General features: G+C 40.0%; 3 protein-coding genes across 8 annotated transcripts; 1 reads left to right on the forward strand and 2 right to left on the reverse strand.

Moving 5' to 3' along the window:
* Window positions 1-4197: 4197 nt before the first annotated feature.
* On the forward strand, window positions 4198-88226 carry VGLL4 (vestigial like family member 4). 2 transcript variants are annotated; one of them, XM_051793350.1, is made up of 6 exons: window positions 4198-4484; window positions 10556-10632; window positions 62649-62838; window positions 79891-80113; window positions 83140-83257; window positions 85376-88226. In XM_051793350.1, the coding sequence occupies exons 2-6, from the start codon at window positions 10569-10571 to the stop codon at window positions 85642-85644; spliced, it is 864 nt and encodes a 287-aa protein (XP_051649310.1). In that variant the 5' UTR covers window positions 4198-4484; window positions 10556-10568; the 3' UTR covers window positions 85645-88226. The 2 variants fall into 2 exon arrangements, with proteins under 2 accessions (XP_051649310.1, XP_051649309.1); XM_051793349.1 differs by lacking the exons at window positions 4198-4484; window positions 10556-10632 and adding an exon at window positions 42058-42373.
* A 15266-nt stretch (window positions 88227-103492) lies between these two features.
* Window positions 103493-205660, reverse strand: ATG7 (autophagy related 7). 4 transcript variants are annotated; one of them, XM_051793334.1, is made up of 20 exons: window positions 205589-205660; window positions 202170-202380; window positions 201892-201946; window positions 200131-200248; window positions 199244-199321; window positions 198543-198659; window positions 197397-197546; window positions 196793-196881; window positions 195567-195688; window positions 194484-194574; window positions 192586-192730; window positions 189054-189212; window positions 181398-181592; window positions 179026-179229; window positions 178657-178772; window positions 177899-177974; window positions 174664-174744; window positions 159920-160042; window positions 135159-135219; window positions 103493-105719 (listed from the first exon to the last, which is right to left on the reverse strand). In XM_051793334.1, exons 2-19 carry the CDS (start codon window positions 202345-202347, stop codon window positions 135169-135171), a joined length of 2148 nt encoding a protein of 715 aa, XP_051649294.1. In that variant the 5' UTR covers window positions 202348-202380; window positions 205589-205660; the 3' UTR covers window positions 103493-105719; window positions 135159-135168. The 4 variants fall into 4 exon arrangements, with proteins under 4 accessions (XP_051649294.1, XP_051649295.1, XP_051649296.1 ...); XM_051793335.1 differs by lacking the exon at window positions 135159-135219; XM_051793333.1 differs by lacking the exons at window positions 103493-105719; window positions 135159-135219 and adding an exon at window positions 112050-112196.
* A 2582-nt stretch (window positions 205661-208242) lies between these two features.
* HRH1 (histamine receptor H1) lies at window positions 208243-224424 on the reverse strand. 2 transcript variants are annotated; one of them, XM_051793338.1, is made up of 3 exons: window positions 224329-224424; window positions 215629-215780; window positions 208243-212170 (listed from the first exon to the last, which is right to left on the reverse strand). In XM_051793338.1, exon 3 carries the CDS (start codon window positions 212057-212059, stop codon window positions 210623-210625), a length of 1437 nt encoding a protein of 478 aa, XP_051649298.1. In that variant the 5' UTR covers window positions 212060-212170; window positions 215629-215780; window positions 224329-224424; the 3' UTR covers window positions 208243-210622. The 2 variants fall into 2 exon arrangements, with proteins under 2 accessions (XP_051649298.1, XP_051649299.1); XM_051793339.1 differs by lacking the exon at window positions 215629-215780 and having other exon boundaries at window positions 224329-224403.
* Between the last annotated feature and the right edge of the window lie 4690 nt (window positions 224425-229114).

A 229114-nucleotide genomic window follows, 5' to 3' on the forward strand; every position in this document is an offset into this window, starting at 1 on the left:
TTGTGATAGCTTTGGGAAAAGTGTTTGCTTTTGGCACCAACTTAATCATCTTCATGCAAAGTTTAGTATGTCTTGGGCTTCTCTTCAGACTCAAGGTAACTTCATGCATTCCTCTCTGTTGTAACCGACATAACTGTATTGTTGCTGTTCGAAAAACTAAATGAGATTGCAGTAAGAAACTGGAAGAACTTCCATAAATTCCTCTCTTACATGCAGTGATACCAGTTGGCAAATTACTTCCTTAGATGGGCACCTAAAGAAAAAGAAACCATCTCTTTGTAGCTCTACACTTGTATTGTTGATTGAAGCAACACACAACACGTGCCCCCTGCTGCAACTCTTAGAAGCTGAAATCAGTCAAAAATAGTTTACCAAACCAGGCTGGAGTCTCTTTGCACATGGAGCACCCATGGCTGGTGAACACTGCAGACTTTCACAATAATGAGGCTATTGCTGTTGGGACCCACATGGAGGGAGGTACTTGCCCAAGGCATTTTTAACCAACTCTTGGTATGGTGAAAATGTTTTATTTTCTTGGTTGGTCATGGAACAGATGTCAGGCTTAATTTCAATAGTAATTACAAGATTAATGTTTGAGTAGGGTCTGTAGAACTGGGCCATCAGATCTCTCTGCAGACTGCAACTGCACTTGCTAGTATACAGGTTTCCCCCTCTGGTTTCAGATTCTTTCCTTCTTCTATACTAAAAAGAAGAAAAAGGTGTTAAAACACTTTGTGAAACAGTGGTAACTCTCAAAACATACTTAGAAATGACTTGGCGGCTTTTGGTGCTTGTGAAATACTGGTGTCTCTCTGTGCCCCTGTGCTAACATATTGTTTGAGGAGCTCAGTGGGCCTGGGGGATGTGGCAGATCTCTGTGTGACTGGCACATCCACAGCAGGAGAAGTCGGGACACATCAATCCTGCGGCACCTGAGATGCACCGTCAGGAATGACACCGGCTCCCTCACGCAGGGGTTAAATCTTCTGTTGCGGTGGCCATACCGTATGGAGAATGTGACTAATTTTGGTGATTAATACACATTTGGAACAGGAGTAGCAACTGGAGTCTGTCCCAGGATTTGCATCATATCTTAGGTGCCTTACCTAAGGCTTCAAGCACTACTTTTGTTTTAGTTCAGCTAGGAACCCTCAGCTGTCTCAATCGCTTTTTGGGTTTCAGCAAAGTATATTTTTGCTGGTATCCAAGTCAGCAAAGAACCTTTGATATCATTCAGTTAGAAAGTACGTGCAAAAATGAAAACAAATTTTAACAGCTGAGCAAAACAAAATCCCATTCATCACCCAAGGCTGGGTTTGCTTTACTGGTTTGTGAATTTGCCTTTTGAGTGGCTTCGCTGAACATTAGCCTGTGTTGAACTCAGCAGCTTCAACAAGATTTTCTTATGCTGTTTTCGAAGATTTCCAGTGTTTGACAACTTGCCCTTCATTCTTTTTGTTTTAACAATTGTTTACAGCTCACTTCAGTGGGGAAGTCTGTCTGTCTGCACCAGCAGTGTCTGTACAGGAATGCACAGGGTCACTGTTCCCAGCAAGCTGATGTTCCTCAGACTCTTTAGATGTTTAGTAAATATTCTGTTGTAAAACTTTTGCTGGGAGCTGTAATAGAATATCCAAAGGATGAAAAGCTGGTTTTGACCTCTCCTTTTTCAAGCTCCTCCTCATCCCAGGAGCTCTGTGTCATTAAACAAAGAAACCCTTCGTACCTATTCCCTCCAGCAGTAATAAACAGGAGTGGCAGACTTTTTTCTTAAAGATGCATATTAAAAAGTCTGCAGCAATTAATTCTCATGATGTGTACCAATGTCTAGTTCAGATCTTTTCCCAGTCCCTGTGGGTCTGTTTTCCATATTTCATTTTTTTTCTGATATCTTTTTTTTCTCAAGTTTTAGATGATTATGACTAGTATTTTTCCAAATATTAGATCATCAAAATTCTGTTCTTGTTAGCTGGTAATGAAAATATTTTTCAGTAGTCTATTAATACAATATTAATTTAAAAAATATAAATATTACCATATATTGGTATAAATGTCATAGACAAAGGTTTAAAAATATGTATAAAATTATGTTTATTATTATTATTATTATGAGATTATATGCCTTTCAGTTTTTTAGCAACTGAAACGTTTCTATTAGGTATACTGAGTGTGTGGAGTCTAAATCTGGATTTCATTTAATGTTTGGAATACATTTTTGGCTAGCTTTTGGTGGCCCGGAGATCTCATGACCTGTCCATGCAAGGATATGAAAATACTTCAGTGTCAGCTATTCTTGCATGATTTTGATAGACTTTTAAATGGGAACCGGACAGCACAGGCCCTTCATGGGATCTGAATCTTTCAAAGAATCCAAGTGCAGGGTGTGTGGGTTCATCCCCGGCCGTTCCCTTCCGTGCAGCCTCCCACACCACTTGGCCAGGCTGCTGCTTTGGCTGCACCTCTGGCGACATGTGGGAGCTGTGCTCCCTCCACCATTTCATGCACCAATCCCAGTTTCAGGATCTAAAATAAACCTTGCTGTGCCTTGGTACTTTTTTTTTCCTTGAGAAAACACAGACAGTTGTGCTGCCATTTATATACTTATGCATTTATTAAAATAGTGTGTGTGTCTGTCACACTGAGGGGAGGAGGAGCTGGGTAGGAGAAATACCATGAGCAGAATTCCACTGAGACACGGCATTTCTATTGCTCTTTTTGGGTTCCACCCCAAATCTGCAGCCCTAAGGCTCTTTGTGGGGTTCACATTGATTTGAAGTTGTGTCAGGGCAGGGTCAGGTTGGATCTCGGGAAAAGGTTCTTCCCCCAGAGGCTGGTTGGGCACTGACCAGGCTCCCCAGGGCAGTGGGCACAGCCCCAAGGCTGCCAGAGCTCCAGGAGGGTTTGGCTGATCCTCTGGGGCACAGGGGGTGACTTTGGGGGATGGGTCTGGGCAGGGCCAGGGGTTGGACTGGAGGATCCCTGTGGGTCCCTTCCAACTCAGCACATTCTGTGATTCTTTCCCTTTGCAGTGCACTCCAAGAGGTGCCCAAAGCACCCTCAGATCCTTGTGAAGGTAAAATGCAGGATTATTGGACGTGTTTCTCTACATGACAACTGATGTTCATGTGGACACCAGAAGATCAGTACAGCACTTTCCCATTACTGTTCTGTAACTAATTTCTGCAAATTAAATGCCTGTTGCACAAACAGCATTCCTGGGTTCTTCAGAGTGCATTGGAATAGTCTTAGTTTGGCTTCTGAGAAGTGGCTCTTTCAAATACACAAGCTGTTCCAAACCAGTTTGTTTTTGATAACATTACTCAAAACAGGCAAAATGTGCTCCTAAATTGCTTGAATCTTGGGAATGGCAAACTTGGAAAGAGTACTGCTGCAAGGCAAGGGGAATGAGGATGTGCTGGTGTTCGGGGAGTGCTGGGATGGTGAGAACAGGTGTGTTTCTTGCTTTTCCCAGTAGTCCAGTGCTGAGGGACTGGATCGTTCTGGCTTCTGGCAGACATTCAGACTTTTTGCAGTTGCACGTGGGAGCTCCTGCTCTGGAGATGGAAGAGTACGAGAGCGATTCGTTGACCATGGCGATGGCTCAGCTTTAGTTTCACACACGTCTGACTGGTGGCAGTTCCTCCGGCGGCTGAATGAGTCATGTCGAGTGCAAGAAGGGATTCTGTAAAAATCTGCTGCGGTATGAGCAGTAAACAGGAAACGAAGTGACGGATCTGTTCAGACCAATTATCGTCAAATTGTGTGGAATACGTGGACGTTAGCCCCCAGTCCTTCAGCCCGGCTGTAGTACGTTACCTCAGGCTCTGAAACGCTTGTTCCTCGTCATTTGTGCGTGTGGCTGCTCAGCCTGTTTGTGAGATGCTGAATGACGGCGCGTTGGCGCACTTCGGCTTTTAAAAAAGTGCGTTGTGAAGAAAAATTTTTTGTTGTTTGCCTGTAGTTTCAGAAAAGCTTTTAAACCAGAGTCGGAGTCAAGCAGGCACAGACCGGCGGCGTTGTCCCCGCTCCCTGTCCTCCTGTTTCTCGCTGTGGCGTTCCCGGCTTTCTCGGGGTTCGAACCGGTGGCCCTTCTACCTCGGCCCCCGCGAGCCCCTCCCCGGGGCGGGGCCTGGCGCGCGCGCTCCCTACCTGCGAGGATGTGACGTCAGCTCATCATTACCCTAATTACGGTGACGTCATAGCGGGCTCGGCCAATGGGACCGCCCCGCGCTCCCCACCTGCTCGGCGCAGAATTCCCTCATTCCTGGGATTCCTCCCCGGGCCCGCGAGCGAGCGGGGCCAGCGGGGCCAGGCTCGCCGCGCCTGCTCCGCTCCGCTCCGCTCCGCTGCCGGGCCGCCAGTGCCGCCCCTTCCCGCCACTCCCGGCCCGGCCCGGCCCGGCCCGGCCCGGCCCGGGGGCGCCGCGGCCGCGCTGCCGCCGCTCCTCCTGCCGCCGCCCGGCCCCGCCGCCGCCCGGAGCGCCGGTGAGTGAGGGGGGAGCGGCCGGGCGGGGGCGGGCGCAGGTGCTGCCCTGGCGCGTTCTCCGCGCTGCGGGACTTTCCCCGGGGCGGGCGGAGTGGAGCCTCCCGGGGGGGCCGCGGAGCCACCTCGGAGCGGCCGCGGGGGCTCCGAGCACTGCCGGCGGGGCCGGGCCCGCCCGAGCAGCGAGGCTGTCCCGACAGGGACTGGCTTCGCCGGCTGGAGGTGCCCGAGGTGCCGCAGGTCCCGGCGAACGGGAACGGGGACGAAATACCCCCCAGGAGCCCCTACCCCGGGTGTCACGAGCAGCGGGACCGAGCGGGCGCTGCGTCCCTGCCGTCCCCGACTCACACGTGGGCTCCCGCACGGCGTGCTTTTCCTACAGGGAAAATCCCTGGGGTCACATCAGTAGCAGAGGTGAAACCTTCTGGAATGAGTCCCAAGGGCACTGGGAAGGTTTTTGACTCTGTATCTTGTATATTCCATTTGTAGAGAGATTTTTTTATTCAATCTGTAGCAGTGCAATGTCAGGCTGCCTTATGTGTTCCCCAGATGCGATCAGCAGTAATCAGTTCTCAGGGTTTGCATTTTTTAAGTAAATAACTGGGCTGGAACAGTTGTTGCTGGATTTCCAGCATCCCCAGCATACTGCGGGGAACAAGAATGGGGTGTTTTGGTGCAGGATGCTAAAACAGGGTAGAAAATCATTATACAGACTCTTGGGGGCATATTAATTAAGAGCATTCACACAATAAAGTGTCAGGTTCTTATTTACATGTATGTAGCTCTGATAACCTTCTCAGCATCTCCATATTGCATTAGTTAATCTGTTTGTTCTCAGAAACATTTGAAAGTTTTCTATTATAAAAGAGACCTTTAGTTCTATCTGCTGTACTTAAATGTTTCATAATAGGTTTGCAGCAGAGTGTGTAACATGTAGGATGTAACATGTGGTCTTGCAGATAGATACAAGATATGGTCAGGTTGGACTTCTCTACCTTTAATTTCTTAGGTTAGCTTTTAATTCAAACACCATTGCTAATAGATTTCTTTGTAGAATGTTACTTTGTTAAGGAGTTTTTATGCAACAAGGCAACAAAAGGCACAAGGTAAAATGCCGAAGCTCTGCTTTAAGCTTATAATTTTCTGTGTGATGAGTTAAATTGTTGTTTCTGCCTGAAGATTTGCCTGTTCAAACACTTTTTCCACATGCAAAACAACCGTGGTTAAAAAAACTCAAAGCAGTGAATAAATAATTTATTTTTTTTTAAAGAAAGTGGTATTTTGAAGATTCCTTGGCCATACTTGGCCTGAACTCACTCTGAGGGCGATGGGTTGTAAATGCAGGAGATGAGCAGTACTAACCATAGTCATGACCTACACTGAGTACTTGCAGTTAACATTTCACATGGGTATCTCAACACAGGATTCATGTATCAACAAGTAGAAGCTTTGATCTAAGTGCAGTTGAAGGAATTTATTGTGTCTGTTTGAGACACATACTGTGCTCATCATTATTCTCATTCATGTTGCAAATCTGATTTACTCTCTCCTATAGTAAAAAATAAAAGGTATTCACCTATTTTGCATCAAACTGCTGCTTTATCTTCCTTTCCTCTGTGGACTTACTGGTTGTGCTGATAAGCTGTGCCTGGATTTCCTCTTCAGTTTTGCTCTCTCTCATGGAAATCAACTGAGTCTCTCTCTATAGGTACTCCTGGTTATGAATTTGGGCAGGACTGTGCCTATATTTCCCCAAGTAGGAGCTGTTTTTGACCTGTTTGACCATATTTTTCAATTAATCTTGTTTTCCCTGTACTTGTGTTTATGTACACTCAGTTCACTTTAGTCTTGATTGTTTCTCGAGTGTCTTGTCAATTTGAATCACTTTGTCATTGTTACAATGGGCTTTGTTTATGAACCCTCCTTTTCTCCCTCTAAAGTTATCTCTATAATTTCACCAGATGGCAGTTCAGGTACCAGACTTTTCTCTCAATCATTAGAAGGTTCAGCCTTTCTCTCCTTGTCTGTCTCTAGTTCACACTGGACACATTTGAGAGAACTCTTTCAGGTGTTCCTTAGGAAGGTGTTTGCAGTGGCTGTTCTGTCAGTCACACCTAGAATCCAGTCATCCTCATGGCTGTGATTTCACTTTGGCTTTTCATATCCAAACTGGGTCAAAATTCTTCTGATTTTTTTTTTTCCTTACCTGCTCAGCATGTCTGTTGTCCTCATCACTCTTTGTCCTTGTTTCTATCATCTAACTTGTTACTTCAGCTCCAGGGTAAAGTCCATCCTAGACAAAAGCCATCATATCTCCCTAATGAGTACTGCCCAAACATCATCTTTCATGTTTCTCTTTTCTTTCTGTCTCTTTGCTATTCCCCCTTTTAAAAAATCAAATATAAAGTTCTTCTCTTTATTTCAAATCATTCCTGACGTACCCTGAATATAACTTTGGTGAGATTAAATAATTGTCTTTCTGTTCAGGCTGAGTGAGTTGGTGCTGTTTACTTAATTTCAAACAAGCAACTTTAGGATTTTTCCATGAATGCTTTTCCGGGTGCTTGGAAGGTGCTGTATAAATCCATGAAATCACTTCAATCTTCATTTTCAAAAGCTTTAATTTCTCCATAGTCTTAAAAAAAAAAAAGGTTAGCAGACATTTGCTGAGAGTATTCCATGTGTACCTGGAATTTTCAAAAATGTGAAAAGGAGAGGGGGAAAAAAATGGACTGTTTTGTTACACTAATGCGTGTTGCGTGTTTCAAGTGCTGCATAAAAAAATTACAGGTAGATCAGTGTTTAGTAACTTATTTGTCTTCCAGACACTGTACCTCTGATTTTACATTCTATGTCTTCACTACTTTCCAGAATATTTCTGTACTGCAGTGTAGGTGAGAGGACAGAGTAGGGGCATGTTGAATGGGAGCAGTAGCTGATAAATAAAAGGACTGAGTAAGATATTAAACTAATATTTCAATTTACAGTAGATAAAAATATCTTGAATGTTTGTAAAAGTGCTTTTGGCTCATGTCTCTTTAAATCTAACAGTTAAGGGACTGTAACAAGTAAGATATTTGGGAAACTGTTTCCATAGTTTAAATCAGATTTAGCCAGAGGAAGTTCAATTGTGTTCTTGTATTTCACTGGTCAGTTGTTTTCCCTTACCAGATCGGGGTGCAGAGCAGTACTTACACATAAGATAGAGTTGGTTTTTGATGGGGATACTCATGAAAGTACAACATTCATGCTGGCTGGTTTCTGCATACACAGGTTTCTGTGTCATACAGAGAATTAGCTGGATTTTGTCAGGAGTCTGCTTTTTAACTCGCTTTTTTATTTTTTTAATTTTTTTTTTGGAACCCTGGAAAGTGTCCTGGTCTTTATTTCTGAAATGTGACTCCTCCTGAGGATGGCTGGGCTGTTCTCTCAAGGCAGCCTTAGCAAAGCTGTATCAGTTGCTGACCTTGCCCAGATCAAATTAGGTTTTTAAGCTTTGAACAGTCTAAGAGAAGATCCCTCCTCTCTCATTCTCATAGGCAACCTTTATTACTTTCTAAAGTGTTATCACTGGCTTGTTAGTCTAATTTAGAGATAGAGGGATATTTAATATTGTTTGGAAAATAATCTGGAAGTTTATATCTCCTTGAAGGTAACTTTCATAACTGTGAACGTGTTCAGTGTGTTTAAAAAAATCCCAGAATACTTGGTATTGCACTGTGGGATTTGCAGCTCTCCCTTCAAAGCAGCTCTTGGATGAGCTCAGTATTCTGCACAAGGCCTTAATTTTAGAGGAGCATCTCAGCAGCTCTCTCATGATATGGACTTGAATAATATACAAAGGTGCAAAATTATATAGAGCCCACTTTTAGTGAAGTTGTTTTTGAAGTGTCTAATTTCCTGAATAGAATTAAGACCTGGTTCCTGTTTCCTTCTCTCAATGTGGATTTCTGTCACCAGCTAATTCTTTTACTAGGAACATGTTCCGGAAAGGGTTTGGGCATCTGCTACTCCCATTACTTGAAATTTACTGAAAAACTTAAAGAAAAAAGGCAATTTGTTGTCAATAAAAAACATTTTACTATCCTTTGTGTTGTTCTTTATCAAGAGGTGCTTGGTTTTTTTTTTCTTTTCCTAAAGAGTTGACTAAAAGGGTTTGCATTGCTGTCTTTGAAATTTCAGACAAAGTTAGCACTAAATCACGAGTTAGCCTTCAGTTTGGTGTAGCTGCATCACCTGATCAGACATATTTTAGTAATTTTTCTGACTGAATTTTCACTCTGTTAGAGGAATTTGTGTAAGAGGGTCAGTAATCAACAATCTGGGGAGAAATAAAGTGTTATTTTGAAGTCCAAGAAAACAAAAAGCAGGAAAGAAACTAAGCATCAGGGTCTAAGGGATCAAAGTAGAATGATGCTGAAGGCTTCTCCAGCAAACACGCTCTGCCAAATATTTGCTTTGGTTTGGAGGAGAATGTGGCCAGACAAGATATGAAGAAATATTTAATAGTAAAATAAGAAGCTCAGATCTTATTTTCTAAAACCTCTTGCCCACAGGTACTATCTTTAAATGAAAGAGTTAATTGACTTACAGCTTAGTTAAAATACTATTCTTGAGCAAAAGCTGATGATGACAGGGAGGGAAAGTGCACGTTTTAATCCTCAAGTGCTATGCTTTGTTATTTCAAGTTTTTCTCTTGTATAGTTCTGTGGAAACATTTCTGGATTTAATTATTTAAACTTAAAAATTTTTTAAACTTACAAATACTTCAAAATCCTTTCTCTTATGCTTTAAAACCTTTGATTAAAATCTTTGACGTTATTTAGGAAGAGGGAGGGAGGACAGTGAAGTTTATTGTTTTAGTGCAAAGTCAAGGAAATTGCTTCCCAAACATATGCTTGTTGTTAAGTCTGTGTACATGTTATACATGTGTTTGAGATTTCTGTAGTTGCCACTACCTTCTTTTTTTTTTTTAAGATTATACTGTAAAGTAAGTTACAGTAAACAGTTTTTATGATAGAAGATCATGCTAAGTTTTTGGTGGAAGAAATCCAACAAAACTGTTAGCTGTTACAAGATTTTCTTTCTCTATTTTTTTTTCTTAACAGTTCTGCCTATGCTGTTGCCTTCTTGTTTAAAAACACATATAAGTTGCTGGCCTTTTAATAAAAGCAACTTGACAGCACGTTATTCTCTTCCTTGATTTCCCTTTCATATTTTTGGAATTTCCTATTGGAACTTCTTTTTTTAGTTTTGAAGCCATCTATGTGAAGCTTTGAGAAGCTTATGTGAGCTGCAGTGCAATCATTGGTTTTAATGGGAGAGTCTGTTGCTTGATACAGTGCTGAAATGTCCATTTTTAATGTGGTAGGATGAATTTTTTGTGTATGGGAATTATGTGTTGCAAGAGGCTAAAACTGGGGAGAAGCAGCTATTGAGGTGTGTAATTATACAGATTGCAGTTCTCTGTGTTGTTGTATATACACATAGCCAGAGTTCAGCTATATGTTCATTAGTAAATGGCTTATAAACTTTGAATGATTCTCCCTTGGACACAGGAGTGTGGAGATGGAGTTTATTGAATCCTGTGGCTCTAAAGCAGTCTCGTGCTCAGGTAGTCAGGCCAGCTGTCACCTTCACTGCAGATGAGTTGCATCTTTGGATAGTGTCTCAAGTAGCTCTTTATTGGGATGGAAGGCCAGCATGTGGGACAAAAAAGCACTTACAACATGTAGTAGATAACCCTGCTGCAACATTTGTGAGCAGCAGTCATCAGCTTCAGTACTTGAGAATTTGGTCTTCTGGTTTGTTTGGGCAAGTAGTTGGTGGGAAAGCTAATTCCAGTGTTTCCTTGTTTTCAAAACTAAGCAATTACTTAGTTTTAACAAGTCCTGTGCTGGTATAACATGAAAAGAACAACAGAAACTTAGATTTTTGATTCTTTTTGCTGTCATGCTCTTTTTCATTCCTTCTGTAAAACCTGATATATGCATGCTCTGAACAGGTGATGCAGCACTTGGTATGTTAAGGATTCTGAGTTTCCTATCTGTAACTTTGGGTCTGAATTTTGCAGGATCCAGGGAGGAATGGAGACTCCATTGGATGTGCTGTCGAGAGCAGCATCTCTAGTACACGCTGATGATGAGAAACGTAAGTCTGCGATTTAGCTCTCTGCTTTGCTGGATCCAGATCATTACATTTGCACTGTGTGTCAGCCTAGATGTTGGCTCTATCAATCTTGGTATTTTGCTGAATCAAAGATGTGTAGAAAAATGTCAAGAACCCTTCAGAGGTTGTCTTCCTCAGGTGCAAACCCAATATGTTGCATTTAAATGGGTTCGTGTGCAAGACAGAATCATTCCTATTATTTAAAATTACTTACCAATTCACGTGAAGGTGCCCCTCTTTTCCCAATTGCATATGCACTGTGAGTAGACAAAAAGTTGTGATGGAACTATGTCAAACTAAGGCCAGTTTGAAAACTTGCCCTCCCTAGTGGTATTGGTTAGACTTGGTCTCATTTAAGAACACAGAACTGTGGGCATGAGTGGGTTGCAAAGATTTCAGTTCATACAAACTACCAGGTAGACTGTTATCATTAGTAGTGAGCACTTCATTTTCCTTTCACTGCCAGTAAAAGGTGATAACAGGGTTTTAACATAGTGATGTCAGTGGCAACCCATCATTTGGGTAATATTTTTGCTTTTAATATTCATGATAAGAGTTTCAGGTGGGTTAACTAATGTTGGAATAATGTTTTCAGTTCTGCCAAACTGCAGTGCTGCTTTGTAGATCAAATTGTTACCTGCATGTTCACTGGTAAATGTCTTTGCCAGGTTTTTCCGAGTAGTGTAAGCACTCAGGGAGCGTGTGCATCTTGGCTATCAGCCTCAAGAGGTGCCGACTAGCAAAATGGTATTTTGGATTTCAAACTGCTTTTGTGTGTAGCTTCTGTGCCTAAAATCACCTTTCAAGATGAATTCAGCTTTTCTTCTTTTGATCTTTGTTCCTTTATTCTGCATGTGTTTTTGAAAAGCAGTTGTATTGAATGTTAAATAAAATAATCGATGCACTGTTGTTCATCAACTCACTCAAGTAATCACAAAGTAAAAAAATACAGCATATTTGGATAACAAGTCCCAGATTTTTTGTGTGTATTCAAATAGTCAAGAAAGCAGTAGCTCACCCTTTCAGAAGTCTATAAAATGAAGGTTTCATACCCTGATGAGCTCTTCTGTGTTACTGGCTTTTAGCCTTATAATGAATATTGGTTTTGCTGTTCTTTCATGTTCACTTTGCTGCTGGATAACTACCAAGTTTTTGTTGGTCTCACTGTAGATGGATGACTTAGTTGATTGCCACAGTTATTGACTATTGCTGGTAAAATGAACAGCAATGGAACTCCTTGAGGAAATAGTTTCAACTGTGAATTTGGCCTGGGGGATTTCTCTTGTAAACTAACATATATTTGCAGAAAAGTCAAAAGCTTAACCTATTTTACTTTGCCTACATTTTATAATATATTATGAATATGTATTCTCAATGTTCTTATGAATATGTATTCTCAATGTTCTTAAGCTTAAATGCATTCTTTTTGGTTAACTATTCCCTGAGACTCTAGTTTGAATTTGAGTTCCATGGGGTAGGAATATTATGCTGGATCTGGAGAATCCAGAGGAAGTCTGATTCAGTGCAACTTGCATGTGAGGAAGCTGATGTGTATCTGGTTCTAATTTACATTCCTTTAGTCTTACCACTTAGGCTTAATTAGATTTATGCCACTCTGCAGCTTCTAACTTGTGCTATCTCTGAGCTTGTCCTCTTGTGTGAATCACACACCGAATAGCTGTAGTAAGAAGAGCTGCTGAGAGGAAGAGAAGAGCAGTCCCTGAAGTTGCACTTTTTTGTGTCAGCTTTAGTGGAAATGGCACCAGCCAGACTTCACCCTTTGTTAAAGTGGATAGTAACAGCTTGAAGTTAGTCTTAGTCTTGAAATTAGAAATTATCCTTGAGCTTTCCAGTGAAGTGCCTAGCATGCTGCTCATGGAGTTCTAGCAGTGGTCCTGTCTGTATTTCTGTATCCTTGTTCACTTTGTCTGACACACAGAGTTCTACAGAGAGTTTCCAATATTCCAGTCGTGTCCAGGAGTTCAGGAATAATTTTTTTATAAAGTGAAAGATCCTCTTATCTCTGTGGGCACTCACTGCAGTGTCAAGTAATATTAAAATGTCTTTGTCTTATATGTTGTGTGAACACATATATCTTTGTTTATAGACAAATCACATACTGTTTAAAACAAATGCTTTTAAACTTCCCAGGAGATGTATGTTATTGTGGCTTAACCTCAGCCAGCACCCACGTACCACCCAGCGGCTCGCTTACATGTCCCCTGCCCCACTGGAATGGGGAGAAGAATCAGAATAAAATCAGAATAAAAATATCTCAACCTGTGTGTTGAGATAAGAACAGTTTAATGATTGAAATAAAATATTATAATTACAGTAATGAAAAGGGAGACAACAAAAAGAGAGAGAGAAATAAAACCCAAGAAAGACAAGCGCTGCACAATACAGGTGCTCACCACCTCCTGTCGATGCAGAGCCTGTCCCCAGGCAGGGATCAGTGGCCAATTCTCCCCAGTTTCTACACTGAGCACAGCATTCTGTGCTGTGGAATATCCCTTTGGCCAGTTCAGGTCAGCTGTCCTGGCCATGCTCCCTCCTGGCTTCTTGTGCACCTCCTCACTGGCAGAGCCTGGGGCACTGGGAAGTCCTTGGCTTCAGGTGAGCACTGCTCGGCAACAACCAACCAGGAGTGTGGTGTCAGCATTGTATTTATCCCTTCGGACCTGAAGGGAGCCCACAGCCTAAAGGAAGGATGGAGAGAGACTATTTACAAGAGCCTGGAGTGACAGATCAAAAGGGGATAGCTTCACACGGACAGTGAGTAGGTTCAGATGGGATATTAGGAAGAAATTTCTCCCTGTGTGGGTGGTGAGGCCCTGGCACAGGTTGCCCAGAGAAGCTGTGGCTGCCCCAGCCCTGGAAGTGTCCAAGGCCAGGTTGGACAGAGCTTGGAGCAACCTGGGATAATGGAAGGAGTCCCTGCCCATGGCAGGGACTCATCTGGGGTGGGCCCAGATGAGCTTTAACTCCCTTCCAACCCAAACAATTCTGGGATTCTGTGATTCTATAACATTATTCCCGTACTAAATCCAAAACACAGCACTATGCCAGCTACTAGGAAGGCAATTAACTCTATCCCAGCTGCAATGGAGATTTCCCAGAATGGTCATTGGTCTCTTAAGCAAATATGACCTTGATGTTTTTTGGTTTGGTTTTTTTCCCAGCTGCACCTGGGTCAGTGAGATTGAACCTCAGTGATACATTAGTACTTGGTGTTGCTTTCATCTCTGGTTTAGTTCATGAACTATATTATAGACTGTATTTCAACAGCTCCCAGTTTAAATCATTCTGCACTTGTTAGCAACAAAAATTTATGAACCCCATTTGGTTAACTGCTGTGTCATGGAAAAGATAAATTAGGGAGAAGAAATGACTACTGCAATTCTGTGTTTGTAACTCTTACCACTGTGATGGAAACAGCTATTTAATGTTATGGTACAGTGGATCTGTACCTAAAAAAAAAAAAAAAAGGCTGAGCAATAGAAAGTAGACAATGATGTCATTATAAGCCAGACATCTTAAAGGCTTGTCACTAGTTTCTGACTTGTCAATTGTGGAGGAAAGGCCACAGGAAGCCTGTGCTGTTTATGAGCAGATGTTCAGTGCTGGAGTAGGTAATGTGCAACTATTTTATCTGTAAGTGGCACCTGTAAGGTTTTTCTGGGTTCTTTTCAGGACTTTGGGAGTGGGATTTAGATGAAGCAACCATCTGTATGATATGCATGTTTGCTGGTTTTTGAATGTTATCATTACCATAAACATTATTGAATGTGGGTTATTGTAAACTGCAGAAATCCAGTTTACAATGAGATGCTTGATACTCATTACTCTTATTCCTCTTCTTTCCCTATACTTCTCACTGGGGTTATACTGATTTCTCATATGTTCAGGGTTCAAGTTGGCTGGTTTTAGAAGACCACAGTGAAAGCTGGTAAGATTTAAGCAAGCATTCATACTGTAAGGAGGATTATAATTTTGTATTTATCTCATGTAAAAATAAGAGATTTGGGAACTGGTCTTTCAGTTATAAACAGTGTTTTAAAAGCATAATCTTGTTATTGAGAAAATAGTGAAGGAAAACACTAAGAAGGAGTTGTGCTTGCAGAATGTGTTGTAAGCAGTGAGTACTCACCTGTACTGATTTTATAGCAACATTTATACTTTCCTCCAATATTTAAGTCCAGTTTAAGAATATGGGAAAGAATGAGGAAAAAATATGTCATTTCTCACTCTCTCAGGGTAATATAGTGAAAAATCTGTTGTTGGCAAACAGGAGAAAATATATGTCCATAAGGAGATGAAAGGTTTGGAAACAGCTAATAAATGGCACATTGAAGTCCTGGCTAAGAACTTAGCAACCTAATGCCTTGTACCAAATCCATACCTGTTGAGTCTTGATTTATGTTTTGAAAAACTGATAAAGAACTACACGAATTAAAAAAAAAAATATCTTTGATCAAGCCATGCTTCTTGCACATGTGGGATCAGCCACATGTGTCATCCCTGGGTGTATGGAAGCCTGGAATTGCTATTCCACACTTCTTGCCTGCGAACACTGTTATTGTTTGGCAGCAGTTTCTCTTATGTGGTTTTGTTTAATGCACTTCAAATAATTAGACCATACAGTTGATATTTCTAGTACAGAAGAATTATTGTGCTTTAAAATCTCTGCCCTAATCTGCTTTGTCATAAAATTCTTGTGTAGACAAGACCTACAAGTCAGTTTTCACTGTTCTTCATTGGTATCAATAGTTAGAAGTGGGAATTTTTTGCTGGCTGTCACCTCATCATTAATAAATATGCACTGATTAATTGTTTTGGATAGCTGATCCTAAAATACGTATCACTTCAAGGCAGAGGTGAAAACAATGTATTAGTTTTTAGGACTCTTGAAGAGGACACTAATTCTGTAAACTTATTGTCTTTAAATACAAAACAAGCAGTATTTATAGTAGAATTAGACTTGAATGTTATGTGTGTTAGAGTTATAATGATGAAATATTTCCAGCATCACCAGGACTTTACACCTACACTACTAATGTTTGTTGTGTAAATTTATAGCAAATTATGGGCAGTAAGCCTGAGAAAGGTTTTAATATCAATGTGTGCAGAAGTTTTAAAATCCTACTGTGGGAACACTCACATCAGCACTGAAAATACTTCAGGGCCTCAGGGGTTTTTGACTGACTGAAAGTGAGGAATTGGATGAAACTTACTGTATGATGCAGTTAGTACAAGTCTCAAGGATCTGTTTCATTTGAGATTTGCTTTTTAGGGGGGTTGAGGTTTTCCTGGCATCCGCTTCAGAAAAATGGGTTACAGTGGCAGCATTTTTGCACAGAAATGAAGAAGCAGTATCATGTCACAGTCCTTGAGTATTTTCTATTCACCAGTTCACACCATTCTGAGTAAAAGTGGGAGGAATTGCAGTGCTTGTAGCAAGAATGATAAATATTATATGCAAATATTACTTGGAACAAGATGAAATATTTCCAGGAGAACATAATCTTGTCATGTGACTTACCCTTTGTATTTTTATTTGCACATATATATCCAAAATAGGAAATCTGGTACCAAAGAAATAAATGGAAAAGGTCTTAGCGGCACGCGGTATGAAGAGATATTCCAGTCTTGCTTCTCGTTTATGGAATGTTTGCTTTAGGGGTGGAAAGGAATCAAATCGGTTTAATAAGGGCATCCTAGAGCATGTTTAGAGTTCTTTTGACATCTAAAATATGTTTATGTACTGAACCATAGTTCTCATATAGACTGTTTTGGTGGTAAACTGTTTTTTGTTCATGCTAGTATTCATTATTTGGCATCCCCAGTCCTGTGTGTAATACATGGAGCAGTTTAGTACACCACAGTTAATCTGGTTTGTGTTTATTGTTCTGCCATTATTCCTGGAGTTTGTCATTATTTTTTCACTGCCACAGTGTGGAGAATATGAATGTTTTCTGTAGTTCTTGGTGCTGTACAAATACCTGGGAAAAGGTTCTCGGCAGTGTCGAGGGCAGGAAGCAGAGCTCTGCTCTCCTGATATGGGGCTGCTTCCCATTACCCAGAGAGTCAGGAGCAGGGATGGAAGCTCCAGACTCCCATTCCCGACTTCTCTCTGTAGCACCACGACACTGATGCCACAAGGCTTCTTTTGAACCCTTGAGCTCTGCTGGTGTGCAAAAAACGTGGCCAGGAGTCCTGGCAGAGTCTGCTGCTGTGGACACTGTTGCTACTTTGGAAGTGTCACTTTTGGAATATTCAGGAAATGAACTGGTGATTGTCTGTTACAGAAGCTCACAGCTGCACTATGAAATTGCTCACAGGGAAAGTATTCTTAAGGAATTCCTTGCTTTGAAGTGTGTCATGCTGGGTTATGATCCTTTACCAGGGCAAACTGGGAGTCATTATGGATAACCTTAAGATACCATTGCCAGCAGGGCTGACTAAATCTTGTTTTTTCCCCAATTTAGAGCAGATAAAAATTTACCTTATAATGAAAAAGTTGTATGTGATGCTTCTACTAAAAATATTCCTTCCTATGACTTTCAGGACTCCTCCAGTGAAACATTTTTTGGTTTGTGGGACAATACTTGCTGCAATCCTGCTTGGCTATGTTGAGGGAAACACAACCATGTTAACCCAGATTTTTCTTTTGCATTCTGTAAATAAATTTAACGGTATTTTATATGCATGTTGTTTTTCAGTGCTTTTGAAGTTTGGGGATTTTTTAATCAGGGTTTGGCAACCCTTGGATGTCTCTTTTAACCAATCCAGTGCAAACTTTCATTTAGAACTTGACTTCTTCAGAAGGACTTTTCCCTTATTGGGTTGAGAGGAGGGTAAGAAGTACTTTGTGATAATTTCTTACATGAGTGTGGGTGGACTCTCCACATGGATGTTTGTTTCTTCTTTTATGGCAAATTAAAATATTGATTTGGTTGTCTTTCTGCCAGCTTGGTGATTGGATGAATATGTCTGTGGGTTCAGAGAAGAGGCAGATATTTGATAGACACAAAGAGTTGGTCTTAAAAATCAGAGGTAGGTATTCTGCAACTCAGTTTAATACACTGAATTCTTTAGTTGCAGAAATTAATGTGTAGTTAAGTAACTGAACAGCTTGTATGATTTTGCAACTGTGTTTGTGGTCAGAGTTTGTCTGTGGTGTCCAGCAAGAGAGGAACTGAAGGTTTCTGAAGGAAAAGCTCTAATTTCGACGGAGCAGCATCAGCAAAAATCTACATTTGTAGTCCCTTAACAGCTATGAGAGGTGTTAAAAGTGGATTTGTCAGCTATTTGTCTTTTTGTAATGTTTAATCAATGGCAGCGGAAGAGGGGAGTCCTGTTAGTTTTGGAGCAGAACCTGTGATATAAACAATCCTTTTTTTTACTGGACAGGAGAAAAGTATGGAAATGGGATGTTTCAGCTTAGTAATAACGTGATGGAGAAATGTGAGTGGTTCGATCCTTGAGATGTGGCCTCAATCATCTGATGTTGTGTCTGAACACCAAAAGCTCGAAATAATTAAAATTCGGAGTAGTAACATGCATAGTGCTCTGCTTTTAAATTCATGAACCATACAGAAAATACTAATATCATCTGTTTTAAATATCAGTTAGTCTGGTTTTTTGTAAAAATATCAGAATGGGTGAATTCCTAGTCTTCTGGTTTTTGTTTTTCCAAAACCTTTAGCTCTTTGTATTACTTGGTATTTCACAGGATAACTTCCTGTAAATAGTGTCAGGGTCATTTCATTATTTTTAGGATTTTCCTGAAAGTAGGAGTGTTAAGTAGGATAACTACTCATTTGGGTTGTTTTGTTTAAAAAAAAAAAAATTATTCTTACCCGCAGAAAGTTTCACCCTCTTTTCCTCCAAGTTTATTGTAGCAAGGAAATAAAGAATGAGTACAGTTATGTTTTCAGCTTGTTAAATAGGCTGGAAAATGGGGCAATTGTCTGCCTGGCGCCTGGATGTATTTTAATAGCAGGGGAATGCCATTAGCATAGGCAATGGAGTGGTGGTAATGCCTGCAGGGACAAAAGAGTCTACATGTTTTTTTCAAATTAATTTTAAAAAACATTTGCAAGAGGTTCAGCTGCCTACAGTTTGTAGCATCCTTCAACATAGCAGATACTTCTGCCCAGGCTGCTCAGAGCTCCTGAGCAGTGGCAGCCACAACGTGACTTTTCTTTCTGAATCCTTTTCAGCTAATTGGTGATAAAATATTTGCAGTGACTGGTGGCATTACCTCCAAGTAAATGGTGTTTACAGGAATGCTGTCTTTAAATGTTGTTTGGCAAATGGAGAGGAAGGAATCTTTTTACCAGGGTGGAATTTGCCATCAGATAGCAACCACTGCTCTGAAAATCACAGCTGGCTGAACACCGTGTTGTTAAGTGTGCGAGCACATCCAGACCCATCCGGATCTTGTTGGTGCATGTGCTCCTAAATGACTGGCATTTCTGAAATGCTGGGCTTGGAACTGGGTGCTCTGCTTGTCTATTTTACCATAATCTGTATTTATTATATACTGAATTTTCAAATGATGCGGGGAAATTATTCACTCATTAGGTTTTGTCCATTGAGTTTTTTGGTGATGGGTGGAATTACAGAAATGGACGGGGGGTTCCAACTTAGCAGAATATTCTGGCATGTGAAAATCTGGCCATTCTTCATGTGATACGTATTATTTGGTTGATTTAATTTTAATTTTTTTTTAAAGTTCTTAGTTAATTGGAAATACTGCAGGCTGACTTGGGAAATGCAGGGTGCTTTCCCAGGATGTCCTTTCCATGTCTTTAAGAGTACAGAGAGTTGGGTCAATCTTGGAAATGACAGTGCCACACATGAAAAGCTGGCAAGGCAGAACTGATGAGGAAAAGAGTTAAAATATTTCTGAAATACTTTGGGTTTGGAATATTTACTGTTGTTGACTGCTTTTTCCATATTTAATTGTTTTTTAGATGCTTATTTCAGCACTTTGTCTGTGTCTGAAAGGGTTAGAATAGAGCGCTTGCAGCTTCCTTATTGCCTCTCTAACACCATGTCTTAAACCAGGCTTAATGTTATAAAGCCAGTTAGAATTTTGTTAAAATTGAGGTTGTCCTGTACAATCTTTACTACTTGTTCAGTCATAGTCTTTGGTGAAATGAGCATAGAATATTTACAGATCTGTTGTAAAAAGCAATATGCAAGTTCTTAGTTAATGAGCATCTGTTTGGTATTTTCTTTTCCCTTGTTGAGATCCCAGACTTAATTTATGCTGTGCCATTCAAATTCTGACCTGAAGGAGGAGGGATTTGAACATGGGTTTCCCAATCCAAGACGAGTGTCCTAATTATATGGTTTATGAAATAAAAAGGGGATACTGTCAATTAACACACTGTTTTACTGGCTCTTGCCTTTTGTTCTGTTGTTTAAGAAAAAATAAAATAAAAAAATAATTAAAAAAAGCAACAGTACTTTGCTTCAGGCTGAAGAGAACATATTTCTCCCCCAAGAAGCAAACACCAAAATTACTTGCTTTCGATTTCCCCCCCCTTTTGCTGCTGAACCAAAAATCAATTACTTGTGTAAGCAGAATTCTGGCTACAAATCTGCAGCACAGCTATAAACAATGTGACTACAGAAACTTCTGTCATCCTTAAGCTTAAAAGGAGAAATGCTTCTTATTTAGCAAACTGAAGAGTGAAGAATGATTTATTACCCTCCTCTGATTTTTTTTTTCCTCTTCTGTTATGACTTTAAGCTTAATGACACTCATTGAAAGGTGTAATACCCTGTATTACAAGAGTATTTTTGTGCTTCCACTACAACAGTATTGTACTAGGTGATAATGACTTCATAACACTGGAATAAATTTGCTTTAGATACACATTTATTGCTTTGTAAGGCAGAGAAATTCTGAGCAGTAGTTGGACAGAAATAGCCTTTTGTGTGTTCTTATTTTAAATGGAACAATTTTAGCACACACACTAGGCTGAATTTTCCTGAAACTGTGGCAGTAACTGCTTTTATTTTCTGGGCCATGTCCATGTCGTCTGTTTGGTTTGTGTGAAAACATCTGTGTATTACAGCTGTAACTTTATTGCTGTGAATCTCCAGCCTTTACTTGCCTTCTTTAGAGCTGGATATCTCTGGGTTGTACAGCACTGACTGTTCATCCACAGCTCCATCTGTCTCTTTTTGTATCTTAATGCACTTCTTGCTTAGCCTGACTTGGAAAACATTTGATTATATAAACAGGCAAAAATGTTACTTTCCCCTCTGAACTCACCTCCAAATTATGAGGACCTCTTTCAATTGGTTTTATCCTGAGTTATCTCATCACTAGACAATATAGTGATTTTCCAGTAGTGGTCTAGATTTCCAGTATGTTCAAGGTGAGCAGTGTTGGCTCTGGTTGAAATCCGTGACCTCACTGTGCAGGTATCTCAGAAAATTTATTGATTGATTGATTGATTGATTGCAGAATGCTGGCACTCTACCATAATGACATCATTTTATGTTACATTCACCTACCCAAACTATTCTTTTATTTCAGAAGATGAGCTCTGTTTTTAGAAGAATAGCTAATTATCTTTACATATATTAAACATTATGCATTTAAATACATTAAAGGATTTATAGTAGTCCCTAATAAATTTGTTATAAATCAGTAATTTCTTGATCTCTTTAATAAAACACGTGAATAACATAGGCTTAAGAATGTCATTTGTCAGTGTTTGAATGTGAAGGAAAGTAATGGGCTTTCCACTGTCTTCTGTGGAGGAAAATTTCAGTCTTTTTGCAGAAATCTAGCTGGTGTTTGTTGCTTTTTTCTTTTTTTAGTGCAATAATAATTAACTAATCTCAGTGGAAACCTCTGAGCTGTCTGACTCTTCTTGTCTACAGTACTGGAGAGATTTTATCTGAGTTACAGCAGGAGTTGGTTACATGACTACCCTGTGGTTCCATGGGGCCAGGGCTCAGCTGCCTTAATCCTTTGGACTGAACTTCTCATGACTCCCAACAGATGTTTTGCCTTTAAAGGTCACTTTAACTTTCTGACCAGGCTGGTTCTGTGCTTCCCAGAGCGTGCCAGCATAGTTCACAACTGGAATGTAGTTGGACATCAGGAATGAAATTTCATTAATTTCTTTTTCACTTCCTTAGTTATTCAACCAAATCTCAGAATACCCACTTTCATAACAACTGACAGAGCATGTTTTTAAAGGATAAGACAGTGCCAAAATAAAAAGACTATACGAGTAATTAGAATGTGTTGGTTTTCTGAATGGTGTAAGGCACAATCATTGGAGTTCTAAGTACTGTATTTTTGTAAGGCTTCAAGACTAAATATCTCCGTGTCTATAGGTAGAGCAGAGGCAAACTGGTATACCCACATAACTTGAGCATTGTTATGTACCTGTATTGTTAGTGCTTCCAGTATAGATCTCCCTAGCTAGACTCGTTTTTTGTGGTCATCTGTTTGTGTTTGCATGCATATGCCTGTCTGATCTTCTGATAATCTGGCAGGTCTATTCTAAAATCAGTTTTCTTTTTACTTCTCAGAAATAGGGCATAGTGGTATTATGAGCTGCTCCATTGACCTTAATACCATCACATTAGTGCCACTGTCTTTCTACTTTCAGTCATACCCAAATATTACTTAGTAATGAGAGGAAGACTGACAATAGAAAAATGTAGGTCTTTACTACTGCTTCTGGCTATTAACTCCTAACCACCACTAATCTGTTCAAACATGTGCCCTTCTACTCTCCTTACCTATTTCAGTTATTAATAACAGCAGGTTGTGCTTTCTGGTAGCACTCAAGTAACTTCAAGTCACTTGTAAAACAGGATGGATATACACTTACTGCTTCGCAGTGTTGTACTAGTTGTAAAATTATGAGCATATGGGTCCAGCATGGGATAAATGTGATAAACCTGAGGAATCTTGAATGGAGTGGCAGAGAATTTCTGGAAGAACAGAGCAGTGGTCGCTCAGGTGATCTCAGGCTGGTGTAGGTAGGACCTGCCCAGGGAAGACTGTGTGTGCTGCTCACAGTGGAGGTTCAGGGCAGGTGTCCTGGCTGGAATGTGAGGAGAGATGACCTGCAGAATCGTGGAATCATAGAATATCCTGAGGGGGAAGGACCCACAAGGACCATCAACTCCTGACCCTGCCCAGGACACCCCAACAATCCTCCTCTGTCCCTGAGAGCGTTGTCCAAACCCTCCTGGAGCTCTGGCAGCCTCGGGGCTGTGCCCACTGCCCTGGGGAGCCTGGTCAGTGCCCAACCAGCCTCTGGGGGAAGAACCTTTCCCTGAGATCCAACCTGACCCTGCCCTGGCACAGCTCCAACCATTCCCTCAGGTCCTGTCACTGGTCACAGAGGGCAGAGATCGGAGCTTCCTCTCCAGAGGGACTTAATGATGGTTACAAAGAACTGAAAGGTGATGTGCCAGCAAGGTAGGAAATAGTGGACAGTGGGCTGCAGTGAAAGGTCTACTCAGCTCACCCCTTTAGCAGACTTGTGTGTAGGATGGAATTCCATGCATATTTTATGAATATAATGAACATGTGTCAAGTACAAAAGAAAGAGTTTTGTGGAAGACCTTTTATGTATTTCTCAATTTGGATTCTGTCCTGGTTTCATCTGGGACAGAGCTTTTCCATCTGACAAAACTGATTCCAGATATATTTTTAGTTACTAAAGTCTTATTTACTTTTCCTCTTTGGATTCCCGTTCTTCATTAAATTGGAAAGAGGTTATCATTTTCATTTTATGGCTGAAATTGCATGGTCACTGAAGTAGGTGGAAAATACTTATGCAAATGATGCTACTTGGTGACTTCTTTTCTTTTGACTGTTATCACACAAAAAAGATAAATAATTTCTCCAGGAACTATAGAATAACTGATGTTTCCTACGAGAAATAGAAGCTATGGTATAAATGAAGATTGTTTTTTTTTTTTTAAAGCCTCAGTTCAGTTAGTCCTCTGCATTCTCTGAGGTCTTGTTTTTTATTTTCTTTCTACCTTCCATTATGGAAGTGGTGTGTGATTATTCTTTTGTTCTTTGCACGTGTGGGTAATAGATTGGAGGCTAAAAATGAGTGTACAACTTAGTGTTGGAATTACATTCTATGTTCAATGTGAATTGGTGTCCTTTCTTTTGTATGACTGCAAGGAAATCCACATGGTGCCATTTGTGTAGTAACCGAGATTAATTTCTAGAAATGGCACTGAAATTGAATGTATTAATGTAGTGACACATTTAAAATATTTAATGCCTTTAACCAGTATTTTTTTTTAAATGTGAGCTTCTTTTACATTTTGCTGGAATAGGAAGAAATAATTGGAATGTACTTTTGTTTCAGTTGAGAAGGTATCCCTGGAACAGTGGAACAGAGGTCATCAGCTTTAACTGAAATGTACCTCTCTACAATTTGATAGTTTCTCTTTTAAAGGTATATTGCTGACAGAAAGTGGAAGGTGAGGTGAGAAATGGTGAAAATGGGGCTGAAGAAATGACAAGTCTTTCCTGTGTTAGTACATTCTTAGCATGTTTAGCACAATTTCTTTGCCATGGTGTGAATTGTTGGTTTAGCCTATAGTTCATAAGTGTTTAGATTTAGAAATATGTTATAAGGCATTATATTCAGGTCATTCTGAAGTAAATGTACAAGAAGAAAGTTGGAAAAGCATAGGGAATTCTGTATGGAATTAAAGTGGAGGTTAGAGGGGGGGTGGAGAGAAAGGAATTGACGACTTAAGAGAACCTTTAAGAGCTGCAGCATTATTTTCTAATGTCTGCTACAGTCATATTTTAGCTGATACTGTTTTTTCCAGACTGTAGGGTTTGTTTTTTGTCACTATACTGCGAAGCAGGCATTGAATTTATGATTTAAGTCAACGACAGCAGGCTATACTAGTGCAGTGTTAGACAAATATGAGGGATAAAATTAACACAGTGCAATGTGGTGACTGTTCAGTTCCCACAGAGTTTGAGATATGGACTGTGATGCCTTTGCTTTATGGATGACCAGGTTCCAGCCAGCTTTCACCCCAGAGCTCACTAAATTTAAGAATTGTCACTATTTCTTGAACACTAGATGCTTTGTACAAAGTGCACAAATAACTGGAATGTCCAGCTTGATTCCTAACTACAGTTTACAATCCTGCAGAAAAACTTTCAGGGAGGTGCGACCGTGCTTTTAACAGGAATTGTCTGGGTGGCCAGAGGCTTTAGGCTAAACTTTAAAGTAGAGTGCTAGTCACCCCTGGAGGATGGATCAGTGTGTTTGTTCACAGGAAGAGGGTTCAGTGAAAGGCAGTGGATGGGCTGTGCCTCCCTGTGCTCCCTGTTGACTGTGGGCACAGGATCCGATTCCATACCCAGGGTTCTCTTTGGCAGTCAGAGATGCTCCCCTGCAAAAACTGTTGCCAAGTCAGCACTTCTGTTGAGGATGTTACTTGTTTCTGATTCCTTTTCTTGCCCACTGAGGAAGGTGGGGTTCTCCACAACTGCAGAGGAACCAGAGTTTGTTTATTTAAACAGATACATCCCCTCCCAGTTTGTTCTCCGTTTTAGGCTGTGTACAGATGTTTTATCAATTTTACTTGGAAACCAATACACAAACCAACTTTGTGGAATTAGTGTAGACCCTTATGACAAAGTAGTGTCAGTTTAGTGAGTTTAGTCATATGATTAACATTAACATACAACCATATTAATTGATTCAAGCCTTCATAGGGTTTACTGCAGTTGCAGACCGAGATCAAGAATAAACTTTGTAATTGGAATGTTAGAGGAGTAGACACGTGTGTGAAGACAAGAACTTGATGCTTCTATTAGATTTTCTCTGTGCTTATTGCATTTGGGAGGCCTCACTGTCATCTGCTGACATCCTGCACTCAGACCTGTGTGTCCACAATCACTGTTGTGCTGAGTTTACAGTAAACAATATTGCACAGTTTCTGGCCCTGGCGTCCAAAGAGGCAGAATGTATTTTGAACGTTTGTTATGCAACACAGTTAACTGAGTTGTATCACTTTTTTTATAGTAATTTTTTTCCTCAAAACTTTGCAAACTGTCAGATATCTGATAACCTCTGACAGTGCTCAGATAGCATTCCTGATACTGAATTCCAAGCCAGCTGCTGTGCAGACTGGTGTGGCTAATTGGTTTCTTCGAGATTGTCTTTACTGCACAGACATACATTCCTGACAGAAACTCAGTGTTCAAGGAAGCAAAGGAAACCTAAATCAAGTAGGATTTAGCCTGAGTTGGTTGACCTGTCTGGGAGTACAGAATAAAACCTAAATTAGCCCAACAGAAATGATGTTGCTCCAATATCATTCTGTAATGTGATGACTGTCTTTTGTATTTGTTTAACTGGAGAGACGCTTCAGTTTACCAATGCTTCTGAAACTTGAGAGCTCTGAGTGTTCAGTATTTGTTCAGTATGTGGAAAACCTGAGGAGAAAATGGTGTATAAAGATGAATCTACTGCTGCCTATCAGTAAATAAGAATGATCGGAGAATAGTGACCACGGTGGCAGCAGAGTCATCACCAGTTTGTGAAGATTGCATTGAACTTTGAAAATTCATGTTCCACACGTACACATTTGTGTTCAGAGAAAAACAGCAGCAAGGTTGAGAAGGTGTATAGCTCAGAGAGAGATTTTCTTGGTGGTATAAAATTCAATAAAAATAAAAAATCAGGCAGCGGTTTTGACAGGGATGATGTGTTAGTCAGTTGTTATACACTGGCAGTTCAGTTGATCTGCTATTTTGTATTATTAGTGACATTAATTTACATTTGGCCTATCTGCTGCAGCCTGACAAAGCATAAAGCACTTACTGGCTTTGGAGTTGGAAGAATTATTCATTTAGGAAAATCTACTGGCGTGGCTTCAGCACACTGTTTTTGTTCTTTTGGTGGCCCTATGAATGTACTGTTCCCTGTGGAAGTGATGTGTGCCCAGGGAGAGCTGTGTTGGTGTGTATATGTGATATAACTGGTAGTGTGTTTCCCTTTGTAGCTGAATCCTGCTGCTGCTAAGTCTGGAAGGTGAACTTTGATCTTGGCATCATCTGCACTGCAGATTTTTTCTAAGGCTGCTTGTCTTGTCAATGCTTATTCCCATGAACAGTAATTAATTCTAATTATTGTGATGTTTGTGGATATGGAGTCCTCCTTTTGACTAGCTCTCTTTTTTTTGATCTTGGTGTATCTTATACGCAAAGAAACTATGAAATGACACTTTTCTGAGACCAAAGTCAGGCTGTAGTTTTTTTAGTTGAAGTTAACGAGCAGATTGTGCTTAGCGAGATGTGCAGAGGTTCACAAGAATCCAAGAATGTCAGAAGATATGCAGTTCAACCAGCTTCCCGAGGCCTGTTGTTGCAATGCTGGGCTTGCAAATCGGGATGTACAGACAGGAATTAGCTGCTTCACTCACTTAAAGAATCTGATTGACTTCGCAGAGGGTAAATGCTGCTTCACTTATGTGTGAGTTCAAATCTTTCTCACAGTCCCTGGAAGAATCCGAGTTTATATCCCCCATCAACAAAACTAAAGAGAGTATTTTGCAGAATGAGCACAGCTCAGAGCAAGGAAAAGGAGGTAAATACTCTACAAGTGCAGCACCAGGATTCTTTTAATAAAGGTGCTCTGCTGGCTGGTGACTTTTTAAATACACTGTCAGTAAATTAACAGGTCAGACAGGTTCTGCCTGAAAAGAATATACAGACCAAGAGTTCTTTTATTTGTAATTATGAGAGTGGATGAAAGCAAGGTGTGGCCTTTGGCCCGGGAGGAGAGTCAGGATCTGACTAGCTTCTGTGCCTTCAGGTGAATCTCATCCTCCTGCCTGGGTTTCTCCAGCTGTGATAGAGGTGTGATCCTTGCCTCAGGAGGAAGCAGGATATATTCACGTTTGCAAGGTTCCTTGCAGGTAGAAATTCTATGCACATAGTATTTCTAATACGTTGTCTGTATTACATGTTAGAAAACTAACCTGTTGAAAAATAAAAATCCTGATCACATGACTTCAGTTTAGGTGCATTGTTTCTTCTCTTTGTGGAAAGTAACTGGAAAATATGTAATTCCGTCAATTTTGTTATGGATGTCCAGGTATCTGACTTCAGAGAAAGCTTAAGATGGTGAATTTTTCCTGAAATAGAAGATATCTACATGACTGAGTGCATTTGATGAATGAGACACCTAAGAAAAAAATGTATTTTGACAGTCTTTATCCATCCACACCATTTAAAAGTTGTTGCATTTTGCCAAACCCAAACATTTTAGCACTTTGCAGTTGGGCTTCAGAAATGTTCAGTTAAAAAAAGTTTTAACTACTTTCAAGTTTTGAGCTCGTGGATTCACTTCGAGGCCTGATTTACGTGACTTTTTTTTTTAATCCGTTAGAATTAAAAGCTGAAAAAAAAAATAAAATGTGTGCAATGTCTTCAGATGCCCATGGGAGAAATGAGGCTTTGAGAAAAACATCAATGTTGCAAAACCTTGCAGTATCATGCACTTGCAACATAAAGAACATGGGGAAAAAAGGGGCCAGGTCACTGCTAGATACCAGTTTTTTAGGAGCAGAGTCTCCTTATTTCACTTTACACAGTCTGTTAGAACACTCAGAATATGAAAGTAAATGCTGTTCTGGGCCACTCAGGGTTCTGTTCTGTCAGCCCTGTCATGGCTCGTCTACAGTTGATTTTTCCTTAAGGCACACGTATGGAATACTTGGAAATGATCAGCTCCAGTGCTGTAGGTTTGACTCCTTGGTTCTGGGGGTGATTTGCATCCCGTGCAGGGCAGGTGTGGACAGGAGGGTGTGAGAGCCCTGCGGAGGAGCAGGGCTGGGCGCTGGCTCCAGCTAGGCAGGCTCGCCCTGCCCTCCAGCTCCAGGGAACAGCTCCTGTCGGCTCCTTTGGCACAGCCAGGGCACGGGGAGATGGGCTGGGGCTGGAGCTGGGGCTGGAGCTGGTTCCACAGGGACACTTCAGGCTTTGTGTGGAGATCCCTCTTTGGGCTGTTTTTTTCTTTTAGATGCAGCTTTGCCACTGGGACGTTTAAACCCATTCCCCAAATGGTGGCAAAGGTGGGGCTCAGAGAAATAAAACTCTGGGAAAAGGGGAATGTCCACTGGTTTTACTTACTGGCTCCACTCTTTTAATTGTGAATTTGTACTTTGTACTTTGTAGGCTACAAATATGTGCAAAGACATTACAGGGTTTTTTAACGTGGTATGACAAATACATTCTGACTTATGGGAGGTGTGGTGAATTGTGTCACTAATCCACTTCCACTTTAGCCCCTGGCATTTATTTTGGTGGCAATATTTGCTTTGCTGTCTCTGATACAGGTTCTTAAGATTGTTTCATGGAGGATTTGATTTATGCGTCTGTAGATAGATAGAAAATAAGAATAATTTGAATTTTTCTTGATGGAAAATTGGAAAATAAGAATAATTTGAATTTGTCTTGTTTTAAGTGGTTTTACATTTCTTCTTCTTAAGCCACTAAGTACCATTGTCAAAAGTATAAGAACTTATAAGAACACAGAATAATTTAGTAGAGTATCTACTTGAATAAAGTGTGTGATAAAATTAAGCATTTCCACAAAAAAAAAAAAAGAGAAACAAGGTCATCGACTCTCTTCAAGATGTATATTGCTAGGATTTTCTGTATTTGTTTAATTATGTCAATAGCATGCATGTGGGAATGTATTTCACATTAATTTTGTTTTAATAAACTGAGGCAATGATGGTATTGAGAAAAACGAACCTGGTTTTAGAAGTCATTATAGATACACACATGTATATACAGAACCTGTAGCTTCACTCAGAGTTACCTATTGCCAAAAATAAGATAGGGAAAAATGCAGGAAATAATAGGGAAACCCCAGGAATTATTTTCTCCTTATTTATAAAAACCTCACATTAATTTTGGTGATCTGTTTTAGAGGGGGGATTCGAAGGCTGACCTTTGTGTACTTTTTACTGCCCCTGTAAGAATCAGTTGAAGTTAAGGAGAAGCTCAGAGGTGTCGGTGCCCATATTTTGGATGTTTCTGTGGATCCTGGTCCTGGCAGCGTGGGGGAAGGAGCTGCTAGGCTCTGGTGTCTCCAACACTGAACTCCTCAGAGGTGAGATCGGGCAGAGAGGGGAAAGCAGAGCAAGGTGAGCTGTCTGAGTGCAGGGTGTGCTTTGGGAGGCAGCAGTGCATGTTGGCAGAATACAGGAGCTGGGACTGGTTAGGCAAGAGTTTGGGACAAGCAGGTACTAGTCCAGGATCATTGAAAAGGGACATGGGAGTTGGAGGCTCAGGTGATAAGGCAGCCCAGGAAGGAGGGCGATGGGACAGGAGGAAAATGGGATGCGCAGGAGGGCTGGGAAGCATTTTGCCTGCTTGGTGGATATGAGGAGTTCAGCCTCACTCAACTTCTGTGGTTACTAGTTTTGTGGAACAGTGCTGGGAGGCAGTTCTGTTCTTTGCAACTTGCCCTGTTAGGGAGAGCCTGTATGTTGAAATTTTGTGTTGAAGTTTTGAAATTTTGAAGATGGTGATTAAATTCAGCTTCTTTGTTAAAAATGCAGGGTATAGAGCACTCTTGACCATAAGCTGTTTTTCACTCAGTGCCATAGTCTCACTTGCTGAGAGGGACAGTGAAAGAACTATTTGATATTTGGGTGGTTTTTTCTGCATTGCTTAGTGTGGAACTTAAACTTTATTTCTGCCCACTGTCCAAACAAAGCCCAACAGGCAGGATTGTTCAAGTCCTTGTAGGTTTTTGTGTGGCTGTCACTGTGCTGCCACAAAGCCACAGTCACACCTGTCACTGTGCTGCCAAAAAGCTTGACAAACCTTTAATTAATATTCACAACTTTTTTGATATGATTCAATTCAATCATTATTCAGGACCAGAGCCAGTAAATCTTTCTTTACACAAAATGTGGTGAGGTCCTGTGGGAATAGAGCCTGCAAGGTAAGCAAGTGTGATCATGCAGTGGCAAAGCAGGGTTACCCCAAAAATCCCTTTCCTGGTATATTTTAACTTGTCAGTATTTGATTTTTACAATCACTATGATATCCTTTAAACATAGGATATGTTTCATAAGGCATGTCATGGAAATAGTAGGATGTCTCCAGCTCAGGATTTGTTGTTGTTGTATTGTTTTTTGTTTTGTAACCTTTTTGGTGCTACTTCTTTTAAAACAAAATCACGGCTGAAAATGCTGACAAAACCAGACTTCACCTGGGGGATGTGTGTGTGTGTGCATGCATTTTGGTGCCATGGAGCAGTTAGTCAGGGCTGCTCACACACCTTGGAGTCAGTCTTGCTTCCAGACCAATTACCAAGACTGACATAAACTCAGTTATGCTCAATATTAAGGTCATAAACTGAGAGCCTTTGATTTTAAGGATACAATATCATACTTTTGTGCATGGTTTAAATGCTTGTCAGTGCAAGTTGTGTCTATTTGCCTCTTCATTTATCATTGTCTCAACAAATCAGCAGTTCAGGCCAGCGATGTGACTCCCTATTTAATTGTCGTGGCCCAGCCCAAGCAATCATTTTCATATGACAGTTCACTTTCTCTAACTTCTGGAAACAACAAGCCCAGAACTTTTGGCAATAATATGACTTCATGTAATTAGCTCAGCTCACCTCCTACCACTGTTGGTTTTTTCTTCTCCTTGCTTAGGAGCTGGGATCTGTCTATAGGGGAATTTTATCTGCAGTGGAGTCTTTATCAGAAGGAATTGCTGGGACCATTTCCTCTTTAGCCACCAGTCCTGTTACAAAATAATGCCTTTTTTGCCCTCTCCTCTTGAAGGAGGAGTATGTGAACTCCAGTATATCCAGGATGACTCTCTCTTTTTCTAGTACTTTGGGAAGAAGATGGTGTATCACTGGGTTAGTAGAAGCAAACATTGCTTATCTTGAGTCCCTGTTCCTGTAGCTGAGAGTACCTGTAGCTCAAGAGAAAGGAAATAAAAGATCAAGAGGAAAAGGACCAAGACAAAGAGAGAGAAGGTAGTGCGAGGCTAAGAGTGTGACCTGTGACTTCACGTTTGGGGTATCAGTATCCTAGGATTGTGTATCTTTTGGTGTTGTGCGTGCTTGGGCCTGTCCTGTGGTTCCAGGGCTGGCAGCAGCCAGAAGCAGAGGAGCTGAGGAGCTGAGGCTGCTTTGGAGGGGAACAGGCAGAGGGGATTTTAAAGCCTTGGTTATGAAGTATTACACTTTGGGTTGGGAGGGCTGGGAATTCATGGTGAAGGAGGATGGGAGGCTCTGGGTAAGTTGGGGTTGATGAGAAAAGTAGGTTCTTAGTGCAGGAAGAGAAGGATGGAATTTAGGGCAGTTGGAGAACAAATCTGGAGTAAGGGTGTTGAGATGGTTGGAAGGAGACAGAGAAGCTTGTAGATAAGTGAAAGAGAATGATAAAATGGGAAACGCTTTAAAAGGCTGAGGAAGTTTTGGGGATGTTATATTTGTCTTGCTTGAGAGGCACTGAATAGAGTTGAGCACAACCTGACACATGGGCAGTGTTCATCAGAGGGGAAGTTTGGAGACTTTATGGTAAATGAAAACCTAACATTTGGGTTTAAAATGGCATTTTTAGCACTGCAGTTTGCAAGCCCCATGTTGCTGTTACACTTTCCATGCTGTGCAATGGTTCCTTCTATTAAAGGTGGTGAGTGATCCTCGTGAGCACTGTGTTCCCTAAGAAAAGCAGGGAAGCTACAGAAAGACATGTAAGTATAGAATTGGTGGTTTTGTCAGAAAGCTGGAAGTTAATAACAAATAAGTGTCTTTTTAATGCAAATCGTGAAAAATTTATTTAATCCTTCTTGTTTCTGTTTCATTTTGAAGTGAAAACATCAAATGCACAACAAGAAAAGCTAGTGTCGATATTTTTGATTGAGAATTTACAGCAGTCTCTGAGTTTCAGACTAAAAATTACCCTTTTGGAAGGAAAAAATTCTTACCTTGTATGAACCTGTAGAATTGGAAATGGTAACTTTGATCCATTGGAAAAAGGAGGATTTCAGCTTCCTGTTCACTGTTAGTACTTTTCACGGGTGGAAAGCAGGAATGTTTGAAGCTGATGGTTGTTTTTTGGAACAGGAAGAGCTCGACTGCTTTTGTGAGGTTTTCCCTTATACAGGGGCTGACGGGGGTGTTATTTCTCTGTTTCTGAGACCTGTGAATTTGTGCTTATGGACAGTGAGCGCACCCTCTGCAGTAGGCAGCGGAATTAGTACAATTTTTAACATTCCACATGCATGATACATAACATGCACATATGTGTGTGTATGTGTGTGTGTAAATCCTATACAGCTACAACATATTCTTTCTTGTAATGCTGCTTTAAACAATGCAACAGCAACACTTCATGGTTCCTTTTTCTTATTTTCTTCTATTTGATCTGGAGGACATCCATCAGGATCATGAGCAAAGGTGCTGTTCTCTGGCTGGCTGGGGTTTTATGAGCACTACAGTTTGGGATAAGTGAGAGTGTGTTTAGGGTTTGGGTTTTTTTTTCTTAATGTGGTAAAAACCAACTTATTGCGGTCAAATACTTTAAAAATATTAGAGAATAAGACCTTTGGTTGGAAAAGAATAGTCTTAGAACTTCAGTGAAATTTCATTTTAAGTTAATGAAGTAGATTGCAAGTTATAAAATTGGGATCTGTAATAGGTACTTACTAATATTTTCATCTTAACATTTAGGATAAGTAATTGCTTTAACATTTAGAAGCCAAATTAAATTTGTTTCATAAGAAAAGTTGTGATTGATTTTGCTACGTGGGATAGCATTGGTATTTTATCTCATTTATAAGGCTGTTACCTGGGTTACTGTAATATTTAGTCTGTGTGCAAGTAAGGTCAGCTCCACGGATCTACATATGTCAACATCAAAGCTCAATTAGGCCCTGTGTGTGTGTATATATATATATATGTATTTATATATATATCTTATGTCTCACCAAACAAGCTGTAAGGGGAAATGTTTTCAAAGACTTTAGTAATCTTAGAGCTCTTTGCTTTATTTCTAAACCCTGTAATTAGTGGATTCTGGAAACTGGATTTGCTTCTTCCCAAAGCTGAGGGATATGCACAGTAATTTTGAAATCTAACCTCTAAACATGGGCTGGCTCCTAACTTTTCTAAGTTAAAAGTATTTGAGATGCCTCAGCATCAAGCTGGTTTAGAATTGGCTTTTTTTCTTTAATACTCATTTTTTATCTTCTCATTTCTCATATTGGAAGAACATGAAGTGTTTCCTTTGCCCTGTTAGCACAGTAGCAGGGCATGGCAAAGTTAGCACTTCACTGTTTGCGTCTGGAGGCTCCAGTAGTGTTTGAGACTCTTTGTAGATCAATTTTAATTATGTTTATGATTATCATCAGCCCTTCAGAAATTTTTATTAGCAGGGAAATAACAGGAAAGATTATCAAGTTTTTAATTAGCACATAACAATTTTTCAGCCTAGATAAACTACACTTATCTGTTACGTATTCTAGCTGCATTATTGAAGTGTTGTCAGCCCAGCTTAAGAGAATAAAAAGATAAAAACACCAGCAAATTGTGAATTGCAAGGTACCATTCAGAAATGAAAAAAAATTCTTGGTAAACCTGATCTCAAGCCTGCTGCTCACTTTGAGCATGCATTCAGGGAATGAGGTCAGGATAAATCAGGTGCTATTGAGTTTTCTCGTTTGTGTCCCACCTGGTAGCATTTGGAGTGATCCTCTGCTTCATTCCCTCGACTGCCCCACGGCCTTTGGCAGGTGCGAAATAGTTCTGGAGGTCAGAAGGAACAGTAGATCGTGTGCTTTCCAAGCCCCTGCTCACCATCAATTAAAAGCTTTTAAAAGCACTTTAAGCTTGGAAACAACCAGGAGTTACAGCTTTTGTGCCACAGCCAGAGAAAATAAGGTGATGGAAGGACACGGCTCAAGTCCTGGGTCAGTGTGATCCCACTGATGGGAGTGAAGTGGCTCCTTCCAGTTGCAGCTGTGTCTTTTTGGAGACACAAAGTACCTGCTGGAGCAGCAGCTGCTCCTGGAGGCCTCACAGAGGACCTTTGTGCCCATTTTATATAGTCACCCATGGAGCTAAATGTCACTATTGCCAAAACAACCCCCCAAACCCAAGTGGGAGCTCAGAGAAGACTTGCCTGTGCCCTGCCTTGGGCCCTGGATTTTCTGTCCCCTCACCCTGTCCTCAATTGCCATGTGAAAATGGGCTGTGGTATGAGAGCAGGTGTGTTTAGTTTGGGGTAGAAGGCAAATGGCTTTCTGAGGATGATAGGGGGAGGGGAACTAAAAGGTAGAGGGAGAGGGTTCTTGCTGATGAGGACAGGATTTAATTAACCAAAAAGCTTTGTGAGTTGTTAAGTACCTCAGAGTTTTTTGATCTGATATGAAATGGCTGGTTCTAAATCTAAATATTTACAAATTAGTGATCTGAATTTTTTATTTACATTCACAGTGATATGCTGTTTAAAATCTGTGTCTTCAAAAAACTAATACAGAATGAGATCTGCAGTACAGCAAGATATTTTTAAAAAACTAATAATAAAAATCCAGCTACCAGACAAGCCATTACCATCCATTCCTGGGCCCTAGAAGAGCTTGCAACTCCAGATATTCTTGGGTATCACTATATTTTTGGTTTCTCTGGGATTTTTTTCAGTGGGAAATGGAGCCAGGGTGCCTGCCGGCTTGGTCCTGCTGGGAATAGAGTGATTCCTAACATAAGTTACCCAGCAGTTTGTGAGTCCAGTACACATACACAGTCATAAACAGAATTCCTTACTAGATAATACTGTATTTGGGTTTTTGAAGCAATATTGAGTAAGGTAGGGTATGACAATAATGAAAGAATATGCAAATTACTTTGTTACAACTTAATATTGGGTGTAAGTCTACTATTTCATTTTTGAGAAGCTCCACTGATAATAGCAACAACATCTTTTGTGTTCTATAATGTCTGGCATGTTTTTGCTAGTGAAGGACAGATAAAACAAAAGGACAAGCACTAACTTTATTCAGAGATGGTCTAACTAGTAGTGCTTTTTTCTTTATTTTTTTAAGGCTGTGAAAGGAAGCAGGTAGTTTGTGATTAAAATCTATTTGCAATGTACTCTTATGATTAAAAAAAAAAAAAAAAAAAAAGAAGAGTCCACATCTGAAAGAATGTGATGTGTGTTTGGATACCTTCTGTTCACTGGTGCAGTTGTCAGTACTTAACGCTTCATAAGAAGTGTATAAAGTTGGTATGTTTTGTGGTATCTGACTCACTGAGCAGAGCTGAGTTGTCTTTTGCTCTCTGTGGGTGTCAGATGCACAGCTGTGAGATAGCTGCTTGCAAGGAACTTTGAATGTAATTTTTCTTATAATGCATCTCTGAACTTCCTGTGTGTTCAATCCATTTTAAATGTGTTTCCTCATCAAATCTGAATGTATTTCAAAGCAAACAACCCATCTTGCTTCAAGGAGAATTTTTTTTTGTTTTTCCCTGTGAAATGTATTCTAACTGAAATATAAGAATTGAGGTGTGAAGCGCAGCAGTTTTGCAGTGGAGTGCACGGAAGAAGAAAAGCAACCTTTTTCCTTCAGGCACATCGCCACCTAGCAGCTGGCAACTCAAAATTGCTCATTTCTTAGTTAAAGAAAAAAGGTAAAACCTGTTTTTAAGTGCTTTATTCCTCCACTACCTCCTTGGTGCATATTGAGGTATCAGTAGATGCAGTGTCCTAACCTCAGGAGCTGCAGCAGATAATTGTCCACTCAAAAATGGAATTATACTGAACAGCACTGCATGGTCACACAGACACACCAGAGTGTGTCTCACCTCTATAAAGACTATTTTTTCTCTCAGCTGCAAAATTGGTCACTGTATAAATAGCTGTTCTTTACTGATGATCAAGGCTGAAATTTCAGTTGTCTCTCTTTTGTGGTGTCCATTCTTGTCCAGTGATGCCATTTTCCCACTGAAAGGTGTTGTGTGGTGTGGAGTGGAGGCCAAGCTGATAAAACTGCACCAAAGCCATTTTCTCAGTCTCTTCAGCACTACTGCCTGAGGCAGCAGCAAGTGTGAGAATAAAGAGGGAGGAGAGGGTGGGAAGGGCAGTGGTCCATTGACTGAGGGCAGCAAAGGAAAGGCAGACAGCAGAGCTCGGTGGTAGCTTGCTTGAAAACATTTGTTCTAAAGCAGCTCAGTGTATGTTTAAGTGCTGTCAAAACCATATAAACTCTTACTGTCAAGTCCGATATTATAGACTTGATATATTAAGGATTTTTTCTCTGCAAAAATTTAAGTAGCGAATATGTACAATTGTACCTCATTGCACTCTACAGCTTCTTCATGAGGGGAAGAGGAAGGGCAGGCACTGATCTTTTCTCTGCGTGGACCAGTGACAGGACCCAAGGGAATGGCCTGAAGTTCTGTCAGAGGAGGTTTAGGCTGGACATTAGGAAAAGGTTCTTCCCCCAGAGGCTGGTTGGGCACTGCCCAGGCTCCCCAGGGCAGTGGGCACAGCCCCAAGGCTGCCAGAGCTCCAGGAGGGTTTGGCTGATCCTCTGGGGCACAGGGGGTGACTCTTGGGGATGGGCCTGTGCAGGACCAGGAGTTGGACTCGATGATCCTTGTGGGTCCCTTCCAACTCAGCATATTCTGTGGCTCTGTAAGTTTTATATGAAGTCCTATTATTGCTCAAATAAGGCAGACCTGTGTGTTTTTATCATGGAGAAGTTTTATCAGCATTAGGAACCAGTGACTCAATAACACTCATGACATGCACTGTAACTCTTTGGAAAGGTAAGTTTCTCAAGCTCTTTTTAAATCTGAAAAATGCTTTGTGGTTCTCCTCAGCTGTTGGTACCTCCATAGCAGTGCTTTCATTGGGGCAGATGTTTGCTTTCAGAGTGAACCTCCTGATTGCCTTTCTTTGATCTGCATCACAGAGGGGTCTCGGCCATGGACTAGATGTGTTCAGATGAAAAGAAGCTGGGAGAAGTGCAGTGAGGGTGCCCCTGATGTGCTCCAGCTGCTGAAGGGACATTGGTCTGTCTGTCTGAATAAAAGCCAGATCAGGGAAAACATGTGGAGCTGAGAAGGTTGAGTCCACTGTTCCAGGTGCTTCACACCACTGTATGCTCCGAGAGAGAATTTGGTATTTTCTTATTGTGAGAACTGTAGAAGGGCACAGAAATCTTTCAAACTCCACCCTAATGCATGGACTAATTCAGGTGTCTGCCTATGGAGGGGGCTTGGAACTAGATGATCTCTAAGGTCCTTTCCAACCCAAACTATTCTATGACTAACTGGCAAAAGACACTTTCAGTCACCTGGGTTTGACAATGGTGATTTTTCTACTCATTAGAACCATCTTTTTTTTTTCCTGTATTTTGCTATCCTTGCTTCAGTACACTTCTGTGATAGGACATTCTTGTGTGAAGACCGAATTTGCTTTCCTGTACTAAAGTGAACCAGAAGATCACTTTCTATCTGCTATGTGGGATAATTAGAATCAATTCCCATGTGAAGTCCCCAGTGATTCCAAGCCCTGTGGATTTCCTGTTACCTCTAGGGGATGCTGTTGTGTTAAAGTTCTAGTGTTTTAACATTTGATCTATAGATCTGGGTGTTTATCTACCTGACAGAAGGAAAAAAATGTGCAATCCTGTGGGAAGTACTCCAGCTAGCATGAAGCAGAGATACTGCAGCTTGTAACTGTGTTTGCAACGATCAATATGTAGAAGAACAGAAGGAACTTAACAAAGGTCCTGGGGGATGTTAATAGCTTGTTTTTCAGTGTAGGTTCCATCCAACCTGCTGATGCATTGATTATTGATTGCAGTTCAGTGGAAGGTCTCTCAGACGGGTGAAGTGTTTGATGAACAATCAACACCCGTTTAGAGCAATCTGGATCAAGGATTTGTTGACAGGAACCAAGTACTTTATAGTGACCTTGGCAGTATTTAAAGTTAATGTCTGCTGGACTTGAATTTGTTGAGCTGATAAGTTTTCTTTCGAAGAAGGGGTTCCTATGAATGGATTTTGGATTTAAAATATAATATAAGAGATACGTTTACATTGATAATTCCCCCCACCCATTATTTCACTAGGCATTACCTTACTTTCAGCGTAGATATTTTAATTTAGAAATTCATAAAGCTCCCAGTATTTGGTACCAGTTTATTATTATTTATTGTGAAACATCTGAGTTGTTCATTACACAACATTTGACAAGTCCAATCAGAGTGTACTGTGCTGCTGAAAGCCATTTCACATGACAGTGATCATTACTGCCTAAAAACCTGTACACCAGTGACAACTGGTCTCATAAAGAAGAATTAACTTATTTATTGGTGTCTGGACAGCACTACTGAGTATTCAGTGGTTTGTAGGCAACACCTAACCGTGCTTTTCCAAACAGCTTGAAGAAATATATATCCTTGAATACAGAGGAGAATTCATATTGGCCTTGGAACTGTTATGCCCGTGTGTAGCTAACAGTGTGCACACCCTGTCTTGTAGGCCCGTGCTCTAAAGGAGCGTAGAAAAACAGTGTTTTCTTTTCTTCCTTGTCACCTGCACCTCTCAGAAAGATTTAAGCATTTTAAATTGGAAAAATTAAATACTTTTCTTATCCTTCCTAAGTATCCAATAAAAGTGTAGCATTAGTTTAAATTCAGGGGTGCTCTCTATGTTAAAAACTGTATATATCAAAATATTGTCCCCAAAATATTTTGTATACTTACGTAAAAACCTTGCATTTCGTGGTGAAGAAATGCGCCTCTCTTTTGTTAACATTGTAGATGGGGATTTTTATTGCAGTTTATATCTTAAAGGGCTAAGATCTCTCAGTGCCTTTATTAGATGGCTGGTTTAATTTGATGCAATGGTGTAGAATATCTTTGAGTATGCACAATGTGGTCTGCTACGCAAAACTTCCAGGCCCCTACTTAAAAATCATAATGAGCTTTTCATTATTAAAAAATATTTCTCTTTCTAGAAAATACTATGGGCTACTTTGGTCTGCCTGGTTGCAACTTTTGCAGTAACAAATCCTGTGAGGTGAAAAAACAACTGCAACCTTTTTATTAGATACCATCCAAGAAAAGTGCTGTTACCTCAGCATTAAGTACCCATAAGTTTTTACACCATGTTAAAGTAGTGTAGATTAATAGCATTTCCAATTAGGAGAGTGCCCTTCTTGTATAGAAATAATCAATAAAGGGCTTCTTAAACTTCAGCTCCCCAGCCATTTGGGGGCTTTGTTTCTTGCCCTGTTGAATTCAGCACTGTTAGTGGCCATTCTCCTTCAGCTGAAGCACCTAGGTAGGTAACACACAGGACTGCCTTGTGTATCTCAAATGAGGAGAAACCTTATTTAGGTTCTAGGCAGTCTTCCTTAGAAGATTCAGTAGATACCAGTAGTAAATTTAAGTAAACTAGCTACCTTGTTTACTGAAATACCCAGAGCATTCAAGTAGTAATTTTCAAAATGCCATCACCAAATGGGACTCCACGAGTTGCCTCTGTCATGTTGTATCTTCCCCTTCTCTAACAGAGGGAAGAAGTTCTCAGGGTGGAAATGAAAATGTTTTACTGGTTCTCACTGTCTGCTCTCATGTGTATGATGAAGATTCTCCATCCCAGAGAGGCAGGGATGAGCCTCCAAGCCTAAGAGGGCAGAGGGAAGATTAGGACTCCATTAGCTTTTTTTGTTTTTACACCATGTTCTTGGACCAAACTTCCCCAGTGTTTGTCTTTCCTATCAGCCCAGACGTCAGGTGCTGATGGGCTGCAGGAAATGCAGACTGATGCCCATAGGGATAGCACATGCTTACACCCATGCAAATGTTCTACCCTTTCAGGATGAGTCACACACATCTGTATAAGCAGCCAGAGTCTTTATGATCAAGGTTGGGAGTGCAGAAGGAGAGACCACATCCTGAGATGAGAGGGCTGCAGCACCAATCTCCATCATTTCTGTCATCTAACTGGAGCTGTTAAAGATCCAGAGCCCAGAATGTTTAACCGCTAATAGCCCTTAAAAAATCCAATGTGGCTGTGCCCTGACAGAATCGTAGCAATGTGTGCAGTGCCTGTTTACATGCGTAGGCAGAAACCTTTTTAAATTATATATATAAATTATATACATGGGAAAATGGCCACTGTACCTCGCGCCTTTAATTTTACTTGTCTTTTTAGTTCCTGTGATTCCACTTATCATTCCAGTGATACCAACCATTCCGTGATTCTAGAGCTGCTGTTCTGCCCTGTTACTGTAAGGCACCACCATATTTCACTGTAAGGCATATTTAAGGCCGTGCTAGGGAATGAAATAGGCATTGAAGAGTCAGAATTAGTTTAAAATAGAAGGCTCAGCATCTGACCAAAACGTTGCTGTGTGCCGGCGTTCTTTCCGGTTACTGCAAAGCATCATCATTTCTGTCATCTAACTGGAGCTTTGGCAGCTGCTAAAGATCCAGAGCCCAGAATGTTTAACCGCTAATAGCCCTTAAAAAATCCAGTGTGGCTGTGCCCTGACAGAATCGCACCAATGTGTGCAGTGCCTGTTTATATGTATAGACAGAAACCTTTTAAAACTATATATATGAACTATATACACGGGGAAACAGTCACTGTACCACGCGCCTTTAATTTTAATTGTCTTTCTCATTTCTATGATTCCATTTATCATTCCTGTGATAGCATTCCGTGATTCCAGGGCTGATATTCTGTCCTGTTGCTGTAGAACCACATTATTTTTCATGGTAAGGCACTGGGGTGTGTGAGACGGTGCTAGGGAATGAAGCAGGAGCTGGAGAGTCAGGATTAGTTTTAAACAGAAGATCAGCATCCGGCCCAAAAGTTGCTGTGTGCTGGCTTGTGCCCGTGTCCGTGCCCGGAGGAGGCCCCTCAGCTCCGCGGCTGCGGCTTCCTCCCCTTCCACCCGCCACCTCCTCCTCCCGGGCGGTGTTTCCTGTGAGCGCCGCTCTGACGCGGCCCCGGGCCGGCCCTCCCTCCTCCTCCAGCCCCCCCGCCCCAGCTCCGACACTGGGCGCTTTTTGGGCTGATCTGGTGCACAAAGCATCCCCAACATCCCAGCGGCCGCGCGTGCGCGGGAGGCGGGCCGGGACCGGGACCGAGGCCGGGATCGGGATCGCGGTCGGGATCGGAGCGGGGCCCCGGCGGGCAGTGCCGGGCACTGCCGCTGTCAGCGCCGGCGCTTGCAGCGGGTTTATCCCCCCGGGAACTGCCCTCCCTTCTCTCCCCTGCCGCCTTTTCCCGACGGGTTTGCTTTGCTTTTCCACTTTTTTTTTTTTTTTTTTTTTTTTTTAAAACAAACAAACAAGCAAACAAACTTGAAAAAAGCATTGGGAAGCCCTCGCACAGCCCCCTCCGTCCCCGCTGCGCGTTACCCCTCGGCGGTGGAACCCACGCTCCCCGTCCCGACCCGCTCCAGGCTGGGCCTCGCGCTGCTGGAGTTTGGGAACCGGGAAAGCCTCGGCGCCGTCTGCCCGGCCGCCTCCCCCTCTCTGAGCCCGGGCCAAAGCGAGCGAGCCGGTCCTCTCCGCCAGCTCGATAAATGCTGTTTATGAGGATGGACCTGTTGAACTACCAGTACTTGGACAAGATGAACAACAATATCGGCATCCTGTGCTACGAAGGTAATGGTGCCTTTTCACGGGAGGGTAATGGATCCCTTCCACGGGAAGGCAGCGCTTCCCTTCCACGGGGGGTGGAATGGATCCCTTCGCCGAGCGCTGTTTGCTGTTGTTTGTCAGCGGGAGTGTTCCCTCTGGAGATCGGCGGTGTGGGACTCCCCGCGGGCTGTTGTCAGAGCTTTGAGGGCAGGAATTTCTTTCTCTTCATTTGGTTTTTCTATTCTTTTTTTACAAGACGAGTTTCCAGCGGCAACTTTACTTTTTCCTGCAGGCAGGATTGCTCAGACCGAAGGCTCGCGGTGCGGGTGGGGGTTTGTCCGTCGCTCCCGGAGCTGTGGGAGAAGCGGTGCGAGGACGGGCGAGTTCCCGCGTGGGTCCCTCGGCGTTGCCCGACACGGCTCGGTGGCCAGGCCGGGCCCCGCCGTGTCCCCCTCGGGGCCGTGTCCATTGTTCGGCCGCTCCGTCCCCTCCTCTCCTCCCCCAGCACCGCCCCGCGCTCCGGCCCCCGCCGGGAATTACACAACGCGGGTTGTGCTCCTGGAACCCGGCGCTGAGTTCCCCTGGTGTCGCCTCCATCCAGGGTAGGCTGGCGCTTGCTCTGCACACTGTCAGCATTCAGAGCCCTTTTGAGAAGGCGCCTGAGGTAACAGGGCAAAATCAGTTTCTTAATCTAGTGGAGTTTTTCTCTACGTGCATCTCGAAGAAGCGGTTATGGCTTGGCTTTGCCTGGAAAGAAAGGCACCACAGAGCTAATTCAGCTTGGCAGTAGAACTGTTTTTGCTGTAGCCACACACAAGCACTGCAAATTTTTTTTCTTTCTGATTCAGCAGAAACATTTTCCACGTTCGTTTGGAAAATTATCTTGCTGTAGTTGTCAGGAATGAAACAATATAGAGTATACATAGGCCCAGGAGATATCTGTTCATACTCCAGGCCAGAACACAGGGAGCTGAATCTCACTTTGGAAAATAGTCTTTTCTATCACTAAACCAGCATGACCACATTTCTTCCCTTCAGGAAGTGGGGTGGCTCCCTGTTGAACTGTTAATATCTTTGTTTCTTTTTATTTTGGTTTCTTTCTTCTTTTTCTTTCCTGCATGAATAGGTGTATATTCGTTTGAATAAAGCTCGTTTACAGAAGATTGAGCTGAAAAATATAGAGCAGGGGTTCAATGGAGTTGAATTTCCAACCTCTTTCTTATCCTTTCTTTATTAGCACAAGAAAACTAGTTTTAAAGAAAATAAATAAAGAAGAACAACTTGCAGGAAACTAACTTCTTCATTGCTCTCTACAGTAACCAGTATTTTCTTTGGAAACAATCAATAACTTCTGATGAAGACCATAGCATTGTATGCAGAACTTTATTTATGTAGTTTCTGAGTGTTTTGTTGACTAAGTTTGTTGACCTGTAATTTTGGCTCATTAGTTCAATTCATTGTAATTATGCCTAGTATTTATGGAAGATTCTTTCCAGCCCCTTTTCCCCCCACCCTTTTCTCCAGTAATTGTTATTTAACCGGATCTTAGCTTTAATAGTTCAAAAGCAAAAGAACAGCTTAAGAAATACACTCTATTGGACCAGTTTTTGTTTAGTTTAAACATCTGTTGCTTTTTTCTTATTCTTGAAGTTAACATTTTTAACACTAAAATAAACACACAAAGAATGAAGAAAAGAAAAGCAAAACTTCAGTGGTGTTTATAGTGAAGTGTTTATATCCCAGTGGCTTAAAAATTATAAATACTGGCAACATCTGCACTGAACTCAAAGGGTGTTTTAGAGATGCCTACAGATCTTCCAACCTCTGTCATACTATTAATTTTATAAGGGAGTTGTGTCAGCAGTGATAGATCTTGTCTTTTCAAAGGCACTGCCGCAGTGGTAACTATATTGACAACAAAGTATCCTTTCAAACTCAATGAATTAGCATTACTGAATGTCACACTTTAACTACTTATAAATAGGTGCCTTCCTGAAAAGTACTTTTGGAGAAGGATAAGATACAAATGCATTGTACTATGGGAAAATAGGTTTGGAATTTCAGAGGAAAGAATGAAGGGCCTATATGCCTCAGGATGGAAGTGAGGTGGGTTCCTTATTCCTTTAGATTCTCTCTTGAAACAGTTGTTTTTGCTTATTGGTGAAATGTGTCAGTATCATTTTATGAGGTTTACTAGTGATTTTAATCTTTCATCTCTGACTCAAGCCCCTGGAACTCTGTACCATTGATTTGTAGCTGCACCTTGTGGATAAGAGATGTATTGGAACACAGACACAGGAAGAGTTCTTCCATCATGTGCATTTGGTGGGCCTTTAGTTTGACATGGAATAAAAGAGTATAATTTGCAGCCCAAGATGAGTCCTGCTTTTTCTTGCCCAGCAAGAGTCACAGATAGCTCCAGTCACAGTAAGCTCCAGGCTATTGAGTTAATGCCAGCACTGGGATAGTCTTCCTTGGCTGGTAGGTGCAGGAACCTCTGGGAGGTTGCTAAGTTGTGCCATTCATGGTCACACTCCAGCAAGTATGGAAATATTGTCCAAGTGCTGTTTAGTTCATAAAACAATTTCTGATTTTGGCTAGTCTGGGGGAAAAATGTAAATGATGTTAACATAAATGAGATCTGCTTCATGGACAGAAAAGCGTCTTTTTGCTGAGGCTGGGGGAGAAACGGGAGATCAGAAGTTCTCCTATTAACATTTAAGAGGTAACGGTGTGTTGTAGATTTACCTGATGGCTTTGTAGATTAAACCTGAATTGAAGTTGACTGTTTTTTCAAACATACTTTTACCCTTTATTCCTTTTTTTTTTTTTTTAACTGTAAGATTGCTGTAGCACTGGCACAGGTTGCCCAGTAAAGTTATGGAGTTTCCGTCTTTGGAGATACTCAAAACCTGTCTGGACATGGCCCTGAGCATCCTGTCCTGGTTTTGAGCAGGAGATTTGGACTAGATGATCTCTAGAGGTGACTTTCTAGCTTCAACACTTGGGAAGTTCTGTACACTCATGTAATTAAAGCAGCTACAGCCAGGAAAAGGATTATAACCCGAGATGAGGTGAGAAGGGGGTCCATAGCTTTGAACCACAGAATAAAGCCATTTCCTTTCCTCAGGATTATTTTACACTTATAATTTGCACCCTTTTGAGTGTTTCCTTAATCTTATTACTGGCTTTGAGCACCTTGTGATGCCCCGTGATAATCTTAACTCTGATTAGTGCTTTTGGAGGAAAATCTGAATTTTAACAACATGGTGGGTTTTTTTTAACAAGTTGCACAGAACAGAACATTTGATTTTAAATCAATCAAATAAGAATGTTTAGTCTTCACCAATGAGAAAAGGGATAGCTATATTAGCAATGATCAACCATTTCAAGCAATTTTATTAAATATATATTTGGTGCAATAGGAAAGAAAAGAAGAAATAGAGAATTGTTGACTTGGTATCTGGATGCTGATTTGTAGTATTAATACATCTGATATTCTTCCACTAAACATTTGCTGCCAGTTATTAACAATGGCCAGTTTAATGAGTAGTGCTCTCATGTCATTGTTTTCTTCCTAATGAGCTCAGAGGCATCAGAAAACTCTTGGGAGGCTGCTGTCCTCGCTGAGGTGCAAAGGCCAGGGAGCAGAACCATTCTGTACCAGCCTGGCGTTCCCAGGGCTTCGGATCGAATGACAGGCACTTGATCTGGGCATGTATTCAGAGGTAGAACATCTGCATCTTGTTTTGCAATGGAAACTCACTTAAAGTCAGCTTAATATTCTTTCTCAGAGAGCCTTGTGTGTGAGGTAATGGAGTGCTCAGAGTTAAAGAAAACAAATCTCAGGTGATCCGGCTCTTTGACTCTGTCCAGCAAGTTTTGGCTCCTCGTTTCCAGTAGAATATGTATGAGGAGGTGCAGTCTCCAAGCAGATTTGTTTCATTCTGTTGTTTATCTGAGGGAGTGTACAGATGATTGTGTGTTGGAAGGCAGATTTCTGTCTTCCTCTCTCTCCCAGTTTCAAATGCTTTGGGTTATTAGTGCATTCTCAGGGCTGGAAATGCTGTGCTGGGAAAGGTATAAAGAAATGCAATAAGATGCTAAGAAATCCCCCAGGCATGTTACGAGACTTGGAGCACTTGAAATAGTTATACAGAGTTCTCTGGACAGTCCAGAAGACTAGATATTTTTTTTTAATGAAGAAAATTGGATCCAGATTTTTGGAAAAACACCCCTTTCTGGTTTCAGGACAGCTTACATTAGTTAGTGGCATATTACATAATTTTTTCACTGCCTTCCTGTAACAATGAAGCATTACTTGGCCACAACACTGAGCTTGCATAGCTGTGTGTCTTCTCAGGGCACTGCAAGGCATTCTGAATATGTGTCTGTCTTCCCCAAAAGGCCAGTTCAGATGTTTGGTATCAGATGAGGAGTCCCACATGCATTCTGCAAGCTTCATTTGCTTTTTAATGAAATGTCATGTGTTTTCTTAAGTTCTAAAGTATAGTTTCAGTTAGCTGTTTTTGCTGACCTTGCATTTTTCACTGGGTTTGTAACATCAGTTTCTTGTATTATTTGGTTTAGTTTCTAAATATATAAAATGACTTCAGCACTATTCTTCTATTAAGAATGGGATAAAAATCTCCTTCACGGTGAATTAAGTGTTCTTATTTGTAATTCAGTGTAAAATTTCTGTTCAAAGCCATGTAAATTAAGATGCACCTACAAAATGTTCCCCATTTATAGAACATTTTGTGGGTTTTGTGGGTTTTGCCTTTTCAATGTCTTTTATCTTCAGGAAAAAACAAAGAGCCCCAACTTCACAGTTGGGCTTTTCTTACTCATTTCCTCCTAACATGAAGTTGGTAATATCCTCTTCAGTACTGACATCAAAATTCAGTTTATTTTCCTCATTCATCAAAGGCAGGATAGATTTAGGTCATACTCAAGCTTTCTTTTTTTTTCCCCCCTGGAGTTCTGTTGTTCTCCTCACCCTGGATGCTAGTTCAGCATTTGTACTGAGAATTCAAACAAGGAAATTAAAAATGTAAATATAGTAGAGTGTTATCCCACAGCTTTCAGTAGATAAGATAGGCAACACATTTTTTTCTGAGATAAAAGGTAGTGAGGTTTGTAGCAGTAAGTTAAATTCTGTGTTAATGAGCACTTTGCTTAAAGGCTGTAACTTTTTACTCACAAGTCAGATTTGTTACAGTGCCAGGTCTCTTTGGATATAAATCCAGGGATTTTAGGAGACATTGAAAAAGCTTAAATTGCTCCAGAGTTTGAACAATGCACTGTATTGTATGGAGAACTGTTAGAGAAAAAATAAACCTTAAACAACAGTCTTCACTGTGTGGTATCTAAAGTTATGAATGGAAAAGTTCATCCATATGTATCGGGTTTACCTTTTTTAAATTTCTGCTTTGCATGAAAATAGCTGTCTATTAATTTCTTCTTGAGGATTAATACAGATGGGCCTTTATATTTGATTTTGGCTGAATAGGCTACAGAGTTTGAACATGCTGCATGCAGACAGTGTGCCAAGCAATTTAGCAAAGCTGTTTATGCTAACAGTAAACCAGCAGGACAGAGCCTATAATTTCTCCCTGATAATAGTATAAGGTAGTGGTGAACGCAAGTTTCTGGAGACGTGTTTACAAAAATGGTATTATGCTTTCTCAGCACTAAAGAATCAGAAGTGATTTTGGTTTTAATTCCTTCTTTAAAGCCAGCCAGTTTTCCCTTCCTCATGCAGTCTGTATCATCTCCCTGGAAATTGCTTTGCAAATGAGCACGGAGCAGTTGCCGGACACACAGAGCCATTGTTCCCTTCCCGCTGGGTGACAGCCCTGCCTTTGGGGGACAACTGACTCTGGGATCCAGCGCTGCTGGCTGCTGCTGGGTGAGCACTGAGGCTGGGATTGCAGTAACATGCACACCACCCTACTCCCTTTGGGTTTCCTGGAGGCAAATTTTCCTGGGTGCTTCATCTGACAGCTTTTCTTAAGAGAGAGAGAGAGAGAGAGGACATTCTCATACCCTGTCTCTACAAGTGGACTTAATGGTGTGTGGAGCTTGGTGAGCGCTGGTGTGTATCCTGGGAACCTTGATGGGATGGAGAGATGGATCATCCAGTGCATTGAACAGGCAGTTGAGCTCTTAATTAGGATTATCTCTGTCCACTTGTCAACCTCATGTTACAGATGGATGGAGTTGGGAGAGTCTTAATATCAAGAGTAGTCTGGCTCTGATTGTAGGGGCAGTCAAACTTGGAGGACTTTAGATCAGAGAATCACAGAATTTCCTGAGTTGGAATGGACCCATCAGGATCATCTAGTCCAAACCCTGGCCTTGCACAGGACACCCCAACAATCCCACCGTGTGCCTGAGAGTGTTGTCCAAACCCTCCTGGAGCTCTGGCAGCCTTGGGGCTGTGCCCACTGCCCTGGGGAGCCTGGTCAGTGCCCAACCACCCTCTGGGGAAAGAACATTTTCCTGAGATCCATCCTAAACCTCCCCTGACACCGCTTCAGGCCATTCCCTTAGAAAAGGCCTTTCCTTGTTAGGAAAGATCTCTGTACAGCTTCTTCCTGTGTAACCTTGGTGAAGTTGAGGTAATGGTGTTCCTGGGACCACCATGGCATTGGTTCTAGCCAAAGAAAGAAGTCACCTAGAAACCTCAGTGAGGTGATGGGTCTTCATCAAAGATCTTCAGAGCTCTAGTTTTAATAGGAATGTCGGTCCTGAAAATCTCAGGGTGGTGGGGACAAAAGTGAGAAATGGATGTTAGAATGTTTCCTTTACCTAAGTTTCACAGCGCTGTTTGGTATCAGATTTTTTTTTTTTTTAAACAAGAGTTTAGAATGTTTCCTTGCCTAAATTTCATGGCACTGCTTGGCATCAGAATTTTTTAAAGTAACTTTCCTCTTTTTCTTTGCGTTTAAACTTTGTTGCTGCTAGTGTTAAAAGCCAGAACTTGTTAAACATAGCAGCACTTGGTGCAGTCCAGCTTTTCCCTCCCTAAGTGTGACACTTTGTGCCTCATTTTGTCTTTGGAGGAAAAACTTGTCCACAGTGTGGATGGAGGTAGGTAATATTTTGGATAAAGTGGAATGTTAAAACCTTTGTGGCATACGGGGAGGAAGAGAAGGGTGTCTTCAGCAGGTAGGTGCCAGCTTATTTACTTCTTTTCATAATACACGTTGTTACAAGAGTCTCTGATTATTTAAAGACATGTACTTTTTCACTCCTCAGCAGTTTGGAGTGTTCCCTGTCAGCTGTGAGAATCAGGCACTGTAGTGTATAACTTTCTTTCTGTTCTTCCAAATGTCACTAGCAGGTTCCAGGAAATATATTTGCTCTCCCAGGAAAAGTTTGGACCCAGTTGTGTTTAAAAAGCAGTAGTTTTTCCTGGAAACCCATTTGACAGGGCAGACCACTCAGCATTGCATTTCCCTTGTTTGTGAGACTGAATATTTATTCCTCAGCATACAGAAATAGGGGTTTTTTTGCCTTTAAATGTGGTTTGTAGGTAGATGTGAGAGAGATTTAGTACATAAGCCTACCATTTTTTTGCCCAGGATAGGAATGGCACTCTGGTATGGGAATATAATCCAATATTAGAACATTTATTATGTTTTGTTTGAACTAAAAATCCCAGAACAGCTGATTAGCAATAGTTACCATCTACCAAATGGCCAGCCCAGCAATCTTTTGCATAAGAAGAGTGAAAACCAAAGCTGCTAAATGGATCTTTTGAAATAACTGTTGTCTTTTAGGAATAAGTGAGTATTTACTTGTTTTACTAATGGCATCAACACATTGTGGTTGCACTTCAGAGTTGGTATTGGGATTTTCAATTTTGTTATTTAATTGCTAATGTTTGGTAGGTCTTACTTCTGAAAGTAAATTCAGGTATTTGTGAAATTAGCAGGTTTGGACACTTTCAGAGCAGACCCTTTCAGGAAATTGCGGTCTCTTGGCTCCAGATTACTGAATTGTTTTCTTTGTGATGTTTTGCTAATTGTAATTAAATGGTCCTATGAAAAAAATTAAAGTTGTCCAGGCAAAAGGAAACTATTTCTGTGAATGTAAATTATCTAGTAAGGTCAGTAAATGCCACACAAGAGCTGGCCGAGTAAAGTAGGACTATTTAGTTGTTCTGTTTATATTCTTTGGGAAGTAATATCTTCTAGAGCAGGATCTCTACAAAAAGTGCTCTTAGCATATAGAAAAAGAAGTTGACATAACTATGGCACCTCCTTTGTGGAGGTTTTATCCCAAACACACTAAATGAAGATGAGGCAAAGGAAATGCTATATGATTCATGTAGGACAAGTTTGAACTCGGCCAGTTTCTCAGATTTAGTATAAATATTTATGACATTGAAGGGGATTTTTTTTAATATGCTTCCTTGTGCTCAGGCTCTTTCAGATGTCCTCCTCAGACATCTGGTGTGCATTGCTGCTTGTTTAACCCCCACCCTTCAGTTTTCATGCTGTGGCATCTTGGAGAGCAGTCGCAGTCACTCTGTGGTTGGTGTAAATTAAATCTCCTTGAGCCAGCTGGGAGAATGCTGACGTGCACACTTTTCCTGCTGAACACTCTAAAACCAGTTAAAGAGGGGAACGCTTTGCTCTTGTCTTGCCGTAGGCATCACACTGAGCTATTTACCAGAGGTGTCAAAAATAGGAATTCCAGCATTAACAAGGATGTTTACAGAGTCTTGGCTTGGTTTCTGTATTTTAGAAAATGCTTCTCTCATTGATTTTACATAGTCAATGTATTTACCTCAACTCGTCAACCAGAAAAAAAAACAACTTAAAAAGTTATCTTCCTTTAAAAATCCTTAAAAGACCAGCTATCTAAGACTGTAACTGCTTTGAGGTACTTTATGTTTGCCTTAATAACTAATCTGTGGATGGTCTGACTTTTTCTTTGTTGCAGGGTAAATTGAACACTACCCTATTTGATTTCAAGTGTTTCTCAGGGGGTCCATTTAGAAACAAATGTGATAACAAACATTTTAATATATGTATATATTTTCAACCCTCTGCAGAGTCCTAGTTCTCACAGAAGCGTAGTTAATTCAACTTTTAGATTCCCCCATGAAATAAAGAGTGAACTTACTTACAGAGGGGGAAAAAAGAGCTGTAATTGGTTGACTTCACGTAAGTCAAGGATAAAGCTGACCCCAACTTCAAAGTACCTCAGTTGTAATGTTTTGCCATGGCTGCTAAACCTTACTGTGACCTGCCAGTAAACAAAAAGTGCTTTTGCCTGTTTGAGATGTGCAAATAAAAATAGTCATTGATCAGCTAAGCAGATAAAAACTCTGAAACTTGGACTGATATCATATGAACTAGATCCTTGCTTTGTGCTCAGCCATCATGGAGGGAAAGCAAGAGCTTTTGGAATAAAATATTGTGACTGTGGTTCACCTGTGGTTCGCCTGTAGTGGATCCCATTTAAACTGAGGTGATGGCACTTCTTTCAGTGGAAGTAGTTGAGTGTTTTTAGCTGATGCAAGGAATGAGCCCTTACAGACAATAGTGGGATTTTATTTTGGGAAGAATTTTAAGTTCCCCTGTCTGAGCCACAGGACCTTCATAGATCTCTTCTTTTAGATTAGGTCTGTTGAGTTGTGTAAAAGGAATGTGCCCACGGGAGCCGGCAGGTAATTTTGTGTTCCCTTCAAAAGATGAGTTGGGATGAGAAACTCCAGTGAAACAGCAGTCAAACTGTGATCCTGCAATGCAGGATCAGCATTGCAGGATCAGCAAACTGTGATCAGCAACAGGCAAGCTGAGAGCCCATTTATTACCTGAAGCAGTGCTTCCAAACTTTTTTATTAATGCATGTTTTGCTGCCCCCAAAATTGCCATTTGGTTCCATTAAAAACTTCACAGTGGTATTTAATAAAGTGGCTCCTTAATTATGGGGCGGAACATCTTTAATGTGTGATAGGCGGTAGAGATCTACAGAAATGCATAAGATGTATGTCATTCGAGTGAGATGGGGAAGGATTTAAGAGCTAGTTAACTGGGGAATGATATCATAGTAATGCAGTGACAGGTTTGATTTCTGGATGTGAGTAGTGGGTCACAAACACACAACTGACATGTTTTGTTACTTTCATTTTATCTGCACTCCCTTGTCCATTTTGTGTTTTGTCAGGAATTAGTTGCTTCTGCAGCTTTAAAACAAAAAGACTGGGGACCTGGAGTTGAGTTAATCAAAAGGGAGATTCAGTTAAGGACTAGTAGGTGTAGGGGGGAGAAGACAAAGCCCTGATTAAATGTCTTTGAGAAGCAGAGTGTAACTTTAGTAGTGTTTACCCCTTCCAATCCCATGACTCTCAAGATAACTTCACAAATATGAATTTCTGCTCGTTCCTTGTTTTTCCAAGAGTTCTGGAAAACCTGCCCTCAGTGCCCAGAAAACTGTGAGAAAGGCTGGCCAGGCAGTCTATAATTTCTTGGTAGCAAACACAGTCCCTCCCTCTATCTTCCTTGCCTTCGCTTCCCTTGGAGAGAACATTGACTTTAAGTGACCCTGCAACATGGCCTTATAAACCAGCCTCCTTCTTGTGGAGTAACCAGCCGGGCTCTGAGTTAGGCAGTGCTCCCATCCATCCCCTGGCACCGTGGGACTGGCTGCCTTTTATCCCTCTGACAACCACCAGCAGTGTCAGCCCCTGCACAACCGCACTGACCCTCGGAGTGGGTGGGAGTGTTAATTCAGACCCACTACCTTCAGTCCTTTTGGGGAGGAATTAATAATATTTTCTGGTATCAGATTTTTCACAACTTAAGTGGAACAACGGTTTTCAAGCTTTTGTGCTCTGTGGTTTACCTAAATTTTTTCTGTAGATCTCGTCATAGCCATTATTTTCCCCAATAAAATTACTCATTGTAGTTGCATGTCTTGAACCCAAGATTAAGAACTACTATGTCAGAGGCACAGAATTAATTTTATCTTTTTCCTTATTGGTGGTGTGTGCCTGTTTGTCTGTTCATTTTGGAAGACAGTCCTGTCAGGAACAATGCTAATATTTTACAGTTTTTATGTATGTTTCTTTATACCAACACCCTGGAGAAATTATCTGGAATCCTTTCCTTTGAATCTCATGAGCTGCACTGTTCTCTGGGCTCTTCCAGAAGAGGAAGCCTTCACAAGTTCTCCATGTGAGCAGTGGCTGAGGGACACTGTTATGTCTCAGAATAATGCAGAGCCAGTGACTTGAAGACTCTGTGTTATCCACCCTTGTAGTGCTGGTGACGAGCTGAAATCCTGCTCTTCCACTGGCTCAGGCAGTGGCTGAGTTGTATCTCAGCCTCCTGCCATCAGCTGCAGACCAGCCCTGCACACGAGGAACTGGCAAACTGACACATCCTCCTCATTTTCCATGGAAAGAGCACAGTCAAAAGATGATCTTGTTTTCATCTGAATGGCTCCTGTGGTTTGCTGCTGGATTCAGAGTGCCTGAGCGCCCTGCACAGTCGTCACTGCTCCCTTGCTTTCCCTCTCTAGAAGGGATTTTGGAACCCACTTTGAAGTACAAAGGGATTTTGTTCTCTACAATGGATTCTTTGTGGGAGATGGGTTGGAATTGTTCTGATGCTCTGTGGATTAAATATCTTCAATATTGTGTGCACTGTGGTTGAAGGAGCTCTGTGTCCTTCACACAGTCTGTTTCACAGGCGCTGCCGTCAGGTAGCAAAACCAAAATGGAAATTGAAGTTTTTCCTGTGCTTATTAGGCCAAATGTAATTTGCTCATTTCAGCTCAGTTTAGGGAGAGAATTTGGTCACTCGTTTGCTTCTCGTGGGGATTCCCTCAGGGACCTGGGCACAAAGCTTTGCAGGACTTGAAGCAGCACAGTCCTCTGAACACTGGCCCGACTTAGTTCCAAGTCCATTCTGAAAGGAACCACCCACCTGTGCATATCTTTTATTAACATTTTGAATACATTTGCTTTTGTGTTTGTATTTTAAAGCATTTCTATGCTCTCTTGAGGGCATTTTACCCTTCCAGGTAGGGAATTTGGGGGAAAATAATATGGGAATAAATGAAACTGCTTGAAAGTGCAGTATCAGATTTCACAGCTCTTTTAGAAAGCTCATTTTCTAGATGCTCTGAATTTTTCCACATGTGACAAAGGAGAATAATGTGAGAAAAGGTGTTCAGAGCATGTTTATAGTAAACTACAATAAAAGCTTGTAGTATTTCTAAAAATAAAAATAGTTGAAATAAGTGGAATATTTTTTAACCTTTGCCTAGTGCCTTTTTCTTCAAATCCTTATGAAAGAAACAGTTCACGATTTATTGGATTTAATTTTAATATGACCCCATTGCAAGTGAGCATCTCAGAATTAATATTTTAAGCATGGCTGCTGCAGAACATACTGACTGTCCTCATATCTGTGAGGAGCACTGATTACCCAGTGCTATAAAGTTTAATTTGTGTTGCAGGATCATATCCATGAAATATCAGCCATCGGAGCAGAAGGGGGTGTTTCAGACCTGAGTATCCACTGACAGGAGGAATTATTCAAATTTGAGCTTTCATAAATCGATTTTCCTATTTGTCTTTGCCGTCTCATGAAAATATAGTTGTAAGGTATCATTTAATACATTGAAATACTGCTCAAGCCCCCAATCCAATTTCTTCTGTTGTGACCTTGCTGTGACTTTGATTTACTTTTGAAATAGATGGCAGGTCTTCTAGCTTTGATCGTTTCAGCTGAAAGATGGGCTGATCTTTGATCAGTTTAGCTTTGCCGTCTTTTCTATAACACAATAAGTCATTTAGCGGTGTGACTAAAGGAAGAACACCTAGATCTGGAAAGCAACATCTTCAACTTATGTGGGAGAATGATGTATAATTGTTCTACAAATAAATTAAATGGAGCTGCATTCTGATGCTGTGGTTATTATTTAAACTTTGCGTGGTGATAGTTTTCGTTCAGTGTTCTGGAATTATTTTCTATGTTATGGTTACTGTAACCCTCACCGTGGTGTTTGTTGCCTGCTTTCTGGTGTGTGTGTGTGTCCCAGAGTCATTCCAGCCACGTTCCAGGGTGGAAATGCAGTGCCTCATCTTTCTTCATGGGACACACACAGTCTAGAATCTTTAAAGATTTCAACCACACTGAGGACAAAACATTGCCCGGCACTGAATAAACTGCAATGACTGAGTTTCAGTACCAGTATACAGAGTGTGGTGTAGGGATGCACCAGGACTGCTTAACAATGCACTGTGTTTTGCCAGGGAATTAAATGGCTCCTGTATCTTTTGCTGCCCAGTAAATACTAATGTCATGTTTAGTAAGCAAACAGAATAATGTGAAATGTACTGTTTTCTGCAGAAAATGTAAATTATACTTCTCCCTTTGCTTTCCTTTCTCTTTTCTCCTCTCCTGTGTTTGTGGGATGCCCAAACTGCTGCCTCCTGCACTTGGCCCCACTCAGTAGCTGGGCTTAGTGCAGAGCTTGGTTCTTCTTCAGGAGCCTCTGTAATGCACTGGGCAAACAAAATTATAACTGTGTAATGATTTTTAGTCCCTCTTAACTGACTTTAAATGGTCAATACTGGCGTTTCCTGGGAGAGCTGGCAGAAAGGCTCAAAGGAGTGCTCCCTGCTTCCTGAGCCAACACCCATCCTCTGCCTTGAACACAGAGGAATCCTTTTTGTGACATTGATGTTAACTAGTGTTGTAGGCAGTGCTGTTTATCTGGAGATTAGTGTAGTTTAGCATTGATTAAATTTAAATCTTGTCTACCAGATAATTGGAATCTGATTTTAACCATAGTTTACATGAGTACAGGTACTCTAAGCAGAATAAAGGAACATTTTTTTCAGAGTTTTTTAGGAGTTACCTAAATGGGACATTATCTGAAAGGGAGATCTGCAAATTTATGAAGTAATCTCATGCTCTGCAGTTAGACCCAAGCCTGAGTTCATTGTTGGGTTGGAACTGAACACAGCCCTACATTCACAACTGTTGAGGTGTGAAAAATTGGAGTTTGACAGAGGAAATAATAAGGAGCTCTGCCAGACCAAAGCATTGAAATTTATTCCATCCTGCTTTCTTTGTGGCACCTCTGCTGCCCTTCTTCTTTCCATGCCATCCATTTCTTACCAAAGAGACTCCCTCAGTTGGTACCTGGTTGATAGAGCAGAGAGAATTTTTCAGTCTTTAAGTGGTCAGCAGGGACCTTTTACGTGTCTTATATGTTGGTGAAGTAGTTTGTAGAACTACTAAGTAGTTATCCATACAAGTCAGTTAATGCAAGAGTGTGCAATGCTATTTGGTACAGCTGTGCTTTTACAACGTGATCAGAGAGGACAGAAGATGAGGCAGGCAGTTTCTCACAGTACCTTTGAAGGAGCAAATACGGTTATACTTAGCTCTGAGAGGGCAAATTGACTGTTTTCTGTCTGTTACAATGTAGTGTTTGGTATATAATACAGCATTTTCAAGACCTGTAAAGTGGAAAACTGCTTTAACCTGTGCTGCTCAGCTCTGAACACCAGTATGTGTTTTGGAAAGGATCCTCAAGTGAGCTTGTGTGCAGACTGCACGTCTGTGCACTGTGCCTGACTTGGGGCTCCTTTGTACAAGGTTTTGCAGGAAGTGGAGGAGAAGTGGGTGGAGGTGATTGAACGCAGAGGTCACTGTTTTATGTTTTTGCTTGCAACGTCAAGCGTGACGTGTCCCTCATTGGCAGGCACGGCCAGATGGAGGAGCCAGGACAGAACAGTCGATTTAATGACTGTATTTTGGCTTTGGCCATGGGTTTTCTGGCACACAGGTCTCTGCACAGCGGTAGCCAGAGCTTTGTTCCAGGAGTAAGTGTTTTTCATATGTTTTGTAAACAGAGGAGAAGAAACTTTTGCCAATTTTTCTGTATGTGTATGTAACTTTCTGGTCTCCTAAATTAGCCTTTTTGTTATCATACCAGAAGGTCTGTAAAATACGTTTCAAATAAGGGACCCTGTAAGGGAATCGGTAAGTTGGCTGCTGAAAAAAAAATCTATTAATCATGATAAAAAATATTTCCAAGATCTGATTTCATAGCAGCAAAATGCCATTCTGTTGCCATCAATACTTAATTTTTTGTTGTTTTGTAGTTTGCTGTTTTATTATGCTCTCCTGATAGGCCTGTTTAATATATTCTAAAGGAAATACAACTACTGTGACTCTGTTTACAGTGTTTGACAGACTGCTTCCCAGAATTATGTCTTATTTAAGCTCAACTTAAATCATATATTTTGAAGAAGCAACCCAGCAACAAAGTAATGGTAAAAAGTGATGATTCCACATAAGGGATTTTGTTTGTTTGTCTGAGTGGAGGTTGTAGAGATTTTCAGCAATTATATAAATATAATTTGTAACTGCTTCTTAGGATGTCTCTTATGGTAACCAAAGATTTCTTACTGAGGAGTCTGAATGGACTAATTTGTTGTCTTTGCTCAAGCAAGTGAAGCAAATCTACCTTAAATTACACATTTTTAAGACTGTCTGTTTCACACATATCTAATTTCTGGGGAATTTCCCAATTTCAGGCGTATCAATTCTCTTGCTGTACAGTATGCTGTGAAGTAACACCTAAACTAGGCAGCTGCCAAAATCTGCACATTGATTCTCTGGGGCTGTATTGCAGTTCTTCTGTTTTGATAACTTGTTTTGATGACTTGTTGAATTGAGTAATTTGTGGTGACTTCCCTACTTGGTATTTGATATCTCAAATCATGTGATTTTTTATTTTGTACATGAATTGGAATTTTTTTGCCATTTATCCCAATTTATTTTGACACAGACTGACTTCTGTGTTTAAGATAGTGGAAAAAACATACAGTATTTTATAAATTCATTCCAATCTACCTGTGATTTAATCTCCTCATGATTGTTAGAATACAGGAATAGAAAATAATATAAATTTCATTTTATATTATCCTTTTCCCACATAGATTGCTTTTGTGATTATCTTGGCTTTTCAGCAGAAGTGCTTCATATGTCACAAAGGTAAATTCTGGTCTTGAATCAGTAGAGAAAACTGCCCTTGAAGATCTCCATGTATACTATTCATTCCTGGGAATCTGGCCCTAGGAACATGAGGCAACTCCTTCTACTGCTGAGAGTTGGTCTGCAGGTATTGGAAAAGGTAATTAGAAGTGTAACGCCCATTAATTAAAGTCTCTTAAACGCTCTTGCCCATGATTTGATTAATTCATAGAGTGGCCTGGGGTCATGGTAATTCCCAAGACCTTCAGGGTCTTGGTGACAAACACCACAACTGAGGAATTCATTAATTTTTTTCCTAAGTTAATAAAGTTGTTGGGAATTCACTCTCGTGAACAAATCCATTTATCAGATGCAGAACACAGAAGTAAAACGGGCAAGGGCAATGCTGGAATTTTCTTTCAAGGAGTTTTATTTCAATCTGTCTTAAGGTCTGTATCATGTCAGTCTTCAGCTGGAGAGACGAAGCCTTTCATTTCTGGGTGGTAATTAACGCTTAGACTTTGTGCATTAATAGCAGCCAGCAGGAGAGAGGAAGCTGGGAGGGGGGATAGGATATGGCTCCGTGCAGCCCATATGGAGCTGCTGGGGCAGAGGAAGGAAGCTTAGCTGCCAAAATAGTGTGGGGGGGGTTTTTTTCAGTCCTTGGTAACTCCTGGGGTTCTCAGACACATTTAAGACTTCTCTGGTGTCTTGCTATCATATCCACACTTGTAAAAACATGACTTTTGCTGTTGTGATGTTTGTGTTGCGTGGACGTTCAGGTGGGGATGCAGATCCTGCTGACTGAGCTGTGAGAGAAAGGCAAACAGAGCTGGAGATCCACTGTTTACAGAGAGCTGTCCTGGTGGTGTGTAGGACTGAAAAGAGCCATGCTGGTTTGACAAACATTTAGTTTGCATGTGTTAATTCGAACCACTTTCAGTTTAGGCTGGTAAGTGGTTAAAATAAAGAACATTCTTGCTGACTGCATGGACTTGAGTCAACTGAGAGTGCTGCTGCTCTATAGGCAGACACTACGTCACGGTGTTATCTTTGTTTAGCTTGTCTGTGCTTTTTATCGTGTTGCCCAACAGTTTTAATAAAAAAAAAGAGGAGGTGGGGGGAAAGGGACTGGTATGAATAGTTGTAAGTAGAACTATCTGAAAGCAGCAGATCTGGAGTGCCTTACACCAGCTGCTGACTGAGACAAAGAGAAGCATTATGAGAGGCACAATAAATGTGTTTGCTATCTCTGCTCTCAGTTGCAGGGCAGACACAAGCCATCACAGTAATGAATTTTGAAGACTAGAGTTTGGACTTGGGGAATTTTATAAAACACAGTTGTTCTATCAGAGTGTTGTCTTGCCAGCTGTGTGATGCTAGTCTGGTTTCCATGGAGTGTGGTCAGCTGGGGGAGACAAATTTAGTCCCTAAAGCAGCATTTGGGGCAGTAGTCTCCTTTGTGGTTTTTCCCTCTCTGCTTTAAATTCAAGTTTGGTAAGGAGGAAGGTAGTGGGGAAAGAAGTCACCAGTTTTAGCCCTAATCAAATGTACAGGCCTCATGAGAACTCATGGTGCAGTACAAATTCAGTATATGAATAAGCAGTTTATCTCTATAAACAATGTAAAGAGATTTTTCCTCTTGATCTTACCCTGCTGTCTGGACCCATCTTTGGCATTGTTCTGCTTGTCTGGTGTTGGCAGGATGGACTGTACAAGATGCTGAGCACTGGCCACTTGAACCCTCTCACTGGTGGCTGTCAGTCTGTCCTGTGAGAGACACACTGCTCCAACCTGCACATTGCTCCCACCAGTTCAAGGTGTTGGTAATTTAATTAATTTTGAACAAATGGCCCTATGGTGCTGGTCAGATTCTGGTATGTTTAACTGAAGGCCTTGGTGTTCCCTGCAAATGCATTACCAAATTTGACAGGCTTTAATTAGAAGCTGTTCCTTTCTTTGCAAAATTTCTTTAAAATGGGTTTTCTTCTAGCATACAATAGCATTTTTACCAGATTTTGTACTCAATCTGGATGCTAATATATAAATGCTGTTCTTACCATCCATATAAGAAATGAAAATTTTTATTATTTTTTTAAAGAAAAAAATCCCATTGTGGTAATTTAATATCAGGCTCCTACCTGCTGTTTGGGGGAAAAAAATTGACTAATTTAGTCAATCGAACAACATCTAGAGATTTTTGGTTTTTGGTTTTTTTTGTAAACACCCCAGTTAGCTTTCCATGGATATTTAAATTGCCTGTGTTCCTGTCAGGAGTTGCTCAGAAGTCAGTAGGAGTTAGGTGCCTACATGGAATTTGTAATTGCTGTAGTGGAATTTTGTATTGGAGACCTCAGAAGTGATCAGAGATAGTGCAGGGAGAAGAGTGATTGCAAGTGGGTGGGAAGACAGTATCACTGTTTCACTTTAGGTGGTGAAAGCTTTATCTTTTGACATTGGTATTAACTTAATTTTTTTCAAAGACAAAAATGAGGGAGATTCCTCACAGTGAGGAACTGGTATGATGTGGTTTACTTTTAAAGTTTAGGATATGAACACTCTGTAGGTGAAGGTTTCTACTGGCAAAATACAAAGGCTGAATTAAAAATGCAGAAGTTTAGTGGTCTGAAGACTATTTCTATGAGAGGCCTTTGTGCTAAAGGCTCCTCTGTGACACTGGAGCAGTTGTGGGGGCTTCTCAATTAACACTTTGGTTCTTTGGAACAGGAGAGGTCTGGATGTCTGTCCTAGAGCATTTGCAGCAGGGCACAGTTTTTGCTATTTAGAGCTGAGATGGAAAGTTCCTATTTAGATTTGGTGCCAGAGTCTTTAATAGAAATCATGGCTTGTGGTGTATTATAGGTCAGCATGTATTTGCTAGTTTATATTATGCTGACTAAATTGGCAGAATGCTTATTTTTACTGGTAAACATTCAGGAGGTTTTCTCCTCACTCCTTTTTCCAACAGAATGGCATTTGTCATGTGTGGAATTAGGGCAGCATTTTATAAATCATCTGCCTCGGCGCTGATGTGAAAATGTGTGGTGGTGTACAAAGATTTCCATTGTCAGGTACCTCAGTGCTGTGGATGGAGTTAACTTGATCCTAATTTTAGGTCTGGAAATTATGGCTGTGTAGAAAACAAAATGCTTCTGGCAGTGTAGGAAAAATACAAATTTTAAACTCTAGCAAAGGTGGCTATTTCAGAGATATTACCAGAATAGGTAACCCTGGTTAATTTAGCTCTCTACAGGCCCCTGATGAAGCCCCAAAAGCATTTTTTTAACATCTTTAAATCCCTATAAGGTCTAAATATGGCCTGTGGCTGTAAGGATGTGAGTTTCGGTAAAGTCTGTAAGTGCTGATGAAGTGCAGCACTGTGCTTCAGCTGGTACAAGTACTGAGACATTTAATTTAAATTAGAAAAGTGCTGTGGTCATGCTTTAATGCCTGTTTAGCAACGATATGTCAATGTGTTTATGCAAAGGCAACTCTGTTGTTGCTGAAATTATTTATACACAGCTCTCATATGCTGTGAATGGTGTTTTCTGGTAAGTGTTAGATTATATAAAAATTTATAATCTACTCAGGAGCCCACCCCCAGTCTGCCCAGATGGAAATTAGCATTATCCAATTGAAATTCTGTGATTCCTGTGCTGAAGAATTGTGCTCTTTGTTCACAGCTCCAAAAACACAGTTTTAAAGTACTTAAAACTTGCATCAGCAAGTTCATATTTTTTCTTTAATTTTTCCCTTGCATGGTTATATACCAGACAAGCTTGTTTTGGACAGCTTTTTGTAAAGGGAATCATCTGAGAATTTGAACGTTCATTTTGGTTTTATATCTTGGATATTTGGCATAAATGTGAACTGTAGCCCTGGAATTTATAACCACAACTATAAGAAAAGGAACAAAAGCTTATTTCGCTGTGAGCAGTCATGGTTTGCAGAGTGAGGTAATCAAAGCTCGGTGTTGGAATTGCAGCCTGTGCGAAGGAATGTTTCTGAGTAAAAAAAAGCTGTTGCAAAGATGAGTTAGCTCAGCCTTTCAGATCATCTGAGGTGAGCTCCCACCTCTCTTATGCTGCCTTTTCTCAACTTTTTGTCCCAGCATAAAGCATTGTTGTGGTACAACTATATTGAATGTGCCCGTGCAGTTTGGGAAATTTTTGAAAATTTTGAAATTTTGGGGAAATTTTTCTGCAAGCACGTTTTCAAAGCATGTTATTTCACCTGTCTTTTCCCTGCCGTGTTCACTCTCTGCCGTGTTCCCCCCCTAGGTGAGGCAGCACTGAGAGGTGAGCCCCGAATTCAGCCCCTTCCCGTGTCCCCTGCGCTTACCAACCACCGGACGGGCCCTCCTCCCATCAGCCCCAACAAGAGGAAGCTCAGCATGGACCAAGGGGACGAGGAGCTAGACTGTGAAAACGACCATGTCTCTAAAATGAGTCGGATGTTCAATCCACATCTGTAAGTGCCACGCTATTTAAGGTTATCCTCTGCATCTCTCTGTGTGCTCAAATCATGCCCTGGCTAAAAACTTTACCCTGGATTTTCCTTTTGTTCCAGCTTGTATGGGAGATCTGCCTAAAAGCTGTTGCGATTAGATGGGGTTTCTTGTTTTCTTTTGTTTTCGTGCAACATGAAGTAACAGGAATTAGCTCAGCTATTTATAGTAAAACACACGTATTCACCTTGCAATTCCTGAAGTATTGTTCGGTTGTTCTTTGTTATCTGCCCCTTTCACTTCCCCCCATTCTGGGCGCTCTGTGCGGATGGGGGTGGGGAGGCAGGAGGAGGAGAAACACAAATGCTTTGCATTTTTTTGAGGCCAGGAACTTGTGAGCCAGCTGCTCCCTTGTCTGCCTTGACAACTGGGCAAGCTGCAGTTGTTGCTAAACATTACTGAGGGATTGCACGGCTCTGACAGTTAGATGTGGAATGTGTCCGACAGGTAAGGTGTCAGTGAGTGAGGTGCACGTGTTGGGCAATCAGCAAATGCCATTCTTGCTGCGTTCTCATTCCTGGGAATGCAAGCGTGGTTGGCACAAAGTTCAGACTTAGAGAATTCCTTTCATTCTTGACTGGAGGAAGCCATGGAGCGGTTCAGCAGCCTGATGCCTGTCCCTGCTGCCTCAGCTCCTGCAGCCCCGGCATTCCGCGCATTCCGCGCTGCCGTGGACTCTGGTGTGCAGCCCTGAGATGTGGACAGAGGTATTTATCCTCAAATAAATCACCACAGTGTTAGTCAGAGGCTGGGCCTGCAGTCTGCACTCTTGGAATTTGTTACAAATCAGGAATCCAGCACTGAAGTAATGCAAAACAATAAAAGCTCACAAGAAAGAGACTTTACAACATACCTCCTTCTTTCGCCTAAAAATTTAACTATTTGTAGCCTTTCTTTGGAGCTGAGAGTGCTGGTATTGGAAAGAACTGTGTGCTGTGTTTTGTGGCACACATGCATTACACAACCAAAGAGATTTATGGCATTTTTGAAACATTATGCAACTTTATGGGGAAAAGTGTGATTTCTATTTTTTTTAAAAAACTAATTTTCTAGTGATGAAATAAAATACAGCTGGCACATATGTACATTATAACAGTGGAGGCCATAAAAATAATGAAGTCTGAACCAGCAGACTCTTGTGCAACCAAGGTTCAAAACTAAAAGATACAGGCAGTTATTTCAATGATCCCTTAGATATACATTAAAGGTATCCAATATTTTCCGGTATGGTATATTTTTATGGTTCTACTCAATGGATTCTTTCTGTGATTTTGTACGTGAAACATGCATCTTCTTATAATAAAAAGCACTGGTTTTCTGTCCAGAGCTCATGTGATTTAATGTGTTTAATTAAACCATCTACTGCAAATGAATTATAACCTAAAATAGCATCCACGAGGCCATCTTTTTTTCTACTTTATTTTGTAAGTTTGATCTGGCCATAAGAAAAATGTACTTTCAGTGGAATATTACAGAAACTGGAACTTTTGTAATGCATCTGAAATAGCTGAATGTCTGTGTATTTCAGATATATCAGAAAAGTTCACAGACATTCTTTAAATTTTACTATTTCCCCGCCTCCACAGCCAATGAAGTTTTTTTTCTGAATGTTTTCCCTCTTTTTTGGATTCTGATGTTCTGGTTTAACAAATGAAATGGATTACTCAAACTCTGTGGAACTGTCCTAAAAATTTTGGTTTGGAGATGGGAAGTGTGTTGTAGAAGCTTGAGTTTTTCACAATAAGGAAAAAGACAGTAGGTTTGGGGAAATAGATGTTTTATAGAATACAATAATGGCAGTGTGTGACTTGAAGGTTCTAGAAAGTGTGACAACATTTAATTTAGAAAACCAGATCTGTAAGAGACGTGGAGTGTAACGTGGGGAAAACTAGATGGCACAATATCTTTGGTGATAGCAAAGACATTTATTTCTGTGACTCAAACTGTAAAGATAAGTTTCAGTCTCCTTTTCAGGACCAAGTCCCCTGAAAGCATAGGATGAAAGAGTTGGTGATACAAAATCTGGGCACAGCTACCATGATCAATATGAGGACTGCAGACTGCACATCTCTGCCCAAAGCGGTGTGTGAATGCCTCCAGTGATTCCCAGTGTCCAGATGGGCAGACCACTTTCATTTGGAAGTCAGTGCTTAGAAGACAGAAGTCTTTATAACCTCCAGCAGCTCTTGGTCAGGCATTTGGGTCTTTGTGATGGTGCCGGTAGAAGTGGGAAGCAGCTGTGTGTTCATCCTCTTAACACCAGCGTCTTGTGGTTGGAAATGTAATTAAACAGGACAAGAATTGTGTCTTTGGTTCATTATAAATGGTAGAATCTTTCAATAGCAATTTGGTCTTAACTCTTAGGTAGCAGCACCCCACTGTGCTTCAGTGGGAATGAATCCATTTAAAGGCTTTGAATATTTTATTAGAAATCCAGTTACGTCAACCGGAGGGCTTTGAGATATTCCCTGCTCAGGTGTAACTCCCTGAAGTATCATCTGTGAGTGTTTTTACTTTTATTGTGGAAAAACTCAACTATTGGAGTACAGTGTCCAGAGCAGAGTGAATCAAATGCCCTGGCAAACCTCCTGGCATTCTGAAATATGTAATGGAATTTCTGTGCAAAGAACAATTTATCAAAAGCTGTTTTCAAAGGAGATGATTCTCAGCTTTAAGATAATAGAATATACTTGAAACCCTGTGGTTTAATTTTTAAAAATCAGTATGTGGTGCTACCTTCCTTACTTATATATACTTATAAAGCTTTTGTATTTTTGTGATGATAGAGGTTGTATACTCCCATAAGCTCCTTGAGGAGCTTCTCCTTGGGGAGAAAGAGTATTTCCACTCCTTCCACAGGTAACATGGAATTCCTTTGTTTGCATTTCACACTTTCTGGTGTGTCCCTCAGATGTTTTACTTGAAATGCACTCACTAAAGTTAATCTTGCTGAAGTAAAAAGTGCTTTTTGCACTGCACTTCATTTTCTGGTGCTGTGTGAAGTAGAAGTGCGCTTGTTTTGAGCCTCGGGTTGAAACACACCTTTGTTTTCCCATGAATTCACTAAAATCACTCTGATTTACGGGAGGGTAATTAGGAACTCGGATTAAGTGAGAATTCTCTCTGTGTGTGTGGGCAGGGTGGCCGCGTTGTTCCACCTCCGGGGTGCGTTTTGGGAAGCCTGGCGGGGTGAGCGCTGCCCAGGCATGGCCGAGCGTGTCCGCGGGTTCCCTCTCTCCCTCCTCTCGGGTTCTCTTCCTCCTTCCCTCCCTCCCTCCCTCCCTCCCTCCCACTCTCTCTCGAGTTCCCGAATCCCGGGAATACAAAGACTGCCTTGTCCCAGCCGGGCACACACAGCCCTGCCCGCGGGACGCACCGCTGCCCTAAGAGTCCCCAGCTCCCCTTCCATCAGCCAGAGGTGCCCAGGCCAAAGAGCTTTAAAGAGAAATAACCATTTGAGTTCCATTATTTTTGTTTACTCATGGAGTACATCAGGCTGGAAGTTGGAGTTTGGGACAAGAAGGCTTGTGGACAGAGTATTTTCTGCTTGTTGGGATTCCCATTTGGTTTGTTGGCATTAGGATTGCAATCAAAATTAATTTCTATACAGAAATAACCTTATGGCAAAATGTTTGCAGCTGTTAAGTTGATGTCTGAGGAATAATCGTCTCTTGGTTTCTGTGATATATAATTCGGCTTTTTCTTGTAATGAAGAAAGGTCTGCACATGAATAAAGTAGTTTAATGTGTCATGCAAAATGATGTGTAGTTTCAGACGTAAACTGTGCAGACCCAGACTCTTCTGTTTCAAAATCTGGGTTGTCTTCGCTTTTGTTACAAAGAAGAATCATGTCAGTCCCACCCATAAGACTCCTGCAGTGTGGAAGCTGCCCTACACTGTGGAAGCTGCCCTACACCACAGATTTTTTACCATGAACATCCAATGGCATCTGTGCACTTTAATGACACTGTGGTAGAAATCACCAGGGCAGCCTTTAAAAAAATCTGTCCTAAAAGTGACCTGTATTCAAAGACCACAAAATAATTTGTGTTAGAACAGGCCATTTCATCCAACCTCCTGCTCAGAGCAGGGTCAGCTGCATCTTCTTCAAGCTTGTGGCAGCTCAAAGCCAGAAACCTTAAGATCTGAAGTACTCAATAAAACAAGGCCCTCCTCATTAGAGGTGGGGGCTCTGTCACTTTCCTCCTTACCATTCCCTGAGCCTGATTGAGAACCCAGAGTGGAAATGTTCTGCAGAAAATCAGGTCCTCATTGTGGAGGAGGCTCCAGCTCCAGCAGGGTTTGAAAAGATGCAGAACCGGCTTGCAGAGGTAGTGTGGGAGTTGTCAGAGAAGTTCTTTGCTGCTAACTGCTCCTTTTTGGGTTCCAAACTTCATATGGTATTAAGAAATATGTTTACACTATCACTTTATTGTGACAAATTGGAATTGGATAAAAACCCCAACACACAATTCAGAACACCCCAAGTGTTTCTCATTTGCTGAGTGAAGCATCTTCACTCAGTCCTCCGGGCACAAATATGCTCTTGAAGTATTTTACGGTTGACCTGGGCCTCTCAAATCAGTCCTGTTGAAACTGAACTCTATTGCCAGTGGAACTGATACAATGTTGCTCTTGTTGATTAAGTGGACAAAGAATCACAAGGCAGGTTTCAAACTGCTCTTCCTAATTTTTTTTTCTTTGCTTGAATGATGGACTGAATCAATCAGATGTATTTTCTTATTTACTAATGGAGATTGCACAATACACAAAATCACTGTTCAGTTGCTTCCAAGAAATATATGTTTAATTGAACCTTCAGAGGTGGACTTGAAAAAGCCACCATACCTGAGTTAATATTTAACACTGAGTTTTACAGTTCTTAGCCAAGGGGGAATTTCAGAATGCACTCCACTCCCTTTCAGTTCAAGCACGTGTAAAAGGTTTGTTATGAACAGTTCCAGGGCTAAAAGCAATCTGATTGATAGCTTATCAGTCCTTTGCAAAAATACCTATCTGTCAAAATTTGGGTATATGTTGAAGTACTTGAAAAATCAAGTAATGTTAGCTCAGGTGTCTCCTCCACTTGCAAACAGAAGGGGTTTGTTAGTGAGCTCCAGATTTCTGCTTTGATATCATGTTTCCCCCTTTCATTTTACATCTCATGTGAAGAAGCATAACCCTTCCATAGTGTGGCAAGGCTCCAAGATGCCTTGTGAGGGGAAAAGCTGTGTTAGTGTTGCACAGGGGGTCCAAGCACCCATACGGAGGTTTGGACACCCACTTAGGGAAGGTGCCTGGGCGCCTGTGCACACAGGGATGGAACATGAATCACCTAATTTGAAGGGACCCATAAGGATCATGGAGTCTAACTATTTAGTGAATGGGAAATCCCTTGAGCCCTGGTGTTGGATTTTTACCCCAGGGTGAAAGTAAAATTTTACATTATGTGAACTATCATATATTGTCATGGGGTGAAATTCAGCACCGATCCAAAAGCCTGATATCTAAGCAAGAGGCAAGAAAAGGACCTTTGCAAGCTTATTCTAAATGTATATCTCAACCCCATGGAAACAAAGGTTTAATCTCACTTCTTTCTATTTAACCATTTTCCCAGATGTTTCCTGCAGTTTGACAGATGTGCCTTTTACTAGAAAGTTGCGCTCTTGAGAATTAAAATGTTGTGGACACTGTTGCTATAGACAATGACTCTGTGAGGTTAAGATTTGGAATCAAACGTTACATGAATTTCTAGTTGAATCAGTAGTTTTGTTCCCCGGGCTGGCAGTGCTGGTGCTGGAGGGCGGCAGGCACAGCCCAGCGGGTTTAACTCCTTGCAGCGGGTCTGGCTGAACAAACATGGCTGTGATTCCCAAACATGATCTGGGGAAGGGAGCTGATGGATCTCCCATCGGATACCGGGGCCGCTCCCGGGGGACTCTTGCGCCGACAGGACGGGCGGGCCGGGGGTCGTGTCCTGCGCCGGGGGCGATGCCCGGAGTCCGGGGGGGACCCTGCCCTGCACTGGCCAGGGCTGGGCTGCGTTTGAGGTTCATCTCAAAAGAAAGCGAGGAGGGAAATAAAAGGGCTTCCCCGCCGTTGCAGTCTGGAGGGTTTGACCTCAGTGACGGGACCGCTTCTCCCAGGGGGGAGGGAATGCTGCTGAGATCCATGCGCTGTGGTGCTGAATCGGATCCAGTGGGGACGGATCCGGTGTAGATGGGTCCTGTGTGGCTGGTCACCCGTATGGATGGACCTGTGAATGGGTGCCATGGGAGTGGATACTGTGAGCGTGGACACTTATGTGGATAGATCCCGTGTGGATGGGGTCCTGGTGTGGGTGGACCCCTGTGTGGGTGTACACCCATGTGGATGGATCCAGTGTGGGTGGATCCCTGTATGGGTGGATCCCATGTCTGTACCACTCAGCTCACGCTGAGCTGCCTCTGCATTTCTTACCTAACTGCACTGGTGCTGTACACAAACTGCAGCTCCTCATTCCCAATGTAAATGTTCCTGAAGCACGGCAGGATGTGCCCAGAACGGCAGCAGCTGTACCTGTGGGACTATGTGTGCAGGGGGGATGGGATACGCCTGGTTTACTGACCAGAGCACCGGATACCTGGTGAGGAAGGAGAGGGGTGGGTTTGGTAAGCCATGGGAACAGCTTTCAGAGCATCTGGGGGGAGCTTGGCATGCTCCAGTTACTGCTGCATGTTGTGTTTGAGGTGGTGCACATGTGCTGTGCTCCGTAAGGAACAGTCACACAGTGCAGTCACGTTGTGGTCGATTCCGATGTTCCTGTCACAGTCCTGCTTTTACAGTCCTTGTCTGTCCGAGTAATTTGTACCATATGTGTGTGAGCCATGTGGACATGACTGACATCGCTGAGGTCGTGCTGCCTGAATGATGCCTCATGAATCTCTTAGTCACATTTTTAATCAGTAACTTTCATTATTCACAAAACAATGCTTTAAAAGGGGGGAGAGGGGAGGAAAGGGAGTAAAATCCCTGATTATTTTTGCTTGTGGTTTGCTTTTTTAACTAAAGTCTCCTTTAAACCAGAAGCTGCAGTGAGAGGATACTGTTGATTGCAGAGTGTGATGGATAACTCAAGCGCCTGAGTTGCAGAAGTGCCCTCTAAACATGCAACTGCTGCTGGGGTTGCTTTGCTTATCAGCTTTTCAAAGGAATTGTTTTACTATTGTCTTGGTTTAACAAGATTACAACTTAAAAATTAAGAGACTTCAGGTGGAAGTGTGGAAAAGGAAACAGCTTTGCATTAACAAAGTCTGAATAAACAACAAATGGTGCAATCAAAAACTTTCAGAAGAAACAAAACAAAGTTCCAAATCCCCAGGTGGTGGTGGGGGGAGAAACCCGCAGCAATCCGGGGAGGGGGGGAATGCAGGACTGTCCCGACAGTTCAGAAGGTGCTCACAGCCACGTGTGCTGGCAGTCAGAAATGAAAAAAAAAAAGTCTTTTTCCCACAGGCAGTCTCGAAAGCAGAATACCTCGCTCTCAGATGGGTCAGTTTCTCTCAGTTGTCCTCCGCGAGGTGTCCTGTGGGGAAAAACTTCCTCTCAGGAAAAGAGAAGGAGGCGGCCAAAAACCGGGCTCCTGCTCAGTCCTGTCCCGGACGAAACCCCCAAAAGGCCCCGAACAAAGGATTCCCCGCCCTCCCCGCGCTGCCCCCACCCCCGGAGAAACGGATTCCAACGTTTCTTTTCAAACCTATGGCAACTATATTGGTAAGAATAGTTGTGCAATATACAATGAAGCTGTTACTGTATTTATAGTGCTTCTAGAGGTTTTGATAATTCAGATTTTATTAGCAATTACAAAGAGTTTCAATAAACTTCTAATGAAATGTTTATTCCTTTTATAAAACAACCTGTGAAAAAAATCTGATTTCTTAAAACCAGTTATTTATACACTATTCTCAGTCTAAAGGCCTGAAGAACCTGGGGGTTCTTTGAGAGTTGTTAAAATTTTTGTACGAAAGTGATTTATTGTACTTTCTCTGCTTTTCCCGCTGCACATCAGCTAATGTTATAGTGTGTATCTGATGGATAGAGACCACAATCATAAGCTTTAAGGATCCAGGCCCTTTTCCCACTTTCTCATAAGACCCACTGAAGCTGGAAATTTGGCACAGTTAATTCCAGCACTGTGACCTTATTTTCAGAGATTGGGTTGTGTTGTTAAAGCTCTTAATAAATAAACCTGCCATTTTCATGTTGTTGGTATCTTTTACTTCCCACATCATCTCTTTGAAAAAAAATTTTTATATGCTCCTCTACTGTAAGATTTTCACTTGATGCATCTTTTAGATGATGGAACTAAGTAAAATCCTGTAAACTGGTGAGAATTAGGGATTCACAGACTGACTTAACCTGGTGCTCACTTTTACAGAAACAGTTCCATGACAGGCATTGAGTGATGAACAAAAATATTTTTTCCAAATAAAAAAAAGTAGAAAATATTGTGAGGGGCAGCCCAGTGAATCCTCTAAGAAAATGTGACTGCCATTTTTTATTTCCTCTGGCAGTCCTGCACAACTTCACCACTGAGTTTTCCTAGAGCCTGCAGAACAGACTGATGCTCCCTGGCAGTGTTGAGCACACGTGGATGTGGCTGATCTTGCTGCACTGGGACATGACCCACTGCTGTATTTTCTGTTGCAGCCTTTCTCTGCCATTGGCCTGTGGGATTCTTTGTGTGACCATAAATAGTTTTTATGGTATTTTCCAGTGACTCGGTATAAAAGGTTTGTTGCATTTGCCAAGTTGAACTTCAAAAGGATGTTAATATGGCTGAATTATAAAAGCTGCACGTGACCCAGCTCATGAATTGGTAGAATGTGGGAGGAAATGTCTGCCAGAGGTGTTTGGGTGGGCAATGCAGTGGGTACAAATGAATCCCTTTACAGCTGCCTCTGAATTTTTACAGTAACCCCTCTGACCTTCGAGCTGTTTGCATGGAAGCCTCTTTGCTCTTTCCCTGTGCTATCAGATTTTTCTTCCTGCTTGTTAGAAACTTTAGGGAAAGTTTGGAGTGTCTCTTTAACCTCGTTTTTTTATCATTTGCTTTTCTGGAAGTTCTCCCCTCCAAGCATTCAAAGTGCCTTATGGACTTGAAACAGTTCAGATTTCTGCACAGACACTTCTAGTTTCCCTTGCAGCAGTGACTTGCCTTTCTAGATCCTGTTCTGTTGATCCCAGTATCTGCATTACCCTGCCTTGCTCTCCAGAAGTGAGCACTGGCAGACTCCCTCTGCTTCACCAGCTTTGTTTGACTGTCTCAAAATAAGGTTATTGTGTCACCAAGTACCCTGCTACTATGGTGACTTCTGTAGAGTTTACTTTTGAGCTAGAAATGGAATCTTAGTTGTGGGTCCTGACTGGCAGCTGTAGAATGGAGTTTCTGGCATGCTTTGATATGTCTGAGTCTTTCACTTTTACTGAAACTACCTTCCAAAAAAGTGCTCTCTGAACTGCAGTAGCAACATCTCATAAAGACAGACCACATCCTCTGCAGTGCCTTTCTCAGCTTCCCAAATGTTTGCTTCTTCTGTCTTTTGTTCTTCACAGTTGTCAGAAATAGTTCTTCTGTTATGCATTTTTCTAGTGCAGTTGTGCAGGATTTTCCAAAGGCAACTGAAGCTACTGTTGTTCTTTCAAGAGGGAGTTATGGAGGGGTGGCTGAATCAGATAAATCTCAAAGGTTAGTTACGTGTCCTGTCTCTTTCCCAAGAACTGTGCTGTTCCTGGGCAGAGTTGGGAGAGGGAAGCCAAAGATACCCCCTTGCAGGTTAGAGGACCAGAAAGTTTCTCCTCTTTGACTAAGGGATGAATACTTTTTGTCCTCAATCCTTGAAAACTAAGTCAGAACTGGTGGCAACTGTACTCAGCTGTTGGTTCCCACCTCGAAAGAGTTAAACCAAAGTTTGAAGATGTGAAATGGGATTATGTTTATACTCCAGAAATCACTGTACATTTTAGGAAATTTTTTAAGCTTACTGCAATAACCAGTTATACCCAGACACTTGTTACTGTGGTAGTACTGAAATGCTGGAACGTTCTGTTGCTCTAATTCCACCTTTTGAACAGTTAATGATTGTTAAAATTTATGTAATTTTCCTAACAGGCTAATTCATATTTACAGCTGCCTCAGCAGAATTAATGACACCCCTTACCATTTCAGAATTGTTCAGGATATTTACTGTGTGTTAAAATTTTGTTGTTTGCATCTCAGGTATGGTTTAATTTCTTCAAAAAATTATGGAACTTTAGAATGAGCCATCAGGTGTACCAAGCAAAATGAGGACCTAAATGCAGGAGTTGTAGTAGGTTTGGAGTTGAGCAAACAGGCAGTAGCACTGCAGAGCAGAGAGATTAGTGGGCAATTTTCCCCCCCTTTTTTTTGAAGGTTGAATTACAGGTAACCTGCAGCCTGTACCTATTGCAGTGAGGTAACTTTGTTAGTGTTTCTGCATTGTATATGTACATGTGTTCCAGCAGTGATGTAACTTTTCATTTAATGAATCCCAGCATTTTACTTATGGATGGAATGAGTGATTACTTTTATGAAGAAACCAGTGCTACCTTTTAAAACAATCCTTTGAGTGTTGGAGCAAAGATGGCCAAATATTAAAGAAAAAATTCCTGTGAGAAAATAAGTAGGATCTGAGGTTGTGCTAATTGATTTTACTGTACATTTGATTTAGATTTCAGTTTTGTGGGTTTGGCTTTGGACTGAGTTCTTACATCCTGTGGTTCTCTTACATTCTTTCATACTTGTGAGTATTAAGCCTTCAGGAAGAGAAGCTCATCTGTATCTGAAAATTTGTGCTTGATGCAGGCAGTAATGGGACACTCCTTTATGCATTTCACAGCTTATTATTGATTACTTTACTGTGAAATCTGTCCTCTTTGTTGATTCCATTTGTAAGTGACAATCTTGTCCGAGATTTTGTCTCTGAAAATCCTGTTTTGATGAGGATAAATATAGAAAGTCTGACCTGTGTTTGTTTATATGTAAGATTATCCTATTTGTTAGAGTATTTTCAGTGGTTTAGACTTCTCATTTCAAAGGTCTTTCCATCAGCTGTAGCACTAAGCTGAAAAAAAATATCATTAATTGAAACTTTTTAAGGGAAGGAACTGCAGAATTCCAGCTACAGAGGAGTGGGGAGAGCAGGGAAAATTGGTGTGGTTGGTGCATGTGTGATTTGGACTCTGAGAGAACTTGTATAAATATGATGTTTAATTTCCCAGACTGGGGCTGGTGCTCAAGTTAAAAATTCAAAAGAACAAAAAGCTCTTTTCTGGGAGGAGTTAACTTTAATTACTGGTGGCAGGAGAAGCTTCGAGGCAGTGCTTGAAATCCTGGGTGGCTCTCAGGACTTGTTTGTAGCCTGAAGCAGAAAGTGAAGGCTCAGCCCTTGTTTCTATCCTTGTTCAACTACACTGGGATGGGCAAAGGGCTGGAGGATGTTCCAGGCCAGGCCAGACCTGTGGCAGAGCCCTCCATGGCCAGCTGGCCCCAGCAGGACCAGAGCAGGAGACAGGGATGCTCCAGTGCTGCTTCCAGAAAGGCCTTCCCGGGAGAGCAGTTGCCAGCTTGACCTGTGCGTTGGTACAAAAACATGAGCTTTAGTTTGGCCAGGTTTCCTGCAGGGATGGAGATACTGTACAAATAATGTTAAAATATCAGCAGTGGCAAAGAAAGGGAGGACATTCATTAACTTTCTTGGGAAACCCTGTCGTGTGTCCAGGTTCTGTGGCAGGAGTGATTCCTGCAAAGACAATGATCTCTGCAAGTTGCCTCTTTGAAGGCTTTTTGGAATGGAGTACTGAGCCATAAAAGGAAAAGGCTACTTGAAGGAACTGCGAAGCATGAAGTTAATAAAGCAGGATAGGAAAGGGTTATATATTTAGATGACAGTCATTCAGAGGAGATGTGGTTTGAAGAGGGCATTGGGCTGTTTGGGGTATTTTTTCATGTTATAAATACTTCAGATGATTGGCTGACAGAGCAAAGTGATATTACTTTCAGGTTTTATTTGGGTTGTTGGGGGTTTTTTTAAGTCAATTCAGCTTGCTTAAAAAAAATCTGAGTAAAGAACACTCTGGATTTTTCCCTATGCATATGCATCATTGTATTTTGAAATACCATCTTAAATTCTAGATTTCCCACCTCACAGTAACACAAGTAATGTAGATAAAAGTAGATACTTTCACAGGAAATGATCCCCGTCATGTGGAGCAGATATTAAGTATCAGTGGATTATAGATCCTTAAGCAATCTCTAACAAAAGCAGCTGTCCTCTTTCAGACTTCAGAGTTAATGAATAAAGACAATAAAAGATGTTAGAAAATAAATATTACAAAGATGCTAAAAATATTTAAATCATATTTGACTTGTTACACAAATGGAAGTTTACTCCCAAGCAATATTATGCATTGTGTTTGTGTAAAGAAAACATTTTACATAGTTGTTCTTTGTGCAACACACTCCCCTGTGCAACCATTTCAAGTCAGAGCTCTGGTTCTGCCAAAGAGAGTGTGATTTCTTCTCTTGGAGGTACAGTAATGCTTTTGGCAACTGTTCCTTAAGGATCTGCAGGCTGAAAGTGAGTGCAAGCAAAACTGTCCCCTTCACTGGGCCTCTTTTTTCCCTTTTCCTTAAGCAGCTGGCAGAGTTCTCTTGTTCCCGTAGCAGAGTGTGAATTACCCCTACTCAGTGCCAGCGCACAGAACAGCCCTGGCTGAAGGGTCTGCAGCAAAAAATGCAAACAATGCATTTGAGTCCCTTTGAGCTGGTTCTGAGGAGGGCTGGAGCATTGCTTTCAGTAGAAATTTCTTTAGAACCAGACTGCGGCAGAATTCCAGTCAGGATGTGTGTGGTTTTGGTATGACATCCACCCGAGCACATGATGCTTGGTAAGTGCTGGAGTCTGGGTTATGATTCATTGGGAAGCAACATGGGAAACAATTGTCTGTTTTTCAAGTGTTGGAGAAATTAATTTTAGGTTGGAATTGTAATTTTGCTAAAATAAACCTACAAGTAGCTGGAATTACCTGTGTTAGCAGGGAGGAAGGGTGGTGGATATGACTGATGGTCTCACCATGGGAATTGCTATTTTTTAAGCCAGTAGAGTTGCACTGCACGTGGAGCCCAGGGTTGCATATGCTGTTTTTTAAGATGAAGTGGAGTCTGGGGATGGCAAAGCTGTTTAGACAGCTAGATTTATTTGTGATATATATTTTTAAGTTCTTTTTCAAACTTGATCAGAAATCCTTCTTTGTAATTTTCCGCCCTTATGTTTGACCTAAGAGATGCATTTCTCCTTGTTCAGTGCACGTGGAATGTTTAAACTGATGGACTTCAGTGAAATGTAATTATCTTCATACACATGCAGTTTTGCTGCCCCCTCAGATAAAGTGTCTAATAGCAAAACAAGAATGACTTCTGTCAATAATAATAATTAATCATTTTGAAATTGTAAAAAAATTTCCATTTCTAATAGAAAATTATTTCTAAAGTGTCATTTTAAACTAAAGTTACTTAATAATGGGAAATTGATGAATACCCTATAAGTAATTTTAAGTACAATTGTCTTACAAGTGGAGTCGGATATCTGTAGGATTTGCTGTTTATATTTAAATAGGAGGGACTAACAAGTGCTGGTGTATTTTCACAAGGGCAGAACTATTACATTACTGTCCTACACAGTGCTGTAACATTTCCAGCTGGGCTCAGAAAAAACAATATCTGATGTGGAAGTAGAAGCTTCAGATATTTTTCTTTTTTTTGCAAAGACTACATAGTTGAAGGTAGATGAATTGAGGAGAGGATCTTTGAAGAGTGGAGTATAAAACAGTTCCCTGGCCAGAAGAGGAGTTGTTCTAATTTAGGAAGAGGATATTATTTGCTTACAGACAGGACTGGGGTGCGGCCTGCTGAGATTGCTGAGATAACTCAATAATTTTAGGTGTCTTAAGGGAAAGTCTGCCTGCTGTGCTTGTTCCTGGCATCAGTCTGATCTCATTGCCCAGTTTCTTGGTCCCTTCCAAAAATCTTTGCAGGAAAGTGTTGTTGGGGTTTTTTTGTGTTTTGTTTTTTGTTGAGTTGGGGTTTTTGTTTGGTTTTTTGTTGGTTTGGGTGTTTTGGGGGCAGCAAAACTACCAGTTCACCCCTATTTAGGGCTGTGACTTTTTGTTTAAAGTGAGGATGAGTGAAATAGGTGCTGTTGTGTAAAATGGAAAATGTATTTTGCTTGGAAATTTCAGTAAGTTTGTTCATCAGTGGTCACTTGACAGCCCCACTCCCCAGTAAATGCAGCACTAAGTTGTTGAAAAGTGTTATAAGACTAAACCCCCAAACAACTGGTGTAGTTACATTTTTTTGACTCATTTTACAAATATTTTTGGTGGAGGAAACTAAATTTTTCCCTTGAAAATCAACTTGTCCTTATTAAAACAGAAAAATTCTGAACAGAGATTATTTTTTTCTTTGAGGGAGTGAAAAGGAGGAATGTGCTGGAGCTGTAGGTGGTTTTGCAACCTCCAAATGGTCATTTAAATTGTAGTAGACCAGATAATATTTTGTTGAAAAGTAAGAATTTGGCTTGCAGCCGCCAAAGATTCTTCATTGCAGGACGGAGAACAAGCCATCCCTACACAGCCTTCATTTGAACGGTGATTTTTTGCCGTGGCTTTCCGTGTTGCTGTTTCCCAGGATGTCTCATGGCTGCTGTGCTATTTCTGAAGTTCCCCGCTTGCTTCCTCGGGGTGGGGCAGGAGGGTTTGGTTGTGTCCAGGAGCTGTTTCCATACTGTAATTCAAGAGGAGGCTACTGTATGTTAAATATAGTCCCCGACGCTGCCATTAACTCACATTTGCATCAGTCATTAGCTCAGAGCGCTGCAATTCCAAACTTTCCTGCTGAGCGCTGCTCCTGCTGAGCAGTGCAATTGAAATAGGCCTGAGGCTGGGAGAGCCATTCCTGCTGGATTTGAGCTGCTTTATGCTGTCCAAATCCAGCCTGCAGAGAGGTTTGGGAAACACAGGGTGTTCAGGGACCATCTTGAGCACCAGCTGTGAGACCTTCGAGGCTGGATCTGCTGGTCTGGATCTGCTGGTTGGTTCTGCTGACCTGCAACTGCTAATTTGGAATTAGTTGAAAGAGATGGGGGGCAGAGCAGGGGGATCCAAAGGGTTATAAATCCTATTGTTATGCTGTTGGCTGTTCCCTCCTAAGCATGCCAGGGGAATCTGCTTGAGGGCTGTGTCCTGAGGTTCTCAAGTCACTGGTTGCCTGACATCATATTAACCCTGTCTTTACCACAATAAATGAAATTTGATTCAGGCAGCAATAGCAGATTTCTGTACAACCACGTGACCAACAATAGCACTGAAGAACTGTGAGAAGTTTCTCAACACAGCAGAGATCTGGATCCTCATCCCTAGAAAGATGATCACTTTTCTATCTTTTACCTGAGAGGGGCCACAAAGATATGGGAACAGGTTTTATCTGAATAAAGTATTATATTGGGAAAAAAAGGTTGTTGAACAGAGATGAACTTGGGAGTGGCATGAAGATGATGAGCAGGGAGCAATGGCTTTGTCTCTCTCCTAATACAAGAATCGAGGCAAAGCAGACCAAGACAGATTTTAGGTTAAAAAGAAACAAAAAGAGTCCGTGAAGAAAAGGTACTAACAAAGTATGTCGTTTAGACTGCGGAATCCCTGGCCACAGGATGCTGGTGAGGCTAAAAGATTCAGGACTGGCCAGGATCCAGGACAGGATCACCATGGGACATCCCCACACCCTGTCTGGGTGTTTTAGGGGTTCCTTATTTCCCTTGACTGGCAGGGCTTTTTTCCCCTCAGCCTTCCTTTTGGAGACATTTCCTCAGATATTGAAACAGGCATTAGCTTTTTGAACTTGTAAATTCAGTATTGAATTGATTCCTTTTCTCTCTCTGCCTAATATTCATCAGCATTTTTAAAGGTTGCTCCTGCATATTAATTTGCTGTGATATGCTTTAAAAGATGGGAGGAAAACCACTTTGAGTTTTACCCACTTATACACAGGACACATAGGACGCTTCATTAGTACTTCAAGAATCTTCTGAAGACAGGTTTTATTTTGCACAAAGCCAGCTTTCTCCTCTGGTGCCTTCCTATGGGAAGGATTGATGGAGTTTGCAGTTTGAAACTCAGTGACCAGTCCCTGCAAGTGTGTGAACTCTTACAACACTGGTACTCCCCAGACTGCCAGTGATACCCACACTTCCCTGGGTTATGAGTGAAGTGCCTTTCCCTTGAGTCACTGGTTTGCCTTTAATGACAATTATACTGCTGTATGGAAACTGAAGTCTCTCATCCCTAGATACAAACCCAGCTTTATTTCCATTGCAATGAATGATAGACTAATTATGTGAGCACATCTCCTGGGATTTACTTTTCAGGAGTAGTTTGAAATTACTCTTTTGAAAGAGCAGTTGTAATTAAGTGATTCTGAGGTAAGTGCAGTGTAGTTTACTTTTTCGTCATTTTCTGCTCTGAAGATTTTGCTTCCTGCCTTGACTCACTGCATTTTTGCTGATATCAACTGTGTCTTTTCAGTAAAATAAACTTTCCTTGGGTTTCAGCAGTGAATATTGCAGTGTTAGGAGAGGGAGTGGGATTAACACTATGTTAAATGAGGAGTTGTCTGATCTTAAAAAAGTTGTCACTTTAACTCGGTGCATCTGAATGAATATCTGAAGAAATTCTACAGTGAAGAGAAATGCTGGCTGCCAGAGGTTGCAAATCGGGATGATTGGCTTCACTTTGCAGGGAGGAGGCTGGATAGACCAAGGGTACCTGGCTGAGGGATTGATTCTACACCTCCCACAGCCCAAGCAAAGCGCATTTCCTGGTGTTTCATTACAGGGATTTGATGTTGCATATCTCAGAAGAGCTTGGAACAACAGTAAGGCCTTTTTTCTTTCCTGCCTTAGAAACAAGACTTCCAACGGGGATTACCGGAAGGAGCACCGGGAGAGGAGTCGCAGCCCCATTGAGAGGGCAGCTGCCCCGACAATGAGCCTTCATGCCAATCACATATATGCCTCAATCCCAAGCTTGAGTGTGGATCAACCTCTAGCACTGACCAAAACCAGCATGGACGCAACCAGGACAGTTGGCATCACACCAGCACTGACTTCTGTGGAACGGCAGCAGGTACGGGCTGGCAGGAGCTGTGTGGGTGGAGAGTGTTGGCTGTGGACACAGGGAGGACTCCCAGGTATAAGCAGAACGTTTTGTGAATTACAATAGAGAGGAGATACTATTCCTCAGGCAAAATGTATTTTAAAAACACGCAGTGAATGTCATCGTGTGTAATGTGAATATATCACTGCTGTGTAAATGTATCTGTCACAGATTTCTTGGCCTTTCTGCTTTCCCTGACGCAGGTGTTTTAATTGGGAATGCAAAGTGTGTGGTTCAGTGATGTCCCAGTACCTGCTAGGCAATGACTGATGCAATTTGCAGGTAGTTGCAAATTGATGCAATTGTGCCCCTCTTGGTGATCCATGTGTGCTCCCCTCCCCTCTGTTCCGGCTCTCTCCCACCAGGACTGCTGAAAAACGGGTGCAGGACAAAAAGGGCATAAGGGAAAATTTTGCACTGAATGTTCCAGGTGAAAGAAACTGGAATGATCTTAGTTGTTTTAGCCAGCCAAAAGCTGCATTGTTCAGAGCAATGTTGTGTCACTAAGTCATAACAACTTTTCCTAAAGCCAAGTAATTGTTTTTTATTATTTTATACTTTATTTCCATATGCTGGAGTGGTTGTTGGAGGGTTTTTTTTGTTGATTGGTTGTTTCTTGACTTTCTTGCACATTGCACTTGTTCTGCTTCAGAAGTGCTGAAGATGAGCCTATGCAGGTTCTACAAGAACAGTTAAGTGTCAGAATTGCTTCGATCCCTCTTACAAGTGGAGAGACAAAGCAAGAGAATTGAGTTGTGATGAGCTGCAGCACTGAGAAATGAAACTGGCCCATGTACCCAAATCCATCCTTCCTTCCTTCCCTCCTGCAATGATGCCTGCAAAGGGTGAACACATGGAGTAGATGGTTTTTCACGTGCTTTTCACTGGAGCCATCAACTTCCCATCCCCTGTGGATTTCCACGGGGGTTGGCTGTGTACACAAGTCCCTCACATTTTGCTGTGCCAAACCGCAACTTCGCACTGCTGCTCTCTCACACCCCTTGGCAGTCGCTTGCAGAGCTACTGTTCAGTGCAGGTCGGCTGTTCCTTGCTCTTGGTTATCAGTGATGACAGAAGAGAAGGGACAGGCTCCAGTGACAACACCAGTGCCCGCTGACAGCATTACTGCTGTGTCCCTGCTCAGCAGCTGCACCACTGACATTCTGTCTGACCTGGGCTGATTCCTGCTGCCCAGTACTGGATTCCTCTCTCCTGTCATCTTTGATGGTCTGAATTAGATTACAGTCATTTTTCTTGGGAAAATAGGATGTTGAGGTAAGACCTTGCTAAGATCATGGAATTAGAAATCATCCAAAATAAAAAGTCTAGTGATAAAAAGAAACCTTAGGTTGATGATTCATTGTTAGGTTTTGTGGGTTTTTTTCACCTTAACATGTTGAACGGGATTTCATCTTACTCTGTTTCTAATAAACAGGTGGGGAAAAATGTCCTTCTTATTTTCAGCAAGGCGGGGTTATTCTGTATTCCGTTGTACTCACTGCTACTAAATCCTCAATTTACCTCAGTATTTTCATACAAGTGCCTGTATTCTGCTCAGTGCTCTGTACACACACACAGCCACAGCAGAGGACTCTCTAAGATGCCTTATCCTGCCTTCATGGTATTGGCACATGGATTCCTGAGGCATTATTACCTGTCTGTCTCTACTTCCCACCTCTTACATGTCCAAAATACTCTTTTGAAAAGATTAGCATACATACCCTTCTCAAAAAAACGCTTCGAAGAGGTACAACATCTTCACCTCTTTAGAAAATAAATACTTCCCCATGTGAAATGCTTCCAAAAAATCAAATACTTCCTTTCTTTTCTTTATTTCCTGTTTTTTTACTTTGTTGTCAGTGCAGTGAGATGTAGCTAGCCTGTTGTGTAAAATTCCTGTTGTGTCCTGTCCTGCCAAATGGTGTTAAACCTCCCTGAAAAGCTCAGCTCTTTTACTTTACAGATCTTGCTCTTTACTAGTAAGAGCAAGACTTCACTGGCCTTGCTCTTACTCTACCTAAAGAACCACCTTCTTCCCCACTGACCTTGTGTCAGGGTAATGCAGTGATTTTTGTGGGTTTGCTTCACAGATTTGTAAAATGGACAAGAAGTTAAATTACATCAATTCTGTTAATTTTTTTTGAAAACTTAACAATTAACTTGCATTGAGTATAATGGACTATTTGTATCAGAAAATATACCAAAGATGCAAAGCAAATCTATTCCAATACCTGTGTTCTTTCCCTTCAGCCACCTGGAGAAACTGGGACATTTCTTTTCCCAAGGCCTTGTTTCAATGTAACATTTACATAGTAAACAACTATAAAAAAGAGTATTTTATGTTTACACTTTGTACAGAGTATAGGTGGCAGAGCTATGATGATGTAATATAGATTTTGGGAAATTTGCATGTGTTGAGAATGAAAAAAGATTATGTTAATTAAGTAGTGCTGGAGAGCAGATTAATTACAACAGGAAAGTATTTGTGGTCAAGACTGGCTCAGGAGCTCTTCACATTATACATTACTTTGTGTCTGCAGTATAGAATACAGAATTAGAGCTAGGAAAACTCAACTTCTGAATGAAAAACTTGGGTAACACCAAGATGACAAATACCTGTAAAATCTGCAAAGCCCTTCTGAGTCCTGGAATGACACGGATGTGTGGCCGTAGGATGAAACATACATTTAATGTGTTGACATTTGACATTTAGTGCTGCATATGGAATGTCTGTGAGGTTGAAACAGTCACTGTAAAATCATTTTAATGCTTGTAATGATTCGCTTTCACACTGCCCTTTTTCTGTGTGGCCACTCACCACTTTATTTCCGTAACGGTGGAATTTTGGAATTTTAAGTGCGGATTTTTTTTTTCTAAAGCTGAATAATTTGGGGGGTTTAATGTGCTTTGTTGAATCGGATAGTTCATGGGTTTAATTGGCGCTGCTGTGGCTGATTGCCTGAGTGAGTGATAGCTTTCCTGTGTGTCCCCCCCAGAACCGTCCCTCTGTCATCACCTGTGCCTCTGCCAACAACCGCAACTGCAGCCTCTCCCACTGCCCCGTCGCCCACAGCGGCTGCGGCTCCGGGCCTGCCTACAGGAGACCCTCCAGCAGTAAGTGACACCTCCAAACTCCCCACGGCCTCAGGAGAATCCCAGGAGAACAGAATGGGCTCACCAACCTTAGCTGGTGCAGGCACTGATGTATTAACAGCAATTAAAAAAGAGGTGAAACAATGGACACCTCTTTGTATATCTGCTCCCTGGACATGCACTTTCTAACCATCAATCCTGTGCCACTGAAGAAAGTACCAATTCAAAGTAAGGGGGGGGGGAGGAGAGAGGTGCTCTTTCTTCTTGTTTTGAAAAGCTGCTTTAAAAAAAACACCCCACACAGACAAATAAGTCATTATGTTTATTTTAGTCTATCTGACAAACAGCAGCCAGGGCCAGCAGATCCAACTATGGAACCATATTTTAGGAGCTGTAGTTTCTCCAGTCTTTCAATAGCCAGTAAACTCTTACTATTCAGCTGCAGTCACAAAAATCTTTCCTGCAGCTACAAATACTCTTCCAAAGCCCATACCCTCCACCCAGCTCTGCATGGATAACACAAAAAGCTTTGGAGGGCAGTTGCTACAGCAACCCAAGCAGGAAGTTTTAACTTTCTGCCTTCTATAGTACTTTTTATGAAATCTGTTCAGGCAATACTTGCTGGGAAACCTGGGCCCGTTTCTGTTCATCTCTCCCACTGCAGAGTGGAAAAGCCCAAGGGAAGCACAGCCCTTTCATGTCAAGTCCTTTACCTGCTGAGGCAGAGCTTTAACACAGCATTGCTGAAAGGTCACGGCAGTGGGGCTTCGTAAACCTGGATGCGTCCATGGAACAACACCAGTGTGTTGTAGGCAGGAACCTAGAAGTCTATAGTAGGGTATTAGTATTATTAGTAGCAGTATTTTTTTGATTTTGTAAAGCTCAGTGTATTGTTGATAACTAGATTTAGAAGCTGAAGTGCTAACTAGAATTAGAATTAGAAGCTGAAGGAGACCCTTAGACTCTTGAACAAATCAGTCAATAGGGACCTCAGCTGTTACAAGTTTTCTCATGAACTGGTGTTACTGGTCTCAGGAGAGCTGCAGGAGACCTCAGCTGCACTTACATGGGCTTGGGAAGAAGGGTAAGGGTTTCCAGAAAAGATTTGTCTCCTGTCAGGTGAAGAGGTTTATGCATGACACTCACGTTTATTTTGGGATCAGTCAGACCTTGCTGTAGCACAGATGCCAGTGCCATGGATCCCGACAGTTCCAAGTGCTTTCTGAAAGATAATTCTCATTTAGACACAGATACTGTTTCTAAAACGTAGAACTGCAGCTCTCTCATATTTAGTCTGAGGAATTACTGTACAAAACCTGTCTTTTCAGGTTCTTTCTTCCTTTTTTAATAGTATTATATCAGTTTAATGCACCCAGTGCAAAGGTAATGATTTCATTTAGTTTGCTGACTGCTCCAAGCACAAGTGTGTGAAGTAAGATGAAACCCTGAGGTCAGCTCTTGGCACGTAATTTAGAATGAGGGCGCCTCACACCTGACTGGGACGTGATTTTAAAGAACCATTTACATCTTCAATTCTGTTTAAGCCTAAAGAATTTACTATGTTATTGTTCAGGGAGAGGGTTTCCACAGAATTGCAGCTGTAGCTATTAGTAGGCTGAGGGAGAATATAATTATATATAAAATGCTCACCTGTTGCAGGTCACAGAAATGCAAAAATACTTAACTCCATTTTTACTTCTTTTCATTTTCATTTCTTCTTCCCCATTTCATTCACTAACAGTCCCCTAATGATGTAAGGAAGCCTGGCCTCGTGCTGAGACAGAGGCTTTTCATGAGGGCTTGTAGTGACAGGACAAGTGGCCTTAAGTTAAAGGAGGGTAGATTTAGATTGGATATTGGAAAGAAATTCTTCCCTGTGAGGGTGGTGAGACCCCTGGCACAGGTTGCCCAGAGAAGCTGTGGCTGCCCCATCCCTGGAAATGTCCGAGACCAGGCTGGACAGGGCTTGGATCAACTTGGGCTAGTGGAAGGTGTCCCTGCCCATGGGATTAGCTTTAAGGTCTCTCCCTACCCAAACCATCCTGTGTTTTGTGACAGAAATACAGGAGAAAATGTGGGTTGTGGATCCAGCCCTTGGTGCCAGGGTTCTAACACATCCTGTGCCTCCTTTCCCCGCAGCCACCACTGCCTGTGACCCGGTGGTGGAGGAGCACTTCCGCAGGAGCCTCGGCAAGAACTACAAGGAGCCTGAGCCAGTGGCAAACTCGGTGTCCATCACGGGCTCAGTCGATGACCACTTTGCCAAAGCACTGGGGGACACGTGGCTGCAGATCAAGGCTGCCAAGGACGGCGTCTCCAGCAGCCCCGAGTCAGCATCGCGGCGGGGCCAGTCTTCCCCTTCCTCCCACATGGTCAATCATAATCACTCACCCTCCGTGGTCTCCTGAGGAGAGGACCCTTCCCTTTCTCAATTTGCATGGTTTCACTGAGCTTTGAACAGTGCTTAGGTAGTGTTGGGGGAGGAGAGCTTAGTTTTCAACACGTTATTGTGTACTCACTTTTTTTTTTTTGTGAAAGGGTGCCCTTAAAGACAATAGCAGGAACTATTTCATAAAGATTCATATGATGTAGCATCCTTTTTTCCTGCCTCAATTACCAAAGAAACCTCTGATGCAAATCTGCTGCCCCTTAAGAAAATAATGCACGCTAATCCACAAAAGCCATTACACTTAGTTGGTTGACCCCAGTCCTTTTTGCTTTTCTTAGCTTCTTAAGACTAGAATTTGTCTGGTTTGCTTACATTGCTTTTTTTTTTTCCCTCTGTGAAGTAATTTTGTATGTATATACTTGAAAAGAACTGTTATGTATGATTTGCACTATTGGAGGAGGACTGAAGTTGCACAGCAACTTTCTGGAAGAGGCTAATATTTTGAGGGCAAACTGCTGAAAAAAGGGTTTAAGGATGACATTTTTATCAGTTTGATTTTTCTTAAAGCAAAACAGCTTAGGAAGGGGAAGTCTCATACAGGTTATAGGTCTTTCTCTCTTTAGATTTCAGGTGCTTAGTGCTTGCAACTGGACTGCATAATTTACAGAACACGGGCATTTTTTCCTAAACACTGCAGTTTGTTAGACTAGAGCTGAGGTTGGAGGGTTCCATAGTGCTTAACGATGCATGTTTTATAAAAAATAGCTGGTATCTATTAATGTATAGACAGTAAGAATCATAATACTTATTAGCTTTTCTTCAGAACTAGTTTATTTTTGTCAGTAACAATCCTAGATATACTTACTGCTGGTACAGTTGTACTCTATGGTATTTGTATTTGATATTCACTTTAGCAGCAGCCAGCATCGAGGGCAGCCTCAGGACAGGCCTCGTGCCACCCTTGGAGCTGGTGGCTGCTGGCACAGGATGCTGAGCTCTGCGCAGGTCCAGCCACCCTCCCTGGTTGCAGCACTGCTGCTTCACAGGGATCTGCTTCCTAAAACCAAGTCTGTGTAATCTACCCTTAACTAGCTGCAGGAACTGCTACTGTTATGGATCTTGGCTGGACAACAGATTGTTACAGTTTGTGACATATGATCTTTCTTTCTGTCTTTTTTTTTTCCATTTTCTTAAGCCTATTCCTAAACCGATGCCAAGTTGCAGCAAACATTCCTCCAGTAGAGACTTTATACAGGTATTACTGCATTTATTATCATTTGCTATATTGATAGCTACTAACTAGAAATTAGGTAGTAGAGGCAGGCATGAAACCACAGCTGTGCTAGTGCTAAGAGCTTCTCTTTTTCTTGTTAAGTGTAACTACTCTCCCCCGTACATTCCATCTTCCCAATACAGTTGCAGCTAGGGCTTTTTTTTATACTGGGTTACCTGAAACGATTGGTTCAGTGTAGAAAATGAGAACTAGTTGGAAGATGAACTACACGTGATGTATTATGGACTGTGTTACAGTATTGGGTCCACTGTGGCTTTTATTTTATGCCTCTTTTTTTTTTTAAAGTTAAGCTATTTAATTTGGAAAGGGTGCAGGGTAGAAAGAGATGGGGAGATTGGCTCTTACTCTTGGTGAGAAGGTGGCTGCTCAGTTTTCTTTAAAAAAAAAAAAAATATAAAAAAACCCCAACATCTAAGCCCCCAGTTTTACACATTTCACTACCATCTTACTGGGTAGTCAACGCTTCCTTGCTTTGGCATTCAGTACCCTACTCTCTGTAGGAAGATTGTTAAAAGAACACTTTTTTATATAGGTAACTTTAAGACCATCGTTACGCTGTGCGTAAAGAATGTACAGAGAAATTTGTAGGTATTTTTTGAGGAACAATTAATTTGTTAATGATATGTAGCTATTTAATTTTTCCCTTTCCTTTATTGTAATCATTCATTTATTATTTTTTTTTTTGGTTGGAGAAAAAAGTTGATCTTTTTTTTTTGTTGTAGATTTGTCTGTAATACAGTAAAAGTGCAGGAACACAGTTATTCTATGAGGACACTGCATTAGCATTAATAGCCACTCATTTGTTATTGCTAGAGGCTACTGAGCAGTATAACAGTCAATACTAATACTGTAGATGGACTCTGTGGAAAATGTGACTCCTATATTTCTTTGTAAACACAAGTAAGATAATGGTTTTAAAGCTAATATTTTCAATAATAGCTGTTTTACAAGGTTACATTTACTTATCTGAGATAGGTAAATGGATTTGAGGGCAATAAAGATTTAATGTGCTATGATGTCCAGTAAAACATATATTATTGGACACCACAATGTCATGAAAGCCAAAGGGTTGGGGGGTGGTGGAAGGACGCTAAACTGAACTCACCATCACGAGACGTGGTGAAGTTTCTTCACAGAGCCAGGTTATCTACAGTTCAGTTTAAACAATTCTCTCTGTGTTTGTAAATCTGTAATATACCATTCTTTTGTGGCCTTGTTTCACCTGGAAAAAAAAAAGGTTTGGCAGGCCATCTTTTTTTTTTGTACTTAAAAGTAGCCTTAAAGAACAATAAAGTGCTCTTAAATCACAGGTGTGTTCCTATGCCTCTGTATTGCTTGGCAAGAGAGGAAATTGGTGTCTGTGCCTCTGGAGCTGGAAGCAGAAACAAGCCTCTGGTCATGTCCTGGTCTCCTTCCAATGAACCCACCTTGTTCAGGATGGTGACCCCACCAAAGGGGCTGCCACAGCCTCACCTGAGCCTTGGCAGGGGGGTCCCTACAAGACTTTGTCAAGAAAAAAATATTTTCAGCAACAAAAAGAATCTGTTGCTGCCCCAGCAGCTGTGCTGGGCCTAGAGGAGCTCACCAGCAGCTGCTCCTGAACAGGGACTGGTTTGGAAAACACCAGCTGGTCCTGCATTTCTGCCTCATTCATAAAATAACCAATGTCTCGATTTTCTTCCATTTCATTTGTCCCACAACTTCTTCAAGTGTTACCTAGAGAACAGGAAGAAGACAACTGTATTTCAAATGTCAACATCCACCATCTTGTGTTCCAGGTAAGGTGCATTCTAATGGCAGATCATTCATTCATCAACTGAAGATGGTTAATCCTTAAAAACAAGTGTTCTAATTACCTGAGTTTAAGAAAGATTGGTGAACCAGGCAAGAGCCTGCAGAGGGCTTTTCAACACTGAATGCATGAGAGGGGGTTCCAAAATTAAAAAAGGAGCCCCTATAAAAGTAACAAGACGCAAAGTTCCTGTTTGAGCAGTGGGGCCTAAATGGTTTGGAAACACAACAGGTCTGGCTTGGCTGTCCAATGGCTGGGCTTGGGGTGGGAGAGATTCCGTGAGACCCCTTCTAGAATGATTTGTTTAACACACCTGAAACACATCCCTCTGGTGGAAAGAGGCCTAAATCCATGTTGTGAGGGTGTGTGGGAGGGAGTCCAAGGACAACACGCCCCGCAAGCCTCACAGTCTGCTTTCCAAGGGGAGCTGGTTTCCTTTCAGGAAAAAGTCATCCTTGCACCAAAGATTTTGGGGAGGGGGGTGTCCATGAGACACACCAAAGAGCATCACTATTTTTCAGGTCAGTAACTTACATGTTCCATTTTCTACATGGTAAAAGGAAGAAAACAGTAATTTTTTTCCTACCACATGATATTTCTAATTACTAAGCAGGAATTCTGCACAGGAGGGTGGCACCATGGCCAGGAGAAACAAGGCCATACACACACAACCAGACCATATACACACATTTCATTAAGTCCCACAGTATTTGTAATGGCTTTTTTATAGGAGCTAAATGAGAGGCAACTTCCAGCTGTGCCTTTGTAATCTCACATACACGTATTTTTGCTAATTTAATTTTAGCCAAAACTTTAATGTTAGAAAACGGACCTGACCACAAATACCCTTGGGACTGAGTTGGGATCTTTGTGCAGAGTTCAGTGAGTGCCGTCTCTATGCATTTCAAGATGGACTGGTTGTGAAAATTACCTTTGCATACAAATATATCCAGAGGCCAGAGAGATAGCCAGTGTGGTGCTGGTGTGACCCAACAGAACATAATCATGTGTGTACCACATACCTGGGCACGATGTCTCTGTGTCCTCAGTGGGTGGTGTCACTGATAAGTAAGTGACCACTGACCTATCCATGGACTGGGCTTGCCCAGCAGGGTGGAAGGGACCATGCACAATGTTTATGTCCTCTAAAACTAAAACCACACACAGCAGCAAAGGGAGTTTATAGATGGTACCAGGCTCAGAGTTGCTCCCGCTGGGGTCTGCACTGGATGAGGGCACTCTAGAGTCAGATGGCTGCAGAGAGCTCAGCAGGGAATTGCTACAGCTGCTCCTAAATCAGCTTCACTTATCCCAGGATAACCAACTGTCAGACTTCACATGGCACATGCACAGAACTCGCAGCTGTAACCAGCTCACCATCACGGACTGGGGCTGTAACTGCACCAGTGAGGAGCTGCTTCCCAAATCACAGCTGAGCTGTCACTGCAGTGGGGGAACACTCCCAGGGCTGAGACACTGCTGGGGGTGAGAACAGCTGTTCCAGCAAGGCCAAACTGGTCAGTGGAGAAGAGATGCAGAAATGTCCTTCAGCCTCTGTGTAGTGGCAGGATGGGGAGCACTCATTGCTCAGGCTGCTCCAACTCCTGACGTTGTGTGGGAGAGACAATCCATGGAGCTGTCAATGAAGGACTTCTCCAGCATCCACACACTGTGCCAACGTGTCAAGTTGCTTAACGTGGTACCCTGGCAAAACACATCCCAAGTATTTTCAATGTTACTTGAGCAAGAGCTGCACTCACCAAAACTGGCTCACTTGGGCTTGGCTGAGGGGAATGTTCACACTCTCTTTAGATCCTTCTTGAGGAACAGTGAAATAGGAAACCACTCTGCATCTTCCTGACGTGCTCCCTGTCTCATCTGGCACAGGTACAGACCCAAGAACATTTACACACCATGGCTCCAGCTCTCTTCCCTTAGCAGACAGTTTTTTCACAGCTGGATTATGTGGCTCATGATAGAAACTATACTAATTTAATAATTTTTAACCTCTTCTTCCATGGGAACATTCTACCCCTCTCTGTGTAGCAGCTCTCTCAAGTGTATTTCTTGGGTATAAGGCAGACAAGAGAGACAATTTTTTTTAAACTGCAGTTATATACAGCCCCACAGCAGCTGCCTTGTTCTTCAGACAAGGCTCTCCTGTGTTCCCTTGGTGCTCTCCTGTCGCACACATAAGGCAACAGCACTACGTGTCTCCAGAGGTAGGTGAGAGGTGAAGAGCTCCTCAGGAGCTTCCACACCAGTAAACACTGACTGAGGAGACACAGATCCCACTAGACCAGCTCTGAGGCACTGATGAGGGGAACCAAGTGCTCCATTGAGACCATCATAAAGTCTCCATACAGGGTTTACATTTAACATGGACAGGACCCAGCTCAAAGAGAAATGAGAGCTCTCCAGGTCCACCTCTGCAGTGTACCCACCCTGCAGAGACAGTGGGACCAGGGCCAAACACACCAAACACCAGACCATTCCCAGTGCAGGCTCCTCTTGGGCTGCTCCTTCCTCTGATGCTCAGAGTGGACAGGGTCCTGCTGAAGGCAGGTTCTGTCCCCATCCTACAGCCATCAATAAGAAAATCTCATATTCTCCTTTGTGACACAATCAGGAGCCCAATTCATCAGACAACAATGCACAGACTGAGGGGTTTACAGCTGCTAACTGCTGTATCACTTCAGCATCAATACCCACTGACATTCCTGCCTGCTGAGAATGGTTGGCATAGGATTAGTCTTACATGGATATTCACTGGCATGAGTTTATATTGTAACAGAGCTGGAAAAAACAGAATTTCTTTTCCCATAGGCTAATTGTACATAATGACAAAGCAGTTACTGACTTCCAGCAAGAGCTACTTCAGTCACATGAAACTCTTTCAATCTCTTCTTGCTTGTAGTCCTGCCAGTTTCACTGCTCACTGTTGCACTGTTCAGTCTAATTTTACATTTTATTTTGCTAAGCAACAGCTTTCTTAAATGCCAAGGAGAACATCTGTCTTCTCTCCATCACAAAGAGACACAAAGGCATCTGTCAACACAAAGCTGTGTCAGCCAAATGCCTGCCATGTTTAATAGAAAGCTGCTTATCTTAAAACTGTTTACTCCATTTGGGGAAATACTCTGCACACAGAAATCCTTCTGAGAGTGTCTGCTATCGTGGGGAATCAAGGCTACTTTTCTAATCTAGGAAAACACAAAGCTCCAACTCCTGCTTCCCAAAGTAGTAAAATAACATGGGTCGAGTTGCATTAATGACATGTGGCTTGTGTGTTAAAATATACACAATATACCGCTCTGATTATATTAGTTCCAGGTAGTTAAATGAAAGTATAAAGAACACAGGAATTTTTTTTTTTTTTTGCTTTCAGAGAAAAAAATTATTCAACTAGTTAAAAAAAAAAATTCTCAGCCTAAACCCAAACCTTTTCACTGGCACACTGTAGAATTCTTTTTTCCTTCTTTTTTTTTTTTTTTGGAGGGGAAGAGGGAGAAGAAAATAATGGAAAGAAGTAACAATACTTACAGATCAAAATGAGGGCCTTTCCTTTTCCTTTCAAGTGACAAGTTCTCGAGCTTCTGCTGAAGCTACAGAAAATTTCAGCTTATTAACTTCCGCAGGAGAAAGTGTGTGTGTTCAAGGAGCACCAGAGGTGGCACAGCACTGTTATGGGGCTTAGGGCAGCAGCAAAGTCTTTTCTCTTACTTTCCCTGACGTGCCCTGAGTTAACTTGGTTTTACTTTTATCCATCACACATTTTCTCAGGGTGTGAGTAGTTACTGACATTGTTCCAGCTGCTCCAACTTGTTATGCTTTATAGACTGATAAATAATTTCCTCTCAAGCAGGCAAGAAAGGTGAAAACCTCCTGCCACCAATCTGCCCCTTCCTACCAATGAAAATGCTGAAAGAAACTAATGGGAACAGATATCTAATTGAATAAGATAATAATTTTTTCTCATTATTCAGAGCTGCTAAAAATAAAGTCATCCTCTGCTGTGAAGGTCTTTTTTACCTCAATGGCAACCTTTTGCCACTTGTTTGTAAGTCTCTCCTTCCCAGTGGCTCTCACACCTCCCCCCATGAACCAGAAAATCAAGATTAAAAGAAGTAATTTCTTAGCTTGCAGGGCCAATTAATAAAGTAACAACAGCAACCAGTAAACCTAGATCTTAAACAGTAGGCAATATTCTCATTTTGACCCCCTAAACACAGGTTAATTATATACCTATGTATATAATTAACCTTTTGCTTTAAGAAAGCCCTGATGACACATCAGGAAAGTGGAATTAGCTAGGCCAGAGGAAAGTAATATCTAAAAGCAAGGAAGACATTTTCTTTATTATAATAGAGATGTGGCTGGATAAATACGGGCTAAGAACCAGCTTCAGAATGATCAACCACATAAATGTAAAATGCACTTCAGCTTTTAAAGATGTTGCCTAAATCGTGCTATTTCAAAGCTTTGTTTTGCACCCTTGTCTCTCAGTTCGTGCCTTGCTAATTCAGCCTCTCTCTTTGCTGGTCTGTTCAGTGTAATGGGAGAGCTCTAAGGCAGAGCTTTCAGGTGGAGAAATGAAGAAAAACCCTCCAAAGCCACCACCCACAGAGCACGGTGGGATTCCAGGGCTCTTGGTTTAAAGATTTTCAACAGATTTCCTCACAACAAAAAATAATGCTTTTGTTGCTGCCAGGCTTACAAATAAAGCCTGTAAAATGGGACAGGCTCTGACCTTTCAGGATGATGCAAAATCAGCAGCAGTAAATCAAATGGTGACTTCGCTGACATGTCTGTAACTTTTAGTGACTCATCCAACATATAAACAATTTCTACTTGGAAATACAGGAAAGAAGAATGTGGGATTCTCCTCCTGCTCTGCCCTGGTACAGACGAACTCTGGATGCAGTTATGGTTCTACCAATTCCCACAGGAAATGTGAAAAATGCCTGGGCAAGGGCTGAGGATTAAAGTCAGTAGCGATCCACCCATAACAGATCATTAAAGAAAGAGAAGCTAATGAAGGCAAGAAGAAATATTCTCCTATTTATATGAAAAGTTTGTTCCTTTTAACAGTTGCCCCATGACAGATCCCATCTTCTCTCCATTCTGTCCTTCTGTGACACACTCCCAAAGGAAGTTAGATGCATTTTCCCCTAAGACAAAAGTCACTGTTAGCAGCAAAGCTAAATTAGCTTACACATCACTCCTCTCTCTGTAGCTCCTGCAGGATCCTTCCCTTTCTGCCATGGCACAACCAGTCCAGCTCTCAGATAGAGCAATACAGCCTCTCACACGTCCCTCCCGCCTGTGCAAAGTTGCAGTAACTGGGCAGACAGTGCTTAAAACTAATCACTTGCCAGCGACTAGAAAAAATAAAATTTGCCCAAGGCTCCAAAATCTGCAACTGAACACATGGTTCTTTTAGCTGGCTGTTCTAAATTATAAAATAAGCTCTTCCCTTGATGGCACAGAAGTCTATATTCAGGGTGTTGATTTCCAGAGCTCAACAAAAAGAAAACTGAGGGTATCCAACCTCATGAGCTGCCCAGAATGTAACATGTGATGCTGGGGCACAGAGGCAAGGAAGTGTCACAGCTGCCACGATGGGATCCTGCTGCTGGAGCATCAACAGCATCTGTACTTTGGGACTTCTTTACACTGCTCCCCAGACATTCAAAAATTGGTTTTCTGCCTTTATAACACCAAGGAACAGATACAGACCATTGCTTTTATATTGCTTACACAAATCTTTACTGCTCTGTGGCTGTTTGCCTTGAACAGACACCCAGGCACAACAACATTAGAGTGCTGCAGTGCCTGGAGAGTTTTCTTGCCATCAGTTATTTTGACTTCTATGAACTGTAAGGTGGTAGCACTGCTATCTCACCACAACTGTGTTACGCATTCACAGACCTCAGAAAATGTTTCACTCGAATTTTTCAGAAGCAAAATTAAAATCAAGTTATTATAAATAATGACATTTGGAATTAATTCTGTCCTTGAGCCATTTAGCTTCACATTTTCATGTCTTTTTTACACAGCCACAAAACAGATGTGTTCATTTTTAAATTCAAGAAAAAAGAAAACAGATTCTTGGGAATTGACGGAACATAAAACAACAAAACCCCAGTGCTGGGAGACCAGCAACATTCTGAGAGTTGTGAAAGCTCTAATCTGCCCAACTAGGTAGACTGATGAAAAGCAAAGATTCTCTCCTCAGGAAACCTCCACTGCTTAACTCTGCAGCCATGATGTGGGAATTAGCTACACTATAACCTCAAAGCAAAACACTGCTTGAACTTCACATGGGATGGTGTTTAGGGAGCAAAGGGATTGTTCACTAAGATACAAGATCACATCACGAAGCTTCCAGATATATATTTATTTATTTTGCTTGTGGCTAAGAAATCTGCTTAAGCAAGTCTATTGGTCTAATTGCTCCGTAGGTACAAATTCAGAACAACATTCCTCTCCTTCCTGAGAGCACTAGAGAAGCTGGGTGACAAAAGAGGAGTAGTATTTAATCTCCATGAAAGCTGGTTGTGATCCACTGCCTGTGATCCTTTGAAACCTCACAGATACAGCAACCCACAATACTGTGGAAGCTCCACAATAGAAGAAAACTGATGCTAAGCCTCAGGAGAACTCCCCATAGATAGACAGGCCCTGGTCAGAAAAAAGGATGTGCCAAGACCTGTCAGCAGCCAAGGAGAAGAACTGAAGCTCTTAGAAGGAATGTCCAATGACAATACCTCTGATGGGAAAGCTCCCAAACTGGGGCAGTCTTGGTCCATTGTTCCTAAAGCCTTAGACAGGAAGCCAGTCTCTATACAGTGTTTTTCCTGCCTCTCCTCCAGGTTCCTCTTCTGCCCCTTCATATCTCCCATCTAGAACTGGAACAAAGGAGGAAATAAAAACATTAGTATGGTAGGACAAAAGAATTGCTGGAGCTTCACTACAACAAAGATTTGGGGCAATGGGCGACGATTTCAAATCATTTCAGTTCATTTTGTTCTTCTCTCATAATGGAAGTTTTGTACTTTTTTTAGTGAAAAGTTTAACTGGAGAAAACAGCCAATGAAAACACCGTGAAAGGTTTGTAAAACACAAAGATGTCACTAACACCACAAATTACAGGTCATGGCAACTTACACTTTGTACTTAGTTCATGAACACTTCTCTGGAGTTCACTCAGGAAATGAATAAAGAAGGGTTTTTTTCTCCTCTGGAGTACATTTATAATATATAGCCAGAACTAATCAAGAAATGTTTGTTAAATAAGAAAATTTCAAAAACCCAAGTCCAATTCTTACCTGCTTAATTCTGTTCCACTAAAGTCAGTGCACACCTTCCTTTTGTAAATGAATCCAAACCTCTAGTTCCTGGGGACAGAAACTTTCAATGTCAGTTCAGGCCTGGGAGAACACAGCCAGTGTTATTTCCAGCCGCTCTCAGACTGGGTCGCTGAGCTCTATTACTCCATTTCCAACCATGTTAACCCAAGCTGACTGTGGATGTGAATCCCTCTGGGAGCAGCGTGCACTTGCTGTGAGACAAAGCCAAGCTTCTGGCAGGGAGACTGGTAACAAACATCACAAGACTGGTAACAAACACCACAAGCCTCAAAATCAGAAACTCCTTTTTAAAAAGTGCACTCAACTAATTTTTTCCTTTTCTGTTATTTTTTTTCCCCAGGAACAGCAAAGCTCTTTGGTGACTCTTCTCTATTTTAGCTGATTTATTACACGAATCCCAGTGCCCATGCTGGGGAGCACCTCGGCCAGTACAGCCTGTTAAGGAAGTGCAAAACTGAAACAGCAAGCAGTTAAAATTTAAGAACAGATTTATTTCATCCTCTTACACATAAGTTTTAGAAATACATGCTTAATGTAAGATTGTCTTTACATTCCAAAACAGACTCCTTTTAGAATTCTGAAACCCAGTTTAAGACACCATCAAAGTCTGGCTCAGAGCATCCAAATTTTGGCATCCAAAAATTGACACAAATGAATTCCACTAACCTGAACAACTTATCGAAATTCAATTAAAAGGCATTAATAGACAATGTCAGAGGTGAGACAAAGCTTTATCACCTCTAGCACCTGTACTATTCTCTTGCCCAGCTGACTCCATGGAGATTGGTCTCACTGCACCAGGCCCTTACTCAGCAAGAGTCTCTACTGAACTAACTCAAACTGAGATTTTCTTTGGCCTCACTGGAGGCCTGGAGTACAGCCCCTCAGGCCCCTGCCTCAATCCATCTTCCCATGGATGTGGCTATTATGGAGAGGACAAAGTTCCTTTAAATAATCAATGTTTTTAAAAATTTCAAACCATGAAAGCTGGAAAATAACAATAACACTTTGGCTTACAAAATTTCTGAAGCCACAACCACCTACAACTACATCAACAAAATAATTTAAACCCAGGATTTTGGTCATATTCTGAAACGTTCTGCTGCACGTCCCCGTCCCTGTGGCATCTGTACACACGGATATCATGAAGTTATCTATCTGAATCTCTTAATGACATTGCCAAATACTATCAACAGGAAACTAAGTGAAGTAACAGACATCATCATTTTTGAAAATGAAACTAGAGTATGTCCAGCCACAGGGCAACACTGGACACACACCAGCTGACTTGTTGTCTTCCTCCCTTGAAAACCAGTGGTTAAAAGAAGTCTGTCTGGAGTTTGTAGTGTTTGACTGCTAAACTCGACTGAATTCCTGTTCAACACAACAGAGTTAGCAAGTAATTGAATGCCCCAGCCCAGGATTTTGGGGAGCACTGGCCATGTGATGGTACCAGGGGTTTGGAGAGTGTGATCAGACATCAGCTGCTCCATCATGGCTCGTGGGGCAGGAGCTTTTACAGCTCCCTCATCCCAACTACTGCCCCAAGGAAAACCACAAATAGTGTTCAACTGCATGCAAGAGGCACAAAACAGCAAACGTTCTAATTAGGGGAAAACTGTCTTCATACTTGTGTGATCAAATAATTGCAATGTTATCACTTAAAGCACTCCCAGCTTAGTGTCCATAATGATAAACAACTAGTGCTCCAATAGCCACTGGCCACTGGGTAAAACTTGAGTGAGAGTTTTTAGTTAAAAGCATGCACAAAGTAACTTAGAAAATGAAGGGCCCAGAGGAAACTCAACAGCAACTTCAAGGAAGGTACGATTAAAAAAAAAAATAGAAAGAAAGAAAATAAATTATCAGAAAGAAAGTAGAAAGAAATAATAGAACTTTCTTTTAGGACTTTGGTTTAATGTGTCATCTGAAAAATAACTTTAATTACATGGTTCTCAATAGTGCCAAATTTTGACACGGACTGATATCATTAGAAGAAAGACCATTATCTATGGTAGCCACTGATGCCACCTCCCCGGATACATGGATGTTCTCTGAGTTTTCCTTTAAGTACAACCACAACAGCACTGCCTGCTCAGTGAGAACCCACACGATCCAAGCACAATCAAAGGCCACACCTAAAGCCTCTGCTGCACAAATTATTGTGGAGTTCCAAAATGCTACTATTTAAACAAAGGGACGGGGATCCTTTGCTCCCAACAATAAAAAATAAACCAATACTTTTACAGCCTGTACAAGAACACCATGAACACATGACCTAGACAGACATCCAACTTGTCACATTCCTCTGATGACCAGAATTCCTGACATTATTTCTCTCAGCAGTTCTCCAGCCAGGTCCTGCCTGCAGTGACGTTGCTGGGGCTCGTGGCCAAGGACACACAGTTGCAGGAGTTGCCTGTGGCCCCTGCCTTCCTGCTGCCACCCCGAGTCCTGCCGGCTTCAGGGACACTCCCCACAGAACCAGAACTTACTGCAGCTCCTCCTGTTCCAGCCATGGACTTACACAGCACTGCCACTGGAAAGGAAACACCAAAATCTGCCTTGAATCTGCTGTGCTGCAGATACACACTTGCTGAGAGTCATTTCACACTCTGTAGTATTGTTTCATTGCTTCCAAAAAAACAATGGAAAAGTACGCTCAGACCTTTTCCTCCCCTTGTCTCCACCTCTCCCTAAACCAGGAGTGAATTAAGACTGATTTATAACAACAGAACCTCTACGAAGGCCTAATTACAATTATTTCATTCATAAATAACTGGTATATGAATGTGGATCTCCCGTTTCAAGTAAACTTCTACACTGGCAATTTCCACAATTCAAAAGGCTAAAACACTTGCAGGGTGGCTCCCTGGAATGGCAAGGCTGCCTTAAGTAATTAAAACCCCTAATCCCTCCCCCCTGACAAAAAAAACCCTCAAAGCAAAGCTGCAAGTCCCCGAAAGCAAAGCCAACAGCCCCATTTAGGAAACTGGCAATTCCACAGGAGCTGCCGGTGATGTCACGGCATTTATAGGGCGCCTGAGTCACAGGTTCCGGAGGAAGTGGCAACACCTACGGAATTACCGTATAAAAGTCAGACTTGGAAGCATGAAATGAGGACACTCACAGACAAAGGAAAAACCTCAAGTCAGATCCTCCCTATGCTAGAGGTTTCCTCACCACTAATTGAAGTCTGTCACTAGAAATTCATTTGGGTGCTCGCTGACAGCCCTCCCTCAGCAGTGAGGACATGAGCACTGGGGGTGGGGGGAAGATACTCACAGGGACAGAAAAAAGCAGATGGAAAGGACACCAAAAACTGCCAAAACCCAGAGTCCAAATGCATTCAGTGCAGCAGATGTGGAAGCTCTGCAGGCCTTGCTGTCCTTCCCAGTCTATTGACATGACGAGGAAACAATTCCAGCAGCATTTTTCCAGGCAGCTTTAGCCCACATTCATTTGATTTAGAAAGCAAAACCGTTCCAGCAACAAGATGCCAGCTTGCATTTCACATGCCCCAGATCCTGCAGCACAGCCTTGCCAGGATGCATCAACTGCAGCTTCTTAAGAGATGAGCATCATTAGAAGACCATTAGGACCATTAGACCAAAGGAGAAATTAAGGAAAAAACTACTGACCTTCTCTGTAAGAAGCAAACCAGAATAACGTCTCTCTTATTTCCATAGTGCATAACATTAGTAATTAATATTAGTAGTGAATTTCATTAACAAATCAAACAATGAATCATTCTGCTGAGATCTAGCAAAAATCAAATGTCCTGGTGCCAAAAAGAAAACTGAAGTTACACACAAGCCTGGATTTTTGGATGCTTGAGGGCAACTGAAGCAGCAATTCACAGCCAAGGAATGTAAGAACAAAGAGTAACTGGATGGGAGAGAAGTTACAAGGACTGATTTTTTAAAAATTGTGCTTTTCATTTGCAGCAGTACAGTGCTGTGCATATGCTTCTGTCCTTCCCTGTTAGCTTACCAAGATATTTTGTTGAGAACTAATTTGAAATTTTTAGCATTTAAAATGAAATGAGTGTGTGCATGTGCCTTTCAGTTCCAGAGACAGAGCCCATTGTACTTTATATTCAATGTCCTGTATAAACATCCACTCAAAGAACGTGAGGAAACAGGCATTTAGACTGCTACAGGACATGGAAGGAGAGTGTGTGCTCTATGCCAGCCAGGAAACAAAACATGTTTGTTTTTAGAACTCCTGATTGCCCCTTTTAGCTGTAAGCCCAAGGAAGTGCCTGCAAGAAGCTTCAATGGCAAGAGAACATTGAACAGAAAGAACCTCTGCTACTTCATTTGCAAAGTTCTGACAAATGACTGGTGGGTTTTGAAACTCTTTTCAGAAAATGTCCTAAATAATCCCACTGGATCTGAAAAAATGGATCTGTGGTGAAATCACAACAGGCAGATAATATTAATACTGTTATGAGGGCTGCAATGAGAACTCAAACTTATACATGGCTGGAGTAGTCATCTGCATACTTACCCTGGGGTGAGATCATCTGGGCTGGGGAATTAGGTGAAAAAATTGCTACCCTAAGACATGGAATACCTTAAGGTACTTAACATCACTGCTGTTGGAGAATATTGCTATTAATTCTTTGGGGAGGAGCTTCAGTTCTTCTTCCCTGTGCCAACCTCCTTGGCCAGGTTAAAATCCTCAAGTGACTCACGCCAGAGACTTCACTACGACCTGGATAGAATTGCTGGCTGGTGGAAGAATGCAGATTTCTGACTGTCAGCTCCTGTACTGAGGGGAAATGAGCACAAGCCACAGCCCACTTGGGTTATCGTGACATGATTTGAATACTGCAAAAAAAACCCAGGTTGGAACAACAGTTTGACCCAGGATAATTGAGAATAAACCCCATAGATATTCTTTGCCAAGTACTGTCAGTAGTAGGGGACAAAAGGGTATCAATAAAAGTGAAATGAGGAAAAAAAACCAATGTCAACAAACTGTTATAGTTTTTAATTCCAAACATGTCAAGTGCTGCACAGATAAGTAAGTGAACTTTTCAGAAATCATTACACTGGAAAGCTGAAGAGGCAATAGAGAGGGCCAGTCTAGATTATTTTCAAACCTAATGCATTACCTGTGTGGTGCCACAGTATTTTTACACACTGTTAAGGTCTAGCAGAGGTCCAGGCAGCTGCAGGGGAAGGAGAGCTGGAACTGAAATGAGACAGGTAGGCAGGTTTTTCATAGGTTAGGAATTTACACACTGCCAGGGTGGGACAGTCCAAAGTCCTTGTAGTGTAGTATTTCTGTCTTTTAAAACAATTAATCCAGGTGCTCTAAGAGAGAAAAGGTGCGTAACACCCTCTTGAGGGAAAGTTTCATTCTTCTGAAACTTAAAATATGCACAAGCACATCATCTGCACTGAAAATTAAATTAAAAAAGAAAGAGAAAAGGAATTAATGAAGTCACATCAAAAGATTCAGAAGAAAAATAGTAACAGGTTCAAGATATCTTCCAGACTGTTTCTTAGGAAGTCAGCTAAAGTTTACCATGTTGCATAAGGAACTATATAAAATAACCTTGTGGATTCTGTCACACCTCTCCAGGACTCTGTAAGAAACATGCACAGTTGTTCTTGATCACCATCAGAAAAGTTGGTATCAGCAACTCAGTGACCTCACACATTACTGTCCTAAACGAGAATTCTGGATGGCAAAGTAAAACCTCAGAATTCCACTGGTTTTACGATGTGACTTGAAAAAGTGAAGGAAAACTCAACAGGGAGTCAGGAACTGGGTGAACTCTTCATGGCCCAACATGGTCCCAGAGCAGTGCTGGGGCAACAGCTGGATTTGATGATCTTAAAGGTCTTTTCCAACCAAATGATTCTATGATTCCATCAGCAATAATAATTACATTAGTTAACATACATTTAGGAAGAATTAATTCAGTAAGAGGGAGAAACAAGTACTATGATTCTACAGTGCAAAGTTCAGAAATACATAATACCCATTTCAGTAAAAGTTATCTATGAGAGCACAAGTGAGAAAGTAAAATAGAGTGCTCATATATGGGAGAATTACTACATTTTGCTAATAATTCTGATGCATATATTTAAGGTGAACAGCCAAATTTTATACAAAGAAACAGAATTAGAATCATAGTTCTAAGGGGTTGGAAGGGATCTTAAATATCATCTAGACCCAACCCTCCCTGTCATGGGCAGGGACATACAGGAAGAGAGATAAGAATATCAAAGATGAGAACACAGAAATTTTAGTTTATATCACTTCTCTGAAGACACAATTTTCTCTGAAGACACAATACTGAAGCCATACAGAACACAAGGAAGGAAAAAGCATTTTTCCAAGCTCAATGATATTAAGGCCTGAGCAGTCCCTACATTTTTCTTTGACATGACAAAATACCTGTTGTGCTGTTGACTTCTACTGAAGCAGAATCTCTGTTTAGCTCTTGGGCATCATCAGCTTCCCAGGAATAGAACTCCTGTGGTCCCACTCCCTGATGACTTTCTCAACCAACCTGTCTCTGCTATCATGAATCTTTTTTCATGGATCTAAGTGAAATTTTCAAATTTGTGCCTTTTCTCCCTTACAGAGCCCAGCGTTGAAGGTTTAAGACCCAAACTAGTCACGCTCCATGAGCAGATTCTTGTGTGGGCTGAAGCAGGTACTGGCCATGATTCTCCTGGATCTAATGGTGTGGGACCATTTACATGGGACATAAAGGGCAAAGGCCTAAGGGAAATTTATTCCTGATTGACAGACTATGACACAGCAGACTGTGAAAGCAAGGATGAGAGTAAGTGAGGGCTTTAAGGAAGAAAAGTCTCACACAGAATCTCAAGTTCCTCACTTCAGTGAATGTGGCACATTCATGTGACAAAATCCAAACTCCAGCCAGCAAACACGACGAAGGGGTAACACTGAAGAAAAATTCCAGTCAGTACAAGTGTGACATCAAAACAGAGGATATAATTCCATGAGTTTCTTTAATACTCAAGTACAAAACAACAGCTTTCCACTGAGATCCGTGCTCTTCTACTAACAGTATTAAATGGTCCCAGATGAGATATGGAGGTGTCACAGTTCCCACCTCCACAGTCCTATAATGCCATTACATTTCTGTTAGATAGTTTAGGAAGATGAGTAGGTTCCTTTGAGGTTACTCATTCCCTCTTACCAACAGATTTGTTTTACACCTGAAAAGCCACAGTAGCCGTTGGGTTCTGCAGCAAAAGTATGAGTTTGGGTTCTTCACTGACATCATGGCAGCACAAATAACATTAAAATCCTACCTCCTTCATGAAGAAAGGGAAAATTTAGCTTCTTCCATTAACCAGCAATAACTGGAGCTGAGGACTGTGCTGAAATCCTGTCATTAAGTGCATACAAGCCAGTAAGTAAATGTGTTTATCTGCTAACAGTATGTGAATGTGCATTCATTCATTTGAATGGATTCTCACAATTTCTCACTCAGTAAATGCCCAGAAACTGAGTAAAAGCAAAATAAGAGGAATTGCGGTCCACAAGGAGAAAGAAAACAACATTATAGTTAGAAAACGGAAGTTATTCCAAGTCCAACTGAAGTGTTTTTGAACATCAGAGACAGCTGGGGAGCATATGTGCAGGAAACAGCTCAGTCTCAGAGAGCTGTATGTTACTGAAAATACAGAGGTAAGGAAACATTACATTAACCCTGAGTTTTGAACCTTCCTGCCTTGTGCTCTTTTGCACTTAAACAGATACTTCCAATGCAAAGCTACAAGGTAACTTTAACAGGATAAGCAGAGTTTCAGACATTTAAAATAATTATTGATGTTTATCAGATTCAGCTTTCAGGTTTTAGATAACCAGATTCTGCAAAGGCATTCACGCTCCAAGGGTCAGCAACTCCAAAAGATAAAAAAGCAGATTATTCGCTTTAAACTACCCTGCTACCAATCCATGGCTCCAGTTGGACAATGGCATGGATAACAACATGGGAGTCATTTGAGCTCCAAACTAATTATACAATTTAACAAACTGCTTTAAAAATTTACATGGCATGTTATCAATCTCAGTGTTCAGTGCCTGACCTCCTAAAGATCAGATTGCTATCATTACTAGCCTTTCAAAAATATATTGCATTAATATACATTTTTATATTACAATGAAGTTAATTAAACTAGACACTACACTACATGAAAAATCATGTAAATATATGAATATAATAGTTAAAATAAGTACAAATAATTGCTAATTTAGACACTTGGTGCAAACCCCAGCACGTTTCAATAAATCTTCTTTTATGGTCAGAATATGGGAGTTGCAGATATCCTTGACCTGAATGAACTTCTGATGTGGCACAGAGAGAAGCTGTGAAATTCTCTACAAAAAATATTCAGAGCTTATTTTAAGGACCTAAATAATTGGACTGAGCAACTACTTTTCATAACATATGGGAAAGAGCGACTGCTTGGTAGATAAGGCAATTTGCACTTTTTCTTAGTGTTAGCCCATAAACCCCACAATATAAAGCTATAAAAGAGATTTCAAATATCCTTCTAAAACCTATTCCATGTTTAAAGCAATAGATTCAATTTTGTAGTAATTTACTTTGATATTCTAAAAGTCCTTTTCCTCGAGTTATCTGTTAAACTTGAGGATTCTCAAACTACTGTTTGTGCTCAGCCATAATCTCTGGAACCATTCTTGATGCTGTAAAAATGGAAAGACTTAAATGAATAAAAAAAAAATCTCACAATTGCTCCTTTTTAACACCTATAAAGTACTGGAGGTCCACATCCAAGAACAGCAAAGTCAGAGAACCAATTTCTTATTTCATTTAAGTATTTTTCTAGAAGTTTTGACTGAATCAGTGATCCACCCCCTAAAACACTTTTTTTTTTTTTAACTACATTAACAGAGCCTTCTCTGAACTTCAGGAAAGCTTCATCATCATAAAAATTGCATTCTGATCTTTTCTGTGCAAAGTAAGTCAAACTACATTGTTGCCATAGCACGAAATGATGAGATCTTTACAGAGAATAACACCTGCACTGACACATCAAGAACAGCTGTACTCTAAATATGTGCTTGGAGACAAAAGCAATGTGGTGGAAGCAGGAGGTGTGGGTTCTTCCCCACTCCCACCCTCCTTTAAAGATGAACTTTAATTCCCAGTAGCAGAACATGCTCAGTCTTAACAACAGATTCCAACTAAAGGGGCACAAATCTGGGAAAGATGAAAAAAGACATGCTGCTTTCACGTGTCCACTGACAAGCAAAATAAAACCTGGGACAAATAAACCTCCAAAGCTTATTTAAGCAGTGTATTTTATATGTAAGCCATATTTAGAAACTAACAAAAAAAAAAAAAGAAGACCGAGTTTAAACATAACCACACTGCTTTAGTTATTTACGAAATAAAAATGAAAACATGGAGAGTTCTGTCCATAACAGACTGCTTTTAAGGTGAAGTTATTAATGTCAAAATGTGGATTATATTTGTATTTGCAGCAGTCAGAATGGGTAAGCAATCATTAACTTGTCAGGTAACAGATAAAGGCAGGGCTGCAGTCCAGGTCATCCTCCTCCTTATCCAGCTGATTTCAGATTGTTTCATCATCACTCATGTCCCAGATCTGCAACAAAAAGGAAGTGTAATTTTAGTCTGTGGACTTGAAATATGCTTTTAATATACTTTTATAAATTCAAATTACTATTTAAATTACTTTAAAAGGAAGAATAAATAGCATTTTATGAACTGTTAACTAGCACCAATGGAGTTTTCCATAAAATTCAGTGTTCTTCTGTTCTGTTAACAACCTACACACCATTAATTATTTGTCATCTTGGGATATTTTTAAACATATAATTTTCAGCATTTGTCACTTTGGGTATTTGCTATTTAGAATCATTTACAGTAAGACTTAGACCAAAAACCAGACATTTTGTTTTGGTTTGCTGACTCATTGGCACATACTTAATGTGAGTAATAACTTTTAATAACCAGCATAATCTACTAAACATCGGAGAAAAATTTCAAGACATCCCATACTTCACTTTACACTCAAATATTAATCTCATAAACAGCAGCTTAAAGACAAGAAGTTATATGGAAATTTGTACTTTTCTATTGTTTAAAAAAACTAAAAACTACAGATTTTTTTCTGCAGTACAACAGGATTGTACTTTTACTTTCCAACTTGCCCTTGTTCAGTAAGAGGTTATAGATGGGGGAAAGAAATGAGTATTTGCATAGACCATCAAGGAATCTGGTACCCTTGTGAACACACTAAGGTAAATGTTGGAAATTCAGAGCAGTTCCCAGGTAGCAGATTTGAGGGAAAATACAGGGACTTGCTAGCAGAACTATTCTGGGGGGAGTAACGTATTCTGAATATATAGCACAAGCTTCTTCTTCCAGAGAAATAGGGGGGCACTTAAGAGACTATGATTTTTCGGAGGTTTAGCTCCTGGCAAATACCCTCCTTCCGCTTGGCAGGCTTAGGCTCACAACTAAGATGGGTACTCAGCTTTGAGTTGGACTTAAAAATATCATAATACTAAGTTTATAATACATAAAACTTCATCTGTGACTTGGGGCATTTCAAAATTGCCCAAATTATCTGCAATACTGCTGGAGTACCATGACAAGTCTTTCTGAGTACAAAGAATGCAATTTCTAGAGCACAGAGTTTTCAGAAGAGGAGGAAGTCCCTCACCTGACAAAAGGAGCAGCAGCCCTGTGTCCCCGGGAAAATGAAATTTAGTTAATTTGTTCGAAAACATAACTTGTGTGTTGGCATAAAATTGCCAGCTGAGTTATTCTCTCATTTTACATCCTGACCACTAAAATATATCCAACCCCCCCCCCCCCCCATAACAGAATGTGAAGTTATTTAGGTTGTAAATTCTTCAGGGCACAAAGCAGTATTTTACATGTATACAGTGCCTGGGACAATGGGGCACTGTTCTCATTGCACTGGATAGACCAATAAAAAATACAAATAACCCTGTTTCTAGACAGGCAACAATGCCTATTGACCTTTAGCTTTAAGAAATCTCTTTGAGAAAAAAAACGTAGTATTTCTGGAATTAAAAAACATTCTGAAAAAAGCTCTTCAAATTCAAACTTGGAAAACATAAAATCAAGCATTTCGCTGCTTTGCTCCAAGCTGTGTAAAATGAGAACTCCGAATGGCGAGAGTTTCTTGATTCCTAGAAGCGTTGCAAAATGGTGGTGTAAATCCTTATGGAAAATACTGAAGGAACAGTCTGTTTACAAAAGGAAAAAAAAAGTTTTCATCCTGCCCTAGATGAGCAGCTTGGAGCTTGCCAAGGCAAACACAAATGTCCAGCTCACCAGTCAGGGTCAAGGATGTGGAAAATAAATACAAACCCCAAAATCTTTAAATAGAGTTTATGGTATGATTCAAGCCAGAGAAAAGCAGAAATCCCAAGTTTAGACAGATAGTCCCTCTTTGTCTGGCCTACTCCAATCTCCTGGAAACAAAGCCCATAGACTGCAACCTTGACAAACACATCTCAGGCACAACAGTACAACAAATACTTTTAAAAATACACCATGAGGTGATTCAAAGGCAAAGTGAAAGGAGCCGACTGACAGTCCTAAAAAGTCTCCTTTATCTCCACAAGAGATCCCCAGGGAGTGGATCCAGCTCCTCCACTCCAAGCCCTCCCATCATCGCCCTGATCCAAGCAGTGGGGGTGAGCAAGAGAGCACACTCCCTGTTGGGTTATTTGTTTTGTAGAGAGAAAGGTTGTTCAGGTACCAGCTACATCAGTAATTTTGTGATAGGCAAATCCTTCCATGCAGGAACTGGTAGCTCCATGATTCCTGCAAAGCCTGAAGAGCTGTTTTACTCTCCCTGTCTCCTGTGCAGTGCTGCTCTGTCACCCTACCCAACCCAGCCAGCAGCTCCAATGGCACTGCCAGGGCTTTTCTGGGAACTAGAGGGCACAAAGTGCTTCCCTGAGTTTGCTGGTGTATGACAGGCAACCCAAACACATCCATGGCCTATTAGGAATATTTGCAAAATGACTGCAACAGATGTTCACAGGTATTTAACCACTACTCAAACATCTTGGACTGAGGAGGATTTTTTTTTAAATGTTTGAAAACTATGCTATTATTTCACCTCCAGGACAACAGACAGTTTTATAAGACAGTTTACACTTCATCCAACTATCCGAGCAGTCAGAACCATCAAACCATAGAATGGTTTGGGTTGGAAGCGACCTTAAAGGTCATCTTGTTCCATACCCCAGCCATGGGCAGGGACACCTTCCACTGGCCTAGGTTGCTCCAAGCCCTGTCCAACCTGGCCTTGGACACTTCCAGGACTGGGACACAGCATTGTGTGTCAAATCTTACTGCGGTTCATAAAGAACAAAGTAGAGGTACCTTAACAAATGACATGCAGAGGGAAGAGAAAATACGAAACAAAAGGGAAAAATTCAATACAGAAGTTAACAACTGCAAATTAACTTCAAGAAAAGCTACAGGGTATTGTGCAAAGGAAGTTGTGTGAGATGTCAATAGTGACAGCTGAATTATCACAGGCTCTTAACTAAAAGCAACTATATGTTTCATGAAAGACATTTAAGCTATAATAGACTATGACTATGCAAAGTGAACCTTTTAAGAGGGGAAATAATGAAATACAGAAAGCCATGAAAGCTAACACCTAAAATGACTGTCATGGCAAGAATCTGATATCCAAACCAAGCTGTTAATCTGGATTTTGTTCTCATTTCTCTGTCCTGAGCACACCTGGTGAGTCAAACCCAAACGCAGCTACAGGCAACGACAGGAGAAGTCACAAAATGGGAAGATAATAAATCAGCTGTCAACCCCACCCCAGCCTGCACAAATCTGGGCAGATTATCTGAATGCACCTGTTTCTTCAAATATGTGCTTTTATATTCAAAATTCTTTGTAGAAGTTCTTAAATTTCACATACAAATTATGCCTATTCAGGATAAGAGTAGAATTCCCACACTTGTTTTCTTGAAGTTACAAGCATTATTTTCCTAAGTAATAGGAAGAGTAGGGGGGAAAAAAACCTTGTGTATTAACTGTTCACAAATTCCCACTGACTGATTTTACACAGTTCCAGACTGTAGCGCTCAATAAATCCCACTGAATAGAGAGTTTTGCATTTCTTCCATACAACAATAACACCTGGTACCTGCAACTGAACTTCCACAACGGTTCCAAAATTGGTGTTCACCTACTGAGGCAGGTAGTGGCTTTGCATCTTGGAATTAACATATGTGATTCAAACAGATAACAACTGTTGATCTTATAAACAAACTTGCAAGAAATATAAATGCACCTTTAGGGGATTCTTAAAAGTTTCTTGCCTCCAAACTGCCAAACAAACAAACAACCCCCACACATACTATTTTCTACACACAACTGAGATAAATTTACATGCCCATGTACCAAAACACTCTGCTTAGTAGAATCTGGAATAGTTTTATTATGTAAACCACAGTGTTTACTATGTTAATAAATGCTTCAGATATGGTGAGGAGTAAAGAGTAAAATTCGTGGGCAGAGGTAAAGGCTGAAAATTAAATGTTACATCAATCAAACAGCACAGCTGAGTATCACGAGAACACACGGCTTCCCAGATCAATTAAGGCTTATCAAATCTTAGTTTGTGATTTAGAAACAAACAGGAAATTTAATGAAAAAAAAACCAATATATTCGAGCATCTGTTTAAATTTAAAGCAACTAAATTATTTTATAGCTATAAAATGCGAGTTTTTTGATAGATATGAGGTTAAACATGTTCTTGTTCTATGCTCTACCACAAAGACAATACATCAGAACTTTGGGCAGCCTAAATTACTTTACATCTTATGCATGGGTGGTTAAATGTACTTGTACTAGAAACGAACTGCACAGAGCAGGCTGCACGAACACACCTCACGTGACCTGTTCCATGTTCTTCTTGGTCTACTGGTTGCATCTTTCAGGAATGCCCAAAAAATGAAATTGCACCTTGAAATTCATTAAATACCTGCAGGTTCTAACCTGCAACTTTTTCAGACTTTACAGTATAGACCGAGGGGGATAATTATGAAGTTCAGCACGCTCCTTTCATCTTGGGTTGCACAGTGAGCATTACCCTTCATCTTGCCGAAACCCAAAACACTTCAAGCATTTTGCATATTCAACAATCCCTTCCCCATCTCCCTTTCCCACAGGAAAAAAAAAAGGTCATAAATGAACAAACAACATGAAGAGTGCTCTAGACCAACAGGAACATTTTCCTTTGTTCAGAATTTAGACCTGGCTGCATGTCAGAGCCTGCTCAGGTTGTCAGAATGTACTGACTCCACAGTCAGGTACATTCGCTGTCTAAGAACCAAAGGGATGCACTTAAAACAAGGATCCACCTGTGCTCCCAGTGCAAGACCTTATCCTACAACTATCACAGTAGTTCCCCCATGTTTGTTTTTTTCAGAACTGGCTTCTAACTTTGTATAATTAAACTACAGCTAGAGTCAGCTTTGGCTATAATCTGAAGAACTATCCATGAGATACTTTTTACTTCTGTTGACACACAGATTGCAAACTTAAATGCACAGAAACAAATTAAACTTAAAAAAAAAAGTCAAAGTCAAGGACTAGAAAAACTGCATTTCTTTCTTCAAGCTGCTTTATTCAAATATCAGGTAGAGAAAAGAGTGGATAATTTCTCCAGATCCCTTTACACAATGGTCCTATCCTAGCCAGTTGACCTGGCTGCCAAATTCCTGGCGTTCCTAGTACCTCCACAAGTTCTGTTTTTCTGTCTCTGCCCTCAAAGGCTTTCCTGTCTGAATGGTTTACTACCTTGCAATAAAATCAAATCCATCAATTTCATATCTTTTTTTTTCAATGATGGTGTCCCTGACTGATGTTTGATTTACCCTTACAGTCTTTCCAAAATTCTAAACTTTCAGTCCATAACCACAGCTTATCAAGGTGTTGGGGCATTCTCATTTTGATCTCAACCAACAGCAACAATTCTTCAAGTTCCTCTTGCATGCAATTTTTTTTAATAGATGTACAATACTTAGAATCACAGAATGGTTTGGGTTGGAAGGGACCTTAAAAACTTCGTTCCAGCCCTCTGCCGTGGGCAGAGACACCCTCCAATAGATCAGGTTACTCAGAGCTCCATCCATGAGTGGTCTCATACAAAACTCAAGTGTTACCCTCTCAAAACAACCCTCCTGATTTCTATCCTGGCAGCTGCAGTTTGCTTAAGAATCCTGACATTGCCCTCCAAGACACTTCCTTGCTTTCTTGCTTCCTCTGATGTTCTCCATTCTATCAATGCCTTGAGGTTTATTTGCTGTCCCTTTACTCTTTATCCATTTTTGTATCCTTTTTATCCAGCACCAATTTTCCAGGAGCCTGGGAAAGAGGGATCAAAGTCTTTCTCTGAAAATATCCTTTTCCAAGATGGGCTTTGTGTGACCCACCTACATTTGAGCAATAGGTGGGCAAAAGGCAGATGCAGGAAGCTCCTGAGCACCTAAATTTAGCTCACACACCCAAACCCAGACCATTGCCTAAATATCTTCTAGAACCAGCATCTCAAGGTACCAAACACTTTGAAAGCTATTTTTAAGAACAAACTGAAAAAAGGTAAGTAAACAGTAAAGAAAGTATTCATTTACAAATAAACTTTTAGCTAGAAAGCCTTTTTCATATCTCCAGTAATATGTTCCAAACAGATACACAAATAACAGCACTAGATAGTATTTAGTCCCTTCTAGTTTTATTGCAGCTTTCCCAGATATTCATCTGAATATTATATGAAAACATTCATAAAAAAAATTTTGTTTGAACATGACTAACAGTTAACAAAACAATACAACAAAAAAACATACAAAAAATGCACACTATGGTTTTTCTGGTATAAGAATGGCTCAGACACACTTCCTTCCATTGTTCCTTGTTTTACAAGGAAAAAAAGAAAAAAAACCCAGAAGCAGCAAACACAAAACCAATTTCTCTCACCTTAAAATGCTTTAGAGATGAAAAGGCCATTTTCAGGGCACAGCACTTGAGTTGTTGGAATGACTGTACCTAAGAGGATAGTTTCTACTATTCAATCTTTTCTTCAGGCTCTTAAAAACTGAAAACAAACTAGTGTGAAAACAAACACACCCCCACAAGCACTTTTGATGATTGCCATTATTTTATTTTGTGTAGGATTTTAAACTTCATTTTACTACCACCAAAAGGCAACTATCCAAAAAGAACAGTTGTTTGAAGGAAGCCACAATTAATGTAAATATTGTCATAGTAATGATTAGATCTCACATAAACCCTTTGACTGAAATGAAAATTAAACATTATAGTATATAAAAGTATACATTCAAATTCTTCTATCATCTTCCTCCTTTGATGTGTCCAGGTTTTCCATTAAAAATAAAGCTGTGTGTAAGTCTATTTTCATCACATTTATAAACCCTGCAAAAAACCTGACAATGTACATGTAAAGGCACATATACTTTTAAGGGTTGTGCACCCTTGTACAGGAAATCTGGACTGTAAACTGCAGGGTCCTCAGGGATATCCTCTCATGCTGTGATTCCCACAGGCTGCACGAGCCTTGCCATGTCTCAGCATCCAGCAGAGACACACCCCAGAGCACCCTGCCCCAGCACAACTGCCATTCCATCGGGCTGTGCTCTCCCTTTGGTGCCAAGAGGAGCAGGATGAAGGAGCACTTGGACAACATGCCACAAGTGACACCTTTGTGGACAATATTCAAAGCTGAGGTCATATTCATTTATAAACATTTTAAATCATATTACACTCCTGGAATCACAGAATCACAGAATTGTTTGGGCTGGAAGGGACCTTAAAGATCCAGTTCCACCCCGTGCCATGGGCAGGGACACCTTTCACTAGACCAGGTTGCTCCAAGCCCCGTCCAACCAGGCCTTGGACGGGTAGCCACAACCTTTTTGGGCAACTTGTTCCAGTGTTTCCCCACTCTCTGAGTAAGGAATTTCTTCCTAAAGTCTAAACCAAACTTACTCTCAGTTTAAAACCATTGCCCCTCATTCTGTCACTACCTGCCCATATAAAAAGTCCCTCTCCCTCCTTTTTTTATAAGCCCTTTTAGGCACTGGATGGGGCTCTAAGATCTCCCTAGAGCCTTTTCTTCCCCAGGCTGAACAGCCCCAGCTCTCTCAGCCTATCTCCATAGGAGAGGTGTTCCATGATTAGTGAATAAAATGATTCATTTTACTCAGTTTCTAAATCAATTCTTTAAAGAACTGATAATAAAAAGAAATTAAAAGGGACAGGTGGGCCGGAAGCCGCTGCACATGGTGTGCGGGGCCCCAGGCTGCCACGTGGGCTGCGCGGGGTCCCGGGCTGGTCGGAGGCCCCCGTGCCATGTGCGCTCTGCGCCCGCGGTTCAGCCCCCGGGCATGGCCACGGCAGGAGAAAGGAGAAAGAGGGAAAGCCTTGCCGGTGGGTACTGCACCCCTGGAGAAGAGGAGAGAGGAGCTTTGGAGCACGCAGAGGTTTGCCATTCCAGGTTTCGGGGGGCGGGGGACGGGGGAGGCAGAGGAGGAGAGGGGAAGGGTGACGAGCGGGCCGCGGGGCTCCTCCGACTGGCGGGTTGGAGAGTGGGGCAATCCTGTATGAAATGGCGCAGGTGAGCAGTGATAACACAGTGGGGAAGGATAAGGTTCTTTTAGAATGATGGGGGTCCCGGCCAGGCTGGGGCCTTGAAAGGCACCCCAGCCTTGGATGGGTACAGGGACCAGAACGGCTGGTTTGTTTGTTTGTCTGTTTGTTTCTGGTTTACCTGCGGCTCCTGCCCAGGTTCAGCATGTTCTGGATATATCTGCTTTGCGCTGTTACATCCTGAAAGGGTGGACAGGACAAAGGGTTGTTCCTGAGTATCTCCTTGAGACTGTATATAGATAGGTGATAGTAAAGTAAGACATGAAAGACTTGCCCGAATCATTCTAATAGGAACATAGCCTATGTACCCCAATGTGGTTGTGAGCTACACTGGCAATGGTACATACCTTCAGTAGGGTCACCCATGCCAGACAGGTCAAAACCGTAGGGTCAGATTTAATACATTACTGGGCAGGATGAGCTCGTTAGCCTTCTGGCAGTCATCCTAGGAGAAGGACAACTCTAATCCCAAACCCGGGCAGATGATGAGCCCTGTAAGGTCATCCATCTAAGAGAAGGTCACTCTAATCAAACCTACGTCCTGAGGACCTCGCTGCCACCGTCCAAGCTTGCTCAGCCCTGGCAGACGAACCTTGGGATTAAAGGGTGGGTTCAGTTCTGCACATACTGCATCTCACCTAAAAAATCCATTGCGCAGGCTTGAAGGCTTTACCCACATGCAAAAAGCCCTGTAGCGACGGGCGAGGGTCGAAACGGCAGGTGAAAGGTGCACTGGCAGCCGCAGACCCAACCCTGCATGCAGGCGGTTCAGGATATTGGTCATTTGAGACTGACCGGAGATGACAGTCTCTTGGGGCAGCACCCTGAACGACCAAGCAGCCTTTTCAAGAACAGCACTGCTTCCTCCACTCAGAGAGGGGCCTAGAAAAGGTGGCCTAAACAAAGCTCATCTCCACCTTCACCCAGTTGGTTAACCGCAGGCCAACGGGCATCTTCTTCCAATGCGGTCGCACAAAGATCAAAAGACAAAGGCATATACACCTGCCTCCAAAGGTGTACCTAAATTAACTCTAGCATGTTGGAACATCAGAACCATGCTCGATTCTGCGCATAGTGGACGCCCTGAGCGTTGCTTTGCCCTAATTGCCCATGAGCTGGCTCGTCTCAACATCGACATTGCCACTCTCAGTGAAGTTCGCCTTCACGAAGAAGGCAGCCTCAGAGAACATGGTGCCAGTTACACCCTCTTTTGGTCAGGTAAGCCCAGAACCGAAAAACATCTCTCAGGAGTTTTTTCATGATCAAAAACTCTATTGTTCCCAAACTCGAAAATCTGCCACAGGTCACTCTGACCGCATTATCTCCCTACGCCTTCCACTACACAACAAGCAACACATCGTCCTCTTTAGTATATATGCCCCAACTCTCCAAGCTGACCCTGCTGAAAAAGATAAATTTTACACTGACCTGCACTGCCTTACCCAAAAGGTGCCTGCAGATGATAAGATCATTATCCTTGGTGATTTCAATGCCAGAGTAGGCAAGAATTTTGAAGCCTGGAAAGGAATATTAGGCAAGTATGGTGTTGGAAACTGCAATGATAATGGTCAACTTCTGCTAGAATTCTGTGCAGAGCAACAGTTCACCATCACTAATACTATCTTTCAGCAGAAAAATAGTCTGAAGACAACCTGGATGCACCCCAGATCTAAGCATTGGCACCTCATCGATTATGTCTTGGTGAGACGGAGAGATGTCCGCGATGTCCACCATACCCGTGTGATGCCCAGTGCAGAATGCCAAACAGACCATCGGCTTGTGCGCTGCAAACTCAACTTCAGTCTCAAAATCAAACCTAAAAAGAGCAGTCTCCCAAGGAGAAGACTCCAAGTTAACAATCTCCAATCAGCCACAGTAAGAGACAGATTCCAGGCAAACCTTCAAATTAAGCTTGATAACCATTCCACAGATTCTACAGATTCCTCTCCTGAAACAATTTGGCACCATATTAAAAACAGTATCCTGCAGTCCTCTGAAGAATCCTTAGGATTCTCCCTCAAGAAGAACAAGGACTGGTTTGATGAAAACAAGCAAGAAATCCAGGAATTGTTGAGGAAGAAGAAAACCGCTCACCAAGCACACCTTGCACTGCCATCGTGGCATGTAAGAAAAACAGCCTTTCGTTTTGCATGCAGCAAGCTCCAACAGAAACTCCGTGACATCCAGAACAAGTGGTGGATCAGTCTAGCTGAAAAAACTCAGTTATGTGCAGACATGGGTGATCACAAAGGATTCTATGAGGCCCTGAAAACAGCATACGGGCCTACATACCAGGTCCAAAGCCCTCTACACAGCGCTGATGGTCAAATGCTTCTAACAGATAAAACCTCCATTCTGAATCGATGGTCTGAACACTTTCAGAGTCTTTTCAGTACCAACCGTGTAGTCCAAGACTCAGCTATTCAGTTCATCACACAACAACCGGTGAAATATGAATTGGATACTGCCCCCACTTTTTTTAAGGCCATACAGCAGGTGAAAATCAGCAAGGCAGTTGGGGTTGACGGAATTCCACCTGAAGTCTGGAAACATGGGGGCCTTGCATTCCACGCAAGTTTGAGTTTGTGGTGCGCTGTTGGGAACTAGGCGAACTACCATCAGACCTTTGAGATGCAGTCATCATCACTTTGTATAAGAAGAAAGGTATTAAATCAGACTGCTTAAATTACCGGTGTTATTACTCTGCTTCTCCATTGCTGGCAAAATCCTGGCAAGAATACTCTTGAACAGACTAATACCTGCTATAGCTGAAGGAATTCTACCTGAAAGTCAGTGTGGTTTCAGAGCCAACAGGAGTACCACAGACATGGTATTTGTTCTCAGACAACTGCAAGAGAAGTGTAGGGAACAGAACAAAGGTCTCTATGTAACCTTTATCGACCTCACCAAGGCTTTTTTCTGTGAGCAGAAAAGGTCTGTGGCAGATTTTGGAACATTTAAGTTGTCCCCCCAAGTTCCTTAAAATGATCATCTCACTCCATGAGGATCAGCACGGCCAAGTCAGATATGGCAATACACTTTCTGAGCCCTTTCTAATAACTAATGGTGTGAAACAAGGCTGCGTTCTTGCACCAACCCTATTCACAGTCTTTTTCAGCATGTTGCTGCAAAGGGTCTGGAGGGATGGCAGACTTCCATGATCAGGATGGTATCTACATTCAATACCGTACTGATGGAAGCCTGTTCAACCTAAGGCGACTGAAGGCCCACACCAAGACCTTAAACCATCTTGTCCAGGAGCTGCTTTATGCTGATGACGCCGCCCTTGTCGCCCACACAGAAGCAGCTCTGCAGCGTTTAACATTCTGCTTTGCTGAGGCTGCTGAGCTCTTTGGGCTGGAAGTCAGCTTAAAAAAGACAGAAGTTCTCTATCAGTTGGCACCTCAGGAAGTCTTCCTTCATCCCCATATCACCATTGGCCAATCAGAGCTCAAATCAGTCCAGCAGTTTAATTACCTAGGTAGCCTCATCTCCTCATCTCCTCCTAGGCAGACTGACGAAGAGATAGACAACAGGTTAGCAAAGGCATATAGTGCCTTTGGAAGACTCCATAAAAGAGTTTGGCAAAATAAACACCTGAAGAAAAGTACAAAGATCAGTGTTTACAGAGCCATTGTGCTGTCTACTCTCTTATACGGATTTGAATCCTGGGTCATCTACCGCCACCACCTGCGTCTCCTGGAACGCTTCCATCAACGCTGCCTCCGTACAATCCTAAACATCCACTGGTCAGATGATGTGACCAATACATCTGTTCTAGAACAAGCAGCAATCACAAGTACTGAGGCCATGTTGCTGAGAACACAACTGCGCTGGGCAGGGCACGTCTCCAGGATGAAGGACCAACCACCGCCTCCCTAAGATCTTGCTTTATAGTGAACTTGCCACTGGTTGCTGCAAGAGAGGAGCCCCAAAGAGAAGATACAAGGACTCCCCAAAACAACATCTCAGCCTTGGCCATATTGATCATCATAACTGGTCTACTCTGGCCTCCAATCGGGAGGTCTGGAGACACACCATCTATAACGCTGCTGACGCTTTTGAGAAAGCACGCAGAATCACCCTTGAGGAGAAAAGACAGCGCAGAAAGAATCGTGCCTTGCAGAGTGTACCACCTGGGGAGTCTTTCTGCTGTGCCTTTTGCAACCGGACATGTCTATCTCATATTGGCCTTTTTAGCCACCAGCGCGCTTGCAACAAGCGTGGGTAGTGCCTTCCCCAATCTTCGTTCGCGAAGCCTAGCCATGAAAAGGAACAGGTGATTAGAGACATTGCATAGGGGAAAACTGAAGATGTGGGAGAAATCAAACAAAAAAGGTACTCTATTAATAATTGAAACATTAAGTTATTGTTTGCAACTCCTGTTTTTAAACTGAAAAAAAAAATCTGAGGAGCACTCTTATAATGATGATCTGTAAGGTCACTTTCAACTCAAACCATTCCAATGTTATGAAACATTTGGGTCTAAATTTGAGAAACATATGAGTGTGTTGAATAGCTACACTGTGGGACTTCAAATTGAAATGATTTTATCCAAAATAAACACCTTAGAAGAATTATTTTGATAATCTCTTTACTTTGATCCTGTTCCCAAAATATGGATCATGCCCCGTGCAAACTGGGACCCTTCTGCTGCACAGTGCTCAGTGATGAGCTGCATTCCCACTTGCAGCTCCACATGGAATCATCTCATCCTTAGCCTGTCTTACTCCACACCAAATCTTTATAATGTTTTTTTGGCTCACTGGAATATTCTTACAAAATGCCACCACTGCATTCACCTCTTGTGTAATGCAGAGACTTCAAAAAACGCAAATCCAAACCACCACACAAAACACATCTAACACAAAATACAGTTTCCCAGGAGCAATATTCCACCAAAGTATCCTCACTGGGAGCTCAGAAAAGTGAATTCTGTATTCTCTGCAAAGCTGACCATGTCTCTTGGATTAACCTTTCAAGTGCTACTATTTTAGCACAAAATTTGTTTAAGAGTTCTTATGTAGCTCTGATATTTCTCTTCTATTGATAGAGTCCTTTGTCCTCATAACAGTCTAGAAAATTTATATTGTGATTCAGAACTGAGATTTTGATTTCCTATAGAACAGAGATGGATGTTTTCCCTATTTGTTTTTTTGTTTGTTTGTTTGTTTGTTTTGTTTGTTTTTTGTGGTTTTTTGTTTTTTTTTTTTTTATTATAGGTAACAGAAAATATTTTCTAATGAGCTAAATCTGAATTAGAGACATACCATACCCAGGCTGTGGTTGAAGAGACTTCAAAAATGAAAACATTCAAGAAAACGAGTTTCAAAAGACATAAATGAGGCTTGATTTCTCCATGGCTCCATAGCAGGGAAATGATAGCTCAGAACCACTCATTTCTGCCTTTGAAATCTTTCCCATCTGCAGTAACAGACCTCATGTCATTCTGGCATTAAGCAAAATTTCTGTTGTCCACTCATCTGTTTTATCAGCTACTGTGGGGCTTTCTCCCACACCGATCTATCCATAGGGGATCAATTCTCAACTAAAATTATATTTTAACAGTTGATAACTTATTCTTTGCTATTGCCGAAAGGTGAATTAATCACATTCAGAAATCAAAGAAACAAGTGATGGGACATTGTGGAAGTAGAATTGAAACAGGATATTGAAAGCAGGAACTATTTTCTTCTCTGCCCCTCTGCACAACATTCAATATAATGATCCATGGTCTGGTTAATAAACTAAAGATTAAGCAAAGTTTTCCTTCATCTTCAAAGTCATGAGCTGTTCATTCCACTGGTAAGATTATGTAGTCAACAAGAGCTGGCATAGGCAACCTTTATACACTATTCTAGATAATGGAGATAATTCCAGACACAGTTATAATGAAGAGAATATGCTTGTTAAATATTGTGATTTTTAAAAATTAGTGTTCTATCAGTGCACTCTTTAGATAAGACAAACTTTGGGAAAATAGGAAGAATCTTCTAGTCACATATATTGCACTTAAATGAACAACTGTCTTTTAAAAAGCAATTCCTTCTTTCTCTAAGACAAAACATCATCCAGTAAGTCTCTTCAGTTACTGTATCTAACACCAAAGTACAGAATTACCTCTATGAAGACAGATTTTCAAAATTTGTTTTGCTGAACTTTGATTTAAACTAGCTTTTAGCATTGAACAGAAAGCTTTACTAAGAAATTCAGTGAGTAAACAGTCTATAAAGCTCATGTTTTAGATACTTCTGTAAATTCTAGTAAAATATTTCCTCCTTCTCTTCCAGCAATCAGGTGTGGAATCATAGAAAGGTTTGAGTTGGAAGAGGCCTTACAGATCATCTCATTCCAACCCTCCTGCCATCAGAGTGGCATGTACAGAAAGAGGAAAAGGCAATGAGCATAAGCTGCAGCAAGAGAAATTCTGTCTGGAAATCAGGAGACACTGTCAAGTGACAGTGGCGGGGCACTGGGACAAACTGTCCAAGGGCTGAGCCCTGCACTGAGGAGGAACCTGGATGTGATGACCATGAACTCCCTTCCAGCCTCCATGTCCTAGGATTCTTACTATACTGAATAACTGGCAGTTAAGTGTTATAAATTAAGTTGTATCAACATCATTACATTACTCAGATGACTTAGTTATATATGAAAAATTAAATCCTCTAATGAGTTTAGCAACTTAACTGAATATTATTTATTTTAAAGGCTTATTTGTTCATGACAGAGGGGAGATTGCTGTGGAGAGAGGGGTTGGCGTTTCTTTTTCATGTTCTGCTCAGTTGGTGAAGCTCAATTTCCAGTTAAAAAACCTAGGCAGCAAAGTTTTAACCAAATACTGTCTAATTATTTTAATACAGAACAACTAATCTATACTTAATACAAAAACATCCTTTATAATTATTGTTTTGAAAGCCATGGAACTGTTTTCTAGTTCAAAAGGTTTCTGAAGGACTAAATGATTAGCTGTCCTAGCCTGATGTACTCATTTCCCACTAATCTGATTCCTAAATATTATTGCTTTAAGTGCTATTGCTGAGGTAAGGAAGTAGCCGCTCATGGAAACTTTTATATTCCTTTGTCTTTGTACTATACAGCTCAATTAAAATGTCAACAGTAAAAAAAGTTCCATAACACTAACCAGCAATATTGAGGGGCCAAAAACCATCCAACCCCATTAGCAATTGTATCTCAGGTTTGGATCTGTACGCTTCATTTTCTGTGATGGTTTCTTTGAACAGCATTCAATCCTTCAAACTCACTCGCTTCAGATGATTTCTCCAATTACCAAATAGACATGAGAGACATGAGAACATGAAGCCCTTGTCAAAAAATTACATATATCCAACTTTTCAGCCTAACTCAGCAGACAAATGACTCTCCAACTGGTCTCAGAAGAGCACAGATTTGTCCCACTGGAAACCACACCTTCAGCGGCAGTGGAGTCCCATCACCCACCTATCATAACTTATCCCTGGGCCAAGAGCCAGAGTTGATCACACTATTCAGTATGATAAACCTAATCTTATTTATCTCCCAGCTTTTATTAGTGACTTCCCAGTTCCTTCCCTTATTTAATTTAATGGCAAAAAGCTGCCCTGACATCAGTTGCACAGCATCAGTCCTCATTTCCATCTGCATCCCGGGGATATCACTCAAGAGCTCTAAACTCACACTCAAGAGTCTCCACATTAAAGCGAAAATCTGAGCAGAGATTCTCAGTCTTTCAGTGAGTCATGATGACAGGAAAACTGTTATGGTCATGAATAAACATTGCTGGGTATTCTTACTTCATTTTCATATAAAGCAAGATCTGCTTTTTGGGCTATGTGAAGCACTGCTTCCAGGGAATTAAAAAAACTACAGAAATCCGAAGACTGGAAGTGTCAAAGACTAAAGCGTTCCTTGAAAAGTTAGAAGTCTCGAGCAAACGCAAAAATGAAGAGAACACGAACAGCTAAAGTATTTTTGCACAAATTGAAAAAGTCCTCTACCAGTTGGGAGCAAGCTGGAACTTGTATGGGGCCCTGCACACCCTGGCAAACATCTTAATTGTTCGGAGCAGACAAAGTCTGTTTAGTCATGTCTGCTGAGGGGAGAAGGATATTACAACACATCTGCACAGGCTGTTTCCACATAGGTCAACTGGTTCTCGAAGGCTGTTTTTACACGCCTTTCCTCCAGCCAGAACCCCGCACACATGGACACCATTCCCCTGGTTGGCCGTACACCTGGTGGGCACACAAGGAATCTTTGAATAGAAGCTCAAAATGAGCAATCGAAGAAACAATCTCAGCATCCTCATAGACGTGCAGTGTCAACACACAGTGATGTCTGGAGGGATTTTGTAAGAGTCTAAGTATGCCTCAGTGAAATTTCAAAACAAGCATAATTCAGAGCTGCAGTCCCCACTGAGGATAGAAATGACAGATCTAAAACACCTCAGGAATGGCAAAGGGTATAGGCAGCAGCTCAAACTGGGAGATGAATTCAAATGGTTCCTTCACTTATGCAAGGATGGGGTGGGTTCTTTCTAAGATATTCTAGCAAGGTTTTTAATCTGTGCTCCAAAACAGCCAGAAGCTATTCCCCTACAAAACATGCTGCATGAAGCAAAACGATATTGAAAACCAGCAAGGAGGTGGATCTCATGCAAATAACTATGCAAGGAGTAAGTGTGGTTTTGTGCTCTACAAACAGCCAAACAGTGTTTCCCTGCTTTGGCAGTGGTACCTCCATTTCCAACATATACACTCCCTTTTACCTCTATCACTTTATTGGAGGAAGCAGTTTAAGATGCATCTGTACTCTGATTATGAAATCATCAGTGAAGTGCCAGCTCTATAAAGGGCAGCTTCATGACCTATGCAATGTGAGTCAATCTTGCCCCACAAGACCAGGTTAATGTCCAGACAATCAGCAAAACATTAAACAAAACTATATACAAATTAGCACAAATCTTACATTTGGACCTCTCTGACTCAGTGAGGGTACAGTACAGCCCAAAGCTGTATTCATTCTGTTGGATTTGTTATATTTGTATGGAAATACACACTTTTCCCTTCAGCTTAAGTTTGCACTCTGGAGAATCTTAAGCCTAGCAGGTGACACAGACACACATTATTTATATGTATTTTACCAAATTCTTAACTAATATATAACAATATTATTAGTAAATAGTTTAAACTTAAACTTCAACTCTTCGAGTCAAAAAACTGTCTCGGCTTCACATCTCATTAAATAACAGAGTAGGATTTGCCTTTCACAAGAAAAAAACCCTAACAGATCAGGTTCAATAAAAGAAATTATACATCTCTATCGATGTCTCCACGTTCTAATCTGGGGCAGTGATAACATCAGTGACATTAGTTTAGAGACAATTGCTGTTTCATAGAATCATAGAATCAGCTGGGTTGGAAGGGATCTCATCAAGTCCAACCCCACCGTGGTTCCCAGACCATGGCACTGATGCCACATCCAGTCTCATCTTAAACACCTCCAGGGACGGAGAATCCATCACTTCCCCGGGCAGCCCATTCCAATGCCTGATTACTCTCTCTGTAAAGAAATTCTTCCTAATATCCAACCTAAACCTCCCTTGGCACAGTTTAAGACCATGCCCTCTTGTCTTACTGAGAAGTGCCTGGGAGAAGAGACCAACTCCCACCTGGCTACACCCTCCTGTCAGGGAGTTGCAGAGAGTGAGGAGGTCTCCCCTGAGCCTCCTCTTCTCCAGGCTGAACAGCCCCAGCTCCCTCAGCCTCTCCTCATAGGACTTGTGCTCCAGTCCCTTCCCCAGCCTTGTTGCTCTTCTCTGGCCCTGCTCCAGGACCTCCATGTCCTTCCTGAACTGAGGGCCCAGAACTGGACACAGCACTCCAGGGGTGGCCTCACCAGCGCTGAGTCCCGGGCAAGAATCACTTCCCTGGACCTGCTGGCCACACTGTTCCTGATCCAGGCCAGGATCCATTTGCCTTCTTGGCCACCTGGGCACACTCTGGCTCATGTTCAGCTTCCTGTCAATCCAAACTCTCAGGTCCCTTTCTGCCTGGCTGCTCTCCAGCCACTCTGTCCCTTTATTTAAAGCAGCCAATCAGAAAGGGATTTATCTCTAGACTAGAACTTTTCCCACACCAAGGAAAAATGAAATTCATATGGAGATTAAGTACAAAGCTGGGCAGGCACAACGCAGTATTTCATTTGGGGAATTTTTTTTAAAGTTATGGCATTGCTGCTAATAGAAGAAAGAAGTCAAACCCAAACAAATCATTCAAAAGGTAGAATAAGTTCCAAGTAATTATAATTATAAAAGTTCACACAAAGACTAGAAGTACCATAAAAACTTATGAAAAATTATGCAGTGAGTCAAGGGTTATTAAAATACAATGGAAATGGGATAACCATTGCATTTCTTCATGCTTGTAACTGGACTAAAAGAACATTAGACAAGCAGGACAATGTCACAGGGGTGATAGAGTTATGTTCCTCGACTTATACAGTATGGCATGATTACATTAATAGAGGGAGTATTTCTTACTTGGAGAAAATGGCAGTGTCAACCTGATCTATCATCCATTAAAAAAGGAAATTAGAAGCATCTTAAATCATGTAGCAATGAGACTGAAGGATAAACATGTATGGGTTGTCTGATTATTGGTGACAGCTCTACGTTTGATTGCTGGTGACAGTTCTATGAAAAATGAGTTAAAGGAGATTGATTAGAAGTGTTTCATAGAAACAGATGAAAAAGGTATTAACTGGGATTCTAGTATCACTCCAGACTGAAAACATCCTGCAGTAAAAGAAAGGTGTCAGAAAGCTGACAGCAGTGGTGAGAAGAGTTCAAAAGAAGATTGATACAAAGCAAAATCATTTTTAAGACAAGCTAGAGTTTGGTCACAAGATGCATGGATCAAAACATCAAAAAGTTTATGGTGACTTACAATATAAAGGACAAAGGTGCTAGAAGAAAAAAAGTTCTTAATGCAAAACATAGGTAAAACATGTAGACAAAAACAGGAGGAACAGTGCCACGTGAAAGTAAATAAAAGAGAAAACTGATGTGAAAAGGTATCAGTGCCAGATACTACTGATAGAAAGTAACGTAGACATCAGTATTAATGGTACATTTGCTGAAGAATTTGGTTCTCCTCTGAAGTGTCAAAACATTGATCTAGACCAATATTTTTAAGAAATAGGGAATATTACCATTTTTGAAGTTTAAGAACCAGATTAAACAATATAGGTGTATCCTGACAGCTCTAATAAACCAGAGCATAACAAACCATTTCTGCTGTTTGGGGATCGATGGCCATAAGCTCATCACAATCCACCAGTGTGGAGCTCAGCTGACCAAGCACAGGCAGAGCACCAGTTGTGATAAGTAACTGCTTCAGAGTTGGTTACTGAAGTCATATTCCCAAGGGCTGTACAGTGGGAATTCCAGCCTCCTCCTGAACCTAGTCCTTTAAAATTGCTTTGTCTGTTTTGGCCCTAGGCTGCATATTAGAAATGATAAAAGTAGTTCTTTCATACTCAAAGCAAGACAGTTCAATTGCTAGTGTCAACATGACAAAGTGCTTGTGGCTACAGGAGTGGGGGGAGGAAGAAAAATGGGGGGGCAGGAGAGAACTCTGCACTTAATACTGGGCAAGTAAGAACAGAGTTTTTCTTTCCAGCTGAAGCCCAGACTTATCCCATCATATTTCTTACCCTTCTGTATGTTGACTAGACTAGAACTGTTGCTCTGGCGGCAATTACAAATTGAATTCATTATAATTATTCTTGCAACATAAAAATGAAGATATGTCCCTGGAAACAATTCTACATCTTTGATATACATTTAAATGCTTTTAATCAGCATTTGCCTTTTTCAGAAACAGTGAAAAGAAACAAACAATGAGGAAATATAGTAAGATGATTTCCTGAGAGAAAGTCAAAATGCAACGCTTTATGCTGACCTGCACATACAAGGTAAGGAGACTTTTTTTTTCCCCCTCAAAGAGTGAACAAAAGTTCTAATTCTGGAGGAGAATACCTTTTTTAACAGCATATAAATTAGAATTAGGGACAGACAGACATACAACCTCAACAGAATGTAGTGCCTTATCATAGTTCCCAAGAATCACAGAACCACAGAAGGAACATACAACAATGTCCAAGTTACACCCAAATAAGACTTTTCAAATATAATAATTAGAACCATGACCAAGATCAGAGAATCATAGAATGGCCTGGGTTGAATGCACATAAGTTCACCAAGAGCCAGAATAGAAAGTCTAAAGAGTAACTTATTTCATTTTGAGGAATTACACCCCTACCTAAGAAGAAATATTTATAATTGGAGACATAAGGCTTATAGAGAACATGTTTCAGGAATTTGCAAAATTCAAAGGGAGTTCACAGCACTGCAATGCCAATTTGAATTTTTAAGTTTTGCCTCATGCTGTCATTAATTTTTATGAACAAAAAATGCTCTAACAAATATACTGAAAATACCCTGAAGAAAAATCCAAATGCAATTTGAAATTATATATGTTATATGTACATGATGTGCATACCCTTATGGAACACGACAACAATTTTCCAACATAGTAACAAGCCCAAAACAAGACTGTGAATGCAAACCCAGTAAGTTACCTGGATTAGCCCTTTAAGACACAACATAGCATGCAATACTCTTAAATTGGATTTTTGCTTATGTACAGTAAGCTTTCACAGATTTTATTTATAAGCTCTTGTTTGGCAATTTTAATTATTTTATTCCCTAGTGCTTCTCCTTTTATGGCCATCTCTTTCTTCCCACATTTTGCCCCAAGGCACATCAGCTGTCTTCACAGCTGAATGAAATTCCCATCTTTGGCTCAAAGGAGAACTTGTTGTTGTTGTTTATTTGTTTAACTAGAAAGATGCCAGCCATCAAAAAGGAGAAGCCCTAAAAGTTGGGTCTTCTGATGCTACAGACATCTTCTCCACAAATACCTGTACACTCTGACTTCAAAATGCTAGAGAAGATGTTTGTCTCCTACAGGTTGAGTGTGGGAGACTTAACTATCATTACTAAAGTTAGGTCTTCTCCTAAATAATCATAAAATAGAAAGAGGTAATTCGTAGAGCTACGGTCTGTTAAACAAAATTGTTTTCAATTAACCACACTGAGGTTCCTGAAAAAAAAAATCCAATTAAAAAAACCCCCAAAGACCAAATCCAAGATAAAACCAAAGAACATAACAAACCAAGCAACCTCCCAATTCTCTTATATCCCGACTATATTATTATATTCTCACTGTCACTCACCAGAGCAAGGTGTCACAAGCTGAGCCCCAGTAGCCAACTTTGAGTCCAGTCCTCATTAGTACCTGGTAAGGTTCAAGTCAGGCTCAGCCTTGTGTTACATGTTCCTGCAAATACTGGACTGGCTTCAAAGGACATTGTCCTGCTCCCCTCTCCTGCTCTACATTGAGTAATCAAACAGCTACACAGGCACTGTCAGCAGAAAGGAAAAGCATTAAAATTGCCATTACTTATAACTATTTTCCTGCAGTGCTCACTGGTATTAAATAACTATGTTAGGTAGCACTGCAGGCCTCCTGCCACGATGCCATCATTTGCTAAGGCAGCTCAAGCCAATCACAGATCTGGTCTGGAGTTCAGGCTGTACATCAAAGGCCCATTTGCTGCCCACAGATGCCATCAAGTCACCTTAAAACACCTCCCTGCTGCTGGCACCTCTCCTTCTGGCTGTCCATCTTCCTGCAAACAGGATGTTCTGGTTAACTATTGACACATCTCTACATTCAGAGTATTTTGAGCAGAATATCAACCAATAAAGTGTTAAATATCTATGATTTTCTCTTCAACTCAGGATTCTTACATGGATAATTTCTTAGAGATGCCACATATTAACTAAGTTGTGAACAGTAACATGCAGAAGCAAAATAATGATCTTGTGAATCAGTGTAACTAAAAAACCTGGTACCTGGCTTGGTATAATGCGAGAAAATTATGTTTAATTAGAAAATTATAAACGGGTATAGCTGCCATCATTGATTCAGAAGAGAAAGTGAGATACAGGAAGGGATAGGAGATGCAGAGAATTTGGAAAGAAGAAGTTAACAAGGAGCTATATTTAAGCAGGTTTTTTTTTAATCTAAAAATTCCACAATGTGTATTGCAGCCAATAGTCTCAAGACAAATCAAAAGCAGCCAAAGCTGCCTGGAATATGATAAGCATCCAGTTATCAACAACAAGACAGTTTCCATCAAATCATCCATTTCTTTCCATCAAATCAAACCATCTCTGAGCTCACATTCCTCATTTAAGCCTGACCACTTAATTCTCTGTCAGTCATCTGATAAATTCAAGCATGGCTTTGGCAGAGCCACCAGCCCAACACGCTCCCTGCCTGCTCCCACCTGTCCACACTGCAGCTCATCCTGCTTGGAGAGATGGTCAACACAGCTGGGGAGGAATTTGCACTCTGAAATGGCTTAGGAAAGTCATCTACCTTTGAGGAACAAACTCTAAACAGGATCTAACACCAGTTCCTAATGGGGAAAAAAAGGAAAATGGAAATGACTGGATGATGATGAAGCCAAGGAGGAACTTTGCTATTCAATCTTAGCTCCAGCCAACTGAAACTTTTCAGCTTTTTCTTGACATGTAAATATTCTACATCGAGAGGTTATTTTGCTTTTCCAACTATGTCAGTACATCTAATACAAGAATTTCCTTCTCTACAAACCTTGCTGTGTTTATTCCTTAGACTGCCAGAGCTATATGATCACTAGTTGACTGTTCTACATCACCAACTCAGGGTGGAGAATCACAGATTTAAAAAGCTAGAAGCAACCAATAATTTGGACAATTGGATTGATGAAGGAGTTTGCTTGGTAAGTGTGAGCTGCTAGTACCTGACTGCTTAACTGCATGTCTAATGAGACACAACATCTTTAATATTAGGCTGCCTCCCTGGCACAAACTAACACAGGCCTTCAGTGGTGATTTTAATGCAGAAGACTCACTTACCAAACTGCCACTTCCCTTCAGGCACTTGTTTCTGTTCTGTCAAACTATCACAGGATACCCTCCCATTTATGAGATAAAATCAGAATGTGTCTTTTGGGGACTAAGATCTTAATTCTGTTCTCTTTGAAGTCAACTGGAATTTTGGCATTTATCTAAATGATGAAGGATCAGATCCCAAAGTGTTTGTTCAGCAGTTCTGGAAGAATGACAGTCTTAATAAAATTAATTGAAACACATTTTAAAGATATGGCCAATCAAAATATTTATTTTTAGACTCAGACATCCCAGTATTTGGCATATTTTTTCAGCTGAAATGCACACTGATGCTCCTCGGCAGTGGCACCACAGCACTGTAACACATTCTACAGATTTCATTATACAATATTCTTATTACTGCAAGCATTTGAATCAGAAGCTTGTGAAGACTTGGCAGTACTGAAATACTATTCAGAGTTTCTTTCTCATCTTCACCAATGTAATAATGTCTTTGATAATCTGGTACATAGAAGTTCATGAATTTACCAAGGTTTTCCCCTTGAGAAAGAATCCCTTTCAAGATAAGCTATAATATTTATTTTCAAAAATTAGTTCTATTGCTTCAATGAAAAACAAGGAGTCAAAAGAAATGCTAAGGGTATTAGTACCACTACTTTCTAAAAGTATTAGCTAATAATTAGAGTGGGAAATAAGACTTTTTTTCCACTGTGGCTTGTTATCACTGTGTTCTTATCTTTTCAGTACACAACATACTATCCTAATTTGCTATTTTCATAGGGGTTTTTTTAGAACCACATATAGAATTAGAAGCTGAAGTGTAAGGATAGCTGGGGGCTTCCAGGGAAAAGATAAAAGGCAGCAACCATTTGTCATATCTACACAATTTGACACATTTGCAGAGTGCACAAGTGAAGACATCAACTGAAAGCAGATCTTAGAAGTCTTGCATGAACATGTTTTTAAAAGATTAATAGATGTCCAACATTCCTTGTAATCTTACTTATTTCTTGCTGCAGTATTTACATGCACAAATTCTCCAGAATTTCAAATTCTACAGTTTTTTGAAAGCTCTAAGTATTCTATAAATATCTGTTTAGACATTTTACTGCCTCTACTATAAATACAAAGACCAGCATATATTCTTCATTCTTCATATTTCACCCATCTTAAAATTTCCTTTCCATTACAAAAATGGTTTTTATTTGAGAACTAACCAAAACCAATTTTTTTCCTTAAAATGCAAAGTTTAAAACAAGCTGTCAGAGGTGTACACTGATTTGGAAAAAAAACAACCCCAAAAGTTACCATCTGTAAATTGACGGTTAGTAAGAAATCAGTAAATAATATTCAAGTGCTGCAAGGATGGATTTGTTCATCCCAGCTAAGAATACTGTGATCATTACTTTGACAGGATTGTCACCATCATCTGGACCAACAGGTTTCCTTTCCTTTTACTTTGCACCCAGGGGGGCCAGTGGGTGCTTAGCACAGGGGACAACAAACACTGTTCTGTTCTTGTCCCAGGGTGCTGGGTTATACATCTGTCTTTGGGGGTAAAAGTAGTTTTCCCTGTATCATTGCATTTATTGTAATTTTTTTTTAATAGATTGTAACTGTGACTTGTAACCTCTCTGGAGTTGTGTTCATTTCTTCCGCCAGTTTACTTTTAAACCAGCACGTCTTTGGTTTTTAAATTTGCATATATATTATAAAAAAACATCATACAGGGGTTTTTTTTGTGGGGAGCAAAAGAACTTCTGGTTTTAATTACTGTATCACAATTAAATTACCTAATGTACGTAAGACCTGCAAAGTCTTGGAAACAACAGTGGGTGGTGTTTCCTGGAACAGGGCGATATGTTTTACGACTGGGAAGGAACCCACACCACTTCATTTTAATGTTAAGTCACACAGCTCAATCCACACAGTCGAGCAAGAACTGAGAGCAGGAAACAAGAGGGACTTCTTGTCAGGGTAACTATTCAGAGAATGGAAAAGTTAATTTAGTAGCCTCAGGCAAATAGTTAAAAGCAGCTGAAGTCAATTATATTTGTTTCTACGAAACAGCATATCTATTCCCAGCTTAAGCAAGCCTACAGTATACATTAATAACTCATTTTAACACTGTTTCTAAGATTTAGAGAGTTCATCAGTACAAAACACAATACTGCAACACATGCTGAAAATCAGTTCAGAAAATGATGATTTTTTCACTATTTTACTTGATTATAAAAGAGTCACAGTACTTAAAATGAATATATGCATATGCAGTGGACTTAGATACACAGACTGAGTATTGAATGCAAGTCTTCCGAGTAATCTGAAAGCCCTTTCCTACCGAGACACAAAAATATTACAGCCTCAGACACATAATCTTTATTTTTTTTAATGTTTTGTGTATGACTTAAACTACAGTTTAAAGAAGTCATCCATCAGTTACACCCAGTTGTATTTTTAAAAGCTCCATTGCCAGTTGATCTAGACAAAGTAATCTAGTTTATAACCTACTTCCAGCAGCTGTAGCTAGAACCAATTTTCAATTATTTGTGTTGTGAGACTTTGAAAGGGAAACCCAAAAAAGTTCCTAAATCCAGTTTTTGGAACTTGGACATCTCACAACTTTACGATACGCCTATATGAAAAAACCATATTTTTATTTCTCATAACACTGATGAAGAAAAGCTTGAACCTTATTACACTGTATGAGAGTCAACAGCAAAACTTCCTTTGGCCTCCTTATAAAATTTTCAACTTGTTCAAAACTGGTTTTGTGTGTTTATTACTAAACATGGTTTCAACATAGTTTGGACTTGTTCAACACAGTTTTAAGCTATTTGTGTCTATGGACAGAAAGCATTAAAACAGGAACGAGCTGTCTCAACCCAATAATAGCGTGGTCTAGCACAATCATCCTTAAGGTAAAGTTTTGCAAAATCCAGGTTTATGGTACATAGTTATTAACCTTGCATCAAAATTGATGACAAGCATGAACAAAAGCTCTACATCCAGAGATCTGGGAGCTGGGCAGTCCTGCCAAGTTCCAACAAAGCCTCAGTCTGATACATGGTATATTCAATTAATGAGTAGAATGCAAGAATTATAAAAATTCCCTGTCTCTTCCTGGCAGCAGAAACCACTAGAACTGTGAGCAGAAATTACTTCTCCAAAAAGGAAGCCAGATATGGGAACAACATTGTCCAGTAGAACTTTTTTTATATTTAATTTAGAACAGCAATTATTTTCGAAAACTGCTTGTTCTGACGAAATAGAAACAGCAGTTTTGCTATGGGGCAAGACAGGAGGTCTGGTAGACCAGAGATAGATCTAATAATTATAAAGCTGAAGTTTAGCAAAAAGGTAGCACTTCTTTGTTTTGTTTTTTTTCTTGCATGTGTCAACAGAGTCCCAAGTTCAGAAGCAGGATTCATGAATAGTTGATGTGGACAATAAAAGCTGTCTTCTTAGTATCATGTCCTATATCCAAAACCAGCCAAGTTAGAATGTTTCTGAATGTTCAGTCATATGCAGAATTAGCTTGTTTCTACTGTAGAAAAACCATTTCCCCTTCTATGCCATCAATTCCATTCAAATCAAAGAATTAAAAAGGTTTCAAATTATTTTCAGGAAAATTATACTGCAAATTAATTAAGCAATACAATCAGGGGCAACTCTTATTTCTGCTAAGTAAAAAGCATGGCTCAACACAAGCTCAATAAGAGACTTCAGTGCAGTTCAAATGTGATTAAAGCTTTCAGAAATGCAGGCTTAGTGAAACACAAGACCAGCACACAGTGACAGACATATGCATCATGTGTGTTCTTCTTAAGAATTATTATAATTTTGCTTAGAATTAGAGAAAAAATAAGTTTGGGACACCTGGTGGTCATTTACTGTAACCCCCACACCAAGCGAAGTCAAGGAAATGAGACTCAAGCCTTGTCCAGTTAAATTTTGGGTATCTCCAAGAAAGAAGACCCCATAAGTTTCTTCTGTCCCTGGTTAACCAACCTCATTAAAAAAAAAAAAAAGCACACAACCTTTTTCCTCATACCAAATCAGAATTTCTCATGACTGTCCTGTCACCAGACACCTCCAGGAATGATATGGCTCCATTTTCTCTGTAAACACCCTTGAAGTATCAGAACAGACAAAACTGGCTCTCCCCTGTCAATCCCAAATAGCTCCAGGTCTCCAGAGCATTGTGTTGGAGTCTGCTGGAATACAAGATTCTCTCCTGAGGTCTCATTTACTTGTGTCACAAATATAATTTGCACATAACTGTACAGGAAATTCATCCCATTTCAAACCTTCTCCTCAGCCTGGGATAATGTCATCATCTTCACCCTTTTGCTTTCCCACCTTTGACAGCACTGCCTGCTTAGAAAGACAGAAATGTTCCAAGTGCAGTGCCCTTCCTGGGTTTGGGAGATTATTTTTTTTAAAAAATTACATCAGATACAAGTGTGAAAGGGTGGAATGAAATCACTTTTAAAACCAAACCTGTTCCTCAGGATTCTATGAAAAGTCCCCTCAGAATAAAGATCCCTCTGTTCGCATCGGTAATTTAAAGTCAAAATCTCGACACTCACCGAATTCTTGTGAACTGAAGACAAGAGTTTAATTTTTTAAATTACAAATGCTTATGGCCCAAGGTGTTTTCTTCACAACAGCAGAATGAGTTTTGTTCAGTCTCACACAAATGAAGCCTGTATCGCTTATAAGCAGAGTTGTTTTGCAAAGTGCCTATTTTCTTTAAGTTTAACCTTGACCTTAATCAGAAACCTGGTTTCAATACCTATTGAAAGATGTGACTTCCCTCTAAACAGTACCATAATAAACACTACAGTAAATGAAACAATGGACAGGTGTAATCTTACTTTTTTGACTATGAGGAAAAATTCAGTCAAAACAAACAGTTAAGAGGTTGTTTCATTTAGTTAAGATTACCAAGTCCAAACAAGCAAAGACAGGTTGACAGTTTAAGATTATTTTCCTTCTGGCAGGAAAAAGAAGATTTTTACACTTGAATGATATTTGAATTTTTTTTGCTTTAAATATTAAAATATCCAACACAATTATGAAAGTGCCCCAAATGACAACTTGCACACATTAAAGAACAACTCCCTGACTGCTATATATTTTTTTATTTAAGATAACTAAAACAAACACAGCATGACAGCATAAATACTTCCAAAATCCAGCACTTACTGAGCTTTTTCGAAGAAGGTTTTACCTCCTAATTTTCAAACCACCACATACAGTAGAAGCTTAACTTTTCATCTGCAAATATATTCTAATATCCTAGATTTAGTCAGCATCTTATATAATACAGAGGTAGAGACACAAAACAAAAACAAGCCCTCCAACAATTCCATCTTTATACCACATTCCCAAGTGCCACAGCTACAGTTCCCATTCACAGGTACTTGGCCAACAATTTAAAAAGACAAACCAAAGCAGAATAAGCCTCCATCACACCCTGGCAGTCTGAAACTGCTGTGGAAAAGCAAGGGGGGGACAAGGAGGGAGGGAAGCATTTGCTGCACATTGGCTTGGCTAATCCCACACCGTGGCTCTTAGGGAACACTATAGCCAGATGCTTCTGCAAAAATTTTTCATGATTTAATTGCAAGTCTTGCACGAAGTTTATTTTCCAGTTGTATGTCCTTACTTGGTTGATTTTTTAAATTGCTTCCTTATGACTCATGCACCCATGGAAACAAGGACAAGCAAGGGCTACTGTTTTGTTGGAAGAGCTGGAAGACATCTGGGAAGCCAAGCCAAACCCCTCCTCTTCTGCTCTTATTCAAATATTCGATGAATTATAACATCAGCACTCAGAAAATGCTGAGTCCCTTGTATCAAGCAATCACTCAGAGGCTGAGCTAACCTGCTTCTTCCAGGTTTAGTTTATTTGCCTAATGTTTCTAAATACTCAAACCACGCTGTTTAAATCACAATACACGGTTTAACAGACACGAAGCCCTATCGGTTTTGCTGAAATATTAACAACAAAATCCCCCTTCAAATAACAGCAGCAAAAATGTCAGTGGCAGCACTGTGCAGCAGCAAAGTTCAGGAGATAAGTGCATACGAAAGCCACTGTCCAAATTTGCACTTAGTGCTATTTTTATCCCACGGTTCATAATATCTGAAATGAGTATTTTAATACGTGGGAATGACATTTGACTGGTGAATGGAGAAAAACGGATTTCAACTACTTCCAGTACAGCTTTGATACTTTGATTTTTCAAATCTCTTCCTTAACAACAAAACACAACATAGAATGAATACAAAGGTAATTTCTTACCTACCTTTTCACTGCTAAAGTTTCTTTTTTTTCTCTCCTAGTTGGCAAAATGTTGACAGAGTCCCCTAAGAAACAGCATTAGTCAGTGCCCTAAAGCACAAGTGACAATACTGGGGTTCCATTTGCTGAAGATACCATTTTTTTCATTTATTTCTTCCTCTGTCTGTGAAGAGGAAGAACACTGTGAAACCAACTACACTTGAGACATGATAAATGAGACGAAGTGCCAAGTGTAAGACAACATAATTAGGAATCAAATTTTGTAATACTTGCGTATTAGTTGTTTACGAGGTTTGAATTTCTCTTATTTTCCCAAGAGAATTTATGGAGGATACTTGGGAAAAGTCTGCATCACAAGCAAGAGCTCTCAAGAAGTCAATACATTAATTTCTGTCAAAATTCAATTATGTTAATTAAAAACTAATTCATAACCCAAAGATATTGACTGGCATTGAGTAACTTCAAGGAGCTCGAGATCTCGGAGAAGATCAGTGTGTGTGAAAATTCTGATAGTTATTGTGAAATACCCCAGAGGCTTCACTGCTCAAATTAATCCTTCAAAAAGATACAATTGTACTGTAAGCATCATATAAGTACTTCAGATGTAATCTACTCTAATTCCCTTCCCACTTCTTCATCAGAGCAAATCAAAGGGAGTTGTATTTTGTAAAGGTATCTGCAAATATGGGCACTGTTTTAAATCGTTCAAAACACAGCTCCTGAAATGACACAGTGGCTGCACAGTAACTGCATGTTATAACTGTACCTTATGACGTTAAAGGGGAATGACACTAAATACCTTTAAATTCTAATCTAAGTATTCGAATGTTACTACAAATATATTACAAAAAATTCAATACAAATAACAGGAACAAGCAAATCCTGCCTGCCCTATGGAAAGAACTGAAGGAATAAATTAGCTTTAGAGTTACAATCACGCAAAGACCATGCCTTAAAACCTGACTTTATTATCAATGCACCACAACAGGAAAGGTTGAATGAGCATTCTTCAGAGAGCGACAGCCCTCAGTAAATATTTGATTCTAACTTCTGAAAGAAAATTCTTTCGGCAAAGGGCTTTGTGGTAAAAGGTTTTGTGCAAAGACCATCCAAACCCTTACAATATTTGCATAGGAGTGACCTTAACATATTTGATTAGCAACAAGATCCTGCATGTTCATATAAAAACATTCTTGTTGTTTGCTAAAATTATAGATTGACAGATAAATTTCAGAACTAAAATAAACCAAAAAAACATTTAATTCAACATGAATTTTTGTTATGTTATTGTCAGACTGTAACTTCCCACGTCAAATCAAGTACATATGCACTTCTAATCAGGTACAGATAACACAGCAATGTTGAAATAGATGGTAAATAAGATTATTGGAAAAATGCATTTCTTTTTTTCTGGACAATAGAAATAAATGGTAAAAGAATGCATTCCCAGCTCAGAATATGCAGTTTCAACATAATTAGTTTAGTGTTTTGGAACTGGAACTATCACAGAGGAAGCAGAGATTGGGTTTTGCTTTGCCTTCTTTATTTTTTTATTTTATTTTTTTAAACGAGCCTTGCTAACTTTTCCCTTTTGCCCCTGAAATTTATGATGTTACTGGTAACATTAGGTATCTAAATCAGTTTAAGGGTCTTAGTCATTCTGTGAAAGCGGTCAGGCAGATATGTGAATAAAATATCTATAATTGCATCTTCTACTTACAATAAGAAAAAAAATTAGTTGTTTTAAGCTTTGCAAGAGTATAGTGGCACCATAGGAAACCAGAGTACAGAACCAAAGCACATGTTGCATCCAACAAAGAATGAGCTAAGCAATATTTAAACAGGTGAAAGCACTACAAGCTGCAGTTTACTTTTCCACTTGAAACTGCCCTTCAATTATGTCACAATAGATCTATTAATTAGTAAGAACAGAGAGGGGGTTTGTATTAAAATTACACACACAGACACACACTGAGAATATTGATATAATTCTGATGAAAACGAGCAGAGCAGAGCAATGCAGCTGCATTTAAACCAGAGACCAGTTAGCTGCTGCTCAACAGTACATTATGCCATAAATACTGTAACATATAACATCTGAGAATGTCCCTGGGTGTCAGATAAACACTCTGGGGACACAGGAATTGATTCAGTTTGTATTCAATATAATAGGACAATAATAATGAATTTTCAGATGTGGGTGAAATTCTTAAGAGGTTCAAAACTATCAAAACCCAGCACACTGTGCATTTTAACTACTGCCTTAATGAGAGGAATTTCCTCGTGTCTCTCTAGCCTTGATAACTCTCAAAAACACTGCTAAGTGAAGAGGGCTGGGAAGAGGAAGGCTTCTCTAAATATCAAAGGTGCACTAATTCTCTAAGGAAGGGTTGAAGAAGCCCATAGTGAACCAGCCATGCCAGCACTTCCTGAACTAGGAATAGCTCCAGCTGGTTTTTCCTCACAGTTCTAACAGGTTATTGACCATGGAGTCATATAAACAATTTTCTTTCTCCAAACACAAATCCCTTCTAGGCCATACACCAGTCACCCTGTATGAATGCCCACCATGGAGTTACAGTGCAGAACCAGACAACAAACTTTAAATAAGAACTATTTTGCTCTAGTCCATAGGACACAGTTGATAAACATCTGGCCTTTGTAAAGCACTTTGTGATGTTTGGATTTTGTACCAGCAAACTACTCTCACACATTGTGGCACATCATCACATGACGCTGTACTTTTCCAAGAAAAACCTAGTAAAGTGAAAATACTTCATTACAATGAACCCTTCCTTCTTAAAAGTTATATAATTACTGTGCAATCTCTTATAAGATCTTATTTATTTTAGCTTTAATTATTCACTTCAATGAAAGGATTATTTCATAAAAAATATATTTTTACTCTAAAAAAAAATACAAGCCTTTTTTCTTCACAGTATATAATTTGTTTACCACTTGCCAAACTGTTATTTCACATACGTGAAAAGAAAACTGGACTGAATATGAAATCAACTATTGGCAAAGGCAGTGCAAGGACTTGCCACTGAGAAGATTAGACTCACAAGAAACGCCTTCTACTTTTTCTGAAATCAACAAAGCTTAAAAAAAACCCTCGTAAAAATAAAAGATTTGTTTGAAAGGAGAAGGGATTTTTCAGGTAACTCTGAATTTCCAAATTATTTAAATTACCCTCAAAAAACTTGCATATCTCAACTGTATGTTCACTAGAACATCAGGGTTCACTATGCTGAGTAAAGACAGAATTATGAGGTACTGGATTTATTAATTTCTATTCCTCACCTGTTTAGTGAGATTGAAAACTCCTGATGACATCACCAACAATTGTGATGAGATTTTGGGAAAGAGTACTTAAATTCTGCAAGTTTCCTTCATTTTTTTTGTTTAGTCCACAGCCTACAATAAAATCTCTTTCAGTGCAACAGGCAAATTGTATTTCCTTTGAGAGACCCAATTTGAGAGATATTAAAAAGCACATTTCTGACCTACTTATACGAACAATTCCCTGCAGACTAATAGGTAATTGCAAGACAGGAATTTGTTGCACACACAGCTTTTGCATCTCTAGTTTTCAGCTGTGGCTGAAATTGTTTTCAGCCAAACAGATGCCTGCAAAATTTGAAGTGAAATTATTTAATTAATCAGCTTCATGTCACCAAATATCCACAGACTCAGTTCTCAGAGACCTTTTTTAGGTGAAGATTTTCTAAAAGGTATCTCAAAGATGGAATGTTAGGAAATAGGACAGACACAGGTTAGGGGAAAAAAAGTATTGCAAAGCTGTGCTACTTAACTTCAAAGTTATAAAGAAATATTTTCTAAGTTTATCATGTATATACTTTGGGTTATCAGTAACATACTGCTAAGAATCAGATTCAATTACACCATCAGCTATGTCATGCTATTGTTTGTCCATAACAGTTCAACTACACAGCCAAGACAAACTTAGGTATCTTGCAACTCCACAACAACAAAAATACAAAAGTAAATGACACAAGCAGCTATGAAAAAAACTCATAAAATAATTTTAAAGCTGGTAATTTTCTCATAATTTTTCAAAACTTTACAGGTGTGAAAAATAATAAAAGAGAGATTAAGCTCCCCAACAAAAAACACACAAGAGCAGAAACAGAACCTGGAGAGGATTCAAGGATCCCCAATTGCTCCTTTTCTAACAGAAATGTACATCCCTTTTCTAAACCCAAAACAAAAATAAAAGCTGTGAGAAGATTTACAACAAATGAAACTGCTCTTTTATCCCTGTCACAACCAGGAATTTTGGTTCAAATATAGTTATTATGCAGAAAGTCACACTTCCACAACACAGTACAAAATACTGTCAGATTAAAGTGCTTAAATGTCTTATTAGCAAAAATCGTTGCCTTTCAACTGGGTTTTCTCCTCACTCTCAAGATCCTAGCAGGTATAAACATGTTCTCTTTTAATTACAGAACTGGGTTACTGCTGTAACTGATTCCCAGCTTCAGCAAATTATAATCAAGTAACCATTGTGCATAACAATCATGTAATGGATGACAAACCATAATAAAGAAAGCTTTAATGAAGAAAGCTGGAAACCTGACAGAATTTTATGGCAGTGCACTCCAAATGAGAGACTTATGATCTGTATTTAAGAGAGCCTTTTAATCCAGATGGCCAGAATTAAACAAGGCAGTGGAGGAAAATTTTGATCAAAAGCAAGTACAACATGAAAGTACCAAAATTCCCCCAGTAAACCATGACTAATTATTTCAAACAGAGGCTGCACGTTCATTTTGTCCTGTGAAGAACTTGGGAGGAAAATACAATGTGAATATGCTGCTTTCTCTGTGACGATTCACTTATCTACTCGCTTTTTTTGACTTAAGTGTGGAACGGTTTAGCAGCAAGAAATCTATTTGCCGGCATTTTTGGGGTGGAAATATTTGGAGAGTTGCATAATAAAATTTTAAAGGAGTTTTCAAAACTATATAAACATTATTTCAGAGTAGTATACTCATAGTTTTAAGATGCAGTTGAGGAAAATATAGTTATTGCAACTAAAAATTGAAAAGGTTCTTAGTTTCAGAGTTGTGTTATTAATACAGGTGACTACCAAGTTTCATCCAGGTTTTCTTCTCACTCCAATAATTCCCTTGGAACTGCTGACACACCACTTAGTAACATTACTTTTCCTCAATTCATCTCCCAGTCAGCAGAGAGGATGCGAAATTTCCCATTTTGAGTAAGCTCCACTTCTTTGGTTTTGGACTTGTCCTTGGATGTGTGGGAACACATCCTGCTGCCTGTTTGGCAGCATCACACTCCAGGAGTCGGGATAACATCACCTGACACTCAGGGCAGTTATACCCGTAAACTGTAGAGTATTTCTAAATCCCCCAAACTAAAATTATTCTTTAGCAACTAAAAAATACAAATACCATTTTTAATAGAGCATGAAAGCAGTAAGAGACTGCTTTTCAATGACCCTCTTTCTGCATCTGTGAATTTTGTAGAAACCCCAGAGTGGAGAAATACACAGAGAAGATAATTTCTCAGTTGCTCTACAATAAAAATATTTATCTTTTGCAAAGGTTTTTTATGTAATGAAATAAAACGTCTGTAAAATTCATCAATTAATTAGAAATCACAGAGTCCAGTCAAGACTGAACTTATACTAAACCAGCTTCATTTCACCTTCTGAACACACCCACTTACTATTGCTCTGATGCTTACATCCATTTCTTTCTTTGATCTTTCTGCTGAGGCCAAGCCAGTGCTGAACCATGACATAAATCACTCTGTCACAGTTAGAAATACTGATTCAGAGAAAAAAATAAGGAATCCTTGCAAGTAGGTTTGTAACATGCTTTGTAAGACAGCAAATCCCAGAAGAGTAGTGTTGCTCCACAGCATCCACGTCCCTTCCTGAGCCTCCTGAATATCAGAGCAGGATCAGTAAGCTCTGCTTTCTGAAGCTGTCCCTGTTTTGTTCTGGAGAACCGAGAAGTGATCTGGTTTCTCACAGAATGTCTTTATGCTCTTGCAAAGTTGGAAGATGATCACTGTATCTTTGATCTGTATTTTTCTGGTTTATAATTTTCTAACAGCAGTAACCTTGAAAGTCTGCCAGGCTCCCTTAAAGGAGAAAGGACCTTCAAAATCCGATCAGTCTCTGTACTTATGTCAACATGGTCCACTATTTATATTTGTGCTACTCATGTGCAGATCTAGAAGGTGTTTCAATTGTCCTTGTTAAGCCCCCTCCTGCTCCTGCAGCCGTGCAAGGTCTGCTGCATCCCCAGGGCAGCACAGCACTGCAAAGTTTCTATCTAATGGATTAAAGGACTAGAGGAAAAACTTGCTGAGAACATTAAGTGACACACACAGAGGTTTGACAGAGTGGAAATTAAGGCTGAGAAGTCTGTCTGAAATCCCAGGCAACTGGGTTCATACTGGTTGCACAACATTTTTCAGGTTCTAAATGTTATCATCTTCCACGTGAGCTCACTCAAGGTGAACAAAATGTTATTGCCAGGAATTAAAATCAGAAAAAGTCCTGCAGCTACTGAACATGAACTGAAAAAAAAAAAAAGCTGTACTTCTGGTGATAACAGGATCTCCTGGATTATTTAGAGATTCAGCAGTAAAAAGTAAATCTTGTCCAAAAGCAACAAGGAGAGCTTTCATGGGCGTGCAACTGCTGTTCCCTTGGGACATCAAGCAATCCAATGACGTGAAGTCCCTCTTACCCCCAATAAATAAAGCTCTTCTGCAATATCAGCATCAGGGTTTCTGCTGTACCAAGAGCTGCTCTGTGAATATTTAATGAATGACTGACTTATTGTGCCAATAAAATAAGAATTGTCACTTGCAATAATTTACACCCCAGGCAGGAAAAACCAAATCCAATGTAACTGTATGGTCAACTACTCATCAAAAACAGCCCTGAAAGAAGAAAAATAAAACAAAAGAAAATCACACGTGAAATTTATTAATGAAAGACACAGAAGGAAAAACTAATTTAGGAAATGAGATCAAAATTGCCAATGCAAAAAACCCTAATTGCGAAATGCAAAAAGAAGTAGAAAGTAGCTGGCCTATGTAACTGAACTATTCCAGCTCTTCTTCCAGAACTCATGGAAATCAGTGAAATATCCTACTCAGTCCCGTATCAGTACATGGGAATTGAAACAGCATTGGCTCCTGCTCCAAAGCTCTACTCTCTCTGCTGCTACAAGAGAATTCTCAGTAAAATCAAGTTAAAAATTAAAACATACCATACTGAAATAAACATGGGAGAACAAATAATTATAAAATACTCATTAAAATATCCCCCCAAATCAACGTATTGTTTATTTTTGGAATGCTTGCAATTGTTTTTTAAGGGAGTCATAAAAGTGCCTCACTCACCAGGAGTCCATTCAGGAGGGCAATGAATCTCCAGAAGACCTAATGTTTTATACTACTCAAGAGAAATTTTTTTGGATACAAACTTTAAAAAATTTTTTTAAACTAATAGCTTTACTCCTTAAAATGAGCAAAGAGTGTTCCCTACAATGTAAACAATGAAAATAAAATTAAAAAAAACCCCACAAGTCTGGTAACCTAAATACAATACCCATTGTCTGGACTTCCCTATTTCCATGAAGAACATCTGATTTCATTTTGGATTAGAACATTCTGCTAAAATTACTAATATACTGGGATAAAATTTAATTTAATTGTAAAATTTCAAGATGAACAACTTCAGCTATGAACTCATTGGTGTTCCATAATGAGAATTCACATTCTAACTCTGGAACAATGATTAAAATCTAATATTGGATCCTAGCTGCAATAAGTTTTAATGATCTCAGAGTGAACAGTAGTTCTCAACAGAAAGAAACACCACATAAAATTCAGATCAACTGGCAGCTTTTGTCACTCCTTAGCCAGGGAAAACTTGGCTCATGACTCGATATGTTTGTAATTCCAAGAACTTCCAGTATTTTTCTGTGAACAGATACTCAGTTGCCAGAGATAAAAACTAGACTTTAAATGTGCTGCAGTCAATGGTGAGAACAATGATGACAAACTTCTCCCTTGTATTTCACTTGGCTTTTCTGCTCAGCACATAAAGTTGTGGAGAGATTGGAGTTGGACATGGAATGGTACCTGAAGGGGCTCCTTCTCTTTTTCGTGTGTGTGGGGTGAAAACATACTTGGAAATTGTTAGTAATGTCAACATGCTCTGGCTTGTAGCTGAAGAACATGAAACCTAAGAGATCAACAACAGTTTTAATACAAAAGACTCCATAAACTGCAATACAAGGGATTTAGTCCAGCTTTTTCATTTGCTCTGCACTCTTTTCGTGGAATTTGGGTGAAATAACAGCATTATTTAGGAGACACATGCAAATAAAAAGTATAGAAAGCCCTCTACAAAACCTTGCCAGAAACAGATGGACTTGCTCATGTCTAAACTCAACACTAATGAGGGCAGATATCTATTTTTGAAAAAATATATATTTTTTTTCAGAAAAGGTAGAGGATGCTCTGTATCTTAGGCCATAAGCATTGTTATGTGGATAGCCTTAAATTTTCAGGAAATTGCATTACCTCAAATACTGGTCTCAGGCATGAAGGAGCTAGGGGCAAAAAAAAAAAAGATTAAACAAGGTATTTTTTTAATATGAATATTAGTGTTTGAAGTGTAACTTTTGATGCTTAACTGTCAAAATCTAGGAGGTAACAGGCCTTGGCAAGAGTTGTGTATTAGAATAATACCCAGGCACACCCGGCTGAGGAAGGTTGCTGACAAGGGGCAATGGGCTGAAAGAATACTTCCCAAAAATGACTGCTAAATTACACCTGATACTTAGCAGTCAAGAAAAACAGGTACTGACAATTTCTTATTGCTCAGTGTGAATGCAAGTATTGGAAGATGCATGTTTGTACAAGAAGAATGGAAAATCAACCAGACTACTAAATTGAGTTTATAGGGAGAACAGAGCAAACGCTGAGGCAAGGCAATGGTGTTGAGTCCAGCAAGCACAATATCTGTCATCTGACAAACTGAGCAGCTAAAGAAACAAATAAAATACCAATGCAGTCCTTTAAATGTAAGAATACATTTAAATATTAAAATAAAAAATAAATTTAAATACCAACCAGTTAACAGCACCACAGTATTATTGATGGAATTCAATAGAATTGTCCAGTAGTTTTTCAAAATGAAAGTGTTTGCAAGCATAAATAGAATAAATGCCACATTACAGACCAAGATTACTGTGAAAGAAAAAAATGACAGAAGAAAAATTCTGGTTTTTTTTTTTAACATGACAACGTGCTCAGAAGTGCAAGAAAGAACCATTAATGAATAGCACTTTTTACAACATTCTGGTGGAAAACCAAGTCGATTATTGAAAAGCAAATTGTTTAGAAGCATTTCTATGTCCACTTACAGCTACTATTACAGTGAAATAAAAAAATAATAGGAATCTATAACTGTTCATTCCAAGAGTTTACTACTAAATAATATGAAATAATTTTGTAAATCTGGAAGATGAAAAGACTAACATTTTTATTTCAAGTCATGCAGATGCCCAATTAAAATAAAACATACAGAGGATACAAAGTAGATCTGCAAGCGGGTGTGAATCAAATAGAGAAATTATGGAAGACAGAGATGAGAGAAAGTGCTGTGATAAAGTGAAATACAAAGAAAGCAACAGATCACATTGAAGTAAGTGATTGAGACAGCAGAATTTCATTGCTAAAATGACAGTGATGATACGTCTTGAAAAACTAAAGCAACACACATACAGTTTTAAAAATAACAGGAATGGAAGGTTTAAACAAAAATATATTGAATAGGGTTGGAGCATTTTATAGTAAACTGGAAAAGCACAATAGAAGGATGGGACATTTCAAATACTTAAAAGAAAACATTTGTGGCCCATGAATGAAATAGTTCCATCTCCCAACAACAATGAAAAAAATTGTCACAGTGAAAGGGAAACTGGGAAAGTACTTAAGAGAAAAAAATAATAATAGTGCTTTGCATAGTAACAACATCTGTGACTGTGTCAATATAAGTACAATGGAGAAAATAAGAGCTGTCCTCATCCAGTTTTAAAAATACCTTTGGGTAGGATACAGTGAGAAAAATTAGCTGAAGGCTCGCATGACAAGATAAATTCCAGCTGTTGTTTTTGTGGACTAACAGATTTTGCCTAATTTCCACTAACATAATAATATGGGTAGGAGATTATTTCCATTCTTCCCTTCTGTCCCCCATCTCTCTGATACACAGAACAAACAGACTGTTTGCATTTTAAGACTTCGACTCTGTGATGTCCTGTATAACATTAAGAGAAATTAAAAGTTAATCTATTCCAATGCCATTTGGAACACAGGCTTGGTGAGGTAGCACGAACATTTCAGACCTGAACACTCCTTCCACGTGCTTGGCTCTGCAGACTCTGCTTTACCCTTTAAACAGTATGAATGCAGATTCCAATGCCAAGTTGGGTTGGTTTGCTTTTTAACACTGCTCATACAGGATCAGGAATGATGCTCCTCTGTGCTTCCCTACCTCCTTACACTTCCTGGCAGTGTAACTGCACTGGTGTGACAGATGTATCACACCACAGTACATATTAAGCTTCTGAAAAAACCCTCATTTGGCCTGTAACAGGAACCACACTGACTCTTCATTACATAAACTCCATAACCCAACCAGCCACTGCTCCCAGGAGTTCATACAGCACCTGCAAATACTCTGCCATATGTTCAGCATGTCACCCTAACAAATATACAATATGCACTGGGATTCCTTTCTACTCTCTCCCTCTTTGCTGTATCTACCCAGGGATTCACTCCACAGCCCTAAGAGTTATATTTCAAAGGCATAAAAGACAACATATATGAAAAATTACAGATTTTACTCTGCAGGGGAATGATTTATTGATGCTGAGAGCTTAATTTAGTAATCAGACACTATCTGAAGACAAAAAAACCCACCCGGTCATGGAAAAATTAGATGAGGAACCTATTCCAGCTTTTGATGTAGTTTTGTTCCAAATACAAAGTTAAAAAGACTAGGAAAGAACTTTTCCAATTTACTGATATCCAATCTCATACTGGATCTCATCCACATCTATATCTCGAAGGCAAAAAAGACTTAGTCATATTTTTACATAACTAAATTCCTGAGTCCCATTAAAGAGGGAGAGTCAAAGGGAACTCAAGAACGATTTCTGCCATTACATATTTTCTTTTTATAGTATTGCTTGTAAGAAACAAATGTTGTAAGACTACTTCAAAACTTAAAAGCCTTTCATCATTGATTATAGCTCATTTCTCATTCAGATTTACTGACACTCACATTAATACCCATACCACTAATTCTGTGTCATGGTAACAAGAGCAAATGATGTCTGCTGAGCTAACTCTAAGAACCCAATAAATAATTTGCAATTAATTGGCTGTTTAAGTAATAATCATTTTGAAACATCTCTGCAGTACTACAGACTTCACAGTATGGAATGCAGCTGTCTAGAAAAAGTTACTGGATGTCACACTAGTCTCTGAGCTGGGTTAGTGAAGCAATGCTACAATACTGCCAATTTTATACAGCTGAGATTAATGAAATGATCAAATGGATGTGATATGCACTGAACTCCTAATTCACCTAAAAAGAGACCTTGCAGGAGCCCAGCACATCCCAGTGCTGTTACACATTTGTATTTCATTGTCCCTTCTCATTATAGTAACTGTGACTAAATTTTGGAGATGCTGCAGAAAAAAAAAAGCCAATTTCAATCCTTTGTTTCTAAAGTCACATTTCCCCACTTCCTCTTTGCCTGGGGCTTGCAATCCCTGTCCTTCTAAAGTCCTTGATGCCCCTCTTAAACTCAGAATATTTAAAACTAACTCAGCCCACCTGGCATTAACAGCAAGCTCCAGAGCCCTTTGGAACTATAGCCCCTGTGGACCCCTGGGGGCCCCAGGACAGCACAGTTTCTCATGGGACTCAATTCTTGCCTTGCTCAGACCCACATGATCAGTGCTCTCACTCATCCCTGTGCTTCCTCCTCACATCTTTGCAGATGCTCTCATCATTTTTTGCCCCATGCCCACAACATGACAGATCATTTCCTCCTCCCCTTGTGTAAGAATAATAAGTCATTTAAGAAAAACGACCTTGACCATGTCAACTCTAATGCACCTCACTTCAGTCATAAGGGATATTACCTTCATTTCTCTGTGCAGAAGCTGGATTTATAATTTCCTGTAAATTATCTAGCCATTTGGAGAGCTGAGGAATGCTCCAATGAAATTCCTCATTTGCTCGGTGTCATTAAAAGCTGTCAAACTTGCTAATTCATTTCATCAACATTAATTCTAGAGCATTAATTCTAGATCTAAATTTAAAAAAAAATAATGAAGTTATATATAACTCAAAGCAGCAGCACCTATAAATCCTTCAAGCCTTTGGCAACTTCTCTAATCCAAAGAAATCATGTTTCCTTGTATAACAAGTCTTGTGATGTCTGTAATAGCACCTCACTATAGTAACAACAGTCTTAATGTTATAGCTCCCTTGCATGCCTCAAGTATTAATCAGATCCCATATTTATATATGAAATTAGAGTATTCCTGATACTCTTCCTGAAACAGATATGCCATTTTTAAAAAAAGTAAAATAAAGATCAGGACTGTGAAGTTGTCGTTGATACCGGAGTCAAACAGTGCAGCTTGCTGGTCATTGCTTTACTCTATTACCTCATCCCTTCACATTAAAATAACATTTCTAAATGGGCAGTCTATTCTATAGGCAATTTTCTCTGCCATTAAGTTCTTTCCTTTCACTTTTAAACTGAAGAGAGTAAAGAAAAATCCCACTTTATAACCAGAATGAAGGATTGCATACTTCATGCTAGAACTGGGAATACCATTCTCCTTGGAATGCAAAAGACTCAATGGTCAAAATACTCATTCTTCAATTTAGAAATTTCTTCACGAAAACAACATTTTTCTCTTTCATAAGTAAGCTTAAATCCTAGTAGTTTACCAAATACACTAACTTTTTTCTAGTATTGTCCTGAAAAGTCCTGTAGCATCCTCCACCAGCTATGACATAAGTGTTACTAATGCTACACTACAAAAAATGGTATTTTTTTTTTAAATGACCAACCTTGATTGAATTCAACCTCACTCAGCAAAAAATTTGTGACCTTTATACCTCAACGTAACTAAAATTATATTTAACAGTATTACTTTCTTTTCCCAAATCTCCCATAACCATCTCTAATTTCTACTGTATAAAAAGAAAATTCACAGTCAGCTGTTTGAACTTTTATCAACATGTTTCAGCTACAACCAGGATTTTACTCTGTTGAGTAATCCAAATATAATCTGCAGGCATAAATCTACATATTAAATACACATTAGACCATATTAAATTGCATATTAAATGCATTAAACAATTTGATCCAAATACTAAACTCTAGATTAAATTCAGAAAGCAGAAGTATCAAATAAGTAGCCCCAGCCAACAAAGAACTTGTAATTCCAAGGCAGGCAGAGTTTAAAGTATTTAATTACCCATCTAAACATGGGAGCTTGTGTTTTACACTTTGGACTCAATCCAAAGGCTGACCCAGTTCACCCATCCCTCCCTTTGGGGAAGCAAAGACAGCTGGAGAGGACGCTGCCCATATCCATCTCCACACGTGCTGCTGTGATGGATGTGTGCTGGCACAGTTGGACAAACTCACAGAGGATACAGAATTCAGGAGAGAATTCTCTCACAGGATCTTGCCTGTTCCATTGGGGCAGAAGAGAAAATGTGAAGCCCTGTGAAAGCAGTAAGAGAAAATACGGCCAGGGCTGTTCTTTAGAATAATGCCAGGGCTGCCTACAGAGGTACAGTCAAAAAAGACTGCCCAGCACTCACATACAAAAGCTACAACAGATACTCTTTAATTCTTCAGCTGAATGAACTTCAGTCATTTAGCTTCCATATTTCTTATAGTGAACCAAACTCATGCAAGGATATTTCTTTTGGAGGCCGGAAATAACATCTTATTTTGCATTTATGTCTTCTTTGTTCTTTATCCTTTCAAATCTATTAAGATTTAAAATCGAGCCTCAATTTCATGACTGCATGTCCCTGAAAACGTGCACAAGGTATCAGAATTTGTTACATATGAGACTATTGCCTGTGGAGCAAGAGATTAAACCAGTTTGGGTGCTTGATACACTGTCCCAGCCAACTGCACTCTTTCAGAACTGCCAGCACAGCAAGCACAGGTACAGCACAGGGTCACCACTGTTCTCACATGCACTATGTGTGGCAGAGGCAGATCCAGAGATTAGTACATATAAATCACTCACCCAGGAAGAAAAAAGCCTACACAGTTGCCAACTAAGGCAACTAATACAAAATGCATGTTTTTACAAGGGCTTTTCAAAGAAAGAGTATTGTGGGAAGAACGAGTCATAGGCAGGCAAAATTCATATACTGCAGTTACTCAAAGTGAGAAGACAAAGGGGATTAAAACTTAGATGATTTTTTTTTAAATAACCAAGAAACATTAGCAAAACCAGCTGTTGCACTGTAGTAATTCTAAAAAGCTTTGTTATGCCTTCATATTCTCTTCCGGTAGTAGTTTTGTCTTTTTAACTTGCATTTTGGATTTGCTGTTGTTGGCACACTGACTCAGTAGACACCAGACAAATAACTTTTCAACAACATAAAGACTTTTAAAACTGTATCTCTTAGCCCCTATCCCCCTGAGAGGTTGGAAAGTGATTACTTAACTCTTTCCAGGTTTACGTGTTCATCCCTTTTCTGTTTCTGTGACTTACTTTCTTTAGTTACAAAAAAATAAAGCATCTTAGCAGTTACCTCCATCTAAATCACAGTTCATACCTTTTCTTAACCATGTACTTTTCGTATTTACTGATTAACGTATTTGATTTCACACTTGACTTGCAGGGGATCCAATTCACTGCCTGGTAGGCTTAGGTCAGTACTTTACAATTACAGAAGTTTATTTTATGTATAGTAAGTACTTAAACAGAACCCCTATTTTAAGATGACGAAGTACTGATGTGCTTGCACATACAGAGTATTTCTCCAAATTTACTTCCATAATCTCTCTGCTTTAAGTTCATTCCAACTAGACTAGTTTTATATTTAATTTTTTGTTTTAACTGGAATAGAGTCAATTCACTTATTGTCTTAGACAGTCACATGCCATTAAATAGCCATTTTGTGAGATTTTACACTTCAGTAATCAGACATCTGCATGTAAACCTTCACACACAGAGATGTCAGTAGAACTGCTGCACACAGACTTTAAAATCAGATCTGTGATTTGATCCCTATCACATCTTAACCATGAATTAATTTCACTTCCTACCAGAGTTTGCAGCTCAACCTAATTTAAAGAGTATGTTGTCAGATTTCAAGGTCTAGCATGTTCCCATTCATACTTATCCAGTAAAACTGCACTATTTTAAGGCTGCTGCATAACAATTAAATGGCTAAAAATCATCATCAGACCTGTAGAATAACAAAAAGTATACAAAAATAACAACAAACTTGGTAACTGACAAGCAGCTCTTGTTTCATGAAATATTAAATATAAATATAGTTTCAGTGTCCCAGCCTCAATACCTAGAGAATGCAACAACTCATCAGTAATTTGAAGCATGTTAATTAGTTAATACCTAGAGTAGGGGTTTTAGACGTTGAGAGAGCAGGAAAACAGAAGCTTATCCTAAAACTTTTTTTTAAATGTTATGCTCTCTGAACTTAAACTCTTTTCTCTGGGCAAATTTTTTATTGTATGCATAACACTGTAGACTTTTTTGATGTCTCTTCATGAGGTCAGACACAACTTTCATTTACAAGAACATGATTTTCCACCCAGTTTGACCTTAAATCAACTGGAAGTCACTGCTAAGTGATAAGAGATAACCAATCCTTATCTTCTCAAGCACAAATAGGCTAATCTTGGAATCAAATCTGGGGTTTAACTGTGGAATTGGTCATTAATTTTTATCACTCCTAAAGTATCAGGTGGTCTTTCCAGGACTTCAGCCAACTTCATACAAAAAAAACTATGTTGCATGGCAGACTTCAGCTGGAAGCCAAGTTATAATGCATTCAAGAAAAAGATGTTGTAATAAGAAAACTTCAAGAGAACCTGAAATACAGTAAGGGAAAGGAAATACCAGCACTTTGCAGAGATGTTCATTAAAGTGCAAACACCAGGAAAATATTCAGAATCAAACAGAAATAAAACTCAGGCCAGTAAAAGCTAAGTTAGTACTAATTTTCAAGGCTACTCAAATTTGCTTGTTTTATAAATCTCTGCAAAATTAGTGTCAACCAAAATTCAGCCAACAATATTTGCATTACTGTAGCAACACAGATGCAAATCTTTAAACAATCGTGCTAGTAAAATTATGCCGTAGTTCATATAGGAAGAAACCCTAAGACATTGCAAAAATTTAAGCTGACAAGTAGTTTACAAATGGTTTTCCATATGAGATTTCCACATAGACGTACGCCTGAAATTCATGTTCTGTTATTAAAATTTGTGATGCTTAATTTCCTCTGATGGCCACATGAATTAGCAACTGCTGGCATTAGAGAAAAGCTGTGCTAAATCTATATGATTTTTCAACAGCTCTTCACATTGCAATCAACTTCACTTATTACCATTCACTAGGTATATAAATATTTACAGGAAAGTCAGAAGCTTACAGAGTTAGAAAAGAAGCCATAACTGTTTGTGCAGAAAGGTAGCCTAAATTAGATGCTGGCAATAACAAAACACCAATGCCCTTCGTATGTGTGACAACTGACTGCACGAATTCTCTTGCACAACTCTGAATGCCTTAAGAGAAGTTTGAAAGACATTGCCAGAGGAAATATAGACTGTCAGAAGAGTGCAAACACTTTTAACAATTAAATACTCTTGGACAACATTTAACAGCCTATAAGATGAATTGAGCACAATAAAAGCTCACTCAGACATAATACAAGTAACTCAATTAACACTCCAACATTCAACAGTTCAGGGAATGCTGAGGAAGATTTGCCTCAAGACATTCACAGCACCTTCGGGTAAGGCTACAACAATATGTGCTTCTTGAAACCTGCATCTGGGAGTAATTTGTCCAACAGCAAACTTTTTCCTTTTTTTTGACTTGACAAGGGCTCATATACTCTGCAACTGTTCTCTTGAACTAAGATGCACATTGCATAATTTATGTTCTTAATTATAAAACAAAGTTTATCAGCATGTTGGTCTGTGTTGTGTAATTTCTTATTCTTCACAGAAGAATAATAGAATGCATCTTGAAAAATGTATTCATTCTTCATTGTGACAAAGTGTATTGGAATGGAAGAAATTTAATCTCTAAGTTCTTTTTCTTCTCCCTTCTTTACTGGTGATTTTTCCTTCCAATTAAGTCTGAAAATCTTTCTAGAAGAGAATTGGTAGCCCACACACATAAAAAAAAAAAACAAACCCCAACAACAAAACCAAACCAAACAAAAAACCCACCAGGTTATAATCCTAATTTAACAAATATTTTTAGTAATGGATGAGCCATTTCAGGTACAGAACTCATTGATAACTTCGTCACCTTGCACCGTCAGAGACTGGCAAAGAAATTATACCAGAATATTGAAGTTGTTCTGTCATACTGATGCCAACTCGGTGTGATGGATCATTACATGTGAAAACTGGGGCTATGTCTTCTGACTTATGGAAATGTAATGAGGTGTACCAAGTTCCTTAGAGGCACAATTCATTTCTAGAGACATCAGCAAGTTTCTGTTTCAGATTTTACAGCTTAAGTATAGGAGTTCACTTCAAATTTTGGGGTGCTGTGTTCATCATTAACTAAAATTACTCTAAAATCGTAAATAAAGTACAATTTAATATTATTTACTACAATTCATAAAGAAAATGAGTGTACCTTTGCAAATGTACCTGAGGAGCTGTTATCATTAAAACAGGAAACGTCAAAAAGCACAGACACTGAGCCCTATTGGTAGAGAACGTCTGATATTGAACAGTACAAAGCTCTGTTGATCAATACTGTTTAGACAGAGGACGAAAAATCCAGTGCTCCCCAGCTGCATAAGCAGCATGAAGAACATGAAGTACACATTTATGCTTCAGCAGTTCCCTAGCACCTGGAAAGGTGCTGGAGTACTGAGGCTGATGGCTTTGTACAGCTATTTGTTCACAGTTCTTCCCTCTCACATAAAAACTGATGTAATTATAAATTTATTCACAGTAGCATTTTCCATTTTATTGTTATGTGAGATTTACTGTGACATTGTATATAGAGATTTTAAACCCTATCAATGCTTTGGCACTATGACAGCAATTGACAGGAAAATAAATACAGGAAAAAAACATTAAAAACCCTTCCATCTGTTGCTAATCCAAATGCCATTATTTTATTTCTTTTAGTAGTTTTGTCAAATTTTTTTCCATGTGTTTGAAATTTCAAACAAAAAAGACAACTTGATAGCAACATCAGCTTAAATTAAAAAAAAATTCTTTATACTGAATAAATCAGCATTTTCTCTATCTTTGCCATCAATAATTGATTCTTATATTTGAATTTGCAGTTTCATTTAATCTGACTAATAACTGTACCAGTCTAGCAAATCTATCAATCTGTGGAGCTAAGCAGTAGTGCCTTTAACTGAAAGATGTCACCATTTACAAGTCAAAATTTTCAAGTAAAAACATTTTATAAGGTCATTTCATATTTTTGAGATGTCATAATGGATGTTTATGACAATGCAGATTTATTAATTTGTAGTAGTATGGGTAGTGTTTTTATAGCTGCCTTCACTTAAAATCCCTTCAGAATTCGAACAATACTGAGGGTTGTCTGATGAAAAGATGTTTGTAACTCTGACTCAGCTCAGAGAGTTGGCTGGTTCTCATCCCTGACATCTTCCCTTCCATACAACCATACAAGCAACCGTCCTTCCTCCTTTTTCCTCCTGGCTCCCCCAAAATAAAATGACTGCAAATGCCACTCCCCATCCTAAAGGCACAAACATATTTATTATTTATTCAAACATATCATGAAACATATGAGTATTTGTGCACACCAGTTGCTGATGATAATAAGGGATAATAATTGAAGTTATCAGTAAAGATATCAGGGGAAAGACAAGGAGATCATGTTTTGGTACCAAACAGAGGCAAACACTTCACAGGTATTTCTAAAATCTTCAAACAGCAACATAAGGTATCAGCTTAAAAGACCATTCTGGGGCTCGTTCAGAGGCTATAAAACTCAATTTGAACTGTTCTGTGTTGATGTAACAATTACCTCGCCTGGCAAAATGTCAGGAGCAGAAATACCATCAGTTCAGCAGAACAGTGTGTGAAGGACAGACTAACTAAATCTATTTTAGGTACTGCACATTTACACACATTTTAAAATCTGCTCTAACCAAGACTCATTTCTCACTTGGACTGTGTTCAACAGGAATTCTTTTTCAGAAAAAAATTTACCATTATTTGAAGATCTGGGAAATACTGCTTGATGAATGAAGAAATATGATGACACTAATTGACATCATGAGAAAACTTAAGACAGAAAAAAACAACCTACCTCCTGAAAAAAACAAAATTAATCTCTTAATCTCTTCAGAAAGAAATTCCAGGGCAGGCCTGAATCTGTCAAAGTGAATTTCTCCTGAAATGCACCAGATTAAAAACATGAAAACAAAAAAGCTCACGGACACAGAAAAGTCTCAAATATTAATTTTGGTCTACCCATCAGTAGTGATTTCTTCAGGAAGTTTTCGTAACATCAAGTAAAATTAACTTCTGAAGACTGTTTGGCTAACAGAAAAAACCTCTTAAGCTAAAGAACTTACTGTTACAATATTGTTGCAGTTGGGTTTTTCTGTTTTGCTTGGGATTTTTTTTGGCTATTCATATGTTATTGTTTCGACATCAAATACATTGCATAATATAATGCAGAATCAGAAACAAACAGGATATTTTTAATAGCAAAGCACACTGGAAATTCTGAATTTTCTTCCAAACTAGGATAAGTTCCCTTTTAATACCAGTTGCCTATTATACAGCTCAGCCTTGTTCCTCAAGAAATGACCGAAAAAATTGTCAGGCACAAATGTCAAGTAAGTGCAGAAACAGAATAAAAAAGGGTTTTCTGTGTTTTCTCTTAGTCAAATAGCTCTGAGTATTTTACTAGCATGAATCCTTTTTTTTTTTAAAATTGATCCTACCCTTGCATAGGATAAGAAACATAGCTTGGGATACAGTAAACCAGCACAGAAAAGTGATTTTGCAAATAACAAACAGGGTTCATTCACTGACAAGAACTTGTCATAGAAATTACAGATGCTATGGATCCCACTTTTTGTAAGAGACAAAAAACTTGAATTACAACATTACTAAAGCAAAATAACACAGACATGTTATTTTGCTGGCACCAATATCTGACCTTTATAATCACATTCAGAAATACGAACTCTGGTCTGGATTTGATTTTTTTTCCAAAACTCTTTATGACCCCCTTAAGATGACAAGACTTCTACGCCTTCTCATGTTTTAATCGATCATAAAACAAAGTGAAAATTTTATTTCTTGTATATATTCTATAATCATCTTTCATCCTCATGAAAGCAGTAAGTACAGTAAAGCACTCAAGTAATTTAGGAATTGAAATCCAAAGGAAGAGAAAGTATAGTTACATTTGGGTCTTACTAGGAACAGAGAGAAATGAGGCTTCTGTACTTCTGAAAATGAACAGAGTTGGAAAATGGTTGTACAGAAATTCAACTGCTCATACTACAGTGAATTCATGTGAAAATTTCCCTTTCCCACTATTATCACTCCTTCTGGTATTGACAATCCCTTTCAAATAAGATGCTTCACTCCTGGTGATTTCAAGAGCACTTACATAAGTCTTAGCAAAGATAAGCTTGGTTACTTTGTTTAATTGGGTCTTGAAGAACAGTGGCAGTTATTTCTGGAGGAAAAGGGCAACAATGAAACGAGCAGCCTTCAAGAACTAAGTTTCTTAGAAAATCTTACAAATGGGAATGGTTTTTCCACAACTATGGAATAATCTTGGCTGTGGCCTTTATAACTGTGTTAGTTTTTACTTCCAGCAGTGTCACATCAGTAAAAATTAACCTTTAACACAGAGTAGGAGAGTGAATATCAGGAAAGTTGTAATTTTAGACTGAATCTGAAGAGCTTTCGACCCTGGCAAACAGCATTACCCTTTGCAGGGTTAAATCTGGTGTCTATGGGGAGCAAACCAGCTGGGTTAGGGATGCACTGACATGCAACAATCCAGCCCAGCCAAGTTCTGAACTGGAAATCATCCACTTGGTTGTTCTGTCTCCAAATCAACACCTCCAGTTTCTCACTAATAATTCAAGGATCCATAGGCTGTCTCTATTTTAAGCCCAGCTATTAAACTTGACTACACACTGAACAAGTGTCAAGTTTAAAAGTTTAGGTTAGGAGCAAGGAGACAAAGTGATCTGGAAAACATAAGTGCAGTTTTTACATGAGCTTGGGCAGCTCCCTAAATGAACTGTATCCAGTGGAAACAAGACCTAAGTGCTGGCATGGGAGTTTCCCACAGATTCTATTGGCCTTCCAAGCCATGTGTGTCATCAGAGTCTCTTGCTGAAGCTGTACATAAATATCTAACCGGTATAAAAAAAAAAAAAAAAATCAAAAAAGTTCCATAGAACCTAAATTAAAGCCAGATGTGGAAAAAGCAGATGCCTGAAATTTACTGTCATTTCAAGATAGAATAGAAACACTTGCTAATATTACTATTTACTGAGTAAATTGTCATGAAGGAAGTGACGTGGAATACTTATAATTTCCTGATGCATCTCACATCAAAGAAGTAAGTGCTTTATTAACTAAAATTCCTGCAATACGTGTCAAAGTTAAACCACAAACTAAATCTGTATTATGATTGCTACTCTGCACATTGAACTAGGATTATATTCTTATCAGTCATTTTAAAAAGACGAGGTAAAGCATGTCAAGATGGCATTAATACTTGGGTCAACAGTCCAGTTCTGGAACAGGAAACTGAACAATGCAAGTAAAAAAGATATTCAGTAAGTGAAAAGTCTCCCATATCTTACTGCAAGTTGTATTGCTTTAATCTGGGAAAATGCAGTCTGTGCTAATAATGTAGGGAGGGAGAGTTTTTATGGAAACTTCAGGCCATCCAAAACTGTTCTGTCACTCCTACGGAACTCGCATAACTTACCCAGAATCTCTTTTAAGCAACTCAAATTTAGAAGCAATTTCTCATCAAAGCAATTACATACACACATCATGAAAGTAGCTAAGCATTTAGGTGAATTTAAAATAAAAAACCAAGAAAAAGTTTCAGTGTGTGATTTCACTTAAGATGCTGAAGCATAAGACCAGCATGACAGTTTTGCTGACTGCAACAAAACACTCTAAGCAAAACATTCAATTAAATCCTCTTAATGGATCAACATTTTAAGAGCAATCCTTTTTAAAAAAGCACAAGATTGAGTTGTTTCCCTATCAGATGCAAATTTATCAGTCAAATATCAGTGATTTTGCATGCAGAATTACAACCTGATTATGATGCTGCTGCAGTAAATATGAGGTTGGATGACATTTAACTTTACAAGTCTATTTTCTTTACAGTGCAGAAATAGCACTGGTGAAATTTTACTAAACAAGAGGAAAGGAAAATCTTCAGTTACTAGAAACCATTTTTATGGTCTCCAAACCCACCAATAACCTATAAAATCTCTCCGAAGAGTTTGCATGCTGAAAGGCACATAACTCCTTAACAGAACAATCAAATATTCTATTCACCAAAAGAGCCCATAAATGTCTTATGAAACCTCTCAGTACTTTTGCTGCAGTCTTTAGAACATAACAAGAATATCTCAGACCAATCTAAGGAGCACCAACCTTAACAAATCTAATGCTTCCATTTAGAGAACACATTCTGCCAACAGCAGCTCCAAAGTAGCCAGAAACCTGAAAAACCATTTTGCAGACCTCACACTCACCAACTGCAGTGTGAGAAAAATGAGCTCAAAATACAAGAATAATTCAGCAGAAAATATATTAAAAGCACTCTCTTGTGCATCTAAAAAAATTAAAATTTGCCCCCAATTATGTACTGAGGGGGTAGTGGGAGACCCCAAAACAACCTCTTTGATTTTAAGAGCCAACAGTGGTAAAATGCAACAAAAGAATAGGTCTTTTAATCCGAAGCAAGCAAGCATGCTCCAGAATCTGCAGATAATCTGCCTATCAGACCTTAACCTTCATAAACACAGACTTTATCAAGACTATTATACTAGTTAATCCTGATAAAACAGATGAATTTTTACAAAAATATACCAATACTACAGGGAAGCAATCAAGAAAAGTCACTGGTTTTATGGCAGTTAGGCTAATTTGAAAGCATTAGCTCTGCAAATATTTTGTATGTCAGTTTTTCCACGTATGAGTAATGATTTCATCACATAAACCTCAGCATTGAACCAAAAGATTTTTTGAAAGCACACTAATTCCATTTTTACTATAAACTTTGAACTTCAGTAAGTTGCAATAAACTCACACCTGACTCCACATTTTGTAGAAAGTATCTAAAACTTCATAAACAAACACCTGTGGACACACTGAAACCGCAAAAGAAATTTATTGACTGATGTCTGCAAAATAATACATTACTAACTAGGGCAATTGTAATTGTTTTTACATTTTACATTAGCAGTCTAAAAGTCAGGCATGGCAATCAGACCACAATTATTCTAACTGTTAATAAGTGGTACGTGTTAAATGGTGTTTCTTCTCCTTTCTTGGATCCCTCTCATATATATATTTAAATATTTTCTAGGTATTACCAGGCTGATTTAAGAATGCATCAGGTATTTTACAGTTTAATGTTTCCAGCATCTGCTCCAATTATTTTAAAAGGTTAAAACACGAAATAGAGAGCCAAGTTATCATTATCCCCCCCAACCTTATTAAGCAACACTGTTGAGCCATTTCCAGCTGAAAAAACAGCTCCACCATTTGCACAGGCTGCAGTAACTCAATAATCACTTCAGAAACATCCATGTGATATGACTATGCCAAAATTAAATTATGATGTAGAGTGGTATAGACACTGGTAGATGGAGTAGGGAACACTAATCATTACTAAAATACAATATTAAAACAGATACCTGAGCAACCTGATCTAGTGAGAGGTCCATGGCAGGGGGATTGGAACTAGATGATCTTTAAGGTCCCTCCCTACCCAGGCCATTCTATGATTCTGATACCTGTTTCATTTTTTATGGAACACACTCAGCTATCACAACTCTTTAGATAGTGTTATTGCTCATGAGATCAAAACATACCCCAATTTCTTCCCACATTCCAACTTTTGTCACTAGACAAACAGTATTGTTTTCCCCATACTACAGTCCCTCAAGCAGTATAATAATTACATTTTAATTGACCTAAAATGGTAATTGATTTCCTTATACCACATAACACAAGTCACTTATTTCCTTTAAAAGCAGTATCTGAAAGCCCAGGATACAAAAAGTTACAAGTAATTTAAGAGAATGTCCAAATCACTGAGTAAATCAAATACCACTGCTTGATTCTATCAGTGATTCATTTAATCACATGGCTAATTCTTAAAATCCAAATTGTATTTTCTTACCTCTGCAGCTTGTGTCTCCTGGTGTAATAAAGTTAGACCTGTCAAATCTTCCAAGAAGGAATGTGAAGAATTAAAAACTTTAGCTAGGAAATTAAACCCTTCTTGCTCATACTGTTCAAGGACCTGTCAAATAAACAAACAGAAAAATATTTAAAATATAATACCCATAACATGATCCGTCATCATATTTTGCTCACAAAATAAAAGCACAAACTTTCTTATGCTCAGAAAATGACTGTATATTGTAAGCAGCTAAAAATTTCCCCAACTTTATTCCTAAAGTGAGGAAAGGTGAGGGCAAGAGGGAACAGAAGAGGGTTTAAGATTTCCTGGTTTAAACACGCCTTTAAGCTTGTAACAAGACAGATGATATGGCAAGAAGAAACACTTCGCTGCAAAGTCATGAAAGCAGCATTTGAGTTACACAAAACACAATAAAAGACTGTTCCAATGTATCAGTTGAAGGGAAAGAACCATGCTGGGACAGACTGAAAAATTCCCCGATTCAGTGTCCAAGTCCAACATCCTCCCAGTCTCCAGTGATTCATGGTTCTGAGATTATTGTATCTTAAAGCACTCTCTATTTTTCTGCTCTAATCTTCACAGTTTATCTTTTATTTGGAGAATTTTACAGACTCCTACAAGAACTGTGAGGAAGATTTTAGCTTATGCTCGTCTCAATCCCCCGACCATGAAGAATTTTACTTCGCACAGCTTTAGCTTAGATAAACTATTTGCCAGGCTGATTTCAATCCAGTGTGATGGAGATTAAGGGAACAGAAGAAAAATGTCAAAGATAAAGATGATTCCACAAGTTTTGTGAAAGCAGGTAGCCAGAAAATGGAAGGAACTTATGACTGAGCAACACAGTATCTGCTGTTTCCCCATTTTTGTTCCAGGTTCTACCATTGATTATTTAATACCCTGGTTTGCTGTCACCAGGCTTACAGATGAAGCAGCTGAGCTTGACAGACTCCAAAGTAACTTTTCCTACAGAGGTTTGTGTAGCAGAGCAGGATGCATGTAGGGATCTCAAAACCACACAATATTTAAATACAAAGGAGAAATATAAATGACATCAGAGCTAGAGAGGCAGGAGAAGGATCAGCAGGATCACCCTGGATCAGAAGAGGCAAGCTTTTCAGAAGAGTGGAAATGAGAGTTCCATTATGAATTCATCTAACTCATCCAAATCACAGAACCCTAGAATGACTTGTGTTGGAAGGGGTCTTAAAGCTCATCTTGTTCAAACCCCTGGCATGGGCAGGGACACCTTCCACTAGCCCAGGTTGCTCCAAGCCCTGTCCAACCTGGCCTTGGACACTTCCAGGGACGGAGCAGCCACAGGTTCCCTGGACAACCTGTGCCAGGGTGTCAACACCCACACAGAGAAGTATTTCTTCCTAATATATAATTTAAACCTACTCTCTTTCAGTTTGAAGCCATTCCCCCTTGTCTGTCACTACAGTTCCTGATGGACAGTCCCTCTCTGGCCTCCTTGTAGCCCCTTCAGACACTGGAAGGTGCTCTGAGGTCTTCACACAACCTTCTCTTCTCCAGGCTGAACAGCCCCAACTTCCTCAACTGGTCTTCACAACTTACTCTCAGCAATCTTATTCTTCTCCAGTTTAACAATTCCTAATTGTCTCAAATAACCTTTGCATTGATAAATCTTAAAACTGTGGAAACTTGCACCATCCGATAGCACTTTTCAGCAAAACACGTCCAGTGAGCTTTTACACCGAGTCCTACAGGAATTCAAACTCATTTAAAAACATATTCATATTTAGCTGACAGAATTGTAAGTTTACTGATAAAACCAGACTAGGATCTTCACTCAGATTTTCATGCAAAATGTCCATTTAGCAGCAAAATTATCTAATGCATTCTTAGGTTTCAAAAAAACACAAAGAGAAACAACAGAAACACAACTATGAAAAAGACAGATGTAGGTGACTATAGCAAACACGTGGCACCTTCTTGACCACACTTTATGCTCCTAAAGTAGATAAAACCAGCACTTAGTGTTCTCTTACTAAACCAGCAGAAATCGTTCTTCACGCTTTATTTATTTATTTATTTTGTCATAAGTGGGGTTTTGTGTATTTGTTCATTGACCCATAACATAACAAGAAATCAAAAAAGAAAAAAGGAAAGGAAAAAAGATATTAAAATATTATTAGAGGCATTTCTTTGTGTTTTGTTTGTGGTTTTTTATTCCAGAGAAACAAAGTAATCTGAACGTTCACAATGCAATGCAGAGAACTGTACAACGTCAGCATTTCATTTGAGATGTGTCCTCTTAACATTATCCCAGTCAAATTGCACTGTGGATAGACACATACATTTAATGACTCTTCTGTGTTTCAAAATTAAAATATACCAACTGAAGTGCAGAAATCTCTTGCATCTGGCTCTTTGTGAAATACTGTATGCAGATGCCAACTTCTAAGCTTAGAATGTATTCACAGCCCTGCCTGTGCATATCCCCCAAAAGCTATCAGTGTTCTCCAGTGTGCTGCTGGTGCCATTTGTTGGAACCACAATCCAGAGCTCAGGAGGCAGATTTTTGGTGATGCAGGCCAGGTTATAGGTCATGGCACACTGAAACCATTTCCAGCCTATACACAATAAACTCTAGCCTTATTTTAAAATTTTACAGCATATCCATGAAATGCAGGGACAACAACATTAATATATTTTGGTCTCTTCCCAGAGGTAAAACTTGCTAAAGATGTAAACTATCTTGGGATATGCAAATTTTATGAGCAGAGGCAGGAATTGAGTGCAACCTTACTACATACAAGTCATTTATCAAACAGCCTTTAAATCTGGCTGACGTTGTTACTCAGCTGTGCTTTAATCCTCATTTCCAAAAAACCTGTGACTCAGGCCTGAAGTGAGAACTTCCAGGTATTGCTTCCTCACTAAGTACATGAATTCAGTGTGCCAGGGTGCTCTGCATGAACTGCCCTGGTTTATTTTCTCCCTGTAGCAACTCCATCATGCCATCCTGCTCTGTGGTAGTGACTTTCCACAGTGCTACAATGGCAAACTTAGGTTTGGATAACAAATTTGAGTATAGCTGCAGTATCTGAAATACTTAAAGTACGAAAAAAAAGGAATATTTTTTCTTCTACTAGCAACCAGAGAAACCTGAAGAGCTTTACTGAAAAATGTACTTGCTGATTATAATTGCTTGCTTTTTATAATGAGAGCAGCCTGCTGAATAGAAGTATCTGTTAACTACTTTTAAATCTGAAATCCCAGTCACATGGCCCAACAAACTTCATAGCAAGGAGCCAAAGGACCTGGCAGCAGCACTCTGCTGCCTGAGCAGTGGTGGTACCATTAAAGAAGACATACATTACAATGAAATCCTTTTAATATATACGCAGCGACTCAAAGAGCATTTTGTCACCGTCAGGGATTTTATTTCCCAGTTCAGACAATTAAAACTTTACAATGCCACAAAAAGGATAAACACCTTTAACCTTTACTACACAAATTCAGTAGCAGCTGTTCTCTGATAAATGTAACATGGCATATATTTGTTCAGTAGCCACTGAACAGACCTCAGAAAGAAAAAAGAATGAGGAAAAATAAAACTCATCTCAGATTCCTATGCCAGGAGACCACATAGGGACACTCTGTGGATCATCAGGAATAATGCCAGTCAAGATAACAAATGGACACAAAATAATTCTAAAAAAATTTTCCAGATTTAATAAGTTGGCATGAGCTTGCTTTTGCACTTCTGAACAATACTCTTTGCTGCTGACACTACACTTGGAACCAATGTGATCATTCTGAATAACAGCTTTATGGAAGGAAAATACTTGAGAGATGTTCTAATTTTTATTACTATTGATCTCAAAGTATTTAGTCGCAGATGTGAAAAATCCTGCATAAACTTTTCCTGGGAATAAAAGTGTCTCTACCCAGTCATATGTCACTATGCAGCAATTAATTTTCTCAAGCAGAAAAAAACTGCAAAACAGCAACAACAAAAAGAACCAGAAGGGTATAATTCTAGCACCAGGTCTGGAAAGGTGGAGCAATAAAGATTTATTAGGGCATTCTTATCTTTTTTCTCACTTGTAGGTCATTTGTTAGATCTTAGGAGGAGAACTGGAAAGTACCATGTCCTCTATTTCAGAGCAGCTACAGGAGAATCCACATTTTAGTGGAACAAACGAAGCTGTGGATGCACATTATCACAACAGGGCCAAATTAATGTATTGCCAAAGTCTCCCATGTAAACAATTCCCAGTAACCTATTTCATGAGCAATCTTTTTATACTCGTCTGTTTACTGAAGGAAAAAAAAACAAATATCATGGCAGGAGGAAAGAAATGCAGACCCAGAGTAAAAGAACTTGTTTTGAAACGGGAAACAGATGTGCAGCCTTTGTGTTATATTCTTTTTAACAATATTCTGCACAAAGAAGTCTCAGTTTGCTGGGTAGAAAGACATCCAGAAAGAGAATCGGGCTCCAGCACTGCTTTATATCATAAAAGTTAATATCTGGTTAAGTAAGCACACAAAAAACAAGCTCCTAACCCAAAGAACCTGGCTACTGATGCAAAACTGGCTTATGGTTTATGCCTTATTTCTGTCACAGAAATTTAAAACTTTTCACCAGTATTTACATTTGGTTTGGCTTTTTTCTTTCCTAGGCATTTTGCATCTGCAGAGCTTGAAACAGTGTTGTTTACCTTCCAGGAAAAATAAAAAAATTATTATTAAAACTAGATGGATTGTTTACACTAAGAAAGATCTATGAGTAGCCCACCTCCAAAATGAGGGGTGCTGTGTTTTACACTCTTCCTGGCTTTAAACACTTTCTTCAAAGATGACAGAACACTTCCCTCCCTGTCCTGCCTCTTTCAAAGGGGGCAGATACTTCACTAAACATTTCAGAGTCAGGAAAATCACAATATTCAATGTTCCATTTAGAAATTTGACATGTCTACATATATTTTTGCACACTGTTAACTATCTGGTTATCACAGGCGAAGCACAGAATAGAAAACTACCATGTAGCTTGAAAAAAGAGATATTTCAGTTTCAACAGCTACTTGGAAAATAAGACAGACACGTAAAAGTCTTGCCAGGTCCCCTCTTCAAAGTTCAATGTATCTGCTATTAAAACAGTAAGTTTAGTGAAGGATGACAATGCTGTGAAGAATCCTCTTAAATGAGAAGATAATAAGCTGAACCATCAGGACCTTGGGCCCAGGCAGTTGCACAGCACTGCTAATGTTCAAAATTTTATCATGAGACCCATAACTTTGGTTTCCTTAAAAAACCCTCATCTCCTAGACTCTTGCCTTTTCATGAAGTTCTCAATTTTTATTGCCATTTGATATTGAGAAGTTGTAAAAAAAAAGTCTAATAAGGTGATGCTGTAATACATCTCTGAAAAAGAATGCAACAGAACTGCACTTTTGTGAAAATCAGGTAGTGATTTTTCAGGGACTCAGTTCATGATATTGGAAAAAAAAAAGTCTGATAATGTTACATGAGCATAAAATTGATTCTTAAAACACTTCACCTTTAGATAATATTCCAAGTGCATTCACACATGACTAAGTTTTAAGAACAAGACCACAGAAAAAAGTTTTGAAAAACGCTGCACTCCAGGCCCACACTGAACAAGGCTACTCTGGAAACACGGGATAGTTATAAGTTACAAGGCAAAAATTGCATAATTTTTGGCTCACGTCCAAATAATTAAAACACCCTCTGCATACACAATTCTCTCCTTACCTTCCCATAATCAGTATTAAAAATGAGAGCAAATCAGTCTCAAACCTTACCTAATCTGAGTACAATGTGCTGAAAAATCATTTAAGGAACAGATCGCTGCTTTAATTTAAGAGTAGGAATGTATTCAGACAAATGTGTTTTGTCTGTTGCTATTTCCTACAGTAATTTTGAATGACAGTGGACAGAAAATGGAATACTAACTAACTGAAAGGTCTCAACAAGATGTTTTTCTGCTTAGAACTTTTCAGTTTCTCCTGAAAAAAGAAACAAAGGAAAAAAGAGGAAAAGTAGAGTTCCTAGAATTTTAAGATATGTCGATCTTGCCAACATTTAGTTCTTGGGAGCTGCATGCATTCTGAGCTTTTCTGAAATTACCTTGATGGGCTTTATACAAAAGTAATCATTTGTCCTGATACGAATTGATAGAGTAATAATACAGACAAAACTACAAGATTTTTATTTTAGCTACTCTTTCCTTTCTAAAATATTTCTCACCAATTAAACATAACAGCATTTGCAGATTCCAGTCAATACAAGGACTCTACTGCACAGCATACAAGTTTAAGGCACTCCCTGCCAGAAAGCATTAGTAAATAGAAAGGTAAGAGGAGAAAGGAACAGAGAGCATAAGAAAATAAACATCTCCATTCTAGAGATGAAGAAAGAGGAACAAAAGAGTTTTCTAGTAGCCAATACCATTAGATCATCTGTCCTGACCTCTTTTAACACACTGGTATATCTTTAAGTCACCTAATTGCCATTTCCTGCTTGCTCCATGTTTTACAGCGGATGGATATTAACAACTTTATTTATCCCCATTCTACTTCCTGTCCAGAATTTATGCTGATTAGCTCATCAGCAGTTACAACATGCTTGGCTCCAGTTCATTCTGGCATTAGTCACCATCTATTGTACAACAACTCAAAAAGCCCTTCTCTTTCCCCAGTCCCATCCAAGGGCATTGAAAATTTAGGGCTGGATAACACGTCCCATATATGGGGACAGACATCCAGAGCACAGTCCTGGGGTTTGCCTCGAAGGGACAGTCCAGAAGCAGCAGAGATTCCCTAATGCTGGGAGTGAAGCAAGGGCACTTCCCCAACATCTAAGAAAATGATTCTTCTCACAGAAAAGCAACTGCCTGATGCTGAAGGCTGCTTTGGCTGCATGTATAATTTGATTATACAAAGACAGGAGCAGTCCATCTCTGAAGGGTTGATTTAAGCAAGTCAAAAGCCCGCACTGGGTACTGCACATAAAGTCATTTATTCCATCCAGCTTTCCCCGGCCGTCAGCACTTCAACAATAAGGCATGGTCTGTCAGACATTGAGCACCCAAACCCATCACTGCCTCAAACAGAAACTGCAGCTGCTCAGTAGTTTCAGATCTAGGCTTAAACCCCCAGATTTTGTAGGCTATTTCAGAGCAGAGGATTTCACTGTCTGGATGTGTACAATATCTATGCAAAATCACACTGGAGGAACAGCAGTATTTTCTTCAAAACTGTATTTAGTGGATTTCATAAATTTGAACTGTTTTATCATCTTTTTAAATTAAATTTCCTTCACTCTTTTCCAATTTCAAAGAAAACAGAAGCAATTCTGCAGAGACACAGATATGGGCAACCCTGTAGAAATGTGGAAAAATTGAATAAAAGTCAAACTTAACTTTAACTGTTCAACAATGCCTACATGGGCTTTTCTAAACAAAACAACTGCTTTCCAGTAAAGCAAGGCTGATGATTTAAGTTTAACTAAAGAAAAAAGGCATTGATGTAGACCACTCCTGTCAAAGACTGCAATGAGGAGAATGCAGAAAAACATAAAAGAAACAATTATAATAATTAAAAATATAAAAGTGTACTGTGTCTATGAATATGCATTGAACCCTTGGAATAACAGAGCAATAAATAAGGGAATAGGAGGCATTAGATATTTTAAGTCAAAGTGGTTTAGTTCGGTTTTGTTTTTACTGACAGAAAATGAATTCTGTAACAGCTTTACAGAGATCTGACAAGGCAGTACCTAATTGCCATTAGAATAAATTATTACAAATGGTATTCTAGGCACAGTTAGGTATTGAACATGTCAATACTAGAAAACTGCAATGATGCTGTCTTTTTCCAGATTGATAGTCCTTTACTTTGTACTAATTGTAGTTAAAATGTAATTGAATCGAAGGAACAATAAATATTGGGAAAAAAACCCAACAACAAAAACCCAATCTTCTAAGACCCACAGAATTTAATTTAAATGCAACAGAAATACAACCTGTCAGAAATATTAATCCATTGTTTTTAAGAGTGACAGGTTTCTTCTTCCCCTTAAAAAGCAGCATTTTAAAGTAAGTTAAACTTAACTTACTTTGGAAAATTAATTTTATTCATGGTTCAGAAACTATATAAGTATTTTCACTTCAAGACTTCAATCAATTCCATTTTTTTCTTTTAGTTCAGATAATACAGACTTCTGTTTAATGGACTTCATAAACCATTCTCTCTCCCACTCAGGACTGTTTAGAATAATATCTTACATCCATTTAAGGTCACTGAACAATTACTGGAACATATTTTTACTACTTTTAATGCTATTTAACTTGGAAAGAAGTAAATGAGTCAATGTCTCGGACCAATCAGTCACACCAGCTGCTTCTTGGACTGAACTCTGGGACGCTCTGCAACATAACTTTGATTCTACCATCTAACATGGTACATTGCCACAGCAGCATGAATGGACATGCTATTTCACTGAAACATCAGGAAACAACAAATTGACCAAATAAAATAAATACAGAACAACAAAATAATTTGTTTACTTCTCTGAAGGGCAAAAAGGTGTTACCTATTTACTAGCAAGGGATTCTTCATCTAGCAACTTTACTACTCCAAAATCAGAAGTAATAACAACAGAACTGCTTATTTTCTAGAGCAAAAGGAAGAGAGAATAACATGAATTTCAGAGTTTTATGTTCTCTGTTCTTTTTTTTCTCCCTTCCTCTTTGTCTTTCCCTTTCAAGAAACCTCCTTAATTATTTAATCAGCAGAGTTCAGAACTTCCAGTGCAAAGAACACAATACTGAAGAATGGTTCCTAAAACACTTTGCAGTAAACCTGCACTCTATCCGCTCCCTTGTGTTGTGAAGGTAAGACCCCAAACCAGAATGATCTGGGAAGGAATGTGGTTTACTCTGTTATTTTCAATGCCAAGTTGTACCTACACTCCCTAAGATTGTAATAGTTGCATTTGCCATGCAGAGAAGTCTTACCTGATGAAGACAAGTGGACTGGAGACAATAAATACAATTATCTTTGGACTGGGGGCTGAGTAATAAAAACCGGTTTTGTTCAGCAAAGTATGAAAGACACAAACCTTCAGTTTTCAAATTTAAAGACAGTTGCAAACACCCACACTCAAAACAAGTGCTTGGACACTGCATATCCAGCTGCTACCTTGGGAAAGATCTACCTCTCCTGAAGTCAGAAGTTATGAAACGCATCCTCATCTCAGAGCCCTGAACACAAAACAGATCCTCACCCATGTGAAAGTATTTGGATGGGTGGTTTAGTATGACAAGACACACACTGATCTTTCACTTTGTATAAACAATGTCAATTAATACAGATCAATACACTAACAAAAGAATCTGAAATGGAATAATGTCTCCTCGATTTCCCATGGAGAAGCACAATTTCTTCTCCTTAAAAGAAACAGTAAGTAATAATAGCAAGAAATTAGTCCCCACTGTAACTCCAACTAAATTACAACAGAGAATAAGAATGTAGTCAAAAAGAGAAAAAAAAAAGTCTCCTGAATTCTTTTTTACTTGATAGATTTATCTTAATTGAAGAAAATGTAACAGTAAATTGATTAAGAAGCCATTTCACAGATATGTTAGAAGTTGAAACACAGAAACAATGGAACGGTTAGGAGCAATTGTTTGTTAAAGACATCCAACATCATCATGTCTGGTGGGGCAGAAGAGCACAAGTAAATGCTGCCAGCAGCAGCACTGGTTAAAGTTCTAAACTATCCTTGTGAGCTGCCTGAGTTTTTAAATAACCTTATTTCTTTTCAGTACCTTAATATAAAGTGTAATATAAAGTTTTGCTTTGTTTTTAAAAATCCTCTCTTCTGTTGACACTGGGGGGCTGTTTGATGTCAACGACTTATGTTATCTATTAAACATGGATCAACCTGCATCCACCACCTCTGAACAGCTGGTGCAAAAGATCCACCATTTCCCACTCACAATTCAGCCAGAGTAGTGCCAACACATGGCAGTCTCCTGCTTGCTGAATTTTGGTAAAGGGCACGATTTAAGAGTTGACATGAATATGTTCTATCTTTCCCCATGTCCCTTCCTTTCACAAGGAGCTGTTCTGTGCAAGTTCAGCACTACCGTCTTCATGTAGGATTAGCCATGATGTTCCCAGTCATCACGAAGGACTAAGCAAGAAGTAACTTCCCCACTCACCTACACATACTTCATTAAAACCATGTATTTTTTCTCAGATATAGGACAGAGATAATGAGCTCTCTCTTACCCTATTAGATTCAGTGTTGTTATTGTTCCATTATATATATATACACACATACATGTTCCATTTTTCAATGATCACCTCTCCTGTCTGTACAGCCTCCACACCCTCTTCTCTGTAACTTTTAAGATTTCTGAGGTTCTTTATCACATTTGCTGCCCTCTAAGGGAACAAAATTCCACCATAATGGTCACATTCCCGTGGTCATAATTTCTTAGCGTGTGATGTGGCATTCTCAGTCCACATCAGAGCTTCATTCTGTAAGTATCCTTTTATTTGGGATACTCTACATTATATTTTGTTGACTTTATTGTAAAAGTTCAGTATTTATAAAATAGTAAGACCAGGCAGTATTTTGAAGAATGCACACCTTTCAGGTAATGAGCAGTAAAACATCCTCACCGTGACTCATTTTGAAAAGATAAATCATTTCAATTCTCTCACTTAATTTAAAATTCATTTCCAGAGAGTAAAGGCTGCCTGATATTTCAAAAGTTATGGGCAAGATAATCCTGCCTCCTGCTTCCCCCAGTTAAAATGATATTTTTCAAAGAGCAAAAGTAAAAGTGATAAATTTCTATGCCAGCTTAAAAGTAAGAAAAGTACTAGATTTAACTCAGTATGTTGAAAATACGCCTAGGTGTACCTATGAGACATTCTTCAAGTCTGAATGAAATCTGCCCAATATTACAGAGGCTGCACTGTAAATGGACGAGCCAAATGTTAACATATGTAAATTCAGGAAATAAGGAAAGTTATAAATGGACTTGGTTATGCAGACTCAGTGTTACAGTACAGCTCCAGAATTAGCTCTTTTAAAACATTCTTTTAAATTTTTGAAACATTAATTCCTGAAGGACAAACTTTTCTCTTCATTTCCTTCATCATTTCTGCAAGCTCTGTAAGAGTTGGCTTTTTTTAGTACAGGAAAAGACCAAGGCTTTTTTCCCCCCCATGATTTTTACATCTCTAACATCAGCACAATACTTGAATTGAGAAATGTAGAATATAAAATGCTTCAAGAGTTTCACTGACAGGGTGTACAATATGCTACTACTGGGAGAAAGCAAACAGGAATGTTTTTCTCAGTGCAGCTGGGGTAAATATGAAGGGACTTGCTGGAATCAAAATTAAAATTATGTCAACTGAAAAACACCAGTAAGTTGAATATTGCAAGTTCCTGTCATAACTGATCAGAACAGTTTAAAGTAAAAATGCATGCACAGCAGTCAGCAGATGAGAACAATGAAAGCATTGTTAAGTCCACATGATGATAGATTTAAAAACTGAAACACTCACAAGCAACTTACACAACCCAGGCACTCAGTAAATGTCACAGCAAAAGTGTTTAATGTATTCCTGGGATGTTAAAAGGGGAAAACATTTGCAAGTGTAGGGGACTATCTTGACTGAAAGCAGAAATTGTAACATAATGCCTAGAATACCATCCCTGATCCCAGTGTCTGTCTCTTCCTGACATGCGATGAAACTGAAAAACATTTAATGCTAAGTCAGTGAGATTACTCAGTGGTTAAAAAAACTACATCAGCAGCTCAAGTTTTCAGCACACTGAATGGAGAGTTGAGAAAGAACTTGAAAATTAGTAGACATACTTACAGTGATTTTTTAAAATTTCGTAGTGGAAATAATTACATGAGAATGATTGTAGTAGGGGAAGGAGAAAATATCTTTAAGGAAAACAAGCCAGCTTTCCAGCACATGGATGATAAATCCTATCTCAGGAGGAAATGTGAGATCTATGTAAAAACAGAGGGGGCATCTGTGTATCCAAGTTGGTTGGTAGCAATTTTCCTTAATGACGTTAAACTCTGACTCTACGAGGCCTCCTTGTTTGTTCCGCGATGCACAACAAGGGGAGTAATAACATGAAAATGTTTACTACCCTCATTAAAATATAAACACTGGCAGTTTTGCATTAAAATACATATTTTAACATTCATGTGTCAAGGTTTTAGCCAGTTCTCTGCAAGGGTCTACTAGCATAGGATTAGGACCGCTCTGCTTTTTTAAGGAATTCCAATGCTTCTCACCATAATATTATGAGCAAATACCCTGATTTTGCTCCCATAAGGGTAAACAGACAGCTTAATTAGCACAGTAATAAGCTTAATATTCACATTCTGTAAGTAAAGCAGCTGTTACAAATAAATACCGATACTAAAGAACTTGGGGCTCTCCCTTTCAGTTACAGAACCAGTTTGGCACCAGAAGAGCTTTCCCTGCTCCTCAGAGCTCCACTGGCAGTGCCCTTAGCTCCGAGGAGGGACATTTGACATTCCAGCACACACTTCTGCAGAATCAGAATAAGACAGCAGGGGAAATCACATAAGGAAAATTTGGCCCAGAATAAAAGTAGAATGGTTTCCTGCTGCGACCACCCCAAAATTCCTGAACAACTGCCTGTGGGAAGCTTTTCTGGCATGCAGCCTGTTTGGGACAATTCTGGATATGGAAGAGTTGGCTATTGGACGTCTGGTCTCCTCAGCTTCAAAACCAGCGAGATGAAGTAATGACTGTGAGTCAAACCAAAAAGGACTTGCAGATCATTAGCGGCTTCTCCTAAGTCATCCAGCTACACTAGATGGCTTAAGAATGTATTGGAATTTTTTAAAAATTCCTAATTTATTAGTTTTATGTTTTAAGTGTAACAGAGTGGCAAGAGCTCAAGAGAGAGAATGCTGACGTAAGAAAGAACAAAAATGAATATGGTGCCAGCAAATTCAATTATATCAGCGAAGCCACTTCTGTGCTAAAACTCTGAATCTACAGTAAATCTGACATAGAGCAGGATGAAATTATGCTAAATTACTATATTAAAAAAAAAACAAACAAACCAAGAAAACACCATCATACAACAAACCAACATACAGACTAAAATTAAACTGTAATTGGATTTGTCATTTCAAAGTATTAGCATCAGATTTCCACATAATGCAGGGTGACATATTCTTGTGCTAATAAATAGAAAGTTAGAAAACTAAACAAAGCCTGTGTTTCTACTGTAAGGAAATACGTGCGCCAATGAAGCAACCTTTTCAGCACAGAAGTAATTTAATACCCAAACCACATGAAAAGTGATCTCTCTGGGAATAGAACAGCTGCTAAAATCCAAGTCAGTTTTTATTAAATCGTCAAGTCTGTTTATGTAAAACTGGGCTCTCTTTAAATGACCTCCGAGAGGAAATTATTTGCTAACAAAAAATTGATACCTGCATTTATCTATATAGGTGTACATTTTTATTCTTTTTATATATTGGTACGTTTTGGATTGGAGATAAAAAAAAAAGAAAAAAAAAGAAATAAGCTTATTCTAACAGTTTAACTCCTCAGGCTCCACCATCAAATTTTAGCTACTGCTGAGCTGTCAGCTATTCAAAAGGGTAGACCAAACTGCTGTTATTTTTAGAAATGTGCAAGTTTAATGCTTCAACTTTTGAGGAGAAATGCACATTAAGCATCCTTCAAAACTTGTCAAATGAACCCAGGTAGCCCAGAGGAATAAAAGGAATACTGTAGAATAAGATATTGTGCAAGTTCTCAAAAAAAGACAGTGGCCCAGGAGTTTTTGATGGCTGTTTGAAAGAAGGGCAAGTGCAGTGAAAAGAACAGAAAGAACTTCTTGCAGTCGGTCTCAAGGTGCAAAAAAGGGAACCAAATCCATGGCACTCCCAAGCAGTCCAAACCACAAGTCAAAACCTCTGAAACTTCCTATCAAGATAACCCACTCAAAACTTCTTGAACTTGCACTACATGGCCATAGAAAACTTGCGAGAGAAAACTTTTCCAGGCCACAGTACAGGAAGACAATTCAAGAGCTGCCCCACTGTTCTGGCAGGACACAGCACGGAGCCAAGGAACAGCTGCAAACTGTGAGCTGACTCAGGACTGTCAACACCAGCACCAAAATGAACAGTCTCTTCAATTAAGAAGTAATTTTTTTTTCTCAATTGTTCTTTATATGTCTGTTTCGTATCACAAAACAGAAATTTAATATCTTTACAAATACACAAAGTTGCTTAAGTTCCAGAAAGCTAAAAAGTTGTATTTATCAGACATCAGAAAGAATTTCTTAAACAATATCAATCTTATTCCTTCCCACAAAACTAAAAGATATTGACAGTATTTATGTGAAAAACCTTTCAGAAATGTTTCAGAATCCACTCTCTTCTTGGATTCTTCAGATGACTAGAACATTTACATGGAGATAGCATGCTAATAGGTGATGTCAAAGAAACTTGGAAAACAGCAAAAAAAGAAGGGTAGGAGGGCACAAGAACTTCAGCTGAAGCAAGCTGAAGCGATTCCAATTCCTAAGGAAGACAGACAAAAAGTCAAACATAAAGCAGTCCACAGTACTCCAAGACTGACCCAGAGCAAGACATATAAATAAAGCACAGACAAACTTAGACTTACCTTGGCTGAGCAGGCTGTGCACTTATCAAATGCCAGGCTGACTGGAAGAACATTATCAAATCTTGATAAAAATCCTCGGATCTAGAAGAGGAAAGAAAATTACAATACTGTTTTAAAACACTTCCAGAAATCAACATGAACTGAAGATATACAATCTCTAACTAGGGTAGATAACATTCTAACAGTCACCCTCAGTAACACCTGTAGTAAATTCATACTAACACATATTACTGTTTTTCTATATGCAAATAAAGGCACAACTATCTAAATGCAACACTATTTAGCCAGAAATAGAGGCATAGCACCACCTGCAGTTTGCCTTTTCTGAGTGCAAAAATTTGATCAAAAATAAAAAGTCATGGTATAACCAGTTAAACACACTTTTATCGCCCATTTCTAACATATAGTCTAAAAATCCAGCTGCTGTGCATTACTAAACTGTAATGTTAATATGATAGTACTGATAGGTGAATTTAAAATTCCAGACCAAACACTTTGCAGCATGTTGGAATATTCAGACTATGAACTCTTTGGAGTATTGATCGTCCTTTTTATTCTGTGCTTTTTATAGGCCTATTACAACGAAGAGATGTCATGAAGAACAGAACTTTAGTAACTCTGTAATACAAATAATAATGCCTTAATTTTGAAGTCTGTTATGGAAATCCATCCAACATACACTCCACACATTTAATGGAGCTGGAATGGCAGAGACCTGGGAAGCCAACAGCAATTTATACTATTAAATACTATAACTAGTATTAATACAGAGGTATTTTTGCAGAAACGCCAAGCCATACATGGTATCAGAACACAAAAATACAGCCATTTTTTACACAAAGAGAGATGAAAAGAAAACAACAGAATCGAGCCTTTCTGGTATCACTGTTCTGTACTTCCAATATCCAAGGAACTCCAAGTCACTTCCTGGAAATAAATCCAGTTCATTTATGACAGTCCAAGAGTCTATGAGTGTGCAATGCTTTTTATCCGTCAAGCAATACTATCTCAAAAAGAAGACTGCTGCATTAATTACTACCCCACTTTTTCCACAGTATTTGGCTCACCAAGTGAACAAAGACCAACATAAAACACCTCTCCAAAAACTAACAGTTAATTATAGACTCTTGGAGAAAATATTGCACTTCCCCAGTTGGTTAGATGGTTGACTGCTAAGAGAAACCAGCAGTTTGTAAAAGGATTAGATTTCACATTCTTTGAAAAAAATATTATCTGTTTTCACTTGATACCAACTGAAGCTGTATTTGTGTTAGCATGTCTAAAAGAGAAGACATTCATAACAGTCACTAAATGTAAATGTGAAAACAGGTATAGGATTGACAGAAGTCACAATTCTATGAATAGTTTTCCAGTTAAAATCTATATTTGACATGAATCATATCTGAAAGCATACCCCAAAACAGAGATAGAACGCAAGTAAAAGGGATATAAACCAAATCAGAAAGCACTGACTGGACAGTTGATATTCTGATCAGTCAGAAACACATGAACTGAGAAACCATTATTTTTCCACTAGAAACAGTATAATTTCTAAAGTTTACTAGGAAATATTCTAAAAAATATTAACTACATTATGTAACATTCCTTGTTTTTTGTTGGGGGAAAGTAAATTACTTCTTCACTATCCCTTTTTAGGTGCTAAGAGAAAGTTCAAATTGCAGATGTGTTTTTCGGAGGTCTGGAGCATATCCACTATTTGAGAACAAAATCACTGTATGAGACTCAAAGATTCAACTGTCAAAATTACTGAAATTATTTTCCCAAACAAACTGATCTACCAAGAGTAAAATGTCTTTCATACTACCATTCCATATGATCACAGGAGGCATTCTGATAATAATAGATAATTAATCCAGATAATTACAGACATTAGTTTGTCATCTAAGAAAGCAAAAACTTCTCCAGTGATAAATCAGTACCTGGATCAGCAAATGAACAAGACGTAGACTTGGATTCTGCTTCCTACTGAGATGTAAGAGGTCAAAATATCTCCCTCAGCAGCTTGTGTGGGCTGGACTTGACTGACAACAGCATTAGCATTGGAACTACAGATAACACCATAGGATATGGGAATAACTAAGTTATAATTAAGTAACACTGGGAAAGCAACAAACTTATCAATTAATGCCAAAGCTGGAAATTGTTGAGACCCTTCCAGATGAGATCAAAAGTGTCAGTAGGGACAAAAGCCTCATACTGAGGGGATCTGAACCAGTCAATCGAGAACTGGATATTCCTGACCAGTCCCAAGCTGAGTGTCCACAGTAAAAAGGGGAAAAACTTCAGGGGACTCCTGAGAAAGAACTGAAGAGACTCCAGACTTCCTGGAGAGAGAGAACCCAGGGAGAACCTAGGGCACCCCACTGCATAAAATGACCCAAGTGTGCACACTGGTCATTACATAAAATTATAAACAAAATCAGATGGATTTTATACAGCCCAGACCCTGAGATACTTGGATGCTGCAAAGACAACATCCACAAAAAACAACAGAACCTAAAAATACTGCTCAGAAACAAATAAATGGTTTGTTTATACAATGGAAGCATACAGTCATTCGGATAGCAACATAAGGAAAGAGGCACAGAATAATTCTAGTTCCCAATGACAATATCAAAGAGGATATGACTGTGGGAAAAATCAGGAGACAGTTTTTTGACTGTATAATATAAGAAATAAGAACAAGTCTATCCAGCAATTTGAAAAACTTTATCCTTAGCACATTTGTAACTAGCGTTTGGGTTGAGTAAAAGAAAAAAGTGCTGTATTGTACCAAAAATACATGAATATTTTGGAGAACTATAATAATTGTGAGTTGGTTGGATTTGAATTTTTTTCATATTCTGAAGAGATTTAAAAAGGGAACAAAAGTCACTTTGAAATGATTATATTGTCAGCTCTGATGGGGAACAGGACAGTCAGAGGTTGCCTTATTCACATATTGCCTGCTCCAAAGAAATTCTGGCTATGTAGATAGCAGGATCTGTGCATCCACAAGGAGGACAGACACAATGCCAGGAACACAACTACCTTGGCCTATATGATGGATTAATATTATTCATATATGTTTTTTTTAAACAAACATGGAGAGTCGGTCCTTTGAGGAATGGAATCAGCATATTGCATGTTTTTGTTAAGGAGACAAAATCTGTGACATTTGTCTTTTATCAGTTCCCAGGTCTTAAACAAAAGCATTTACTCACAAATTATTTACCTGATGAGGAACAAGTCCAAGAGAAGTAGGGGGCTCATTCATTCTATCATCACTACTGCTGGCCACAGCATAACCGCTGCCAAAAATTCAAGAAGGAAAATTAGGACAAGACAGCACACTCAGAGTCAAAATTTCCAGTCAGCTTCGAGGCATTTTGTTACAGCTCATGGTTTAGAATCTGGAAAGGAACCTATCTGGGAAGTCTGTTTCAGAGTAACTAAGATACACCATGGGGATATAAATCAGTCTGAGACTTGTAATGTGCTCATGGCCAACTCCTAAGTCACTTTTTCATTCGCAGATTTTAAAGACAGAAAAAAAGCCTCGATTTCAAGTTGCAGGATTTCAGAATAATTACTGTATTAAACCCACTTAATTTTAATTAAGGTTTGCAATATGTGGCTTATCTTGAAGCCCTTCATGTGACACAGATAGTTACAACAGCTGTTCATTACACTCAAACACTGTCCAACAAGGGAATGCCAAGATCCACTAACAGCAATATTTTCTTCTCAATACTTTTCTACTGTTAAAGTCAGAGAGAAAATAAAAAGAAAAACTCAAGATCTGATGAATCAGTTCTCTCAGACACTGTTAAATTACACTAATACAGTAGATGTGATCTATAGATTACATTAATCTACAGACAACACTACACCTTACAGAATTGTCCTACTTGGCGTGTACTTCCTTCTTCTCAAAAGATTTTATTGAATTTGTCTTATTTCTCAGATAATACCAGTGCAGAAATGACTCACCCTTCTGGATGCTGTAAAACAGAAACCATTAATTCCACTGCAAGGGCTCCAGCTACCATGGCTAATCCAGGGCGACTGACTGTGCACTGCTGGTCCAGTGTCCGATCCCTGGTGGACTACAAAGATAGACAATTCTAAAGGAAAGAAAAAAATTAACTCAAAAGTAACTATCTGTCCTGCTACACAAAACAACCTTAGTTCTGTGCAATTAATTTCTTTGATCTTCCAAGTAAAAGATGAGCCATTTCTTAATCCCATGTACATCAACATAAAACAAATCCCTTCATGAAACTTCATTTAAAGGAAATAAAAAATTCAAGTCACAACAGAAGAAATATATAATCACCAGTTGCATAAAGTTCTACTCACATCCCCTGGTGCCACAACATCATTGCAGAAGTAGCAGCCCAGTTTATAGCCAGGGATATTTGAAAAGAGTGATGATCCCAAAAGATCAGAAGGACCAGCAGCATTGCTGAAACACGAATCACCAGTCTCTTGCTGTTTTGGTTTCTTTAGGCCGTGTCTCATAACAACAAAAGTGTCAAATCCCAAGGCAGCATTGATGACCAACTGTGAACAATAAAGGGAGAACAAGAGATTTTAAGTGAGCCAAAAAGGGAGGGGAAAAAAAGGCCTCAAGGCTTTATTAACTGTAAATGTCAAAACCCCCTACATGCTGTAGATAGATGAACTACCCATTAACTGCGTATCTACCATCCTTGTAATAAACAATAAAGTTTCTGAAAGGTGCAGAATTCCAGTTATCAAGTGCTTCTAAGAAACAAAACCTAAATAAAAGTCTGTTTCAGAAAGGCATAAACCTTCGCCTTTTTCTGTGTCTTTCAGGGAAATCTGATACAAATTAATGACTCCAACTACCTGCTACGCAAACCTATGCACACTTGCTGACAAAGAAGTAACAGGAACTTCAAGCAGTGAAACACCATCTGTTATCCAAAAAAAAACCCCCAAAACTTCTGCTCAGTAAGGAAAGTAATTAATTATGCTTAGTCACGTGGGGAGCACAAGCAGCTATGGCACAGTTACACTGTCATCATTTTCCCTTTTCTCACTGGTTTTTGGCAAGTGTTGGGGTAATCTGGAGCTCTGTATGTTATAAGCATAACATCAATAAAATAATGACTGTAGCCAGTAAAATCTAAAGGAAAATTCTACACTGCTTCACATGCAGATACTTTTGATAGAAATTCTAGTGCAGCAGTTCGTAATTTTTCATTCTTATAGGCAGGAATTATTTAAAAGAGGGACTCTGAGGGAAGCTATGAAGAATTAGCCATCCTAACAGTAAGCTTGTTAGGATTATCAAATAATTTCTGGATAGTCTCTTTCGTAGTAGTTTATTCTCCCCTCACTTCTAAAGTAGAACCATGTTGTTGAATCTGTGGCAGCACAGCCAGGTCTACAGCAATTAAAAGACTGCTTCTTCTCATTACATCTACCTGTAAAGCCTGAATATGGTATTCCACCTTTGAAATATCAGCAACATGGCACGGCTGGTATTACCAGAAATTAATAACATTGCCAAACACTTCCCACTGCAATAAGCTGTTTCTCTCTTTTCAGTTTACTGGCTCGCAATTATTTCAATCTAACTGATTGACCCTTAACAAAAAAACCCAGAATCATCTGGTTTGGATAAAGAGACAATGGAAAAGTGTCTCTTGGCATGCATTAAAAAAAAAAAAAAGGCGCAAAATTTTACAAGTTCCAGTGCTCAAGAGGAACAAAGGTTTAACATCTGACATGAGGATTTAACACTTGAGGGGTCTAAGATACTTGTTTTGGGGAGAGGACTGCAGGAATATCAAAGAATTACTATATGGGAAAACCAGCTCTTTCTTCTACCTATGTACCTGTTTTTATGCAGTTTACACACATTCTCACTCACTAGGTTCTTCATATTCCATGTGCCTTTTTTGAGACCTTGAGGACCAAACTGCAGTACTTCAGATCTGCAGTCATCATACAAAATTGCATTTGAAACAGAGCTCTGATTAGAAGCGTGTCAGCACGAAGTACTGAGCATTTCAGTTTAGACACCTTGAGATTTCACTGCTGTGCTTATTCAGTGACAGGGAATTCTATCTCCTCATATCAAAGTGATCTTATCAAATCAACTAACTGTGATGCAAACACACTATGCCACTGAATAACAGAGAAGTGTCACAAAGAAATTTTAAAATTTGTCATCAGAATATGATTTGAATGCTGCAAGGCAAACGTAGTGGGGCACTGTTAGCTAAGCAAATGTGGGGGGAGATTTTAGAGATCATTAAAACAACCCTGTTCTGACTGAACCAGACAGGCTGCATATAAAATATGCATATGCATATAAAATTGCATATATTTCTTACAATTACCAACCACCATACATATGGAAGAGTAGGCTGGCACTTTCCAGTTCAATACCCAGCTTTGCAAACTCACTCTTTATGCCATTTCTGAGCTTTTTTAAACAGCTAAAAGACTGCTGAAAGACCACAGGTGCAAACTGCAGAGAAGACAGGAGGATTAAGGAGGAATTGATTAAGTTATCAAGTTACACCCACTCACACCTGAAGTTATAGTTCAGTGAAGTCTGCACTAAAAAGACACACTGATCTTTCTACTGGCAAAGGGAAGTTCATTTGAGCTACAAAGACATACAAGACTATTGTTCAGGATCAGAAATCTATTTAAATTAAAGAAAGAATGAAAGAAAAGAAATGATACAATACCTTCCTCTTACTGGCTGCAATGACAGCAGGAAGCCATCGACTCTCTCTAGTGTCCATCAGTAGGAAAACAACATCATGAGTATCAATAAGCTCTTCAAGTTTAGCCACGTCCTTCTGAGCCTGTGCCATTGTTACCTCAGAAAAATTCACTGGGTGGCCTGGCATAGGGATGCTCATGTTATAGCCTTCTGAGCTCTAGATGGAGGCAGACAGTAAACAACAGGTTAAAAAGATAACCTTGTGACTGAATAGAATTAGTATAAAATTCAGTACAAAACTGTAGAGTACAAATTCAATTACTCTTTGGCAGAATGGCAACTTTCTTCTTGACATCTCTCTGTGTGACAGCACAGTGCTAAAGTTTCTGAGTCTCAGCTGCTGTATTTATCCAGAACAGAGCAGCTCAGTGCAAACAGACTAGTTTGGGTCACGAGTGCAGACCAACCCTGTTTATGTGTCTCAGAAGGTCTTTTTAGGCCTAGCAAATCACTACAAGAAGGTATTTGAATTGCTCTTAATCCCAAAAATTACAAACATCCTCACTACAAAGGCAAGCAATCCCATTTACATGTGACTAGATCCAGTTGTTAAACATCTACAAAATCTTTGGTTTGGATTCTCTTTGCAGTCACTTCATACATGATGTTCACAGGATGCAGTTCACATTTCTGATATGGAATACTGACTTAGTTACAGTAAGGCACGTGAAGTATCACACATTCTGCTCTTTGTTTTAAATTCCTTAGTCTCAAATGATTTTACTGTAATTCAACCAGCCATATGTGAAGCTGATATACAAGAAAAGCACTTCTGAGACTTGTTACTCTAGAGTTTGGCTGTCTGGAGACTCGTACTGTGCAGATGCTGAAAAGAGCATATTCCTCTTGCAGAAACATGTTCCTCTTCCAACCCCCTACTTGGGCAAGGTATACTAAGCAGAAAATACTGAGCCAAATAAGCACATACACAATGCATATACAATGCAAACAATTAACTCATTAATTTGGAAATACATTAACACAATCTGTCAGCCATCTGCTGTAAGAGAAGAATGGATCTTCATATACGTTAAAGCATAAGCTTTGCCAAAGCCTCCCTGCCTGTCACTGTGCCCTAAGCAACCAACAGTTTAAAAGACAAAATTTAAAAGCTGGATGAACCAAAGATAAAATTGCATGGGAAGAGAGAAGAGGAAGGTTGGTGGAATGTGCTTTTTGTATAGACCGACTACAAGCACAACTCATAAATCCAGGTGAGGCAAATAACCAGAAGGGTGAATGTACATTCTAAACGTCACAAATATCCCTGAGGATGATAAAAAGAACAAGGCACATATAGCAGCTTGGGGAAATTAATTCAGTAATATCTGTATTAACCACACCAAAGGATATACCTTTTTTTTTCCCCCTTTTTCCCCTCACTGCCACCTCCAAGGGCAGGAAAGCAGAGCCCACAGTGACCCAGCATGCTACCAACAGGGAGCTGTTTCCCAGTGAGAACAGCTCTATATCACCAGCACAACACTGGGTAATTACTGAAGGAGGTTCTACCTTCAGGGTCATTATACCCTCAAAAAGCTGTGGCAGGAACAGAAAACTTAATCCATGTTGTACATGAATAATGTATTTATAGATAACTCATTAAGTCGTGCTGCACACAAGTGCTGATTTATTACATAAGCATAACTGACACTGCTGGTGACTTAGGAGGTTGATTTTTGTTCAATAAATTAACACAAACAAGTAAAAAAATGAGTTAAACACCACTTGCATAGAAATATGGTAACCAGGTTTGTAAAATACAAAAATCTTAGCAGAATTCAGAAAAAAAACATCCTGTGACTGTAGTTGTAGGAATACAGACAAGTCTAGTAGCTTCAATAGTTTCAACTGTTCCTTGAAAATGTCATGGTTTGAGAGCTCCAAAATCCAATTCCCTAGTCCAAGCCCCCTCCCACATCTCAACCCAGTGTGATATGGGTTTTCCAGACACCACACGAGACTCAAAATGGGGGGAAGGGAATATATATTACAATGACTGTACAAAATAAATACTACAATACATTATATACAATCTTAACTATCTCTAACCATGACAAAACAGTATTTACAATGGATCAAATCTCTTCTCCCCTCCAAATAAAAGTCCAACAGGGAAGAAGGAAAAGATCCTTTCCACTCTCAGAGCAGCAGTGTCTCTAAGGCAGCAGGCATCTCTGTCTCTCTCTTCCATGCAGCAGCTGTAGCTGGATCTCTGCCAGTACACATGAGGGGGTATCCAAGCCCCTTGGCCCATCGTCTCCAAGTGAGGGTCTTCTCTTCCATAGGCTGTGTTCACTGGGACAAGGCTCACTTCACTACGTCATATCACAAAGCTCAGGGGTCTTCGTGACGGTCCTTATCTTCAGGGGATTCAAATTCCCTTTGCAGAGCTCTGTGCTCTGTCTCAAGCAGCGGGGGGGCTAAGGTCACCCCTTCCACATTCCTTCTCGGAGCTTTTCAGCTCCTTTCTGCAGTGCTGCTGCAGTTTTAGGACTTCCATTCTGTAGGAGTCCCTCCTCTCCACTTAGGAAAGGTCACAAAAGGAGTTTGGGGGTTTTTGATTCAGTTCTTACCCCAGAACTCTGTCTCTGCCTGTAGAGCTTAGTCTTGTTCTCTCTCTCTGCTGCTGGCTATCTTTCTCTTTTTCTCTCTCCTTCCAGGAGTTCTCTCTGTTGTTGCTGCTTGGTCTTATCTCTTCTGGCTCTCTGTCACTTTCTCCGTCCACTGCTGTTCCGCTGCCGCTTTTCAGTATCTCTTGCTGCAGCTCACAGTGGAGAAACATCTCCCGGCTCAGCTACAGACACTTAGCCCAGTCTTACACTGTTCCAAGTCCCTGCAGTCCCCAGCTGGGGGCTAGGGGGGCCAGAGCCCCCCCAGGGGGCTCTTGCCCTTTCTCCTCATGGCTCTACAACATGGCTACTTCTTCAACTACAACAATCACTACACCTTCTCTTCCAGTCTGCTTGTGATATGTTTATATTTTGCAGAAGCGCTCATTGGGTAAAACCTCAAGGGTCACCACCCCCTGGGGTTTTACCATTTTATAACTTCAGGGGGAAAACTGTTTCCCCCCACCACAACCAGTCACTAGCAAAAGTGGCTGAGGTTCACTTCTGCAGTCAAATGCTGGCAAAAAGAGCTCAAAGAGTAGCTTGGGATGCCACATGAATATTATTTTAAGGAAGAACAAATACACATATATCCCCAAAGACAGATCTTGCTCATTCCAAAATCTCAGGAGTCTCTATGTGATGAAAAGAATTCTGCTTCACTGCTCACAAAAAAGCTTAGATTTTAAGACCTTCACGCTAAAAAAAGTTTTTAAAGTTACCATCCCATAAAGTCATAGAATCACACAGAACTCCTTTTTTTTTAGAAGTATGTTGACACGTGCAAAACCATAAAAGATAATGTACTTTTCAACACTTTCACTGACAGCTGACCAAAGCTGTGCTAAAGGCTCTAGTGCTTTGGGGTTTTTTGCATTTCTTTTTAAAGTCAGCAGCCAAAATATTGCAATTTGTGATGCTACCATAACATTCTCTCTCATTTTTATTCTCATTTCTATTAACTTTCTGCATTTTTGGTTAAACCATGGCTCAGATCACTTAGAATATAACTGTGTTCAATACATTAAACCTGAACAGAAGTGTGTAGGTACATACAACATTAAAAAATGGGGTGCTGGCATCATTAAATTGTTCTATGAGAAGCATCTACATAAAGTGGTCCCCTCAGGCAGTACAGAATAAAGGATGATAAGATAAATACACTGGAGTTCCATGCCTGAATAGTTCAGGAAATGACTATATAAGAGAGGTAAGAAAGTTAAATTCCACAGAACAGCTACATGAATGACTCTGTGCATTACCTACTTGTTAAGAAAAGTTGTGAATCCATAAACGCTGCTATTTCCAAGGCCTCTCTTCTTTTCTATAGTAAAACTCTAAGCTACAGCTAATGATAATCTTAGAAGTGGAATGAAACAAATCAAAGCTCCTTGCCAAAGCATTCCTTCTTGTTTCATCTGCAATGATGAGGTGCTTACTCTTCCAACTAGAAAGGATGTAAAATTAAAACATAAAGTAGAATTCACAGAGAGCAGTCAAGCATTTCAAAGTCAACCAGGAGAAACTGCATTTTACGTGCAAAATATTACTCAAAATTGAATCAAAGAAAGTAAATTAGACTGCAAACGTAAACCCAAGTTTTCAGAAATGCCTTCAGAACCAGCATTGCTGATTGGATTCCCTCGGAAAGGACCATGTGGGTTTCCAAACAGCAAGAGACAGCTTTGGCTACTCCTTCAGTATTAGAGAAATGAGAAGGCTCAAAATCCAGGACAACTAATCTTTGTCTTCAAAGACATTTATACTGATAAATCTGGACTTTGGTAAGAAGCAAAGCACAGTGTGCAGGAACAGCTGTAGCTCCATGTGGAGAAGCCCAGTGCAGTCACTGGACTACGAACATCTCCAGCTACAGCAGCTTCACTGTCCAAACCATTCCAAGGCACCAAGATTTTACCCTGACTAATTAAAGACTTATTGTTAGTCCCTGCGCTTGGCCTGCCACTTGAACCTCACGACTCACATGCTGCCAGCATGATATGAACTGTTTGAACCAGAAGTTTTACTGGGAAGCCCTGTTAATTCTTGTTGGTGCTGGCATGTAGTTTCTCTGTTTATTTACAGATCCTCAAACAGGATCCCTCCTCCATGAATTCTACTGCAGGAATGAGATTGATGAAAAAATATATTAGAAACATTCTATCCTGTGGGTACACAGGAACTGTGCAATTGCTTTCTCCTCACTTGTGCCAAAAAGCTATGAAACCAGGTGTGAGTCCCACTGAAGGCTGATCAGATGTGACACATCCGTGGCATGAGGAAAACACAGGAAATGCATAACACTAATGGGGATACTGTGCTACAAAAACAGTGGGAGATGCAGAATATTTGAGGCGTATAGTAGAGGAAAAATTCCTTACACACAGTACAGGTTGCACATTGTATATGCTATTACCAAACAGGAAAATTGTTTTTTTCCCTGTGTATAGCAAATATACATGTATATACATCATCAATACAGGCTCACTAAAGCATTGTTATTGGCTCCCCTTTATTACTAGAAGCTCTTCTCCAGGCTACTTTTAACTTTTTTTTCCTTTTTATTTTTCCCAAGCCTCATCACAACCTCACGATTCCATGGTATAGTTTGGTCTTTTGCTTTCTTGGTTATTTCTAACAAGAAAACTCATAACTGTACAAGTCAGGATTCCACAAACAGCTTTTATTTCCTCTAATTAAAGTACTCATGCTTTCTTAATATTCCTGTTTTTGAGTTCTCAAGTAAAAAAAGTGAGAAATCATATGACTCATGCCCTAGAGGGCATCCTGTTAGTGCTCTGTGTGACACTGCACAGATGCTTTTTCTTCTGTACTTGATATTTAATATTTCTATAACTAAAGGAGTATCACCAAGTAACAGCAACACTATAGTGCAGCAAGCTTAAATAAAGCTCTTGGAACTTTCAGAGAGTTTCTTCTGGTTTACTTACCAAAAGTTCTGAAAGTGAAATGCTCAGAATTTTTTCATACTGGCAATCATTGTTTGATACTCAAATATTCACTGAATTACTACTTAGTAGCAATGCTGACTTCATAAATGATAATAGTAGGATAATAACAGGGTCAACACAGAGAGAAGAATAAAAGCACAGGGCACTCCTTGGTTGAAACTAAATGAACCTAAAGATGTTTAGAAATGATCTGTAAAGTTGTTCACAACGCTGAATACCAATGACATAATCTGTATTTCTCTTTTCATAACTCCTAACATTATTATGACTAGTGTAGTGGTTTGGGCTAGGCCTTCCTTGGTGACCAGTTTGTAACCAAGGAAGGGTCCAGATTTACCCAGTATTCCCTACGATTTTTACGTAAACCAGATTATAAGAAGAAAGGAGGAGAGGCCTTCGCTCTTTTTCCTTCCGGCGGCTTGGAGGTGCAGGTTCCCTGCTGTTGAGTCTGCGTGTTGGGGAGCGAGGCCTGGTTAGGCCTTGTCGACCTTGGGAGACAGAGGTTGCCGGCGATCGTTCCGGAGCGACCCTCGGTTGTCCCAGGAGAGTAGTGAGCTATTTCTTTGCTAACTCTTTTAGTGGATAGATATTGGGCTGCTAATTGGGATATTTATATATATATATAATATTTTGGTTTTGTTCTTTTTCCCTTCCCCCTTCCCTTTCCCTTATTTTTAATTGTATATAAGTGTAAATATATTTATATATCTCACTTTGGTTCTCTCTCTCTCGTTTCGGGTTTTCTTTCGTTTTTTTTTCTCCCTCTTCTCCCTGAGGTTTGAGGGGGGGGGGGGAACTCTGGTGGTAAGGTTTGGAGACTTGGCAGGGAGCCAGCTTCAAACCATATCAACTAGTAACATAGTAGCACTTTAAACAGAGAATTGCATAGTGAGCGTTCTTACTACACTGTTTGCCAGTTGAGCTCTGGTAACTATAGCTACCCATTCTAAGACAGTCTCAATTCCAAAACAAACACTGTTTTATCAACAGCTGAGTGACTTTCATCACATGCCAAACTAGTCTAAAAATTTTTTGTTCATGATAAGAGGATGCTGAGAGTGTGTCTATTCTGAAATTATAGGCCAACTACTTTTCTGGAAGTTAACCATTAACTTATTTTCTTCTAATGTAGAAAATCAATTAAATAAGTGTGAAGGACCAGGAATCAGAATGGGGAAAATCTCAGAAGCGGAAAAAGATGTACAGTGATTGAAAGGACTTTATGATACAGACTTTACAGTTATTATGTATATACACACTGTATGCTTCTCCAGAATTTATATTTCCCGGGCATGTCCCAGCCTGTTCATCTCCCTGCTCACCTCCCTGCTCCTCTGTTTCTCTGCCGATTGGCTGGAGAAGCTGCAGAGAGGGGACAGCGGCCATTCGCCCCTTCTCTCCCCAGTTCCTCCCTCTTCTGCCCGTGTCCCTATCCTGGTTTGTCCCCCTGATTGTCTGTCTCATGCTCCGCCCTATGTTCTGGTCCTTTCCCCTCCCGAGCTGATAAAAAGACCGGGTGCACGCGTGAATAAAGCATTCTACCTGCATCCCACCTTTGTGTCCCGGACTCGTGCAATGCCACGGTCCCCCACCCCTTTCGGACGGCAGCAAATAAGACTGCAAATTTTTAGTGTAAAACATAATAGAGAATCTCAATGATACATTTATTACAGTTTCAAGACCTGCTCCCATAAATGGACAATTAATATGTCTGATCTCACATTTAGGAGCAGAAAGTTCCTTAGGACATACTAGACAGAAATACATTTTACTTCACCATCAACGAGCTACAAGATAATTCAGATGGTGCTTACTTATATTTCATGATTAAAAATATTTGTCTCAATAAAGTTTAACAGCTATGGAGTATCTGAAGTAAAATGCTTGCAGGTTTGTCAGTAACCAACATATGACCTGTGTAGCATTTTTCCTCACTCATAATAATGTTTAATTACTAGCACGTGGAATAGCAATTTAAAGTCCCTGGTTTTCTTCCAAGCAATGTATCAATATGTTATAAAATACTGATCTTACCACTCCTGGGAAGATTTTCAGTAGCCTGTCTGCTGCTGCAAGTGCCTTGGGCTTCCCCCCACTCAGACAATCCTCAAACTCGTACAGCGGCTGCCGCACGGGGTTGGAATAGGAGATCTTTGCATTGTCCACAAATGTGATCTTCCTGACTCCCCAGCCCTAAATGAGAAAGGAGTTCAAATAATGACAAGTACAATAGCCTTAGATAAATACTTTTGAGTGCCAGACACATTGTCCCTTTTGTTTCTAGAAAGATCAAGCTACGAAAGGTTTTGAACCTTGTACTCGCACAGAAATCGAAGAACAGAAAATATAGTCTGTCCAAATATATCATTTAACAGTAATCCCTCAAACCCTGAAACATCCCTGAAAGCAATTATCAGCATAGTTAGTTACTTTAAGTGCTTCACTGTGAATGTGATCATAGAATCACAGAATCAACCAGGTTGGAAAAGACCTCCAAGATCAAGTCCAACCCTTGATCCAACCCTGCCGTGGTTCCCAGACCATGGCACTGATGCCATATCCAGTCTCATCTTAAAAACCACCAGGGACGGTGACTCCACCACCTCCCTGGGCAACCCATTCCAATGTCTGATTACTCTCTCTGTAAAAAATTTATTCCCAACATCTAACCTAAACCTCCCCTGGCACAGCTTTACACTGTGCCATCTTGTCCTACTGCTGGTTGCCTGGGAGAAGAGACCAACTCCCACCTGGCTACACCCTCCTGTCAGGGAGTTGTAGAGAGTGAGGAGGTTTCCCCCAAGCCTCCTCTTCTCCAGGCTGAACAGCCCCAGCTCCCTCAGCCTCTCCTCACACCACTTGTGCTCCACTCCCTTCACCAGCCTTGCTGCTCTTCTCTGGACCTGCTCCAGCACCTCCATGTCCTTCCTGAACTGAGGGGCCCAGAGCTGGACACAGCACTTGAGGTGTGGCCTCACCAATGCCAAGTACAGGGGAAGAATCACTTCCCTGCTCCTGCTGCCACACTGTTTGTGATCCAGGCCAGGATCCATAGGCCTTCTTGGCCACCTGGGCACACTCTGCCTCATATTCAGCTTCCTGTCAATCCAAACTCCCAGGTCCCTCTCTGCCTGGCTGCTCTCCAGCCACTCTGTCCCCAGCCCGTGGGGCTGCCAGGGGTTGTTGTGGCCGAAGTGCAGGACTCGGCACTTGGCCTGCTTGAACCTCATCCCACTGGAATCAGCCCAACTCTCCAATCTGTCCAGGTCCTTCTGCAGAGCCCTCCTGCCTTCCAGCTGATTGACACTCCCCCCAGTTTGGTGTCATCTGCAAATTTGCTAATGGTACACTCAATCCAATCATCCAGATCATCAATAAAAGATTAAACAGAACTTGGCCCCACACTGATGCCTTGGGGACACCACTAGTGACCAGATCCCAACTGGATGCAGCACTGTTCCCTACCACTCTCTGGGCCTGGCCCTCCAGCCAGTTCCTAACCCAGCACAGAGTGCCCCTGTCCAAGCCATGGGCTGCGGCTTTTCCAGGAGTGTGCCATGGGAGACGGTGTCCAAGGCCTTGCTGAAGTCCAGACAGATACATCCACAGCCTTCCCCTCATCCACCAGGCGGGTCACCTGATCATAAAAGGAAATCAGGTTGGCCAGGCAGGACCTGCCCTTCCTAAACCCCTGCTGGCTGGGTCTGATCCCTTGTCCATCCTGTAGGTGCTGTGTGATTGCACTGAGGATGATCTGCTCCGTAACCTTGCCAGGCACTGAGGTCAGGCTGACAGGCCTGGAGTTTTCTGGGTCCTCCTTGCAGCCCTTTTTGTGGATGGGCGTGACATTCGCCAACTTCCAATCATCTGGGACCTCCCCAGTGAGCCAGGGCTGTTGGGAAATGATGGAGAGAGGCTTGGCGAGCTCTTCTGCCAGCTCCCTCATCACCCTTGGGTGGATCCCATCTGGTCCCATAGACTTGTGAGGATCCAAGTGGCTCAGCAGGTGGCTAACTGTTCCATCCTGGATTACAGGGGGGCTGTTCTGCTTCCTGTCTCTGTCTACCAGCTCCAGAGGTCAGATGTCCCGAGGACAACCTGTCTTACTGTTGAAAAGTGAGGCAAAGAAGGTGTTAAGTACCTCAAGCCTTTTCCTCATATTTCATGACTATGCTCCCCCCATGTCCAATAAAGAATGGAGGTTTTCCTTGCCCCTCCTTTTGCTATTGATGAATTTGTAGAAGCACTTCTTGTTATCCCTAACAGCCATGGCTAGACTGAGTACAAATTGTGCCTTTGTCTCTCTAATTTTCTTTCTACGCGACCTAACTGTATTCCTAAACTCTTCATGAGTAGCCAGTCCTTTTTTCCACAGTCGGTAAGTTCTCTTTTTTCCCCCAATTTCCTTTAAAATCTCCCTGTTCAGCCAGGCTGGCCATCATCCCTGCCGGTTCGCCTTTTGGCACACTGGGACAGCTGCTCCTGTGCCTTCAAGACTTGGATGTCCATCCCTCCTGGACCCCCCTTTGTTTTCCAGGACTGTTTCCCAAGGTACCCTGTGAACTAGTCTTCTGAATAGACCAAAATCTTCCCTCTGAAAGTCCAGGGCAGAAGTTTTATTGATGGCTCTCCTTGCATCTCTGAGTATTGAAAACTCTCTTATTTCATGGTCACTGTGCCTGCCCCAGACAGGCCACATCTGACCACCACATCTCCTACCGTCCCCTCTCTGTGAACAGCAGGTCTAGTGGGGCCCCACCCTGGCAGGCTCATTTACCAGGTGGAGCAGGAAATTATTCTCTATACAGTGTAGGAATCTCCTAGACTGCCTCTTCTCCACTGTGTGGAGTTCCCAGCAGACATCCAGCAGGGTAAAGTTGCCTACAAGGACAAGGGCTGGCAATTTTGAGACATCCACTAGCTGCTTGTAGAATAATTCATCACCCTCATCATCCTGGTTGGGTAGTCTGTAACAGACTCCCATCAGGATATCAACCTTGTTGGCCTTACCCGATTCTGATCCACAGGCACTCAACCTTATTGTTACCGACTTCAAATTCTACAGAGTCAAGAGACTCTCTAACATATAGAGCCACCCCTCCACCTCTCCTACCTTGCCTGTCCCTTCTGAAGAGCTTGTAGCCACCCATGGCAGCACTCCAGTCACAGGAGTCATCCCACCATGTTTCTTTGATGGTGACCACATCCCAGTTTTCCTGCTGCACAATGGCTTCCAGCTCCTCCTGTTTGTTACCCATACTGCGTATTATAGCTCATTAAAATTAACGAGAATTTCTTGTTCAATCTTTTTTAATGTAAATTCAAAACAAGTACTATTCTGCCATGGGTTCTCTGACTTTCTGCTATTCTACTATTAGCAGAACTTTTTGATTACGGATCCTACCTCTTCCCTGCAATTTATAGTATCAACTAATTATGCATTATGTGTATTTTAATGCACAGGAATACAACTTTTCTCTTATGTGTCATGGCAGCTGGACAAAAAAAAGAAACACAGAATTTATAAGAAACAGCAGATTAGTTTTAAGATTAACTCAGGACTTACCATCAAGGTCCTTGCAACACTACAACCCAGTGTACCAGCTCCTAGCAGCAGACACTTGGCAGACACAATCTTTTCCAAATCCAGAGTAGGCACCAAACGCCAGCACATCAATTTCAAATTAAGATCCACAGATGATTCTGCTAACCTAGACCACAAAATAAATAGCAACACACTTCTGAATGCCCTTGTGTTTCTCTGACAAAGCAATTACTTGTTTTTCAACTGGAGAAGTTCAAGACTTATTTTTTTAAAGGAGAGAAAGAATTTGGCGATTTAACACATCAGTAATACGACAAACAAAGTCTCTCAAGCGTATTTCTACCTAATAATAAGGTGCATGGCAAGGACAGTGGAAAAACTTTTTTTTATGCTCCTTGTTCACTCATGACACATGCAAAACATGTAAAAAGAAGATGCCAAAAATCATTCTAAATAAATACACACACAGTTCCTGATACTCAGTTTCCTTGGAACCTCTTATTGTAACCAATGTGTTGGCCCAATAACATTCTTAGAAAAGCTGTGACTGCACTGCTTAAAAACAGAAGAGTAAATCACTACTGAAGAAACAGTAGAAAGATAGTGGAAGTTTAAAAGAAATAACTTGTAGATATTTGAAAAGATGGTTATTAAGCAGGAAATTTTGCTAGGAAAATGTTCTCTTTCATAAGCCTGGATATACTAAAAAGGTGTCAGCTGGCCACTCTGGACTTGCTACTAAAGCCACATACTTCCTTTGGAATTGGAACAGGTCTCTAAGAGCTTCTGAAGAGGTAGCAATCCAAAATTAAAATTTTAGTAACAAAACTGATGCAAGCATGAAAATAAAAACAGTGTCTCAGACAAGATTCCTGTTAAGATCATTTACCCATCAACTATTTTTTCTTCTTTAAATTGGTTTCCCGTATGCAATTACACCTGCCCTTAACATGAAATATTACATTTATCCCCTAAAGAATCTGGTCAGTTCTTTGTGAAAGTTTTAGAAGGAAAATGAGGTAGGAAATCCATGTTCAAGCTAGTTTTGGGTTTTTATATTCATCAGAACACAGGGTGTTAAAACTCTCATCAACCAAGCCATCACAGCTCTCAGATTCCTAAAAGTTTCATTCCCTTATACATCGTATAAAAAATTTTGCAGTATCCACTAAATTATTTGTTCAACAAGGATTTAAGATGGCAACTGTCAAGGCTGGCATATTACCAACACCCCCTGTAGGAAATAACAGAAGTGAACATGCATAAAATAAAGAAGTTACATTTACCTACAATTAAGAGTCCTTAGATGAACTTCTCGAAGGAAGTATGAACATACTGAGAATTGCCACAATTGCAAGACAAAAATGGCTTTGCTTGATGTGTAAAAGGTTAACCTGAATCATTAGATCAGCACACTCTTACAGTGTTTCCAAGCCAAGAACACAGATGCAGTCAGTGAAAGCAGACAAGCCTACAGGCCCTGTAACTCTTTTCAATCCATTATTGAATGATAAAAATCACTAAAGTCATGTTTCCTGAGCTCTTTCCTGTCACGCTCTAACAATTCCCAAAGGCTGAACTTTTCTCCATGCTTATTATCATTAACAACCTGCAGGTTATAGAATTCAGTGAAAACCACAGGCTGGTAACATCATGGCCTACATCTCACTCAGTTCTAAATACAATGCATTTGAAATTTTAAGCTGAAGTTAAAAATGGCAAAGATTTCTGCTGCAGGCAGCGCACTGTTCCATTAAGGTTCTTCTCTCCAAAAGGACTGCCAAAACAATACCCAGTGTATATGTTACTGGATATTCTGACCTAAGAGACAGATACTCCTTGCATTTCACACTTCCAACTTGTTATGGATTGAGCCCAAGTAAAGAAAACTACTGGAATTTAAAAGATAAAAAACAAACCTTTTTGGATCCATGCACTCACTGAGATTCACCATCCTCGGACCCATGCCTCCCTTTTGGTTTTTCTCCCATCCAACAGCTTTTGGACAATCTGTTTGACATATGGAGAGAAAAAAAAAATGAAGAAAAAAACAAAAGAAAGAATGAAAGCCTTAATATCACAGGATAGAAAAAAGAAATTTTGTTGGATTTAACATTGTTGGAAAAACACTAATGCTAAACTTTTAAGTAAATAATCTGTATCTTAACCACCCAGTGCATGTTGCTACACAAATATTGCTGATTTCATCACCTGAAAGCATTGATTCTCAGAGAAGTGCTTTGCCCTCAGGTGTCCCATGTGCTGCTCTTGCCTGTTCAGCTTGCTTTAAACCTAAAAGAGACAGCACCATTCCCCGTCAAGCTTCCAGATCTTTAATGTCAAGCTCAGTAAATTCATAAATCAGAACTCAGTAAATTTTGCCAAGTTCAATCATTTCTTCACGTTCCCTAGACACTACCTGTGAATTCAGTGGAGAATTATATATATATATAATTAAGCAATTCATAAAAATGATATATATAAAGCATTCAAAACTTTTTGGATGAGGTAATGTTGTGATAATGTCCTTTAACTCTGAAATTATGCATGAGCATTATCTGGATATGTCACTACGGGATTGAAGACAGTTTCACTCTGCTCCAAGCTTTTACTATTTTAGCAATATACAGAAAGTTTACACCATATAAATTCACTATTATATGCATTTTTTTCTACCTGAGGAACTGCGTACAAATTTAACAAGAACATACTGATTGCCTGGGTTTTTTGTATTTCATATGATACCAGGAGGACTTTTCTTGTTTTTAAATTAGAAACACAATTAATGTAGGAAAAAATTAAAAGAGAATATGCTCTCTTCTTTCTTTGTTGAAGACAGAACCATTTCCTTTGTAGACATTTGACAGAAATTCAAACAATTTAAAATCCCTTTGAAATAACTTAGTATAAGCAATGACTTGGTATGATTATTTTATTTTTCTGTCTCTGCAGTGATTGAGGAGGGAGAAAAAAAAATAGGAATTTTTTTTAAACTGGATTACCTGGGCCAAGGGGTTTCTCTGGAAGTTTTATTTCAAAGATAATGCTGTGTGTTATGTCCCTCACCCCTTGCATGGTCCTGTCTCTGAAGCAGAGCACTTCAACTGTCTGGAGAATGTTGCTCCTGCCATTAAAAAAAAAAAGATAATAGAGACAGACATGCAACTTCTTTAATAGAAGAGGGACTTCTTTTAAACACCATTTCATAAAGGTTTAGTCCCTCGTAGGTTCTGAGTAAGGCTTTTTCTCAGGCACAGAAATAGAACAGAAATAGAAACAAGTCCTTAGGACATGAAAATATGAAAATAACTAGTTTGCTGTGAACAGTTCTATGTAATGACACTGTCAGCCTGTCCTCTCTCATATATAAAATGCTGCTGGACAAACTGTATATTTAGAGGAATAAAAAGCAGGGAATCACTAGAGCACATCTCAGGTGACGATGGACTGTGCTATGTCACAAGCAAGATCCTCTTAGTTCTCAATATGGTATAATTTTTCCTCCTTATGATTCAATATCTCAAATCAACCAATAGAACTTGAGTGCCTAAAACCCCCTGAATCCCAAGAACATGCAAACCCCTTGGCTCTTACAACATCTTTGCACACTGGCAGCCCAGAAAACACACCCAACCCTGCACATCTTCTCCTGAGTGCTTTGGAATAAAACATGACAGTCAAAACTATGGCAGTGCAGCTTAATTACAATTTTGTTACAGCAACACAAATTTATTTCATCCTTTAAATTATACTTGTTTTCCAAAAACCAGTTTAAATTATACTTTTTTCTCCCAAAAACCAGAGCGTAAAACTGTCCTGTCTCCCATCTTCTGTCTAACAAAAAAAATTCAAGATGGTACACTACAAGAAAACCTAAGAATATATGATTTTCAAAATTGAGGTCCACTATTACTTGACACTAATAAATTATATAAATTCATAGAATACTTTTAACAGTATTTGAAGCACCTAGCGGGTATTATCGGGGTCTGAAGCAGGTATTTCCAGGCACATGCATTCATGTGAGGATTAGGATTAATAGGAACTTGTGGCTCACAGAAGTAAAAACCAGAATAATATATAAAATCAGAATCACTCAAGGTGAGGCATGTCGAGGGTAAAAGCAAAATCTCAGATGGGTGATACAAGTAAAGTGCCATGGGGAGAAAAATGCCTAATTTGGTATCAACCAATAAATTAGCTTTGTGTGAAAGAATAAACTAGATACCAATTGTGGGCTGCCAGGATCAGGAAATTTCTCAGTGGCCATCCTGGATATTGGGATAAATTACATGGATCATAAACTCCAACCGTCACCTGCAAATAAAATTGATCTGCATGAGAAGTCATCTATTCATACATATATTAATTCAGTTCACAGTAAAAGTTATCTGGTATTTTTAATGTAAAAATTCTAGACAGGGAAGGCCCACACACACATTTTGCATATTTACAAATATTTATTATATAGTTACACTAGATTTCAGTCAAGCATTTGACACAGCTTTGACATTTATTTAGTTTGGCCTCTTTATGGACATTCAGTGTTCACTCCAGTAAATGCACCTTCCTTACATTGCTTGAAAACACCATTATGAGAGAAGCCCATCAACTGAAGCCTTGCTTTCAAAACAAAATCCTGTACTCACTTTGGAATGATCAAAAAGTGAAGGGACACATGTCAGCAAGACAATAAATTAAAGGAAAACCAGCATAAAAATCACTTGTAAAGCCAACCTTCAAGATGGTACCATTGTGCCCAGCTCAGTATCACAGACAATTTTCAAACCATTTGAAAATTAAACATTTATAAGATTTAAAATTCTCATTACCTTTCCCCCTTGGTCTTGAAAGAAACCATCCCACTTTTTCAATAGAGATATCATGACAGAATTGTCGTGATACTTGATTAAAAAATAAGGCAGGGCTGTAACCCCCTCTTTTTGGCAAAGGTCATCATATGCTTTCTGAAGTGCTTGAATCTAAAAGCAAAAAGACAACTGTAACCAACAGTTTTAACCACAGTAACAGAGATAAAAAAATTAAGTTGCTAAAACAGCATTTGTCAATGTAAATTTAAACAGGAGCATTATTATCATTGTCACAAACTGATGTAGCAATAAGAATTAAACCAAGATAAAAATCTCATCCTGATAGTCAGAGAAGTTTTTTAGAAACTAAATCTGTCCCTTTCTTATTAGGAAAAAACCAGTCCTACTTAATTTATTTCACTAGGTGCATTTTCAGTGTTCAGTTAAAACTCTGTCTTTGGATCATGACTGTTACGTATTTTTACATATTTACCACTACAGAAAGGTCTTCCAAGAAGGGATATAAGCATTTTTCACTGAAAAAAACCAAAATTGTTTCTCATTGATTACTATTCCATTAAAAAGTCATTCAAGGTTCTGCATTAACTTCTGTCAAAGAAAAAAGGCACATGTGGGCAAGTGGATTTTTTTGGTTCTTTTACACTGTAGTATGAAAGAAACTCAAAATAGTTATCTTTTCTCCTTAAAAAAAAAATCTTCCCCATTAACTCCTTTTCTTTATCCAATCATTTATTTTAACAATTTTGTAATTTTAATGACTTGGTTCTGCCAGGGGATGCCCTTTTAAAAAATTTTCTTTTATAATGGATTTCAAACACATAGTTATATATTCATTAAGCTGTATATAAAAAAAATTAACATAACTGCCACTTTAAGAAGTGTTTGCCACATCATTTGCTTCATTGCCTGAATCATTATTGCCTCATCTAAATGAATAAAGGTGAAGTAATGTTAAGCTGAGAAATTGTATACAATAACAAAAAAAGAGGTAAACAAAACACCCACTTGGAAATAAGAAAAGTGAAGAATTTAAAAGAAATTAGGTTCTCAAATTAATTCAGTACGTGCTAATAAAAAATACTAAGTTTTGCAGCTCACAAAATTTCTTAGTACTACAGACTTCAGAACATTCAGCATTTTGAATACCTGATTTAATGAGAACCTCTCACCAAGACACACCGGTTTCTGAATTATATGTATTCCATTGGGGAAGCAGAGAGCAGGGTAACAAAACCAGTAATAGAAGTGATACTTTTTTAAATCCTAGAAAAAGAAATGTAAAATTAGATAATAAAAATATACATCAAACTAAATGATGGTTTGGAATATTAATTATAATTGATGGTCAATGATACTAATCATAGGAACCACGGTTCTCTTTATCTCATAAGGCACTGTGTCATGACTTTAGAAAACCATAAAAAATACTAGAAAACTTCCCTTCTCTGTATACATTTTTATTTAAGATTTAAACAGATAATGTGTATACAATCCTTCAGTTTTTATTAACTGGAGCATTTATTAAAACTTCCAATTTGTGAAACATGAAACAGTTGCTCTACTTTTACTAATATGTATAAAGCCATCAGGTAATCTAACAGATTTGTAGAAACTATATGAGATGGCACCAGCATTTTTTAAAGAACACATCCTAAAATATTTGATAGCTCTACATCAGAGTGGTTTATTAGGGTTTTTTTTAAATATTTTCAGACATTATAAGGTGTCTGAGAGTGATCCTGGTGACATTGATACGGAAACAGTAATACAGCATTTCTCCTTAAAAGAAACCACTTCATCATTTCCACTACAATGCTCTAAATATGAGATATATTATTTCTACTCACTGCAAATGTCAGCAGTAGAAACCTGTTCAAAAGCATGGGGTTTTCAAGAGCAGCTCCAGATTTTATGGATTCCCATATCTGTCATTGATGGACAAGAAGGAAGAGAAAGGGCAGAAAAACAAAACACCAAGAGAGCATGAGAACAGCTGCAAAAGCTTTAATTCTTCAAGTTATACCTTTAAAGTCTGGAAATTACCACTCCCAGTAATACACTGTGATCCTTTCCTAACTGATCTCATCCGCACTGTTATCTGTGCAAAAAGGATCTTAAAGGTAAGACGCAGGAACACAAAAAATTCAGTCTTGAGTGAAGAGATGCATGAAAATTTTGCTACTCAATGCCAACATGCAGACAATCATTTGAATTAAAGGAATCAAGGGTTGGTCAAAGTGAAGTGTTTAAAACAGTAAAAGGTTGCCTTAAGTTTGACTTTCGCTTCTTACCAAGTGATGACATTAAATTTAGCTAGTTATAGTGCAAGCAGACTGGCCTCTTTGACAGCCACCTTTTTCTTGCTTTATTTCAGTCTTCTTGCTGCTCTGGAGCTTCTCCATCTCTTTGTCACAGAGATATATTGCAGTAATCCAGTGTTTAAACCAGGCACTTGCTGGTTTCTGGATGTCAAGACAAATTGGCAGCTCCTGCTAAGCTTAAAATGCAGCCTAGCAGAACGCTGAATCAAGTTCTCAAAGTATAATTAGCTACTTTCCATTCTCTTGTAAAGAACCGTAAAAATCAAACATCAAACTATTCCTACCAGAATAAGGTAGATCCTGAGGCTACTTATATGGATGAGTATCCCCAATACTTGGAGCAGAGACTATAAGGCACTTCAACTGGTAGAAAGAATTTGGAAATAACCGGTGATTTGATTTTTCAGTCTTACCTCATTGGCTTCTTTTTCCAGAAGTGATTTCTTATCACAGGATTTGAACGTCTCAAAAGTGTTGGTATTATACAGCGTTCCAAAAGCAGGACAGCAATGGGCTGGTATCGAAGCGTTCCTGAAAAAAAGAAGGAAACCCCTGGGAATTGGATATACCTTTAACATGATCAGAAATAGCAGCAGTAGCTTCCTATGGTATAAGCTTGCCCTGAAATTACCAAGTGATGAGGCACAGTAACACAAGTCAACAACACCTCAAATAAAAACAATTTTATGATCATAATGCTTTATAGAATATGGACTGGTTACAAATACACCTCTCCATTATGACTTTGAAAACAGATGAGGCATCTGTATTGTCTCTAAGCAAGGTGACACTAAAATATGGATTTAAAAATTCTGTTCAAATATAAGCTATCCATGACAAACGTGATTTTCACTCAGAAAAAAAAAAATTTAGGCTAAACTTAGACATCAGTATTGTATTCACATAAAGAGTTACTCAGTTAAAATTTTATGTTTAAAATATGTCCCAAAGGAAGTCTAAAGCAGACAAAAGATTAAGAGGAAAAACTGTTGTTTGCAAATACAGAGGAGTTTTTTGAGATAAATTAGGTAAAACCCTACAATATTCCCTTATTTATAGATCTGACCATTGACTCCTTTTTAACATTCTTCTCCCAAACTGATACGTTTCTGGCCATTGCTAAAACTTAAATACAGCAAATGTTTAAGTTACATCATAAATACATATGATGTAGTTTCCAAAAATTTTTAAAGCTAAAAGGCACTTCTTCATGATCACCTACATTGATTATATAAGGTACAGAAAATTACTATAGTAGAAGGAACAATTAAACGTTACCTAAGTGGACATTTCATAATTTTATTTTTGTCCTAATGGTTGTGAGCTCAAACACCATGGTACCATCCCTTTATTCCTAACCTGCAATTCCTGTTCCCAATGTCACAGCTGTCTTCCAATTGCACTTTGCTGCATAAGCCTTCAGTATTTTACCTAAATATTCTTACGTAAGAATTAATGGGATAATATCTCCTAGGAAATTATCTCAAAATGCACAAAGCCTCAGCACGCTCCTAACACCCTCACCAAGCAAGGCACACTGTGATTTACAACTCTATAATCCACCACTTTAAAACAAACGAGACACTAACTATGAAGACATCTGTTCCTATGTTAGTTATACTAACTTAGGCATTGCTGGAAATTAAAACCACGTCAAAAAATATTTTCCCTCTCATCTCGTTTTTGCTCTGTACACTGAGGCAACTTTGATTTACCTTTCACTTTGGGATGAAGGCAAAACTACAAAATTCCAGTCAAAAATGTTAAAATATTTTGGAAAAGACTGCAACGTAACAACCAGGGATAGTAAAAACTATTTTGAAATTCTGATCTTCAGTAAATAAAGATCTAAGGAAAAATTTGAAATTGGATGACTGATATAGCCTTCTTTACACAGAAAAACCAAAGAAATGGGAAAAGTGGTATTTTATAAACATATATACAAACATTGAGTGAATTTGAGACTTACCACCATATTTTAAACTCAGCCCTTCAGACACAAGGAGCTAGTGTTTGCAACTGAAAGCAGTCTCTCCACTGTTATAAAGTTCATGAAAAGGTATATTTATTCTCATGTAGAGTTTGTCTAAGTAATATTACATACTTATGTGTAGCTATTATGAGAGGAAAGTGTCTTCATGCAGGAATTAAGGTAAACCACAGTATGTACTTACATATCAAAGGCACTAAATTCCAATGTCAAGCGAGCTGGCAAACCCAAAGGATCACCTGGACAAAAAGCAGCAAGATGTTTCTTTTAAACTGAAATACATAGATGAATTACCCTTTTTTTGTTAACCTAAGTTATAAATTACCCACGAAGAATTCTCAGTTCATTCAGCCATATTTTCTAATGTTTCAGCCAAACACCTAAATTATGTTACACAAATACTTAGAAGACTATGACAGGAGAAACCTGAACTGCTAAGGAAGATGTGCAGTTTCCACCTACCATTGTAATAGTATCCCTTGATAACTTTGGGGGTCTCATCCAGTCGGTATTCATTGAGTTTCTTCTGGGTTAGTTCGTGCCAGAATCCTGCATCCAAGGCACTACTGAAGGGAGCAAACTGCAGCTTTGAGATTCCAGGATCTACAGGATGGTGCACCTCACCACTGCCAGTGGCCATAATTTTAGCTGATGATCACTGTTAAACAGAATTCTGTAAGAGCAGATATGCCTGATAAGTATATACTCAATAGATCGTTTCACCTATGACTACTCACAGTTACTTTTTAACATATTTTGCTGGATTAAAGTGAAGAAAGCCTGTGATTATCTAAGATAAGCATAAATCCTGCAAAACAAGGATTTGTTACACATTAAAACTAAGATTTTAAAATATCAGTTTTAAAACTCCTCACAAAGATATGAACATAAGCTCGTATCTCTCTCACAGCACATCCATCTGCCAAGCCAACAACTGCTGTTTTCCAGGTCCAGAAGGGAGGTCAACAGCTATTGATTCCAGTTCTGTTCCAGTGCTTATCAAATCAACCACCTGAACTCAAATGACCTTGAAATGATTCCTTCAACTAAATATTTTTTAAAGACTATTTTTTAGCTGGCATAATGTAATCCTGTGCAATTGGCTTTTGTTACTGATCCTTCACAATACCCCTGTTACCTTTACACGTGAATCGACGCTAGGATTTTAAAGCAGGAAAGTCAAAAATAAGGTTCCCAACACAGCTATGTTCTCTGATGCTAATCTGAACAGACAACTACAGTTTTGCTGTATTGAAGTTTGGATTGAATTGAACTGCTCCAAGTTTACTATCCTGTGAAGTCACTTTTGCAAAGGAACTGAGCTTACAAGCTTTTCTTTCGCTCTCTTTGGAACAGGGGGAGAGGAACAAGTGGTGGGTTTAATTTCTTAATAACTGCCAAATATCCAACTTTGAGTCAAAGGCAGTTATGATTTTCCTTACAAGACACTTCCTTAAACAGTCTTCAGTGTAACCCAGCTATGCCTTCTATGTTCAATTTATCCAGCTTAGCTTCTCCTTTTACTGTAACTGCTTTCTTTACTTGCTGCTAAGTTGTGGAATGTGGTTTTTTGGGTGTAGGTTTGAGGTTTTCCATATCTTTCATGGTGAAAGCTACATGTTTCAGTTCTGTCACGATGTCTTGCTGTAACTGGCAATTGCAAATACACCATTTTGTCTTCCCCCTCCACCACCTTTTTCTTACATTCCCTTAATTTTTAGCAGCAGCTGGAATGCATGGCAGTGTGAACTTTGATAGCTTATCCCTTTTTATTAACACCAAAAAAAATCTGTTTCTTGAAACTTTGCAAGTCCTAGAAATGTAAAGATCACAACTAACTGCATGGAATTTTCTCACCATTTTTATAAACTTCTTTTTCTGCGAGTATAAGAAGTAACATAAATCAGCAAACATTTAACTTTTACTACTACATAGCTTTTAAGCCCTAATAATTTTTTTGTTTGCAACTGTATGTCACTGAAAGCTTATCATAAAACAGGCAAACAATCATTTGTCATAGAGATGTTAGCAATAAGAGTCAGATTACAGGGTGCTTGATGCCAAGGCTTCCATAATAAAACTTTTATTCAAAGGTTCAACAGCTGCCTAGTCAATATGAATCCACTAAGTTCCCTATCACCATTTTTTTCCAAAACAAGATCAAGTTGTCACTTTTCTTGCCAGACAAGCTCTATTGTAACTAAAAATTCTGAATTTCCTTCAAGCCTTTTCTCAACTTTTCAAACAGGTAATGTTTTCACTTTGCTTTTCCCCCCATGACACACCCAAGACAAAAGTGTCCTGTCAAACATTTTACACGACCGAGAAACCAGTGACAGTACCGAGATGTACATGAGTAACATACATTGAAAATACCAGCCTAAAAGCATCCACTTGGAATCAATTGTAACATCCTCCTTATTTTATTACAGCATCTCAAGAGTTATGGTGCAACTTAAGGAATACAAACAGGGGATCTCACTATGTGATGCACATGCAAACAGAAGAGCACATGCAATCACCTCTGATGTACGGATTCTTGAAAATCTTATTTAATGTATTCTGACATAAACATTCACTTACATGCATTCTTAATGCAATATCAGCAAACCAAGGTAAATCTGTGCAACAAATTTTAGAAGACTGAAGCAAAATGTATACATTTTGTGGAAATTGCATGCAGAAATTCACACACAGTCTCTAAAGGTAAGAAGTGACTAGGAAAATATAATAAAGAGAAGTAGAAAAAATATATCCAAAACTTTATATGTGGAACAACCCTGAGTTACAAAAGGGCACAGTTGAAAATTGTGCTTGAAATAAAAAGATTTACCAGTATGCCTTAGATATCCTGCCAGTCACAGAATTTGGGAGTATTTAACCCCAAATACAGATGCCCTATCACCAGCCTAAGTTCTAGCACTTGCTCTTAAACATGCAGACGTTTAAAACTGATCTGATGGAATATGTTAAGTGAAAAACACAGCAGGTCTTTTACTAATATTGGTCTTTCCCTTGACAGACATAATAATCTGTTGTTAAAGTCTGATTACCGGTTTACCAGCATTTAAAACTATCATGAAATTACAGGTTTTAAACCGAATTCACACAGTCCCCTAACATGTGTAGGGTTTTCTACAAAATGTTTTATTCAGTGGCCCAGAGGTGGGTACGTCAACGGTACCTGTGCAAAGGAGATCACTATTGCCTGAATTATTCTCTGAAGAGTAAAAAATTTTTCAGAGAAGCCGCTTCTGGGTTCATGCCCCTTTTCAAGCCCATTCTCGGGACAAAGAACTCTTCCCCGTGCCCCAAGGTCATTATGAACACACAAAAAGGCTACGCTGGCAACGGCGGCCATCCGTCCCGCCGAAACACTGACCGAGCCGGCAGGCGCTGCCCGCCCCGCCCCGCCTCCTGGCCCCGCACCCGACACGGCCCCGGCCCCGCACACCGACACGGCCCCGGCCCCGCACACCGACACGGCCCCGGCCCCGCACACCGACACGGCCCCGGCCCCGCACACCGACACGGCCCCGGCCCCGCACACTGCGTGACTGCAGTCCTAGCTAAGACTTCGGGACACCGCGATCTCCAGGGGCGCGGGAGCTCGCGGTCGGCGGGACCCTGAGGCGGGCGAGGTGCAGTGCGGGGCTGGTACGGGGGCAGCGTTGGGACCAGCGCCGGGACCCTGGGGGGACGGTGCGGAGAACCAGTGCTGGGACCCCGGGGGGGCGGCGTAGAGGACTAGTGCCGGGACCCCGGGGGACGGGAGGGAGAATCAGTGCCGGCACCATGGTGGGGCGGCGTGGAAGATCAGTGCCAGACCCCGCGGGACCCGCCCCACGATCCCCTCACCGCCCGCCCCGCTCGCTCCGCACCTCCCGCATCGCCGGCCGGCTCCACCGAGCGACGTCACCCCGCCGCACACACGTGATCAGGGCGGCCGGCGCGGGGCGATGACGACACGCGGGCGCTCTCTGCCTGAGGCGGGGGCGGGGCAGGAGGCGCGGAGAGAGCGGGGGGGGGAAGGAGGGGGCAGAGGGGGGCGGGGTCGGATGGCAGTCTGAGGGGTCGGATGGCAGTCTGAGGGGTCGGATGGCAGTCTGAGGGGTCGGATGGCAGTCTGAGGAGTTGGATGGCAGTCTGAGGTAGTCTGGAGTGAGGATGGAGGCAGGTCCTAATGAAAGATGCACAGCTACAAGTGGGAAGGAGAAGGGTACCTGAAATCAGACTCCAGGAGTTGGATTTCTGCACAGCAGTTGTAGAGATTGTGCAGATCTAGGGATTATTCATATCTAGTGAGGATGAAATTAGTTGCCAAGTAGGATACCTGTCAATATATAGCAGTGGGTACTGTGCAGTCCTTTTAAGGTATCTTTGCAGATAAACCCAAATGATAACGGATACAAATACAGTTAAAAATAGCAACACTTAAACTTACCAGATGTCGAAATGGTTTGAACCATTGCCACACACAAATGTACATCCCTTGTACTTTCTAACTGGTGGAGATCACAAATGCAATTTTGTAATAGCCTGGTATGTGAACTCATGTCTGTGCAGGGGTGTAAAATGTACATCTCACCTTTGATTTTTTTCCTGTTTCTATTCTACACTCTAAGATGACAGTGGAGAAACAATTTATTTTGGTGTCAGGTATGTAGCATTTTTTAAGATAATTTTGAACTCAATATCAGGAGAGTAAACTTATTTTCAGGAGTTATTTTTCACACTGTGTCAATATTAATTGTTGTTCTTATATTCTAATTCTTAAATAGACTCACAATTTGATGAAAATTAATAATTTTGTCATTGTATTTGATATGCAAAAGTGAATATGTATGCATAGCATTTAAACTTAATTTGGCATTTACAAGTGAACTAACTCTTGTTCTGATGGAGGGATTGCCTGCATTGAAATTTTTAAGTATATTCTTACACCTTCTCTGTAGGAACTTAAGCCAGGTTAGGAACTAGTCCTCTAAAATCCCTGACAACAGTGGAAAATCTGCAGAATTCAGGGGCTTCTCTAGAACTGTCCAGAAGTTTTTACAGTGTTTCTATATTAATATCTGAGCATTAGAAATGCCTTTTTTAAGCGAATCTTTCAGTCATTTTCAGTTATTGTGCTTTTACAAAGTGCATCATTAAGCGGTCTCACAGAAAATGTAATGGAGTCCTTTTAGATGATGGAATGAGGCCCAGCTGTGTCCCTACACTTACGTTTCCTTTACTGAGGGCGACATTTCCTGAAAATAATATGTGAGAAAGCAAATACTAAATGGCAAACTTCCCAATGCACAGCATTCCATGCAGCACCCCGGAACTCACTCATTACCCACCAGATGTCACCGTTGACGCAGAGAACATTGTGAGAACGGCTTTTTCTGCCTCTGAGAAGCCGGGTCAGTTGTTCTCACCACACTTTAATCACAATAGAACTCCAATCCAAGACATTCCAAGACACTTGTTATGTTCTTTTAAAGCTATGTGTCCTCTGACCTTGTTTATTAACTAGAAAACTTGAAATATTTTACGGGAAACCACACCTGAAATACTCTCTTGAGCCTTAGCCCCACGTGGTAGGAAGCTTCTCCACTCCTTACCCTAATTTGCTTTCCTCTCCTTCTCTTACATCCAGAGCCATTTGAATTGCCTATTCAGTACAGTAAACTGATAAATTCTCTTAGGTACCATGATAATTGGCATTTAAAATAGGATATTATAAAAAAAAATAAAACTCTCCTACTTTACTATTATCTATTATAGCTATCACATCAGAGAAGCCCATGATTACTTCTCCTGTCTTTATTCTTAACACACTTGCACTAAAATCATGGATAAAAATAAAGTGAGATAAAAAATATTCAGGCAACTTTATTTGCTTGGGTTTAGCTGTGCTGTGTTTGAACGTTCTGTAATTTTACTAGAGGTCTTCCTTGTTATGATCATTATAATTTTTAGAAAAATTTTCAGTTATCTTGTTTTTGTTGTTTTGTCGTGTATTAGTACATTTTAAAATCAGAAAAGACAATTGTCATGTCCAAGAGAACAGACTTCTTGATGACTCTGACTAGCCCTTGGGTAAATATGTTTCAGCAATGTGCACTAATAACTGTAACTGACTTAGTGTGCTGCCTTTTTATTTCCTAAATTACCATCCATTTTGGCTACAATTGCTGTTGCATATCACAATAGAAAAAAAAATCATAATGGCTGTGAATCTCTGCAATTGTTTGTGGAAGGCCATGGGATTAGAGCATATGTTTCCAGAGATGCTGCTCTGTACTCCAAAAGAATGTGTATTTTATTACTTGTGCAGGTGTTCCTCCTGCAGTGAAAAAGTTGTCTGAATTCTGGTATAAATTTTGTTGCTTTTATATTGTCTCTGCATTTTGCCTTTATTTCTCCTATATTTAAGTTCCCTAAATGCAATTTTTCTGAAATGAAACTTTAAACCAAAGTCAATTAATCTCTGAACCTTGTATAATACATTGAAATGGACTGAAATTAAGTTTATTCCTTTAACACATTTTTCCAATTTATTAAAATGTAGGTATATTAGAGCTTCATTTAATATTGAATACTTTAAATGCAACTATTAACACTGAAGTGTTGACAGAGGATAATAATACTTTGAATACTTTAGAGTATTATGTCCAGCATTTATGAGCATCATTCACACGTTACCCTGAGTATTTCACTGTTACTGTAAGTCTTCTCATATTCACTTTACTTAATAGGCACAGAGCAACTTAAGTAGCTCAAGATCTTTAATTAAGAACATAGATTTCAGAATTTCTCCTCCTACCATTAAACTACCATTTTTTGCTCCTGATGTAATAAAGGTATTACACAGAATGTCCCTTCCGCTCATCCCACCAAGCTCTGGACAATAGTCATATGAAGGAGTCCAAGTGCAATCAGAAGTTTGTTGTTAAGCTAACAGCAATTTCAGAAGCAAGAAAACATTCAGGATATGGTAAATACATCATCACAACAAAATCAGAGGACAATCTTTTTACTTGGAAACTTCAGGATGCCTCTTTAATCATCATTCCTAAAATGTGTGGGAAAATACTTCCATAAACTCACCACGACATGCAAATGCGACTTTAGCTGTTGAAGTTATCTGGTTCTGGGATTTCTCTTAAAGCTAACATACTCCGCAGTGTTTGCTTAAAATGCCTCTCTCATATAGAGTAGCATCTCTTGTTCCTAGCAGCAGAATAAGGATGAAAGCTTTACTGATGTGCCACAAACAAGGTGCTATTGTATCTTGATATACTTGGCTAATCCAGGGCCTGAGATCTAGCCTGCCTCAATTCTCCTCCTTGCTCCCCAGTCTGTATTCTCTGCTTTTATTTTGGTGTCATTATTCTGTGAAGTTGCAAGTTCCCTGATAAGTTGGCTCATATGATATATGACACTATATACCGTGCTTTGAATTGATAGAGGGCAGATTTAAATCAGATATAAGGAAGAAATTTATATATATGAGGGTGGTGAGGCCCTGGCACAGGTTGCCCAGAGGAGCTGTGGCTGCCCCATCCCTGGAAGTGTCCAAGGCCAGGTTGGACGGGGCTTGGAGCAACCTGAGATAGTGGAAGGTGTCCCTGCCCATGGCAGGGGGTTGAAACGAGATGGTCTTTAAGGTCCTTTTCAACCCAAAACATTCTGTGCTGAGGGACTGTGCGTTCTTCCTTTGGGAACTAATCTATACTTGACTGCACTTAGGAAGAGGGGATTGATTTCTGCTGTGTAACAGGGCATGTCTGGTTCTGAGAATTAGTCAATACTCAGAAATAGTTAAATCAGTGGCTGAGGAAGTGAATGCTCAGAGTTGGTGGAATGAACCTCATCTGTCAAGGCTGCCTCCCAGCTTTTCCACGTGAAGCTGGTTTTACAGATGTTTGTCATTCATGGGTTGTTCTTGATGATCTCAGAAGTCTTTCCCAACCCAGTTGATTCTATTATTCTGTGATTTGAAGTTGTGGACAAAGGCCCTGAGCAACATCATGTAATGTAAAAGCCAGCCCAGATTTCAGCTGTAGCTTGTACTTAGATGTTTTTTTGAGATCTCTTCAAACACAGAGTATTCTATTATTGTGAGTTTCTCCTGAAATATTTTACAGCATTTACAACAAGATTTATAAAATACAATTAAATATAAAGGAAAGAAAAGGTAAACATACTTCATGTATAATCAACTGCAAGCCTGGAAACAGCAGCACACTGTTCTTGAACAGATAGTGACAGCATGAAAAGTCTTAGCAAAATTTCTAGGACATAAAAATACTAATTTTTTCAGCAAAGTCAGTGTACAGGTATAAATGGAGCAAACATGATATCAAAGAGATACAGTAGGGTACAATATGACTTGACATTTCATAAAAAGTTTATGATTTTTGGGGAAGCTTTAAATAAATATGGTAGACTTTCTTAAACAGTTGAAAGTTCTTTCTTTGACTACGCAGAGTACCTCCACTTGCAAATCCCACTTTGCAAGCAATATGTTCCTGTGTTTAATGGAGTAAGTTGAAAGAGAAAAATGTATTTGGCCAATCACAGAAGTGTTATTCTATTTCTTCCTTTTCTGTAGCTGAATAATTTATAATCACTGAAGATCTCTATTTATACCTCCAGTTTTGTTCTGCGTGATGAAAGAGGCCATCTCAAATTGTAAATGGTTTACAACAGTCCAACAGTTTGGAGGTTGACCATGAATTTTTCAGATTCCTGATCTGAAGTAGCTCTCTTCAAATATGGGTAAAACTGTTAAATGCATATTTCCCACTTTTACTAACATTTGCTTATAAATTACAACTTTTTTGGTGTTTTTCTTTGAGACTGGAAGATTATGTTTGTTTGACCTCTTGAGCTGCTTTTGAGCTCAAAAATTCAGAGCAGTATCAGTGAATGTGAAGGATGTGTTTGAATGTTTTCTTGAAATTCTGGTTACAAAGAGGATACAGGAAGGGATTTAAGGTGGAGTTCACATAGCCGAGCCATACAGTGACCATATGTAATTTTGAAAACTGTTCATGGTCATGAAATGCTATTACCATAAATGACACAAAATAGGGAATCCAGCACAGCATGAAGGCTGCCATTATGACCCCTAACTGCTTTGCTGCTTTCCTCTCCCTGTTCCCATGCAGTCCCTGAATGTTCCCTTTGGAATGGGTATGGAGGCTTTGCCAGGTTTTCCTCAGGTAAGTCAGTCCTCTGAAATCCCTGTTCTCAGTCTTTTCCTGAGCACTGCAGGCTCTTTCCGAGTTAGGGTTGGAGTTCTCTCCACATGGTACCACCTCAGGGAAAGTCTGGTCGTCTGATGCAACACTTGAGTCACTGTCTTGTGAGCAGGGCTCCTTCTCATTTGCGCTCTCTTTCATTGCACACATGTAGTTCTTTCCTGCTTTATCCAGGCCTAGCTCAGACTGGGCAGTGCTGAGAGGAAAACACCTCCATTTAAAGACTTTCCCGTTACTCTTGCCATCAAACACCTTTGAAGACTTGTCAGGATTACTGAAATGAAGTTCTGCCTCCGCATTTTCAGGCTGTGGGGAGCTTTGCTTGTCTTTGGGCGGGGTGTTCTCATCTAAGATCTGCTTTTGGAGGCAAACATTTTGCTCGTCCTTCATCTTGCTACGCTGTATGAAGTTTTTGTCTGAGGAAGACCCATCTGATCCATTGATGAGCTCTCGGTGTTGGCAATGTTTTCGAACAGCTCTGAATATTTTATAATAGAACCACAACATCAAGATTGAGGGTAGGTAGAAGTTGACAATGGCCGTCAACACTTTGAACCAGGTGACCTCAGAGAATTCTGTCTCACACTTGTTTTTCTTTACTTTCCTTTCCCCATTGTTAGCAAAAACGTGCCATCCTAGGATTGGAATGACCCACATGAAAGAGAGCAACCAGATCCCCAAAATCATGAGTGATGCTCTCATTTTTGTTCGGTACTTGAGATATTTCAGTGGTTGCTGAACTGACTGGTAGCGGTCAATGCACAATATGAAGAGGTTGAAAATGGAGGCAGTGCTGGCCACATAATCCATGGACAGCCAGAACAAACAGACTGGTAAGCCCAGAGGCCACACTGGACTTAGAAGATAGACAATATTCAGGGGCATGACAGCTGCACCAACTATAAGATCTGCGATAGATAGGCTGACAATGTATAAATTGCCAACTGTCTGCAGCTTCTTCTCAGTTTTCACAGCACATAGTACTAATATATTCATGACAATAGTGATCAGTGAAATGCTTCCCAGGAACAGGCCTAGAAGAGCTGAGTGAGGGTTAGTTGAGTTATCTGTTGTGTTTTTTGACATCTTTTTCATAGGCCCACAGAATGAAAATCAGGGCCAATGTCCAGGCCTTGAAAAGTCACTCTTGGTTTACACTTCTGGATGAAAATGTGTTGGAGTGCTTTGTGATTTTTATTTCCAGAACTAGGGAAAGGAAAAGAAACATGCTTAATCACTGTAGTACTAAAATAAAATAAAATAATAGAGCTTAACTGTGCTTCACCTTATCACTGTCCCTTTTAGGGCTTTCCTAAGTAATGAATTTTTACAACATTTTACATATAGGTTTCACAGATTTCACAGAATATTCTGAGTTGGAAGGGACCCACAAGGTAATAAAAGATGTGTTCTATGAAAAGTACTGGAGCAAGCTCCACTAACCAATCCAAATGGTTTGCAGAGGTGTTTCATAGGGCTTTATAAATTTCTGACCCCAGAATCTGGAGAAGAAATTTCAGTCCTCACTGGTTTTATTCATTATATCTCAGTAAATAGCTGATCAAAAACCAAAATATAAACTACATACTGGCAAACCAATTTAAAGTGGTAGTAAAAAGTATATTAACATGTTTTGTACTAAAAAAATTAAACAAACCTGTAATTTACAACCTACACCTAATAGTTTGAGAATACAGCAGTTGACAGCCAGAAGCAATCATTCAAATTATAGGTAATGAGTAATCTATTCCTACACAATTTAGGCTTACACAGATTTCAAACATTTAAAGATGCTATTCTTATTTTAAATCAAGTGCAAAATAATAGAATTTTTTAGGATTATTAAGAATCTACTTCCCAACTGCTAACTTCATGCATTGACCTAAAGTCCAAAAAATGATTAATAATATTGTAAGTCTTGAAGCATATGGTCAATTGATACACGTTTTGTGTCATTTTATAGAGCTTGTCTGAGTTTATGTTCTGGTAAATCTCTTAAACGAATGAGGAAAGAAACAGATTGTAAAGATATTAGCCCAAAGTTTTTACACAGCTAGCACTAGGATATATATGGGATTTCTCATCCTTAGGGTTCTAAACAAGGTCTAAACAATACAATGCAATAGATTATTCAGTGATCAATGTTTAATATTGAAATTCAATAATTCAGTGTTTCATGCTAACTTTATCTTTCTTATTCCAGAAATCAGGTTTGAAACTAAAATGTTTGTGTGCTTTCTTATAAGAGGTCAAATCCCTTCTTTGAGGGCTCTACTCAGGCTTTACTTACAAATGCCTGGTGTTGAGATGTATCCTTGGAAGCAGGAGCATCCATAGGCAGAGGAAATAGGGACACCATGGGGTGTGAGCTTCACAGCTGTGCTCTGGAATTTTGTATTCTGTATATTCCATACAGCCCTCAGGTTCTGTCAGGTACCTGACTACTTACTGATTTTTTCTGTTTAGACTTTTTTTGGTCTGTACTCCTTCAGACACTCTAGACAAGCAATCTAGATTTTGAAATTAGGGGTTTTTTGAACTTCAATGCAGTGCAAGCAACCCAACCTAGTCTGACTTTGATCTTCTGACATCTTCCATTGGAACAAGTCCACTTATATGATAGGTTTAATATGGCTATGAGTGGGACTATACCCAGTAAAAAACACCTACAGTATTAATTACTGAAATGAGCTTGCAAGAACCATTTGCCCTACTCTAGAGTGAGTAGATCTGAAGCTGGATTAGGATATGAAAGCTTTACAGTAACACCATATTTTCCCTGTTGAACAATTTGTGGATTTCACAGATGATCTTTTACAACCCTGATTTGGGGAGTATTCTCCCACCAAAGACAGTACTGTAAGGTTCTGATTGATTTAGGTTGTGGAGTGTATTGATAAGAAAGAAGCCACTAAAGACATAACTGGAGGAGGGTCTCCATACCTTTGTCACAAAAGTTATACACCAGCACATGCTTCTGAATCCTTTAGTTTAATCTGAAGCCAAACTGTACCTCTGAATTCATTAAAAAGTTGTATCAAGGGATTGAATTGGGCACAAAATGCTTAAAGTAGAGCAGAAATGCAATGTTGCCTTTGTATGATCTAGTCCTTGCAACTGTCTCTTTGCATTTCCTAGCACGACACCATATGCTGCTGCTTTTTCTGCCTTAGATTTTTCAGATCGTGCAAAATTCTCCTTAAATTCTGGTAGGCATTTGGCAACATATCAGACATACCATAGTCCCACACTCATGTGTGTACATGAAAAATAATCTGGTGTCCTTCTTGCGTCTTCTGGGGGCCAAAGGTTTCCAATGCAGGAGACTGTACGTCCTGCACCCATCAGTGTCCATACCCTTTCAACAAGGAGTTAGTTACAGAGGGCCCACATCTCCCTTTTCTACACAGACCAGCAGAACAGTGCAAGAGAAACGAGTCGGGTTCCCCTCAGAAGTGAAGGTGACTGCACACAAAATAGCATGCAGTGAAGTTCCTTTCATTTGCAGAAATGTTATATTACTACTCAGTGCCCTCTAATACCACACTGTATTCAGAGCCTTTGCCCTCTCTTACCCACTAAGCTTATATTGAACTGCTACATTTGTCACTCTTTGTTGGAATTAGTACATTTTGCCACACCATTTTGTCCAATGGAAGCTAATTAGAAAGCAATAAGCCTTCCTCCATAATGTGAAATTCACCACTCACCTCTTCTGTGCTCTAAGGAAGATTGTAGTCTACCAATTTCCTTCTTAAACTTCCTCCCAACACCATTAGTAGTGATGGTACCAAATATCATCAGCAGTTAGTCATGGTGGCAGCCCTGTGATTTGCAATAGCAGTTCCGTGCTCTTCCTTGAGGCACACACCATTTGGCAAGTGTCTGTAAGCTGCTTGTGGTATATGTACCCCTGTTCAGGAGCTACTGGTTTAATTCCTTATCTGTAACTCAGTTCCCAGTAGAGGAACAGTAATGATACTGAATAAATGGGTTTTAATGTTTGAAGAGTTACACCAAGACAAAGTTCACTAATACTAAACAGATTTTAAAGAAAACAGTCAGTCTAAGGTCTTGGATTACTTTTTGGAATTTCTGAACCCTGACCTCACCATGAAATGCCTCTCTAATTTTTACAGTCTGTAAAGAGCTTTTTCTACAAGGAAAACCAGTAATCATGATTTGTTTGTTATTGTATCACAGTTATAAGGAACAAGAATCTACTGGGACATGCTGAGTGGATGTCTTACTGACTCATTAGTGCAGGTGCAATCTATTAAGCCCTGGCTAAGTGCGAGGAAGTTTCTAGAAACAGATGCCAGCATATCTCTTATGGATGAGCTTTTAAGAAACTACAGCTCCAACAGGAAAGGGCTGGGCTAGAGCTGAATTTTTGTTCATCGGACTAAGTTCAAGTTAGAAGCTAAAATTTGATTTCAGATGACCTGTCTTCATTATGTTATACTCGAGAAACCTATTTGTTTCTAGTGATTTGTTTTAATTATTCTTTAGGTGTTGAAAGTTTTAACGTGCTACAGGTTTGATTAATTTCCCTCTCAAAAGACTCATTTATTTCTCTGTAAGGAAACATTCCCTATTCAATGCCTGCCAATATTCAAGGAATATTTTTGATAAAAAGCAGATGAAAAACCTTGATAACTTGCCTGCTGTTCCCACTGTCTCAGTCCAGGGAGGACACAAGTTTGTTGTTTTGGGTTTTGGTTGTTTGGTTGGTTTTTTTCCTCAGAAAAGTGTCTTCCACTATCAAAGGAAAGACTGAATTTCGTCTGTCCTTGAGTTGTCTCTCCTAGGTAGTCTGAAATGAAAAGATACATAATCTGAAGCTTTAGTGTCTGACCAGTCAAAGTTTGTCAGTCCTGCTAGATTGTCCTCTTCCCCTCAGATACCTATTTTAAAGGGCAGTGAGAGTTATAAATAAATCTCTTACTATGTGAACAAACAAGCCAGTCTGACTTACAAATACTTTCATTCCTTGTTTTTATTTTGACTCTTCCTTTGTAAGGAGAAACTCCTTAGCAACAGATTTGGGCATCTGACTGTCTAGTTTTGCATTAACTTGCATTGTGTGCATTTGGTGGCAGAGGATTTTCAGTCATTCTTGAAGTAAATGCTGTCTTGGGGAATAAATGAGGCTAGAACTAATGTAGCAGATGTGCTGAAATCTACTTTACAGACTAGACTGCAGAGAAAATTACTGTCTGAGTTGTTGGATTTGAGATCTACATGCTGATATAGGAGCTGGATGCTCCGCAAAATGATGCAGGCCTTCAGTGTGCCAGTGGTGACTGGGAAAGTTATTCTTCCTGGGCAGGGGAAGGGGAAGCAGGCTGGTTCTGAAGCCTTCTCCACACTTTCACTTCCAAGGAGATTCGATGGTCCAATGCTGTAATTGATGCCCTTTTTATCCCTCCTTATTCTGTCACTTGTCTAAAAAATATTTTCAATAGGCCATATAGGTTCAGAGCAAGAATAAAGCAGAATAGAAGGAACAGTGTGGTTACATCCACACTCCTAAGACATTTATTCAATTATCTCTAGCAATACACATTACAAATTATTTTAAAATACTTTAGCTGAAGGCTCCTTGAATTCATTTATCCAGCTGTTCTGAGTGTGCAGTACCCTGTGAATGGTCCTCTCATGCCTAGAGCAGTGAACAGGGGACTGCTTAATTCAGTGTTACAAAAGGGCTAGAACAAAGTCAGCATGTCTGTCCTTCTACATAGGAGCTATTTAACTTGGTTGTGGTCTGTTCTGTGATTTTAAATTTACCCTTATTTCTCTAACTTGGATGGTGATTTTCTAAGCATAACAAGCAGACCTTGTGAACAACAAAAAGATGGAATGCAGAGCCTATTGTGAAGGACAATTGACATTTCTGAGTTACTTTATGAAGTCTTTCAAGGAGAAAAAAGTATTTATTATTATGAAAATATGATACGCTGAATTTGTAACTGGTTTATGTAGGGCTGTTTTCTTTTCAGTCCACTGATTCTACTGTGCTATTACTCTTGTTTTTTAATTGGTGTATTTGGATATTAGGGTACAAGCTGTCAGGATTGCAGACAAATACTTCTGCTTTTATTTAATTGAGGAAATATTACATGGAGATATTTAAAGTGAAGCATAATTCAAAGAGCAAGAAATCATTTGTGCTGGCTGAAAATTTAGAAAATATACGTGGAAGCTCAGCTTCAGACTTTTAGATGATGCTTAACTTGATTATATTTGATATTTTCAGGTTTTAGCTTTTATAGAATCACAGCAGTTGCTTCTCCAGCCTCACACAGTGATCAGCTTGGCAGACTACATGCTACTCTCAACATAGATTTTGCTGATTGCTGATCTTTAGGCTTTTATTTGGGTGAGGGGCCTGGTTCAGTAGGAAAGAAACTAGTTAGTTTTAGCTCTCTGCCAGCAAAAACTGTAGACCTCCAGAGCCTTCTGAAAGTTTTAGCATGAAGATCACTAATCAATATAGCCATGCTATCCTTATTTGCATGCATGGATCCCAAGGCCTGTGAACTTTGTGAGGAAATTGAGTAGTTGAATCTGAGGCACCACTGAGCTCAACTCTTGATCAAGATGCTGTACTGTGTCTGCTTGTGAAAATACCGGTCTCTCTCAGAAATAACCATCTCTTCTGGTGTGCTGACCTTCCCTCCACCTCCCTCTTACTGGTGTACTGTTCACTGCATTGGATTAAGAATATTGTACTGTGTCCCATCTTAAATCATCTCTGCTTTGCAGTCTGATATCCTTGAGTAACTACTAAGGATATGTGATGCTGTTGGATCTCAGGGGAATGGGGAGCAGGGAAAGAAAAACAGCTTTGAATTTTGTGCAGTGAGAACAAACATACTCATTTTACCACTGCCTCAGTTTAACGAGACAGGAATGTCTGCTAAGGAGGGCGGGATATGAGAAAAAAACAAGCTCCTCCCTCTGGGTAATTATAACTTTGAAATTAAGAGGCTCCAGACGAAAAGGTGTGGAAAAGAAAATAACAGCTCTTTACTAAAAAATGTAGGTAACAGAACAAAATCCCCTAAAACTGTTCTTGGTTCTGTCAATCACAGGTTTTTCCCTGTGAATATATATGGGAGGTACTTTCAAGCGGGTCAGATCCCTGCCCATAGGATACCGGTACTGCACTCACTCTCATTGACTTCCCTTTTTCTCTCTCCTTCAACTCCTGTAGTCGGGCTGCTGGAGCACAGGTGGGTTTCCTGTTCCACCGCCTCATCTCTTCTCCGTGGTCCTCTAGGACTTCCACACCTTGGTTTGTGAGGTCTGTCCTCTCTCTCTAGCTGGGGGGTGTCTGGTTCGCACCGGTGCCACATGTGATGCCTGTTTTTTTCTTATTTTCCTAATTTTTATAAGCTTTTGTCATGGTTTAAGAACCCCAAAATCCAGCTTTATAAGTAGTTATATAGTAGAAGTAGATTTTAGAAGCAGCAACCCTTATTCACTCACCCTTTAGCACGGTGGCTTACACATTCCCCTACCCCATCACCCCATTCCATGCTCCCATATCAATATCCCCTGAATTCCAGTAGAAAATGTTTAGTCTCTCTTTAAGAGTAGGCCTATTTTGTTTAGAGAACACTTGTACCCTGGCCTGAACCACAAGAGTACAGTCAAGAACTGGGTGACCGTGTACCCTTTGTGCTCTGAAGAAGATGAAGATGATGAAGAAGTGGTCTTGAAAAGCCCCCAGCCTCAATTCTCCATGGGCAGGCCAGGGGTGGACACGGGCAAAAGCCAGTGGGTGGATGAAACCTGGGATTGGACAACCAATATTATAAATTGTAACATCTGTACAGAGGGGCATCTTGTTACTTAATTAAATCCTTTTCTTATCTCCAATTAAATTGCTTTGGAGCTTTTTTTTCCTCAGCTCCTGCAGCCGAGACACAGAAACAGTCTACCTCAATCTTCTCTCTCAGTTTTTTCTGTCCATCCTTTGCCTGTGTAGTGTCTTGAGGCCCTCAATCAATATCTCTGCGCTGGGGATGCGGGCCTGTAGCGGGCCATTGATCATGCTGTCATACATCCGAAGTTTATTTATTATAGAGCTCCCTGGCTCTCAGTTTTCCCCAGCCTGCAATGGTGTCAGGTAACTGGCATGTGCAGACGGCTCCATGTGTGTGAGGCTCCACCACATCTGTGGTGTGCACCTAACTCTGTCAGGGTCCCTTCCAAAAAGTACCTCTAACAGTGCCAGTTCCCTCAGGTGTAGGATCCCCTCCTCTATGGTCTTCCAGCCCTTTGAATAATGGTGCTCCTGCAAGGGTTCTCTGTAAATGAACCTCTCCCTCACACCAGTCAGAAGTCATGTCCAGAGAGAAAGGGACTTTGATTCTCTCACAAACACCTCCTCGATACTCGCACCCTGGGCAATAGACCTCAAGAACCTTGCTTCACTGCATCAAGGTTTATGGCCGTCCCCGTAGAGTCCCAAACTCAGATCATCCAGGTCAGAATGGACTCATTTGAGTGACAAGTAACAAACTCCGGAGGTTGTTATATGACAAGGCCTCTGTGATGATCTCTGGCTCTGGGCCTGCTGCCTGTGAGGGTCCTGCCTCCATGCCATCATCAACTGGTCAATTGGTCTCTTATTTCCTTTTTTGGACAGGGGCAACCTCCATTGGCTTGATCTGTTCTTTTGGTTTGGCCATATCCTGAGTCCCCATGGGATCAGGCATTTTCCTTTCCCTTGCTGCACAGAAGTGCTGCACCACACCGAGCAGCTGCCGGTAGGCAGTGGCCAAAACTCCGCATGCAACTGTGAGCTGCCTCTCCGTGAGTCTACCACAACCTCTCTCCCTCATGGATTTCATTATTTTCATGAGCTTTAGGAGCTGTTCAAGGGTGAACTTCCATGTTGTTGGAGCAGAAAAGTTCTCTAAGAATTTACCCATATCCTCCCATAACCCCTGCCACTCGAGGTTTCCCACCGCTGGGGTGGGCTTCTGGACGCATTCTTGACGATTCCTGGCCCTGGCTTCATATATTAGGTATGCCATAATGGCACAAACTTGCACACAAAGCCCAAAGAGTAAGACATCTCTGACATCTAAGGAGAATTTAAACTTCCCAGAAGCAATTGTAGCGACCCAAAGGAGAAATGGATGAAGGGTCGGGAGAACATACCTCCCTGTGTTTCTCCACAGGGATGGGTGCCATTATCCTTAAATCCCCCGAGGAAACAACTTAGGCTAGAACAGGAGTGCAGCCTTGCAGACATTTCTCAGAGGTCATTTAAAAATACTGTAATAACAATAATATGAAACATTGCGATTAAAACAAAAAAATTAATAAAACCCCAAACTCAAAACAACTGTATAGGCAGTTCTGTTTGCAATACTGTAGCAATGTTATTTTGCTGATCTTATACTCTTTCCACTTTAAAATAGCATGTTGTGCTATTTTCATAGTATGTTCATGGAGGGGATTCAGTCCCAGAGTTTGATAGGTACTTCCACAGCATGGCTGGGTACTCAGTCACTTCGCAGATTAATTGAGATATTGTGTTAACACAGTTATGAATGCACATCACAGCAGGGGAACTAGACAAACTATAACAACCTGTCAAAAGCAAATTATTTCTGTAAAATATGGAAGCTTATGGTACAAATGTAGTTTTGGTACAAATGCAGCTTCACACTCAAGCAATGCAAAGTTTGAGGAGTTTATTACTTCAGTTGTGGCTACACAAGGATGATGATTTGAAGTCGTTTGACGTGAAGAGCCTAATTTTCTACCTGCTTATGACTTGTCTATATGGACAAACTGAAATAAAGCTAATCCAACCCAGGTGTTTAACTTCAGCTCAATCTAACTTTGCATCCTCCCATCCAGTCTTCTGTTTCTGTTCTTGGGCACTGCCAAACACAAGAATTCAATTTCCAAACTTAGACTCCCTGTAAGGGCCAGTTCTTGAGTAAAGAGTGATCGAAGAAATACTCCTCTGGAAGTTCTTGCTCTCATTTGTAGTAACCAGAACACCATCAAAGTTCTTTTCCCTGAGACAAGGGAAAACTTCATTCTGGTTTTGATATTTGCTATGTGTTCCTGTGTTTCCGTGTTCTGAATTTTTGTTTTTTTTAAATCAAGTTGATTATTTGATCTCCCAGGATGACAAGAAGTACAACTTTTACTGTATGGTTCCTGTATGATGCGGAGCATATGTGAACCTGGAAGTATATTTTAGGTGTTCATTACTGTATTCAAAAACCCACCACTAAAGCCAAGAAAGTGATGCTCAGAAGGCAATGTTCTGGGAGCAGCAGTAATATGTCAGAAGTGGAAATTAAATCCAAAATACAGACACATTAGTCTTAGGAAGTGTCCACATAACTAATAATATGTAATATACAGAAAAATATCAAATATTGGCTCAAAAAGGAGAGGTACCTTTACATAGTAAAGGTACCCAAGAAGTAAAGCTTAATGGGCATCTAAAATGCTTTCCTGTGTAGAGAAATCCTTGTGTGAGCAGAAAAGACTGGCAATAGCATAATTTGATGTCGGAAGACTTCAGGTCCCCTGACCTTTACCAGATCTTTCCTGATATTCCCTCAGGCCTGTCTGCGTATTTATTTATTTATTTATTTATTTTAAGTTTGTGCCTTAACCTTAATAAAGAGGTAGATATATACTTTTTTAACTGGCTGGCATTTTTTTAAAACTCTCTGTAAAAATGGGCCTATATTTCATGAGCATTAAAACCAAAAAAACTTACAGATGATGGACGCATTCCAAAGAATATTTTGGCCTTCAAAATGTAATAACAATAATATTGTTATTGTTAATATATATTAATATATGTAATATGTGTTAATATATGTTAATATATATGTCGTTCATCATATTGTTAATATGTGTCATCCCCTCATAGAAGCTCAGACTTCTATGAAACTCTTCTTCCAGTGGCTCAACTTTCTAGTTTAATTCATACTAAAGTCTTATTCCTGTGGTAGTATCTCCCGTATATGAATTATTTTTGCACAGAGACAGGGTGGAAATCCCCATCATGACTGCAATCCTAAAGCTCCAGATATGGTATTAATTTTCCCTGCTAGTTTAAACATTATCTGTATCATCCACTTTGTCATCAATGGGATCTCTCAGCAAAACAATATTTAAATGTTATTTAAATGTGCTATGCTGGAGAAGTCTTATCTTCTTTACTCCATTACTTGTATGTAAAAAGAGACTTTTGGTGTAGTTGTTAGACCTATGTAATAACTGCTGTAATAGATGAAAAGTCCTTTGTGTTTTGATGTAGTAAACAAAACCGTGAGCTGTAAAATCTCTTATAAACAAGGGGAATTTCCCAGTAATGTGGTTCCTTTAAAGCTGAGTAGCCTTTGTGTGCCTTTTCACTGAGGATCTATTCTGTTATTGGAATCCATTGTTCCAGCTCACTAAAACAGGACATCTTTCATACAGGGATAGCAAAAATTCTTTAGAATTTTTTCAATTCCACCTCGTGCTACTACTACTTAGTGCAACCCTTGATGAGCTGTAAAAGTAGCTGGCTTTAATGCTTCTGCATCAGAAATGCAGTCAACTTTTAAAAATGTAACTCCACCTGTCGTTCAAATATAAAGATCTTTCTTTCCAAGTGACTTGGTAAGTCACCACTCACAAAAGTAAAAAATAATGTATGTAAACAAGAGTTGTTAGTTCTTTCAATGTTGAGGCTGATCACTCTGAAATTTCTTTGGCGATTTACCAAAATGAACTTGAATTCAGCTCAAGTGAACTTCTGGTGCTTTGAACATGTATGAAAGACTTCATCACAAAAATGCACAAATTAAGAAATCCTAGCGGGCCTTGTGCTGTTAATAAAAGTAAACCCTGCTACTGAAAGGTTTGGTTTCAGCTCACTTAGATATGTTAATGTACAAATAATTTTTTTGGTCTCTAATTTGGAATGTATATTGAGTTATCAATCTCTTTAAACTTCTGGTAAACTTACTGTAGCAGTATTATGAATTCCTTCATATTTTAGCAATAAGTCATTGAATATACAATTTTTTCCTTTATAAAAATACATATCTGATTTAAATAACCTCCAGCTTTTCTCCAGGCAGCTTTGCTGATTCTTGTTGAATTAAACAGATGACTGAGATGCGCTGGTGGAGCACAAGGTCTCTTACAGCTCGAGAGCTTGGCGCTTTGCAAGTGAACAGTTTAGAAGCAGCTTGTCCAAGAAGCCCGATTCCTCTCCATCATTCCTACCCAGTGTCTGTAAAGGAAAGCCTGGGGAGGCTGCTTCAAGAATTGTCTGTGGTATAGGTTTAGAGCAGGTTATGTCCCTACTATAGCCCCCATTCCCATTGGCCCCCCTCAGATGTGCTGGATGGACAAGATCTGTATGGAAATTAATGCATCTGTGATTTTTTTCCCCACATGCAAGAGCACAATTCCTTCAGAAAGGGATAAGGATATTCAGGCATACCTTTCTCTTTCTTCAGCCAAGGCACTGTTCATCCTTAAAACACAGAACCAACCCCTCCCTGGCTTTCTCTCAGCCATGTACTCTTTCATGGAAACTTATCATTTGTCAAGAGGAAAATGCTTAAAATAAGAGCGTAAATATATTTTGCAGGTAGACAGAAACTCACCCTAACCATCTTTATTCAAGTAGTCAGTGTGGCCACTAAGTACAATGGAGAATCTGGACCTTATCCATCTGTTTCTTTTCCCTTCCCTTCCCCTTCCACGTGAACATCACCTTCATGCTCTGCCCCTTGCTGGCCTGGGGCTCCTCTCTGCTCCTGGAGCAGTAGGCAGGACCGGGAGCCCTTGAGCAGCTGGGGCTATTGGGTGCCAGACTGGAGCGCCCTTTTTGCTGCCAGGATTGCAGCTTGGACAAGTGTCCTCTGGGAAAGAAAGGTGGCTGAGCTTCTTAGAGTGTATCGAAGCACCTTTTGTCTTTTTTCCTCAGGTTTGTTTGCCCCTACGTGGCATCCTTGGCTCGTCGCTAAGCCTGTACACCCGTCTGCTCTTCTGGGCTGTGCTGCCAGCTGGCAGGAACCCGATAAGGAGCAGCCTACTTCTGCAAAGTGTTTTCAGTCAATGCTTGGGAAACGTCAAACCCGAAGTGTGCCGGTGAGCTGTTTTGCTCTTGCTTGTTTTCTTCCCCCCCCAGCGCTCCTCCCCGCGCTCAGCGCTATCGCTGCCTGTCTCGGCTGGGACGAGCGGGGACCGAGGAGCCCCCAGCGCTCCCCAAGCCTCCAATCTCCCCTCCCGCTCCCTAGCCGAGGCAGCCGCCGCTCCCCTTCATCCCAACCTCTCTTCCCTTTGCCCGTCCGCCGTCCACTTACCGGCAAAGCGAAGAGGACAGCGGGGACCGGCTCCCCACCTCCGGCAGCTCGGGCAGCCCCGGCTGGGCCGCTGGCGGTCGTTCCCTTCGCCCTCCCCGTGCGGTGTCCGCGCCCCCGGCTGGGCAGGGCCGGGGCGGGATGTGATGCCCTGCCCTGCCCTGCCCTCTCCCGCCCCTCCGGTGCGGAGCTGGCTGGGACTCTGGGAGCTGCAGAGCGAGTTTCCCCCTTCCCCGATGCAGCGCTGGCGGACCGAGCTCGGTTCCGCGTACCCGGGCTGACACAGCGCTGCCGCTCTTCTCCCTGCGGCTTTTCCCGGCTCAGCTCGGCCGTGAACCCCTGTATTGCAAACCTGTGGGAATCAGAGATTGCTTCCGTCTGCAGAGGGGAAGCCGCCCTGAGGGTGACGTGTTAATTTACCTGGGGAAACACCAGGAGATCAGAAATCACATCTCGGTTTGGGATCATTTCAGTGCCTGATCCAGCCGTAGGGTTGTCACTCTTGTCACTCTTCCTCTGATAATGAGCATGTGCCCTGAAGTAGCTTGGTATGTGTCGTTTCTTTTAGTGGAGCTGCCTTACAAAACTAGTTCAAGACCTGAAAAATCTCAAATATGTAGCACATTATTACATTAACTAAACTGATATTTTTATGACTTCCATAGGTCCAGCACATCTGCTCTATGTTAAACAAACACACAGGGTTTGTTGGTTTCTTTTTCCAAGGGAAAACAACTAACTTAACAATTTTCATTTCTGTCTTTAAGATCATGTTTATTTTTGCTTCACATCTAAAAATGTTTAGAAAAGTGTTGCTCGCAACTCTCTGGATTCAAAGGGATTATTTTGTTGCATAAAACATGAAGAATTCATGCAATGATGTTTTTGCAAATAGTGTTGTTAGGCATTTAGTAACTTCACTGGCTGTGAAATTGGTGAAGAGTAATCAAACTTTGCACAATTCCCCCCCACCATGAGCAAATAAGAAAATACAGGAGATATCCGTGTTCCGGCTCACTATCTAGGAGGATAATAAGTGCACCTTATTATCCTTTGACAAAAAGTGCACCTCTATCAGTGAGGAAGTGTTACAGCCATTAACTACTTCCTTGGTGTTACAAGGGCAATCTTTTTGTTCTTGAATTAAGTGTCCCACTGTAATTATGCTAAAACCAATTTCTTAACAGATGTTTGCTTGGGTCTTGTCTTGTGTAGACATTTGGTCAGAGCAATCTTGTGCAAGAACCTTCTCTTTGTCAGCGTTAGGCAGTACCCATAATGTGTTTGAAGGTGTTAAGAGGATGGAGCCAGGCTCTTATTGGGGGTGCTGAGCAATAAGACAAGAGGCAACAGGCGGAAAATGACACACAGGAAGTTCCACCTGAACATAAGGAAGAACTTCTTTACTCTGGAGGTGACAGAACACTGGAACACGTTGCCCAGAGAGGCTGTGGAGACTCACTTACTGGACATATTCCAGAACCTTCTGGACAGAATCCTGTGCCATGTGCTCTGGGATGACTCTGTTTAAGCAGGGAGGTTGGACTAGATGATCAACTGTGGTCCCTTCCAACTTGAACCATTCTGTGATTCTATGCTGAGAGGCTTTATACTGGAAAATGTTCTGCAAGAGATGAGCGTCCTTTCTTGCTCATGCCTGTTACACAGTTACTTGAAGAACAACTTCTGTGCTACCAGCTTATGCTTACCCACTACCCACTCAATTATATTCAGCTTCACTTCTGCAGTGGTTTCATGCTCAGTCTTCTTTGCTATTATTTTGATCCTTGTGGGTCCCTTCCAACTCAGAATACTCTGTGTGAAATGACCTATTTGCTATGTGCAAATAGATTTTAGGTAGGCCCTTTGGAAACACACTGTCAGTAACGTTTCATATAACACCAGCTTGCAACTGCTCTGTGTGCTCATTCTCCTTTGGACCTCTTCCATCTAGACAATGTTTTCTGCAAGTACAGCCAGAGATGGTCTGGAAGCCTTAAACCTGTGCTGCAGTGTTACTGTGACATGTTTCTATCTCCCAGCAAGCAGGTCCTGTTCCAAACAGGATTTAGCTAACCTCCTTCAAAATGTCAGGGACTTTGTGCTGTTGAAGTTAGAAATGGCATTTCCGTTTAGATAGAAAGGACCAAAGTAAATCACAGAATGGGTCGGGTTGGAAGGACCACAGTGGGTCATCTTGTCCAACTTCCCTGCTGAGTTAGGGTCATCCCAGAGCACATGGCACAGGATTGCATCAAGACTGCTAAGGAATATTCCCAGTGAGGGAGATTCCATACCCTCTCTGGGCTCAGTCACTCCCACAGGAAAGTTCTTCCTCATGTTTAGGTGGAACTTCTGTGCATCAGTTCCTGCCCACTGTCTCTTTTCCCATTGCTGGGCACCACTGAGCAGAGTCCAGTCCATCTCCTAATCCCTCCCTGCAGACACTGACAGACATGGATGAGGTCCCCTCTCAGTCGTCTCTGCTCAAGGCTGAGGAGCCCAGAATTGGACGCAGCACTGCAGACACACCTTACCAGGGCTGAGCAGAGGGTCAAGGTCACCACTCTGACCTGCTGGCAATGCTCTTCATAATGCACTCCAGGATACCATTGGCCTCCTTGACCCCCAGGATACACTGCTGGCTCAGGGACAGCTTGTTGTCCACCAGGATCCTGTGATGGACTGAAATATTGTTAATGTCTTAAACATTGTCAAAATCATAGAAAGACTTTTTGTCAAACTGCAAGGAAGCAAATGCCTATCTGTCACCACCATGACTACCACAGAAGCCTGACTGGAATTTGGACTGTGAAGGGGGACTTGAGATAAGACTATTATCTGATCATCTCAGGTATGAGGAGAAGTAAACAAGGCTCAGGAAAGAAGAATGTCTGTGTTAAGAATCATCCCTAGCTGAACTCAGTGAGTGATGGGGGAGAAGGGTTTTGTGGGTGTGATGGTGAAATCTCTCCACACCAGAGTAAACCTCGCCCCTCCCGGAAGACCATGTACACATGGGACATTCATGTAAGAGCCAGCTGAGAAGGGGTCACAAACCATCAAAGACCCCCAAAGCACCCCCCTGACTCGTTTCTGAGGCCTTCCACCACCAGAAGACTGCACATGGTCCAAGTGAGGTAATAAATCCAGAGCCTTTGCAAGTGACTGGCAAAGCTTTCCCCACCCCGGGGAGGTGCCTGGCATCTCCTGAATGTATATTAATCCATTGGACTCTGTTTAGTGGGACCCTCACCACCCAGAAAACCAGAAGAACTGGACCAACAAGACACTGCTGGGTTGCACAGTGGTGATACATTTTCTATTCTAATCTCTATCACTTTCTTCCCCCCCCTTCCCTATTTCTTTCTCTCTCTCTTTCTCTGCCTCACATTTACCATTAAATAAAACCCATACTATTGACTTTGGTATCTGGTCTTGTTTTCACCTTAATTCAGGCAGGGGCATTTCTAATAATTTCAGTAACTGGATCATAACAGGTCCCCAGCTTCTTCTCTGAGGAGCTGCTTTCCAGCAGGTCAGCCAATTAAAAGAAGTAAGATAAATTATCCCTTCCTGCATATAGTGCTGCAGGAGAAAACTGAGAGTGGGATGTTGTACACCACAACCGAAAGAGCTACAATTGTTATTAAAAGGAGCTTGGGGGATGTGCCTCTGTTGTCTCATGCTATGGAGCTCTGTATTTCTTTTGAAATTGTAACTCTTGTGTTGTGAGACAAAGTTATGTGTCTACTAACAAGTTCACACGGACTGAGGCCTATTTAAAAGCAGAATTTCAAAATACTTGTACAAATTTGGCAGGCTTTTCAAGACTCCTGTTGTTATAAATGTTCAAAGCAGATTATTTTTGTCAAAGAATTCTCAGAAATAGTCTTTCAAACAAACTCTGATAGAATTTCAAACACAGCAAAGGGATTACGGTTTGTGATATGGAGCATTGCTGATTTACACCAACATTAATTTTAATTTGGAAAAACTGAGCAACAGGCTAAAAATAGCACAAGTGTTTGTCAGTGTTTGGGTTTAACTTTGTTTAAATGTCCATTAAATGGCTGCATGACCTCTATTCATGTTTTTAGTTCTGCAAATTAGACTTTAGAGTACCGCAAACAATAAATGAAATTAGATTTCTAATGTAATGTACAGATTGATTTTTATAATAAATGATGACCAAATAAACTAATCTGCCCATGCATGTTAGCAAATCTTTGCAAATTCCTGTTGGTGCCCAGTATGTCAAAAGTAGCAGCATGTGATAGACAACTAAAATTTGTGCTGGGATTGTTTTTCTCTATTTTCTTACCATTTTCTTCCATTGATTCTCTTGGATGCAAGCAATCTTCAGTAGCCAGCATGTACTGGAATAATTGTAAGCTTTATGGGTTTAATGATATGCTATGACTTGCTACTTCCAATGCCCATAAACTGTTAAGCTATTCTGCATGACTTGCCATATGGAAGATCATTTAATGTCATTAAAGTCACTTAGTGATTTTTTTTTCCTGTTTGAAAAGCTGCCAATTGAATTGGTTTTATTCCTCTCTCTCTTTTAGTTGTGTCCCTTTTCATAATTATTATAATATTTTACCTTATTTCAATTAATAAACTGTTCTTATCTCAACCCACAGGTTTTACCTTTTTCCTGTTCTCCTCTCCATCCCACTGGGGGAGGGAGTGAGCAAGTGGCCGTATGGTACTTTGTTGCCAGCTGGGGTTGAAGCACTACAAAGCTGTAAAACATTCTCTACAACTCCTCTGTGGCACCAGC

This window comes from Manacus candei, unplaced genomic scaffold (genome assembly GCF_025592945.1).
Source record: "Manacus candei isolate 608988 ecotype Guabito, Panama unplaced genomic scaffold, ASM2559294v1 h1tg000036l, whole genome shotgun sequence".
Taxonomy (NCBI): Eukaryota; Metazoa; Chordata; class Aves; order Passeriformes; family Pipridae; genus Manacus; species Manacus candei.

Excerpts from the sequence above, each read along its gene's own strand:
- ATG7 (XM_051793333.1), bottom strand. The coding sequence starts at position 202,347 with ATGGCCACTGGCAGTGGTGAGGTGCACCATCCTGTAGATCCTGGAATC. Across the intron at positions 196,882-197,396 it reads TTCAAGACCAAGGGGGAAAG|GTGACGGTTGGAGTTTATGA; the intron begins GTAATGAGAATT and ends TTTTATTTGCAG. Across the intron at positions 174,745-177,898 it reads TTGGACTTGTTCCTCATCAG|ATCCGAGGATTTTTATCAAG; the intron begins GTAAATAATTTG and ends TTCCTCTTCTAG.
- HRH1 (XM_051793338.1), bottom strand. The coding sequence starts at position 212,059 with ATGAAAAAGATGTCAAAAAACACAACAGATAACTCAACTAACCCTCAC.
- VGLL4 (XM_051793349.1), top strand. The coding sequence starts at position 42,292 with ATGCTGTTTATGAGGATGGACCTGTTGAACTACCAGTACTTGGACAAG. Across the intron at positions 42,374-62,648 it reads CGGCATCCTGTGCTACGAAG|GTGAGGCAGCACTGAGAGGT; the intron begins GTAATGGTGCCT and ends TTCCCCCCCTAG. Across the intron at positions 83,258-85,375 it reads CTACAGGAGACCCTCCAGCA|CCACCACTGCCTGTGACCCG; the intron begins GTAAGTGACACC and ends CTTTCCCCGCAG.